Source organism: Lethenteron reissneri, chromosome 59 (genome assembly GCF_015708825.2).
Source record: "Lethenteron reissneri isolate LAM-NWPU_2019-01 chromosome 59, ASM1570882v1, whole genome shotgun sequence".
Lineage (NCBI taxonomy): Eukaryota > Metazoa > Chordata > Hyperoartia > Petromyzontiformes > Petromyzontidae > Lethenteron > Lethenteron reissneri.
Window position 1 is genome coordinate 488996 of NC_083837.1, and position 249008 is coordinate 738003.

The window sequence follows — 249008 nt, forward strand, 5'->3', positions numbered from 1 at the left end:
ATTTCAGATGCACCTCTGTGATCTCCACTTCCGCGGACCGGTCCCTAACGCGCAGGGAGTCGGCGCTGCTGTGCGACATGTCCCAGTTGAGAGCTGACAGCACGGGCTGGGAATGTGAACATAAATAAGTGATGGTCATAAGTGCCGTGTGGAAATGCATGATTTGTAGGTGATGTGATGGTTTCTAAAGCGATGTAATAGACATCTATACCCCCCCCCACCCTTGCTTATCTGTAATGTCAAACACAAATCTCTCCTCCTTGCATTGCTGTGATGTGCGTGTGTGTCACTGTGTGTCAGTGTGTATGTGTGTGTGTCACTGTGTGTCACTGTGTAGGTGTGTGTGTCGGTGAGTGTCAGTGTGTTTGTGTGTATATGTGTAGGTGCGTGTGTCAGTGTGTATGTGTGTGTGTATATAAGTGTGTATGTGTGTGTGTCAGTGTGTATGTCACTGTGTAGGTGTGTGTGTCAGTGTGTATGTGTGTGTGTCACTGTGTAGGTGTGTGTGTCAGTGTGTATGTGTGTGTGTCACTGTGTAGGTGTGTGTGTCAGTGTGTATGTGTGTGTGTCACTGTGTAGGTGTGTGTGTCACTGTGTATGTGTGTGTGTGTCACTGTGTAGGTGTGTGTGTGTCAGTGTGTGTGTGTGGGGAGCGGTAGTGTAGCGGTTAGCGCGCTGCGCTATGAACCTGGCGACCCAGGTTCGATTCCCGCTCACGGCTAACACCAGTGACGATTATCTGAACCGGTCCTGGGCCTCCCCTAGGTCGACTCAGCCTTAAATGAGTACCTGGTGCGGTGTGTAAACATCGCCACTAGGGAGACAAAGGCGGTCGGGCGTGGTGCTGGCCACCCACCCCCTCGTGTACCGTTCCGGCCTTCATAGGTGCTCGCTAACAGCACTTGCCCCTACAGTCTGTTCAGGCTATACGGGGGATCTTTGTCTTTGTCTTTGTGTGTCACTGTGTAGGTGTGTGTGTCACTGTGTAGGTGTGTGTGTGTCAGTGTGTGTCAGTGTGTGTCAGTGTGTGTGTCACTGTGTAGGTGTGTGTGTCACTGTGTAGGTGTGTGTGTGTGTCACTGTGTAGGTGTGTGTGTGTGTCACTGTGTGAATGAAATTCCTTCCGTGATGCACCGTCCTAGCCAGGGCCTTCCCGCGACAGCAACTGGCTCCCTCCTCTCCCTCCTCTCTCTCCTCTCTCTTTTTACGATCAGAGGAAACAAGAAGATGCTCGGTGTAGTCGGCACTTTGCTTCGTTCATCATTTCGTTTTTTTTCAATGCTTTGTTTTATGTGCCCCCCCACTCTCTGCCCCCCTCTCCTTCTCTCTCTACCCCCTCTCTCTACCCCCCCTCTCTCTACCCCCTCTCTCCCTACTCCATGTCTATGTCCCCCTCTCTCTGTCCTCTCCTCTCTGTATCCCCCCCCCCCCACCCCGCCTGAATCTGCCTCTCGCACGCACAGCACCGATCCTCTAACAGCGCCGGCTCCGATCGGTGCATCTTGGCGCTGCGCGTGGCAGCCTCTAGACCAGCAGTGCTACACCGGGGGGGGGGCATCACGCGCCCACTGGGGGTGCGAGATGATGCCCTTTCTGGGGGTGCGACACGTGGCAAGATTTGTTTTTCGTAGTACGGACGCCACGGCATGAAACCAGAGGGAGAGCGCCGTCTCGGCAAACCCCAGAGGGGAGTCGTCAAGAAGAGGGGCCTGGGCAGACGACGTGCCCTGGCTACGTGAGCATCGCTTGGAGTGGAGGGAGGGGAGGGGGGTGGTGGTGGAGGGGGTGGGGGTGGTGGTGGTGGAGGGGGTGGAGGTGGTGGTGGAGGTGGTGGTGGTGGTGCTGGTGGAGGGGGTGGTGGTGGTGGTGGAGGGGGTGGGGGTGGTTGTGGTGGTGGAGGGGGTGGTGGTGGTGGTGGTGGTGGTGGAGGGGGTGGGGGTGGTGGTGGTGGAGGGGGTGGTGGTGGTGGTGGAGGGGGTGGGGGTGGTGGTGGTGGTGGTGAAGGGGGTGGTGGTGGAGGGGGTGGTGGTGGTGGTGGTGGAGGGGGTGGTGGTGGTGGGGGTCACGTCTTTGGGTTCTCCCACGGCACGATCCAACCACGGGCAGGGCGCCCTCGCGAGCCGTTGCGATGGGATGGGGTTTGCATGCACGCACGTGCGTGCCTGTGCGTGTGCGTTGACCTTCGTTTGTGGTGCATCGGCCACTCATCTCAGTCGGTCAACCCATGGCGCCTGCTGGTGTCTGTCCCCTGACCTCCCGCCGGCGGGCGTTCGATACTTCACGTGACCTTCAAGTGCACCTGGCCTGGCACGGGTGCCGGCTGAGTGTGTGTGTGTGCGCAGGCCGTGTTGGTGTGAGTGGGGCATGTTGTATGTAGATAGATCAGTGCGTGCGAGGGGCTGGTAACCCCTCCACGTGGCACTTTGTTCTACCAAACGCCACGAGGGGAACACCGAAACGAGCTCGTGCTCGAGGCCACGGGACAGGCGTCCATGGCGCCTTCTGGCCAAACTCCATCTAGCAGAGCCAGGAACAGGGACGCACTGAGATTGGCCGCGTGGAATGTTCGGACTCTCGTTGCGGAGGAAAGGCGACCAGTCCTCTGTCGGGAGATGGACCGGTGCCGCCTGGACCTTTGTGGAATACAGGAGGTCCGGTGGACCGGTTCTGGCTCCAGTCATCATGAGGGGTGGACAGTTCTCCACTAGGGGGAGGAAACTAGCAAACAGCAGGGAGTGGCACTTATTTATAACAAACAAATGAAGGGGATATGGGAGCTTGGCAGTGAGGTGTGGGAAGCTGTAAGTCCTAGGCTACTTTGGGCTCGCCTCTCCATCAACAAGAGGCGAGGAAAGGTGGTGGTTGATTACTCCCCCACCGAAGATGAATATCAGTGGATGGATGCAGACAAGGCCGATGAGTCAGATTCCTTCTATAACCTCCTGTTCTAGGTGCTAGCTAAAGTGGCCCCTCGTGATAGAGTCATCCTGTTCGGTGACTTTAATGCCCAAGTGGGTCATAACACGGACCACCTGGGTTGGAGTGATTTGAAGGCACGGGCCAGATCAGCTCAATAATAACGGAAGGAGGCTGCTGAACTTCTGTGCAGCCCATGGGCTTGTAATAATGAACACGCTGTGTTCATTACTGGTATGCACTGGTGCCCCCCCCCCCCTCTTTAAGAGGGGAGACTGCACAGAGTGTAACAACTATAGGGGCATCTCTCTTCTCGATGTGCCAGAAAAGGTCCATCAGCCTCACGAAAACTAAGCACCTGCCTGGGTATTTTGTGCCACCAAACACTCTACCCCCTCAGCTCCCAATTGGTGATGGAGCAGTTGTCGAGAGAGTTGAGAGTTTTCCATAACTGGGCAGTGTGTTTATGACCAGCTCCGGTTTGACAGAAGAGGTTTCACTCTGAATCAGTCGGGCGGCAATACCTTTTCATCAGCTGCACAATGGTGTGTGGAAACTATCTGGTCTGTCGCTCCACACGAAGTTTCAGGTCTTCTTGGCCACAGTCATGCCCTCCCTTCTATATGATTGTAAAACATGGAACCCCTCTAATGGAACATCTGTGCCAATTAGAAACGTTCAGGCTGGCATGCCTATGATCCATCATGGGTTGGATTGTTGGAGCTCAAAAATCCTTGAAAGATCTGGACACATTTCCATGAGTGAGCTCCTCTGGCAGGCCAGCCTGCATTGAACGGATCATGTAGCCCCGCATGCCCAGCCACTGCATGTCCAAGCCGCTTCTGTTTGGCTGCATAGAAGGGGCTAAACAAGCACGGCATGGGCTGGAGAAGAGATGGACTGATGCGGCACAGGAGGATGGGGAGCTGAGTGGACTTGCCGACGACTTGTACCCGTGGTGTCAAGATCGGCCCTGGGAAGGGCGCTATATAAATAAGAAATAGAATAATATAAAATGGAGGAGGCTCGTGAAGGACGCTACTGGGAAGTTGGAGGCAGTCGCCCTCTAGCAACAACGGAGGGCGGAGGAGCGACACTCACAACAACGAGCGAAGCGTGGGTGGCGAAGATGCAGCAGTTTGGCACATTAAGGGGTACAGCTGGTGGTGTACCTACCACTCATTTCAGTCAGTCAACCCACGGCACCTGGGTCTGTCCCGAGACCTCCTGTCAGCGAGCCTTCGACACTTCACGTGACCTCAAAGTGCACCTGGTCTGGCACAGGCGCCGTGGTGATGACACCGTCACTTAGTGCTGAATTGCGGGTGTCGGTATTGGATGAAAGGGGAGCAGGGAGGAGTGAGCAGAGATGATCAGCACGGAGTAGAGGCATCATCAGGGGTCTGCGGAGAGAGAGGGGGGGTTCAGAGTGGAGGCGGCCACACGCAAACCATGCGGCTTACGGGAGACTTGAGCTGTCTTCTTGGTTCTTTCGGTAAAGTCATGTAGAAGGGAAATAATAAAACAATACAAATAAAACATAATAAAATAATTCTCACGACGTTTCGGCCACAACAGCGTCTTTCCGACAGACCTGTTCTTCACCTGAGGACGGCTGCTTGCGTTGTGGCCGAAACGTCGTGAGAATTAATTTATTATGTTTTATTTTTATTACTTTAGTGTTTCCCTTCTACGTGACTTTACCGAAAGAACCAAGAAGATGAATCCCTGCAGTCACTTTAAATCGAGACTTGAGCTGGTTTAGATTGCTCGAGATATATGGATGGGATGGGTTCAGAGTGGGGGTGGCTACACATAGGCCACGTGATTGACGGGAGGTTTAATCCAGTTTAGAGAAGGAAGAGAGAGAGAGATGTAACGGCCTCCTCGCTCACTCGCCGGGACCAGGTCCCCCGCGTGCTCTGTGCCCTTGAGGGCAACGCTTGGAACTGATCGACTCTCACGCGGAAACAAACCTCGCGTGCCCGCTTCTAATGGTCTCATTCCTCTGTGCTGTGCTTTTTTTTCGTCTCTACCCCCATCTTCCCTTCTTTCCGCTGGCGCAGCACAAAAGCACCACCCGGCACGACGAGATGAATAAACATCCCTCACTTCACTTCGCCACAACCTCGAATCCATGCAGCGCCCCTGCACACACGCCATAGACTTGCTGCCAGCAACCGGCGCTCGAGGCGAACCACGCAATCGGTTCCCCCACCCCCGAACCCCACGGGAAAATCTAGGCTGAGCTTTCTGGTAAACTGAGAAACATTTTGCCACTATTTTCCGTTTAATGTTTTTTAAGCGTTTTTTTTTTTACAGAGGCATCATTATTCAGTGTGTCCGTCCATCCGTTTGTCCAACAAATACATTTTCAGAAATGCTGAGAAGTGAATTATATTTCATATTCCCTCTGTACGCGCACAGGAATTTAAATAATGACATCTTCGTCATTTGTATTTTTTTTTATTAATGTGTATTTTTTTCGTCGGATTTGGCTATATGGACGGGCCGCCCTGCATGTGTGGATACCACGTGTGTGGTGTGTATGCATGTGAAGTACTCTTGAAGACGCTTGGACACCGTAGTAAGGCACACGTGTTTATTTACACAATGGTCGTACAGCACTGGAGGGGTGTATCGGCCCCCTCACCCGTATAACTGGGGATACACCTCTAGCTATCCTTCCTACCCCGAGTCCTCCACTAACGGGCTAGGGGAGGCTGTCTGGCCCGACACTGGTCAGTCGGGCTACGGTACCCGGAGTCCCAGAGTACTGACTCTGGTTCACGGGACCACGCCACTGGCTCCAGCCTGCGCTGCCCTGATAAGGGCGGCGTCCCAGGGGGAGTCCAGGGCCTATCTGGTCGGTCTTCCGTCTTCCCCTAATTACTCTAAGACTGAACCCCGAGCTCTCTGGCTCATCCCTTTTTATACCCCCCTAGAGGATCACAACCCCCCTCACGCCGTCCGGTGCGGACGTCGTTGCGGGCACCACCCCGTGTACTCGCGGAGTCCCCGCCCACTGTGTTTGTTATCCGTTAGCTCCTATGCAAACAGCCCTACACAAACAGCCCCTCTGTAACAGCCCTACATCACCCCCCCCCTGTACAGCTCGCAGCCGTCCCGGCTGCAACAACTTCAATAAAGGTTAATTAACCCCTGGATCTCCGCGTGTGCCTCAAAAAACGTTTTTAACGATAACATGAAGGGAACAACAACAACAACAGCAAAACCCAACAAACCCCGAAGGGAACAATCCGACGCACCCCCCCTGAATAAATACGAATTCCGTAAGAGCGACGTATATACAGGTTTAGCAGGGAACCCCTAGCACACATGCAACACAACACAATGTGGCAGGAGCTCCCCACCGACGCAGCACCCCGCAACCGTACACAAGAGAATTAAGTGTTCTTCCAATGCATTATAAGAGTCTGCGCATTTTTGCGCGCGTCCTTGCTGCAGGCCCGTCACACGGGGCAACCCCGGATGGCGGACCGGCCGGTGGCAGCTGTTCATTCCGTATTGAGTCCGCGTTTGACGTCGCGAGACCCTCGGCATCCCCCGCAGCGGTAGGTGGGTGCGAGCCCGTCAATCCCGGTGCATCTGTGGGCGGGACAGCCGGCGACACGTCAGGCGAGGGCAGCAAGGACGGACCCTTTGAGTCGGCCGACCCCCCACATGTTTGGCCACGCGTGTGTGGAGTGGGGCCTCGCACCGCAACGAATGGTTTAAGTCTCGAGGGGTGCACAAACCACCGGCGCTTCCCCCATTTGATGCGAACACACTGAGGCCGCAGAACCTCGACCACCTCGACAGGACCCCTCCACGGCCGCGCCAGTTTAGAGGATGTCGCGAGTGGTACCTGGGGGCAGTGCAGCCATGCCCTGTCCCCCGGCTTCCACTGCAGCACGTGCGCGCGACCCAGTCTGAGGCGCTCATTTGCTTTCTGACGCTGTTCTGAATTTAGCATGGCAGCATCCCGTGCCTCAGTCAATTTTTCAAGGTTGAATTTGACATGGTCAATTAATTTTGTTTTACCCAGCGGCGTGGGGATCTGCAGCTGCGCCCGAATGGGTGGGTCAGGGTCGCGGCCATACATGAGGAAGAAGGGTGAAAATCCCGTTGCAGCATGGGGGGCCAATCTGTATGCCGCCAAGACCCCTTGGATTTTCAAGTCCCAATCGGTCTGTGAGTCCGAAACCTGCTGTGATAACATAGACGAGATGGTGCGATGCAGACGCTCGACCATCCCGTCAGTTTGCGGGTGATAGGGGGAAGTACGAATCTTTTTTGTTCCTAGGAGCTCACAAACCTGTTGGAGGAGTTTTCCGGAAAAATTTCTACCCTGGTCGGTCAGCAGCCGCTCCGGGGCACCTTTGTCCATGACATAGCCTTGGACAAAGGCGTCGACGATGGCTGCTGCCGACTGATTGGCCAGGGGCCAGGCCATAGGCCAGCGCGTAAAGTACTCGACCCCGGTTAACAAATATCTATTACCCCTAGGGGTGGCGGGGAATGGGCCCAGAATATCCAGCGCGACAAGTTCGTTTACTCTGGAGACCCTGATAGACTGCAAGGGCGGGTTTGATTCTCGTGCTGGTGGTTTTCGCTGTGCACACCGTGGGCATGAAGCCAACAGATCTGAGACATCCCTTGTCATGCCTTGCCAAAAGAAATCACGCTGGAGCAAGGCGAGGGTCTTTTGGGTACCCAGGTGGAGGAGGCGCTCATGAGCAGCCCACACCACCCTACCCCGTAAGCCCGAAGGGACCACCAGCCGGTGTCGGTGGGATTTTCCGTCCCAGTGCATCAGCAACCCCGCGTGCATTTCCCATGCGTCGGCATAACCCGATCCCCGCCCCGTCTCCCCGGCGCGACGACGCAACGCGAGGAGGGAGGTATCCTCCATCTGGAGGCGCCCCCATTCCTGAATGTGCAAACCCAGCAGGGAATCTTTCCCTTGTTGTTCAATAGAATTTGGAACAACTGTCCCGCCGTCGGCGGCGGCCGCAAGGACCGGAACCGACACGTCCCCTGCTGGCTTGCAACGTCCCGACCCCAGGAGGCATGCACATTCCGAGGTGGTTGGCATGCGCGACAGAGCGTCCGCGTTGGTGTGGCGAACGCCCTTACGGTATGTGGTGTCGAAATCAAAATCCTGGAGGATCTCCAACCATCGGGACAATTGTCCCGATGGCTGTTGAACTCGCAGGGCGTACTGCAGTGCCGCATGATCTGTGCGGACGGTGAAACGCCGACCGTACAGATATGGGCGATACTGTTGGATGAAATAGACAATTGCCAACAGTTCTCTGCGGGTGACACAATATCTTTGCTCTGCTTGAGACAACACCCGACTGCCGTACGCAACCACCCATTCGACGCCGTCAACCACCTGGGAAAGCACGCCCCCAATACCCGTGTTGCTCGCATCGGTGTCGAGCAGAAACGGTTTTGAAAAATCGGGGTAGATCAAGGGAGGAGCTTTTACCAGGGCGTCCCGAAGGGAGCAAAAAGCAGCCTCCTCCTCTTGACCCCAGTGGAACCGAACCCCTTTTGATGTTAATGCGTGTAGGGGTTTGGCAATTGTTGCAAAGTCGGCGACGAACCGTCTGTAATATGACACGAAGCCGACGAAACTCCTGACCTCTCCCACCGAGGTGGGAGTCGGCCAGGAGCTGACACACTGCGTTTTGGCGGGATCGGTAGCAATACCCGAGCGCCCTACGATGTGGCCCAAATAACGCACGGAATCGCGTAACAAATGACACTTTTGGGGCTTGAACTTCAAATTAGCAGCCCGCATCTTTAGGAAAACCGCCCGCAACCTCTGGAGATGTTCGTCAAAAGTTTTAGCGAAGACAATAACATCATCCAAATAAATCAGGCACGACTCCCATTGCAATCCAGCCAAAACCAATTCCATCAAACGTTGGAAGGTTGCCGGCGCTGAGTGTAAGCCCATCGGCAACCGGTTGAATTGGAACAGGCCGTGCGGTGTACGGAAAGCAGTTTTAGGTTTCGATTCATCATCCAGAGGAAGCTGCCAGAATCCCGAAAGTAAATCCAGCGTGGAGAAGAATCGCGCTCCCGCCAAGGCGTCCAGCGATTCGTCCATCCGTGGGAGCGGGTATGCGTCGGCAACCGAAATTTTGTTAAGGCGCCGAAAATCAACGCAAAACCGCAACGAGCCGTCCTGCTTTTTAACCAGGACGATCGGCGCTCCCCAAGGGCTGGTAGAGGGAGAAATAATGTTGGCGGCTAACATGTCATCAACAGCCAATTTGACATGGTCCTTTTCGGCGGGACTCAACCGAAACGGATTTTGGCGAAGTGGCGCGCTGTCACCCGTGTCAATATGGTGACGCAGCAGATGAGTACAACCCAAATCGTATTTATTCCGACTAAAAACGTCGGAAAATTCCTGCAGTAGCGATCTAAGCTGTTGGCGCTCTGAATTTGACAGGTCCGTCGATCCCGCACAAAGCGCGTCGAGCCACCCGTCATCGCTGTCCGAATGTGGGTGCAGTCGGGCGGCGGTGCCGACATGATTCGCAACCGGTTCCTCGCAGGGCATCGGCGTCGCGTGCGCAAGCACCGTCCCTCGAGGAACTACAACAGTTTGCGATCCCACATTGAGGACCGCGATGAAAGGGTCCCCATCTCCCCTCACGACGGTCAGGGCCGGAATCAAATGCGGTCCACTAACCCCGGCCCTAGACGGTCCCAACAGGATTCCCTGGGCCCCGATGCCCTCCGCGAAGGGCCGACAAAGTCTTAGAGGCACTAACATCTGAGCTCCCGGCGGCACACGAACCGTTTCAACGACGGACGCTGGTATAGTTACGAACGCCGTCCAAATCACAGAAGGAGAAGGTAGGAACGCCATGCGCCGTCCCGACGGGAGCTCAATGCATCCCTGGTCTATTAAAATACGGATCGGCATTTTACCCAAGAAGTCCGTCCCCAGCAGGCACGGAACTGCCAGCGAGGAGGAAACAAAAATCGGGCCTGATAATTTGATATCCCCGATACCAATTTGCGCTCGAATCTGTCCAATGATGCCAAGGGAGCCCCCGTTCGCCGCATAGAATGGGACGTTAACTGGCAGTAAGGGACGGCTTTTGACAGGTAAAATGTTGTAAATCAATTCGGAAATAATGATCGCCGATGCCCCCGTGTCGACCAGGATGCGTACCTCAACCCCGTCAATATGTCCCACGACGGCCGACGACCCTGACGATGCGGCCACAACGCGATGGGCCAACGCGGACCACTGCCCGGGCTCGATTCGAGTCCCCACAGTGGTACGCGCCGGCCCGTCGCGATGCAACGTCGTCCCCCCATTCGTTGCGATGCGAGAGTGTGCGACAGGTGTGTGTGTTGGCCAAACATGTGTGGTGTCGCGACTCGCCGGATCATGTTGATGGAGCTTGGGAGGAGGAGGAGGCCCGGCGTCCTGGCGAGGCGTCGTCCCGCGCTGTCGGGGAGAGCGGCACCCCGAGGCGACATGGCCTCGGACGCCGCAGTTGAAGCAACGCGGGAGCGCCGGCGGCGATGACGGACGGTCGAAGCGGCTCGACCCATCCCGGCCCGGCCGTGCTCCCGTCCCCTGCTGCCGACGATGGTTGACGGCGAAGACCTCCTCCGCCGGGAGGGTGGCTGCCGCCACCGCACGCCCAGCCGCTGCCCTGCTGGCCTTCCGCCGCTGTGACAGCAGGTTGGCGTGGAGGAGTCGCGCCGCTTGTAGGGAAGTCATCTCTGTATCCTCCTGTGCCACGACGGCGATGTCCAGGTCGTCTGCCAGCAGGAAGATTTTCTCAGTCACCATGGCGTCGACCCCGTCCTCGTCCATGCGAGGAAAGGCTGTCTTGGCCAACGCCAGGAGACTTGTTCTGTATGCCAGCGGCGACTCCTTCGCGCCCCGCTGGCGGTCGTAGAACTGCTGCCTGCATTCCGCGGAAGGTCCGTAGACCCCGGCCAGCAGCTGCAGCGCCATCGGTAGCGTAGAGCGCTTCTCCTTCGGCGCTGATGTGAGGGCGGCGAGCGCGTCGCCGTCGAGGAGCGCCGGCAGCGCGCAGAGAGCTTCAGCATCTGTCCATTTGGCCATTTCTTGGTGGGCGAGGAAGCGTCGCTGGAAGCCGCCCCAGTCGCCTTCTGCGCCCACAAATTCTTTAAGCGGAGGCAGTCTTTGGTGCAGCGCAGCGGTTGCCGTGGAGTCCCGCGGGCTGCTGTCTCCCCGACTCGGCTGTGTCTCGGCGCGAACGGCAGATGGTATCGCCTGTCGCAGCCGTGATGACGCGCCCTCCTCCGTCGTTGACGCGGCAGCCCCAGCGCGGCCGATGTCGGACCTGAGGTTCAGGCTGGCCACGCCCCTAGCGATCGCCGCGTCGATGGCGGGAAATTCAAAGTTTGAATCTCCGGAAATGGCGGGAAGGCGCTCCGGACGCCGGCTCCCCTCGCCCCGCGGTGGACCACCAGCCCCCAGCCGCGTGATGTTTTCCAGCGTGGCGGCAGCGGCGTAGAGCAGTTCAGCCAGCCTCTCGTGAGCCAGCCTCAGCTCGTCTGTCCGCGGCCCCTCTTCATGCCGACGCTCCGGTAAGAACGCGTCCGGCCCCGGCTGCACGATGTCTTGTTGAGCCATCTCGGGCTCGACAATTTCGGCGGCGTCTTCCATTTGTTGTACTTTGGCCCGAGCTGATTGGCGCGTGTCCATGTTCGTAGTTCTTCTGACACCAGATGAAGTACTCTTGAAGACGCTTGGACACCGTAGTAAGGCACACGTGTTTATTTACACAATGGTCGTACAGCACTGGAGGGGTGTATCGGCCCCCTCACCCGTATAACTGGGGATACACCTCTAGCTATCCTTCCTACCCCGAGTCCTCCACTAACGGGCTAGGGGAGGCTGTCTGGCCCGACACTGGTCAGTCGGGCTACGGTACCCGGAGTCCCAGAGTACTGACTCTGGTTCACGGGACCACGCCACTGGCTCCAGCCTGCGCTGCCCTGATAAGGGCGGCGTCCCAGGGGGAGTCCAGGGCCTATCTGGTCGGTCTTCCGTCTTCCCCTAATTACTCTAAGACTGAACCCCGAGCTCTCTGGCTCATCCCTTTTTATACCCCCCTAGAGGATCACAACCCCCCTCACGCCGTCCGGTGCGGACGTCGTTGCGGGCACCACCCCGTGTACTCGCGGAGTCCCCGCCCACTGTGTTTGTTATCCGTTAGCTCCTATGCAAACAGCCCTACACAAACAGCCCCTCTGTAACAGCCCTACACATGTAGAGGATTAATCGCCGATTTGGAAATGATCAAATACAATTATAATAAATGAACTCAATACCCATGAAGTATAATGAACTCCAGACTCGTGAATTGTAATACACTAACTCAATATAAGTGAATTATAATAACTTAGCTATAATATATTGTGTCAATGGAAATACATTGTAACGAATGAATTTGGTTTAAATGAATTAACACACTAAACATAGTAATACATCACACGAATGAACTATCTCAAAGCCGTCTTCCCATGGAAGACTCATATCACAAGCACATTAGCTCTAACTTAGCATGTCTGTGAATGTAATATTTAACGTCTATTATTTGAACCCTTTATGTGCGCAGTAATTAATTCACTGCACTTATCACAGCGATTGTAACCACTATAAAACTACGCTATTACAAATTCCCCATACAATTCTCACAAATCACCTACTCTACCAAACGATGTCATTTCTAACTCAATCATGTGAAAATAAAAAAACCCTTGATGAAAATTAAGACTGTTTAAAACTTGTAACAGGGGGGGGCTCTTGACCTCATGGCCCACTAAATCGTTTCCGTTGATACTTTAAACTCAACACTTTACGACGCTTATACACCACCCCTATTCATTGTGACATCATTTTAACGGCGCCCCAACACAAACACCGACACACGCACGTGGCCGTTACAAACAAAAAAAAGCGCACCTTCACTGGACGCCATTTTAAACCAGTCACGTGACAGGTGGTGGGCGGAGCTCCCCGCGTGACGACCCCCCCCCACCCTTAAGCTGCCCGTAAGCAACTAAAGTCGCCTTAAATGGACAAACCGCGATGTTGAATACAACAATATTACATTTATATTCCATAGCACACCGACTCCATTGAGATATATAAGATGAGAGGGGAGGAATTAAAATAATCGGAAGAATCACAATATACATTTATACTGGAGGAATCCGATGAGCTATGAAGCTCTTTTTCAGTAGGGACGGGTAAGAACCTTCCCACAACAGAGAATAGAAACACACGATGGTAGAGTGGGAGTGGCCGTACAGACGTCACGTGATTTGCGGTAGGTTTGACACAATCGGTGGTACGAATGGGTGTGCCACGGTTGGTCACGTGTGGTGGTGTTGGTGGGGTAACGTGTGGCTACTCACACCTCTGTCGAAGAGGCCCGCCAGCATGGAAGAGGCAGACCGCGGCACCCCTCCTCCTAGCAGAGTCCCACTCGTGGGACGTTTGGGACGCCGCTTCTGGCAGCAGTGGCGTGGGCAAATCCATTGCAGGGGCTGCGCCTTTAAGCGTGAACTATTGTCATTAATTGTTTTGTAAAATAAAAAATAAAACATCTTAACCAGTAATTAATCATCTTCAGCTTCAGCAGTAGCAGTAGCATCGTCACAAAGTATCGGAATGAACGGCCATGATCATCATCATCATGACAGATCCTCACACACACGACAGCTACAGGGAAATGAGACGAGTTCAACACGCAGTAGGAGGCTTTCACGACCGATATTGTCCATAAATGAGGATTTTTATTAGATTACGGAAACATAAATGCGTCGTTAAACCCGCCACCACCCGGCATAGCCAACTAGTAAGGGTTGTCACGTAAACAGAACGTGGCCAATTCGTCACTAGTACAGCGCTAACCGGTTGTGTGTTGGAGCATGCTAGTTAGAATTACTCGAATTGTGAATGTTGCGGTGGGTTGACTCTCCAACACACAACCGGTTAGTGCTGAACTCGTAACGAATTGGCCACGTTCTGTTAACGTGACAAACCTTACTCGTTGGCTGTGTCGGGTGGTGGCGGGTTTAACGACACATTTGTATCCACGCGATCAAACCAGAAACACCTCTCTTATGTAAATGATTGCATTTTTTAGGCTCTTACACACACACGATGACAAAGGGATGTCTTATATAGACTTGAACAAACTGTGGGGGCAAGTGGTGTCAGCGAGTAGCGCCTATGAGGGCCTGGCATGGCACACGAAGGGTTGGTGTGGACGGCCTTGGCGCCCCAAGTGGTGATTCTGTTACACATCGCACCAGGTACTTATTTAAAACGATGTAAACTGCACGGTCTATTTTTATTTTACCAGCTAAGGCCCACTGAGTTGTGTAGCTCTTTTTTCAGAAGCGACCTGGCCACAAATGACAGCTCAACGAAGTGGCTTGTCACGTGGAGCTTTATAGCAGCAGGCAAATGCTCTAAACGCAATTGTGATGTTCATTCTAAGCGTGGAAGGAAAAAACAGAAGATCCGAAAAAAAATCCACGCGACCACAAGGAGAGAGACACCGCAAACTCCAAATATACAGCAGCAGGCGTCAGTGTCTTTTAGAACCCACGACCTCCTGTAGGCCAGGCGAGGTAGTTAACATCTCATAGCCACCGTGGCGCCCATTAAAGGCTGAGTCGACTTCGGTGAAACGATTGCACCACCGCTCCCCACGCATACTCGGGCCTCCCATGGGGAAATTAATCAATTTTGCATAATCGCACTCACACGCGCACACACACGCGCACACACACACACACACGCGCGCATACACACACACGCGCGCGCACACACACACACGCGCGCGCACACACACACACACGCGCACACACACACACGCGCGCATACACACACACGCGCGCGCACACACACACACGCGCGCACACACACACGCGCGCGCACACACACACACGCGCACGCACACACACGCGCGCACACACACGCGCACACACACGCGCGCGCACACACACGCGCACACCCGCACACACACGCGCACGCACACAGGCGCACACACGCACGCGTACGCACACACGCGCGCGCACACACACACACATTCGCGCGCGCGCACACACACACGCGCGCACACACACAAACGCGCGCACACACACACACTGGTGATAGGGAATTGAATGCAATTTGCATGGTTGCACAGAGAAATACACACACACACACACGTGCACACGTGCACACACTTATACACACTTATACACAGGTACAGCCCACACACTTCCAGATACAAATACAAAGATCCACCGTATAGCCTTTATCGTGATGTTGGGGCAAGTGCTACCCGGTGCTGATGTTTACTCGTGGCGCGAGATAGTCACCGGGTTTGATTTGAAACTAATTTAAGGCTGAGTCGACCTAGGCGAGGAGGCCCAGGACCCGGTTAGAATATTCGCCGTCACCGATATTGGTCGTGAGCAGGAATCGAACTCGGGTCGCCGGGTTCGTAACACACACACACCGATTCACACACACACACACACCAACACACCGACTCACACACACACACCGGATTAAACACACACCGATTATCACACACACCAACACACCGACACACACACACCGACTAACACACACATACACCGATTTACACACACACACACTGACTCTCACACACACACCGACTCTCTCACACACACACACTGACTCTCACACACACACTGACTCTCTCATATACACACACACACCGACTCTCTCTCACACACACACTGACTCTCACACACACACACACTGACTCTCACACACACACACACTGACTCTCACACACACACACACACACTGACTCTCTCACACACACACACTGACTCTCACACACACACACACCGACACACACAGTCACGCACCATCGCCAATAAGCGTCACCCACTCGCATTCGCGCTCCGAGCGCGCGGCGAAATCTGCATCAATTCAGCCCCCTCGCTGACGGCGTTCACCATAAATAGCAGCAGCAGAAGCAGCAGCAACAGCAGCATCAGCAGGAGCAGTAGCAGCAGGAGCAGCAGTAGCATCAGCAGGAGCAGCAGCAGGAGCATCATCAGCAGGAGCAACAGTAGCATCAGCAGGAGCAGTAGCATCAGCAGCATCAGCAGGAGCAACAGCAGGAGCAGCAGTAGCATCAGCAGGAGCAGCAGCAGGAGCAGCATCAGCAGGAGCAACAGTAGCATCAGCAGGAGCAGTAGCATCATCAGCATCAGCAGGAGCAACAGTAGCATCAGCAGGAGCATCAGTCCGGTAAGAGTGATTTGAATGCACACGTGTAAGGTAGCATTGGCGTCATCATCATCATCAGCAGCAGCGTCATCATCATCATCATCAGCAGCGGCATCATCATCATCAGCAGCACGCTTACGCACGCCCGGTGCGAGTCGCGAACCGTCGTCTTAGCGAGCGAGCGAGTGCGCGTGTTTTTGATCTGTGGCGAGGAGCGGTGGCGCAGCGCTTAGCGCACTGCGCAGCGAAACCCGGGGCGAGCCGAGTTCGATTCAAGCTCACGGACGGTTGCAGCGAACACCTCATCACTGGAGCGGGTCCTGGGGCTGTGCCTCCCTAGGATCGACTCAGCCTTAAACGAGTGAGTACCTAACGCGCGGTGCAAAACATCGTCAGCGCCGGGGAGATAAAGGCGGCCGGGCGTGATGTTGGCCACACCTACCGCTCTTCACAGGTGCTGCTTGCTAACGGCACTTGCCCCAACAGGCAGTTGGGGCTACCCGGGGGGTCTTTGTGTGTTGGTGTGATGCGTTAAAGACGCTGATTACGATGCTGCTGATGCTGATGATTGTGGACGTGTCGCTTTTGATAGTTTTGACACGGAGTGACGCTGCTGCTGATGATGCTGCCGCTGCTGTTGCTGATGATGCTGCTGATACCGCTGCTGCTGCTACTCATCTTGCTGTTGCTACTGCTGATGATGCTAGTTACGAAGTTGCTGCTGATGATGATCGATTTTGACGCTGATGATGATTCCGCTGCTGATGACAACGATTGCTTTATGACACCGCGACTGATGATGCTGTTGATCCTACTGCTGCTGATTACGATGATTGCTGCTGCTGATGATGATACTGACGCTGCTAATTGCGGTATCGCTGTGCTATTGTTGGCGGCCGATGGTGACACAGTCGGCCTTGCCTTGACAGACACAACCCACGCGCGCACTTATGTGAATACAAATGTGTGGTTTATATAATTATATATATACACAAGATTATATCACTCTCTCTGTGTGTGTGTGTGTCAGAGTGCATGTGGTGGTTAGCGCACCGCGCTACGAGCGTGGCGACCCGAGTTCGATTCCTGCTCACGACCAATAACTGATCCCGGGCCTCCCCCAGGTCGACTCGGCCTCAAATAAGTACCTGGTGCGGCGTGTAAACATCGCTAGCACTGGGGAGACAAATGCGGTCGGGCGTGGTGCTGGCCACCCACCCCCTCGTGTACCCGTTCCGGCCTTCATAGGTGCTCCTCGCTAACTAATTTGAGGCTGAGTTCACCTAGGGGAGGCCCAGGACCGCTTTAAATATTCGCCACTGTTATTGGTCGTGAGCGGGAATCGAATTCGGGTCGCCGGCTTTATAACGGCAGTACGCTAATCATTGCACCACCGCTCCCCACGCTATCATTACCACCACCACCAACACCACCACCACCACTACAATCACCATCACTACACCCATCGGCATCATCAATACAGCACAAGCGCCATCACCACAAGCAACATCACCACCATCGCCATCACCATCAGCACCATCACCACCACCAGCACCACCATCACCACCACCAGCAGCTGTCAGTGAGTGGTGAGTGGTCGTTAATCACGCCGTGGTCAGGGAAGGCATGATTAGTTAATTAGTTAATTAATTCATTTGAGCCTTGCAGGGATCTGCTCGAAGTCATGGGCAAGGGCGATTGATTGCTGCGCCAATCAGCACTCAACACACACAAAGATAAAGACAAAGATCCCCCGTGTAGCCTTAACAGACTGTTGGGGCAAGTGCTGTTAGCGAGCACCTCTGAAGGCCGGCACGGCGCACGAGGGGGTGGGTGGCCAGCACCACGCCCGACCGCCTTTGTCTCCCCAATCGCGATGTTTACACACCGCAGCAGGTACTCATTTGAGGCCGAGTCGACCTAGGGGAGGCCCACGACCGGTTCGTCACTGGTGTTGGCCTTTAACGGGAATCGAACTCGGGCCGCCGGGTTCGTAGCGCAGCACGCTAACCACTACGCCACCGCTCCTCCGTCTCACACACACACAGACACAGACACGTACACGCATGTAAACACGCGTGTACATCCGTACATAGACAACGCTTTCCCCGTGAGGCCTGCACACAGTTGTCGGCCACGTGCTGCAAGTGAGCAACGATGACAGCCAACACACACACACACACCACACACACACCACACACACATCACACACACATCACACACACACCACACACACACCACACACACACACCACACACACACCACACACACACACACCACACACACCACACACACCACACACATACCACACACACACCACACACACACACCACACACACACCACACACACAACACACACACACAACACACACACCACACACACCACACACACACACCACACACACACACACCACACACACACACACCACACACACACACAACACACACACACAACACACACACCACACACACACAACACACACCACACACACCACACACCACACACACATCACACACACAACACACACAACACACACACACCACACACACACACAACACACACACACCACACACACACACAACACACACACACAACACACACACACAACACACACACAACACACACACCACACAACACGATGCATTTATCATTTAATCATCAGAGCATGTGTGTTTGCATGCCCACCGTGTGTGGCTAATGCAGACTGGATTCCTTGCAAAAAGTGTCTATTTGGTGTTTGAACATCTTAACACATCCGGCTTCATTGCCAGAAAGGGTCAATACCTACTCTTATTTGTCATACTTTGATACTGGCGAAAGGGTATCCCATGATACGACACACACCTATTTACATTCCTAAGCACAGTTACAAAACAACAACAACAAAGATCCCCCGTGTAGCCTTAACAGACTGTAGGGGCAAGTGCTGTTAGCGAGCAGCGCCTATGAAGGCTACCGGCACTGTGGCACACGAGGGGGTCGGTGGCCAGCACCCACGCCCGGCCGCCTTTGTCTCCCCCAGTAGTGATATTTACGCACCACACCAGGTTACTCATTTAAGGCCGAGTCGACCTAGGGGAGGCCCAGGGACCGGTTCGGATATTCGTCACTGATGTTGGCCGTGATTGGGAATCAAACTCAATCGCCAAGATCGCAGCAGAGTGTGCTAACCATTGCTTCACCGCTCCATGCACACACGCATACACACATGTAGCATATAGCGTGATGTACTTCACACACAAGTACTATATACAATATGCATAACATATACGGAATATCATTATCAACATGAGCCATTATAAATCCACTGATGGCTACCAAAGCCATCGCAAATGCAATGATCCACACATCATCTGGGGCAATGATCGATCCATCATCTGGGGCAATGATCCACCCATCATCTGGGGCAATGATCGATCCATCATCTGGGGCAATGATCCACCCATCATCTGGGGCAATGATCCATCCATCATCTGGGGCAATGATCCACCCATCATCTGGGGCAATGATCGATCCATCATCTGGGGCAATGATCGATCCATCATCTGGGGCAATGATCCACCCATCATCTGGGGCAATGATCCATCCATCATCTGGGGCAATGATCCACCCATCATCTGGGGCAATGATCCATCCATCATCTGGGGCAATGATCCATCCATCATCTGGGGCAATGATCCACCCATCATCTGGGGCAATGATCGATCCATCATCTGGGGCAATGATCCATCCATCATCTGGGGCAATGATCCACCCATCATCTGGGGCAATGATCCACCCATCATCTGGGGCAATGATCCACCCATCATCTGGGGCAATGATCCATCCATCATCTGGGGCAATGATCCACCCATCATCTTGTGCAATGATTTACCTACCATCCGGTGCAATGATCCACCCAGCAGATGGATGAAATTATGCATTCACCATCTGGTGGATGCAATAAACAATCCATTGCTCCATCTCCTGGGGGACGTCCTCTCCGGGGGGGGGGGGGGGGAGCACCTGGGCTTGACAACCACAATGTGAAATCGTAGTCGTTTCTCTGCATCTACATCAGCAGCCGTAACCAAAATAAGATTGCCAAGTACGAATTTGCTCACAAATGCCATTATCAGACAGACACCCACACCCAGGGCGTGCACCCAGACATCATCAGTGCCGGCTCAGTGTCCTGAACGCGGCCACTACGAACCCCCTGAGAGGATAGAGAGAGACCGGGACCCCGGGCTCTCACCCAGGATCTCAGGTCAGTGGCTCTGACACGGCCATTATGAACTCAATTTTTTTTTATTTTACCAGGTAAAGCCCACGGAACCACGTAGCGCTTTTTCAGAAGCGAACTGGCTGTCACAACAATTACAGCTCAACCCAGTGGTATACCGGGTGTACATTATAGCAGACAACTATTCTTAGCTCGTTTTGATTCTAAATGTGGACGGACAAACCAGAGGACCTGCAGATAACATCCTTTGACAACGGGTAGAGCACGCAAACTTCAAATATACAGCAGTAGGCATCAGGGTCGGGATTGAACCCACGACCTCCTGTATACCAGGCGAGGTAGTCAACATCTCATAGCCACCTTGATGGTGATTAGAGAGAGAGAGAGACACGCAAACTACAAATATACAGCAGCAGGCGTCAGGGTCGGGATGAAACCCACGACCTCCTGTACACCAGGCGAGGTAGTCAACATCTCATAGCCACCGTGGTGATGATGAGAAACACGCAAACTTCAAATATACAGCAGCAGGCTTCAGGGTCGGGATTGAACCCACGACCTCCTGTATACCAGGCGAGGTAGTTAACATCTCCTAGCCACCGTGACCCCCCTTCCTTCAAGCAGAGACATCCAGGGCTTGAGCCCAATAACCCAGCAGTCTAGGGCTCAGTGTCTCTGACACAAGAATTTCGAACGTCTGATGGAGAGAGACCCCCAAGTTCAAGTTCCAGTTCATTTATTTGGTATAGCCCTGTGAGCCATTCGGCTCTTGAATCGGGTGCAACCGCAACAAACAAAAAACAAAAAAACATGAACAAGAAAAATCTTAAAGTGACTATGAGACTAAGTGCAAAGAGAAAATCCAAGAAAAGACAGCAAAATATTGCAGAAAAAACACCGTACACCAACGCTGTATGCAAAAATCCCAGTGGGATGCAAGTCAAACAACAACAACCATCTAACTCCGTACTACAACAAACAAACATGACCAAACCAAAAAACTTTTCGAAATCACCAAAATAAAGCCATGAAAGCAATGAAACAGTGATCATAGAAACTGACGGAATTTTCACAATAAACGACATAAACAATATGTACTGACAAAACCATGCAGCCATAGCTGGCTGCATGAGTCACTCCACAACAGCAGGAGCATCAGTAGGAGTATCATAATTTTTCACTGCACCTTTAAGATCAGCACACTAAATCAAAACAGACCCAGGGTTCCAGCTCAGTTGGCGATCGTCATCAGGAAAAGCTTTTCCTGATGACGATCGCTTGTGTTGCGATCGAAACGTCGTAGTTTTTTGTTATTTTCTTTGAACCTATCAACGTGACTTTACCGAAAGACCCAAAGAATAGGTGCTCGCTGATTCAGTGCGCTGCGTGCGGTTTGTGCCGCTACTGGGGTTCGATCCCGGCCCTGACGACCCCTGACTGACGACCCCTGACTGACGACCCTGACTGAGTGTTCGGAGTCTGCTCGGATGTTCTCAGGGACACTGCACCAGGTACTCATTCGAGGCTGATTAGACTCAAGTTTCAAGTTTCATGTGTTAGGTGTAGCCCTGTGAGCCATGCAGCTCTTAAGTCGGGTGCAACCGCAACAAACAAAATATGAACACAGAACACCCCGAAGCGATGACGCGCAACAGAAACATCCTGGAATAAACCAGCAAATATTCCACACAAAAAACCGCATTAAAACCCTGTTTGCAAAAATCACAATGTGGTGCAAGCCAACAACAACAGCAACCATCAGACAATTTAGATTAACTCAGGGCAAGGCTCAGAACCGCGTCAAATATTCGCCACCGATGTTGGCCGTGGGCGGGAATTCAACTCGGCTGACCGGGCTCGCAGTGCAGCGCGAACCCACCATTAGGGACGGGTTAACATCTCGCCACGGTGGCTCGGAGATGTTGACTACCTCGCCTGGTCTACAGGAGGTCGTGGGTTCGACCTCGACCCTGACGATGTCTGCTGTATATTTGCAGTTTGCGTGTCTCTCTCTCTCTCCGTGGTCGCGTGGATTTTTTTTCCGGGTCCTCCGGTTTTTCCCCTCCACATTTAGAATCGACGTCGCGCGTTTAGAGTTATTTGGCTCCTGCTATGATTGTCCACACGATAAGCCCACTTGGTTGAGCTATCATTTGTGGCCAGGTCGCTTCTAAAAAATAAGTTAATATCTCGGTGGCCTTTATCTGGTAAGATAAAAAACTAGTTTAGTTTTATTTGTGTATTTTTTAAGTGATTTGTTTACCTTTCGTGTTTGCGAGGATTGTGTCTGTCGTGGTAACTTCCTGACCCCGTGCCCCTACTGGGACATCTGTGAAACAAAGAACTTCATAGCTCATCGGATTCCTCCGCCAGCCTCAATGCTCTGATTTTGAATCTCTCTGCAGGTGATGGATGTGGCACGGCAGGCGCGGCAGAGCGGTGTCTAGCATGGCATGGCCAGCACCATGATCCACGCACGCCCCTTGATGCCTCACCTGCGTGGCGCTGTGGTAAGTGACAAAGACCCTCACCCCCCCCCCCCCACCGTGTCGCCTTCACGGACTGTAGGGGCGAGTGCCGTTAGCGAGTAGCAGCAGCACCTGTGAAGGCTACCGGCACTGTGGCACACGAGGGGGTGGGTGGCCAGCACCCCGCCCGCCGCCTTTGTCTCCCCAGTGGCGATGTTCACAACACACCGCACGAGGTACTCATTTGAGGCCGAGTCGTCCTAAGGGAGGCCCAGGACCGGTTCAGATAATCGTCACCGGTGTTGGTGGCCGAACCCGCTGGGTTCGTAGTGCAGCGCGCTGACCGCTACACCGCCACTCACCCCCCCTCCCCCGTATAACACACGCACACACAGTCACAGTCAAAGATCCGCGTATGGCCTCTAACAGACTGTTGGTGGGGCAGCACGGGGTCACGGTGAGCGAGGGGTCACGGTGGGCGTGGGGTCACGATGAGCGTGGGGTCACGATGAGGGTGGGGTCACGGTGGGCGTGGGGGTCACGGTGGGCGTGGGGTCACAGTGGGCGTGGGTCACGGTGAGCGTGGGGTCACGATGAGCGTGGGGTCACGGTGGGCGTGGGGGTCACGGTGGGCGTGGGGTCACAGTGGGCGTGGGTCACGGTGAGCGTGGGGTCATGGCAGCGCGGGGTTACGGTGGGCGTGGGGTCACGGCAGCATGGGTCACGGTGGGCGTGGGGTCACGGCAGCGTGGGGTCACGGTGGGCCTGGGGTCACAGCAGTGCGGGGTCACAGTGAGCGTGTGGTCACGGCAGCGTGGGGTCACGGTGGGCGTGTGGTCACGGCAGCGTGGGGTCACGGTGGGCGTGGGGTCACGGTGAGCGTGGGGTCACGGCAGCGTGGGGTCACGGCGAGTCTCCTTGTTCACTTTGCCGCTGTGCCCCCCCCCCCCCCCCCGCAGTTTGTGCGGAGGGGTCCAGCGTGCCGCCGGGAAAGCGAGCGAGGAGCGCATCTACCCGGAGAACATCACCAAGATTCTGGACGGGTTGCTGCAGGGATACGACAACCGCCTACGGCCGGGGTTCGGAGGTGACCGGGGGCGGCACAGACAGTAGGGGGGGAGGGGGGTCCCAGGTGGAACGCGAAGGGAGACGGAGCGGGAAATGAGAAGCGAAGAAAGGGTGGGCAGAGCGCGTCCCCTTTTGGGCGGTGGTTCTCAACACGCAGGAGGTTTCCGCGACCAACATGACTCAGAGTCAAGGGTTTTTGGGTTAGATCGCGTAAGTATAAATGTTGTCGTAACCCTCCACCACCCGACCCGAAGTAGCCAATTAGTAAGGGATTTGTCACGTGAACAAAACGCCAACGAGTTACTGCTTCAGCCCACCGGTGTGTTGGAGAGTAAATCCACAACATTTACAATTTTTAAATCCTTTATATTAAGTTCGCTTGCTTGCTTAGGACCGTGCAAATATTTCGGTCGTGTTTTAACCCACTTCCCGTGATCCAATCGAGCTGACATTTTCCACACTTTTAATGTTCGTGAAATTTCTTTTCCAAAATTTTACACTTTTTAGGACAAAAAGATTATATTTAATTACCAATTGCTTAATGGTGCAATGCAATCATCTGACCCATAGCTGGCAGCCATCTCAAGCCAGAGGACGAGAGGACTCTAGCCGCCACGCAGATAAAAGATTTATAGTGAAAAACTTTGTTTTTACGGGTTAGACTTATTAGTAGTATACGACGTTCCGCTGGTAATTACATCCGGCATTATCGGGCGATAGTGAAGCCCTCCACCTCTTAAATAGAGCAGCAGCAGCAGCATGACGTCATCACTGAATAAGTAACTAAATGGCGTCTTGCTCACGTGACAAATCCCTGACTAGTGGGCCGTGTCTAACCCAAACAGAGTGGCTCTTCACCTTCACCGCAGCCTTTGGTCCTCAATAAGTAAACACACAAAAATCACAACGCCAATAGACACACACACACACAGGGACTGATGGAACAGCGTAGTCGTACTCACGTGCCCGTGCATCATTTGCGTCTTCGGTGATTTATCTTCTCAACAAATCTGCCCACCATTGTCGTTGTGCCGAAGATTCGACACAGCCACGCGCAGCAGCAGCAGCAGCCGTCGCCCCCTGCTGGGCAGCCAACTGAACTACGTCACGTGAACACGTGGCAGCCTCTCGCGACCAATAGCATCCATCATACAGGCGGGGGGGGGGGTAGATATATAAATGTGTCGTTAAACCCGCCGCCACCCGACCCCCCTGGCTCTGTCCGGGACCCCGAGTGGACCCTCCTTCCCTCCCTCCCCACCTGCCTCTGATGTCTCCTCACAGGCCCCGTCATGGAGGTCAAGACCGACATCTACGTGACGAGCTTCGGGCCGGTGTCCGACGTTAAAATGGTAACGAGGCAGCCTCGAGCAGGCCTCATTGCGCTCGCCGGCAACACAGAGTCATCATCATCCAAATCATCATCATCATCCTCATCATAGTCATCATCATCCTCCTCATCAATCATCCTCATCATTATCATCATTATCATCATCATCATCCTCATCATCCTCATCATCATCCTCCTTATCATCATCATCGATCGCTCGTCCCCTTCTCTCTGGTGTGCGCTTCAGGACTACACCATGGACGTGTTCTTCCGACAAACGTGGGTGGACGAGCGGCTGGAGTTCAAGGGCCCCATCGAGATCCTGCGGCTCAACAACCTCATGGTCAACCGCATCTGGACGCCCGACACGTACTTCCGCAACGGCAAGACGTCCATCGCACACAACATGACGGCCCCCAACAAGTTGCTGCGCATCATGCAGAACGGAACGATCCTCTACACCATGCGGTGAGCCGGCCGGCAGGCGGGCCGGGTAAGGCCGGGGATGGTCGGGCGGTTGGACGGACAGACGAACGGACGGACTGTCATATGGACAGACGAACGGACGGACAGACGAAGGGACGGACTGTCAGATGGACAGACGAGCCGATCGACGAACGGTCGGACGGTCCGACTGTCAGACGGACGGACGCACAGACGGTGGGATGGACGGCCGATCCTCCATTCATTCCCCATCCTTTGCCCCCATCTCCCAGTCTTTCTCTTCCCATTTCCGTTCCTCACTCTTTCTCGCCACCGTGGTGAGATGTTAACTACCTCGCCTGGTCTACAGGAGGTCGTAGATTCGAACCGGACCCTGACGCCTGCTGCTGTATATTTGGAGTTTGCGTGTCCCTCTTGTCTCCCCGTGGTCACGTGGATTTTTCTCCGGGTCCTCCGTTTTTTCTCTCCCAGGCTGACGATCAACGCCGAGTGCCCGATGCGCCTCATGGACTTCCCCATGGACGGACACGCCTGCCCGCTCAAGTTCGGAAGCTGTGAGTCCCCTGCGAGCATGAATCGGCGACAACGGTCTGTGATCGCGACGACGATCGGCGAGATCGCGAAGATGGTGGCACCAGCAGCGCTCGTGCCTCAAGTCAAGAAGGGTCTGGGTTCAATACCTGACTGTGTCGAGTGTGTATGTTCTTCCCCCCTATTCTGCAGAGAGTGTGAGCGTGGTGCAGGCCACCCACCCACCCACCCCCTTGTGTGCCGTGCCAGCCTTCGTAGGTGCTCGCTAACAGCACTACCTCGCCTGGTCTACAGGAGGTCGTGGGTTCGATCCCGACCCAGACGCCTGCTGCTGCTGTATATTTGGAGTTTGCGTGTCTCTCTCTCCCCGTGGTCGCGTGGATTTTTCTCCGGGTCCTTCGGTTTTTCCCTGCACATTTAGAATTAACCTCACAGCGTCATGATGAAAAAGAGCTACACAGTCACTCAGTGGGCCTTACCTACCACTCCTACCGCCACTACTACGACCACTACTACCGCTACTACTACCACTACTACTACCATTACTACTACCACTACTACCGCTACTACTACCACTACTACTACCACTACTACCACTACTACTACCACTACTACTACCGCTCCTACCGCCACTGCTACCGCCACTCCTACCGCCACCACTACGACCACCCGGTGTCACAGTGAGTTTACGTTGAGGGCGATTGGTGCGGCGTGGTGCCCGCAGACGCCTACCCCGACAGCGAGGTGCTCTACAGCTGGACCAAGGGCGCCAACAAGTCGGTGGAGATCCCTCTCGAGTCGTCCAGCCTGCTGCAGTACGACCTGGAGAGACACACGGCCGCCAGCGAGCTCATCAAGACCAACACGGGTACCGCCACCACCACCACCACAACCACCAACGTCATCAACACGGTTACCGCCACCACCACCACCACAACCACCAACATCATCAACACGGTTACCGCCACCACCACCACAACTACCAACACAACCACCAACATCATCAACACAGTTACCGCCACCACCACAACTACCAACATCATCAACACGGTTACCGCCACCACCACCACAACCACCAACACAACCACCAACATCATCAACACGGGTACCGCCACCACCACCACAACCACCAACATCATCAACACGGGTACCGCCACCACCACAACCACCAACATCATCAACACGGTTACCGCCACCACCACCACAACTACCAACACAACCACCAACATCATCAACACAGTTACCGCCACCACCACAACTACCAACATCATCAACACGGTTACCGCCACCACCACCACAACCACCAACACAACCACCAACATCATCAACACGGGTACCGCCACCACCACCACAACCACCAACATCATCAACACGGGTACCGCCACCACCACAACCACCAACATCATCAACACGGGTACCGCCACCACCACAACCACCAACATCATCAACACGGTTACCGCCACCACCACCACAACCACCAACACAACCACCAACATCATCAACACGGGTACCGCCACCACCACCACAACCACCAACATCATCAACACGGTTACCGCCACCACCACCACAACCACCAACACAACCACCAACATCATCAACACGGTTACCGCCACCACCACCACAACCACCAACATCAACACGGTTACCGCCACCACCACCACAACCACCAACATCATCAACACGGTTACCGCCACCACCACCACAACTACCAACACAACCACCAACATCATCAACACGGTTACCGCCACCACCACCACAACTACCAACACAACCACCGATATGGCCACCGCCACCAACACCACCAACACAACTACCAAAATAACAAAAAACTAAGACGTTCCATGGGTGTAGCCCAAGGGTCATGCCCCTTTTTTAAAACAGCCGGCCTCAGCAACTTTCCCGCTCTTTTTTTTTCTCCTGATGACGACCGCTTGTGTTGCGATCGTAACGTCGTTTTTTGTTATTTTCTTGTAACCTATCTACGTGACTTTACCGAAAGACCCAATAATATAATTGCTTTTATTGTTCTTGCGATTTAGTCTTTTAACAATGTTTTATTTTACCTGTACAGCACTTTGAATTGCATCTTTTGCACGAAATAGTTCTATAGAAATAAAGACTTGATTGATTGATCGTGTGACGAACGCGTGACGATCACGTGACGGCGGTGTGATGACCACGTGATGGCCATGTGACGATCACGTGACGATGGCGTGACGGTCGCGTGACGGCCGCGTGACCGCACCTCCCCGCAGGCGACTACGTGGTGATGACCGTGTACTTCCACCTCAAGCGCAAGATGGGCTACTTCATGATCCAGACGTACATCCCGTGCATCCTGACCGTCATCCTCTCGCAGGTCTCCTTCTGGATCAACAAGGAATCGGTGCCGGCCCGGACCGTGTTCGGTACGCTGAGCCGGCTCGCGGGCCGCACGGCACCATCGTCACCTTCGTCACCGTAGCTCAGTCGCTTTAGCCGGGCGGTGGTGGTGGTAGCGGTGGTCGTGGCGGTTGTGGTGGCAGAGGTGGTAGTGGTGGCTTTGGTGGTGGTGGTGGCAGCGGTGGTTGTAGCGGTGATGGTGGCGGCGGTGGTGGCGGCGGTGGCGGTGGTGGTGGCTGTTGTGGTGGCAGTGGTGGTGGTGGTGGTGGTGGCGGTAATGGTGGCGGTGGCGATGGCGGCTGTGCCGGTGGTGGTGGTGGTGGTGGTGGCGTTGAGGGTGGTGGTGGCGGCGGTGGTGATGGCGGCGGTGGCGGTAGTGGCGGTGGTGGCGGTGGTGGCGGTGGTGGTGGCGGCGGTGGCGGTGGTGATGGCGGCGATGGCGGTAGTGGTGGTGGTGGTGGCGGTGGTGGCGGTGGTGGTGGCGGCGGTGGCGGTGGTGATGGCGGCAGTGGTGGTGGTGGCGGCGGTGGTGGTGGTGGCTACGCCATACAGCAGCGGTGAGGGCTGTGGATCACCGCACGCACACAGAGCGAGAGCGAGGTGTCGTGCAAAACTCCCACCTCGTGGGTGGTCGTCGGGGAAGAAGCCGTACCGGGCTCTGCCAGGAGAAGGCGGCATAGCATTCATGTGGACTCGGTTGTTATGTTTGTCCTGTTTGTTGTCTTGACGTTCCGACCTGCCCCTACTGGACATTTGTGAAAAAGAGCATCACAGCTCATCGGATTTCTCCAGTGTAAATACATATTTTGATAGGTCTGTGTGGGAATAGAGCGTTTCCCCCTCGCACACGTGGGCTTTTTTCTCCGGGTGCTCCGTTTTACTCCCATTGGCCAATCGCACCTTGATATGCAGAGGATTGCAGAGCTTGGGCAATTGTTGGGTGGTTGGGCGGACGAGCGAGCGAGCGAGCGACTATTTAGGCAGTAGCCGTAGATGAGCGACGTGAAGGTGGCTCCTCGTTCGCCCGTGACGACGACGACGACGACGGTGTCGTCGGCGCGACCGCCAGGTATCACGACGGTGCTTACCATGACGACGCAGAGCATCAGCGCGCGCGGCTCGCTGCCCAAGGTCTCCTACGCCACCGCCATGGACTGGTTCATCGCCGTGTGCTTCGCCTTCGTCTTCTCGGCGCTCGTCGAGTTCGCCGCCGTCAACTACTTCACCAACGTGCACGCCGAGCGCGCCACCAAGAGGGCGGCGAGGATGGCCGCTGCCGTCGCCATCGCCGCCGCGATGGCGGCGCGGAGGAACGCGGCGCTCAGAGCGGCGGCGGCAGCGGCGGCGGAGAGTCGCCCCGAGCCGTCGCCGGAGCCGGACGTGGCCCGGGAGCGGAGACCTCCGCCGGCGCTGGCCGCCTGCCCCCGCAACGAGGTGCTCTCGGTACGCCGCCCCCCCCCCCCACAAGAGAGGCACCACGGCGAGAGGGACGCCACGGTGGCTCGGAGATGTTGACTACCTCGCCTGGTATGCGGGAGGTTCGATCCAGACCCAGACGATGCCTGCTGCTGGATATTTGGAGTTTGCGTGTCTCTCTCTCCCCGTGGTCGCGTGGAGTTTTCTCCGGGTCCTCCGGTTTCCCCCTCCCCACCCCACATTAAGAACCAACATCATGCGTTTACAGACGCGACTTCTTTGGCTGCTACGCATTTCCACGTGATACGCCACTACGTTGAGCTGTCGTTTGTGGCAGCCAGTCGCTTCTGAAAAAGAGCTACAGAGCTCAGCGGGGCCTTTGCAGGTAAAATTCTCGTTTAGTTGTGTGATCCGGCTGCGCCACCGCCACACAGAATCCGCTTCTCGCTCGCGTCGAGAGAGAGAGAGGGGGGGGGAGGGGACGACTCGGAGGCGCCAGGAGGAGAAACCCACAGACAGGTGGCAGCAGCGGCACCAACGATTGCCCGAGTTCTGCGATCCTCTGTACACTCAGCGGTTAGCGGCCAATTAATTAGTGCCATTCCCAACATGCAAGTGGCTTAACTCCATCCTCCTTCCTGCACACTACGCGTCCCACCCATCACTGCACACTCGACCCATCTCGCACAACAACAATTAAAGAAAATAAAAACCCCACAGTGTAACCGGTATTGGCCAAACATCGCAATGCTGAAAATGTTACTCAATTGGGATCGCACACACATAGCAACAACAGCGACAACAGCAGCAGCAATGTCTTTCCCAGACCCTCCTGAACACGAGCGAGGCTTTTCTGGGTAAACAAACGAGCGAGCTAAATGACGATCTCGTGATTAACTCTTCTGCCTTGCCCATCCTCCCTCACTGCCCTCCCCCTCCCCTCCACCCCCAACAAACTTCGCACACGACAGAGCCCCGACCAGAACTGCACGCTGAAGAAGCGGATGAACGTAGCCACTCAGTACCGGGAGGAGGCCTCGAGCCCCCGCCTGTACCGCGGCACCGAAGCGGCGGCGACGAGCCGGGCCCCAGCGCCGCCCTCGCCCAGCCAGGCCCCGTGCCTCAAGGCCTTCTCCTTGCTGCCACCACCGCCACCACCGCAGCAGCAACAACAACAACCACCGCAGCAGCAACAACAAACGCCGGCACCGCCACCGCCACCGCCGCTGCCCATCGACGGGACGAGCAAAATCGACAAATACGCACGGATACTGTTCCCCGTGTCGTTTGCGGTGTTCAACATGGTCTACTGGGTCGTCTATCTGTCCAAGGACACGATGGAGAAGATCGAGCTGTGAGGGTCGCCGCGTTCGCCGTCCGTCGCCCGCTCCAATCGTCGTCACGGTCGAGCCGCGAGTCATCGGCTGCTGGACGAGGCGGCGGTTGTTGGCGTGGAGTGGCCTGGAGCTCGGGCGCCATGAATTCCCTCCACTGTTCCCAATTGTGCACCCGCCCACTGTTCCTAGCACCAGGGCCCCCATACCTGCCCATAGGCCCCCACACCTGCTCGTGGGCCTCACACCTGCCCATAGGCCCCCATACCTGCCCGTGGGCCTCCACTCTGCCCGTGGGCCCCCACTCCGGCCCGTGGCCCCCGGTGCAGTCACACCGCCTGCACACCTGGTAGCTGCCTCGATGGGCCCTGTGATTGATATCTTTGTTTCTTTGTTGGCAGTTTTTGAAATGTCACCGATATTGATATTGGCAAGAATATCAATATTGACATCGGTTAACAATATGGCCACAGTGCCGAGATGTTAACTACCTCGCCTGCCCACGTGGATTTTTCTCCGGGTCCTCCGGTTCCCCCCCCCACCGCCACATTTATAATCGCATATCACCACGCGTTTGTATAGTTATGTGGTTGCTGCTATAAATTTCCACACGATGATGATGATGAGAAGGCCACTTTGTTGAGTTATCATTGGCGATGGCCAGGTCTCTTCTGAAAAACATGAGCTATGTAGTGCCTCGACGGGGCCTTACCTGGTAAAAATAAAATAGCTTTGATAGTTCAACTCATCGCACTGCTGTGCAGCATCAGCAGCATCACCCCCTCCACCTACTACAGAAACCAGGACGGAACCCTCTTGAAAAAAACGGGGGGGAAGGGGCCCTTGAGACTGGCTGAGGCTTTCCGTGGGCAAGTGACTGTACATCATCTTTTATATTCACCCTGTAAATAATGCACCTTGCAGACTACGCTCATCGTGCTGGTAAAAGAATGGTGCTTGACGGCGGTGGGTGGCAAGGAAGAAGGGCGCAGGTTTTGATCAGATGATCACACAGTGGCCTAACCCAAAAGTCAACTTTGAATCACAACGGCTGATTGTTTTGCTCAGTCTAATGTACGTGAAGATATTACAATCTTTTGATTTAAAGCTTTCGTGACTGCAGGGATTCATATTCTTGGTTCTCTCGGTAAAGTCACGTGGAAGGGAAACAATAAAATAATAAAAATATAAAAAAATAAAATTCTCACGACGTTTCGACTGCAACACAAGCAATCATCATCAGGTGTGAAAAACTTTTTTATTATTTTATTGTTTCCCTTCTACGTGACTTTACCGAGAGAACCAAGGATATTAAAATCGTACGTGGAATATTGTACTGTGCTCACTCCCGCTGCGGGATGCTTATGTTTATGTATATTTCGGCAAACGTACAAAACGGAATCCACAACAGATGAACATTCGCTTGTTTGCTTTAGCGCCGTGACGTGCACCAGCGGTGGCGCATTTGCCGCAGAGGGTTCCGCGGTGCGGCAACCTGCCGGCCGTCCTGGTTAATACTGCAGCGTGGGATTAAGCACGAGATGCCACGCGGTGCCGTGTGCTTCTCAGCGTGACGGCATTCCAATGCGGGGCCGGCGTCACGCTTCAGTGCCCCAAGGGATCGCACCGCAAATTCACCCGGCAGAATGATTAGCCCGCTTGCAGGCCAGATGCTGCATACAGCCAGCTGCCACCAGGGTGTCCCACTGGGCTGTATACAGCTTTGTGCCGCACAGAGACAGCTGCCACCAGGGTGTCCCACTGGGCTGTGTACAGCTTTGTGCCGCACAGAGACAGCTGTCACCAGGGTGTCCCACTGGGCTGTATACACTTTGTGCCACACAGAGACAGCTGTCACCAGAGTGCCCCACTGGGCTGTATACACCTTTGTGCCACACAGAGACAGCTGTCACCAGGGTGTCCCACTGGGCTGTATACAGCTTTGTGCCGCACAGGGACAGCTGCCACCAGAGTGTCCCACTGGGCTGTATACAGCTGTGTGCCGCACAGAGACAGCTGCCACCAGGGTGTCCCACTGGGCTGTATACAGCTGTGTGCCGCACAGAGACAGCTGCCACCAGGGTGTCCCACTGGGCTGTATACAGCTGTGTGCCGCACAGAGACAGCTGCCACCAGGGTGTCCCACTGGGCTGTATACAGCTTTGTGCCACAGAGACAGCTGCTAGCGAGGGTGGGATGCTCCCACTTGATCAGACTGCAGCAGAAGTGTATTGAAGTGGTTGAGATGGGACGGGATGCGTGGAAGGCGCTCCCGAGTTTCTGGCGCAACGCGAGTCGGCCCCGTGCATGTTGGACGTGCCTGTAAGTTGAACTTCTCTCACGCTGTATGTAGCCAACCGTGCCAATCGGAGGTGCGTTGGGAAGGAATGCAAACTAAACACAAAAAAAGCACAGAGGTTTTTTGGGTTAGATCGCGTGAATATATAAATGTGTCGTTAAACCCGCCACCACCCGACACAGCCAACTAGTAAGGGTTCGTGTCACGTACACGGAACGTGCCAATTCGTCACTAGCACCCGTGTGTATTGTAGTGTATAGTGTAGTATACTAGTACAGCACACCGGTGTGTTGGAGAGCCAAGCCACAACATTTACAATCCGAGTACGACGTTTCACCAGTAATTACAACCAGCTTCTTCACCGCTGCGGCGACCTAACCCCAAAGAGAGAAAGTAGATGATGATAATAATAATAACGACGTTGGCGGTGAAAGGCGACCTGCGCATGTTAAAGTTTTGCAGTCGGCGCTCATCACCGAACGATGGGAAGGTCGTCTCTGTACCGCTGTGAAGGCCACCCTCAGTGTGAATTTCTCTGGGACGCTTCCCTTATGAATTTCGTACCGCACTTCCGAGTTGATTTTGAATTGAAATGTACTTTCTTATTGTTTACAATCTACAGGGTTTAATAAAACTCACGCAATGACGATGCTCATGATGCTGCTGCTGCTACCACGTGCTCACTACCGATACTTAGCTTCCACGGTCGAAGCCACGATGGCTGTCTCAGAAGCTTGGAGTTGGTGTCTCATCAGCGGTCAGGCTCGCTTGAACCAATCATTTTTAACTCTCGTCGAGAGCGAGAGAGATTACTAAAACTAAACATGACACCACCTAAACTAAAACTATTAAAAACATCTTATTTTACCAGGTAAGTCCCACTGAGCTATATAACGATTTTTCAGAAGCGACCTGGTCACAAATGACAGCTCAACGAAGTGGCTTATCACGTGGAAATGTATAGCAGCCAAATACTCTAAACGCACTGTGATGTTGATTCTAAGTGTGGAGGGAAAACCCCGGGGGGAAATCCACGCGACCACAAGGCGAGAGACACGCAAACTCCAAATATACAGCAGTGTCAGTGTCGGGATATAACTCACGACCTCCTTATACCAGGCGAGGTAGTTAACATCTCCTAGCCACCGTGATGATGATGATAGAGACACGCAAACTCCAAATATGCAGCAGGCGTCAGGGTCGGGGTCGAACCCACGACTTCCTGCACATCAGGCGAGGTAGTTAACATCTCCTAGCCACCGTTATGATGATGATGAGAGAGAGAGACACGCATACTCCAAATATACAGCAGGTGTCAGTGTCGGGATCGAACCCACGACCTCCTGTATAGCAGGCGAGGTAGTTAACATCTCATAGCCACCGTGATGATGATGAGAGAGAGAAACACGCAAACTCCAAATATACAGCAGGTGTCAGTGTCGGGATCGAACCCACGACCTCCTGCACACCAGGCGAGGTAGTTAACATCTCCTAGCCACCGTGATGATGATGATAGAGACACGCAAACTCCAAATATGCAGCAGGCGTCAGGGTCGGGGTCGAACCCACGACTTCCTGCACATCAGGCGAGGTAGTTAACATCTCCTAGCCACCGTGATGATGATGATGATGAGAGAGAGAGACACGCATACTCCAAATATACAGCAGGTGTCAGTGTCGGGATCGAACCCACGACCTCCTGTATAGCAGGCGAGGTAGTTAACATCTCCTAGCCACCGTGATGATGATGAGAGAGAGAGACACGCAAACTCCAAATATACAGCAGGTGTCAGTGTCGGGATCGAACCCACGACCTCCTGTATACCAGGCGAGGTAGTTAACATCTCTTAGCCACCGTGATGATGATGATGAGAGAGAGAGACACGCAAACTCCAAATATACAGCAGGTGTCAGTGTCGGGATCGACCCATGACCTCCTGTACACCAGGCGAGGTAGTTAACATCTCCTAGCCACCGTGACGCCTCAGAGGCGCTAGGAGGACGATCAAGTCGAGGGGCGTCACGTGGAAGGGGCGTCACGTGGGAGGGGCAAGTGGCGATGGTGGCACACCACGAAGGGGTCTGGGGAGGCGCCGTTGTTCAGCGACCCGCAGCGGATTGGCCAATTCCATCTCCCTGCTGCTTCTGCTGCTGCCGCCTCTGTCCCACCCAGTGAAGCTGGGACATGCTATGATCCTCGCCTGGCATACCGGAGGTCATGGGGTCAATCCCGACCACGTTGCACTGCCAGGTCCAGGTCCCGCTGAGCGGTGTAGCTCGTCTCTTCAGAAGCGGCCCAGCCATCGCAATTGATGGCTCAAAGAAGTGGCTTGTCAGCACGTGTACATTCACAAAAGCCAAATACTAATACGCGCAGTTTAACACGTAAGGCTTGGTTCTTTCGGTAAAGTCACGTAGAAGGGAAATAATAAAATAATAAAAATAAAACATAATCATTTCCCTTCTACGTGACTTTACCGATAGAACCAATAATATGAATCCCTGCAGTCACGAAAGCTTTAAATCGAAACGTAGGCTTTCGTGACCAATATTATTCATAATAAAGGTTTTTGAGTTAGATCGCGTAAGTGTAAATGTGTTCATCTTCTTGGTTCTTTCGGTAAAGTCACGTAGAATGGAAATAATAAAAAAATAATACAAAATAAAACATAATAAAATAATTCTCACGACGTTTCGGCCTGTCAAGAAGACAGAGTCTGAATGACACGCCCCAGGCTTGGAGCGTCTATTTAAGCTGGGATGGAGGGGGAAGAGCGCCTTGACAAAATAATTTGCACATCAAGAGGAATTTAGCATATTTATGGATAGCATTAGAAGAAGTTACAGTAGCAGAGGTTAGTGTAAATGCGTTTGGTATTACCTTAGAGTCGCGGCATCTCTTCAGAAAGGTGAGAGACTCGATTAGCTGAGCCTTCTTATCCCGGAGTTTGTTGAAGGATCTTAAATAGATGGCAATTCCAAAACTAGCCGACCATTGTCTACATAACACGTATTTCTTATGGAGAGGTGACTTCTTTAAACAAAAGAAAGGAGCAGAAATGAGCTCTCCTTTGTCTCCTGCTATTGCGAATCTGTACATGGAAGACTTTGAAGCAAGAGTACATTAAAACCATCTTTTTGGTTTAGATATGTAGATGACACTTTGGTTGTCTGGCCACTTAATGAATTTCTAAATCATCTCAATTCGCAAAACCCGCCCATCCAGTTCACCATGGAAATGGAGGTGGCTAACACACTCCCATTCCTGGATATGTTGCTTGGACGCGGCCTAAATGGTAAAATAACAGACAGCGTTTACCGAAAGGGAACGCACACTGATGCCTATCTGAATGCAGATTTGCATCATCAAGACACTCATACATCGGGCTAAAACAGTGTGAGATGGTGAACGTCTGAGGATAGAGATTAAACATGTTAAAGAATGGCGACAATCATGCTCAAATTAACAGAGCATTGAATGCCAAACTAAGATCGAACAGCAATACTGCTGAAAGCGATCAGGTTATTAAAACAATTAAGATACCATATTTTGCGGGAGTAATTGACAAATTAGCTCGCGTTTTGGAAAAACTACAAATCAGAGTAAATTTGACACGGTACACAAATAAAAAAAAATGTGTATCTTGTACTAAAGATGAATTGCCTAAGTTATCAACAGAAGGTGTGTTTCGGATTATTTGCTTTAGTGCCAGATGCTATATTGGACAGCCGGGACGTAACATTAGCGTAAGACTAAAACAACAGCAAATACATCATAAATACTCTCAAACGCAGCTGTCGGCAGTTGAAAAACAAGCTTGCCAACAAGGAAACTCATTTGATGTTGATAACGCTGAAGTGTCGTGTCAAACTAATTATTACTGGCCGAGACTAATTCGAGAATCCATTGAAATTGAGAGAAACACAAATATTTTCCACCGCTCTTACAGCTACAGCCTTAGTGCGGCCTCGAAGCGTCTTATTAAGTAATATATCTTACAACTGCATTACTTAAAGAGGAAACACATGCTAACTAACTTATTACTAATATATTATACAATTACAATACCCCCCCCCCTCTCCTCCGCCTCTGATCTCTGCTGCACTATTTAAGACCGGACGCAGGTGGAGGGCTTCACTATTCTGGCAAATCGCCCGATGATGCTGGATGTAATAACCAGCGAAACGCATTCAAATTGTAAATGTTGTAGATTTGCTTTCCAAACACACCGGTGGGCTGAAGTAGTGAACTTTTTGCGCGTTATTTACGTGACGACCTTAACTGGCTGTGTAGGGTGGTGGAGGGTTACGAAACATTTATACTTTTGCGATCGAAGCCAAAAAGCTTTATGATAACGAATAAATGCACGTGGATTCTACATGTGGCGGGGGAAACCGGAGGACCCGGAGAAAAATCCACGGGGAGAGAGAGACACGCAAACTCCAAGTATACAGCAGCAGGCGTCAGGGTCGGGATCGAACCCACGCGCTCCTGTGTACCAGGCGAGGTAGTCAACATCTCCGAGCCACAGTGGCAACAGGCGTAGCCCTCCAATTGCATTGCTCCTGAAAGCTCAAAATAATTCAATCTGAAACGATGATCAAAAAGACAAAGACCCCCCGTATAGCCTGTAACAGACTGTAGGGGCAAGTGCTGTTAGCGAGCACCTATGAGGGCCAGAACGGCACACGAGGGGGCGGGTGACCAACACCACGCCCGGCAGCCTTTGTCTCCCCAGTGGCGATGCTGACACACCGCTACACCAGGTACTCATTTGAGGCTGAGTCGACCTAGGGGAAGGCCCAGGATCGGTTCAGATCATCGTCACTGGCGGTGTTGGCCGTGAGCGGGAATTGAACTCGGGTCGCCAGGTTTGTAGCGCAGCGTAGCGCTAACCACTACACTACTGCTCCCCACAATAATCGCACACAGACACACACAAACAGACACACACACAGACACACACACAGACACACAGACACACACGTGGCCTTTAGTGAGACCCCTGGTGACCTTTAGTGAAGCCCCTGGTGGCCTTTAGTGAAGCCCCTGGTGGCCTTTAGTGAGACCCCTGGTGACCTTTAGTGAGACCCCTGGTGACCTTTAGTGAGACCCCTGGTGGCCTTTAGTGAGACCCCTGGTGGCCTTTAGTGAAGCCCCTGGTGGCCTTTAGTGAGACCCCTGGTGGCCTTTAGTGAGACCCCTGGTGGCCTTTAGTGAGACCCCTGGTGGCCTTTAGTGAGGCCCCTGGTGGCCTTTAGTGAGACCCCTGGTGGCCTTTAGTGAGACCCCTGGTGGCCTTTAGTGAGACCCCTGGTGGCCTTTAGTGAGACCCCTGGTGGCCTTTAGTGAGACCCCTGGTGGCCTTTAGTGAGGCCCCTGGTGACCTTTAGTGAGACCCCTGGTGGCCTTTAGTGAGACCCCTGGTGACCTTTAGTGAGACCCCTGGTGGCCTTTAGTGAGGCCCCTGGTGACCTTTAGTGAGACCCCTGGTGACCTTTAGTGAGACCCCTGGTGGCCTTTAGTGAGACCCCTGGTGGCCTTTAGTGAGACCCCTGGTGACCTTTAGTGAGGCCCCTGGTGACCTTTAGTGAGACCCCTGGTGACCTTTAGTGAGGCCCCTGGTGACCTTTAGTGAGACCCCTGGTGGCCTTTAGTGAGACCCCTGGTGGCCTTTAGTGAGGCCCCTGGTGACCTTTAGTGAGACCCCTGGTGACCTTTAGTGAGACCCCTGGTGGCCTTTAGTGCGGCCCCTGGTGACCTTTAGTGAGACCCCTGGTGACCTTTAGTGAGACCCCTGGTGGCCTTTAGTGAGGCCCCTGGTGACCTTTAGTGAGACCCCTGGTGGCCTTTAGTGAGACCCCTGGTGGCCTTTAGTGAGGCCCCTGGTGGCCTTTAGTGAGACCCCTGGTGACCTTTAGTGAGACCCCTGGTGGCCTTTAGTGAGGCCCCTGGTGGCCTTTAGTGAGACCCCTGGTGACCTTTAGTGAGACCCCTGGTGACCTTTAGTGAGACCCCTGGTGGCCTTTAGTGAGGCCCCTGGTGACCTTTAGTGAGACCCCTGGTGGCCTTTAGTGAGACCCCTGGTGACCTTTAGTGAGACCCCTGGTGGCCTTTAGTGCGGCCCCTGGTGACCTTTAGTGAGACCCCTGGTGGCCTTTAGTGAGACCCCTGGTGGCCTTTAGTGAGGCCCCTGGTGGCCTTTAGTGCGGCCCCTTGTGACCTTTAGTGAGACCCCTGGTGGCCTTTAGTGAGGCCCCTGGTGGCCTTTAGTGAGGCCCCTGGTGGCCTTTAGTGCGGCCCCTGGTGACCTTTAGTGAGACCCCTGGTGGCCTTTAGTGAGGCCCCTGGTGACCTTTAGTGAGACCCCTGGTGACCTTTAGTGAGACCCCTGGTGACCTTTAGTGAGACCCCTGGTGACCTTTAGTGAGGCCCCTGGTGACCTTTAGTGAGACCCCTGGTGACCTTTAGTGAGGCCCCTGGTGGCCTTTAGTGAGGCCCCTGGTGGCCTTTAGTGAGGCCCCTGGTGACCTTTAGTGAGACCCCTGGTGACCTTTAGTGAGGCCCCTGGTGACCTTTAGTGAGACCCCTGGTGACCTTTAGTGAGGCCCCTGGTGGCCTTTAGTGAGACCCCTGGTGGCCTTTAGTGAGGCCCCTGGTGACCTTTAGTGAGACCCCTGGTGGCCTTTAGTGAGACCCCTGGTGGCCTTTAGTGAGACCCCTGGTGACCTTTAGTGAGGCCCCTGGTGACCTTTAGTGAGGCCCCTGGTGACCTTTAGTGAGATCCCTGGTGGCCTTTAGTGAGACCCCTGGTGGCCTTTTGTGGAATCCCTGGTGACCTTTAGTGAGGCCCCTGGTGGCCTTTAGTGAGATCCCTGGTGGCCTTTTGTGAGATCCCTGGTGACCTTTAGTGAGACCCCTGGTGGCCTTTTGTGAGACCCCTGGTGACCTTTAGTGAGGCCCCTGGTGACCTTTAGTGAGGCCCCTGGTGACCTTTAGTGAGATCCCTGGTGGCCTTTAGTGAGACCCCTGGTGACCTTTAGTGAGATCCCTGGTGACCTTTAGTGAGGCCCCTGGTGGCCTTTTGTGAGATCCCTGGTGGCCTTTAGTGAGACCCCTGGTGACCTTTAGTGAGACCCCTGGTGACCTTTAGTGAGGCCCCTGGTGGCCTTTAGTGAGACCCCTGGTGACCTTTAGTGCGGCCCCTCCTCATCATCATCATCATCAACACCTCCCCATCATCATCACCATCATCGTGCTGCTGTCAAACCCCCAATGGTTTCAAATGTGTGGCGTCCCTCGTACCGACGACGTCTTCCCGGTGCAAAGTGGTCGCGCCTCTCTGGGAATTAGCGAAGGGCGCTGGGGTCCCAGTTGGACACGACATTACATCGTGACACACAACTCGCCATAGCCACGAGCGTCGGTGTGGAGAATGTAAATAGTGGAAGAGATACGCTGACGACGCGACACTGTTGAAACCAGCAAGGTGGTGTTGTGGTGGTGGGTCAAGCACGTTGTGTGTAAGGGGCCGTCCATAAATGACGTCACGCGATTTTGGACGATTTTTGACCCCCCCCCCCTCGTCACACGGCGTCACAAAAAGTCAGACCCCCCCTCAAATATGACGTCACAAAGCTCTGCCCCCCCCCCCAAATAAAACATGCTTCAAATCGCTTTAAACTATTGTCATTGTAGTGCGTATTTAATGTGGCGCTGCACTCTGATGTTGTAGGAGAAAACATTTATTAAAAAGTCTATTTAATTAAGTAGAACGTGTTGTCTATATTTATTTAAAGTTGCGCATTTTGATGTGAAGTCCCATTTCTAAAACCTCCCCCGCCTCGTCACACATCGTCACAAATATCTGACCCCCCCCCCCCCAGGTGCGTGACGTCATTTATGGACGGCCCCTAATGAGTGATCAGACCACCTCGCGCCTTGTCACACACCAACAGCAACTTGGATACTCGCAAAACTCTCTCTTCTCTCTCGGGTCTGCTGCCTATAATCTGTGCCGTCTCTCACGGGGAATCTGTCAATGTCATTTACGCTTCGCCCTTACTCAGTGGTGGTGAGATGTTAACTACCTCGCCTGGTACACAGGAGGTCGTGGGTTCCATCCTGACCCTGACAATCTGCATATTGGGGGTGCCACGGTGGTGAGATGTTAACTACCTCGCGTGGTACACAGGAGGTCGTGGGTTCAGTCCTGACCCTGACGATCTGAATATTGGGGGTGCCACGGTGGTGAGATGTTAACTACCTCGCCTGGTACACAGGAGGTCGTGGGTTCGATCCAGACCCTGACAGCCTGTATATTGTCTTCGGAGTTTGTTCTTCCCATGGTTGGGTGGGTTTTATCGGGGTCCTCCGGTTTTTCCCTCCACATTTACAATAATCACGCGTTTAGAGTACTTGTGCTGCTGGTGTGCATTTCCACACACAGGGTGAAAGTCGCTTCGTCAAGTCATCATTGGTGATGGGCAGGTCGCTTCTGAAGAAAGAGCTAAACAGTATCGTATAGCTCAGTGGGACCTTACCTGGTAAAACAATACAATTAGTCGTTTTAGTTTATAATACAGGTTCCAAAAAACCCCTGTGTTATGGATGATATTGGTCTAGAAAGCCTACGACGTGTTCCACAGCGTTAGTTTAGTATCCGCGAGGCAACACCAGCCCTACCCGGCAGGGGTCGTGCTACAGTGAGATGTATACAATGTCATTGGTATTCACATCAGCAAGTCGCCTCGCGTTCCTGAGTGCCTCGCTGGGGCTGAGAGAATTACTGTGTTGCGGGAGGCAGCTTGCCACCACAAATCCACAGGTTAGATTCTATCTCCCGGAGCGGCAGCTGAAAACGACGGTGCAAGTGCTGGGCCATCCCTCACGTTAAAGCGCGCCCTCGTCACCCCCCAAAGCGCGGTGCCCGGGGCGTCCCCCCCCCCCCCGGTTAATCGTTACCCTAAGGGACGGCTCTGGGGTGAGTGGTCAGAAACCCTACCCCACAACTGCCTCTGTGCACCAGGGCAGTGTGGAGGCTCACTCTCAACCACCTCTCCTACCAAGACGTCAGGCCGGCGTGGAAGAGTAGACCAAGGGTAACCTCGACTAGAGGCTGCTGCTGCAGCAAAGCTCGCTCACTCCCAGTGTAAGCACCGCACGGGTGTGAACTTCTTTCGCGCCGTACGTTGGAGGGCTCTCTGCCTCGCAAGATTCAACGACTAATCGCTGCCCCCCCACCACCACCACCACCACTCCCGCCTCGCGTTGTCGGGAGAGCGCAGAGCGCTCGGCAGCAGCAGCAGCAGCGGCAGCAGCAGCAGCGTCAGCTCGCCACGGGCACACAACGCAACGAAAAGAACCGCCTCTTTGTTTTTTTCTGCAACAAAATTCGTTCAAATAAATATCGTGTTTGTGTCGAATTTTTTTTATTTTTTTACGTCGCTTCACGTCCACCACGGAAATATATTTCGTATTTTGTCGCCGCTGCATTGTTTGGTTGGCGTCGAGCGGCGCTGGTTTCCACGTTCGACGCGGAGCCCGGACAAAGCCGAGAGAGGTAAAATCAACGCCGCCGCCGCCACCGCCGCTACCACCGCCGTTAGTTTTCTCTGGAATATCGCGGGTTTTTTTTTAAATGAACGGGACTCGTCGCGCGCATTGCGATTTTATTTTGTGCGTTTTGTTTTTAGGTTGTGAAGGGAATTTTTTTTTTAATGAAATTGCGCGGAAATTCGTTCAGCTACGCGTGTTGACTATCAATGGCAACAACTGTAATGTTACGCATGAATATATATTACATTTAAACAAATGTGTATTTTTGCGTTGAATATCCTTTTTGTGTTACATTTATTCAATTGTTGTTGCCATTATATATTTAGCAATGTAAGATGGAATTTATAAGGATATTTTTAAAATATATTTACGTGGTGCGATTTATGTGGCTGTGCCCTTTAAGGGTCCAGATGTGGTGACCAGCCCAAACCCAGCCTAAAATTCCAATGTCATGAATACAGATGATTTAACGATTAATATATCAATTGATATACACTACGAACAACAACTGCATAAAATGTTTGTATTTAATAATTTACAATGATAGACGCACATTCGCATGTACATACTACTTTTTACTATTTACGTTGCATTGATAATTGGCACACATCTTTCGTATGATTGCCACTTATTTGCATACGATCCATATATTGCTCCCAATTTAGAGGCCTCGCTTACAGCAAGATGGCTTAAGATCATTGCGTTAATAAATACGTAAAATAGATGGCAATTCAGCAATGTTGTGATTTAAAGTAACACAATTGTGTTTCTTAAACAATTTGTCAGAAATTGAATGGGAGGGGGGGGTGTGTTAGGCTTGCTGGGTTGGGTGTGGGATGAGAGGGCCGTGTGTCTGTGTGTGTCTGTGTGTGTGTCTGTGTGTGTCTGTCTGTGTGTCTGTGTGTGTCTGTGTGTGTGTCTGTGTGTGTGTGTGTCTGTGTGTGTGTCTGTCTGTGTGTGTGTCTGTGTGTGTGTCTGTGTGTGTCTGTCTGTGTGTGTGTGTCTGTGTGTCTCTCTCTATGTCTGTCTGTCTGTGTGTGTGTCTGTCTGTGTGTGTCTGTGTGTCTGTGTGTGTGTCTGTATGTGTGTCTGTGTGTGGGGAGTGGTGGTGTAGCGGTTAGCGCGCTGTGCTACGAACCCGGCGACACGAGTTCGATTCCTGCTCACACCCAACACCGATGATGATTATCCGAACCGGTCCTGCGCCTCCCCTAGGTCGACTCGGCCTCAAATGAGTACCCGGTGCGGTGTGTAAACATCGCCATTGGGGAGACAAAGGCGGTCGGGCGTAGCGCTGGCCCACCCACCCCCTGTGAAGGCTATACGGGGGATCTTTGTATGTCTGTGGGGCAAGCTGGGCCATGTAGCCCGCATGCCCAGCCACCGGATAGAGAGGGGGCTAAACAGGCGCGGCACGGGCTAGAGAGGAGATGAAGTGATGGGTGAGTGGGTGGGTGGGTGAGTGTGTGAGTGAGTGGGTGAATGAGTGACACGGACTAGAGAAGAGATGGAGTGATGGGTGAGTGGGTGGGTGAGTGGGTGGGTGAGTGGCACGGCCTGGAGATGAGATGGAGTGATGGGTGAGTGAGTGGGTGAGTGACACGGGCTAGAGAAGAGATGGAGTGATGGGTGAGTGAGTGGGTGAGTGACACGGGCTCGAGAAGAGATGGAGTGATGGGTGAGTGAGTGGGTGAGTGACGCGGCCTGGAGAAGAGATGGAGTGATAGGTGAGTGGGTGAGTGAGTGACATGGGCTAGAGAAGAGATTGAGCGATGGGTGAGTGAGTGGGTGAGTGACGCGGGCTAGAGAAGAGATGGAGTGATGTGGTACAGGAGGACGTGGAGCTGAGTGGACTTGCCGATGACTGGTACCAGCGGTGTCAAGATCGGCCTCTGTGAAGGAGGCTCGTGAAGGACGCTGCTACTGGGCAGTTGGAGGCAGTCGCCCTCCAACAACAACAGAGGGCAAGCGGAGCGACGCTCACAACAACGAGCGGAGCGCCGGGTATAAAACGCAGCGAGTTGGCACAGTAAGGGGCACGGGTGGTGCATCTCAGTCAGTCGACCCATGACACCTGGGTCTGACCTCTTGCCAGCAGACGTTCGACACTGCACGTGGCCTTAACGTGCACCTAGCCTGGCACAAGCGCCGTGGTGACGCCACCGGCACTTCGTAGCGAATGGCGGCTGTTATGGGGGAAGCGTGCGTTTGTGACTTCTACTCACTCTGTTACGTGCAGTTGTGCAAGAGATCTCCGTTGCAAACTCATTTCTTTAGAAGCGCTTTTTGTGTGCGTTTAGTTTGTTGTCCTTCCCCCAGAACCTCCCATTAGGGACGGTTGGCTACGTACGGTGTGAAAGAAGTTCAAAGTACATGCAATGCATGCATGTTCAAGACCGAACCAGGAGGAGGATTTCTCCGACAACTCTGGCTGCCGCCTGATGAGGCTCATTGTCATTACCAGCGAAACGTCGGACTCGAATTCTAAATGTTGTGTGTTTAGTCTCCAACACACCGGTTAGTGCTGAACTCATAACTACGTGTTGTTGACGTGACAACCCTTACTAATTGGCTGTGTCGTGTGGTGGCGGGTTTAACGACGCATTTATATTCACGCGATCTCACCCACAAACCTCTATTATGGGCATGCATGCATATGGGCACATGCTTACCTTTGTGTGTGCGTGTCTGTGGGCATGCGTGTGATGAGTGCACTGCGCTACGAACCCGGCGACCCGAGTTCGATTCCCACTCACTGCTCACAATGACGAATATTTGAAATGGTCATGGGCCTCTGCTAGGTCGATTCAGCCTTAAATGAGTATCCGGTATGGTGTGTAAATCATGACTGGGGAAACAAAGGCGGTCGGGCATGGTTTTTGCCACCCACCTCCTTGTGTGCTGTGCCGGTCTTCATGAATGCTCTCTGACAGCACTGGCCCCGGCAGTCTGTCCAAGGCTACACAAGGGGTATTTAGTCTCTGGTGTGCATGTCTTTGCCTTCTTGTTGAGGTGTTTAGGTGGTTTGACATCTCCACTATAATTCCACCAATCGGAGTTTGATGAATATCAGTGGCAATACCAGTGACACGTGCTGTCAAAACCACGAACCTCTTCTGGGGCCTCACCCTGGGTCGTGAGTTCATAGCTGCTTGCTAACAGGACTTGTACAACTTAACAGCTGAACGTTGTGGTCATTATGACGATGGATGAAAGTTTATATTATTTTATTATTTCCCTTCTACGTGACTTTACCGAAAGAACCAAGAATACGAATCCCTGCAGTCACGAAAGCTTTAAAACAAAGTTGTGATCATTGTCTATGTGACACCAACTTAATCATCGGCCACGACCAACCCACCGCTGGGTGAAACTCTGCCAACTCCGTCGTCATCACTCACGACTCTGCGATGACGCAATCCACCTCGCGCGGTGTTCTTCATCGCAAGGCCACCGTGGCCCACTGGAGGCCTCAGGTGGCCTTGAGGACGGCCCGTGACACGCGGGCCCCGACAATACACACACGTGACAACACCCTCATCCATCCTCGTGCTGCCAAATGTGTGGCGGCCCTCACTTCTGACGATGCCTTATCGGTGAAAGTGGCGCCCCTCTGAGAATTAGTGAAGATCACTGGGCTAGCAGCGCCTGCAAACAAGCTGATTCTGTCGCTCCGTTTTGACGGTGGACATCCTCTCAGACACCATCGTCTCTGTGACTGGAGGGAAATCGAGGTTTATCTGAGTCGACTTCCAAATTAAATTGCAGTTTTTTGTTGGTTAAAAATTTGTTGCTAACGATTTTTGACCGGAAGTATTCGGGTAAATCCTGGACCGTTCTTAACCCGAATGTTAACTTTTAACCTCGACGAAAGCTTGACCAATGCTCGTATTAACCCACGCACGTATTCAATCGGGAGTCAAATTTAACCTCAAACCCACCATGAGCAACCCCACAAAGTGTCCCGTGTGATCAAATGACACGAGGGTGACAGGAAGAGTCACCCTCGAACGCCGCTCACAACAATGAGCAAGAGCGTTGGGCGGCTAAAACGCAGCATGTTGAAATAGTGAGAAGCCATTAGGTGGTCAGCCGGTCAACCCGTGACACTTAATTCTAGATTTTAAGCTTTCGTGACTGCAAGGATTCATATTCTTAGGTTTTTTCGGTAAAGTCACGTAGGTAAAAAATTAAAATTAATAAAAGTATTTTTTAATTAATAAAAGTAAAATAAAAATAAAATAAAAATCACGACGTTTCGGAGGCAACACAAGCTTCCGTCTTCAGGTGGAACCGTCACAGCACAATTGCTGTGTTGAAGACGGAAGCTTGTGTTGCCTCCGAAACGTCGTGATTTTTATTTTATTTTTTATTTTACTTTTATTAATTTAATTGTTTTACCTACGTGACTTTACCGAAAAAACCTAAGAATATGAACCCGTGACACCTAGGGTGGGGTGGGGGGTCTGTCCCCGTGACCTTCCTGCCAATGGGCATTTGACACTTCACGTGATGGCCTCACAAAGCACCGTGGCAACGTCACCGCCATTTAGTGGCGGAACTGACGGTCGTTGTTGTTGTAAATATTCCGTTTGCCTGCGCGAGGATAGCACGGTCGTGTCCGTGAAGTGCTCGACTTCACTGCAATATTTGTGGTTGTTTTCAATAGGAAGGCAAGGTGAATGAATCATTGATCGGCAACCCTGTGTGAGAATGAATGTGAGTTCGTGTGCGTGGCGGCGAGGTCCGTGTGTGTGTGCGATCTAGAAATGTGGGAAGCGCTACGAACCCGGCGACCTGGGCTCACTCACGGCCAACACCGGTGACGATTATCTGGTCCGGTCCGGGGCCTCCCCAAGGTCGACTCAGCTTCAAATGAGTACCTGGTGTGATCTGTAAAAAAAACTTCGCCACGAGGGAGAGAAAGGCGGCCGGGCGTGGTGCTGGCCACCCACCCCCATGTGTGCCGTGCCGGACATCATAAGGTGCTACTCGCTGAACAGCACTTGCCCCAAAAGTCGGTTAAGGCTATACGGGGAATCTTTGTCTTTTTATATTCTAGAAATGGGAGTGAATGCAAACACAGCCTTAACAACAAGAACCAGTCTTTGTTTCTTATCCCATCCACCGATCGTTCGTGCTGATGCTGTCTGTTAATTATTCAGTGGCAGTGAGGGGACTTACATGTCCATCCACGCAGGCCAAGTGTTTGCTACGCATGCAGGCACAAAGCCTCTGTGGCGACAATATGCAGAGAAAGAGATTAGAGAATGTGAGTGCGTATGGGCCTTTGTATGCGTGTATGAATGTGTGTGCGTGTTTGCGAGTGTCATTTTGCCTGTGCGTGAGTAAGTATTGGGGAGTGATAGTGGAGTGGTTAGTGCACTCCACTACAAGCCCGGCCACCCGAGTTCGATTCCCGCTCACGGCCAACAATGGTGACGTTTATCTCAACCGGTCCTGGGCCTCCCCTAGGTTGACTCAGCCTCAGATGAGTACCTGGCGCGGTGTTGGCCACCCCCCACCCCCTGGTGTGCCGTGTCGCCCTTCGCAGGTGCTCGGAAACAGCACTTGCCTCACAAGTCTGTTATGGGGTCGTCCATAAATGACGTCACGCACCTAGACATTTGTGACGATGTGTGACGAGGGGGGGGGGGGGGTTGAGAAATGTGACGTCACGTGAAAATGCGCAACTTTAAATAAATATAGACGAAACTTTCTACTTAATTAAATAGACGTTTTAATAAATGTTTTCTCCTACAACATCAGAGTGCAGCGCCACATTAAATACGCACTACAATGACAATAGTTTAAAGCGATTTGAAGCATGTTTTATTTTGGGGTGGGGGGGGGGCAGAGCTTTGTGACGTCATATTTGAGGGGGGGTCTGACTTTTTGTGACGCCGTGTGACGAGGGTGGGGGGGTCAAAATCGTCCAAAATCGCGTGACGTCATTTATGGACGGCCCCCAAGGCTATATGGAGTATCTTTGCCTTTACCCCCCCGCTGTTTATGCGTCTTTGGGGGATGCTGTTGCCACTGGATCAGACACTGAATTGCAAATTCACATATCAGGGTCTCAATTCCACAACCAAACGCAACACTACGGGGCAAGCGGCGTGTGAGGGATGCAGGTCGAGTCAATTAATTGAGTACCTATTGCAGATTGTCAATGACATCAGCACTGTGAAGACAAATGGGCACAGTGCTGATCACACCACCTTGTTATTGAGTGCCCTGTCAGCCTTAATAACGGGAGCTCGCCAACAACAGCCCTCGTCCGTATCGTCTGTACAGGTAAATGTGTGTCTATATGTGTGTCTGTGTGTGTGACTGTGTGTGTGTGTCTGTGTGTGTGTCTGTGTGTGTGTGTCTGTGTGTGTGTGTGTCTTTGTGTGTGTGTCTGTGGGTGTGTGTCTGTGTGTCTGTGTGTGGGGAGCGGTAGTGTAGCGTTTAGCGCGCTGCGCTATGAACCCGGTAACACGGGTTCGATTTTCGCTCACGGCCAACACCAGTGACGATTATCTAAACTGGTCCCGGGCCTCCCCGAGGTCAACTCAGCCTCAAATGAGTACTTGGTGCGGTGTGTAGTAAACATCGCCACTGGGGAGACAAAGGCGGTCGGGCGTGGTGCTGGCCGTTCCGGCCTTCATAGGTGCTCGCTAACAGCACTTGCCCCTACAGTCTGTTGAGGCTACACGGGGCGATCTTTGATCTTTGTCTGTGTGTGTGGGAGGAGCGGTATTGCAGTGGTTAGCGCGCTCCGCTAAGAACCCGGCGACCTGGGTTCGATTCCCGCTCACGGCCAACATCGGTGACAAATATCTGAACCGGTCCTGGGACCCCCATAGGTCGACTCAGCCTCAAATGAGTACCTGGTGCAGTGTTTACACATCGTCACTAGGGAGACAAAGGCGGTCGGGCTTGGTGCTGGCCACCCACCCCCCGTGCACCGTTCCGGCCTTCATAGGTGCTCGCTAACAGCACTTGCCCCTACAGTCTGTCAAGGCTAAACGGGGGATCTTTGTCTTTTTGTGTGTGGGAGATTCCACGTGGCCAGTCGAAGTGGTTCGTGCACTGCGCTACTCACCTGGCAATCCTCGTTTGATTCCTGCTATTTTACAACATCATTGACGAATATCTGAACCTGGTCTTGGGCCTCCCCTAGTCTGGCTCGGCCTAAAATGAGTATCTGGTGTGGCGTAGAAAACAAACTAGCAGGGGGGATGTTTGTATTTACTACTTTTGTCTGTGATGTGTGTGTGTGTGTGCAATCTGTAATTGTGTGAGGTCTCTGAGTTGTGGACGTGTCCGTGTTCAAGGTGGCATGCTTTCCTCTTTTCCAGCGCCAATTTATGACGTGTCAAAATATAAATAATGAAACCAAAAATACTACACAGGACAGTAATTGGATGCCTTAAATAATGGTTTCTCTTTGCGACCGTGGCTGAATTAGCAATTAAAATGCATATTACCATGCTTCACGAGTAACGAATCCAAAAATACGTCTCCTGGGGAGATGGAGCGATGAAATAAGTCGGCTCCTGTGCAAGGTGCTAGGTGGATCATCGCATAGCAGGATACATGAGAGATAGTGGTGGCTTGCGAGGCCTGAGCATAAGCTCAAATGCTTAGCCCACCAAGTGGGGCCAGCAACAAACAGCACTATTCCACTTCTTGGTTCACGTAGAGGGGAAGTAATAAAATATAAAAATAAAACATAACAAAATAATTCTCACGACGTTTCGGCCACATACGCAAGCAGCCGTCTTCAGGTGGAGAACAGGTCTGTCGAGAAGGCAGAGTCTGAAAACTCTGCCTTCTCTGAAGACTCTGTCTTCTCGACAGACCTGTTCTCCACCTGAAGACGGCTGCTTGCTTTGTGGCCGAAACGTCGTGAGAATTATTTTGTTATGTTATATTTTTATTATTTTATTACTTCCCTTCTACGTGACTTTACCGAAAGAACCAATAAGATGAATCCCTGCAGTCACGAAAGCTTTAAATCGAAATTTATTTTATTGTTTTATTTTTATTATTTTGATAATTGGTTCTTTACCCTTCTATCTGGCAACAAAACTGACACCTTTTTGCAAGGAGTCATGTTTGCATAGACCGCAATACCTGCAGTCATAAATACAAACAAAAGACATAACTCTGATAATGTGCACTGTCCTTGAAGTTGATTGGTCCACACCCGACCAATCAACTTCAAGGACAGTGCACATTATCAGAGTTATGTCTTTTGTTTGTATTTATGACTGCAGGTATTGCGGTCTATGCAAACATGACTCCTTGCAAATAGGTGTCAGTTTTGTTGCCAGATAGAAGGGTAAAGAACCAATTATCATATTTTTACTGGCAAATGAGGTCCCCATAGTGTAGATGCTTGCCCCGAGCTTTTATTATTTTATTACTTCCCTTCTACGTGACTTTACCGAAAGAACCAAGAAGATGAATCCCTGCAGTCACGAAAGCTTTAAATAGAAACACTATTCCACTTCATGATACATTTTTGGGTGAGACCACTTAAAGATCTGGCCAAATGTTTGTCGTGTAACCCTCCACCACCCGACAGCCACACCTGCACAAGCGTTCCATGATCATGATGACAAGAATAGATCCCACTCCAGGCCACGGCATCAGCCGATTGCCAGCGGACACATGCTCATTTGCTAATGGCTGTGCATGATAGATGCCACTTCACGGTATTACGTGGGCCCCTCGGTAAGTTATTCTTACGCACAAATCCTGAATGACTGTGGGAGGGGGGGGGTGCATCATAATAATGAATCATAATGGATTACATTTGGTATTCGCGCCGTCCGTATAGCGCAAGGCCCTCGCGAAGGCCGCTGTCTTTCACAGACACAGTCTGCCGTGGGTTCACAGCCGGCGTGCGATGTTACCGTGCGCATTTCCATTCTAGTAAATTGGTGGTGTACATTTTCAAATCAGGCAAACTTGGACCACGATGCCCGCACACGGTGGCCGACTCGTTTCGACAGACGTCAGGGGATGTTTTCACGTCCGCCGCGAGCACAGGAGAGGTTGCCGAGTATTGGTGAATACACACTGTGGCATTAACCAGGGCGGCAGGTCGGTTTCGAACCGCGAGCTTCTGTAACGGCCGTTACTGCTGGGCGGTGTCGCGGGCTCCACGTGACGGCTGAAAATGTCAGTACGAAGCTAAACTATTTTTGTTTCGCGTGTGTTGTAACGTTCAGCGCGCACTATCCTTCGCTTGCTGCATCGGGGTTGCATAAAGCGCACACGCCCACGTACTGCTGCGTTTGCAACCAAATCGTATGGGTTCGGTGTGCGGAGATTGGAAATCCAAAACCGCTCTCTCGCATTGTACCTGTTTTGCACGCGCGTTCGTTCCCAGCTGCTGGCTCGGCTGCAGAGCAATCGGCTCGCGATGACCCAGCCCATCATCCCCTCCATTCGTCCGAGGTCAATCAAATATTGTACTACTTTGTAGGGGAGGCAGTAGTGGTCACAGTAGAAGTGTAGTTCCCCGCACTGGCTTGGCAAGGTTTCTAACGGGGGATGAGCATTGATGCCTCCGTACTCAACTGAGCTGGAAACCACTTTGGCTTTCCCATTAACTGCGTTGTTTGATGAAAACAAATGCATGAATGTGCTGCAGGCCATAAATGTTTCTTTTGATATGCAAAGCGCCATTGATTGTGCTCGTGCGACCTGATTACACGTACGAGGATGTGCTCTTGTGAGACATATACATTGTAAACGAAACAAGTGTCAACAGCCATTGGAAAAACGACCGATGCATCAACAGTATATTCTTATTCGGTTACTATGGTTTCCATTCACGAGTCGGGAACAAAAAACTATCGCAGCCTATTCAAAGCAGCGCCTGTCCAAGCAATGATGACGGAGTGACGTCGACCGAGGAGATGGAGCGATGACATTGGTCTCGTGCGCAGGTGCCGTAGGGGTTGTCGTTGTGAAACATGCTGATGGCTTGGCAAGTCCTTGGTCCAGAAGTGGATTGACCATGGCCGATAATGTCGATGATTCATATTTTCAAAAATGCACCCTTATCCATTTTTCTAAATATTAATATATATATTTTCCCTTCAGAAGCTAAGCGGGCTTGAGCCTGGCTAGCGCTTGGATGCGTGACCAGTATACACAAACGGTGTGATAGGCTACTGTGGCAAAATCCATTGTTGTGCCGTACATCCGCGCTCCCCGCCTTCAGCAACCCACACTGACCGGCGTGTTGAGGCCTCGTCATATAATACCCTGGAGCCACGTGGTGTGCGGATGCACTCATCCAGAAGTGGATGGACAAATGGGCTGTGCACGGACAACATTTGTTGCCTTTATTAGCCACGGCTGTTGCCATGTGATGGCTGCTCACGAATCTCTTCATGGTTTGTTCCTCATTCCTGCTCTTTGTAATTGGATGGAATCTGTCACGTGCAGATTTTTACCAGTTTAATATGGATGTATAGGGTGGCAGGGTGGTGCAGTGGTAACAACTCCTGCCTCACAGGCAGAAGTCCCCTGGTTTGATTCCTGACTCGGGCATCTTTCCGTGTGTGTATGTTGAACTTCTTTCACACCGTACGTAGCGAACTCTGCTAATCGGAGGTGCGGGGGAAGGACAACAAACTAATCACCAAAAGCAGTTTTAAATAAATACCTTTCCATTCTATATTGAAAAGTGCATAGTAGCAGCGGCTTCCTAATATCGGAAGGAAGAGCGTTCCAGACGGCCGCATCTGAAAGCGCACGATGTGGGGTCACCGTCTTTGTTCGATGACTCGCCAAAAGCGGCTGCGGGGATGAGCGGAGTTCGCGTGATGATGATGGTTTATGTTCCTTGACGAGATCAGCGAGTTGTTGTGGTTCATTAGTATCAAGCACTTTGTGTGTAACGAGTGCGACCTGATCACGTATTCGTCCAGCAACCAGAAGCCAATGCAGCTCAGTGAGCACTGCACGGGCACGGTCGGATCTTGCACTGCCTGTCACGACACGTGCCAAATCATTGAATACACGCCACAGCTTCCTAATAGTTTTGGCAGACGTCCCATAGAGTAGTGAGTTGCAATAATCGAGCTTTGTCGATACTATGCTGTACGCCACTGTGTGTTGGCTAAGTCGCGTGCTGTTTGTCTATTCTCCCCCGTGGTTTTCGTGGGTTTCCTCCGGATTCTTCGGTTTCCTCCTCCCATAAGCTAAAACAAACATCGCAATGCAAAAAATATAATTCCCTTGCAAATTACTCAATTGGGATGTACACATTGCAACAAAGCCCCCTGACTGCAACACACTTGGTAGGACCCTCCTAAAACAAGTAGTGAAGCTTTCCTGGATAAACAAGTATAAATAAATACATTATTAATAATAGCAACAACAGGCTGCATCCATAATGCATTCATTTGAAGAAGTGAATCAATCTCTGTCCTGTTCACAATCAGAGTGATATTTTCTTGGAGCGGCACGTCCATTAGTATTAATCCTCTTTGGTTCTTTCGGTAAAGTCACGTAGATAGAAAAATAAAGTGAATACAAATATGACGACGTTTCGATCGCAACACAAGCGGTCGTCATTAGGAAAAGGCGTTATCCTCTAAAGGTGAAGAGTTCATAAAGTTTTGGAGATGGGCAGAGCCCAAGTGTATCAGCAGCACCAGCAGCAATGCCAATGCAGCAGCAATGCCAATGCGACAGCAATACCAATGCAGCGGCAATGCCAATGAAGCAACAATGCCAATGCAGCAGCAATGCCAATGCAGCAGCAATGTCAATGCAGCAGCAATGCCAATGCAGCAGCAATGCCAATGCAGCAGCAATGCCAATGCAGCAGCAATGCCAATGAAGCAACAATGCCAATGCAGCAGCAATGCCAATGCAGCAGCAATGTCAATGCAGCAGCAATGCCAATGCAGCAGCAATGCCAATGCAGCAGCAATGCCAATGCAGCGGCAATGCCAATGCAGCGGCAATGCCAATGCAGCGGCAATGCCAATGCAGCAGCAATGCCAATGCAGCAGCAATGTCAATGCAGCAGCAATGCCAATGCAGCAGCAATGCCAATGCAGCAGCAATGTCAATGCAGCAGCAATGCCAATGCAGCAGCAATGCCAATGCAGCAGCAATGCCAATGCAGCGGCAATGCCAATGCAGCAGCAATGCCAATGCAGCAGCAATGCCAATGCAGCAGCAATGCCAATGCAGCAGCAATGCCAATGCAGCAGCAATGCCAATGCAGCAGCAATGCCAATGCAGCAGCAATGCCAATGCAGCAGCAATGCCAATGCAGCAGCAATGCCAATGCAGCAGCAATGCCAATGCAGCAGCAATGCCAATGCAGCAGCAATGCCAATGTAGCAGCAATGCCAATGCAGCAGCAATGCCAATGCGGCAGCAATGCCAATGCGGCAGCAATGCCAATGTAGCAGCAATGCCAATGCAGCAGCAATGCCAATGCAGCAGCAATGCCAATGCGGCAGCAATGCCAATGCAGCAGCAATGCCAATGCGGCAGCAATGCCAATGTAGCAGCAATGCCAATGCAGCAGCAATGCCAATGCAGCAGCAATGCCAATGCGGCAGCAATGCCAATGCAGCAGCAATGCCAATGCGGCAGCAATGCCAATGTAGCAGCAATGCCAATGCAGCAGCAATGCCAATGCAGCAGCAATGCCAATGCGGCAGCAATGCCAATGTAGCAGCAATGCCAATGCGGCAGCAATGCCAATGCAGCAGCAATGCCAATGCAGCAGCAATGCCAATGCAGCAGCAATGCCAATGCAGCAACAATGCCAATGCAGCAACAATGCCAATGCAGCAACAATGCCAATGCAGCAACAATGCCAATGCGGCAGCAATGCCAATGTAGCAGCAATGCCAATGCAGCAGCAATGCCAATGCAGCAGCAATGCCAATGCGGCAGCAATGCCAATGTAGCAGCAATGCCAATGCAGCAGCAATGCCAACGCAGCAGCAATGCCAATGCAGCAAAGGGCCGCCAGAAAATGACTGCACCTCGCTCCACACACCACACTGCTGACGGTGGAGGTTGATGACCCAAAGTGGTTGATGACATCTTGCCAATGATTGCTGAATCTATAACCTTCCTCTCGGTTGAAGTCGTCTCTGTGTCTGTGTATATGGATGGCTTCATGAACGAAACTTTGTTGATAGCCAGTCAGCTTGCAAAGTACCATCGTCTTAGAGAAATCTATTTCGTGTGATCCAGCCGCATTAAACTAATGATCAGCCACGGCAGAATTATTGGTCCTGCCGTGTTTCAAATCTGCCTTATGTTCACCAACACGGTCCGAGACATGTCGCTTAGTTTCCCCAATGTAACTGCTGCCGCAGAAACAGCTTAGTTTGTAGACGCCAGGATATTGCATGTCAGGAATCTTGTCCTTCACAGATGGGATAAGATCACGAATTTTATGCACTGTGTTAAATCGGACCTGGATCTTGTGTTTGTTCATGATTTTGGAAATATTTCTGGTTACCCCTGCTATGTATGGCAGGGTGATGGTTTTGATTGGTTGGGGTGAGGGCTTTGCGGATTGTGTACGGTAGTCAGAATATCCATTCATCTTGAGAGCTTGGTGTACGTGTTTGAGTTCACTGGCCAGGTGTTCATGGTCGGAGATACATTGAGCTCTATGGTGTAGCGTTTTGATGAGGGAATTCTTCTGGGATGGATGGTGGTGGGAATCAGGTTTTAGGTAGGCGTCAGTATGGGTTACTTTCCTGTAGACAGAATGGCTCATTGAGCCATCTGGTCTCTTTTTGATTTGGTCATCCAAGAAAGGTAGCATGCCATCCTTTTCTACCTCCATGGTGAATTTGATTGTTGGGTGTATGGAATTGATGTGGTTGAGGAATTGGTTTAGAGCCGGTCGGCCATGTGGCCAGATGATGAACGTGTCATCCACGTACCTCTTCCACAAGGACGGGCGTAGAGTGGATGCCTGGATGGCGTCTGTCTCAAAATTTTCCATGAAAATATTGGCTACAACCCATTGGGTGCCTTCAGTTTGTTTGTAGAATGTTCCATTCCATGAGGCAGTATCTCACCAGGACCGGTACATCAGCATTCAAACCTTGTTGGACCAAATCTTCGATGATTGCAATGGTATCGGGCACAGGAACTTTGGTGAACAAAGAAACTACATCGAAGCTGACGAGTAAAGCACCTGGGGACAGTGAGATGTCTTTAATTGACGATACCAGGTGAGCTGAGTTAAGAACAGAAGAGGTGGTCCTACCAGTGAATGGCTGCAAGGTCTCCAACAGCTATCGGCCAGTTTGTAGGTGGGTGAGCCAGTGGTGGAGACGATGGGATAAAGGGGTGTACCTTCTTAATGGATTACTCTTTGGTTCTTTCGGTAAAGTCACGTATAAAGATAAAATGATAAATTAAATAATAGCATACGACGTTTCGATTGCAACACAAGCAATCATCATCAGGTATAAATGAAATAGCAACAAAAATCTAATCTGGTTAGACAAAAATCTAATCTGGTTAGATTTTTGTTGCTATTTCATTTATACCTGATGATGATTGCTTGTGTTGCAATCGAAACGTCGTATACTATTATTTAATTTATTATTTTCTCTTTATACGTGACTTTACCGAAAGAACCAAAGAGTAATTCCTGCAGTCACGAAAGCTCCAAATTAAGATTATTAATGGATGTTTGATAAGCCATACAATCTGGGTGGTTTAGCAGCAGAAGGTTTTAAGGAAACCCGTTTGGTCTGTTCAATGAATGAAGCTGAGTCAGTGGCGATCCTGTTCGTTTTTGTCACGAGGCTGTTGGTGGGATCTCTTTTAATTCTAGATTTGGTCACCGTTTAATTTATTTTATATTTTTTACCTACGTGACTTTACCGAAAAAAACAAAGAGTATGAGTATCTCTTTTAATGTTTGTGTAGCTACCATCATTAAGTATCCATCTCCATAATTTTCTAAATACTTTGTATTGAACAATCCTGTTGTCGTATCTGGGGTGGAACACCCAGTTCCCACTTCGCTCTGCCAAATAAGATTGAACACAGAGCACTTGGGTTCGTTTATGATCTAGGACCGACTGACTCACTCCAGCCACTGACTCATTGGGGGTCAGTCGCCTCCTCATCACTCCTCCATTGCTACTTCCATGGTCACCGTTCTCATGAGCTTCACTCAATGATTCCTCCACAAATGTAGAGGACTCGGTCTACCAGATTGATCGTTTCGTCGCATCTGCAGGACACAACAACACAACAAAAATCCTCCTGTGGCCTTAACAGACTTTGGCAGCAAGTACTGTGAGCAAGCATTTCTAAAGGCTGGCATGGTTTCGATTTAAAGCTTTCGTGACTGCAGGGATTCATCTTCTTGGTTCTTTCGGTAAAGTGACTTAACCGAAAGAACCAAGAAGGCTGGCATGGTACATGGGGGGATGATGTGGACTGCACCATCTCGGCCGCCTTTGTCTGCCTTGAGGTGATGTTTACACATCGGCTGAGTCGACCTAGGGGAGGCCCAGGACCGGTTCAGATAATCGTCGTTACCGGTGTTGGCCGTGAGAAGAAGTCGAACTACGGGTCGCCGAGTCCGTAACGCAGCGTAGCGCCAACCTTGACACCAGCGCTCACCAAGAACACGCCCGCTGACTCACTCACTCGCTCAGCCACTTAACCCCCAACACACTCATCTTTCTAACCTCTTCCCCAACACTGGTGCACATTTGATTTCCATCCCGTCAGCGCCTTCCCCAAGATTTAATAGCCTCGCTCAATTCAAGAATTGTGTAACTGCCATCAATTACCCCTTCGATCGTGCCGTTTTGTTCCTGGTCACCCGGCGATGGGAAAAACTGCGTTGGAGAGTGAAATTGGAAACACGAGACGTGACACATTTTTGCTCGACTTTTCTCAAAACGTGGTCAAATGAAGCGGAGTTAATTAACTCAAAAAAACTCTATCATGAAGCAGAGTTCCATCCAAGACAATCGAGTCAAACTGAGTTCCCGCTCAAATGAGCATTGTGGCATTGGTACTGATCTCCTGTTTAAAGCCCTGAGCCATTGGCGGGTTTATCCATAGGATAATCGTGATTGACTTCCCCACAAAGTGGTACTCCTTTTATTAACCCCAGAGGCGGGATGATGGGCTGGGTCAACCCGAACCAGGATTTGAACTCGCAACCTTCACATTGAACATTTGCAAAAACAAAACGCGCCGCTGCAAATCGTTATATAATCCGCACCGTTCTGCGTCAATCCCTCTGCCACACGTCGTTGTTTTCACTTCACGCTCTGACTCGATGTTGTCCTTCTCACAACACCCACAGCCTTCGTGTGTTTCTCTTCGGAGCGCCTCCCAATTTTACGGTGCGCTGTTCGTGAACATGTCCGCTCGTGTTTTGTCGTTGTTGTTGGCAGGCGCGTTGGGACGAAGTCTTGAACCGACAAATCTCCGCGATGATGTCTGCAGCCTCGCCGGTGCTCGCTCTCGCTGCCCGAGGCCTCTCATCCATCTTCATCTGCGTCTGCCTCGCCGCCATAACATGGTGCGCTGCCCCGGGAGCTTCGTCCGTGGGCGTCGTCCGTTCGCACGTGCAAACCACCACCACTACCACCGCAGCAGCAGCAGCAGCAGCCGTCTCAGCGCACGCATTGTGTGTGTGTGTGCGAACGCCGGCTCGTCACCAGAATCTATATTTATGGCGGATGAATCACGGAGGAGCGTAGGTTTGGCGGTGAACGGCGCTGAGCTACAAACGTGGCTGTGACTGCGGATCGATTCCCGCTCACGGCCACCGACAATGCCGGTGACGACTATCTGAACCGGTCCCCGCCTAGGTCGACTCAGCTGTGTATACATCAGCACAGGGGGAAAAAATGCAGCCGTGCGTGGTGCTAGCCAAACCAGCGTCATCGTGCGCCGTGCCGGCCTTATAATGTGCCCGCTAACAGCACTCGCCCCAAACAGCCTGTTAACAGCCGTACGGGGGATCTTTATTTTTATATTGTAAGAGTGTCTACTGGAGGCCAGGTTCATAATATATACACGCTGGCATGCACGCATGCACACGGTGCATACACAAAGGCAATCATAGACACAACACACATGTGTACCTGTGTGTGTGTGCGTGTGGCTGGGTTCACAATCCACGCACGCATGAATGTGCACACATGCACATGCATGGATGTGCACACAAGCACATGCATGAATGTATGCACATGCATGAATGTGCACACACGGACATTCATGAATGTGCACACAAGCACATACATGAATGTGCACACAAGCACATACATGAATGTGCACACATGCACATGCATGAATGTGCACACACGGACATGCATGAATATGCACACATTGGCATGCATGAATGTGCACACAAGCACATGCATGAATGTGCACACATGCACATGCATGAATGTGCACACATGGAATGCATGAATGTGCACACATGCACATGCATGGTTGTGCACACATGCACATACATACACACATATATATATATATGCACCGATAGATGCACGTAATCACAGACAAAGACAAAGATCCCCGTATAGGCTAAGAACATTTTTGGGGCAAGTGCTATTTGTGAGCACCTATGAAGGTTTGCACGGCACACGAGGGGGTCGGTGGCCAGCACCACGCCCGGCCGCCTTTGTCTCTCCAGTGGCGTTGTTTACACACCACACCAACTACTCATTTGAGGCTGAGTCCCAGGACCGGATATTTGTTACTGGTGTTGGCCGTGAGCGTTAATCGGACTCAGATCGCCGGGTTTGTAGAACAATGCGCTAACCACTACACTAGCGCTCTCCACAGGCGCACACATGCTGACACATGCTGACACGTATGCTGACACATGCTGACACGCATGCTGACACGCATGCTGACACACATGCTGACACGCATGCTGACACATGCTGACACGCATGCTGACACGCATGCTGACATGCTGACACGCATGCTGACACACATGCTGACACATGCTGACACACATGCTGACACGCATGCTGACACGCATGCTGACACACATGCTGACACGCATGCTGACACACATGCTGACACGCATGCTGACACATGCTGACACGCATGCTGACACGCATGCTGACACACATGCTGACACGCATGCTGACACATGCTGACACGCATGCTGACACGCATGCTGACATGCTGACACGCATGCTGACACACATGCTGACACACATGCTGACACGCATGCTGACACACATGCTGACACGCATGCTGACACACATGCTGACACACATGCTGACACGCATGCTGACACATGCTGACACGCATGCTGACACGCATGCTGACACATGCTGACACGCATGCTGACACGCATGCTGACACGCATGCTGACACACATGCTGACACGCATGCTGACACGCATGCTGACACATGCTGACACGCATGCTGACACGCATGCTGACACGCATGCTGACACGCATGCTGACACACATGCTGACACGCATGCGCATAGAGAAAGATTTCGCACCTGATGATAATTGCTTGTGTTGCAGTCGAAACGTCGTGAGAATTTGTATAGTTTTTTATTTGTATTATTTTATTATTTACCTTCTACGTGACTTTACCGAAAGAACCAAGAATATGAATCCCTGCAGTCACGAAAGCTTTAAATAAAAATTTAATCAAAGAGTATGTAAGCAAATCACCCAAACACTACACAAAATAAAACGAAACCATCCTCGTCCTATCAGGCAAAATCCCACCGAGGTATTAACTTCGTTTTCAGAAGCGACCTGGCCACTTCACACTGTGAGGTTTTCCTGAGTGGACATAATCACAATAATTATACAACCTGGAGAGGTGTTATGCGTGCGGGTTTGCTGCTAATCTGCATGCTTAAAAAAAAGACTCCACACTTGCAAAGGGTGCAATGCAATTTATATTTTTAGAAGTCTGCCGTCATTCACGTGTACACGTCCTCTCAGCGTGTGTGCGCGACGGGGGACTGCTCACGTGCTCCTGCAGCCTTCTGGGGATGATTACGATGGCAATGGTGGCGGTGGCCACGATGATGACGACGATTACATTTAGCACAATGCGGTCATTCAGCATCATTTACAACCAATGACAACGATGGTAACACGCTCGCCGCTTGATGCAGAGGTTCAGAGATCGAATGCTGAAGACGATGAGTATTAACCCTAGGAATACTACGCAACCGTTTTTCTTTCACAGTGGACATCAAGAATCCTGTGATGCCATCGTGTGCCAGCGTCACGGTGCAAATTACCTAAAATCTGAATAAAGCTACGCTGCAAATTACTCAATTGGGATTACACGGAGAAACCTGGCCCCCGATTGTGCAACTACTGCAGACCGTGAAACCAAACACCGCCTTCCTTTATGATAGCCTTGCACAATTAGAACGACGAAAATACTCTAAATGTGCTCAATTGTTATCATGATGATGATTAATTATAACGCAACACAGCCATTCGCAGCCGCAGCACAAAGTTGGCTACATTTGAATCGATGGCTGGCTGGCTTGTTTTGCTGGCTTGCCGGCTCGCTGGCTGCCTGGCTGCCTGGTTTGCTGGCTGACAATTAACCATAAAACAAGTGTCGTCTTCTTCGCAATAGGCCGTCAAGGTCCCGTGACGTCATTCGTTTCGGGTAGGCAATCGAGTGCTCGCGCCATCATCCACGTTTGTAAATTAGAAAAATCACAACAAACCTGTCGACGGGGGCTGCACGTAGCAGCTATTGCTCCCTACTGGCAGGCTGATGGCCGCTTGCAGGACCGGTGCCGAGTCAGCAATGCGCTCACAAAAACAGCTGCCACACGAGGTGCCCTTCTCAATATTTTTGAGATGAGATCCGAGACGTAACTCTCTAAACACGTGCAATATTTTGCTGTCTTTTCTTGGATTTTCTGTTTGCACTTAGTCACATATTCACTTAAAGATACTCTTAGTTCTTTCGGTAAAGTCACGTAGGTAAAAAATGAAATTAAAATTAATAAAAATACTTATTAATTTTAAAGTCACGTAGGTAAAAAATTGAAATTAAAATTAATAAATATTTTTATTAATTTTAATTAAATTTTTTACCTACGTGACTTTACCGAAAGAACTAAGAGTATGAATCCTTGCAGTCACGAAAGCTTCAAATCTAGAATTCACTTTAAGATGTTTTTTTGTTCATTTTTTCTTGTTCACGTTTTTGTTTTTTTGTTTGTTGCGGTTGCACCCGATTCAAGAGCCGAATGGCTCACAGGGCTACATCTAATAAATGAACTTGAACTTGAACTAAAGTGCTCTGAGACGACCGGGCGTAATGCGAGCGGCTCCATCGTCGTCGCCGCGATCGCCGTTCATCCCTCGCGTGCCCGTTCCTGCCCGTTCCTGCCCGTTCCTGCCCGTCGTCGTGAAACTTCCATCGTCCGTCTCCCTCCTGGTCGTCTTGTTCCCGCTGCAGCAGAGTGCAGGGCCAGACGTTGAAAACCCCGTCCGAGACCAACATCACCCTGTACACGAACATCCTGGATGTTCTACTCAAGGGCTACGACTACCGCTTGCGGCCAGGCCTGGCCGGTGAGTGGCCCGGTACTGCTCCGCACCAGACGCACGCACCTACACCCTTGTTGACGTGGCCGAGCGGACGTGCGTTCAACGTTCATAGCCAAATTCTTTTTTTTCGTACTCTTAGGTTTTTTCGGTAAAGTCACGTAGGTAAAAAATAAAATTAAAATTAATGAAAGTAATAATATAAATAAAATAAAAATTATTAAAATAATAATTCATAATAATGCTTTATTAAAATAATAATAATTATTAAAATAATTCTTTCAATTCGTAAAAGTAATAATATAAATAAAACGAAATAATTATTTTAATAATTATTTCTCTTATTTTAATAATTATTATTAATTGTTGTTATTATTTTAATATTTATTATTTTACTTTATTTCTATTATTACTTTTATTAATTTTATTTTTATTTTTTACCTACGTGACTTTACCGAAAAAGCCTAAGAGTATGAATCCTTGCAGTCACGAAAGCTTCAAATCTAGAATTATTTTTTTCCCTCTACGTCCCAGCGCGACTGCCCGCTTGTTCCAATGTTATTGGTTCGCATTTGTAGCAATTCCCTTCAGGTAAAGCGTTGACTGGCAGGCACTTAGTACCCCCGCCTGCCAGAACCCTCCCCCCACCCCTCTACCCAAAATCATCGCCCTCTTATTTTTTGCACTCGGACGAGCCACAGCGAGGGAGCTACAGCCATCTAAACACAAATGTAAAAATTCTCCATTTTTATTGACACATAAAGAGCCCTCGAATTAATAAGGAGCTGCACGTCTAGCCGCGTGGCAGATTTATCGAAATGTTGTGGTCGTTTCGTACTCCCAATTGCCCGCACGGTGCCCCCAAAGGGTTCGCTTTTGGCCTAGTGAATGTGGGTCGGAAGAATTGCGGGGTTCCGCCTGGCACGCGTGTTGCTCTACGCGCCTTTGGCAGGCGCTTCCATCACGCTGTGGAGAATCGTGCGCCAGCGTCGATAAACGGGCGGGAAGGCGTCGGCTGTTTGATTTGCGGGGTGCGAAGCCTCGCAGATTTCTTTTGACGCTCTGACACCGGAGCAACCCTCCTCCGGTAATCACGAGGTCGTGGCAGTGTGGCGAAATGGGATTTAATAAATAAAAAAACAAGGGTTATTGCAAATATTGTGTCGGTATTGAGTGTAGAATAGGGGGAATTGTGGTTTGACCCATGAAACACCCCCAACGAAGGGCATGGAACTGGTACGACCCACATTGAGTACCTGGTCACCTGGTCACAGGGAAAGGAACAATTGGAGGAGACTGGAGCGGCCGTTTTGAGCAGAGACGCGCCGAGGTCTTTTGTCAAGGAAAGTTGAAGTCTTGAAGACAGCCAATGAGAGGCTGTAGAGGAGGTGGATGAGGTGGTGACCGCTCAGAGCGTCGTCAGGGGCCCACAAGCTCGTGCCGCAGGACTTCAAGAGGGCTGCAGACAACGCTGCCTTCCCTCGCGTTTGTCGAAACCGGGAGGAATTGCCACCGTCGGGCACAATCATCCATAGCGTGATCGATTGCAGGGCGCGTGAAGCCACATACGCTGTGGGTCGGAGCTCATGACGTTTCCAACCCACATTTACCGCGCCAAGCGACCTCTTGGGTACCGTACGGGAATTGGAGCACAAAATGAGAACGATATTTCGTTAATTCTGCCTCGCGGCTCGGCATAAAGTTTCTTATTAGCTACGTACAGCTTCTTATTATTAGAAACTATACGTCAATACAAATCTAACATTTAAATGTTTTAACTCCGATGGCCGTAGCCCTCGCTGCTCATCTTTGGCACGCCAAAAGACCGATCCAACTCTTGCAAAATGTGGGCTGCATTTGTAGCTACGTCCGAGTTACAGAGACTGAATTTCGATTTAAAGCTTTCGTGACTGCAGGGATTCATCTTCTTGGTTCTTTCGGTAAAGTCACGTAGAAGGGAAATAATAAAATAATAAAAATAAAACATAATAAAATATTCTTTCGGTAAAGTCACGTAGAAGGGAAATAATAAAATAATAAAAATAAAACATAATAAAATATTCTTTCGGTAAAGTCACGTAGAAGGGAAATAATAAAATAATAAAAATAAAACATAATAAAATACAATTCTCACGACATTTCGGCCACAACACAAGCAGCCGTCCTCAGCTGAAGAAAAGAGCGTCATTCAGACGCTGTCTTTCCGACAGACCTGTTCTTCACCTGAGGACGGCTGCTTGCGTTGTGGCCGAAACGTCGTGAGAATTATTTTATTATGTTTAATTTTTATTAATTTATTATTTCCTTTCTCGTGACTTTACCGAAAGAACCAAGAAGATTACAGAGACTGCTCCAAACATATTTAAATTGACCAGGAAAGGCCCACTGAGCTACGTGGCGATTTTTCAGGAGCGACTTGGCCACAAATGATATCTTAACAAAGTGGCTCATCGCATGGAAATGTATAGCAGCCAAGTGCTCTAAACGCGTGTTTCTAAATGTGGAAATCCACGTGACCACAAGGAGAGAGGCACGCAAGCTCCAAATATACGGGCGTAAGTGTCGGGATCGAACCCACGACCTCCTGTATACCAGGCGAGGTAACATTAATATCTCCTAGCCAGCGCGGTGCTCCAATAGAAGTTGTAACACGCTCCTTCTGTGTGGACTCACTGCAGAGCAGCCGACTTTACAGGTAGCGGAGTGTTGATGCTCTCTCTCCTACAGACAGGCTTGATGTACATGTTTTATCCCGCGGTGTTTCTTGATTCCTATTGTTCATGCTCCGTTATTTTGCATATGGGATATGAAAAAAGCGGCTTTTGAACTCGCGTCCACCCTTCTCATTGATCAGACCATCAGACACGCCCGGCTACAAATGATTCCCCTCCGAGACTGGGGGTGAGAGGTGTTGGAATCGTGGTGTCCCGGTGGCTCTTCCCACCCAGAGATGACAGCGTGCAGCTCCGCGTTCCACGCGGGGGGCTGTTTTAGCTTCCCGGCAGCGAGTAATCGTATATGGAGTGCTCGCATCCACTAGATCGTGGACTGCAGAAGCACTCGTGATTGATTATGCAGCCCAAGGTAGCTGCAGTTCACTTCGCTTGAGTGCGTGCCGCAGCGGGAACACGGTTGGGGAATATGCGGCGTCAAAGTTGTGAGTTTCCGTGTGCATTAGGCGCTGCCACGTGCTCGACCAAGAAGGACCCCCCCACAGAGGAGGGATTGAGAGCTCGTTCCACCGGAGCGGCATCAGGGGCCAGGGCACGCAACGTGCCGTGGTGGGAAGTCGTTTGCAGGGTGGCGGGCATCTAAGTCGCCGCACACGTTTCATTAAGCGTCACCTCCGGTTGGATACGTACGGTGCAAATGAAATTCATCATCGGATAACGCTTTTTCGGTTGACGTTTCACCTCCCATACGAGCCCCATGGTTTCCACTAAAGTTAAAATTTAGATTTGCGGTACGTTGACGTTATGGAGGCGGGCGCCAATTTCGGCCAATCAGCGACGCCCATTTTTGAGCATTTAGACCTCGTCTGGCTTTGTTCACATTTATAGATTTTCTGTTTTGGCAGTGGGAACGGCTCTCTTGTAGACTTATTTCTCAACTTACAAGTGAATTCGATAAACAGTTATTTCGGTTGACGGTAGTTTTTGTTGAGCGGATTAAAACTGTCCACCGAGGGACGACGGTGAGTCTACACACATTGAGTCTTTGGCTTCGCAGGACGCCTGCTTCGGGAGAAGCGCTTCCGTCTGCTGCTGTTTAAGCGAGCGGCCTCTCCTTCCTCTGGGTACCGGCTTGAGGTATCGTTGCTAAATGTTAGGACTAACATTGGACCAGTGGGCAAGAGGCATGGAACGTAGAATAAGTCAGGTTTGGTAGTTCGGGGTGGAACACGTTATTGTGGCTCGTCCGTGCCGCCCACCCACTTGGCCTCCCTCCCATCCGTCCCTGTGATTGGCTACTCCCCTCGTGCTCTGTCTGCTGACGAGACACCGGACGTTGAAACCGGCTCGGAGTGTTGCTTGTGTTGAACCATCTTCTTGGTTCTTTCGGCAAAGTCACGTAGAAGGGAAATAATAAAATAATAAAAATAAAACATACTAAAATACATTTCTCACGACGTTTCAGCCACAACGCAAGCAGCCGTCCTCAGGTGAAGAACAGGTCTGTCGGAAAGACAGCGTCTGAATGAACACCACCACGCTTGGCAGCGTCTATTTAAGCTGGGTTAGGGGAGGAAGGGCGCCTTGACAAAGGAATTTGCATATCAATAGAGGAGTTTAGCAACAGAGGAATTTTTTTTGTGTTGAACCAGTGCTGCCGAATTTATGGATGCCCCAAAGGCCGTGGGTGCTGATGGGATGTGTAAAAAAAGGCACGAATTTTTTTTCATGCGGAGGCACGGATATATGCAGGAGACGATTTGTAAGCGTATTTATTTCGTTATTTATACTTTCCAAAACAATGTAAATGATTTGTGTGTATATATATATTAAGGGGCTTTTTTGTGCAGTCATAGGTGCTGAAATCATCCACGAGCTACACTCGAGAATCCAGATGAATGTGTGGGCGTCTGTACCCTGGATTCTAACCCAGGGTCTCGACGGCTCTGTGCGCAGACGTGGTATTACCCTAGACTTGAAGCTTTCGTGACTGCAAGGATTCATATTCTTAGGTTTTTTCGGTAAAGTCACGTAGGTAAAACATCAAAATTAATAAAAATAAAATAAAGATCACGACGTTTCGGCCCCGCCCCCCCTCCCTCCCGATACGTTCCATTCATTGGCTACCACATTCTGATGAGCTCCCCCCCCCTCTCCTCCCCCCTCAACTCGCTTTTAAGGGATTACATCTTGAATCATTGCCTCACTTGATGCAGCTAATCTGGCTGTGACGGTCCCACCTGATGACGGAGACTTGTGTTGCCCCCGAAACGTCGTGATTTTTATTTTATTTTTATTAATTTTGATGTTTTACCTACGTGACTTTACCGAAAAAACCTAAGAATATGTGGCATTACCCCCCAGAGCCCCACGGCTCCGTCCGTCTGCAACGACACACCTCCTTGTCTGCGATGTGTACACGCATTGCGCAGAGAACAAAACCACAGCTGTTTCCAGCACTCTGAATTAACCCTGTTCACACGCAATGCTGCAGCAGCAGCAGCAGGAGATTGTGGAGCATGACGTGTTTGTCCCTGAAGACGACATGGCCTACAGCGTGAATAACGGAATGCTGTGCTGGCTGAAAACTGCATTGCTCCATTGCCAAGCGAATGCATGCGAGTGTGAGAGAGAGAGAGAGAGACATTTAAACAAGCAGAGACAATAAAAACTATTACAGTAGTCTCCAGATTTTTGTGAAGCATGGTATTTTCCCCACAGTATTAAAAATAAAATGAGCAATGCGTCTTATGACCCGTAGATGAATTTGCTTTCTGGAAAGCACGCTTTAATCTCAGCATCGTCGTCCATGGTCAATCTGCTCCTGGGTGAAGGACCCTTCCCTCCAAGGCACCGCAACCCGCAACCTCTTCACAATCCTGTGATCTTGTAATCCACCCAGCCGCCCCTCCTCGCACATTAACCGATATCGTTGCTTTAATCTCGTTGAATCATCTTCCTGAAGACGGATCTCCATGGCAACGGATGACCACCCAGAGGACAGAAGACACCTGCCAGCCTTTAGCATCAACTTCAAACAGACATCTCTCCCCATTGTCGAGCAGCGCACTCATAAACATCTTTTGGAAATCGGCTCTCCATGTCCATTTCATAGCAACGAGGTAAACCAAATAAGACTAGGCTTTACCCAGTAAAACAGGGTGTGTTCACACGTTCAAACGCCAAACAGACACCTATTACAAGGCATCCTGTGCGCATCGACCACACATACTCGTGGCAAAACATGTGTCGGGGTTCAATCTTAATTTGGAGCTTTCGTGACTGCAGGGATTACTCTTTGGTTCTTTCGGTAAAGTCACGTATAAAAATAAAATAATAAATAAAATAATAGCATGCTATTTTAATAAATTAAATAATAGCATGCTATTTTTTAGTTTATTATTTTATCTTTATACGTGACTTTACCGAAAGAACCAAAGAGTATGCGTCGGGGTGTCAGGGGAAGGATTCCCACCAATAGGAGGGTTCATGGGACGATGGCAGGAGAAGGGGGAGGGGTGATCGAGGAGATTTCAGGGCAGTAACGGGATTGGGAGTGCTGGGGACAGGCGTGGATGGGAGAACACGATTAAAAGACGAACCCCCCGCAACCTTGTGTCGGCTCTCCTTTACACTTGCAAACAAACGTGCTCTGCCAAAATGCACATTGAAAGCGATTGGCGTACACCAGAGAGATATTCCTCCTCCCCCCGTGGGCCTGTCCCACCCGTGCCGGACCAGAGCCCGCCGGGAGGCGATGAGCGCACAGGCAAAAGTATGAAAAGCTCGTGTTGGGCACTCATACCGATAGCTGATACTCCGAGGTGTCGAGGGCTCGCTCCACCACCGCGATGGCGACGTCATGCTTCAGCAGGACATCTGGTTGGACAGCGACCTGGACGTCGTCGCGTGCGTCTTGCCGGGCGTTACAGGTTGGACACTTGAGCTTGTTTTCAGCATGCCTCCTTTCGTGGAGTGGATCTGCCTTCTGCCCTAATAGGCAGTGGGTGTATCTCTCCTCCAGTTAAGTCACCAGCTGTGAAATTATTGCGAGCTCGTTAAGAATAGCGAAGTTTCCAGCAGACGGCGGCACAGGCTGTAAAACACAAGTGGTTTTATTTTTGTTACCAAGGTACAAAACCATTAGCGTCATTGTGGATAATGTACTTAACACAATTGATCAGCTTTACAGTACGCTTGTGACACAAGCCATCACCCACACGGCCTCCTGGGAGTGCATCGTTTCAGCTGCATCGGTTCAACACAAGCAAGACTCCGGGCCGCGTTTCCACCTTCAATGTCTCATCAGCGAAGTCAGTTGGGGTCAGAGGTCGCAATCGGGTACCCGATACCCGTACCCTACCTGATACCCGGCTACCCGTACCCGGCCGGGTACGGGTACCCGTTTGCGACCCTGGTGCGGCCGGGTACGGGTACGGGTAGGCCGTGAGTCACTGGTGAGTCACCGTTTGTCACTCATTTCGGGTAGGGTACGGGTACGGGTAGGGAACGGGTACGGGTACCCATTTGCGACCCTGGTGCGGCCGGGTACGGGTAAGGAATCAAACCCCGTTTGCGACCTCTGGTTGGGGTGCGTCTCGTAATCCACTGAATGTGGCGTCACGTGGAAGGGTTTGGGCAGAGTTGGTTTTGATTGCCGCAAAGATTGGCGACATTCGACCCAGCAGCTACGTAGCAACGCGCTGCTCTCTCTAAGACTTGGCACACCACGTGTGATTTGGGGAAGAAAAAAACAACACGGCACTCTACGTAGCACAAAATAAATTGGAAGCGTCATTGTGGAGACTACTGCTTGTGTTCCGTATGTTCCCTTGAGAGCAATGGGCTATTAACTGAACAATCACTAATTTGTGCAGCACCACTTCCTTTTGTGTTTCAGGCTATAGACATTTTCAAGCATCCACTTTGTGTGTGCGCGCGTGCTGCAATTTGCGGGGAATTCATTTCCACGAAGGCCTTCATCAGTCACCCAAAAATGTGCCGCCTCGCAAATTTGCTGATTAGACCATCATAGCCGGGTGATATTTCTTCAGAAAATCATCATCATCAACATCATCAACATCATCGCCCAGTTCCGTTGGCTTGATGGCGATGTCTGGCCGCAATCGTCACGGAGTCCAGTGGCGGTGCAGAGTGCAGTGGTCAGCGTTTTGATTCCCCGTTAAAGCCGTTGAGCGTTAATGGAATTGCAAACACGGGCAGTGTAAAGTGGGGCTGGTTTTTACAAGAGCGTTTTGTTGTTGTTGATGCTACGGAACACCGTATGATGTGCACACTGAGCATAAAAGACCGAATGCTCTTGGAGATTGCTAAAAAAACATTCTTCTTCTTCACAGAATCCATCACGGAGGTACAGACTGACATCTTCGTGACCAGCTTCGGCCCCGTGTCCGACACAGAAATGGTAAGTGATGTTCTGATTAACCGCCGACGAGAAACCATTAGAGTTGTGACGAGGTTGAAGCGGCACTTCAGGAAGCCGTCCGCGGTGGTGTAACCATCAGCACACCGGAGTTACCATACAGTGGTCACCCGGTTACATTCCATCTCCCGGTGAGACCGGTAAAATATCGGTGCAAGTTTCTGCATGCCCCCCCCCCCAGCCCACTACCTCTGCCCACCCATGTTGCATGTAAGAGTAGACCAAATACCCCTTAGAGGAGCCCTCCATAGATCCCTCTTCAGTGGAAGCCCTTCTGCCACCAATGGTGTTTTAGCAAACCATTGCAGGGCTGCCCATTTATCTTTGCGACACCTTAGAGGCAGATTGTGCCGTGATGAAGATTACGTATGCAGTGCTAAGATGTGCGGTGTGTAGTGATAACATATAGTGTTTATCAGGACATCAGTACCTGGTCCTGTTTAGTTTAACAGTGTGTGTGTGGGTATTATTGAAGCAGTGTGTGTGTGTGGTTATTATTGAAGCAGTGTGTGTGTGTGTGGGTATTATTGAAGCAGTGTGTGTGTGTGGGTATTATTGAAGCAGTGTGTGTGTGTGTGGGTATTATTGAAGCAGTGTGTGTGTGTGTGTGTATTATTGAAGCAGTGTGTGTGTGTGTGGGTATTATTGAAGCAGTGTGTGTGTGGGTATTATTGAAGCAGTGTGTGTGTGTGGGTATTATTGAAGCAGTGTGTGTGTGTGGGTATTATTGAAGCAGTGTGTGTGTGTGGGTATTATTGAAGCAGTGTGTGTGTGTGTGGGTATTATTGAAGCAGTGTGTGTGTGTGGGTATTATTGAAGCAGTGTGTGTGTGGGTATTATTGAAGCAGTGTGTGTGTGTGCATACTGCCTAGTGCGTAGTGGAGGTGCAGTGGTCAGCGCACTGCGCTACGAACCCCGAGACCCGAGTTTGATTTCCGGCCACAGCCAACATCAGCGGCATTTATCTGAACCCATTCTGCACCTTCCCATCGGTCGACTCAACCTGGACTGAGTACCTGGTGCCGTGTGTTCAAACATCAGCACGGGGGAGACAAAGACGTCCGGGCATGGCGTAGCCCACACCATCCACTCGTGTGCAATGCCTTCCTTGAATGCTCGATTCATCCCCAGAGTTTGCGGGGGGGGGGGGGTACAAGGGGGCAGTGCCCACCCCCCCCCCCCAAACTGGACACCCTTATTAATTTATTTTCAGTAGTTTACAATTAAGATAAAAAATTTTTTTATTAATTATATGCACCCGCAGTTCCTAATGTGACGGACAAAGCGAACCTCCCCCCCACCCAATATAGAAGTCAAACTCAACAACATGACGTGTCGCCACGTCTTCTTTCATTTGTATTAATAGCGGCAGATTAAAGATGTCATTTTAGAAGTCGTTTTCCACTCAATTGTCTCTTCAGAAGCAGAGAGGATCTCGTCCATGCCTCCGTGGTGAACACCGCAGCAGCGGAGTGTTTACGATGCGGTCGATGGTTCGGCATTCGTGGCCGTACTCGCAGGCTGCTGCATCTTTAAAGCGCCATTTGTGCATCGGGTGGCCGCAACGGCCATGCCCCCTGGTCCTGATTCGCTTGACGGTCGACCATTGGCGGAGTGAAAGGTCGAACCCGGGAGGTTCGACGGTAGGGTCCTGAACGAGACGTTTCTTTTTGACGTCGGCCGCAGTCCAGACTCTCGTTTCCATCTCCCGCCCTCATTTGTGGCGTGGAGTGAGGCTGCTTTGATCCAGAAGTGGAGGCATGCCACCACTCGAGGAATCTCTAAGACAGCCTCTCAGGGGGGTGTTTAGTCTGCTGTTCCACGCTGGCCAGATGTCTTGGAAGGTGGTGGGAGTGATCCACACTTTACCCCACCAACACGGCATGACCTGCCGATCGACTCGCTGTGCTTTACCTTATACTGGCGCGTGGACAGGGGCAGAGGGAATTAATAATGCTGCACCATTGTATTTTCAACTGCCGCACCAGGAGAAATGTTTGAACCGGTGACCTCACTCGAGTGTGCGTTTCTCATATTTGCTCTCCGTTTTTCAGGCGTTTACCGATAACACAAACAAGGTTTCGACAACGCGAGTTTATTTCTGCAGTCATCGGTGACGGGGCTGAGGTCATCAACTCACTGCACTTGAGAACCCAGTTGAAACTAAACTAAACTGTGAACTATTATTATTTTACCAGGTAAGGCCCACTGATCTATATCGCTGTTTTCGGAATTGACCTGGCCACAAATGATAGCTCAATGAAGTGGCTTATCATGTGGAAATGTATCGCAGCAAAATAACAATGAATGCACATTGATTCTAAATGTGGAAGGAAAACCCGGAGGACCCGGAGAAAAATCCACGTGTCTACAGGGAGAGAGATACGCAGACTCCAAATCTACAGGCGTCAGGTCGGGATCAAATTTACGACCTCCTGTATACCAGGCGAGGTAGTTAACATCTCCGAGCCACTGCGGTGCCCACACGGGTGGCAAAAATGTCCATTCAGGCCCAAGGCTCTCGGTAGTCCTGGCCCAGGGTTTCTGACCTCAGAGCCACCCAGCCATCTCAAGGATTGATCTTAATCGATACACTATTACAACCCCTCTATCACCACATCATTCATCGTGGAAGTGCATCATCGCTTTGTACAAGATGACATTACAAATCCCAGTTCCTTCTCCTCTGTGGTCCATCACAAAGACTTTCAGAATTAGGTTCAAATGCTCCAGGCTGGACACCCAAACCAATGAATGCTGTCAGGAGAAAAATGAAAGACATACGGTTCAATGAGCATCTCACAGAAAAAGTGGAAATAACGCACATCGAGAGAAAAATATATACGATTTGTTCATCATCGGCAGGGCAATTATTTCCCTTTTCTGACAGCCAGAGCTAGGGGAGACCATTGCTGCTCATCCGAGCAACATTTGTCTCGAGAATAGCTTGCCTCGAAAGGCCGTATTGTCTTACAGTGTACTCACTGGCTAACAAATGTGTAGTAACACCCCACACAGAAATCTTCAACAATAGGAGTCTTTCACTATGAGACCTCCTTTACCAGTGCCAAAATATAGTGATAGGTTGTTACCCTTTCAACTGGTACAAAAACTGACACCTTTATACAAGGCATCATGTTTGCAATAACCACAACACAAGCAGTCAAAATGCAAACAAAAATAAACAACTCTGATAATGATAATGATATGCATTGTCCTTGAAGTTGATTGGTCCACACCCGAGACAGCTTTTCTTAGAGCCTAGTCTCCATTGGTGTTGGACCAGATGACCCCAAAAGGCGTACAACTCAAAAACAGCGCACTATCAGAGTATTGAGAGCTCGGGGTAAGCATTTACACTATGAGACCTCCTTTACCAGTGGCAAAATATAGTGATAGGTTTTTACCCTTTCAACTGGTACAAAAACTGACACCTTTATACAATAGGAGTCTTTATTTCTTCCAGCACGAGACACACGCATCTTAAAGGATTCCCTTCACTCTAAGTGTGCCGAACCCTCTCGCTTCCCCTTTATATATTCCTTCAGCCCCTTTCCTGGACCTGCTTTCCCCCCATCCAATCACCTTCCACTTTTTCTAAGAGATACCAACCGTCCTCCCTGTCAATCATCCTCCATTTCCCGCTCTTTCCATGTTGTATTTCTCCAATCCCTTCAATTCCCTGCATCTAACCACTCCCCTTTCAGGCCCCGTTAAGTTACAATCAGAGGGCTTCGTTTTACTTCCTTGACTGTCCGTGGCATAATGCACATCGTGTCCATAACGTCGGCTGGGTATTTTGTATTTTAAGGTTTTCGGTAAAGTCACGTAGGTAAAACATTTTTTTTTAATAAAAGTAAAATAAATAAAATTAAAATCACGACGTTTCGGAGGCAACACAAGCTTCCGTCTTCAGGTGGAACCGTCACAGCACGATAGCTGTATCAAGAAAGAGAAATTCCAAGAAAACAGTCCTTGTATATATACTGGTTGAGGGTGGGAGGGGCCAAGGTAGGCCCTGAATATTATTATTGTGAGGTTCGGTGCGGCTGAAACACGCTGTTAGGAATGAGCCTTTGTTGTGTAAACTAGGTGCGGCTGATGTAAAGGTGCGTGTAAATGGGACTGAGCCTTTTGTTATGTAGAGGTGGTGCGGCTAAAACCCTGCCAGGAATGAGTCTTTGTTGTGTAGAATGGTTGAACTGGGAGGTTCTAAGAGTTGTTAAGGTGCGGCTGATGTAAAGGTTTGCGATTGAATCACTACAGACGTACGCTACTAGGGTCACGCCACTGCCGCCACGCAGCGGTGCGTTAGGGCGCAGTCGCTCGCGTGGCTTGGGGCAGTTTCACGGCGACTCGGCCGGAGCGGAGGTATCGGATCTGGCAGGTCGCCCCCCCCCCCCCCCCCCGTCATTACTTGCCAGCGTATTCACCGTAAAATACGATTCCACGTCCGGTTCCCAGTGGAGTTGCGGGCTACGTCTGTGAGATGTAGCAGCAGCGGCGCTTTCCTTCGCGACAATGGCGTGAATGTGAAATGCGATAAATTGCCATTATTATTCCGTGTCACGTTTGGACAATATAATGAGTTACATGACCGATCAGAGTTGATCATCTGCAGCCAGGGAATATACCGTATCAGCACTCATATTCAACGTGATCGATTGATGCGTTGGTGCCCATATCCTGTTTACAGCCATAAGTGGTCAATGGCCAGGGTCAACGGCGGCGTGGTGTATTCCGCAAATATGCCTGACTGTGAGGGCGGGCACAAGCCGGCGTGAGTAGGTTAAACGTTGAGTTTTATAAGGGCACCACGGGGTGACCAGCCCCTCCCCACCCAGCCCCACCCAGCCCCACCCTCCCCACCCTCCCCTCTCCACCCCTGCCCCACCCCTCCCACCCCCACCCAGCCCCACCCTCCCCACCCAGCCCCTCCCCTCCCTCTCCTCTCCACCCAGCCCGACCCCTCCAATTTTTGGATGCACGACGGACGGACACAATAATCCCCTGTGGGCTGGTGGAACCAGGTGGTTCCTACCAGTAAAATCTATGCATAGGGCAATGGCTGTTAACTTCCCCACTTGTGGTACTAATTTTATCTCCCTGGGAGGGATGATGAGCTGAGTCAACCCACAACCGGGATTTTAATTTTCAGCCTCCTGTTGACCCAAGCAAAATCTGCACCGGGTTCGACCTTCTGGGTCTCATCAGCAGAGGCATGCTTGTTCAATGCCGCTGGGTTACCAGATGTGAATGACGAGAGAACGGCATGTAAACTATGAGGCCCTGTGCAACACAAGAAGCAATATTGTCCACATGCATTGTTATTGTGGAGGATGATGGGTAAACACATATACACACACACATACAAATATATGTTATTGTCCATAACGCTGCACAGCCATGCATACATAGTTTGTTCACAACATTTCTTCTCCTGTTTACAACTCTGAACCAGTGGTGGAAATTCCCCATTCCTTTGGCGGGGTCGATCCTACGCGTATTTTCTCAGGAAGTCTCACTCATTCCTCTTTTCCAGCAGGGTCCTACCGAGGTATCACAGTGGGGGGGGGGGGGGGTTCAGCATCGATTGCTCCAAATAATCCCCATTGAATAATTCGCAGGTAGTTATTCAAGTTGAGCAAATTTGTACGATGATGCCGGGGACGCAAATGGCAAACGCATCGCCGCCAGGCAGACGGAGCGAACTTTAATGTTCAAACGCGCACGCCAAGAACCAGGGTGCCACCTTGAGTTGAACCGCGAGCGTCGCATCTAACAAATGATAACAATTCACATTTGTAGAACGGGTTTCATCCAATGATCCCAATGCGCCGTGTATGGAAAGCGGGGAAATTAGACAGAGCCAGCAGCAACGACCAAAACTGGGGGGAAAGGCCATTTTTAAAGAGGTGAGTGTTCAGAGCAGATTTAAATATCTCTAAAGAGTCTGTCTTATTATCAGAGGAAATGCGCTCCATAGCCTCGGAGCTGCACTGGCAAAAAGCCCCATGACCCCCAGGAACGGAGCCTTGACACTCGGAATACTAAAAAGGAAATGGAGCTCATTGGTGGTGTTTATAAGCGGATCAGTTCCTGCGAGTAATAAGGGGCTAACCCATTGTGGCTGCCTTGTAGGTCAATAGCAGCACCTCATAACCAATTCGATATTTGATTTGGTAGCCAATGCAAGGACAAGACAACGAGCGTGATGTGCTCACGAAATGGTGTTCGCGTAAGTAGCAGCAGCAGCAGCAGTATCATCTCTCTCTCTGTGCTCCCTCACCCCCTTATCTCCGCCCGCACGCAGGAATACACCATAGACATGTTCTTCAGGCAGAGCTGGAAGGACGAGCGGCTCAAGTATGAGGGTGCCATGCAGACGCTGCCGCTCAACAACATGATGGCCAGCAAGATCTGGACTCCGGATACCTTCTTCCACAACGGCAAGAAGTCGGTGGCTCACAACATGACCACTCCCAACAAGCTCCTCCGCATCGCAATGGACGGGACCCTGCTCTACACCATGAGGTGAGGGGGGTCAACAACGATCGCTCGTCGTCGTCACCGTGGTGACTACGCGCGTGGCCTGTTTGTCCGGCAACTGTGGAGGCAGCGAGGGTTGGCGGGTCGCACAAATGTTGCGAAACGCCCTTCCCATGGGCGATGGAGGAGGTGCGATTCTCTCGTTCGCCAGCAGCAAGTGTGGCCTAGTCTCCATCTGTTCCATTTGTACGGGATAGAGTGTTACCCCCTCGCACTTGTGGCGTTTTGTCTGGGCTCACCTTTTCTTTCCATCGTCTCTGTCGCCATCCACTGGTTGCTAACCGGCCTTAACTAGAAGCAATTCCCGTTCGGGCCACGGTACTTGATACAGAGTGAGTTTTTAAGCCGGGCTTAAGTGCCCAGTCCTGCCATCTCACTTCCCCCGCCCACTACCCACAAGTCCCCAGGCCTCATTCTCGAGGCCGACGCGAGCTCATTGGGGGTGGGGTGCTTACCTCCAGGGCATTCCAGTTCTGGGCAGGTGGCCATCGCACACGGATGGGGAGCATCAATCTCCTGGAGCGATTCATCCAGCTCGCCGCCGTTATCAGGACGGATTTGGTAGAAGCCGATTCGAGTTCACTGCGACAGCACGAAGAGCAGTGGCAATGGTGAATCGCTGGGGATCACCCAAGTTCTGCTCGCTCATGATGGTGGCATGGCACCACAATCCTTAACTAATCATTTATCATCGTTTTCGCAATCATAATTTCAGTCCTGGAGGAATGATTAGGCGAAGTGGTGAACATCTCCTAGCCACCGTGGTGCCCCCACGGTGTTGATACAGTCAGACACAATTATGATCGCGTCTGACTGTGTTGGTGCAGACGGGGCCTGCTGTTTTTGGCCTTTTCGTGTCTCTGGCTCACGCGGTGTTTGCCGCTGGGATTTAAGCTACTTTTGCGCATTTTATCTTCACACTAAGAAGTAAAAAAAATCCCTCTATTTTTTGTCAGTTTTATTTTATCCACCCACCCGCTCACCCAAGCTATTTCAGTCTTTCACAAAATCAATTCCCAAAAGGAATTGTCAATATTGAACCACTTAGAGACACTATTATATATTTTTTGTACTTTGGCACACTCACAAAATGCGATTGTGATGAAATGTTTAAATGTTGTTGACTGAACGTCGGTTGTCTGTAATTCTAAGTGGTCTACTTATGCTGTTTTGTATGGCCGGGAGTCTGTCAGCAACGTTAGTATCTCCGTGTCGAGGTTAGCGAGTCGGTGAGCTAGTGGATGACTTCAGGAATAGCCCACCGAATATCTGAAATGCTTCCGGTGATTGATTGAATTGGGCTGTGGCATTACCGTGTGATCCACGGTTTGTGGTAGAGTGGCATTGTGATGTGTGGGACTAAAATAGAGAGATACATTAAGACTTCCTAGTTTATACTGGTAGGAACCACCTGGTTCCACCAGCCCATAGGGGATTATTGTGTCCGTCCGTCCGTCGTGCATCCAAAAATGGGAGGGGTGGGGCTGGGTGGAGAGGTGAGGGTGGGGAGGGGCTGGGTGGGGAGGGTGGGGAGGGGCTGGGTGGGGAGGGGAGGGTGGGGAGGGGCTGGGTGGGGAGGGTGGGCTGGGTGGAGAGGGGCTGGTCACCCCGTGGTGCCCTTATAAAACTCAACGTTTAACCTACACACGCCGGCTTGTGCCCGCCCTCACAGTCGGGCATATTTGCGGAATACACCACGCCGCCGTTGACCCTGGCCATTGACCGAGCAACCCAACGTTCCTACCAGCTCCCTCCGCAGGAATGTGTTTTAGAGATCCGTAGACTTACGTAGGCACGTAGAGATGCATACAACTTTAAGACAGAGATCACCACTACATCTACACCGCTTTCATGTAACGTGACAGCGGTGTGGATTTAATGAGGAAGAAGAGGGAATTGTGATGGGTGGGATGAGTGGTGTGCAGGTTGGAGGAGGAGGATTGGGGTCAGCTACTTGGAGGTTGGGAATATAAGTAGGAGGTAGTGATGGGTGGGACGTGCGGGCGTGATGGAGTAGGGGGCAGGTGTAAATAACAATGTCCTTTATTCATCTTGAATTTGAAGACGTTTGTGCTGGAAGGTCCTAAATTGAGACGTTTGGCCAATTCCGTTAACGTTTGGTCGGCTTCACCTGTGAAGAAATGGATTACACGGAGAAAGCTCGCCACACATGCGAAGGAATAAGACGTAACTTACATCAATCACGATTTATTTTCCATTACGAATTTGCCGTTTTTGATCAAATGCATTTTTCTGCCTCGGCACTTCCTCCTCTGCACAAAACAAAGGGCAGCGCGTGTTTGTTTTTTTGCCGGCATTTCCATCTGCGTGAAATGACCGCGAACATTTTTACCACAACAACAAAACGTAATACACCGTATTAGTGAACCTGCTGAAGGTCTTGCTTTCCAGACATAACGTGAACTGATATGCATTCTTCCCTAAAGGCCATAGATTTTATACGATTGTACGCGCGTGCGTGTCTGTGTGTTTATGCCAAATTATTATTGCGTTGCGTTTCATGCTGATGTTTAAAATCGTGTTAGTCGCATCGCCCTTGATGTGTTAATATGAATGATTGAAACATCTATGGGTGTGTGTGTTTTTTTTTAGCAAACACAATTGCTGAGCACAGTAGGCCCGAAGGCCACGGACGCAAATTGGCACCGCAACAAAGAGCACTGTCCAAGTTGTTTCAGGAGAAGTATAATAACGTGCTCCTTGAATTGAGCGACGTTATCATCGGCAGGGTCGGATTCAGGTTCCTGTAGGCCCCAGGCATTTCTCCTTCGTAGGCCTTCAGTGGAAACCTTCTGCTGCCCTACGACCGCCACTGTCACTTGGCTTCGTCCAGCCGCTAGACAGATGCCGTGACTGCCGACACGCTCACCGATTAGCCTGAGCCCTCATTCGATGAGAGCGTGCTGTGTGCCGCAGATAAGCAGATTTTATTTAAAGCACTGTGCCCGTCCTTGCTATGCAATTATGTTCATTCGGGAAGATATCTTGGTTGCAATTTATTTATCATGCAAACAAAAGAACATCGCCAAATAATTTTTTCGTTGGCCCTTTGTACCATGCGGCCCTGATTATACGAGCTCTGTGAAAAAACAGCATGGGAGGAAATTCGAAAAGAGAAGTGGCTGAACACCGGCTCTCACTACCCCAACCCCTCTCACTACCCCAACCCCTATCACCACCCCTATCACTACCCCTATCACTACCCCTATCACTACCCCAACCCCTATCACTACCCCTATCACTACCCCAACCCCTATCACTACCCCTATCACTACCCCAACCCCTATCACTACCCCTATCACTACCCCTATCACTACCCCAACCCCTATCACCACCCCTATCACTACCCCAACCCCTCTCACTACGTCTACCCAAACCCCTATCACCACCCCTATCACTACCCCAACCCCTATCACTACCCCTATCACTACCCCTATCACTACCCAAACCCCTATCACCACCCCTATCACTACCCCAACCTCTATCACTACCCATATCACTACCCCAACCCCTATCACTACCCCTATCACTACCCCTATCACTACCCAAACCCCTATCACCACCCCTATCACTACCCCAACCCCTATCACTACCCCTATCACTACCCCAACCCCTAACACTACCCCTATCACTACCCCAACCCCTATCACCACCCCTATCACTACCCCAACCCCTAACACTACCCCTATCACTACCCCAACCCCTATCACCACCCCTATCATCACCCAAACCCCTGTCACTACCCCTATCACTACCCCAACTGAAAAAAATGTCAAGAGCCAGCAGTGCACGTGCTGATCCCTGCCCATGGTAAACTGGTCTCCCATGGTAAACTGGACTCCCACAGTAAATTGGAATCCCACGGTCAACTGGACTCCCACGGTGAACTGGACTCCCATGGTAAACTAGATTTCCACGGTAAGCTGGACAAATTTCATGGTAAACTGGACTCCCACAGTAAACTGGACTTCTATGGTAAACTGGACGAGTTTCATGGTAGACTGGGCGACTTCCAGGAGGACGGCAACCAAAATAACAAGAAGAGACATTTTTTTTTCGAATTTCGAGAGCCGCCACTGCAGTCCCATAAAGAGGCGCCGCGTGCGGATCTCGAGCCGCGGGTTTGGAGACGGACCAAGCCTGTGCCCGCGGCAAGCGGTGTGCCGACGTGAGTCCCGTGGGCAGTCACCCGGCGCATGCCGATTTCATTGCGGTCTGCCAAAAAAAAGAATGTTCAGCTGAAGAAGCGCACCCACACGCAGCGACATGGGCGTTCAATTTTGTTTCGTGTTTCCTGGAAACATATAAGCAACATGCCTGCCAGACGACTTTTCTCACGTAATGCGTTATTCGTACTTTGCCTGTTGCTGTTGCAATTAAGTGCTTAATTTGATAACCGAGCGAAAAATTGCCTTAATGATGCTTCTGTCTAATGTGGCACGCACGCATGGGAATCTAATCTTCTCGTAATTATCTACTCTTGCATGTCAAACGCAGTGTGCGTCACCAATTTTAACGAGTCCCGCAAAAAATTATTTGACGAATTAAAATAATTGTTCTGAAGGTACGATTTAGGAGTGTGGTTATTGGGGCATAAAATGTCTCCGGAATGAGTGACGGCCAAAGTTCCGGAACAATTAACGAGTGAGTTGCTGTCTAAGGGAAAGAAACCGCATCCGAGAGGTCGTTCGCAGGGGAGATGGAGCGATGAAATCGGTGGTGTGTAGCAGGTGCGGGGTGGATTGTCACATCGCGGGTTCGTAAGAGGTGGGGAGGCCTCTGTCACTTTTGATAAGATACGGAACGCATTCGAGACTCCGTCCAGGGACGCCACGGTGGCCGCGAGAAGAGGTTTTCCCCTTTTTTCTGGCAACAAAACAGCTGTGTTGAGATGCTAAAACACCAAACTGAAACCTTTTTACAAGGAATCATGTCTACATTAACCACAATACTTGTGGTCAGAATGCAAACACAAACCATACTCTGATCATATATGCATTCACCATTGGAACCTCCTTTGCCAGCAGCAAAATATGATAATTGGTTTTTGACCCTTTTATCTGGCAACAAAAGGCATCCCTTTTGGCGTCATCTGGTCCAACACTCTGTGAGACTGGGCTCTTAGGAAAGCTGTCTCGGGTGTGGACCAATCAATTTCAAGGACAGTGCATACATTATCAGAGTTGTGTGTTTTGTTTGCATTCCGACCGCGGGTATTGTGGTCAATGCAAATATGACTCCTTGTAAAAAAGGTGTCAGTTTGGTGTTTTAACATCTTAACACGTGTTTTGTTGCCAGTAAAAAGTGGAAAACCTATTCTCATATTTAACAAGTCTTTGTATTTTACCAGGTAAGGCCCGCTGAGTTGTGTAGCTGTTTTTTAGAAGCGACCTGGCCACAAATGATAGCTCAACCAAGTGGCTTGTTACGTGGACATTAATAGCAGCAGGCAAATACTCTAAACGCGTGTTTCTAAATGTGGAGGGAAAAACCGGAGGACCCGGAGAAAAATCCACGCGACCACGGAGAGAGAGAGAGAGACGCATCATCTTATGTACAATTTTATAATTGCTGCAAAGCGCCTTGGAATCAGACGCTATATAAATCCATATACGTTAAGATAAAATCATCATCAGCTATGGTCAATCTACTGCTTGATGAAGACCTCCCCATGCTGCATCTCCTCTGTCGCCGTTCTGTCGAATCTCACTCAATCTAAATTAGATTTTAAGAGCTGAAGAAAGATTAAAAAAAAAAATCCAATTAAATTTTTTTTAACCTAAAAACACTCGCGGCATTTTTTGCTGTTTTGATTCTGAACATATCTCTCACCCCTAAAATAAAAGTGGAGGAGAAATGGGACGATGGAATAATTGTTCGAAAAAAGCCGTTCATAATTTAGAGCGTTAGGAGGGGGAACGCCGTTCTCCCGTCACGCGATGGCATTCGCTTTTAAATTGCGTTGACGCAGAAATACGCGGACTGATCATTTCCGCACGTTATAATCCCGCGGAATTGAATTACGTTCGATACACCTGCTTTCTCAGTAGCCGTAATGCCGCTAATTGATTATGCGGAAACTCCCATGTCGTGCTGTTACTTTTTCCTTACGACTCAAATTGCTTTTATAGATTGTTCCATCTAATTGGATTGTGAACGAAGACAACATATATATTCCCGTCAATTAATTGGTCCCCCAGGGTCGGCCTGGGCGCCACGGTGGCTAGGAGATGTTAGCTACCTCGCCTGGTCTACAGGAGGTCGTGGGTTCGATCCCGACCCTGACGCCTGCTGCTGTATTTGGAGTTTGCGTGTTTCTGACCCCGTGGTTGCGTGGATTTTTTTCCGGGTCCTCCGGTTTTTCCTTTCACATTTAGAAACACGCGTTTAGAGTATTTGCCTGCTGCTATAAATGTCCACGTGATAAGCCACTGCGTTGGACTATCATTTGTGGCCAGGTCGCTTCTGAAAAAGCGCTACGTAGCTTAGTGGGCCTTACCTGGTAAAATACAAAGAGTAGTTAAATATCCTTGGTTCTTTCGGTAAAGTCACGTAGAAGGTTAATAATAAAATAAAAAATATAAAACAAAAAAATTCTCACGACGTTTCAACTGCACAGCAAGAATTTTCTTGAAGAATTTTCTTGCTGTGGATTTCACACCTGATGATGATTGCTTGTGTTGCAGTCGAAACGTCGTGAGAATTGTATTTTATTATGTTTTGTTTTTATTATTTTATTATTTCCCTCCTACGTGACTTTACCGAAAGAACCAAGAACATGAATCCCTGCAGTCACGAAAGCTTTAAATCAAAACTAGTGAAATAGTTTAATTGTTTTTTTAGGGTGCTCACCGCAAATGCGTCTCCAACCTCTCTCGCTCAGGGGGGTTGTTTACGTTGCTGTGACTCTCGTTGTACCTCGCTGACACCATGTCCCGGCTGGAAATCTGTGAGAGAAGAGCTTCATAGCTCATCGGATTCCTCCTGCAGTCTCGACAATGATTCCGATGCTGAGGTTCCTGTGAAGTGTTGCAGATGGGTTGGTGGGGGTGGATGCTTCCTACCGCTCAAGTTACAGGCAGTCCCCGACTTACGATGGAGATGCGTTACGACGACCCCATCGTAAGTCGAAAATTTCGTAAGTCGAAGATGGCCTAGCCTACCCAGGCGTCTTAAAGAATGGTGATAATTTAGCAAAACAGAGCAATTTACAGTACCGTACTGTATAGGCTATATACTGTATGTATTTATTAATTACAATACATGCTTTTTCACTAAAATTGGGCTTTGAAACACAAAAAACACAGAAAAAATACACGCGCGAACACCGTGACAACTTAACACTCCGTCGACCGCTGGTGAGAGTGAGAGGCATCACCACACAAGGCGGGAGATACGTTCAATACATCCCGGCAGCGTCCCAACGTACAGCATCGTACCTCGTACGCTACTGCGTTTGCCTGCCGCGCGAAATGTAAAATACTTCACAATTTTGTCAAATCGCTATCGCCATCGTAAGATCGAAATATCGTAAGTCGGGGACTACCGGTTTTTTCGAGTCACTTTTCACTTCCGGTGAATTTGGCCTGTGACGTCGGCACACACGTGGCCTGCTCCATTTTTGTTCCAAACTACGTCACGGCATCTTGCAGGACGTCCCACCGCGAGGCGCCTGCGGTGTTGACCGTGATAACCGCAAGAGATTTAAATTTCGATTTAAAGCTTTCGTGACTGCAGGGATTCATCTTCTTGGTTCTTTCGGTAAAGTCACGTAGAAGGAAAATAATAAAATAATGAAAATAAAACATTTTACGAACAGGTCTGTCAAGTAGACAGAGTCCGAAACGTCGTGAGAATTATTTGATTACGTTTAATTTTTATTATTTTAACAGGACCCTGCGGGGTGGGCTGGTAGGAATAATACTTAGTACCGGTACAGGGATATCGACCGGGTATAGAGGAGTTAAAGACAAAATTACTGTATTCTAGTGTAACGTTAATTAAAAGTGTTTGTTTTGACAAGAAACGCTGTGAGATTTAAAGACCCCCCCGCCCCTCCCCCCCCCCGTGCCCCCCCCCTTCCCCCATCGCCCCTCCCCCTCCTGCCACACCCCCCCCGCCCCTCCCCCCCCGTGCCCCCCCCCTTCCCCCCCCGCCCCTCCCCCCCCGTGCCCCCCCCCTTCCCCCCCCGCCCCTCCCCCCCGTGCCCCCCCCCTTCCCCCCCCGCCCCTCCCCCCCCGTGCCCCCCCCCCTTCCCCCCCCGCCCCTCCCCCCCCGTGCCCCCCCTTCCCCCCCCGCCCCTCCCCCCCCGTGCCCCCCCCTTCCCCCCCCGCCCCTCCCCCCCCGTGCCCCCCCCCTTCCCCCCCGCCCCTCCCCCCCCCGTGCCCCCCCCCCTTCCCCCATCGCCCCTTCCCCTCCTGCCCCCCTCCCGCCCCTCGGCGCGGCTGCTCTGAGGATTCAACAACAGACGGAGTTAGTTAACTAATAAAAGCGTTTAATAAACAAACCCATCTAGGATAACATCAATTCTAGCCGTAAACCAAGTATCTGTCATCTCAAAACATGAAAAATTCGCAAATGTATTTGTTTGGCTTGTTTTGTTTACAAACACATCACAATGTGGTACCTTGACACTGAAGGGGACGGACGAACACATTAATCTACTGCAGGCTGGCATGCACTCAGTTTACTTCGTTTCTACCAGGTGGTGGAGCTCTGAGCGATGCGCGCCAGAGGCTCCGAGTCCCCGCCCTCTACCCCGCCCCTTAGCAACGCGCCCTGCTTAAGTGGTGAGGGCGGCGTCTGGTGATCGTGGTGATCGTGGGTGGCCGAGGAGTCGTGTGGACTTTAGCGAGGAGGCGCTTTTATCTCAGCGAGGCCATCAAATCGACGACGCCGTGACGACAAAACGCGGCGATTTTTCCCGCGAAAATCGCGGGAGCAGACGACTTGGTGACGCGCAGGTGACAGCCCCCCCCCAACACCCCCCAACACCACCCCTCCCACCAGCCCTCACCACCCCCTCACAACGCGGCTACTCACGTTAATGTTAACGAAACGCGCGCACTTTATTTAATTTCAAGGTTTTAATCAAAAGCTATCTCAGGGAATAAGAGAATGTTACACGTGTCATGCCAAGTGTTTGCAGTAGGGGGCGATGTTGCTACCAGGATAGCGTCACTGAGTCTAAAGGTTTTTGTAGGGTCATGCCAAGTGTTTGCAGTAGGGGGCGATGTTGATACACGGACGGACGGACGGACAGTCGGACGGACGGACGGACGGACACATTAATCTATTGGTGGTCTGGTCCACTTCGTTCCTACCAGTAACAGGACCCTGCGGGGTGGGCTGGTAGGAATAATACTTAGTACCGGTACAGAGATATCGACCGGGTATAGAGGAGTTAAAGAAAAAAATACTGTATTCTAGTGTAACGTTAATTAAAAGTGTTTGTTTTGACAAGAAACGCTGTGAGATTTAAAGACTCGTAGTCTTTCATTTCCAACACCACCCTCAACACCACCCCTCCCACGGACGGACGGACGGACGGACGGACGGACACATTAATCTATTGGTGGTCTGGTCCACTTCGTTCCTACCAGTATAATTTTCCTTCTACGTGACTTTACCGAAAGAACCAAGAAGATGCAAGAGATGTGTTAGACCAGGGAACGCCCGGAGGCAAACGGGCCAAAAACAACGCCAATATCAGAACACTTCGAGCTCTGGTCGAGCAGTGATGAATATAATCGACCCGAGCTCTCGGTGTTCCGACACTTGCATTGCTACTGCCATTGTCTCTGTGCTGTTCGCCTGTTGGCGTCAGTCTCTGGTCTAACACCGGTGCAGAGACTGGGCCATAGAGAAGGCGGCTGTCTCTGGTGTAAGCCAATCAATTTCGCAGACAATGCCCTTTATTATAATTATCAGAGCATGTTGGTTTGCATGTTTTGCCACAAGCACCTGTGGTTAATGCAGCTTTATTGCCTCGCAAAAGGGTATCTATTTGGTATTTCCAGAAAGGGTAACACCAAATCGTGTTTTTCATCATTTTTTGATACTGGCCCAAAAAGGGTGTAAGAGATACGAATTTAGCAAAAATGTCTCAACTAGGGGAGACATGTGCAGCGTGGGGAGGGCACGGTTCCCAAGACAGCCCTGGCAGTAGCACCAAGAGGTTCGCGGCTAAGGGGGGAAGAGAAGGCCTAAGAGCAGATGGTGGTTAACTGTTACGTCAAATCTATGGGCATCATGGTCCACATTTGAAAGATTACTACATTGGGAAACACAGCAACATCGGGCCCTCCTGGCAGACTAATGCAGACTCTGTGTGGGTAAAGCAGCACCTTACTTTGCGATCGCCTTGCGTTATAAAACATTGAGGAATGCCGAAGATCTTAAATGATGTATTTCTATTTAATGCAAAATGCATTGGACTTACATTCATAACAGCCCAGCACTTCCAAGCAAAAAAATGTAGTCAGGTTGTGTGCGCATATTACATTTTATATCACATCCATTTGGAATTCAAAAGAGAGCCACACATCTCACGGAGATTTGGAGAGGCTATATGGGCAATATTCTTTCCCTACATCACATAGACAGTCGTAAAGCCCGACGATATTGTCGGTACAGCACAACGGAGCTGACATTATTAAAAGCGCAGGCACACGCTGACGTCGGTTAATTTCCTCTGGATTATGTGCTTCACCATTAAATCCAGCCCTGACCACGACTCCTAACTCGAACTAACCCTCTGAGGCGATCGCCTTCGAAAGGGGTTATTGTTGTTAAAAAATACATTACAAGCCGTTGAACACCCCTACGCATACATCACGCTGGTCTGGGCGTCAGCGGCTCTGCGTTGCCACGTGAGCCACGTGAACGTTGTGGATTTGCTCTCCAACACACCGGTGGGCTGAAGTAGTAAACTCATTGGCGCGTTGTTTACGTCACAAACCTTACTGGTCGGGCGGTGGACGGTTATGACACATTTCTGTTTACGCGATCGAACGCAAAAAACCTTTACAGTAAAACCTTGGATTGCGAGTAACTTGGTCTGCGAGTGTTTTACAAGACGAGCAAATTTTTTACATAAATAATAATTTGATAAACGAGCGATGTCTTGCAATACGAGCAGTACGTACAGTATACGCTTCGTCTGCCGAGCGTCACGTGATCACAACTGAGCCATTGGTTATTCTCTCTCTCTTTCGCTGCGGGATTGTGGGTAATCGTCTCCCATGCCTCACTCGTATAGTCAACATCCGTGCGAGCGTACACTGTTTACTATAGTGTTGTGACCACGAGTGTGTGCGTAAAGCATTTTTTTTATTTTGTGTCCAAGTGTAGTGACTGTTCTTTAGTAATTGTACTGCAAGTGAAAGTCGTCCTACACAACAACCCTCCTCTCCTCTCTCTCGTCTCCCGCACACCAGCCACGATTAAATTTAATTAATAAATGTGATTACTTTATATTACATTTAAATAATAAAAATATAAAAAGGTATTTTGTATTAATCATTTTTATATGAATACAGTATTTTTGGGTTGTGGAACGAATCATCTGAGTTTCCATTATTTCTTATGGGGAAATTCGCTTTGATATACGAGTGCTTTGGATTACGAACACGTTTCCGGAACGAATTTTGCTCGCAATCCAAGGTTTTACTGTTATTGTGAATAAACTTTACGTTAGTTGGGCATTTGGGACGGTAAGGTGACCACGCAGCTTATTTGCCGCTGGCTGGCGCCCTGCTGATCGCCGTAGTTGTGCGTTAACCATAAATCAGTTTAACGCGTAGGCTTTCGCGACCAATGTTATTCATAATCAACGTTTTTGGGTTTAGATCGCGTTATTTCTAAATGTGTCGTAACCCTCCACCACCCGACACGGCCAATCAGTAAAAAAGTGTCACGTTGACAAAGACAAATAGTTCACTGCTTTAGCCCACCGGTGTGTTGTAAATGTTGTGGCTTCAACACACCGGTGGGCTAAAGCAGTGAACTATTTGTCTTTTATCAACGTGACACATTTTTACTGATTGGCCGTGTCGGGTGGTGGAGGGTTACGACACATTTATAAATAACGCGATCTAAACCCAAAAACGTTGATTATGATTAACCATAAATGTTTCACTAAAACCAAACAATTTTATATTTCGCCAGGTAAGGGCCCACTGAGCTGCATAGCTCTTTTCAGAAGCCACCTGGCCACAAATGATAGCTCTACGAAGTGGCTTATTACGTGGACATTTATATCAGCAGGCAAATACTCTAAACACGAGTTTCTAAATGCGGAGGGAAAAACCGGAGGACCCGGAGAAAAATCCACGCGACCACGGAGAGAGAGAGACACGCATCATCTATGTACAATTTTATAATTGCTGCAAAGCGCCTTGGAATCAGACGCTATATAAATCCATATACGTTAAGATAAAATCATCAGCTATGGTCTATCCACTGCTTGATGAAGACCTCCCCATGCATCTCATCTGTCGCCGTTGTCTCGAATCTCAATCTAGATTAGATTTTAAGAGCTGAAGAAAGATTTTTTCTTTCTTAAATGAAGGCTAAATCAAGTGGCTTATCATCACGTGGAGATGTATAGCTTGCAATGGCTCTGAACGCGTGACGTTGATTCTAAACGTGGAGGGGGGAAAACCGGAAGACCCGGAAAAAAATACACTCGACCACTGAGAGAGAGAACATGCAAACTCCAAATATCAATCCCACAACCTCCTGTATACTAGTAGTTAACATCTCCCCACCGCGGCGCCCCTACCTATAAAACACGCGTTCTGCCTCACAGCCAATCCCCCGCACAGGCAAACATTTGTACATGGAAGACTTTGAAGCAAAAAGCAATAGCTTCAAGCACACTAAAATTATCTATTTGGTTTTTAATTAATGACCCAACCGGTAATGAATATCCATTGCAATTTATATTAATATATTACCCCCCCCCCCACCGCTGGTCCCTCGCACCTGATTGGCTCACGAGTGATGACGTCACATTTATCCTCGTCTATTTAAGACCGAACCAGGAGGAGGATTTCTCCACAACTTCGACTGTCGCCCGACGAGGCTGGCCGGTTGTTGTAGTTACCGGCGAAACGTCTCGGCTACTCGAATTGTAAAAGTTGTCGTGGGTTTACTGCCCAACGCACAACCGGCGTGCTGAACGAGGAACGAATTGGGCACGTTCTGATTTCGATTTAAAGCTTTCGTGACTGCAGGGATTATAATCTTCTTGGTTCTTTCGGTAAAGTCACGTAGAATGGAAATAATAAAATAATACAAATAAAACATAATAAAATAATTCTCACGACGTTTTGGCCACAACGCAAGCAGCCGTCCTCAGGTGGAGAACAGGTCTGTCGAGGAGACAGAGAGTCTGAATGACTGAATGACTCTGTCTCCTCGACAGACCTGCTCTCCACCTGAGGACTCGACAGACCTGTTCTCCACCTGAGGACGGCTGCTTGCGTTGTGGCCGAAACGTCGTGAGAATTATTTTATTGTTTTATTTTTATTATTTTATTATTTCAATTCTACGTGACTTTACCGAAAGAACCAAGAAGATGGGCACGTTCTGTTTACGTGACAAACCTTACTAATTGGCCGTGTCGGGAGATGGCGGTTTTAACGAAACATTTGTATTTACGGGATCGAACCCAAAAAAATCTGCATTAAGGCAATCCCCTGTTGTCAATTCGCAAAAGAGTCGGCCAAATGTCACGAAGCCGCATCGCAACATTGCCCCCCCCCCCCGCCCGCCTCCTACTGGTAGACTGTTGTGCGCTGGCATGTCGGTGCTGCGTTTACCTTGTGTTCTTGTGCGCACGTACGCGTGTTGAACTTCTTTCACACCGTACGTAGCCAACCATGCTAATTTAGAGGTGTGGGTCCGTAATATCCAAAGCAGTCCTGAAATCGAACTCTCCCCCCTATGGTTAACTTTTCAGCACAAAGAAATATGACCGACATGGCATGGGGAAGCCCTTATTAATTCAGCGGATGATTGATTATTGCTGTTTTATTGCTTTTGCACTGAGTAAGTGAATACGAGTGTGCACGCATGAGAGTGCGTCTAAAGTAGCATTATCCACGGCTCGGGACTGCTGCCACTAAAGGGGGTCCCCTCCCCTAGGGCGCCTCAAGATGATAATAACGAGTGGGACAAATGTGCCCAGAATGCAGCAGGGCAGGTCACCGAGACGGGCGTTGACATGGCGCCCAGAGGTCAAGAGGTCAAGAGGCGGGCAGGTCGCGGTGCCGGTGGGAGGTGTGGGAGCGGACCCTGAAGGTCAGCTGACGACTGCGAGCGGCGGCAGGATCTGACTGAAGGGGAAGGGAACGATCGATGGAGAGGCACGGAGGCATCGACATCGTTGCCCCGTGTTGATCGACCTCCGGGTCTTGATCAATACGGCATTATTGCGTCTTCACGGCGAACCCACGCAACCGCACGGCTTCCTCGGCGGCAGGGTTTTCGTGGGACACCCTTCCACGAAATGGCGTCTACTCGGTGGTTGATGTCAATGTGGAAGTCCCGACGTGAAATGTATTTGTCCTGCAGCCCATGTTCACTGACACGCGCGAGACTAAGATCCCCGTGTAGCCTTAACAGACTGTTGGGGCCAGTGCTGTTAGCGAGTACCTGATGAAGGCCGGCACACGATGGGTTGGGTTGCCAGCACCATGCCCGGCGGCCTTTGTCTCCCCAGTGGTGATGTTTACCCACGACACCAAATACTCATTTGAGGCTGAGTCGACCTAGGGGAGGCCCAGGACCGGATCAGATATCACTGATGTTGGCCATGAGCGAGAATTGAACTCGGGTGGTCTGTTTTGTAGCGCAGTGTGCTAAGTCCTACACACCAATACCAACTCACTCCATTCGCCACTAAGTGACTGTAACATCACCACAGCGCCCGTGCCAGGCCAGGTGCACTTTGACGCCACGTGAAGTGTCGAAGGCTCCGTTTCAGTTTCATGTATTAGGTGTCCCCCTGTGAGCCATTCGGCTCTTGAATCGGGTGCAACTGCAACAAACAAAAACCTGAACAAGAAACATCTTAGAGAAACATTCATGCTCGCTGGCAGGAAGTCACGGGACAGACCCGGCAGGTGCCGTGGGTTGGCTGACTGAGATGACTGGCAAATTCACCACCAGCAGTACCCCCCTACTGTGCCAGGCTAGGTGCAGGAGGAGGTCACGGGACAGACCCGGCAAGTGCCGTGGGTTGGCTGACTGAGATGACTGGCAAATGCACCACCAGCTGTACTCCTTACTGTGCCAACTTACTGCATATTAGCCCCCCGGCTCTCCACTCGTTGTTGTGAAAGTCGCTCTTCTGCCCTCCGTTGTTGTTGGAAGGCGACTGGTCAGTTGGAGGGCAACTGCGTCCATAGAGGCCGATTTTGACATCACTGGTACCAGGCTTGGGCTCTCAGCTCCGCATTCTCCCGTACCACATCAGTCCATCTCCTGTCCAGCCCGTGTCGTGCCCATTTAGCCCCGTCTATCCGGCCAAACAGTCCTACACATTCTAGATTTGATTCTAGATTTGAAGCTTTCGTGACTGCAAGGATTCATACTCGTAGGTTTTTTCGGTAAAGTCACGTAGGTAAAAATAAGTCCTACACACCTGCACTCCTTCACACACATTCACGCAGACTGCCACATTCCCTCTTGCTGAAAGTGACCCGGCTCAAAGCTGAACTTGAGGCGGCACTGAGCATGGACCCAGCCGTGCTCACGATTCCCATGAGCTGAGCCTGAACCGATCCGTGGCTGAGCCGTTCGTGCGTCTTCGAAAGCAGCCGAGCGGTTCCAGCCTGGGCCTAACCTGAGTGTTAGAGACCGTTCGTGTTTCCACCATGATGACGGTCGCTTCTGTTGCTATCGAAACCGCGTAGTTTTTTTTTGTTTAATATTTTTTGAACCTATCTACGTGACTTTACCGAAAGACCCAGAGAAATATGAATTCCTGCAGTCACGAAAGCTTTTAAGTCAAGATTTGAGTTTTAGAGGCCGAGCCATAGCCCCGATTAGGAACCCAGTCCTGTCCACGCCTAAAATACTTTGATTATGCAAAGCCGATGAATTATGCAGTTTGCCAGACTTTTAGTTTTTACCTTTTTTTTACATTTTTGGGGATTTATTGCCACTAAAAGCTTTCAGATTAATCTTGGGTAAAGGGACCCCCCATGGGAGATGGGCGATGTTGAGACTGATCTGACAGTTTTTGTTCCAACCAGTTGCAAACAAGCGACATTGCTCATGCGGGCATGATGCAGGCGGTGCAGATTTGAATGCGCTTTGCTTTTCTGTACTTATTATCTCGACTGCAAAATTCGGAAATTATGCACTCCCAAAAGGCTGATGTGTGTTAAAAATAAATTGTATTGTTTTATGTAGAGGGACAGATTTGTGAAGGAGGTGATTTGAACGGCCCCCGAACATGACGTCTGAGAAAACAAAGAGCTTCATTGCTCATCGGATTTCTCCAGGATAGATACAGATCCCGATGGCGATCGTCTGCTTACTGATTTTGCGACTCGAGTCTTACTCTCTGGTTCTTTCGGTAAAGTCACGGAGATAGAATAAATACTAAAATAAAACACGACGTCTCGGTCGCAACACAAGCGTCCGTCTTCAGGTGAGAAACATGATCTGCTGTTGTGGCTTCATATTGGCACGGGAGGGGGGGGGAGTTTGGCTGTGGGAGTTCACAGGGGGGGAGGGTTTGTGGCGTGCAGGGACGGGTGGGGCTGGAGAAATTAGCAAGTTAATGGACTTGAATTAGTAATCAGACAACAAAACACACGGGTGGGTGAGTGAAAATCACAGCAGTTAAAACTTGACGCGGTTTATCACATCCTTCCAATGATTGCTCAACCTGAATCCGATCTTCTCGGTTAAAGTGTTGTCTGTGTTTGTATATCTGGATGGCTTCATGAACAAATCTCTGATGTCGGCCCGAGGGTTAGTCTTATACACAACAACGATGGTCATGATTTTTCCCCATTGTATGCTAAGGTCACAATTCTTAAAGTTTTTTTTTTGGGGGGGGGGGTATCCTCCGTCAGACAAAAGCTCTAGGTATCCTCCGTCGGGGTGGAAAGCCTGGGAAGTCTGACCTACCCCCACGTGCATTGCGTCCGCGCGGAAAGTTGGAATCGGCCAGGCTTATGGGCTGGAGATGGGGAGGTGTGACGGTGGACAGGGCGGCCACTGAGTGGCCGTCGGCAAAAGCCTCGCAATCTTTATTTGGCCCGGAGGAATCCGCTGAGCCGACGAATCTCTTTTATGAAAGAGCTGGTGAAAGGGGCCTGAACAAAAACCACGTTTCTCCTTTGAAGTCTCTCGTGCAGACCTGGCGAGTGTCAACAACTTGCGGTCCTGGCGCTTACACGCGCGCGCGCACGGACGTCGTGATTTTAGATCGGATCGTAGTCACCGTTCTCTGAGGTCGTCGTCTGTGGTATAAAAAAAAAACGACCTCACCAAGTGTTGTCGGAATTGGTGCCAATCTTTCTGCTTCGTACGTACGCACCCGCATACGTACCCACGTACTCACGTACGTACGCTCGTACGTACTCACGTTGAGCTTCTCTCGCACCGCACGTAGAGCCAACCGTGCTGATCGGAGGTGCGATTCACTTCGCGCTACGAACGGTGAAAAAAAACCCGCCACTTTTTTTATTTTGACCACAGACACACTCTTAAGCAGCGCTTCAACCGCGGGTCACGATAATCGTGTATTGGTACGAATTTAACGCCCAACTTTGCGTTGTTGTTTCTTCTTCGGCACCAGCAGTGCGTTCATCTCTCTCTCTCTCTCTCCGTGGTGTATTCGGTGAGCGCGCACCGGGACTGGCAACCCAGAGGTCGCTGGTTCGGTTTGACGGAGCAAGTTTCTCAAATCCCCCCCCCCGCCCCCCCGCCGCCCCCACTGCCTCAGTTCAGCAAACACGTGGACGGGTCCACGACATCTTAGCCGACGACTGGCCGCTCGTGTGTGGTGGGGTCAAGTGGGGAACTCCCACATCTCCCAAGACGTCCGTCCAGCGTGTGACATATTCTACAGCGGCCCTCTCGAGTCTCTCCCCTCTCTCTCTCTACCGAGGCCCCTTTCACCGGCTCCGGCGTGAGCGCTTGCAGGGCTGCGCCTTGACTTGCCCTCTCTTCCCCCGTCTACGTTCAACAGGTTAACGGTGAAGGCGGAGTGTCCCATGATCCTCGAAGACTTCCCGATGGACACCCACGCCTGCCCGCTGAAGTTTGGCAGCTGTGAGTATTCTGTTTCATGTTCACTTGCTGGGCGCGTGACCGATGCTGTCAATTATTTATGATGTGAAAACAGATGTAGACACGGTGCCAAACACGCTGCCGTGACACGGGGTTGCACGAAGACAAAGATCCCCCGTGTAGCCTCAACAGTCCTTTCGGGGCAAGTGCTGTTAGCGAGCACCTGTGAAGGCTGGCACGGCACACGAGGGGGATGGGTGGCCAGCACCACGCCCGGCCGCCTTTGTCTCCCCAGTGGCGATGTTTACTACACACCGCACCAGGTACTCGTTTGAGGCTGAGTCGACCTAGGGGAGGCCCAAGACGGGATCCGATAATCGTCATTGGTATTGACTGTGAGCAGGAATCGAACCCGGATGGCCGTGCTCATAGCGCAGCGCGCGAACCGCTCCCCACCGGGTTGCAAGGCAACGCACACACACACCAGACGATAAGATGCACCCCAAATGTATAGATATTGTTTAGGTGCATCGTCATAAAAAAAATAACCCAGAGAGAAAAGGGTGCGTCGTATAATCCAGAGAATAATATGCGAGAGTGACTCTGGCGAGGTTATGAAACAGGACGGCTAAATATACAATCTAAGTAAGGCGAGCTAAATATATACTCGCACCCTCGATGTTATCATCATTAAACGCTAATCCAGTTGAGTGGTGCCCTGGTTACAACACTTGACTCGCAATGCAAACGTTACGAAAACATCTCATGCTCATGTATCCAGGGGAAAGCTCATCGTGTCCGTTTAAACAGTTGGCGTTTTACATCGTACTGGAGGAATCGTGGAGAACCCGGTGTAGAACGCCCCGTGCGAAAGATTCGTTCGAAGCTACTTGACACGCTGCACGGGGTGACCCCATCACCGTGGGTGTTTGTCACGCAATCCTCTCGCCCTGTGAAGAAGGAAGATTACACCTAAAAGCGTCGCCTATTTCTGCTTCAGGTCCGCGGTGTTCTTGCCGAGCGTGTCAGCGAGTCGTTACGAGCGCGGTAGTCGTGACAACTACGAGAACGTGCTCAGCAATAGAGACCGCCGATCTTTTACGCCCGGGGCGTCTGGGAGTGCTTTAAACGCGCGGCTTCGCTTCTCGCGGTGCACCGCCTCTCCTCTCGTCTCGACGCCTCCGTAAGGGGCCAGGCCACAGAGGCAGCTGTACCCGTGCAGCCTGAGATGGTACTCGGCGCAGGGCCTGCGAATCGACAGTGCGTAATCCCAATTTGACTGATTTGCAGGTCATTTGAATTGAGCAAAGTCGCACCGTGACACGGGACCGCACGAATGGCCCGCTCGTTTCAAATGGCGTCGTGCGATCTTTTTAACGTTCAATGCGAGGCAGGCGGCAAGTGGAATGTATTCACCGCGGTTAATGCGCGCCGCGGCGTTAACCGGGGCGGCCCGCGTTATTCGAACTGCGAACCTTTGCAATAAAACGGCCAACTCACTGCCGCTGAGAGCTCAACCCGAGCTCTCAGTGCTCTGACACGTGCATTGACTTGGTGTTGTTCGCCTGTTGGCGTTCTCTGCTCTGACACTGGTGAGACGAGAAGGCTGTCTCTGGTGTAGGCCAATCAATTTACAAGATCAGTGCATAGATGATTATCACAGCGTGTCTGTATGTATGTTCACCGCAAGTCCTGTGCGTGCTTAATGCAGTTCTTGATTCCTGGCACAAAGGCGTCTATTTGGGTGTCGCAACGTCTTAACACCTTTTGTTTTTACACCATTGGAACCTCATTTGCCAGTAAAAAATATAACTGTTTTTTTACCCTTTTATCTGGCAACAAAACTGACACTTTTTTACGAGGAGTCATGTTTGCATAGACCACAATACCTGCATGTGAGACTAGGCTCTAAGGAAAGCTGTCTCGGGTGTGGACAAATCAACTTCAAGGACAGTGCATACATTATCAGAGATATGTTTTTTGTTTGCATTATGACTGCAGGTATTGTGGTCTATGCAAATATGTCTCCTCGTAAAAAAAGGTGTCAGTTTTGTTGCCAGATAAAAGGGTAAAAAACCAATGATCACCTCCTGTTTTATTGCCAGAAAGGGTTAAAGCCTCTTCTTATTATTCATTCGTCGATACTGGCAAAGAAAGGTGCCATTGTACTTCCGTCACCGCCCTACGCCATGGGGTTTGTGATCGGCCGGCCGGCATCACCGCGGTGAATGACAACCGCGGTGAATGACAACCGCGGTGAATGACAACCGCGGTGAATGACAAACGCGGTGAATGACAACCGCGGTGAATGACAACCGCGGTGAATGACAAACGCGGTGAATGACAAACGCGGTGAATGACAAACGCGGTGAATGACAACCGCGGTGAATGACAACCGCGGTGAATGACAACCGCGGTGAATGACAACCGCGGTGAATGACAACCGCGGTGAATGACAACCGCGGTGAATGACAACCGCGGTGAATGACAACCGCGGTGAATGACAACCGCGGTGAATGACAACCGCGGTGAATGACAACCGCGGTGAATGACAACCGCGGTGAATGACAACCGCGGTGAATGACAACCGCGGTGAATGACAAACGCGGTGAATGACAACCGCGGTGAATGACAACCGCGGTGAATGGCAACCGCGGTGAATGACAACCGCGGTGAATGACAACCGCGGTGAATGACAACCGCGGTGAATGACAACCGCGGTGAATGACAACCGCGGTGAATGACAACCGCGGTGAATGACAACCGCGGTGAATGACAACCGCGGTGAATGACATCCGCGGTGAATGACAACCGCGGTGAATGACAACCGCGGTGAATGACAACCGCGGTGAATGACAAACGCGGTGAATGACAACCGCGGTGAATGACAACCGCGGTGAATGACAACCGCGGTGAATGACAACCGCGGTGAATGACAACCGCGGTGAATGGCAACCGCGGTGAATGGCAACCGCGGTGAATGACAACCGCGGTGAATGACAACCGCGGTGAATGACAACCGCGGTGAATGACAACCGCGGTGAATGACAACCGCGGTGAATGACAAACGCGGTGAATGACAACCGCGGTGAATGACAACCGCGGTGAATGGCAACCGCGGTGAATGGCAACCGCGGTGAATGGCAACCGCGGTGAATGACAATCACGGTGAATGACAACCGCGGTGAATGACAACCGCGGTGAATGACAACCGCGGTGAATGACAACCGTGGTGAATGACAACCGCGGTGAATGGCAACCGCGGTGAATGGCAACCGCGGTGAATGACAACCGTGGTGAATGACAACCGCGGTGAATGACAACCGCGGTGAATGACAACCGCGGTGAATGACAACCGTGGGGGTTGCGGTGGCTGTGACTGATGCACGCTCAGCAGACGCCTACACCAACAAGGAGGTGATCTACAGGTGGAAGAACGGCGCCAACTCTTCGGTGGAAGTGGCCGAGGACGGCTCGCGCACCAACCAGTACCAGCTGATGCATTACACGGCGAGCACCTCCAACATCAAGTCCAGCACAGGTTTGTCGCCTGGGTGGAGCAGCGCGCGCCTGCGTTCCGCTGCCACTCTCCGTAGTTTGGTTTGTTTTCATTGACTCTTGTTTTACGCGGAAAAGCTTCCCTCTGAACTGGACAGGAGCGAGTCTGTGTGTTTTTTGGACGGTCCCAGTGCTTTTCAGTAGCGGTGGGGCGACGTTGACGCTGTGTGTGCGATCCAAATTGAGTCAATTTAAGGTGATTTCTTTATTATTGTTTCTAGCATTGTGATGTTTTGGTTAATACCAGCACGTCGAGAAGCCATAGTGGAGTGCTGTGAAGAACGGCCCATTGCCCCGAAATGAAACATTTATTTATCAGGCCGCACAGTGTTTATTGACGAGCGTGTTTCCAGCGACCCCGTAGCCATTAGTGCCCTTGCACCGCTACCCACGCAACGACGTCGCCAAATGATGACCGAAAAAACATCGCTCGCTCGCTCGCTATTATTACATTGACGTGGTTTTAAAGGAGTTCCAAGCGGTCAATTTGTGACACCGATAGCCCAGTGGGGACGAAACTGGCCGAACAAAATATACACAGGGAGGTAAACCGAAGAGGACATCGCGTGCTTTTGCAGTCGTTGTGAGCCACACTCCGGGCAGTGCTCACAATAGCGGCCACTCGTCATGGCGACGGAGTGGATGGATGACTCGCTCTCCATACACGCAGCCAGCGCGCAGCGGCCAGGTCATTGAAAAAAGACACTGGGACGTGAGTGAGTGCGTGTAATTGAGAGTGTGCGCGCAGTGGGGGGGGGGGGGGGGTATAGGTGAGGCACCTTGTCAGCAAATTACTCCGAGTCTGTGAACTCGTAACACCTGGGGTCTCTCCCATTGCCACACGTGGCATCAACGGTGCACCTAGCCTGGCACGGAGCACATTCGCCAAGTCATGAGCACGTGGCGTTTGTCACGTGCGGCGTGGCCTCAGGGACAGACGGGTGGCACAGTGCAGGTGATGCGTCCGCTGGGTCGTACCGTTAACCAATCGCGTCCGTGTCTTGTCCCGTGGCCCATGTCACGTGTCGTCAAAGTGCCCCTGGCCTGGCCACCGTTGTTCTGTGCGAATGGCCGCGCGTCGCTCAACGTGCCGCGCTACCAACCCGGCAGGCAGGCCGGCCGGGTTTAATGTCTAAAGCCGGTCCTGCAGGGTCTCCCCTAGATCGACTCGGACTGAAACGAGTAGCTTGCGTGGTGTATAAACATCGGCGGCTAGGCATGGTGCTGGGCCGCTCATCCCCGCATCTGCCATACCGGCCTTCGTACGTGTTCGCTAACAGCACGTGCCCGCGACGGTGTGTTGAGGCTTTGTGTATGCGTAGCGACATCGCGGATGTCACTGTGTAATGCCGGCACTAGAGAGATGTATCGACATCGCGGGCACCACGTGGATGTGGGTGCAGTACCGGCCATAGAGGGGCTCGGTGAGCGCTGACTGGCAGCGCTGAGTGGCACCACGCTCTGCATGCAGTGCCGACCCCTACAGGATAGGGCGCGAGAGTGCCGGCCATTGGAATGGGGTTACTAAGGGCCTTGGCACTCTGGCTGACCCCGAAGGACACGTGACCGGTAAAGTCTGCACAGGGCCCCCAGGTGGGGGCTAGGGGTGGTCACGTGTCAGGGCCGAGATCCTGCTCGAGGGTTCTAGAAGGTGGGCGTGGCTAAGGGCGGAGCCAGCCACACCACGGAGGATACAAGCCGGGTCCCCGAGAGGCACCGGCTGCTGTGGTTACCCTGAAGAATCTACGTTCCACGCCCCAGAAGCGTCACCCACACGTGGACCTGGACCCAAGTTGGGGTCCTGTCCGTTGTAGCTACTCCCAGTGTAGCTAGTGCAGTTAGCCTGGTGGTCCACCACTACAGTGTGTAGCTAGCCTGGTGGTCCACCACCACAGTGTGTAGCTAGCCTGGTGGTCCACCACCACAGTGTGTAGTTAGCCTGGTGGTCCATCACTATAGTGTGTAGTTAGCCTGGTGGTCCATCACTATAGTGTGTAGTTAGCCTGGTGGTCCACCACCATCGGTTGGTATCTGGTGAAGGGGCAGTTGCCCCTTTGTGTTGGCATCAATACATGTGTTGCCTGCGACTCAGTTGAACTCACTACACATGTGTGCACTTGCAGGGGAGTACGTCGTGTTGGTGACGGAATTCCACCTGAAGCGGAAGATCGGATACTTTGTCATCCAGACGTACCTGCCCTGCATCATGACCGTCATCCTCTCGCAGGTCTCCTTCTGGCTCAACAGAGAGTCCGTCCCAGCTCGGACCGTGTTTGGTGAGTGGACGCTTGATGACCAAACTTCACCGGTGTGTTCTCATTACCACGATTGCGGGGTGCGGGCCCAAAAGGCCCCAAAACTGCACACAGCCAGCAACAAGCAGCACTATTAAAAGTTACTCGAACGATGGATGGGTTCACCACGACCTACGACTCAACCCCTAAAAGTCTCGCGACTCGTAACGTTGTCAGAAGTCACGACGTATGAAGGTGGCCGTTTCCGTCGCCGTGGCCGGCACATCCCTACAAAACCATGGGGCAATCTCACACTTCTAGGGATTACACTCGAACGAATATCTCGCCTTAGAATGATGTCATGTGAGCGAGTTCATCTGGTCTTGCACTTACCACCTACGTCTCATCGGGAATTGCATAGATCAGGATGTCGCATATCAGAGTCGCAGTCTTTATTTAGACGGCAGGAGGGATGCTATTAACTACGAAGCTTTCTGTTCAGTCTCTTCTCCACATGGCCTCGATTGTGTCCATGGAAAGAGGCACAGCTGTCAATCCACACGGTTTACCCTGTGTTCTTGTTCAGGTCCATACGGTCGACAGCCGTTTCTATACGGGCGACATTTTTTGTCTATTTGTTTGTGTTTCTCCCTTGTGATGGGACTTTGTAGGATGAACATTGAGATGTATAAGGGGCACGGGGTGACCAATAAAGTCTGAGTTGGTCTGTAATAAGGTAGGGCACTGGTAAGGGGTTGCTGCATTGATGCATTGATGCAGTAAATCTGGCTGTGACGGTCCCACCTGATGACGGAGACTTGTGTTGCCTCCGAAACGTCGTGATTTTTATTTTATTTTTTATTAATTTTAATTTCATTTTTTACCTACGTGACTTTACCGAAAGAACAAAGAGTATGAATCCTTGCAGTCACGAAAGCTTCAAATCTAGAAAAAAAGTACGGAAGTTACAAAGGCACAAAACCTCGTTAATTTAGTCGCAACACTCGTATTGATCATTAACGGTTGAATTGACATTGGTGATTATCACAAACACACCCAGTGAGTTGTGATCATTGCGTACCCCGTGGACGAGGCTGTCATGTCAGAGTGACATGATTAAAGACGCCGCCTACCGTTATCAGTGATTTACATTTGTTATAATGTACTAGCTTTATTACCCGGCTTCGCCCGGGACTTGGATTCACTGGCCGCCCTTGTCTCCCCAGTGGCGATGTTCACACACCACACCAGTTAATTGTTTGAGGCTGAGTCGACCTAGGGGAGGCCCAGGACCGGTTCAAATAATCGTCACCGGTGGTGGCCGTGAGCGGGAATCGAACTCGGGTCGCCGGGTTCGTAGCGCAGCGCGCTAACCACTACACTACACTGCGTGTCGCTTCCACATGCGCGGGTCACGTGACAGATGTGACGTCACAGCTCACTTGCCGTGCAAAAAATACATGCTTTACTGAGCTCCCCCCCCCCAAAAAAAATAACAAAAGTGTATTTTAATAATGTTTGCATGGTGTACAGTCTGGAAAGTACCCACATGGCAAATTTCCAGTATATTGCATGTCGGGAAGTACGCTGAACAATTTGAACAGACACACACATTCACAACTTTGCCTTTCATATATTTGGAGATAAAATTAGCAAAGACCGTGCATCTCTCTCTCTCTCTCTTTTATTATGCAATTCCCCACACGGCTTGCGTTAAAGTGAACCATGTGCATCAGTGGCGGTGGATTGCAGACGCAGGGAGCACTGTGCGTGATAATACTTGTCAACAGAACTCCATTCTGGCTCATAAATATAATAAAAACAAATCTGCTTCATCCCGTCAGCCCGCTGGCTCTCCAGAACCAATATTGTCTCGCACATGGGTCCTTAACCTGGGGTGCATCACGCACCCCGGGGGGTGTGAGACATGGACATCTTTATTTAGAAGGTAAATCATCGAAAATGCAAACACCGGCACGTAAGTAACAACTAATTTGTTTCATCAAAGCCTCTGTATTCATTAACATTCTACAATGTTTTTACGATTGAGAACGCAAGAGGTGCAAGGCTGCAGCAGAGGTTAAGAACGACTGGGCGAGCGGCATCATTTTCAACATGCAAACTTTGTGCGTGAAAGCAACGGTGCTTTGCCCTATGGAGAGACTTCTCCCCCCACCACCACCCGCCATAGGAACGTGGAATTGCCACCACTGACTCTTGCAGCGTGGCTATAAATAGGAAGAGCGCGAACGCAGAAATGCTCATTCAAGCAACGGGAGATGACGACCACGTTTATTTTTGTCCGTCTCGCAGCGCGGATGAATGTGTTTTGCACACGCCGATTATTCTGAAAATCCCGAGAACGGCTGACGGGATGACATTTTCCGGTGCTTCAGCACGGGAATCGCCGCGCGTGCAGGCAACTCAAGCGGCACCTGAACGGTCTCGCCCCCAGGCAGCGGGAAGGGAGATCTTTTTTTTAAATAATCGCAGCCCGGAGAAGCGTACGGCTGCAAGTCTACCGTGCGCTTGGCACTTTATCCGTTTAAAAAATTCATCATGCCAACGCATGCTGGAAGAGGACTTTGTAAGATTTTTGTTAATAGCTGCGAGGCACGGCATATCGGGCTTTTAACTTGATCATGCTTCGTTAGAATTGGTTGGTGGTGGTTCACGCGTGGGATTTAGGCATAAAAATATCTCATGGTGCACTGCGGCAGTGGATGATTGTGGTTAAGGAACGTATAACAATCCGGCAGGAAGTCCGTTTTAAAGATAGATATGATGTTATAACAAAGGGCTTTATGAGGCCACTACCTCGACGCCCCAAAAATGGAATAACGCCACCGCAGGCGCCACCACGCATGGCTCAATTGTGACAGCGAAGACGCGCTTGGTGTCAAAACTCTCAAATCGATGAGGGTCAGCGCTGTCGGTCTGACACCAGAGATGCAGGCGATATCCGGAGGGGGGGGGGGTCATACAATAACCTCCCTGACCTCTTCATCGCTGGAAAATGTTGAAGCCCCTGACTTTCCGCCATCGATCGCTCCTCAGAGCTCACGGCTGGCTGCCAAGGCAGGAGACAAACGGCCTCACCTCCCGAGTCAATTTCACATCAGTTTTACAAAAACGCAGAGATAGCCGCTGCCACGCCTCGCGGTCCAGAGGTCGCCAGTTCAACTCAATCTCTCGGCACGGCGGTCAAAAACAAATTGATATGAATCAAATATATATATCCATGCTGAGGGATGCTGTCACAGTGGTGTGTAATGGTCAGCATGTTAGACTCGGAATCCAGAGGTCGCTGGGTTTGATTTGGTCTCCCAGAGCGGTAGTTAAACAACGGTGCAAGTTTCTTAAATCCCTCCCCACTCCCTCGCACTCCCTCGCACTCCCCTACATAAATCGTGGTCCAGAATCATGATAAGTAATTAAACGACTGTATCCTCATTCATGAGGGTCTCTCTTAGTAGAGGTGGCCCCGATGGGCTGGGAATCGGGGACCTGGCACCAGACACCCCCCCTACATTCCAATCTGTGAGCAGACCGGGTTCCCAAGCGAGATTGACGATCTGAGAGTCCTGCAATCAATGAGTGTGCAAAAACCCCAATGCGTCCAATTACATGTTACACTTAATGTGGCAAAAAATTGCTTCTGTGCAATTTAAAATGGCATTAATGATGATGATGATGGCTTGACCGCCACGTGGTGGACTTCGATGTGACGTTACGTATGAAAGTGCTGCCCCCTCGTGGATGTAATAAGAAGTCACTTTGGATGTAACTGAAGTAAGTCTGCCATATCACCTTGAGCGGGCCGTTCTCTAACACGGTGGGGGGGGGGGTTATGCAGTGCCCTGTGAGAGATCCAAATAGACGCCACATCGCGTGAGATGAAGACGTAATTGGAATCAAATTGGGGAAAAAGTACAACAACAACAACAAACAAGACAGTGAAAAAGCCCACTGCCACGCTGGTGCCGTAGCCGACACGCCGCTGCGATTCTCTCTCCCGGCACGGCAGATGGCACGAGTGGGGGGGCAAGTTTCTGAAACCCCCCTCCGACCTCACCGCCTCGATCCAGCCGGCGGTGTAGATGTGCTCGGCACAGCAAGTCGTTCACTGGTGTCCTCACCTCCCACGTCACGTGGCCAACCGTGCTCATCGGAGGTGTGGTGGGGGGGGGAGGATAAACTAAACACAAAATTCAGGCTGCGCGGCGCCACGGTGGCTAGGAGATGTTGACTACCTCGCCTGGTCTACAGGAGGTCGTGGGTTCGATCCCGATCCTGACGGCTGCTGTGTATTTGGAGTTTGCGTGTATCTCTCTCCGTGGTGAGATGTTAACTACCTCGCATGGTCTATAGGAGGTCGTGGGCTGGATCCCGACGCTGACGCCTGCTGTGTATTTTGAGTTTGCGTGTCTCTCTCTCTCATCATCATCACGGTGGCTAGGAGATGTTAACTACCTCGCCTGGTATGCAGTAGGTCGTGGGTTCGATCCCGACCCTGACGCCTGCTGCTGCTGTATATTTGGAGTTTGCGTGTCTCTCTCTCTCTCTCCCGGTGGTTGCATTGATTTTACTCCGGATCCCTCCGGATCTTCCCTCCACGTATAGAATCGACATCACGTGTTTAGAGTATTTAGCTGCAAGACATGTCCACGTGATGAGCCACTTCATTGGGATATCATTGGTGACAGCCGGGTCGCTTCTGACAAAGAGCTGTATGGCTCAGTTGGCCTTACTCGATAAAATACAAAATAATTTAGTTTATAGTGGAGTGTAAAAGGTAGAATTTTAGATTTAAAGCTTTCGTGACTGCAGGGATTCATCTTCTTGGTTCTTTCGGTAAAGTCACGTAGAAGGGAAATAATAAAATAATAAAAATAAAACATAATAAAATACAATTCTCACGACGTTTCGGCCACAACGCAAGCAGCCGTCCTCAGGTGAAGAACAGGTCTGTCGGAAAGACAGCGTCTGAATGAACACCACCAAGCTTGGCAGCGTATATTTAAGCTGGGTTAGGGGAGGAAGGGCGCCTTGACAAAGTAAATTGCATATCAATATGCAAATTACTTTGTCAATGCGCCCTTCCGCGTCTCCACTCTTCCCGTGGTCGCGTGGATTTTTCTCCGGATCCCTCCGGGTTTCCCCTCCACGTTTATAATCGGCGTGCGCATTTCAAATATTTGGCTGCTTTCAATTTCCCCGCGATGATGATGACAAGCCACTTCGTTGAGCGATCATTCGTGATGGCGGGTCCCTTGCTCAAGTGGGCACTGCACCTGGTCAGGATTAGACATAGTCGAGAAGTAGGGGCCGCTTGCGTAACGCGCTGACCCACTTGCGCACTCGTGTGCACCAGAGCGCAGACGCAGGAATAGCCCGGCATTGTTGCCATTCATTCTGTCATCCTCTGCGTCATCATCATCCACATTAGTGTTTTTTTTACGGTTAGAACGCGGAGATATATAAATGCGTCGCTAAACACCGCCACCACCCGCTACAGCCAATTAGTGAGGTTTGTTACGTAGACAACACGTGCCAAATCGTTGCTAGTTCAGCACGCACTCGTGCATTGGAGAGTAAACCCACGACATTTACATTTACAATGCGAGTAACGTGACGCCTCGCCGGCAATTATAACTGGCATCAGCAGATGAGAGCTGAACTAGTAACGAATTGGCTGTGGCGAGTTTAACGACACATTTATATTTACGCGATATAACCCAAAAATACATATTATGCGTAATATCGGTCGTGAAAGTCTACGTGTTAAACTGACAATACAAAAACATGATGGTCGTGCGAGAAAAGTAAACAAAAACATGCAAATAAAATTAAATCATCTCGACGCTACCAGGCAAAGCCCACTAAAAGTATTTTTCAGAAGCGACCTGGCCACAAATGATAGCTCCACGAAGTGGCTTATCACGTGGACATTCATGGCAGTAAAATAGCATGTTGTTATTATTATTGCTGCTACTGCTACCAGCCAGTATAGCGTCAAGATGAATTTTGTTTTCAGGAGAGTCCTGCCAAGTGCCGGCAGGAGACGGGGCCGATGCGGTTGGTCACGTGCACTCTCAGTGTGCACGTGCTGGTTGTCTGGAGCGGCGGTCTCCAACCTTTCTGGCACCAGGGACCGGTTTCGTGGAAGACAATTTTTTCACAGACCGGGGGTGGGGGGGGGGGTCATCATTGGGGCTTTCCCCCTTTTATTCATGTTGGCTACTAGGAGTTAGAGCGTGTGGCCTCTCCAACACTGTGGCTGAGACGAGTGCGCAGTGCGGGAAAGAGGCACGGATGGAAGTGGTGAATAATTAAACAATGGGGGCGGGTTCCACGCGCGGACTCACCGCCCTCACCTCCTGCTGCTGTGCGGCCCGGTTCCTAACAGGCCACGGACCGGTACCGGTCCGCTGCCCGGGGGTTGGGGACCCCTGGCTCACAGGCTAAATGTGTTTTTGTCGGTGTCAGCAAGACCGCGTGCGTACGGCCGCTCGGCGCCTTGGGCCTCCGGGGCTGAGCTCGACAGCTGCGTGCAGAGTGGTCAAAGAATCGCCGGCGGCATCTCCGAAATGTTGTGGATGTCTCAGAGTGTTGGGACAACCACGGCCACCCCACATCCGGTCACTGTCCTTTTCTAAGGGCTACTCGGTTATACGTAGATATAGTCACGTGAGAATTCGTCTGAATGTAACTCGCAAGTAGTTCTGTGATATCACCTTCAGCGGGCCGTTCTCCAACACGGGGGTTGTGCAGCGCTCTGTGAGAAGTCAAAATAGACACCAAATCTCGTGAGGCGAAGACACGAGGTGAATGAAATAGGAGAAAAGGTGCAAACACATGAAAGTTACGCAGATATTTGTACTTGGCATGGCACGCACAATTTACCTTCACTAACCTAGCCTCGTAACGCGTTGCGCTGTATTCACGTACCGTTACGTTCGAGCTGCATTCGCTGAACTGAAATGCTTTTGATGAAGAAAAAATAAATGTATTGTTCCTAATTGGTAGCGGCGCAAGCCTCCTGGTTTACCCTCCCTGGTTCACCCTGGCAAAGTTCACCCTGGTAAGGTTCACCCTGGCAAGGTTCACCCTCGCTGGTTCACCCTCCTGGTTCACCCTGGCAATGTTCACCCTGGCAATGTTCACCCTCTTGGTTCACCGTCGCCGCCACGTGCGTCTCGACGTGTGTACGGCCCCTCCGCCCACCGTGCGCTCGTTCAATAACGACGACGTTGTCGATGTTGCCGCCGGCGACGACGGCGACGATGTTTCTCCCTTCCGCCCCCCCCCCCTGCCCCCCCCCCTGCCCCCCCCTCTGCCCCCCCCCCCTCTGCCCCCCCCCTCTGCCCCCCCCCTGTCACCCCCCTCTGCCCCCCCCTCTGCCCCCCCTCTGCCCCCCCTCTGCCCCCCCGCCGTGCCAGGCGTCACCACGGTGCTTACCATGACGACGCTCAGCATCAGCGCCCGCAACTCGCTGCCCAAGGTGGCCTACGCCACCGCCATGGACTGGTTCATCGCCGTGTGCAACGCCTTCGTGTTCTCGGCGCTCATCGAGTTCGCCACCGTCAACTACTTCACCAAGCGGGCCTGGGCCTGGGACGGCAAGGCCGTGGTGAACAAGGAGGTGAGCCAGCGCCCCCCCCCCCCGCCACCTCCGGGAGGGGGCCCCTAAGAATATTTTCCCCTGCAGAATAGGGTGGCTTGCTGATTATGATGTTAATGGTAATCAATGACGAGCCGTAATAGAGGGCGGGGGGTTTTCTTTTGAGTTAGATCGTCGCGTAGATATGAATGTGTCGTTAAACATGGCCGCCAGCCGGTGAGGTTTGTGTCGCGTAAACTAAACGTGCCGATTAGCGGCGAGTTCGGCTCGCACGCCGGTCGTGTGTCGGGAGAGTAAACGCCACGAAGTTTGCAATTCGAGTAGCCGTGACGTTTCGCCGGTAATTACAATAACAACCACCAGCCACAGTTGTGGAGAAATCCTCTTTCTGTTTCGGTCTTAAATGGACGAGGGATAAATGCGATGTCGTCACTTGCGAGCCAATCAGGTTCGGGGGACCAGATGACGACGATCGTCATTACGTACCCAGGAAGCCACAAACCGGGTCTCACATCTCCGGTTAGCACAGTTGGCTACGTACGGTGCGAAAGAAATTCAACACGCGGGAGGTGCATTCATACGAATGGGAAGTGCGGCCAGAACCGGCGCCAACAATCGCCCGAGTTCTGCGTTCCTACTGTGCAATGATTGGCCAACCCCCGCCGACGAGCGTTGCACGCACGACGCCTCTCATTGGCAAGTGCCTCCACCCGACGCGCCGGCCTCTAATTGGGCGTCGAACCGACGGGCGCCGCTTGTCCGAGTTTCCCGTCGCCGTCGTTCTCGTTTGCCGTGTCTGCGCCCTCAGAAGAAATCGAAGCGCGCCGTCGCTCGCAAGAAGAGGAGCACTTACAGCGTCGGCGCCTCGGGCTACGCGGGCGGCCCGGTCGGCACCACCAGGCGCGGCGGCGGCGGCGTCGGCGGCGGCGGCCTCCCCACCGTGTCGCGGAGCGTCGGCGTCACGGGGCCGGGCCGCCAGCCTTCCGGCGGCGGCGGCGCGACGGCGGCGGCGGCGTCCTCCTCCTCGGCCGGCGGCCCGGCGGGAGTCGGGGCCCGCGGTCAGGCGGGCCGGGCGGGCGACAAGCCGGCGCCGGCCGCCGCGGCCGAGAACAAGAAGACGTACAACAGCGTGAGCCGCGTGGACAAGCTGTCGCGCATCGTCTTCCCCGTGCTCTTCGGAATCTTCAACCTCGTCTACTGGGCCACCTACCTCAAGAAGACGCCCAGGAACAAGGGCGCCGTCCACCTGAACTGACGGAGGAGGGCCGCGCGTGGGCCGTGGGACACGTGCGTGGAGGCGGGTGGAGCGGGCGGCTTTGGGAGGCGGTGGAGGCGGGTGGAGCGGGCGGCTTTGGGAGGCGGTGGAGGCGGGTGGAGCGGGCGGCTTTGGGAGGTGGTCTCGCGCGCCGCTGCGGTGGCGGCGCGAAAGGGGTCGCCGCGAAGAAGAGGGTCGCTAAACGTGAAAAGGAAAGTTACATTGGCAAGCGGCCGGGTTTCACGTCGTGACGGAGCCGATGTGAAACCGCCCCTCCTCGGTTTGCCATGTCGTGGGCGGCTCGCGGCGACGTTGCCAAGTTTTTGGCAAAAAAAATCGGACAGAAAGGAACATTGTCCGACAGAATCGTCAAGAATCTCCTGACGCGGTACACCACTATCACCACCACTACCGACGTGCCCGTAACGCGCATGCAATCGGCCGGTTGGGTTTTGGGGACACAGCGTTTACCTTTGTGCGTGTGTCGTTTACGCTGCACGCATGAAGACCTGCCCGCCACCAACGATCCCGTCTCTGGGAAGCACGCGCGCGTGTGTGTGATCTGTTTGTGTGTGTGATCTGTTTGTGTGTGTGATACGTGTGTGCACGTGCGTGTGTGTGTGTGTTGGCGTGGCGCGAGTGAGCACATTCGTTTTTTTGATATCGCCGCATTTCACTCACACACCCTCGTGGGTTCAAGCCGCCGGCCGTCCGCGCCTCGTACGGTCAGAAGAACGTCGAAGAGGAAAGTGAAGAGTGTGGGGTCGTGCGTGACGAATCGAGGGCACTACGGAAGGACGCGGTTGGGGCAAGAGCGAAATCGCCAGACGTATCCGGATTCCGACCTGCGGGTCGGAAAACTTTGTGCATGCGACAGCGCACAGGGCTTTGTCAGAATCGCCTCTCATTTAATCGCAGCCGCCGATACCTGTGAGCCACACATATCACGCTCGTGTACATTGCTGCATGTGATCAGCACTCCGGCGTTCGCCGTGCGCACGTGGAGGCGACGCTGGGTTATCCTCACGGTTGTCGACGGATCGCTAGAACGCCGCGCGGACTTCCAAAACAAAGAAAATAGAAACGTACGAGAAGACTCGTGCGCCGTAGCGCGTTACGAAAAAGTCGTCTGCTCTCCTTTGAGAACAAAAAAACCAATGTGAACACATCGGAGACCCGAGGAACGACTCACTCCTCGACAAGCCATCGCACCGTTCCCGTGCCCCCCCCCCCCCCCCCCCGGATGACTAAGCCACGAGACGACCACTTCGCGGGCCGTCCCGCCGCCAGACCTCGGCGGGAGCCGTGCCGGCTTGGCCGAGACGCTCGGAGAGAGAGAGAGAGGCGCGAGGCCGTCGCCCCCCGTGGCACGGGCTGGTGAGGGCGGCCACGAAGCTTTGGTGCCGCGCCGAGGTGGACCGGGGCACCCGTAACGCGGGCTCGTGCGCGGGGCGAGAGGCGAGCCGGGATGCGTTCTCTCTGCGCCCCGACCGGCACGGAGCGGCGTGCCGGGTCGCGGTGGCGCCCGTCCACCCGGCCCACCGGGACCCCGACGCAGCCGGACTTGTCCCCGGTGGCGCTTTCGACGGCAAAAAAGGAAATTCGTCGTTGGGATTCGTGCCGCGGCCCTCCGAGGCAAAGTCACTCGACCTGTACGTCGACGTGCGGGGCGGGGCGAGGCGGTTCCACCCGCAGAGCCGTCCACGAGCGCTGAGAATTCGAAACGAGACAGAGGAGGGTTTTTGCCCGCCGCCCCCCCCCCCCCCCCCCCGTGCGTTTCAAATTGTCGTGTCGCTTGAGAGAAGCAGGAACAACAGCAGCAGCAGCAGCCATATATCACACGTGGTAATGTTTCACTGTGCTTACTGATCAGCCATGTCGGTGTTCGTCGTTGTTGATGTGTATAAAAAAAATGTTTGAAAGGGCACCGATTGAAACCACGTCTTTTGAATATAACCTCCCGTTTTCGGAGATGGCTTACGGTCAACGGTGGAGAGGTGAACACGTCCGTGTCAGAGCTGCTGGTTTGTGACAGGCTGACGTGGTCCCACTGACCGGGGCTGAGTGCGTGACTGCACGGCACTTGAAGCCAAGTCGTCACCCGAGCAATCGGTTGCGCAACTTGGTCGCGCGCAACCACATCCCGTGCACGTGGGCATCTCTGCAGCCGCCTATCGCTGACCACGGTGGAGACAGCAGAGTCGACTGGCAGGCGACCTGCTCGGACATTTGGGGCGACGTTTTTCATCTTTGCCAGCCTGTGAACGGTCGTCACGATCCCGGACACGGTGTTTGATTTCCTCGTCGCGCAACCGATTGCTCAGACGTGGACAAAGCAGTCACGGGCGACGATTGAGTTGCAAGATTCCGAGAGCGGTTTGGTTGTGCAACTGATTGCTCAGGTGTGTGTGTCCCAGCTTCAGGGCAGGCTACAATACGTGGAGATTCAATTATGGATATACCAGTTTAACACATCCATAGCAGAGGTTTTTTGGGTTAGATCGCGTAAATATATAAATGTGTCGTGCCAATTGGTTACTAGTACAGCACTAACCGGTTGTGTGTCAGAGAGCAAGGCCACAACATTGACAATCCGAGTACCGCGACGTCTCGCCAGTAATTACAACCAGCTTCATCAGGCGACAGCCAGACTCGTGGAGAAATCATCCCGAGTCGTTCCTTGAAGAGAGGCGTGGGTGTGATGACGTCACTTGTGTGCGCTTATTGTGCGCTGTGGGGCGAAAGGGTCATCAATGAATGCGTAGTAACCACTGCCGTGTGGGTTATGTAAATGGTAATCAACGTACATTGTGCGTGCGCATTGTGCAAGCTCGCCGGTTAGTGCTGTACTAGTGACGAGTTGGCAGGTTCTGTTGACGTGACACTAACCCTGACTAGTTGGCCGTGTCGGGTGGTGGCGGGTTTAACGACACATTCATACATTTACGCGATCTCGCCCAAACAGGAGCCTGTACTGTGGATGGATATTCCGCACTCGTTTTAAATACTCTTCTTGACTTTCCTCTGGGCGGCTGATTGGTCCGTGCTGTGGAAGCGGTGACTCGGTGCCTCGCAAGGGGAGGGAGCGATCGTGGTGCAATGCGTCGCGTCGCCATCGGCGGGAGAGACGCGTTGAGGCTTTGCAATCACGGTGGCTGTATTGTTTCCCACCGCAAATATTACACCTCCTGGTATTGTAGCCGGGGTATCTATAGATGGACCGCCCCGTATATTATTATTAAAGTAGGACATTATGAGTATCGGTGCATTGTTAATGTTTCAAGGAGAACGCTTTCCAAGAGACCAACGGATCTCATCTCCCGGTCGTGTCGTGTTCAGGTCACGAAGGGAACAATCCACTCCGAACTGGCGGAGCAGTGCAAAGCCTTCGTGTTAGAGAGAACGGCCCACTGATGCGGATATCACAGAACTAGCTCTGATATTCCCCATCCTTTAAAGTGATCTCTGGTCCACACGCAGAGATCACCCCCCCCCCCCCCCACTCTGCCACGTGAGAGTGAGATTTCGTCGCACAAACAGTCGGGACCGAATATTATTAAAGTCTCGTACCTGCAATTTCAACCGAATTAATCGCAGAACCAAATTTAATTGTGGAGATTGGTTACCGATCTGGAGCCGAGGCCAGTCAACTCGGCACCACGCTCGGTTTAGACGCAGGCGGCTGCCTGGATTGGAACCCGGGTTCGTCAGAGACTCTCGGCTCAGCGGCCAGAGCTCACGAGCGAAACCTTGAGACCGCGTGGAGGGCACTGCCCAGGGAAGGGATCTACAAGAGCTGGTGACTGTGTTCACGAGTTGTGGTTGTCAGTGGAGGGTGGTTGGACATGTGACATCTCAGAGGTTTTCTCGTGCTCCTTTGTAATCGTGTATCCCTGTCGTCGTTTTCTTGTTTTGTTATCGTCGTCGTTTTTTGGTAGACACGAAGTTTAAAAGTCAAAAGCGGAAGCATTTGTACAACAACAAACGTCAACCATGAAGTTGACGAGCCCATTGGGTGGTATGCGAAAGAACCCAGTAGTGTTTATTTTTTAACGAAGACATTTGAAACTTGGTAAAAGGTGCGTTTTCTCTCGCTGTTGCGTTCAGATTAGGTTTTACGATCCTGGCACTGTAGGTTAACATCGCACACACACGATGTATCATTTAGATTTGGGTTAGGCCATGTAACGATATGGACACATTTGTGTCGTAAGACCCTCCACCAACGAACATATTTGTATTTTACCAGGTAAGGCCCACTGAGCTACTCAGCTTCTTCTCACAAGCGACCTGGCTATCACAAATGAGAGCTCAACGAAGTGGCTTATCACGTGCAAAAGTATAGCAGCCAAATACTCTTAACGCGTGTTTCTAAACGTGGAGTGAAAAACCGGAGGACCCGGATAAAAATACACGAGACTACGGGGAGAGAGAGACACGCAAACTCCAAATATACAGCAGCAGGCGTCAGGGTCGGGATCGAACCCACGACCTCCTGTAGACCAGGCGAGGTAGTTAACATCTCCTAGCCACCGTGGCGCTCGACACAGCCAAACAAATTAAATAGTCACGTGGTGCACAAGCGTTTCACGACGCATTTCATCCGTAGACCCCCTCCAATGCACCACCAGCGTGTATGGCAAGCGAGGAGATGACTAGAACCCACAGGGTACACGGCCAAGATTCGGTGGTGGGTAAAAGGCAGTTTTACAGAAGTAAGTTTTCGAGACGGCACTTTAGTGACTAGCGAACGGCTCCGATCGTCTTGTTAGCAAAGGCACAACGCGTTGTTCCAAAGTCTTGGGAGCTCGTATTGCCAAAAATCCGATCGCCCCCGCAGGAAGAGATAGCCCTTGACCTCGGAGTGCTGAGAAGATGGCGTTTAATGACGCGCCAGTTTCTAACAATAATAATGATAATGATAGTTTACATGATCAACAATGGTTTATATTTGTACGGTGGCGCATTTCATCCGTAGATCCGCACCAATGCACCACCAGCGTGTATGGCAAGCGAGGAGATGAGCAGAACCAGCAGGGTACGCGGCCAGGACTCGTGCAGAGCTCAGGGCCAGTTTACAGAGGAGAGTTTTCAAGAAGGGACTTTGATACATTTCACGACTCCGATTGTGTCTCTCTCGGCAAGAGCGTTCCTAAAGTGTGGGATCTGCGCTGGCGATAAAGCCATCGGGAGTGCGCGGAAGACGGCGAAGATCTCGGGGGGATCTCACCGGCGAGTTCACGAGGAACAAACCTCGAAATCGCCCGTCGACTCGACCACGGCGAGCGGCGCTGTGAGCGATGCGATCACCGGCGTGTCGTTTGGCCCTGTCGGGTGGTGGAGGGCTCGTTCACAACGCACGTGAGGCCGGATCGTTACGTCACGCAAACCACCCCCCCGCAAAAAAATATATTAATCGTAACATTGGCTGCCAAAACCTATATATTGAAACGATATACACGTGCAGATTTTGGCATTCAACAAGTTAATCAATCTGACCTGTCCATACAATTTTCACAACTCCGCGAAATCATTATTATGATTAAGGTCGCATCGGCGTGCGTGTGAGTTTGTGTGTTAACTCCGTGTGTGCCACACGTGTGCCAAGTCTAGACTTCGTGTGCAAAGTTCTCTACGCTGTACATAATCGGCTTGTTCGATGTTTCACACGCGATGTTACCCACCCACGTTTTTCTTTTGCTGATATGCTACCGATGTTAACAACAGTCTTTGACATTTAAACTTTTCCATATATAAAAGTAATTTATCATACTGCTATTAAAAAAAAATTATGTACGCCTCGAGTTTCCTGGCTGGATGCTGGCTGGGCTCCTTTCCACCCCAACGATAACTCCGTTTATGAAACAACAAGACTAGGTTTGACCCTTTGCAAGGAATCAGGTACTGCAACACAGGGAGCTGGTAGGAACGTTGGGTTGCTCGGTCAATGGTCAGGGTCAACGGCGGCGTGGTGTATTCCGCAAATATGGCCGACTGTGAGGGCGGGCACAAGCCGGCGTGAGTAGGTTAAACGTTGAGTTTTATAAGGGCACCACGGGGTGACCAGCCCCTCCCCACCCAGCCCCACCCCTCTCACCCCCCACCCAACCCACCCTCCCCACCCAGCCTCTCCCCACCCTCCCCTCCCCACCCTATCCCACCCCTCCCACCCCCCACCCAGCCCCACCCTCCCCACCCTACACCAGATACAACAGCAGCCTTCTTCATGACCCAGTCTCACCACCAGTGTCAGGTCAGAGAACAATGGGAAACGGCGGACAGCACAGAGACAATGCCACACGCATCGGAGCACTTCTAGCTCGGGGCGAGCAGCTATATCACGGGGTAGCTTTTGCCTGTGTGAAAAATAGGAATATGGCAAAGTTTTTCTTTGTTTGCATGTTCAGAACAAATACGTGTGGTTTCTTGCCAAAAGATGTCTATTTGGTGTTTGAACACCTGAACACCGGTTTTATTGCTAGAAAGGGTAAAACATATACCTATTCCTCATACTTTGATACTTGCGAAAAGGTATCCCATGGGAGAACCTCGCTTAGTCCGAGCGTGTGGACCCTCGCCACAGAAGCTCGTTGAGTAACTGGCTCCACGGGATTTTCCGAGTAAAAAAAAAAATTTTGAGTGGAATTGAAACGTCGGAAGAAGTTCAGAAGACGTTTAATAACAGACAGTAACACCGACGAATGGGCATTGGGGGATGAAGTATGTGTCTGTGGAACTCTCTTCGCACATCGCGTAGCCAACCGTGCTAACCGGAGCTGAAGACTGGCAGTGCTCGTTTAAAATCGCTCAAACCCATTTTCTGCAATGTCGACGCATATTCATAATAGTTGAATTACTTCGACAGAAAGGTGCGTTCAATCCGAGCGAATTTACAACATCCGAAACACGACACCGGAACTTGCCGTTGTTTATTTATTTATTATCACACACAAGAGCAGATGACGAGGTCGGCCACTGCTCCGAGTTGGCAGGAGGGTTGTGAGAGTCGAGGAGAGGAATCATGGCAGCTGTCTCTCTCTCTCTATCTTTAATTTGCGTTGGTGGAGAAATAAAACAACACATTCCTGCGGAGGGAGCTGGTAGGAACGTTGGGTTGCTCGGTCAATGGCCAGGGTCAACGGCGGCGTGGTGTATTCCGCAAATATGCCCGACTGTGAGGGACGGGCACAAGCCGGCGTGAGTAGGTTAAACGTTGAGTTTTATAAGGGCACCACGGGGTGACCAGCCCCTCTCCACCCAGCCTCACCCTCCCCACCCAGCCCCACCCTCCCCTCCCCAACCAGCCCCTCCCTCCCCACCCAGCCCCTCCCTGCACGACGGACGCACACAATAATCCCCTGTGGGCTGGTGTAACCAGGAGGTTCCTACCAGTAAAAACTAAACAATCTCATAGCACGTTCCACTTCACCTATCCAGGTGTGCACTTGCAGGGCTGCTCCTTTATTCAGACTGGGAACGGAATCTGATGATGCTAGTATCTCTCTTCTTTACACAAGGTGGGCCTAAAGTCAGGGCACGGGGCTATTCAATCATAAAGAAGACTTTTGGGGGTGAGATTGCGTAAATAGAAATGTGTCGTGAACTCGCCACCACCCGACATAGGGTTGTCGCCAAAACAAAACGTGGCAACGAGTCACTGGTGCAGCACACACACACACACCGCCTGTGTGTGTTGCCTGTGTGTGTGCTGCCTGTGTGTGTCTGTGTGTGTCTGTGTGTGTCTGTGTGTGTGTCTGTGTGTGCTGCCTGTGTGTGTGTGCCTGTGTGTGTGTCTGTGTGTCTCTCTGTGTGTGCCTGTGTGTGTGTGCCTGTGTCTGTGTGTGTGTGTGTGTCTGTGTGTGTGTGTGTCTGTGTGTGTGTGTGCTGCCTGTGTGTGTGTGCTGGAGAGGGAACCCGCTCAGACATTCTCGACTTGAATACTGTGAGACGTCCAGCAGCAGCACCGGGAGGTTTTGCCAGAAGTTGTGAAGAGATCCACCTACTTCGGCTGAGGGTGATACGATTGATTTTACCCCTTTGCATGAAAACCATTTCAATTGTTGATGATTTTAAGTGAATATTGTATCATCGTTAGTATCTGTGGGTTTATTTATTTAATTATTCCTCGTGTGGGGCTCATGTCAACGTTTACTAAAAACAAATTCGACAGAACCAACTGAATGACATTGAGGCAACGAAAATATTTAATTGTTGATGACTGTTCAAAGATTACACCTAGCTGCAATTGTTTTAAAAATAAAACTTCCCCTAAATGTTAATTTCAAAGGAGAATCCATGCGTCGTGCTCCGTGTCAATGTTATCAATGGGAGTCTGTTGCTGTTCCCCATCGGTGAAGCTGCATGCCGACACTGCCACCAAACTGCGACTCGGCGAAGAGCATCTTGACGAGCATCTGGAAAAAAACATCCATCAGTGGAACTGCTGAACCAGCGGCTGGTCCAGCAGTTTCCACTGCTGGATGATTTTTTTCCGCCTGAGGACGACCGCTCGTGTTGCGATCGAAACGTCGTGATTTTTTTTTCTACCCACGTGACTTTACCGAAAGAAGCACAGAGTATGGATTCCCGCAGTCACGAAAGCTTCAGATCGAGATTGTCCATCTCACGTTCATCGCCACCAGCGAGCCTCGCCGTGACGTGTGGTGACGATGAGAATCATGTTTTGATTTAAAGCTTTCGTGACTGCAGGGATTCATCTTCTTGGTTTTTTCGATAAAGTCACGTAGAAGGGAAATAATAAAATAATACAAATGTCAAACTATTCTCACGACGTTTCGACTGCAACACAAGCAACCATCATCAGGTGTGAAATCCACAGCCAGAACATTTTCTTGAAATCCACAGCAAGAAAATTTTCTTGAAATCCATAGCAAGAAAATGTTCTTGCTGTGGATTTTACACCTGATCTTGACACCACTGGTACCAGTCATCGGCAAGTCCACTCAGCTCCACGTACTCCTGTACCACATCATTCTCTTCTCTAGCCCGTGCCGCGCCCGTTTAGTCTCCTCGATCCGGTCGAACAAAAGCTGTTTAGGCATGCGGTGGCTGGGCATGCGGGCTACATGACCCAGCCAACGCAGCCTTGCCTGCCGGAGGAGCTCACCAATGGGACTTTGTCCAGATCTTTAAGGATTTGTGAGCTCCTCACACAATCCAGCCTGGTTAAACCCAGGATGGATCGTAGGCAGACCAGCCTAAATGTTTCTAACCGGCGAAGATGCTCCATTAGGGGGGTCCACGTTTCGCAAGCGTAGAGAAGGGAGGGAATGACTGTGGCCGAGAAGACCCGAAGCTTCGTGCGGAGCGACAGACCAGGCAGCCTCAACACAGCGTTACGCAACTAATTAAAATATAATTCCGCTCAACTGATTCGGAGTGCGACCTCTGCTGTTAAAACGGAGCCGGTCATGAGCACACTGCCCAGGTATGGGAAACTCTCCACTCTCTCCACAACTACCCCATCACCGGTTGGCAGTTCTGGGGGTGGAGTGCCCGATGGTACAAAATACCCAGGCAGGTGCGTCGTTTTGGTGGGGCTGATGGTAAGGCCCCACCTCTTAGTGGAATGCTCCAGTTTCAGCAGCAGCGCCTCCAACTCCTCCTCTGAGTGAGCTGCAATTACCAGGTCGTCTGCATACATAACGTGGTTGACCAATAGGGAGCCATCCTTTGACTGCACCCGGGCATCGATCAGCCTCCCATTGTATCTGTACCAGATGGAAATCCCTCCGGAACAGCTACTGAAGACTTCACGAACTACGTGGTCAAAATAAATGTTAAATAATGTGGGAGCCAGAGGACATCCCTGTCGCACCCCAAGGTGTACAGGGAATGGCTCTGACTCCCGGCCACGTAGTTTTACCCGGGCCCGCTCACCATCATAAAGGTCCTTAATGATCGTGAGCAGAGGGTCAAGGACTCCGAAAGCACGAAGAACAACCCAGAGCCCAGGCCTACTGATGGTATCATAGGCCTTGACCAGGTCAATAAAGCAGAGATGTAGGTCTTGTTGGAATTCCCTACACCTCTGCTGTAGCAGACGGACAGAAAATATGACATCTGTGCAGGACCGCCCTTTCCTGAAACCGCATTGGGGCTCCGCAAGCCTCTCCTCAGCGTGCCTAGCAAGGCGACGTTGAATAATCCTTGCCATGACCTTTCCCGGCACACTGAAGAGTGAGATGCCCCTGTAGTTGTTACAGTCTGTGCGGTCCCCCTTCTTAATGAGGGGGACCACCAGTGCATCCTTCCAATCCTGCGGAACCTGTCCAGTGGCCCAGACTGTTGCTATGATGTCAAATCATGACATGACACACAGACACACACAGATACAGACACACACACAGACACATACACACAGACACACACGCAGATACACACACAGATACAGACACACACACATACACACAGACACACACACAGACACACACACATACACACAGACACACACACAGACACACACACACAGACACGGCAGGCTCTTCTCTCTCACACACAACACAAAGGATGTCAACCTCATTGGTATTCAGAGTGGAGTGCCAGCAGCAGCCATTGCCGATATAACCCGACAGCCCTTGCCAGCAGCAGAAGCCGCTACAACCTTCAAAGTCATCACCACCACCGACACCACCACCACCGCCGTCACCACCACCACCGTCACCACCGCCACCGCCAGCAGCGCGAGGAGTTGTGTGTGTGGATGTTTGTGGCGAGTGAGCCGAGACGCAGCTCCGCGCGTCTTCAAGCTCCGCGCGGCCTCTTGCCAGCAGCCCGCAGCGGATCGCGTCGCTTCCTCCGCCCTGTTGCTGCTGCTACTGCTGCTACTACTGTGGTGTCGTCTCGTCGGGGGGGGGGCAAGGGGATTGAGGAAGGAGGTGGAGGAGGAGGTGGTGGAGGGTGAAGGAGCAAGAGAGTAGGGGGGGCTCACTGGAAACCAGAATTGTTGTTGACATCCGAATAAACAACAACAGCAGCAGGAGGAGCAATCACCACGAACAACATCACCACGAACAACAACAACATCACCACTAACAACATCACCACTAACAAGGAGCCTGCGGCGGTGGTGGTGGTGGTGCTGTGGTTGTCTGCTAGAGCGACGCAGCAGCAGTAATAGTTGTAGGAATAGTCGTCGTCATCATCATCGTCGTGCGTCCATAACGTCCGCGGACGTCAGCAGGCACCGAGTTGACATCTGCTCGAGCTGGTCACCTGCGCGCTCTTCACGTCGCTGCGATAGCGGACAGAGGACTGTGGGTGCGGACGAGGAGCTTGGTGATGATGTGAGACGGACAGACAGACAGAGAGAGACACAGACAGACAGAGAGAGACACAGACAGACAGAGAGAGACACTGAGAGAGAGGGAGGTGAGAGTGATGGGTCTATGACGACTGCAGTAGCCAGCCGTGTCGAGTTTCACGAGAAGATGCTCATTCTACTCCTTCTCCTGTTCGTCATGAATCTACATCGTGTCTGGTAAGAACGGATTGTCCGTGTCGTGTGTGGGTCTGTGTGTGTGTCAGTGTGGGTCTGTGTGTGTGTGTCTGTGTCGTGTGTGTGTCTGTGTGTGTGTCAGTGTCGTGTGTGGGTCTGTGTGTGTGTCTGTGTCGTGTGTGGGTCTGTGTGTGTGTCTGTGTCGTGTGTGGGTCTGTGTGTCTGTGTCGTGTGTGTGTCAGTGTGTGTGTCTGTGTCGTGTGTGTGTCAGTGTGTGTGTCAGTGTGTGTGTCTGTGTCGTGTGTGGGTCTGTGTGTGTGTCTGTGTCGTGTGTGGGTCTGTGTGTGTGTCTGTGTCGTGTGTGTGTCAGTGTGTGTGTCAGTGTGTGTGTCTGTGTCGTGTGTGGGTCTGTGTGTGTGTCTGTGTCGTGTGTGGGTCTGTGTGTGTGTCTGTGTCGTGTGTGGGTCTGTGTGTGTGTCTGTGTCGTGCGTGTGTCTGTGCGTGTCGGTGTGTATTGTGTGTCAGTGTGTGTGTTGTTCGTGTGTGTGTCAGTGTGTCTGTGTCAGTGTGTGTGTCTGTGTCGTGTGTGGGTCTGTGTGTGTGTCAGTGTGTGTGTCAGTGTGTGTCTGTGTCGTGTGTCGGTCTGTGTGTGAGTGCGTGTCGGTGTGTGTTGTGTGTGTGTGTGTCAATGTGTGTGTGTCAGTGTGTGTGTCAGTGTGTCTGTGTCGTGTGTGGGTCTGTGTGTGTGTGCGTTGTTCGTGTGTGTGTCAGTGTGTTTGTGTCAGTGTGTGTGTCTGTGTCGTGTGTGGGTCTGTGTGTGTGTCAGTGTGTCTGTGTCGTGTGTGTGTCAGTGTGTCTGTGTCAGTGTATGTGTCTGTGTCGTGTGTGGGTCTGTGTGTGTGTCAGTGTGTGTCTGTGTCGTGTGTGGATCTGTGTGTCTGTGCGTGTCGGTCTGTGTTGTGTATGTGTCAGTGTGTGTGTCAGTGTGTGTGTGTGTCAGTGTGTGGTGTTCGTGTGTGGGTCTGTGTGTCTGTGCGTGTCGGTGTGGGTCTGTGTGTGTCAGTGTGTGTCAGTGTGTGGTGTTCGTGTGTGTGTCTGTGTGTGTGTCAGTGTCGTGTGTGGGTCTGTGTGTCTGTGCGTGTCGGTGTGGGTCTGTGTGTGTGTCAGTGTGTGTCAGTGTGTGTGTCTGTGTCGTGTGTGGGTCAGTGTGTGTGTCAGTGTGTGTGTCAGTGTGTGTGTTGTGTGTGTGTTGTTCGTGTGTCTGTGTTCGCGTGTTGCAGACAGAATCTCGCTGTCGTGAAATTTTACAAAATTTAGGGGAGGAAATTATTCGCCGAAATCATCGAGTTGACGATTTTTGTCTCTGCGTGCGTGTGTTATAGGGTGAGTGTGTGTTATAAAAAGTGTGTGTGTTATAGGGAGTGTGTGTGTTATAGGGTGAGTGTGTGTGTGTGTGTTATAGGGTGAGTGTGTTATATGGAGTGTGTGTGTATGATATGGAGTGTGTGTGTGTGTTATAGGGTGTGTGTCATATGGAGTGTGTGTGTGTTATATGGAGTTTGTGTGTGTGTGTTATAGGGAGTGTGTGTGTGTGTGTTATATGGAGTGTGTGTGTGTTATAGAGAGTGTGTGTGTGTGTGTTATAGGGTGTGTGTGTGTTATAGAGTGTGTGTGTGTTATAGGGTGTGTGTGTGTTATAGGGTGTGTGTGTGTGTGTGTCATAGGGAGTGTGTGTGTCATAGGGAGTGTGTGTGTGTTATAGGGAGTGTGTGTGTGTGTTAGAGGGAGTGTGTGTGTGTGTTAGAGGGAGTGTGTGTGTGTGTCCATAAGGAATGGTGAGCCCATGATGTTGTGTCTGTGTGTGTCTGTGTGTGTGTCTCTCTATGTCTCGGTGTGTGTGTATCTGTGTGTGTGTCTGTGTGTGTCTGTGTGTCTGCGTCTCTGTGTCTGTGTGTGTCTGACATGGGGAGCGGTGGGGCAGCGGTTAGCGCTGCGCTACGAACCCGGCGACCCGAGTTCGATTCCCGGTCAACACCGGTGACGATTCTCCAATTATCCTCGAGTGCTGCGACAAAGGCGGCCGGGCGTGGTGGTGACCAACCCACCCCCTCGTGTGCCGTGCCGGCCTTCGTAGGTGCTCGCTGACAGCACTTGCCCCAGCAGGCTACACGGGGGATCTTTGTCTTTGTTGGCTAAGGATTGGTTAAGAACCATCAATGACAGCCCCTAATCGATGGTGATGCATTGCTGTGTGGTCTGGCTGTGGGTTCGCCTTCATCGTGAATAGCCAGTGGCGTGTACGTGTGTACGTGTGTGTGTACTGTGTGTACGTGTGTGTGTATGTGTGCTTGTGTGTGTACGTGTGTGTGTACGTGTATGTGTGTACGTGTGTGTGTGTGCTTGTGTGACGTGTGTGTGTGTACGTGTGTATGTGTGTGTATGTGTACGTGTGTGTGTGTGTACGTGTGTGTGTACTGTGTGTACGTGTGTGTATGTGTACGTGTGTGTGTGTACGTGTGTGTGTGTACGTGTGTATGTGTGCACGTGTGTGTGTGTGTACTGTGTGTACGTGTGTGTGTGTGTACGTGTGTGTGTGTACGTGTGTGTGTGTGTACGTGTGTGTGTGTACGTGTGTGTGTACGTGTGTGTGTACGTGTGTGTGTGTGTACGTGTGTGTACTGTGTGTGTGTGTGTGTACGTGTGTGTGTACGTGTGTGTACTGTGTGTGTGTGTATACGTGTGTGTGTGTACATGTGTGTGTGTGTACGTGTGTGTGTGTGCGTGTGTGTGTGCTTGTGTGTGTGTGTGTAGGTGGTGTGCGTGTGTGTGTGTGTACGTGTGTGTGTATCGTGTGTGTGTACGTGTGTGTGTGTACGTGTGTGTGTGTAGGTGGTGTGCGTGTGTGCGTGGTGTGTGTGTACGTGGTGTGTGTGTAGGTGGTGTGCGTGTGTGCGTGGTGTGTGTGTGTACGTGGTGTGTGTGTAGGTGGTGTGTGTGTGTACGTGGTGTGTGTGTACGTGGTGTGTGTGTGTACGTGGTGTGTCAATAATGTGGTGTGGTGTGGCGTGTGTGTACGTGGTGTGTGTAGGTGGTGTGCGTGTGTGCGTGGTGTGTGTACGTGGTGTGTGTGTAGGTGGTGTGTGTGTACGTGGTGTTACTGTGTTATACGGTGTGTGTGTAGGTGGTGTGTGTACGTGGTGTGTGTGTGTGGTGTGTGTGTACGTAGTGTGTGTGTGTAGGTGGTGTGTGTGTACGTGGTGTTTGTGTACGTGGTGTGTATGTGTGTGTACGTGGTGTGTATGTGTACATGTAGCGTTGTGAATATAATTGTGAATATCATTGAGATTCGTTGTGATGTGAGGAGTTGGGTGAGTTGGTGAAGGAGCGAGTTGGTGGGTGGTTGAGTCGGTAGGAGGCTGACAGGACCGATTCAAATCATGATTACTGGCCAACACCAATTATAGAATCCATTGAAATTGCGAAAAATGCAATTAATTTCAATCGCTGTGACAGAGACAGGCTTCGTGCGGCCTGGAAGCGTATTATTAAATAATACATCTTACAATTACAATTCCTTATAGGGGGAAACACATACTAATTAACTGATTACTCACGTAGTCTGTAATTACAATAACCCCTCTCCCCCTCCTCTGATCTCTGCACCTGATTAGGTATCGCGATTGGGTTCAGTTATTAGATAATACACAACTCCTTATAGGGGAATCATAACAATGAACTGATTACTGATCAATTAAATCAACAACACCCCCCTCCTCCAACTCTGATCTCTGCACGTGAACGAAAGGCAAAGAGAGGAGCGACGCTCACAACAACGAGCGGAGCACCGGGTGGATAAAATAAAACAAGTTGGCACAGTAGGGGGTACAGCTGGTGGTGCATCTGCCATTCATCTCAGTCAGCCAACCCACGGCACCTGCCGGGTCTGTCCCGTGACCTCCTGCACTTAGCCTGGCACAGTAGGGGGTACAGCTGGTGGTGCATCTGCCATTCATCTCAGTCAGCCAACCCACGGCACCTGCCGAGTCTGTCCCGTGACCTCCTACTCCCAGCGAGGCTTCGACACTTCACGTGGCCTCAAAGTGCACCTAGCCTGGCACGGGCGCTGTGGTGACGTCACCGTCACTGTCACTTAGTGGCGAATGGCGGGTATTAGTGTGCGTGTGTGCGTGTGAGCGTGTGAGTGTGTGCATGTGAGCGTGTGTGTGTGTGAGCGTGTGAGTGTGTGTGAGTGTGCGTGCGTATTTGCGAGTGAGTGTGTGCGAGTGTGTGCGTGTGTGAGTGTGTGCGTGTGTGAGTGTGTGCGGTGTGAGGGTGTGCGAGTGAGCGTGTGAGTGTGTGCGAGTGAGCGTGTGTGAGTGTGCGTGTGTGAGTGTGCGTGTGTGCGAGTGAGCGTGTGAGTGTGTGCGAGTGAGCGTGTGTGAGTGTGTGTGAGTGTGAGCGTGTGTGCGAGTGTGTGAGTGTGAGCGTGTGTGAGTGTGTGAGTGTGAGCGTGTGTGAGTGTGTGCGTGTGTGCGTGCATGAGCGTGTGTGGAGGAGGCTCGTGAGAGACGCGGCTGCTGGAGGCGGTCGCCCTCCCAGCAGCAGCAGCAGCAACGGGCGGGGGATAGAGGAGAGACGAGGCTCACAACAACGAGCGCGAGCCCCGGGGCCGATAAAACGCAGCGAGTTTGGCAGCCAGACGTCCGGACGCGTCAAAACCCCGCTGTGAATTAAAACAACAAAAACAAACAAACTTAGGAGCTATACAAGTGCGCAAAGACGCACGGGTGGGGAGGCAGAGTAGCGGAAACGCTCAGCCACACACTCAGCCACTCACTCAGCCACCCACTCACTCAGCCATCCACCCACTCAGCCACCCACTCACTCAGCCACCCACTCACTCAGCCACCCACCCACTCAGCCACCCACTCAGCCACCCACCCACTCAGCCACCCACTCACCCAGCCACTCAGCCACCCACTCACCCAGCCACCCACTCAGCCACTCACTCAGCCACCCACTCACTCAGCCACCCACCCACTCAGCCACCCACTCAGCCACCCACCCAGCCACCCACCCATTCAGCCACCCACCCACTCAGCCACCCACCCACCCAGCCACCCACCCACTCAGCCACCCACTCAGCCACCCACCCACTCAGCCACCCACCCACTCAGCCACCCACCCACCCAGCCACCCACCCACTCAGCCACCCACCCACTCAGCCACCCACTCAGCCACCCACCCACTCAGCCACCCACCCACTCAGCCACCCACCCACTCAGCCACCCACTCAGCCACCCACTCAGCCACCCACCCACTCAGCCACCCACCCACTCAGCCACTCACTCAGCCACCCACTCAGCCACCCACCCAGCCACCCACCCACTCAGCCACCCACTCAGCCACCCACCCAGCCACCCACCCACTCAGCCACCCACCCACTCAGCCACCCACTCAGCCACCCACCCAGCCACCCACCCACTCAGCCACCCACCCACTCAGCCTCAGCCACCCACCCACTCAGCCACTCACTCAGCCACCCACTCGGCCACTCACCCACTCAGCCACTCACTCAGCCACCCACCCACTCAGCCACCCACTCAGCCACCCACCCACTCAGCCTCAGCCACCCACCCACTCAGCCACCCACTCAGCCACCCACCCAGCCACCCACCCACTCAGCCACTCACTCAGCCACCCACTCAGCCACCCACCCACCCACTCAGCCACCCACCCACTCGTTAACGCTACCACACTTACCCACCAACCCATTAACTCACCAACTCACGCGCCCACTCACCCCCGCTGCTGCTGCTGCGTGTGGTGTGTGTGGTGTGTGGTGTGTGTGGTGTGTGTGGTGTGTGTGGTGTGTGTGTGTGTGTCGTGTCGTGTGTGTTGTGTGTGTGTCGTGTGTGATGTGTGTGATGTGTGTGGTGTGTGTGGTGTGTGGTGTGTGTCGTGCCAGCAATGGGAAGATCGAGAGCGACGACTACGAGGACCTGACGCTCAACAAGACGTGGGTCCTGGCCCCGAAAGTCTACGAGAGTGACGTCACGCAGATCCTCAACCGCATGCTGGAGGGGTACGACAACAAGCTGCGCCCCGGCATCGGAAGTGAGTCAACATCATCAACATCACCGCCACCATCACCATCATCAACATCACCATCATCAACATTACCATCACCATCATCACCACTATCATCAACATCACCGCCACCATCATCATCATCACCACCACCATCAACTTCACCACCATCATCAACATTACCATCATCAACATCACCGCCACCATCATCAACATCACCGCCACCATCAACTTCACCACCATCATTAACATCACCATTATCAACATTACCATTATCAACATCACCACCATCATCAACATCACCAACGCCATCAACATTACCATTATCAACATCACCAACATCACCACCATCATAAACATCACCACCATCATCAACATCACCATCATCAACATTACCACCATCATCAACATCACCATCATCAACATCACCACCATCATCAACATCACCATCATCAACATCACCATCATCAACATCACCATCATCAACATCACCAACGTTATTAACATCACCACTACCATCAATATCACCACCACCACTATCACCACCACCACGTCCACCACCACCACCACGTCCACCACCACTATCACCACCACCACATCCACCACCACCACGTCCACCACCACTATCACCACCACTATCACCACTATCACCACCACTATCACCACCACCACCACGTCCACCACCACTATCACTATCACCACCACTATCACCACCACTATCACCACCACGTCCAGCTGACCCCGGTCCTGTCCCGCAGTGCGACCCACCAAGGTGGAAGTGGACATCTTCGTCAACAGCATTGGCCCCGTGTCCGCCATCAACATGGTAAGAAGCCAAGGCAAAGCTCCCCCGTGTAGCCTGCTGCTCGGGCAAGTGCCGTTAGCAGCAGCAGCAGCTATTCATTCGTCCGCCTTTGTCTCCCCGGTCGCGCTGTTTACGTGGCGGAGGTGCCCGGCGTGCGTCAGGGTCGGGATCCAGCCGGTGACCTCCCGTACACCGGGCGAGGTCGTTAACATCTCCACAATTCGTGCACGGGACACGGTTTGGTAAATCGGCGCTCGCTTTGCGGAGAGAGGGAGAGAGATAGAGAGCTTCAGGGCGTTACCTCTAAACACTTTTATTTCGTCACTATTTGTATCATTCTTTTTGTTTGTCTCTTCGTTCTTTACTGTGTTTCACTGCTTCGGGCGTGGGGTCTGCGCTCTCTGCAGTCCACTGGCGGCGTCTCTGTTCTCTGTACAATCCCCGAGTTCATTTCACAGCCACAACGCCCTTTTTTCCCATTTTATTTTGAGTTTTCCTAAAACTATTGGAGTTTGTGATATTTCATTTTGTTTCTTTCGTTTCGGTGTGTTCCACGTGGACACGCCGCCGGTGCAGTACCACACACACGAGTCGCTGTGAGTGCAGGGGATGCAGTGCACCCCCGACTCCATCCCCTTTGGACCCCTCTTGCTAAGTTTGTGAGCGTGTTCACAATGTTCATCATGTCGTGTGTTGTCGCTCCCTCTCCGATGTTTCTGTTACTTCCCTTGCCGCGAGTCACCGTCATACGCCGCGCTCTCTGGGCCCTCCCATTCGCGTGCGAGGTCGATCGTTCTCAACACCCTGTAGTTTGTGTCACGCGGCTTGTTTTGTTTGCTATGCCACTGAAGGTGATTAACTATTATTCTTAATGTCTCTCCTAGGGAGCTCTGTGTGACAGTCGCACAGTTTTAAGACGTCGTCAAAACACACCACGTGATAGACGCATCACGATAGACACACCACGTGATAGACGCGTCACGTGACATACGCACCACGTGACAGACAAGCCACGTGATAGACACACCACGTGATAGACCGTCTTGCACCAAATGTTTTGCCACCTCGACCAGGTCGTAGTTGGGGGTAGGAAGAGCCACGTGGCTTCCTACACACAGCCAGGCTGCAGCTGCCAATCTTGCTGGAGTCATGGGACCCTCCACTCAGGCCCCTGCTCCTAGCCCAGCCCCCGCAGTGGGCAGCAGCAGCAGCAGCGACTTCTGCTGCTTCCGTCGTGCGAGCGCGGCATCCGTTGCTTCGCCTCGAGCACCACCACCACCGTCGAGGCCCCGGCGACCGTCGTCCCACCAGCCTCCATCGCGCACGCGTGCGTAGAAAGGTGAACGGAAAATCCGATTTCTTCCCGATGACGGAGAGGGCGGCCCACACCGCCGTCGAGAAGGGGACGGCCATCGACGGCCTCGACGTCCCACCGGAACCGCTGGCTACGTCATCTCCAACGTGCCGCCCCACATCCCCGACAAGGCCGTGTTGGAGCGCGTGACCGAGCTGGGCCCTGCGGCTGCGGTGCAGAAGCCCTGCCCTGTAGCGCGTCCTGTAGCACGTCCTGTAGCACGTCCTGTCGCGCGTCCTGTCAAGAACAAGCACCGTGCGCCAAACCCACGTTCAGCGGCCCCTTGAGCTTGAGTGGGTGCACGGAGGCGGTGCGGAGGTTGTCCCCAAGGTCCTTGCGAGGAGGCACGCCGCCTCGCTGTTTTCATCGGGGAGACGCCGCCTCGCGTTTGAGGATGAGGGCGTCTGCGGAGGACGGCGTGGCAACGGGAACCCTTTCACAGCCACCTTGACGGCACCTCCTGTGGAGTCGCGACCCCTCGAACCCCGAGCTCATCCCCGAGACTGAAGTGGCGAAGGGCAGGGTGCTCGCGGCGACGGTCGAGGCCGGCGAGGTCACCACCCGCCCGCCCACCGGACGTGTGCGGGCCGGTCACCGACAAAGGAAAGATTCGGTGCCTGCACCTCCCGCAGCGGCGCTTGGCCGGGACGCGCACTCGGCACGCAGGATCGTTCGCGGGGAGGCGGCTTGGGGGCATGGGGCCCAAGAGGGAGCTACAGGGGGAGGGGCTCCTGGATGCCACAGCTTGGTGGCCGTGTGGAGAAAGGCTCCCGGCCCGCATCTCTCTCCGGAGGCGGCTTTACTCTGGGCCGAGGGACAAGCGCTTCGGGGACCTCCGCCGCTCGAGTTCAGCGTCCACTTCACCCCGACGATCTTCGTCTTCGGGCCGTGGAACCGTGACGGATCGGGACGTGGGGTTGGCCTCGTCGATTGACTCGTGGGCCACGCTCAGCTGGCCACCACAGACAGGCCCAGGAAGGCGGCCACGGAGGGGAACCGTCCGCCCGGCAGCCCGGGCATCTTCCGTGCTCCGGTGGGCGCCTCGGTGTGGCCGGAGCTCCGCCACCCGCGGCCGTGGCGCCTTCGACGGAGGAGGCCGCGCGCTCCGTGGTGGAGGGTGGAGAGCCGCAGATGGAGCTCTCTGAGCTTTCATAGGAAGCCACGAGACGACCAGAAGTGATGCCGTGTTGTTAGAAACACGAGGGAGAGTGCGGTGGAGAGATGGAGAGAGGGTTTCCTAGGTGTTTCCTGGTTGTGGTTGCTCTGTGTAAACGTGTTGCACCTCCCGCACTTAAAAGGCGGTGAGAGCAAACTAGAAAGCAGCCAAAAGAGACCCCGGCACGATGAACGAGACAAATCGCCGAACAACTGAGCAGTCTCTCTCGTGCGCGCTGGTTCTGATCGGAGTGGGAGGGGGAGGGAGGGAGGGAGCGTGAGTCGAGAGTCGTCGTCGTCGTGACGAGGTGGACGGGACGAGGCAGCGCGTGCCGAGCTGTCGCGCGTGCGTTCGGGGAGTGGACGTGGGAATGGGACTCGAAGAGCGCGCGCACACACGCACACACACACATACACACGCACACACACACACATACACACGCACACACACACGCACACACATACACACACACACATACACACGCACACGCACACACATACGCACACACGCACACACGCACACACATACACATGCACACACGCACACATACACACACACACATACACGCACACACACACATACACACACGCGCACACACACACGCACACACGCACACACACGTACACAAACACGCACATGCGCAAAGCATCGAGCGTGATTCACGGCGTCTAAAAATACTCTCCCCTGCTCTCTCTCCTCTCTTTCCTCGCTCTCTCCTCGCTCCTTTTTTCAGAGGAAACAAGAAGATGCTCGGTGTAGCCGGCACTTTGCTTCGTTCATCATTTCGGTTTTTTTTCAATGCTTTGCTTGATGTGCCCCCACCCCCCTTTTTAAATGAAAGATTTCACAAAAGATGTCACGCTCTTCTCTCCTCCTCCTCACCCCTCCCCTCTCTCTCTACCCCCCCCTCTCCTCGCTCTCCCCTCTCACCCCTCTCCTCTCTCTCTACCCCCCACTCTCCTCGCTCTCCCCTCTCTCCCCTCTCCTCTCTCTCCATGCTGCACTGCACCAAACGGCCACCGTTAGCGACCGTCAAGTGGTGCAAGTGGGGTTCCTACAAAATCTAAACAATCACTCACTGCCTGTGTAGGGTGGGTGATCGTGTGTGGCTGTGATTGAGTGTTAGTGTGTGATTGTGTGTGTGTGATTGTGTGTGTGTGATTGTATATGTGATTGTGTGTGTGATTGTGTGTGATTGTGTGTGTGTGATTGTGTGTGTGATTGTGTGATTGTGTGTGCGTGTGTGTGTGTCTGTGTGTGATTGTGTGTGATTGTGTGTGCGTGTGTGATTGTGTGTGATTGTGTGTGTGTGTCTGTCTGTGTGTGTGTCTGTGTGTGTGATTGTGTGTGTGTGTGATTGTGTGTGTGTCTGTGTGTGTGTGTCTGTGTCTGTGATTGTGTGTGTGTGTGTGATTGTGCGTGCGTGATTGTGTGTGTGTGATTGTGTGTGTGTGTGATTGTGTGTGTGTGTGATTGTGTGTGCGTGTGTGATTGTGTGTGTGATTATGTGATTGTGTGTGTGTGTGATTGTGCGTGTGTGTGTGATTGTGTGTGTGTGATTGTGCGTGTGTCTGTGTGTGTGTGATTGTGTGTGTGTGTGATTGTGTGTGTGTGATTGTGCGTGTGTGTGTCTGTGTGTGTGTGTGATTGTGTGTGTGTGATTGTGTGGTTGTGCGTGCGTCCTTGTACCTGTGGGGAGTCTGGTGGCGCCACGAACCCGGAGAGCCCGGTTCGATCCCCGCTCACGGTCAATACAAACATCGGTGATGAACATGTGAACTCAGTCTTGGGCCTCCCCTAGCTCGACTCAGCCTCAAATGAGTTACCCCAGACCCTGCTGATACTGACCACGTCAATGGACAAGGACACACGCGCGTCGAACAACGACCACACGCACGAACGCACGCGTGTGTGTGTGTGTCACGTGTGTGTGTGTGTGCCGTGTGTGTGTCCCATGTGTGTGTTTGTGTGTCCCGTGTGTGTGTGTGCCGTGTGTGTGTGTGTGTCACGTGTGTGTGTGTGTCACGTGTGTGTGTGTCCCGTGTGTGTGTGTGTGTCACGTGTGTGTGTGTGTCACGTGTGTGTGTGTCACGTGTGTGTGTGTGTCACGTGTGTGTGTGCCGTGTGTGTGTCCCATGTGTGTGTTTGTGTGTCCCGTGTGTGTCCCGTGTGTGTGTGTCCCGTGTGTGTGTGTCCCGTGAGTGTGCCCCGTGTGTGTGTGTGTGCCGTGTGTGTGCCCCGTGTGTGTGTGTGTGTGTCGTGTTGTGTGTGTCCCGTGTGTGTGTGTGTCGTGTTGTGTGTGTCCCGTGTGTGTGCCCCGTGTGTGTGTGCCGTGTGTGTGTGTGTCATGTGTGTGTTTGTGTGTCCCGTGTGTGTGTGTCCCGTGTGTGTGTGTGCCATGTGTGTGTGTCGTGTTTGTGTGTCCCGTGTGTGTGTGTGTCCCGTGTGTGTGTGTCCCGTGTGTGTGTGTCCCGTGTGTGTGTGTGTCCCGTGTGTGTGTGTCCCGTGTGTGTGTGTCCCGTGTGTGTGTGTGTCCCGTGTGTGTGTGTCCCGTGTGTGTGTGTGTCCCGTGTGTGTGTGTCGTGTTTGTGTGTCCCGTGTGTGTGTGTGTCCCGTGTGTGTGTGTCCCGTGTGTGTGTGTGTCCCGTGTGTGTGTGTCCCGTGTGTGTGTGTCCCGTGTGTGTGTGTGTCCCGTGTGTGTGTGTCCCGTGTGTGTGTGTCCCGTGTGTGTGTGTGTCCCGTGTGTGTGTGTGTCCCGTGTGTGGGTGTCCCGTGTGTGTGTGTGTCCCGTGTGTGTGTGTCCCGTGTGTGTGTGTGTCCCGTGTGTGTGTCTGTGCCGTGTGTGTGCCCCGTGTGTGTGTGTCGTGTTGTGTGTCCCGTGTGTGTGCCCCGTGTGTGTGTGTGCCGTGTGTGTGTGTGTCATGTGTGTGTTTGTGTGTCCCGTGTGTGTGTCCCGTGTGTGTGTGTCCCGTGTGTGTGTGTGCCATGTGTGTGTGTCGTGTTTGTGTGTCCCGTGTGTGTGTGTGCCCCGTGTGTGTGTGTCCCGTGTGTGTGTGTCCCGTGTGTGTGTGTGTCCCGTGTGTGTGTGTCCCGTGTGTGTGTCCCGTGTGTGTGTGTGTCCCGTGTGTGTGTGTCCCGTGTGTGTGTGTCCCGTGTGTGTGTGTCCCGTGTGTGTGTGTCCCGTGTGTGTGTCCCGTGTGTGTGTGTTCCGTGTGTGTGTGTCCCGTGTGTGTGTGTCCCGTGTGTGTGTGTCCCGTGTGTGTGTGTCCCGTGTGTGTGTGTCCCGTGTGTGTGTGTGTCCCGTGTGTGTGTGTCCCGTGTGTGTGTGTCCCGTGTGTGTGTGTGTCACGTGTGTGTGTGTGTGTGTCACGTGTGTGTGTCACGTGTGTGTGTGTGTCCCGTGTGTGTGTGTCCCGTGTGTGTGTGTCACGTGTGTGTGTCCCGTGTGTGTGTGTGTCCCGTGTGTGTGTGTCCCGTGTGTGTGTGTCCCGTGTGTGTGTGTCCCGTGTGTGTGTCCCGTGTGTGTGTGTGTCCCGTGTGTGTGTGTCCCGTGTGTGTGTGTCCCGTGTGTGTGTGTGTCCCGTGTGTGTGTGTGTGTCACGTGTGTGTGTCACGTGTGTGTGTGTGTCCCGTGTGTGTGTGTCCCGTGTGTGTGTGTCACGTGTGTGTGTCCCGTGTGTGTGTGTGTCCCGTGTGTGTGTGTCCCGTGTGTGTGTGTCCCGTGTGTGTGTGTGTGTGCCGTGTGTGTGTGTGTGCCGTGTGTGTGTGTGTCCCATGTGTGTGTTTGTGTGTCCCGTGTGTGTGTGTGTCCCGTGTGTGTGTGTCCCGTGTGTGTGTGTGTCCCGTGTGTGTGTGTGTCCCGTGTGTGTGTGTCCCGTGTGTGTGTGTCCCGTGTGTGTGTGTGTCCCGTGTGTGTGTGTGTCCCGTGTGTGTGTGTGTCCCGTGTGTGTGTGTGTCCCGTGTGTGTGTGTCCCGTGTGTGTGTGTGTCCCGTGTGTGTGTGTGTCCCGTGTGTGTGTGTGTCCCGTGTGTGTGTGTCCCGTGTGTGTGTGTGTGTGCCATGTGTGTGTGTCGTGTTGTGTTTGTCCCGTGTGTGTGTGTGTCACGTGTGTGTGTGTGTCACGTGTGTGTGTCCCATGTGTGTGTGTGTCCCGTGTGTGTGTGTGTGTCCCGTGTGTGTGTGTGTGTCCCGTGTGTGTGTCCCGTGTGTGTGTGTCCCGTGTGTGTGTCACGCATGTGTGTGTCACGCGTGTGTGTGTCAGGTGTGTGTGTCCCGTGTGTGTGTGTGTCACGTGTGTGTGTGTCCCATGAGTGTGTGTGTCTCGTGTGTGTGTGTGTCCCGCGTGGCAGGAGTACACCATCGACCTGTTCTTCGCCCAGACGTGGCACGACAGCCGCCTGCGCTTCAACCACACCATGAAGGTGCTGCGCCTCAACAGCAACATGGTGGGCAAGATCTGGATCCCCGACACGTTCTTCCGCAACTCCAAGATGGCCGACACGCACTGGATCACGACGCCCAATCAACTGCTGAGGATCTGGAACACGGGACGCGTTCTCTACACACTCCGGTGAGGGTGGGGGGGGGGGGGTCACGTGCTCTACACACTCCGGTGAGGGGGGGGGGGGGTCACGTGGTCTACACACTCACCTGGTGAGAGTGGGGGGAGGGTCACGTGGTCTACACTCACCTGGTGAGAGTGGGGGGGGGGGGGGGTCACGTGGTCTACACTCACCTGGTGAGAGTGGGGGGAGGGTCACGTGGTCTACACTCACCTGGTGAGAGTGGGGGGAGGGTCACGTGGTCTACACACTCCGGTGAGAGTGGGGGGAGGGTCACGTGGTCTACACTCACCTGGTGAGAGTGGGGGGAGGGTCACGTGGTCTACACACTCCGGTGAGAGTGGGGGGGGTCACGTGGTCTACACACTCCTAGTGAGACTGGGGAGGGGGTCACCTGGTCTACACTCACCTGGTGAGAGTGGGGGGGGTCACGTGGTCTGCACTCACCTGGTGAGAGTGGGGGGAGGGTCACGTGGTCTACACTCACCTGGTGAGAGTGGGGGGAGGGTCACGTGGTCTACACTCACCTGGTGAGAGTGTGGGGGGTCATGTGGTCTGCACTCACCTGGTGAGAGTGGGGGGGGGGGTCACGTGGTCTACACACTCCGGTGAGAGTGTGGGGGGTCATGTGGTCTGCACTCACCTGGTGAGAGTGGGGGGGTGGTCACGTGGTCTACACACTCCGGTGAGAGTGGGGGGGGTCACGTGGTCTACACACTCCGGTGAGAGTGGGGGGAGTCACGTGGTCTACACTCACCTGGTGAGAGTGGGGGGGGGTCACGTGGTCTACACACTCCGGTGAGAGTGGGGGGGTCACGTGGTCTACACTCACCTGGTGAGAGTGGGGGGGTCACGTGGTCTACACACTCCGGTGAGAGTGGGGGTCACGTGGTCTACACACTCCGGTGAGAGTGGGGGGGGGGGGGGTCACGTGGTCTACACTCACCTGATGAGAGTGGGGGAGGGTCACGTGCTCTACACACTCCGGTGAGAGTGAGGGGAGGGTCACGTGCTCTACACTCACCTGGTGAGAGTGGGGGGGTCACGTGGTCTACACTCACCTGGTGAGGGTGAGAGTGGGGGTCACGTGCTCTACACACTCCGGTGAGAGTGGGGGGGGGGGTCACGTGGTAGAGACGGGGGGCTCGGCCCACGGTTTGTTTGGGGGCCTCTCGAGTGGACGCGGCAGTTTTCCACGCGCGACTCGGACGAGGTGACGCATCTCCGCGATCTGCGGGGGCAGCGACTGCGGAACGATTCGCGCGCTGCGCTACGAACCCGGCGGCACGAGATCGATTCCTGCTCACGGCCGGTGACGATTATTTGAACCGGTCCTGGGCCTCCCCTAGGTCGACTCGGCCTCAAACGAGTAAGTGGTGTGGTATGTCAGCATCGCCACTGGGGAGACAAAGGCGGCCGGCCGTGGTGAATCCAAGTCCCGGGCGAAGCCGGGTAGTAAAGCGAGTACAGTCTTTCATAAATCTTGTCTTCGGTCACTTCGGTTATATACTTTTCTGTTTCGGTCTTGGTCGAAAGTGAAGTTCGACTTTCGGCTTCGGTTTCGGCCGAAAGTCAATTTTTTACTTTCGGTATTGGTTTCGGTTTCGGCCGAAACCAGAAATTCACCGGTCTGACTGTTCACCAAGTCGTCTGTCTGTCCGCCCCGCCGTCTCGTGTGTCTCGTGTGTCTGCACGCTGCGCCGCAGGTTGACGATCCACGCCGAGTGTCAGCTGGCGCTCCACAACTTCCCCATGGACGAGCACGCGTGCCCCCTCGAGTTCTCCAGCTGTGAGCAGCCCCCCCCTCCCTCCCTCCACACACACACACACGCACACACACTCACGCACGCACGTACGCACACGCATGCACGCACACACACACGCATAAGCACGCACACACACGCGCACGCACACGCATGCATGCACACTCACGCATGCATGCACACAAGCACGCACATGCAGGCACGCTCACATAAAACAAAGAACAAAGATCCCCCGTGTAGCCTTAACAGACCGTAGGGGCAAATGCTGTTAGCGAGCAGCACCTGTGAAGGCCGGCACGGCACACGAGTCGGTGGGTAGTCAACACCACGCCCGACCGCCTTTGTCTCCCCAGTGGCGATGTTTACTACACACTTAGCGGGTACTCGTTTGAGGCCGAGTCGACCTAGGGGAGGCCCAGGACCGGTTCAGATAATCCTCACCGGTGTTGGTGGCCGTGAGCTAAATCGAACTCTGGTCACCACGCACACACGGACACCCACACACACACACACTGACACCCACACACACACACGGACACCCACACACACACACACGGACACCCACACACACACACACACGGACACCCACACACACACACACGGACACCCACACACACACACACACTGACACCCACACACACACACGGACACCCACGCACACACGGACACCCACACACACACACACGGACACCCACACACACACACGGACACCCACGCACACACGGACACCCACACACACACACGGATACCCACGCACGCTTTGACGACGACGACGATGTTGTTCATAATCAAGGTTTTTGGGTGAGATCGCGTTATGTATAAATGTGTCGTAACCCTCCACCACCCGACACGGCCAATCAGCAAAAAAAGTGTCACACGCTGACAAAAGACAAATAGTTCACTGCTTTAGCCCACCGGTGTGTTGAAGAGTAAATCAACATCATTTACAATTTTGAGTGCGACGTTTCGCTTGGGATTACATCCAGCATCATCGGACAATTCGTTAAACTGACGATGTTGTTGTTGTTGACGATGTTGTTGTTGACGATGTTGTTTGATTGTTGTTGTTGTTGTGCAAGACGGCTACCCGAAGGACGAGATCATCTACCGCTGGAGCAGCAGCTCCGTGGAGCTCGCCAACCAACAGAACTGGAAGCTCTACCAGTTCTCCTTCGTCGGCCTCCGCAACATCACCAACATTCTCAAAACTCCCTCCGGTACCACCCGCCACCACCACCACCACCACCACCGTCTACAGCCTCAGCCACAACCACGATCTCAATCCACAACCACAGCCACAACCTCGATCTCAATCTACAACCACAGCCACAACCACAGCCACAACCACAACCACCATCTCAATCTACAACCACGACCACCACCGTCTAAAACCGTGATCGCAGCCACAACCACAGCCACAACCACAGCCACAACTACGATTTCAATCTACAACCACGACCACAACCACAATCTCAATCCACAACCACAGCCACAACCACGATCTCAATCTACAACCACGACCACAGCCACAACCACGATCTCAATCTACAACCAAGACCATGACCACCACCGTTTAAAACCGTGATCGCAGCCACAGCCACAACCACAGCCACAACCACAGCCACAACCACAGCCACAACCACAACCACAGCCACAACCACAGCCACAACCACGACCTACAACCGCGGCCACGACCACCACGGTAGACCTTGACTCTCTCCAGCCGTGGCGGCATCTTTCATGACGTCGCAGAGCGGCGGGGGGGGGGCACGTCATGTCGGCTGATTTCAGGGCTGACAATGCGAACGCCATCGCCCCCGCGCCAACACGATGCCAATGTCGTGTCGTGCACCCCTCCTCCGCCCGACACAGATGCAATGTAAGTTGTCGGGCGAAGGAACGAGAGCCGATCTATTGTTTTGGCTTCAACACAATTGGTGGTAAACTACGGCTTTGTTTTATTTTCACCGGGCGTTAGGGCCCACTGAGCTATGTAGCTCTTCTTCAGAAGTGACCGGCTTACTCCTCGAATGATAGCTCGATGGAGTGGCTTATCGCGTGGAGATTTATAGCAACAGCCTAATACTCTGAACGCATGGCGTTGGAGGACCCGGAGAAAAAATCCACGTGACCACGGGGAGGGAGAGACACGCAAACTACAAATATACAGCAGTAGGCATCGTCAGAATTGGGATCGAACCCACGACCTCCTGTATCCCAGGCGAGGTAGTTAACATTTCCTAGCCACCTTGATGGTGATTAGAGAGAGAGAGACATGCAAACTTCAAATATACAGCAGCAGGCATCAGGTTCGGGATCGGACCCATAACCTCCTGCATAGCAGGCGAGGTAGTCAACATCTCCTGGCCACCGCGGCACCCGATGCTTCCAGAGAGACACACGCACGGCACACCGCACAACTCGCTACGACGTCAGACCCAGCCGGCATCGTCCGCTGACCGCCAGCGTTCCCGGCGGTGGTTCCGTGTCTCCGTGGCAGGCGACTACGTCGTGATGGCCGTGTACTTTGAGCTGGTGCGGAGGATGGGCTACTTCACCATCCAGACGTACATCCCCTGCATCCTAATCGTCGTGCTCTCCTGGGTCTCCTTCTGGATCAACAGAGACGCGACGCCGGCACGCACCGCCCTGGGTGGGCACGCAAATCCACGCACGGCGGGTCACACCTGGGGTCACACCTGGGATAACACCTGGGGTCATACCTGGGGTGACACCTGGGATGACACCTGGGGTTACACCTGGAATGACACCTGGGGTCACACCTGGGGTCACACCTGGGGTGACACCTGGGGTGACACCTGCGGTCTCACCTGGGGTGACACCTGGGATGACACCTGGGGTTACACCTGGAATGACACCTGGGGTCACACCTGGGGTCACACCTGGGGTGACACCTGGGGTGACACCTGCGGTCTCACCTGGGGTCACACCTGGGATGACACCTGGGGTTAGACCTGGAATGACACCTGGGGTCACACCTGGGGTCACACCTGGGGTGACACCTGGGGTCACACCTGCGGTCTCACCTGGGGTCACACCTGGGATGACACCTGGGGTCACACCTGGGGTGACACCTGGGGTCACACCTGGGGTGACACCTGGGGTCGCACCTGGGGTCACACCTGGGGTCTCACCTGGGGTGACACCTGCACAGAACCCCAATCAGTGACTGTCACTCAGCGACTCTTCTCCACTCCTCCTCCCCCCCCACTCCTCGTCCCCCACTCCCTCTCCTCCTCCTTCTTTCTCTTCTCTACCTCTCTCACCCCCTCCTCTCTCCCGCTCCTTCCTTACCCCCCCCCCGCCCCGTGCAGGCATCACGACGGTGCTCACGATGACCACGCTGAGCACCATCTCGCGCAAGACGCTGCCCAAGGTGTCGTACGCCACGGCCATGGACCTCTTCGTCACGGTGTGCTTCTTCTTTGTCTTCGCCGCCATGATCGAGTACGCCACGCTCACCTTCTTCGTCATGCAGCAGAAGCAGAACGCCGGCAAGAAGCCCAAGGAGAAGCCCCCGCCACGGCCCCCACAGGTAAGTGACGGGGACGGGGGGGGGGGTGGATAGACACCCACGGGGAGGTTTGTGATGGCCGAGTGAGAGACGCTGAGCCTCGACTGCTCAGATCGTCTTGGTCACCACTTCCTCCTCAATCACTCTTGCAATGTCTCTCCTCTCTCTCCTCCCCCTACTCCTCTTCTCCCTCCCCTCCTGCCCCTCCCTCCTCCTCCCCTCCTCCTCCTCCTCCCACCACCACCACCACCACCCCCTCCCCCACCCCCCACACAGAGCCACTACCACGGGCTGCTCAAGGTGCGCATGCGCTCCGAGCGTCTCAACAACGCCCTGGCTCCGTCGCGCCTCCTCGCCCCTCCCCCTCCCCTTCCGTCGCCCCCCCAACTGCGGTCGGGGTGCCCCCCCGCCGGCGTCGCCGCCGACTGCCTCGAGGGAAAGGACTGCTCGGGGTTCTTCTGCTGCGTGGACGAGTGCCGGAGCGGCGCGTGGCGCCAGGGCAGGGCCCACATCCACATCGTGCAGCTCGACTCCTACGCTCGCATCTTCTTCCCCACCTCGTTCGCCCTCTTCAACCTCGTCTACTGGGTGACCTACCTGTACCTGTGACCGCTCCTCCGGCCGGCGCGTCGTGCGCGAGCGATTGCGGTGGGGGCGGTGAGGGCGGTGGGGGCGGTGGGGGCGTGGGGGGCAACTTGGGGGGAATGTTGTATATTGTGGCGGAGTGGGCGGCGGTGGGGATAGCAAAACCCACCCGGGAGGTTCGTGGGGGGGGTCATCGACCGTAACGCGACGGGGCGGCGGGGGGGGGGGAGGTTGCGGCGAGCGCCGGTCGTGACACAGTCACCCCCCCGCCCCCCCGTCCCGGGATCAAACCGTGAGCCGCCCCGCCGGTACCTTGCGTGCGAGCGACCGTCGCCGCCCGAGCCGGCGCGGCGAATGGAAATTCCAGGTTTCTGTGGCCACGAGGCCGGCTCTGGGCGACCGCCGTTGACTCTCCCGCACGCGCACGGCGCTTCACCGATCGTCACAACCGCGGGGCGAGAGCGGTGGTGGTGATGGTAGTGGTGGTGGTGGAGGCGGCGGTGTGTGTATCACTGTGTGTGTGTGCAATTGTGTGGGGAACGGTAATGTAGCGGTTAGCGTGCTGTTCTACAAACCGGGTAACCCAAGTTCGATTCCTGCTCACGGCCAACATCGGTGACGAATATCTGGGCCTACCGTAGGTCAATTCAGCCTCAAATGAGTACCCGGTGCGGTGTGTAAACATCGCCACTGGGGAAAAAAAGGCAGCCGGGCGTGGTGATGGCCAACCACCCCCTCGTGTGCTGTGCCGGCCTTCATAGGTGCTCGCTAACAGCACTCGCCCCAGCGGTCTGTTAGGGCTACACGGGAGATCTTTGTCTTTTGTGCGTGCGATTGTGCGCGCACGCGTTTCGGAATTGTGGAACACAGAGTTGTGCGGATCGACACTATTATAACGAGGGTAAACACTCCCGATAGCTTACGGTGATGTTAAACGTGTCGCGTACGTACATACGAACACACACACACGGGTGTCACGAGACCACGGGACTGAGGTCGCCGTGGCACCGCGATGCGCCATCACCGCCGGTCGCGCCGTCCGTCGTCACGGCCCGAATGAGGGTTCCTCCCTTCGTGACATTTCTCCTCCGATTCGGTGGCCGTGTTGGGGTAGCTGAGTGGACTAATCCGCCCGTTACACCAGAGTAGCGTGGTCGTGTTGGGGTAGCTGAGTTGACTAGTCCACTCGTTACACCAGGGTAGTGTGGCTGTGTTGGGGTAGCTGAGTGGACTAATCCGCCCGTTACACCAGGGATAGACGCCCATCGCCGCATTCGCAATTAAAAAATTAAATATATTTTCATTCCTCCGACACAATGAAAACCAACTTACGGAAGCAAATAAAAGTACCACGATAGAAAGCGTTGGCTCAAACTAAAATAATAAACTAAGAGCCGTAAGATGAAAGTGTGCCAGACCCCGCTGTCCGTGCGGTGGATACGCGACCGATGTCGCACCCTCTCACTCGTTGGATCACTCCTCCGACTGATTGCGGTGACGCACGGCCCAGTGGCAAGACTCCAGGCACGGGGTTTCCCGTGGGGGAAGCGAACTGCTGTTGAGAAACTTCGGAGCGAATCTTCTTTTGTACTTGGCAGCAACAACAACAACAACAACAAAAAGCACAACGGAAAAACGACAACGGCGGTGAATCCCACGGTGGCATTCGGTGGCGTCCCGGACGGTGGCGACCCCGGTGACCCCGGCCATCCCGGCGTGAGACGCTCGCCGTCGCACGCGCCGTTCCTAACAGTCTCACGTCGCGCGCAAGCGCTCGCCCGCGCTCGGATGCAAACCGCGGTTGACGTCACAGGGTCTATAAGGTTTCTCCTTTTACTTGCTCCCCCTTTCCTTCGGACTGAAGCGTGGCTTTGCGCTCCGGCAACGGCGCCGCTCCTCGTGCGAGCCGTGGGTCGTTAAACACCGCCACCGCCCGGCACGGCCACTTAGCGAGGTTTGTCACGTGAACACAACGTGCCAACGAGTTACTAGTTGAGCACTAAACGGTTTTTGTGTTGGACAGTTTCGCCAGAAGTTACGACTAGCATCATCAGGCGACAGCCAGAATTGTGGAGAAATTCGTTCAAGAACGAAGCTGGAGGATTTCTCCACGAGTCTGGCTGTCGCTTGAAGATGCTGGTTGCAATTGCTAGCGAAACGTCGTACTCGGATTGCAAACGTCGTAGTGGGTTTACTGTCCCACACACGACCGGTGGTGCCGTACTGGTAACGATTTGGCACGTTCTGTTTACGCAACAACCCTCACTGATGGGCCGTGCCGGGTGGTGGGGGGTTTAACGACGCATTTATTTATTCACGCGATCTAACCCCAAACTCCTCTACTGTGGATAACATTGGTCGTGAAAGCCTCCGTGTTAAACTGATGATACGATTGGCATTCGTAGCGGCCCTGTCGTTGGCATGGCTCACTGATGACCACTAATTATTCCGAAGTCCCACGCAATACGAACTCCCTGCATCGTGGTTATTTCTTTGATTTGTTAAACCCGCATCATCGTCGTCGCCGTCGTCGGCTATGACCAATCCACTGCTGGATGAAGACCTCCTGGCCAAAAGCTGTTGCCGCCCCTGTCTCAGTCGGCTCTGTATGTAAACGCGGTAGAACCCCTCCTGACGATGGGCATTGGTTCCATGAAACTGGTCGTTCGGTGATTTGGTCATTGAGCGAGTAGAGGGAATGCACGGTTAAAGGAGCATCGAAAGTTACCCTCTTTCACCCACAAACATTTACTTTGTAACATTTAAACAATGGATATTAATACAGAAAGATACTAACAATATATTTACACGTAATATTAAAATAAACACGGTTAATCAATGCATTAATTTATATTTACTGTACCAACAACAGCGAGTCGTTAACAGGGGAATGGTCAGTAAGCAAACATATTGGGCTCTATGGAGGCACTACACTACTATACACTACACTACTATACACGACACTATACACTACTATACACTACACTACTATACACTACACTATACACTACTATACACTACACTATACACTACATTATACACTACTATAAACTACACTATACACTACTATGACTGCGTGTGTATACACACACAGTCATTGTGTTTGTAGGGAACAAGACACACCTCGCTCCGAAATTCCACATTCCTAGGACGAGGACCAGTCACCACGAGAGTAGGGAAGAGCACACTCGACTGCCCCACAACGCGGTATTCATGATTTACCCACCCCACGGTGATGATGAATGGCGATTGTGGGATGGTGATTCATGGGTGCTACGAACAGCACTTGCCCCAACAGTCTGTTGATGCTATACGGGTGATCTTTGTTGCTGCCATTGTGATGTTTGGGGATGGACTGCCCCTGTCATAGGAATGTGGAAATTCCGTGTTTCTAGAATACAGGCGGGGGGGAGGGGGGTGTTGATGCATTGATGAACACCGCTCGCAAGAAAGGGCATTTCTCTAGGGGGTCACGTGGCTCCCACAGCCACTCGAGGCCAGGAGATGTTCACATGACCGGGAGATGTTCACGTGACCAGGAGGTGTCCACGTGGTCAGGAGGTGGTCACGTGGTCAGGAGGTGCCCACGTGGTCAGGAGATGGTCACGTGACCAGGAGGTGTCCACGTGGTCAGGAGATGGTCACGTGGCCAGGAAATGGTCACGTGACCAGGAGGTGGCCAGTAGATGGTCACGTGGCCAGGAGGTGTTGACTCCCTCGCCGGCTGTACAGGAGGTCGTGGGTTCGATCCCAGCCCTGACCCCGGCGGCGGCTGCTGCTGCTGCTGCTGTAGATTTGGAGTTTGCGTCTCTCTCTCTTTCTCTCGCTCCGGGTTTTCCCTCCACATTTAAAATGGACGTCACAGCGTTCAGAGTATTTTTGCTGCTCTACATTTCCACGTGGTGGTGGTGATGGTGATGCTGATAAGCCACTAGGCTCAGCTATCGTTGGTGGCTCAGGGGGGCCTTACCCGGTAAAATAAAATAAAAGTTTCTGGCTTTAGTTTCAGTATTCCTCCTGCAGCCAAGATAGCGAGCCGCGATATGGGAATGTGGAGCAGCTTGGCACTTGCATCTTCTTGTTCTTCCCTGCGTTTATACAACCAGCACGTTGCTTGTCCACGTCACAGCCCAATCTGTGTACTCTGACAATATCCGTGATGTATATTTCACCAGAATTATTGAAGAAACGCGTGGGAACAGAGATGTACACGATTCAACCTTGGGGAAATAACAATTTATATCATCATCATCAGCGGCGCGTGTGCATTCCGTGGGTTAGTAGGACCCGCTGTCAGCATCGCCATCATCGTCATCATCACTTTCATCATACGGTGCGAAATAAGTTCAATGTACATACGTTGTCACCATCATCATCACCATCATCACCATCACTGTCGTGATCACCATCACGTTATGACAATCATTCAGTCTTGTTGAAAGAAAGGTCACGAGGTCATGACCAGGTGTTGTGGGTGGCGCCGTACGTCGCCATCGCTCCCTTCGCTCTGCCAGGTCCCACAGCGCGTCGCACGGTCGACACGTGGCCCCAGGCCCCACCACCCTCGCAGTCCCATCACCACCATCATCACCACCATCACCACCACAACCATCATCACCATCACCACCATCACCATCACCACCATCACCACCACCACCATCACCACCACCACCATCACCACCCCCATCTGGCTTCAGGGCTTCTCTTCCCCCTGGTCACGGGCCTCTGGGCGCCTCTCCTCCTCCTCCACCCTGCGCACCACTCGTCCCACCCATCACTACCTCCTCCTCCTCCCGCTGCTGCCGACCTCCAAGTCGCTGTTGCCGACACGAGGTGGGGGGGGGGGGTCTGGCCCTGATCCACCCCGAGCCCACGGCCCTCTCTCACGATCTCCTCCCCCACAGAATCCCCCCCCAGCCCCCCCCTAGCCCCCACCAAGCCCCCCCCCCCCCCCTCCTGTATGTCCTCGCCCGCTCCTCCTCCCCTCCACCCCGCCCCCGACGTCCCCACCCCGCCCCTGCTACAAACCCCAGCCCGCCGAGTTCGACTCCACGTCCAGCGATCGATAATGGAGGCGAATATCAGAAATCAGAACCCTTTTCCTGGGCCTCCCCCCCCCCCTCTCCATACCCACCCACCCTTAGGTCGACTCAGCCTTAAATGAGTACCTGGCGCAGGGTTAAAAAAAGTATCGGGGAGACAAAGGTGGTCGGGCGTGGTTGCTGGCCACCCACCCCCTCGTGTGCTCGCTACGAGCGCCACTTCGCCCCGGCGGTCTGCGGCAGACCACGTGGGGGTGGCGTGGGGGTCGCCACTAGCCTGGGGGGGGGGGGGGGAGTCGTGGATTTTGTGCGCAGAGTCGCGGTCACACTCCAAGCCAAAGGGTTACCGAGAATTCCGTGTCAGATTGTGAGTGCCAAACATCCGTGCCAAACATCCGTGCCAATCCGCCGTCAAAGAAGTGGCAAACTTTGACGGCTGCTTGACAATTTGAAGGCCCTGATTTTACAAATTACGACCACGACTAACGATAATTAATGTCGTAGTAGTTTTATTGTTACGGCAGAGACAAATATATCCGGAGGGAGTGCTTAGGGATGATGATTCGGTTTGTTACCGATCTCATGTTCTCGGAGCTTTGTAGCTGTGACACCGAGCTCTGCATGCCCCTACAGCGGCATTGCCCCTGTGCTGGTCACGTGGTGGCATTGCCCCTATGATGGTCGCCTCGTGGCATTGCCCTGTGCTGGTCACGTGGTGGCATTGCCCCTGTGATGGTCACGTTGTGGCATTGCCCCTGTGATGGTCACATGGTGGCATTGCCCTGTGCTGGTCACGTGGTGGCATTGCCCCTGTGATGGTCACGTAGTGGCATTGCCCCTGTGATGGTCACATGGTGGCATTGCCCTGTGCTGGTCACGTGGTGGCATTGCCCCTGTGATGGTCACGTGGTGGCATTGCCCTGTGATGGTCGCCTTGTGGCATTGCCCCTGTGATGGTCACGTGGTAGCATTGCCCTGTGATGGTCACGTGGTGGCATTGCCCTCTGCTCTGACGCTGTGAGACCGGGCTCTAGTCTAGAGAAGCTGTTTCTGGTGTGGACCAATCAGCGTCAAAGGCAACGCATCGTCACCACCGACGTCATAGACGACCAGGGCGTGGCTGATGCAGTGAGAGGATTCCTCGCGAACGGGTTTCTGTTTGGTGTTTGAACATCCTGACACCTCCCGTGTTATTGCCCCGTTCTTACGTGGCGACCTGATGACGTCCGTTCTCACGCTGGGCACGGCGCTCCATCTCCACGGCGCCCGCCCGGACTGCCGATTTGCGTTCCGGCGAGGATCCAGGCGGTGGCGGGCGCGTGCGAGCCGCGGGGTTGACGATGGCCGAGGCGGTCACCACGTGGCAGGCGGCCTGCCACGTGGCCGCGGGGGGGGGGGGGGACACGAGATTCCACAGCTGTCAAGCCACACGGCTCACCACACATTATTGTACGGGGACGGGCTACACAATGTCTTTAGTCTCTTTGTTTGTGTTTCTCCCTTGTGATGGGACTTTGTGGCATGGACGTTGAGATGTATAAGGGAGAGGCACGGGGTGACCAATGAGGTCCGAGTTGGTCCGTGACGAGGTGGGGCACTGATCAGGGGTTGACGGCTGTGAGATTCGAGGCGTTGTGGCTCCTTCCCCACGAGTGGGTGGGTGGTGGGTAGGTGAGTGAGTGGGTGGGTGGGAAGGTGAGTGAGCGGGTGGGAGGGTGAGTGAGTGAGTGAGTGGGAGGGTGAGTGAGTGGATGGGTGGGTAGATGAGTGAGTGGGTGGGTGGTGGGTGGGTAGGTGAATGGGTGGGAGGGTGAGTGAGTGGATGGGTGGGAGAGTGAGTGAGTAGATCGGTGGGTGGGAGGGTGAGTGAGCGGGTGGGAGGGTGAGTGAGCGGGTGAGCGGAGCCGGAGTATTTGCCGTCAAACTCGCCCACGGTGAGCGAGCGAGCGACACGAATCCGCCGCTTCGAATCTCCTCGAGTCGCTCTCGAGCAGCAGGGAATGTTGACTCGTTCGGCCGAGTCATTGACAGGCGATACAATCATAATAATAACCACCACTACTACTACGACTGATGATGACTCCGGTTTCACTGCATTGGGTGACATTGCGAGGGTGGGATATGCGACGTTGTCCTGTAACTGTGGTGTCAAAGCCGAGCACTTTGTGAACGAAATCGATCACTTGTGGTGCTCCATCTCCACTCGTGGCGTGTCGTGCCCCCTCCCTCTCCACCCTGTTGCGGAGACGTCGAGAGAGAGAGGCGTCTGCAGGCGTGTACATGAATGTGGTGCATCAAATACATTGCAGTTATGGCGAAATCGTGTGTGTCTCTGCTGGGTGTGTGTCACTTTTGGGTGTATGTGTCTCACACATCCCTAACACACACACACACATCCCTAACACACACACACACCCCTAACACATACATACATCCCTAACACACACACAAATCCCTAACACACATACACGCATCCCTAACACGCATCCCTAACACACACATCCCTAACACACACACACACCCCTAACACACGCACCCCTAACACACACACATCCCTAACACACACACGCACACACCCCAAACACACACACACACATCGTGTCGTCCGATCCTTTATTTGACCACGGGATGAAGCGAACCCCATCAAGACGCAGGGACGACATTCGCCCGCTCAGTCTTCCCCGGAACGCTGCCTGAGCGGCTGGCGTAAGGCACTACCACTAGGATACAACGCACAGCCGATCCGTAGCGGTCGCCGCAGCGACAGCGAAGACGCCCACTCCGGCAGGGTTCACGGCGCGAGAGGCCCGTCGGAGTCCCCGGGTCCCGGGTCCCCTACGAGTTCCACTCGAGCACCCCGTGGCACACGAGGAGGTAGGCCGTGGCCACCGTGGTGGACAGCAGCATCATGGGGAATCCCAGCCTGGACAAAGACAAAGATCCCCCGTGTAGCCTTAGCAGACTGTAGCGGCAAGTGCTGTCAGCGAGCAGCACCGATGATGGCCGGATCGGCGCACGAGGGGGTGGGTGGCCAGAACCGCGCCCGGACGCCTTTGTCTTCCCGGTGGCGATGTTTACTACACACCAGGTAATCGTTTGAGGATAAGTCGACCTAGGGGAGGCCCAGGACCGGTTCAGATAAACGCGTTGCACTCCAAATACGACGACCCGAATTCGATCCCCAACATCGGTGACGATGATCTGAAGCGTTCCGGACTTCACCGAGGTCACCTCAGCCTCAAACTAGTAGCCCGGCACGGTGTTTAGTAAACATCGCCACTGGGGAGACAAAGGCGGCCAGGCGTGGTGCTGGCCGCCCACCCCCTCGTGTGGCGGCGCCAGCCTTCACAGGTGCTGCTCGCTAACAGCGCTTGCGTCAAAGGTGGCTATACGGGGCGCCTTTGTCTTTGTGCGTGTGTAGCGGCGCCTCTCACTTGAAGAACTGCATGAATGAGAAGCCGTATCCGTGCTGCTCCGCGATGCCAGCGCATACCACGTTGGACGACGCTCCGATCAGCGTTCCGTTCCCTGCGCACACGATCATCGACATCGTCAACATCAACAACATCGTCATCATCAACATCGTCATCATCATGAATGTTCATTCCATACGCCCATCATCATCGTCAACATCATCATCATCAGTTCCATTCCCTACGCACACAACCAACATCATCATCATTACCATCGTCACCAACATCATCAACATCATCATTATCGACAGGGATCCATCACCATCACCACCGACATCATCATCACTCAGTGCTTCATTTCCAACAACATCAACAACATCAACATCATCATAATCATCATCACTCTCTGTCATCACCATCACCACCACCATCGCCACCCGGCTACCTCTCGCGCTGCTGATTGTGCGGAATTACAGACGCGGTGGATCAGTGGGTATTGAATCAACGGGTGTAAGTCACTGGGTATGGTGATGGATCAGTGGACATCTCCTCCATCACCTCCCAGGCAGGCTCCGAATGCCAGCGAGTAGATCAGCGGCTTGATAGGGAGGTTCACATCCGGGTCCTGGCTCAGGTTTAGCAACACCGGAATCTGTGACACGCACACACAGAGGCAAAGATCCCCCGTGTAGCCCACACAGGCTGTTGGGGCAAGTGTGCACTGTGGCACACGATCACCCCGCACAGAAATCCCCTCTCATCAAGACGCTCATACATCGGGCTAAGAAAGTGTCAGGTGGTGATGGTGTGAGAAGTAAAGAAGAAGCGCTGCAATTGAACGGTGACAATGATGCACAAATCAAAAGGGCCCTGAATGACAAAACCGAATAAAATAACACGCGAGTTGAGACTGACCAAGTAATTTAAACTATTAAAGTACCGTTCATTGCGGGAGTAACTGATAAACTAGTCAGATTTTGGGAAAAACAAAACATCCGAGTCAGATTTGGCACGGTGCATAAAACACAGAAATGCACATCTGGCACAAGAGATGTGTTACCGCAGCTATGAACACGAGGTGTGTACCGGGTGAAGTGCTCTTGCGGCAAACGCGACGCTGGGCAGACAGGACGATCAGCACGAGACGAAGAGGACACCAAAGGAATATGGAACACTGCCAGATACAACTGTCGGCAGTAGCAGGACACGCGTGCCAGCAAGGACACTCAATTTTGATAATGTTGAATTTCTGTGCAAAACGAGCTACTACTGGCCAAGACTAAGTAGATAATCTATCGCAATTGAGAGAAATAAAACTGAATTTAACCGGTCGGATAGCTACAGGATTAGCGCTGCTTGCAAGCGAATCATCAAACAATGCGATGTTCAAACGCATTCCTCTACAGGTCCCCACGCGTCAACAGCGATTACCTGCACGCCGCAGCCAACAACAGGTCCTGCTACTGTAGTGCACACAATCGACAGCAGGTGCAAGATCAACGCGCGTGTGTAATGTACGCCGCTTACCATAATCAATAACCCAATCGATGCCCATTGTCATTTAGATGCATTCACTAACCCCCCCTCCCCCTTCGCACGTGAAGGGCTCGCAAGCGACGTCAAGGAACGACTCGGGAGGATTTAGCCACAAATCTGGCTGTCGACTGATGATGCTGGTTGTAATTGGTAGTTGTGGTGGTAGTGGTGGTAGTTGTGGTGGTGGTAGTTGTGGTGGTTGTGGTTGTTGTGTGTGAGAGGCACCATGGTGGCCGTGAAGGGGATGTTGTGATTGTGGTGGTGATAGTTGTGGTGGTTGTGGTGGTTGTTGTTGTTGTTGTGGTTGTTGTTGTTGTGTGTCACCATGGTGGCCGTGAAGGGGATGTTGTGGTAGTTGTGGTTGTGGTGGTGGTAGTTGTGGTTGTGGTGGTTGTTGTTGTGGTGGTAGTTGTGGTGGTGGTTGTTGTTGTTGTTGTGTGTCACCATGGTGGCCGTGAAGGGGATGTTGTCGATGAGGGACGAGGCGAGGGCGGCCACCCACAGGATGACGACACACGCCACCACCAGGCGGCTCTCCGCCGGCACGGCCTGCGGGGATACGTCAACAACAACATCAACAACATCAACAACACAACCACAGCCACAACAACAACAACACAACCACAGCCACCACCACAACAACATCAACACAACCACAGCCACCACAACAACAACGTCGTCGTCACACTACTCGTGTTGTCCCCTTTCCCCCTGTGTCTCCCCGTGTCTCCCTGTGTCTCCCTGTGTCTCCCTGTGTCTCCCAGTGTCTCCCCGTGTCTCCCAGTGTCTCCCCGTGTCTCCCCGTGTCTCCCAGTGTCTCCCCGTGTCTCCCCGTGTCTCCCAGTGTCTCCCCGTGTCTCCCAGTGTCTCCCAGTGTCTCTCTGTGTCTTCCAGTGTCTCTGTGTCTCCCCGTGTTTCCCAGTGTCTCCCAGGGTCTCCCTGTGTCTCTGTGCCTCCCAGTGTCTCTCTGTGTCTCCCTGTGTCTCCCAGTGTCTCCCAGTGTCTCTCAGTGTCCCCCCGCGTCTCCCCCCCCCCCGAGGAGTCCCCCAGCGTGCCGTGTCTGTGCGTGCGGGCCACGTGTCCACCTTGATGAGACTCGACGTCTGCCGTCCAATGTAGTCGATGAGCCGCAGGTGAGCCAACGCCTGCGAGCGCGACAACGAAAACAAACACAGCTGACGCGTAGTGACAATAGAAACAGAGACACAGCTGACGAGTGGTGACAATAGAAACAGAGACACAGCTGACGAGTGGTGACAATAGAAACAGAGACACAGCTGACGTGTGGTGACAATAGAAACAGAGACACAGCTGACGCGTGGTGACAATATAAACAGAGACACAGCTGACGCGTGGTGACAATAGAAACAGAGACACAGCTGACGAGTGGTGACAATAGAAACAGAGACACAGCTGAAGTGTGGTGACAATAGAAACAGAGACACAGCTGACGCGTGGTGACAATAGAAACAGAGACACAGCTGACGTGTGGTGACAATAAAAACAGAGACACAGCTGACGTGTGGTGACAATAGAAACAGAGACACAGCTGACGCGTGGTGACAATAGAAACAGAGACACAGCTGACGTGTGGTGACAATAGAAACAGAGACACAGCTGACGCGTGGTGACAATAGAAACAGAGACACAGCTGGCGCGTGGTGACAATAGAAACAATGACACAGCTGACGCGTGGTGACAATAGAAACAGAGACACAGCTGACGCGTGGTGACAATAGAAACAATGACACAGCTGACGCGTGGTGACAATAGAAACAGAGACACAGCTGACGAGTGATGACAATAGAAACAGAGACACAGCTGGCGCGTGGTGACAATAGAAACAATGACACAGCTGACGCGTGGTGACAATAGAAACAGAGACACAGCTGGCGCGTGGTGACAATAGAAACAGAGACACAGCTGACGCGTGGTGACAATAGAAACAGAGACACAGCTGACGAGTGGTGACAATAGAAACAGAGACACAGCTGACGAGTGGTGACAATAGAAACAGAGACACAGCTGACGAGTGGTGACAATAGAAACAGAGACACAGCTGACGTGTGGTGACAATAGAAACAGAGACACAACTGACGAGTGGTGACAATAGAAACAATGACACAGCTGACGCGTGGTGACAATAGAAACAGAGACACAGCTGACGCGTGGTGACAATAGAAACAGAGACACAGCTGACGCGTGGTGACAATAGAAACAATGACACAGCTGACGCGTGGTGACAATAGAAACAGAGACACAGCTGACGCGTGGTGACAATAGAAACAGACACAGCTGACGCGTGGTGACAATATAAACAGAGAAACAGCTGACGAGTGGTGACAATAGAAACAGAGACACAGCTGACGAGTGGTGACAATAGAAACAGAGACACAGATGACGAGTGGTGACAATAGAAACAGAGACACAGCTGACGAGTGGTGACAATAGAAACAGAGACACAGCTGACGTGTGGTGACAATAGAAACAGAGACACAGCTGACGTGTGGTGACAATAGAAACAGAGACACAGCTGACGAGTGGTGACAATAGAAACAGAGACACAGCTGACGCATGGTGACAATAGAAACAGAGACACAGCTGACGTGTGGTGACAATAGAAACAGACACAGCTGACGTGTGGTGACAATAGAAACAGAGACACAGCTGACGTGTGGTGACAATAGAAACAGAGACACAGCTGACGCATGGTGACAATAGAAACAGAGACACAGCTGATGCGTGGTGACAATAGAAACAGAGACACAGCTGACGTGTGGTGACAATAGAAACAGAGACACAGCTGACGTGTGGTGACAATAGAAACAGAGACACAGCTGACGCGTGGTGAGCCCGGGCAGCGCCTCGATGGGATCGGGAGGTCACGAGGTCACGAGGTCGTGAGGTCGTTAGGTCGTTAGGTGAGGTCACAAGGTCACGAGGTCACAAAGTCGTGAGGTCGCGAGGTCGTGAGGTCGTGAGATCACGGGTTCATAGGGTCGCGAGGTCGCGGAGTTACGAGGTCATGTAGTCACGAGGTCGTGAGGTCAAGAGGTCATGGGGTCGCGAAGTCGTGAGGTCACGAGGTCGCGAGGTCACGAGGTCGGAGAGGCAATGGAAATGGATCATGGCGATGACGACGATCACAATAATCGTGGTCATGACATTGATGATGATTTTGATGATAATTATGACGTCATTGATGACAATGATGATGACAAAAATGATTGATGATGATGAACATCGACCGCGATACAAAAAATTTAAAACAACGATGATGATGGCGAGAATGATCTTTGTTGTATCTTTGTGTGTGTGTCTGTGTGTGATTCGGTGTGTGTGTGTACCTGTGTGTGTGTGTCTGTGTGTGATTCGGTGTGTGTGTGTACCTGTGTGTGTGTGTTTGTGTGTGTCTGTGTGTGATTCGGTGTGTGTGTGTGTGTACCTGTGTGTGTGTGTCTGTGTGTGATTCGGTGTGTGTGTACCTGTGTGTGTGTCTGTGTGTCTGTGTGGGTAGCGGTAGTGTAGCGGTCAGCGCGCTACGCTACGAACCTGGCGACCCGAGTTCTATTCCCGCTCGTGGCTAACACCGGTGACGATCATCTGAACTGGTCCTGGGCCTCGCCTAGATCGACTCAGCCTCAAATAAATACCTGGTGCGGTGTGTAAACATCGTCACCGGGGAGACAAAGGCCCAGTAGCGGCTACGCCGGGTGGGGGGGGGGGTGATCGTTGTCTCTGTCTGGAGTCGGCACCTCCATGAGGATGAAGAGCGCGGAGAAGAAGAGCAGCGTGGCCCACTCGACGCGGTGCAGGATGACGTCAAAGTCCTGCACGTCGGCCAGCACCAGGAGCCACATGGCACCCAGCATGGCGATCCAGCCTGCACACGGCCATCAGCATCATCAGCATCGTCAACATCATCGTCAGCATCAACATCGTCAGCATCATCAGCATCAACATCATCAGCATCGTCAACATCGTCAGCATCATCAGCATCAACATCAGCATCAACATTAGCATCAGCATCAACATCGTCAGCATCATCAGCATCATCAACATCATCAACATCATCATCATCATCAACATCATCAGCATCGTCAACATCATCAGCATCATCAACATCATCAACATCAGCATCGTCAGCATCGTCAACATCATCAGCTTCATCACCAGCATCATCAGCAAATGCATCATCAGCAAATGCATCATCAGCATCAACATCATCAGCATCATCAACATCATCAGCTTCATCGCCAGCATCATCACCAGCATCATCAACATCATTATCAGCATCATCAACATCAGCATCAACATCATCAGCATCGTCAGTATCATCAGCATCAACATCATCAGCAAATGCATCATCACCAGCATCATCAACATCAGCATCAACATCATCAACATCGTCAACGTCGTCAACATCATCAACCTCATCAGCACCATCAGCATCATCAACATCATCAGCATCAACATCATCAACATCATCAACATCATCAACATCATCAGCACCATCAGATCATCAACATCATCAGCATCATCAACATCATCAGCATCAACATCATCAGCTTCATCACCAGCATCATCAGCAAATGCATCATCACCAGCATCATCAGCATCATCAGCGTCACACAATACGTCAGCCAGCACCAGCAGTGACATGGCATCAAGCCTTAGTCTGGCTCTCTGAGCCTCAGCGATGAACACCGGGATAGCCGTGACCTCACGAGGTCACCGTGACGTCACCGAGGTCGCGGTGACCTTACCGAGGTCGAGGTGTATGCCGGGGACGAGGGAGCTGACGAAGAAGGTGGCGAGCACGGCACTCGTGACGGCGACGCACTTGCAGAGCAGCGCCGTGTCCGTGATGTGGTGCTGCCAACGCAAAGACAAAGGTCACCCGTGTAGCCTCGACAGACGGTCGGGGCAAGTGTTACGGAGGCCTGCACGGCGCACGGATGGGGCGGGTGGCCAGCACCGCGCCCGGCCGCCTTTGTCTCCCCATTGTTGGTGTTTCCACACCGCACAGGAGACACTTTGTGTGTGACAACAACTGACGGTGACTTCACTGCGGCTCCCGTGCCAGGCCAGGTGCACCCTGAGGCCATCACGTGAAGTGTCGAAGGCTCGCTGGCAAGGAGGTCACGGGACAGACCCAGCAGGTGCCATGGGTTGACCGACTGAGATGACCGACAGACGCACCGCCCATGCCCTCTGCTGTACCAAGTCTCAGCGTTTTCGCAACCCGGCGCTCCGGTCATTGTTTTGTCTCGAGACAGAGAGAGAGAGCGCTCTCTGTGTCTCTGTGTCTCTGAGTCTCTGTGTCTCTGTGTCTCTAGACAATGACAAAGAGAGTGGTCTCTGTGTCCCTGTGTCTCTGTGTCTCTAGACAATGACAGAGGGAGTGGTCTCTGTGTCTCTGTGTCTCTGTGTCTCTGAGTCTCTGTGTCTCTAGACAATGACAGAGAGAGTGGTCTCTGTGTCTCTGAGTCTCTGTGTCTCTGTGTCTCTAGACAATGACAGAGAGAGTGGTCTCTGTGTCTCTGTGTCTCTGAGTCTCTGTGTCTCTAGACAATGACAGAGAGAGTGGTCTCTGTGTCTCTGTGTCTCTGAGTCTCTGTGTCTCTAGACAATGACAGACAGAGCGGTCTCTGTGTCTCTAGACAATGACAGAGAGAGTGGTCTCTGTGTCTCTGAGTCTCTGTGTCTCTAGACAATGACAGACAGAGTGGTCTCTGTGTCTCTGTGTCTCTAGAGTCTAGACAATGACAGACAGACAGTCTAGAGATCCTATTGTGCCGAGTGTCCAATCCCTCTTGTGCCATCGGTCTGTGTCCCTATGGAGCCTTGACCCACGGAATAAAAAAAAGACAGAAATTTGGGAGGGGGGAGCCAAAAAATACCCCGCGGGACCCGCCCACCTCCCCCTCCTTCTCCCCCCTCCTCCTCCTCCCCTCCAGAGGAGGCCCCCTTAGACTCGTCACCTTCTTCTGCAGCTCCTGGATGTTCTCCTCCCAGTTCTCGTCTTCCTCCGAGATTTGCCTGCGGCACCGCCGCCACCGCCACCACGATGGGGATATGGGGGGAGGGGGGGATGGGGGGGTGGGGGGATGGGGGGGTGTAAATGAACGTTATTCAGATAAATTTTGCAGCAGTCGTCCACCGCCAAGGGCCGATGGGCAAGGCGCAGGTTGAGAGCGATCGCCTGGAAGGCGACTTTGTGTGTTGTACCAGGCCAGGCCCAACGAGCTGCTGGATAGAGCTTAGCTAACCACGTGGTCAGAGAAGACTTTACATGGTGCGGGGGCCAGGGGACATCACTGCCGCACCCCAAGGTGGACAGGGCACGACTAATATCTCTCTAACACACTCCACTCTTTACTCTGCCAAGGTGGACAGGGCACCACTAAAATCTCTCTAACACACTCCACTCTTTACTCTGCCACGGTGGACAGGGCACCACTAAAATCTCTCTAACACACTCCACTCTTTACTCTGCCAAGGTGGACAGGGCACCACTAAAATCTCTCTAACACACTCCACTCTTTACTCTGCCAAGGTGGACAGGGCACCACTAACATCTCTCTAACACACTCCACTCTTTACTCTGCCAAGGTGGACAGGGCACCACTAAAGTCTCTCTAACACACTCCACTCTTTACTCTGCCAAGGTGGACAGGGCACCACTAACATCTCTCTAACACACTCCACTCTTTACTCTGCCAAGGTGGACAGGGCACCACTAAAATCTCTCTAACACACTCCACTCTTTACTCTGCCAAGGTGGACAGGGCACGACTAAAATCTCTCTAACACACTCCACTCTTTACTCTGCCAAGGTGGACAGGGCACCACTAACATCTCTCTAACACACTCCACTCTTTACTCTGCCAAGGTGGACAGGGCACCACTAAAATCTCTCTAACACACTCCACTCTTTACTCTGCCAAGATGGACAGGGCACGACTAATATCTCTCTAACACACTCTACTCTTTACTCTGCCAAGAAGAGCTGCGATGGAGCTCTATGTTCAGAGGCGACCCGGCCCGTCACAAGTGAAAGTCCAACCAAGGGGGTGATCATCATCGTGATCATCATCATCGTGATCATCATCATCATCGTGATCATCATCGTGATCATCATCGTGATCATCATCATCGTGATTATCGTCGTCATCATCATCGTGGAGAGGGTTGTGGTGGTTGGGGTGGGGGGGGTGGTGGGGTGGTGGGGGTGGTCGTGGTGGTGGTGGGGTGTGAGAGCCGCGTGCCCCCCCTCCCGTCACCTGCGGAAGGTGTTCATCTTCTTGCGCAGGAGCTCCTCCAGGCTGAGCACCTTGTGCATGAGCAGGCACTTGACGGTCGTCTCCTCGCGGCTCGCCGGAGTGATCCTCTGCGCCGCCAGCTTCCACACGAGCACCTCGTGCTGCAGCTCTGCTCGGACACCCACGACGACAACAACAACAACAACTCGGTGAGCAGCGCTCACCCACCCACGGCGCTCACCCACCCACGGCGCTCACCCACCCACGGCGCTCACCCACCCACGGCGCTCACCCACCCACAGGCGCCCACCCACCCACAGGCGCCCACCCACCCACGGCGCTCACCCACCCACGGCGCTCACCCACCCACGGCGCTCACCCACCCACAGGCGCTCACCCACCCACAGGCGCTCACCCACCCACAGGCGCCCACCCATCCACGGCGCTCACCCACCCACGGCGCTCACCCACCCACAGGCGCCCACCCATCAACGGCGCTCACCCACCCACAGGCGCTCACCCACCCACAGGCGCCCACCCACCCACGGCGCTCACCCACCAATGCGCTCACCCACCAACAGGCGCTCACCCACCCACAGGCGCTCACCCCACCCACAGGCGCCCACCCACCCACAGGCGCTCACCCACCCACAGGCGCTCACCCACCCACGGCGCTCACCCACCCAACCGCGGCGCTCACCCACCCATGATGTCCGCCGGCTCGCGGTTGTAGAGTTTGGTGCCGCAGAAGAGCAGCCGCAGGAAGGGGAAGGAGACGGCGCTCACCAGGACGATCCCGGGCAGCATGTGCAGCGTGAACGACGCGAACTCGATGCCCTGTGCCACGCGCAGCACAAGCTCGCTCACCCGCTCTCACGCTCGCTCACTCATCCGCTCACCCGCTCATCCGCTCTCACGCTCCCATGCTCGATCGCCCGCTCGCTCGCCCATTCACCCGTTCACCCGCTCAATCACCCGCTAACCCGCTCGCTCGCCCGCCCACTCACCCGCTCGCCCGCTCGCTCACCCGCTTACCTGCACCCAAGCAAAATCTCCTCGAACTGCGTGGTCAAAGAAGATACTAAATGGTGTGCAGGTAAAGACCGCTGAGCTGTGGAGCTCTTTTCAGAAGCGACTTGGCCACAAATGATAGCTCAACGAAGTGGCTTATAGCATCATCATTATCGTCACGTGGAAATTTATAGCAGCAGACAAACAACTGTAAAAGACATGAGGACCCGGAGACAAATCCACGCGACCACGAGGAGATTGGCACACACATTCTAAATATACAGCAGCAGGCATTGTCAGGGTCGGGATCGAACCCACGACCTCCTGTACACCAGGCGAGGTAGTTAACATCTCCTGGCTACCGTGATGACGATGAGAGAGATAGATGCAAACTCCAAATATACAGCAGGCATCGTCAGGGTCGGGATCGAACCCACAACCTCCCGCATACCAGGCGAGGTAGTTAACATCCCCTGGCTACCGTGATGATGATGAGAGAGAGACACGTTAACTCCAAATATACAGCAGGCATTGCCAGGGTCGTGGTCGAACCCACGACCTCCTGTAGACCAGGCGAGGTAGTTAACATCTCACCACGGGAAGAGAGGGACACGCAAACTCCAAATATACAGCAGGCATCGTCAGGGTCGGGGTCGAACCCACGACCTCCTGTAGACCAGGCAAGGTAGTCAACATCTCCTGGCCACCGCGATGACGACGATGAGAGAGGGCGCGCTCACCAGGGCCTGCAGCCGCGGGTTGGAGACGATGATGACGTTGGGGGGGTCCCCCACGGCCGTGGCGGCGCCGCCGATGTTGGTGAAGAGAACTTCGGCGATGAGGACGTAGCGGGGGTCCAGGTTCACCACCTCGCACAGCCTGCGTGTGGGTGGGTGGGTGAGTGGGTGAGTGGGTGAGTGGGTGGGTGGGTGAGTGGGTGGGTGAGTGGGTAGGTGAGTGGGTAGGTGGGTGAGTGGGCGGGTGAGTGGGTGGGTGGGTGAGTGGGTGGGTGAGTGGGTGGGTGGGTGAGTGTGTGGGTGAGTGAGTGAGTGGGTAGGTGGGTGAGTGGGTGGGTGGGTAAGTGGGTGAGTGGGTAGGTGGGTGAGTGTGTGGGTGGGTAGGTGGGTGAGTAAGTGGGTGGGTGAGTGGTTGGGTGGGTGAGTGGGTGGTTGAGTGGGTGGGTTAATGAGTAGGTGAGTGAGTGAGTGAGTGGGGGGGACGAGGTGGTAGGGGCCTGGTGCGTGTCACCGGATCGTGACCGGCGTGAAGAGAAGCATCGTGGTGACGTTGTCCAGGAAGGCCGACAAGATGGCGGCCAAGAAGCAGAGGACGAACATCATGGGCCACACGCGGCCCCTGGACACCTTGTAGGCCTGAGGCCCGAGACAGGAGGAGGCGGTGGAGGGCGACCGTTACCCCGGGGTCCTCGGAGGAATCGCAAGGCGCTCTCCGGAGGGCGCCACTGTGGCCAGGAGATGTTGACTACCTCGCCTGGTGTGCAGGAGGCCGTGGTTCGATCCCGACCCTGACAATGCCTGCCTCATATTTGGAGTTTGCGTCTATCTCTCTCATCATCACGGTAGCCAGGAGATGTTAACTACCTCGCCTGGTGTACAGGAGGCCGTAGGTTCGATCTCGACCCTGACAATGCCTGCTGCTGTATATTTCGAATTTGTGTGCCTATCTCCTCGTGGTCACATGGATTTGTCTCCGGGTCCTCCTGCCTATTACAGTTGTTTGTCTGCTGCGATAGATTTCCACGTGTTGGCGATGAGGCCACTTGGCTGAGCTGTCATGTGCGATGGCCACGGTCGCTTCCGATAAACGAGCTACGTGGTGACTCAGTGGCGGCCTTGCACCTGGCAAAATACAGAAGGCAAATCGCAGGACGGCACCAACCCCACAACGTCGACGAGTCGCTCGGGAAGAGATGAAATGGCACGAAAGCAATTAGTGCGGCGGGTGAGACGTCACGGCAGAGGGGTGAAGGGAGAGTTCGATATCTTAGGTAGAGAGGGAACGCTGTGAGGAACAAAAAGCGTCTTGCAAATTGAGAGAATCCGGGATTGGTGTGGAGAGCCATCTTCCACAAGATCGTTATGAACGCGCTGCCGCTTTATCACGGGACAGATGTCTTCAGGAAGATGGCCACGTGTTGCTCTGGGGGTACATCTCCTGGAAGTTGGTTCTAACTGGCTGCTGGAGTCTTATAATCCTCTGGCTGGCCACGTGTTGCTCTGCAGAACCATCTTCTGGTGGTTTAACTCGGGGGGGGGCGGGGGGGGGGGGGCAGAGGGGCATGGCCACATGCCGGATTACACTATTAAATTATAATATGATCGTTATAATATTAAAATGCGCCCCCAAAGTGGTCATGTAAGGTAGAGGGAGAGCGGCCACGTGATATCCCCACACCAGCGGCCGCGCGTACGAAAGCGCTGCGCTCCCCTGCTCACCATGACGGCGCACCAGTCGAAAAATCCCGTCTCGGAAAACACCGCAACGAGGATCATCTGTCGGGCGAGACGCGCGGACGGTCACTCGCGAACACGCCGCGGACGCGCCGTTGAGATGCGGACGCAACGGTGGTGTAGGAGGGATGGAGGGGACTCATTCAGAATGTTTATTTTATACTGGAGGAGGAATCCGATGAGCTATGAAGCTATTTCTTCACAAATGTCCAGTAAGGGGCACGGGGTCAGAACTCTACAACAGCAAACACAATTACACAAACACGACAGCAGTACAAAGTATAGGGAAGGTCAACAAATCAACTAAAATATCTACAAACATTTAACTAAACAATTTTTTATCTTACCAGGTAAAGCTCATTGAACTATCGGCTTCTTTTTTCAGAAGCGACCTGGCCGCATGAGAGCTCAGCAAAGCGGCAATCGTAGCAAAACAATCGACGGCGCATCGTTCAGTGCTGTGCTACAAACCCGGCGACACGAGTTCGATTCCCGCTCACGGCCAACACCGGTGACGATTATCTGAACCGGTCTTGGGCCTCCCCTAGGTCAGCTCAGCCTCAAATGAGTACCTGGTGCGGTGTGTAGTAAACATCGCCCTTCGTGTGCCGTGCCGGCCTTCGTAGGTGCCACTCGTGAACAGCACTTGCCCCAACGGCTTGTTAAGGCTAAACGGGGGATCTTTGTCTTTGTCTGCACGTGCGTCTATCTGCCACCCTTACCATGCCAAAGAGCAGTGCCAAGGTCCCGTAATCGATCCATGCCACCACAGTGGTGAGGGCTGGCCTCTGTGAACAGAAATACAATCGATAATGATGACAGCGTTCACGAGGCTGGTGCATTATCAGAGGATGGGATCACAGTTCCCGATCTTGAGCATGTGAGTTCAAATCCAGGTCTCAGGTTATCATCATCATCAAAACGAAATCACAGGTCCTGGGCCTCCCTTAGGTCGACTCAGCCTCAAATGAGTGTCCAATCCCCCTATTCCATTGGAATGCTCGTAACGAAATCGCCGATTTGGCTCGCGCGAACGCTTACACACCGCACGGCGGCAGGCCCAAGTCTCCACGTGGTTACGTTTGGCAGCCCCAGCTAACCGCTCGCTTTCTTGCTCCACTGCTGGCTGAAGGAGCCTCCGCTGGTGGGGGGAAGGGGGTGCACCCTAGAGAGGAAGCCCTTGAGAGGACGGTACCCACAGTGGCGTAGGTCTTTTTTTTGGGGGTTATATCGTCGCGTAAATAGAAATGTGTCGTTTAAACATGGCCGCCACCAACCCCACCACGTCCAATCGGTGAGGTTTGTGTCGCGTAAACAAAACGTGCCGGTTAGTGGCGAGTTCGGCACGCACACCGGTTGTGTGTCGGGAGAGTAAACACCACGACGTTTACAATTCCAGTATCCGTGACGTTTCGCCGGTAATTAGAACAACAACAACAGCCAGCCTCATCAGGCGGCAGCCAGAGTTGATGTCGTCACTTGTGAGCCAATCAGGTGTGGGGACCGAGGGGAGGGGGCGGGGCTTAATGTATTCATGCAAATCGATTGCCTCACGTACGTATCACTAAAAGTTCGTGAGTCAAATGTTCGTAAGTACAGGAGTCCCTAAAATTTTCCCATAGATCAAAGTTGGCGTAACTGTTATTAGTAATATTATTGGCTCTTACCGGCATCCCGATTAAATTTTATCGATACCTATGAGCGTAGTCACGTGTGCGCGCACTCACACACGCACTCACACACTCACGCACTTACACACGCACTCACACACGCACGCACTCACTCACACACACGCACAGGCCGCTTACGTACGTTGCCGATAGCCGCCAAGACCGCCAGCGCCGCCAGGGAGCCCAGCATCGCGGCCAGTGCCCTATGCACGACCTACAGCGGACCGACAGCGCGTCCACAAGCCATCGCGTCATGGACGTCACAAAGACAAAGATCCCCCATGTAGCATTAATAGACTGTTGGGCGGCGATACCTCGAAGACGATGAAGGCGTAGACCGCGGTGAGGATGAGGGCGGCCGCCGTGGCCTGCAGCTCGGCGGACGCGTACTGGTAGCGGTGCGACGCGGCCAGCGGCACGACGCGGCCCCGCGACACGAAGGCTCGCACCCGCACGCTCACCTCGTCGCTGCGGGCACAACGGCGACGGGAGGAGGAGGAGGGGGGGGGGATGATGATGACGGCGAACGCGAATCGTCCGTCGGCTGTCGCGTGTGCAGACGCGTGACGACGCGGCGCGTGCGGGGCGGGGAGCGGCGGCCCGCTGACCTCGAGATGGTGTCGATGTCGCGCGTCATCAGCGTCTGCTCCATGTTCCTCGACTCCAGCGGGATGGTCCAGTTGAAGAGCATCTGCGGCGCGGCGCGGCACCACGCGGGGAGCGCGGAGAAGGGAACAAACTCCAAATATACAACAACAGGCGCGCTCGGGGTCGGGATCAAACCCACGACCTCCCGCGTACCGGGCGAGGCAGTCAATATCTCCTGGCCACCGCGCGTCGCTCACCCTGCGAGGAGGCCTCCCGCCCGCTCGTCCTCGCTGCTCGACCTCCTGCTGGTGGACCTCCACCAGCAGGAAGTCGCCCGTGGCGGCCCCCCCCACGGGGCCGGCGGGGCCCCCCCCCAGGGAGAAGGGTCCCGTGAGAGTGAGGCGCAGCAGGGCGCTGCTGCGAGCGTCCGTCAGGTTCATGACTGCGGCGGGCGCCGTGAGCCGCGGGGGTCAAGGGGTCACGGGCGGCCGCACTCGAACGCAACGACGAATCATGATTACAGACACGACGGACATCCATAGAGCCCAATCTGTAGTGTAGTGTATAGTAGTGTGTAGTAGTGTAGTGTATAGTAGTGGAGTGTACAGTAGTGTAGTGTATAGTGTAGTGTATAGTAGTGTAGTGTATAGCAGTGTGTAGTGTGTAGTAGTGTATAGTAGTGTAGTGTATGGTAGTGTGTAGTGTATAGTAGTGTAGTGTATAGTAGTGTAGTGTATAGCAGTGTGTAGTAGTGTAGTGTATAGTGTAGTGTATAGCAGTGTGTAGTGTGTAGTAGTGTAGTGTATAGCAGTGTGTAGTGTGTAGTAGTGTAGTGTATAGTGTAGTGTATAGTGTAGTGTATAGCAGTGTGTAGTAGTGTAGTGTATAGTGTAGTGTATAGTGTAGTGTATAGCAGTGTGTAGTAGTGTAGTGTATAGTGTAGTGTATACTGTATAGTGTAGTGTATAGTAGTGTAGTGTATAGTAGTGTAGTGTATAGCAGTGTGTAGTGTGTAGTAGTGTAGTGTATAGTGTAGTGTAGTGTGTAGTGTATAGCAGTGTGTAGTAGTGTAGTGTATAGTGTAGTGTATAGTGTAGTGTATAGTGTAGTGTATAGTGTAGTGTATAGTGTAGTGTATAGTGTAGTGTATAGCAGTGTGTAGTGTATAGTGTAGTGTGTAGTAGTGTAGTGTATAGTGTAGTGTATAGTAGTGTAGTGTATAGCAGTGTGTATAGTGTAGTGTATAGCAGTGTGTAGTGTGTAGTAGTGTAGTGTATAGTAGTGTAGTGTATAGTAGTGTAGTGTATAGTGTAGTGTATAGTGTAGTGTATAGTGTAGTGTATAGTGTAGTGTATAGTGTAGTGTATAGTGTATAGCAGTGTGTAGTGTAGTGTATAGTGTAGTGTGTAGTGTAGTGTATAGTGTAGTGTATAGTGTAGTGTATAGCAGTGTGTAGTGGTGTAGTGTATAGTGTATTGTATAGTGTAGTGTATAGTGTAGTGTATAGTGTAGTGTATAGTGTGTAGTAGTGTAGTGTATAGTGTAGTGTATAGTGTAGTGTGTAGTGTAGTGTGTAGTGTAGTGTATAGTGTAGTGTATAGTGTAGTGTAGTAGTGTAGTGTATAGTGTAGTGTATAGTGTAGTGTGTAGTGTAGTGTATAGTGTAGTGTATAGTGTAGTGTATAGTGTAGTGTAGTGTGTAGTGTTCGCTATCCGATCAAGGGATACGGTGCTCTTGCTCCGCGGACACGGCGAACATCTGCCACGAGAGCTCCCGGTCGGGGTACATGCTGAACACCACCTGCGCGCTCCGCGTAGCACACACAAAGACAAAAGTCACCACCCCACCCCGTATAGCCTCAGCGGGCTGTTGGGGCAAGTGCTGCTATCGCCCGTTCACTATTTGTATTTATTTGACCAGGTAAGGTGCACACTGAGGTGTGTAGATTGTTATTCATATTCTTAGGTTTTTTCGGTAAAGTCACGTAGGTCAAATTTTTTTACAGTTAATAAAAGTTAAATAAAAATAAAAATCACGACGTTTCGGAGGCAACACAAGCTTCCGTCTTCAGGTGGAACAGTCACAGCACGATAGCTGTATCAAGTGAGAGAAATTCCAAGTGTGTAGATTGCTTTGAGAAGCGACCTGGACATCACGAATGATGGCTGTACGAAGTGGCCGTATCGTCGTGTGGAGATGTCGAGCGGCCAAATGGCTCTGAACGCGTAGTGACGTCGATTTCAAATGTGGAGGGAAAATCCGGAGGACTCGGGGAAAACTCCACACGACCACGGGGAGAGAGAGAGACACGCAGACTACAAATATACAGCAGCAGCAGGCGTCGTCAGAGTCCAGATCGAACCCACGGCCTCCTGCATACCAGGTGAGGTAGTTAACATCTCCTAGCCACCGTGATGATGATGAGAGAGAGAGACACGCAAACTCCAAATATACTGCTAATCCTACATAATACACGAGCATAATGTGACTTTGAGACCTCCCCACCACCTACACATTGCACAAGTAGCGACTAATCCCATATCTGCATTTGCCATAAATATGCTAAATTCCTCTGTTGATATGTAAATTCATTTGTCAAGGCTCTCTCCTCCTCCGACCCAGCTTAAATATACGCTGCCAAGCTTAGCGGTGTTCATTCGGACGCTGTCTTTCCGACAGACCTGTTCTTCACCTGAGGACGGCTGCTTGTGTTGTGGCCGAAACGTCGTGAGAATTTTATTTTATTATGTTTTATTTGCATTATTTTATTATTTCCCTTCTACGTGACTCTACCAAAATAAGCAAGAAGATGAATCCCTGCAGTCACGAAAGCTTTAAATCGAAACTGTCATACTTAAAGCAACCCTTAATCTCCATCGGGGCCACCGCTGTAGAGTGGAGACGTCACCCCAAGGGGGTCACCTGCTCTACCTGCCGCTCTAGTGTGGAGACGTCACCCCAAGGGGATCACCTGCTCTACCTACCACTGCAGTGTGGAGACGTCACCCCAAGGGGGTCACCTGCTCTACCCACCGCTCTAGAGTGGAGACGTCACCCCAAGGGGGTCACCTGCTCTACCTGCCGCTCTAGTGTGGAGACGTCACCCCAAGGGGGTCACCTGCTCTACCTGCCGCTCTAGTGTGGAGACGTCACCCCAAGAGAGACACGGTACTAAAGAATGCGCTAGAGCTCTGCACATTGCTCCAGGCTGACTTGAGAACTGGGGGGACACGCAGGACCGTGAGTCCCTGTGGGTGCATAACGGCGACGGAGTCGTTCGGTTGCGTCGCGTGTCCAAGCGGGTTCCTTTTACTTAAGTAAGTCACATAGAGATCACACAAGGCAGACAGTACTCGTGGGGTTCTGCCTATAAGTGTGCATGAAAGTATCATCTGTAAAAGTGTGGCAAAGCGACCGTCCCATCTGCTGTGTTACGTCTCTCCCTAAGGAAACCGCTCGCCCCATGAACCCTCCCCCAAACTCTTCCGAATCGTCGCACACAGCAAATCCACAACGCAGGACAGCCATCGTCACCGATAGCGGATACTCACAGAGCAGATGACCACGAACACGAAGAGGCCGTAAATCTTCAGGTTGCAGAGCACGGATCTGAAAAACGACAGCCACCAGCGCGGCAAGGGAAATCTTAAATGTAACAACACCAACAAATATCGATTGGTGGCCCGGACCGCCCACACCAAAAATTGTGCCACACATTTACACCGCCTTCATTCTTTAGCAAGTTTGTTTTTATCAATGGACATCATGCGACGAATTTAAAGTATTTGATCAATTGAACGGGCGCGGGTGCTTGGCCACACCGCTTTCTCGTTAAGCCATGCGGGCCTGAATAGGTTGATTACTCGCTCACAGCACTTGTCCCAACAACCTGTTAAAGGCTATTCGGGGGGCCTTTGTCCTTGTACGCTCACGGCTAACATCGATGCGCGAATATATGAACCAGTTGCTGGGCGTCTGGTAGGTTAACTCGGCCTCAAATGTGGTACTTAGTGAAGCGTGTAAAACATCAACACTGGGGAGAGACAAAGGCGACCGGGCGCGGGTACTGACTGACCAAACCAACCCCCACACGTCTTACCAGCCTTCACAGGCGCCACGGTGGATAGGAGATGTTAACTACCTCGCCTGGTATGCAGGAGATTGTGGATTCGATCTCGACCCTGACGACGCCTGCTACTGCTGTATATTTGGAGTTTGCGTCTCTCTCTCTCATCATCATCTCGGTAGCTAGGAGATATTAACTACCTTGCCTGGTATGCAGGAGGTCGTGGGTTCGATCTCGACCCTGACAATGCCTGCTGCTGCTGTATATTTGGAGTTTGCGTCTCTCTCCCTGTGGTCGTGTGGATTTCTCTCCGGCCCCTCTGGTTTTGTCCTTCCACATTTAGAATCAGCGTCACGCCCTTAAAGTATTTTGCCGCTCTTGATGTCCACGTGATGATGATGATAATAAGCCACTTACTTCGTCGGGGCTATCATTTGTGGTAGGGAGGTCGCTTGTGAAATAAAACCGCTAAACACATTCTCGGTTCTTTCGGTAAAGTCACGTAAATAGAAAAAATAAAAATTTAAAAGAATTTTTAAAAACCCAGCTATACATCTCAGCGGGCCTTACCTGATAAAATAAAAATAGTTTTAGTCTATATATAATGTACAAATATGTTTTAAAGTTTGCTACTCTTGCTACCTCTTTGCACTTGCCCCCAAGTCTGGGGGACCTTTGACCCCCGCTCACCGCAGGCGCTGCGAGGACGCGAGCCGGGCGTGCAGCCCCTCGGCCTTGTCGGCGGGGCCCAGCGAGGGTGACGAGGAGGAGGAGCAGGAGGAGAACGAGAGGGGTGACGACGACGAGGAGGAGGATGGCGAGAGGGACAGGCCCGCCACCTCGCTGCCCAGCCTGCACCGGCTCTGCACGCCGCTGCCCTCCCGGCTGAAGCTGTCCTCCCAGAAGCCCTGGTCGTCCGGTAGCCCCGGCCGCAGCGGCTGGGGCAGGGCCGGCCACCTAGGGTAGGGCGCCGCGGTGGTGAGATGTTAACTCCCTCGCCTGGTCTACAGGAGGTCGTGGGTTCAATCCCAATCCTGACGCCTGCTGTGCATTTGGAGTTTGTGTGTCTCTCTCCGTGGCGAGCTGTTAACTCCCTCGCCTGGTCTACAGGAGGTCGTGGGTTCAATTCCAACCCTGACACCTGCTGTGCATTTGGAGTTTGCGTGTCTCTCCGTGGTGAGATGTTAACTACCTCGCCTGGTCTACAGGAGGTCGTGGGTTCAATCCCAACCCTGACGCCTGCTGTGCATTTGGAGTTTGCCTGTCTCTCCGTGGTGAGATGTTAACTACCTCGCCTGGTCTACAGGAGGTCGTGGGTTCAATCCCAACCCTGACGCCTGCTGTGCATTTGGAGTTTGCCTGTCTCTCCGTGGTGAGATGTTAACTACCTCGCCTGGTCTACAGGAGGTCGTGGGTTCAATCCCAACCCTGACGCCTGCTGTGCATTTGGAGTTTGCGTGTCTCTCCGTGGTGAGATGTTAACTCCCTCGCCTGGTCTACAGGAGGTCGTGGGTTCGTTCCCGACCTTGACGCCTGCTGTGCATTTGGAGTTTGTGTGCCTCTCTCCATGGCGAGATGTTAACTACCTCGCCTGGTCTACAGGAGGTCGTGGGTTCAATCCCGACCCTAACGCCTGCTGTGCATTTGGAGTTTGTGTGTCTCTCTCCGTGGTGAGATGTTGACTACCTCGCCTGGTCTACAGGAGGTCGTGGGTTCGATCCCGACCCAGACGCCTGCTGTATATTTAGAGTTTGCGTGTCTCTCTCTCCCCGTGGTCACATGGATTTTTCTCCGGGTCCGCCGGTTTTTCACTCCACATTTAGAATCAACGTCGCGCGTTCAGATGATGTGGCTGCCAGAAATATCTGCGTGATCAGCCACTTCGTTAAGCTATCAGTCGTGGCCAGGTTGCATCTGAAAATATAACTCGGTGGGCCTTAGCTGGCCAAATAAAACATAGTTGTATAGTTTAGTTTACAGCAGAGGGGTCGGTAACCTTTCAAAGAAGAATAAGACGGAGGAGGAGAGCCATGTTTGAGTGTTTGTCTTTGACCCTGTCGCCCCAACAGACTGTTCGGGTAAGTGCCATTAGCAAGGAGCACCACAACAACAACAACCATCATCACCACCACCACCACAACAACAACCATCACTACCAGCAGACACACTGAGTGATAGGATAGCACCACCACCACAACAACAGCCATCACCACCACAACAACAACAACCACCACCACCAGCAGACACACGGAGTGATGGGATAGTACCACCACCATCACAACAACCACAACCAAAGCGGTGACGTTACGAGCAAGGCTGCGTGTCACCTGGGCGCTGCGAGCAGCGGCGTGTTCTCCGTCACGTCTCCCATCGCCACCTCTCCCACCACCACGTCGCCAAATCGCCCGCCCTGCTCACACCTGACGGGGCGAGGCGAAGGGGCTGAGATGGCCGCGCTGTTTGCAGCGCAGCGACTCGTCACGGGCTCGAGGCTTGCTCTGTGGGGATAACGCTGCATCGGGGTGGCCGGGAGGGTGCGGTGGTGGTGACCGCCCCGGGCCCCGCGCTTTGGGGGGTGGGTGATGTCGTGACTTGCGAGGCGACCAGCAGTAATGCCTCCACTTTAGTTCGAAGGCATCGGGGGGGAAGGGGGAGGAGGGAGGTTGCCCCGGGCCCCGCAGCCCCCCCCGCCCCCCCCCTGCCGTGACGTGGGAGCTGCTGGACATCACAGAGACGTTTTCATCATAAAGTCTCTGAGTGAGTCTCTGAGTGAGTGAGTTAGTCTCTGAGTGAGTGAGTGAGCCTCTGAGTGAGTCTCTGAGTGAGTCTCTGAGTGAGTGAGCCTCTGAGTGAGTGAGCCTCTGAGTGAGTCTCTGAGTGAGTCTCTGAGTGAGTGAGCCTCTGAGTGAGTCTCTGAGTGAGTGAGTGAGTCTCTGAGTGAGTCTCTGAGTGAGTGAGTCTCTGAGTGAGTGAGTCTCTGAGTGAGTGAGTCTCTGAGTGAGTGAGTGAGTCTGAGCGAGTCTCTGAGTGAGTGAGTCTCTGAGTGAGTGAGCCTCTGAGTGAGTCTCTGAGTGAGTGAGTGAGTCTCTGAGTGAGTCTCTGAGTGAGTGAGTCTCTGAGTGAGTGAGTCTCTGAGTGAGTGAGTCTCTGAGTGAGTGAGTGAGTCTGAGCGAGTCTCTGAGTGAGTGAGTCTCTGAGTGAGTGAGTCTCTGAGTGAGTGAGTCTCTGAGTGAGTGAGTGAGTGACTCTCTGAGTGAGTCTCTGAGTGAGTGAGTGAGTCTCTGAGCGAGTCTCTGAGTGAGTGAGTCTCTGAGTGAGTGAGTCTCTGAGTGAGTGAGTGAGTCTCTGAGTGAGTGAGTGAGTCTCTGAGTGAGTGAGTCTCTGAGTGAGTGAGTCTCTGAGTGAGTGAGTGAGTGACTCTCTGAGTGAGTCTCTGAGTGAGTGAGTTAATCTCTGAGCGAGTCTCTGAGTGAGTGAGTCTCTGAGTGAGTGAGTCTCTGAGTGAGTCTCTGAGTGAGTAAGTCTCTGAGTGAGTCTCTGAGTGAGTGAGTGAGTCTCTGAGCGAGTCTCTGCGTGTCTCCGAGTGAGTACAGTCAACGTGGTCCCCCTCACCTGGCGCTCATCAGGAGCGGCCCTGCGGTGGTGACGAGACGCGGGGCCCTTTCGGGGCTCCTGGCCCAGCGCCTCTCCCGTCGCTTGGGGCTCGTGAGGCCCATCGCCATCGCCACTGCCCCGTGTCCAACCTCGGCCGCGTTGTTATGGCCGCCCGTCTCGCACTGCGGCGACTCCGGGTCCAAGAACATTGTGTCCGGGGGGATCTCCTCGTAGGATCTGTCCGACTGCCTTTGTCGCGTTCCCGCGGGGCTCGACTCTTTACGAAGCCAGGCGTTGGTCAAATTGTCTCTCTCTTTCTTTGTTTGTGGGGGGGGGGGGGAGATAAATTGTAATTTGTCTGCGGTAAATGATGACAATTTTATTTAAATTAACAAAAAAATGTGGTTTTGTTCTTAGCTCAAGTGCGCGCAGTCGAATGTCTTGATGTGTGGAGCGCTTTGGAAGGAAGAAAATTAAAAAGCAAGTTTCGTTGTTTCTTTTGAGATCAACAAGATTTTGTCTTTCACAAGGGGCCTGATTCAGACGCCCATCTCAGCTCTTCGATGTAAATTGTCTCTCGCTTTGTTAACGTCCAAGGCCTGGGCGAGTACAACGTTGCTTGGAACGTGGCAATTTTTTGGGGAATAAAATTGTAACTTTGGGTCCAGGGCCAATTTCCTGCAACACAAAACCAGGGCAAAGAGAACACACACAGCGGGGAGGGCGCTCAGCAAGAGGCAGGGACAAGGATCCCCGAGCAGCAGGGCACTTCAGAAACGCGTAAACACGGCGGCTGCTGCAACAACCACGACAACCACGAGAAACGCGCCTCCTCCTCCGAGCTCTGGAGACCCTCTGGAGAAGATCCCAGGTCACGTGTTGAGACCGTTTGACTTTTTGAAGCTACTAACATCACATTTGCTACCACGTTACAGTGCAGTGTTAGTATCCGTTCTTTATCCATTAAACACGATCGTCCCATACAAGTGTTGACGTGGTTTTTGAAGCACTACCCCCCTCTCACCCCCTCCCCTCACCCCCTCCCCTCACCCCCCTCTCACCCCCTCCCCTCACCCCCTCCCCTCACCCCCCTCTCACCCCCTCCCCTCACCCCCCTCTCACCCCCCCTCCCTCTCACCCCGTCCCCTCACCCCCCTCTCACCCCCTCCCCTCACCCCCCTCTCACACCCCCCTCTCACCCCCTCCCCTCACCCCCCTCTCACCCCCCCTCACCCCCTCCCCTCACCCCCCTCTCACCCCCTCCCCTCACCCCCCTCTCACACCCCCCTCTCACCCCCTCCCCTCACCCCCCTCTCACCCCCTCCCCTCACCCCCCTCTCACTCCCTCCCCTCACCCCCCTCTCACCCCCTCCCCTCACCCCCCTCATTCCTGGACAGCGGTCCGAGCTGCTGGGGCTGCTGCTGCCAAAAGTCTCGTCACGTGGCCCCCTCCCCCATTCCATGCCTCCCCCCCCCATGCCCCCTCCCCCATGCCCCCCTCCCCCATGCCCCCCCACCCATGCCCCCTCCCCCATGCCCCCCTCCCCCATACCCCCCCACCCCGTGCCCCTTCCTCCATGCCCCCCCACCCCGTGCCCCCCCACCCCGTGCCCCCCCCCCCCATGCCCCACCCCATGCCCCTTCCCCCATGCCCCCCCACCCCGTGCCCCCCCCCCCCCACTTGGCCGCTTCTCCATCCCGTGACCGTTGTGGAGTAAAGCAGCGAATTTCCGACAAATCTCCACTCACCAAAACATTTAAACTCTATAGGTATATATACAGTAAATACATATACATAGCAAAATATATATACTGTATAGCTATATAAAAAATATATAGATTAAATCTATAAATATATAACATACATTTAAATATATAAAATACACAAAATGTCTTCTTGGTTCTTTCGGTAAAGTCACGTAGAAGGGAAATAATAATGTCGGAAAGACCTGTTCTTCACCTGAGGACGGCTGCTTGCGTTGTGGCCGAAACGTCGTGAGAATTGTATTTTATTATTTTCTTATTTCCCTTCTACGTGACTTTACCGAAAGAACCAAGAAGATGAATCCCTGCAGTCACGAAAGCTTTACATCGAAATTTACACAAAATGTATGAAATAAAAAAGATGTAAATATACGGATGAATACAAATACACACACAGAATACATACAAGTATAAAATATAGACAAATCCATTCGTACTACGAACAGTCACCTTCAACATCGTGACAGAGGAGAGTGGTGAGAGAGAGACACGGGAGAGAGACACGGGGAGAGTGGTGAGAGAGACACGGGGAGAGAGACACGGGGAGAGTGGTGAGAGAGAGACACGGGGAGAGAGACACGGGGAGAGTGGTGAGAGAGAGACACGGGGAGAGAGACACGGGGAGAGTGGTGAGAGAGAGACACGGGGAGAGAGACACGGGGGGAGAGACACGGGGAGAGTGGTGAGAGAGAGACACGGGGAGAGAGACACGGGGAGAGTGGTGAGAGAGAGACACGGGGAGAGAGACACGGGGAGAGAGACACGGGGAGAGTGGTGAGAGAGAGACACGGGGAGAGAGACACGGGGAAAGTGGTGAGAGAGAGACACGGGGAGGGTGGTGAGAGAGAGACACGGGGAGAGAGACACGGGGAGAGAGACACGGGGAGAGTGGTGAGAGAGAGACACGGGGAGAGAGACACGGGGAGAGTGGTGAGAGAGACACGGGAGAGAGACACGGGGAGAGTGGTGAGAGAGAGACACGGGGAGAGAGACACGGGGAGAGTGGTGAGAGAGAGACACGGGGAGAGAGACACGGGGAGAGAGACACGGGGAGAGTGGTGAGAGAGAGACACGGGGAGAGAGACACGGGGGGAGAGACACGGGGAGAGTGGTGAGAGAGAGACACTGGGAGAGTGGTGAGAGAGAGACACGGGGAGAGAGACACGGGGAGAGAGACACGGGGAGAGTGGTGAGAAAGAGACACGGGGAGAGAGACACGGGGAAAGTGGTGAGAGAGAGACACGGGGAGGGTGGTGAGAGAGAGACACGGGGAGAGAGACACGGGGAGAGAGACACGGGGAGAGTGGTGAGAGAGAGACACGGGGAGAGAGACACGGGGAGAGTGGTGAGAGAGACACGGGAGAGAGACACGGGGAGAGTGGTGAGAGAGAGAGACACGGGGAGAGAGACACGGGGAGGGTGGTGAGAGAGAGACACGGGGAGAGTGGTGAGAGAGACACGGGGAGAGAGACACGGGGAGAGTGGTGAGAGAGAGACACGGGGGGAGAGACACGGGGAGAGTGGTGAGAGAGAGACACGGGGGGAGAGACACGGGGAGAGTGGTGAGAGAGACACGGGGAGAGAGACACGGGGAGAGTCGTGAGAGAGAGAGACACTTGATTAAAGATGGAATTCAAGTCACACGTTGACTGTGCGAGCCCAAGCAGACATAGCGAGTGTCATTGCCGATGCAGCATCATGATGATGATGATGAATTAAAAGGCGTTAGGCGAAATCCTGAATTTCGAAGGAAGCCGTTTGCCCCACCACCCATCACGACGGAGGTGCTTCGATTGCCTCGATTATGCAACAAAAAAATCAACAAAGGCCTGAAGAAAATAATGAGGCTCGCATATTTGGGTCAAGGCGTTCACAAACTTAACGTGTGATGCGAGAGAGAGGGGGGGGCATGAGTTAGGCCGATGTAATCGCATCATGCGGGAGGGTGCCACAGCGGGGAGACGGGATTTTCGCTCGCTCGCTCTCTCTCTCGCTTGCCACGCGGCACCAAATTGGGCCAAACTGCTGCGGGGAAGCACTCGGCACAGGAATTACGAACGCGGTGGTGACAGAGATGTCAGTGGTGTGATGACGACGGTGTTTGTAGCGGTGGTTAATGTCACTGTTGTCATAGCCGGCGTGCATCTTGCCAGCCAGCCAGCCCACGGCACCTGCCGGGTCTGTCCCGTGACCTCCTGCACCTAGCCTGGCACAGCAGTCAACCCACGGCACCTGCCGGGTCTGTCCCGTGACCTCCTGCACCTAGCCTGGCACAGTATAGGGAGTACTGCTGGTGGTGCATCGGGCAGTCATCTCAGTCAGCCAACCCACGGCACCTGCCGGGTCTGTCCCGTGACCTCCTCCTGCCAGCGAGGCTTCGGCACTTCACGTGGCCTCAAAGTGCACCTAGCCTGGCACGGGCGCCGTGGTGACGTCACCGTGATTTAGTGGCCTGTTGGTGTTGTCACTGGCGTGGATGATGAGTCTGTGGGCCTCTCTCTCAGTGTCATCACCACCACCACCGTGGTGGCTCCACTGCTGGATGTAGATCAGTGGGACGATGCCTCCACCCTGGGTGTGTTCCCCAATCCGCGTTGTCGAGGCAGACCGTGACACGATATCTGTCGCTGCTTTTTGATCTTTAAGCAACGTTTTATTTTATGCGTTTTAAAAGAAAAATGTTGTAAGTTATGGACGGCGTTTTAAGTAACGCGTTTGTTGTTTAACATGCCCTTCATTCTAATCGACGACATATTACGTCTACGTTTGATAATTTGACAACGTATTTAAATGCCGTTTATTTTATTCACGTGTTGGATCATTTAACTTGTTCATCGGCTGTTAATGATCAAACATATAATACCGCGACAACTCAAACGTAAAGTATGTACGCAGTCGAACACAACAACGCATGGCGTACATCACGTGAATTGAACGCGACTGATATTTAACAACACGATCTTGTGGCGTGTGGGCGCGTGTTACGATGTGTGCGCGAGACGAGATTTTTTTAACTTTCTTCGTCTTTCTTGGGCGTGCGTCTTAAAATCGGCAGCGTCTTATAATCCCGATTTAAATAAATACACATTCCATATAATCTCCCCCCCTCTACCCTGAATGACAATGCCCACTGACAGTGGTGATGCTGATAATGATGACAGCTAAACTAATATTACTCTTTGGTTCTTTCGGTAAAGTCACGTAAGTATAAAATACCTAATCAAGATTAAAACGAATATCGTTCGTACAATGTGCGCGGGTAGCCTCACCTTGTCGGAGTTGGAGCATTGAATGATGACAACTTGGGACTGGGGGAGGAGAGAGGAGGGGGGGGAGATGAAGGGAGAGAGGAGAGGTGAGAGGGAGTGGAGGGGGGGAGAGACGGCGCAGAGGGATGAGAGGAGAGGGTTGAGAGGGTGGAGGGAGAGGAGCGCCTGGGAGGGGAAACGTCGAGAGGGAGGGAGGGAGCGCGTGGAGAGGGAATGGTTGGGAGAGAGGGGAGAGTAGAGAGAGGGTGAGAGAGAGAGTGATGTGACGGGGGGAGAGTGGAGAGAGAGATGGTGAGAGAGATGGTGAGAGAGAGGAGAGAGAGGGGGGGGAGTGGAGAGAGAGATGGGGAGAGAGGGGGGAGAGTGGAGAGAGATATGTGACAGAGGGGGGAGAGAGGGGGGGGGAGTGGAGAGAGAGATGGTGAGAGAGGGGGGAGAGAGGGGGGAGAGTGGAGAGAGAGATGGTGAGAGAGAGGGGGCTGAGTCGAGCTAGGGGAGGCCCGGGACTGGTTCGGATAATCGTCGGCGGTGTCGACCTTGAGCTGGGATCGAACTGGGGTTGAACGGGTTCGTAGCGCAGCGCGCTAACCACTGCGCCACCGCTCCTCAATTGTACACTAAACATGCACTACCTTCCTTTAACAAAAAAAACAGAGAGAGGGGGAGAGCAGAGAGAGATGGTGAGAGAGAGGGGGGAGAGTGTAGAGAGAGAGTGAGAGGGGGGTACATAAAGGAAAACATAAAAAAAACAAAAAAAAAGCGAAATGATGAACGAAGCAAAGTGCCGACTACACCGAGCATCTTCTTGTTTCCTCTGACCGAGAGAGGGTGAGAGAGGGTGAGGGGGGAGAGTGTAGAAATATGGGGTAAGTGTTGAGAGAATGCGAATAGTGAATGCATAAATGTGAATGCAGTGAGAAACCGTGAATGACTTCCATGTGAATGAGTGAGACGTGAACGAATGAGACAATGTGAATGAGTGAGATAACGTAGGGAGAGAGAATGAATCACGGGGCATGGAGCATTGTGACTTGCAGAAGACGACACGGCCGTGGAGTCAGCAGCACCACTCCCTCGCGTGCTCGCTAACGCCACTTGCCCCACCGGTCTGTTGAGGCTATACGGGGGATCTTTGTCTGTGTGTGTGTGAAAGTGGGGAGCCGTGACTCGGCTTCGATTGCTCGCTCATGGCCAACACCGGTGACGATTATCTGAACCGGTCCTGGGCCTCCCCTAGGTAGACTCGGCCTCAAATGAGTACCTGGTGCGTAGTAAACATCGCCACTGGGGAGACAAAGACGGTCGGGCGTGGTGCTGGCCACCCACCCCCTCGTGCGCCGTGCCGGTCTTCACAGGTGCTCGCTAACAGCACTTGCCCCTACAGTCTGTGGAGGCTATACGACAAGACGGTCTGCAATGGGGAGCTTTGTCTTTGTCACGGTGCGCTAACCACTGCGCCACCGCTCCGACACACATCGACACTTGAACACAATCACACTTAACCGCCCCACTGGAACAAAGATAAAGACAAAGATCTCCCGTGTAGCCTTAACAGACTGTTGGGGCAAGTGCTGTTAGCGAGCAGCACCTGTGAAGGCCGGCACGGCACACGAGGAGATCGGGTGGCCAGCACCACGCCCGGCCACCTTTGTCTCCCCAGTGGCGATGTTTATTGCACGCCGCACCAGGTACTCATTTGAGGCTGAGTCGACCTAGAGGGAGGCCCAACGTCGGTTCAAAACATTCGCCACGGGAACACGCGCACGTGCGCATGGGGGTGGATGGGTTTTCCGAACGTATCAGGCAGGGCTTCAGCGTCTACACGGGCAGATGCCTGGGACGCATTTGGCTGATATACAGAGGCAGGCGGATTCCATTGGTCTGTGTGTGGTGGCACATGTGTGGTGTGTGTGTCACATGTGTGGTGTGTGTGGCACATGTGTGTCACATGTGTGGTCTGTGTGTCACATGTGTGGTCTGTGTGTGTCCCATGTGTGGTGTGTGTGGTGTCATGTGTGGTCTGTGTGTGTCACATGTCTGTCACATGCACGCATGCCAGAGCTCAGTCAGTCACCATACCCAAGGTGCACACGTGACCCACACTCGGTTGAACCTCCCCCAGGACGGAGTGGAATATAATAGATTTTAAGATAGAAAACAAGTTAAGGTAAATGCACAACACGCTTTTATTCGTACCAAAAGTATAAAATACATTATTTTGACCCCCAGAATTCATCACATCTGATGTGCTCAATACAAGTGGGCGGTTTCCTTCCCGTGTGTTCAAGTGTCTTGATGCAATCCGCACACTTTTATTGAGCACATCAAATGTGATTAATTCTGGGGTCAAAATAATTTCTTTGCTACTATTGAGTGCGAATAAAAGTGTGTGGTCATTGGAAAAAAAAGTTTTTTACTGTAAAAAAATATGGTGTGACATTTTTTTTAGTCTCATTGTTATTTGCTTAATTAAGACTTCAATGTAAATTCTGGTAATTATCATACAGTAAGATTATGGAATGTTGAAGTTCAGTTGTGTGTTGGCTCTCCAAAACAACACATAACCGGTTAGTGCTGTACTAGTATACTACTTCCCGTGTGTTCAAGTGTCTTGATGCAAGCCGCACACTTTTATTGAGCACATCAAATGTGATACTACACTATACACTACACTATACACTACTATATACTACACTATACACTACACTATACACTACTATATACTACACTATACACTACACTATACACTACTATATACTACACTATACACTACACTATACACTACTATATACTACACTATACACTACACTATACACTACTATATACTACACTATACACTACACTATACACTACACTACACACTACACTATACACTACTATATACTACACTATACACTACACTATACACTACACTACTATACACTACACTATACACTACTATATACTACACTATACACTACACTACACACTACACTATACACTACTATACACTACACACTACACTATACACTACTATACACTACACTACACACTACACTATACACTACTATATACTACACTATACACTACACTACACACTACACTACTATACACTACACTATACACTACACTACACACTACACTATACTACACTATACACTACTATATACTACACTATACACTACACTATACACTACTATATACTACACTATGCACTACACTATACACTACACACTACACTATACACTACTATATACTACACTATACACTACACTATACACTACACTACTATACACTACACTATACACTACTATATACTACACTATACACTACACTACACACTACACTACACTATACACTACTATACACTACACTACACACTACACTATACACTACTATATACTACACTATACACTACACTACACACTACACTACACACTACACTATACACTACTATACACTACACTACACACTACACTATATACTACTATATACTACACTATACACTACACTACACACTACACTACTATACACTACACTACACACTACACACTAGTGCTGTACTAGTCACGAATTGTCACGTTCTGTTTACGTGACACTAACTCTTACTAGTTGGCTGTGTCGGGTGGTGGCGGGTTTAACGACACATTTATATATTTACGCGATCTAACCCAAAACACCTCTGTTTCGGATGATATTGGTCGCGAAAGCCTTCGTGTTAAACTGCATCTACATTCTTTAGACCCCAGAATGAATCAAATTGTATTCGTTAAACATTTTAAATAAATCTATGTAAATAGCATTTTTTTTAGTTTTAGCAATTTTATTTTTAAATTTTAATCTTGTGCATACGTATAAATTCATTCTAAGATCTAAATCCAGACAATAACAATAGTCAATTGTTGTCTGGATAATCCTAATATATTTGAAATAGTGCAGTAAAAAATGTTCGTGAAGAATCCACGAAGAGAGGCCCAGGATCGGTGGGACCTGAAGCGGTTCTTTAAACGAAATCTTGAATCGTTTCGCGAGGCAATGATGAGTTTGTGTGGAAAGTGTCAACTCGTGAGGCTTCGGAGATCCGAGAAATTAAGCGTCAAAAATTTGAACGAATATAAACAAGACAGCAGGGCAAGTTAAATACAAGTGGGAAATAACAAAAATAGAAATCTCACCCACTTGGAGTGGAACAATTTAGAGACCCATAGACTCACATAGAGACCTATAGACTCACATAGAGACCTATATTCTCAGAGACCCGCAGACTCACGCAGAGAACCATAGACTTAGTCAGAAACCCATAGAGACCCATAGCATCACACTCAGAGACCCATAGACTCACACAGAGACCCATATATAGAGACCCACAGACTCACTTGGAGACCCACTGACTCGCTCAGAGACCCATAGACTCAGACGCATAGACTCACACAGAGACCCACAGACTCGCTCAGAGACCCATAGACTCAGACGCATAGACTCACACAGAGACCCATACATAGAGACCCACAGACTCACTGAGAGACCCATAGACTCGCACATAGACCCATAGACTCAGACGCATAGACTCACACAGACCCATACACAGAGACCTACAGACTCACTCAGAGACCCATAGACTCACACATAGAACCAAAGACTCAGACGCATAGACTCACACAGAGACCCATACACAGAGACCCACAGACTCACTCAGAGACCCATAGACTCACACAGAGACCCAAAGACTCACACATAGACCCATAGACTCAGACGCACAGATTCACACAGAGACAAATACACAGAGACCCACAGACTCACTCAGAGACCCACAGACTCACACAGAGACCCACAGACGCACCATAGACCCACAGACTCACACAGAGACCCACAGACTCACACATAGACAAATACAGATACCCACAGAATCACTCAGAGACCCACAGACTCACACAGAGACCCACAGACTCACACAGAGACCCACAGACTCACACACAGACCCATACATAGAGACCCAGAGACTCACTCAGAGACCCATACACTCACTGAGGCAAGGGCGGAATGTATGAGGATGGGGGGGGGAGCCCGTGCCCACCAGCGACTCGCTGGCAGCAGCAGCAGCAGTTTAACGGGAGCTCACGTGGGGATCTGAGAGTGGAGCCGTGTGATGGGAAGGCGTTGGACAAAACCCAGCAGAGAGCTCTGATCTCTTATCTAATGCCTCGGCTTGCGGCTCATAATCCTCCCATTAAGGCATCGAGTTTTTTGGGTGGCCTCTGCATCGTGTTACATTCCTGGTTAATGCGCTGTAGTGTTGTGTTCAATCAGACACAGACCTTACTCACAGCTAACCACTCAACTCCATCACAGCCTCTGTAGCTAACCACTCAACTCCACCACAGTCTCTGTAGCTAACCACTCAACTCCATCACAGTCTCTGTAGCTAACCACTCATTGCTGCCACAGAGAAGACTCAGGACTATAAGATCAAAAATGTGCCGACTCGTTCGTGAATGCTGGCGCCACGAAAAGGTGGGGGTGGGTGGGGGGCTGGGTGGGTGGGTGGGGGGCGATGCATTAGATTCTCACTCTGGTCATATGTTCGCATTGTTCCAGTCACGCAGCAATCGGCTCACTAACCCAGAGGTCACGGGGCCGCATTGCAGTGGACACGTGGAATCCCGCCCGGTGCTCACCCACACCACTCACCCACCCACCGCGCGCTCACCCCGCGTGGTACAAAAGCGCCGTCACACGCAGCTCACAAGACCAGCAAACTGGGCAAGCCAGTCCCGCCCTCCAACCCAAGTGAGCCTCCTTCCCCCCCGCCCCCCGTGACTTTGTCAAGGACGAGTGGAAGTTCTCAGCTATATTAGCTGCAGACGTCCCGTGCGTAACAAACAAACCCCAAAAAAATCCACTCGGAACGCACGCCCGATCTCGGGCGCTCGCCAAAGCTGCGTTCATCCCGGACAGAAGCATTGGGATGGCGGGCGGCCGCCACACACGAACAGACGAACAGGTCACCACGCACGAACAGACGAACAGGTCACCACGCACGAACAGACGAACAGGTCACCACGCACGAACAGACTAACAGGTCACCACGCACGAACAGACGAACAGGTCACCACTCACGAACAGACGAACAGGTCACCACGCACGAAACAGACGAACAGGTCACCACACACGAACAGACGAACAGGTCACCACTCACGAACAGACGAACAGGTCACCACTCACGCACAGACGAACAGGTCACCACTCACGAACAGACGAACAGGTCACCACTCACGAACAGACGAACAGGTCACCACGCACGAACAGACTAACAGGTCACCACTCACGAACAGACGAACAGGTCACCACTCACGAACAGACGAACAGGTCACCACTCACGAACAGACGAACAGGTCACCACTCACGAACAGACGAACAGGTCACCACTCACGAACAGACGAACAGGTCACCACGCACTAACAGACGAACAGGTCACCACTCACGAACAGACGAACAGGTCACCACTCACGAACAGACGAACAGGTCACCAGGCACGAACAGATGAACAGGTCACCACGCACGAACAGAAGAACAGGTCACCACGCACGAACAGACGAACAGGTCACCACTCACGAACAGACGAACAGGTCACCACTCACGAACAGACGAACAGGTCACCACGCACTAACAGACGAACAGGTTACCACTCACAAACACACGAACAGGTCACCACGCACGAACAGACGAACAGGTCACCACTCACGAACAGATGAACAGGTCGTCACACACGAACAGGTCACCACGCAGAAACAGGTCACCACGCACGAACAGACGAACAGGTCACCACACACTAACAGACGAACAGACCGCCACGCACGAACAGGTCACCACTCACAAACAGACGAACAGACCGCCACGCACGAACAGGTCACCACTGACAAACAGACGAACAGACCGCCACGCACGAACAGGTCGTCACGAGGTGCCGCAGCGACGTGGTGGGCGACGGGAAAGGGACGACGCAAAACTTCAACTGCACCGCTGCATCGTCCACCGAAACCGCGACCTCCAATTCGGCACCGTCGCCACCGCCGCGCCGGACAAAACGACAAAGCTTGCCCAGCCTGCATCGCACACAACGCGCCACACACACACATCATCATCTTCTGCAACGCTGGCAGCAACGTCACCATAATCCCCCTCTTGCCGCTGCTGCCGCTGCTCAGCTGACAAGTCACGCACCGGCGGGTCATCGCCGGCACGCCGAGCCGACAGCCCCCCACTCTTCCCAAGCGACGGTGCAGCCGCCGCCTTCGCACACAACACAAAGGCCACGTGCTTCTCCCTCCGAGCCACCGTGGCAGCCCCCCCCCCCCCCCCCCGCAAGTCGAACGACACGCAAGCCTGAGCCCTGCTGATGAGCCGCTCTATGTCGAAACCGGTTCAGAGTTTTGCTCGTGCTCTGGATTGAAAATTAGTTGTGTACTGAAAATAATTTCTTTAGAACTCAATCGAGATCTGTGTTTAGTGTTGTCCTTGCCCCCCCCCCCGCGCCTCCGATGAGCACGGTTGGCTACGTACGGCGCAAAAGAAGTCCAACGCACTTGGGTAATGAATCGATGCAAGGCCGTGCTGGCTGATGGGTTGTGGTTGTCAGAAACGCGCGTGAAATCAGCGACACGGAAAGCCATTTTCGTGAAATTAAATTCAACTTTATTTATCCCGCGCCGCCGTTTCCGCGCGGGCGAGAGGGAGTGACGGAAGGAACCCCAACAGAAATAAAATCGTCGGCAGCGTTGCGACATTTTGATGACGAGCAGAATCGCGATTCGTCGCGAGCTTCCACGTTGGGCGGCAGGAAGATCGGAAAAGAAAAGAACGGTGAAAAAGTTACGGTCACCCGGTAATATTGGATGGCGCGCTGTGCGCAGCGCACAGCTGTTTTCTTTGGGTCAGAGCCACTCCGGAAAAGCCAATTCGCACCGTGGACTTTCCACAAAACTTGCTCCGAGGTTTGCCAAGCGCAGACGAGGGGCATCCCGCGTCTGTGTTGAGCAGCGACACGCACGGACCGTCAGCGGACGCTCAGGAGTGCCTCGGTTGAGTGTCGAGACTTTTCTTTTCGCAGGAGTGGGCTCCTACGAGAACATGAGCGGCAATCTCCACAAATACAGTCGAGAGAATCGATTATCCGGTGGCTTCGGATTTTCAAAAACGCCAGATAATTACTAATCACATTTTTGCATTCTTGTATGATGTTATGTTTTTAGGTTTTTTTTTTTTAAATTCGTTTACCACGTGAAATTGGCATAAATAAACAAAGACCAAAATAAATATCCGACTTTAAAAAGTTACCGTATTTACTGCCTGTGGTGCTGTATACACGTGCAGTATTGTCATTGTTTAAAATGTATGTAGTGTATAATGTACCGTACCGTATACAATATTTAACATTGAAATCAAGCGTAGCTACTTTTTTCGTCACGAGCACGGTGCCGATCGCCGAACTTTCAAACGGTTTTGCCGGTTTCGCCAGATCGGCCCGGGACTGCCGGATAACGTTGGAAGCTGCCGGATAATCTATGATCGACTGTGTTTTGCTACTGGCTGGCTTTTCGCGGTTGTGCTGCGTAGCTCTTCAACGTGATTCCGGGTTGCACCGGAGTGAGCTCCGGTCAGTGTTTGGTCTACTCTTCCATTGCCGGCCGGTCGTCTTGGAAAAACGTGGACGTCGCCCACACTTCACCAAACCGCACGTCGCGATCCGCCGATGGGCGACACGCGATGATGTACCCACGTGTGTCGCGCCGTACCGTAACTCTGAGAGGCGGTCAAAGTTATAGAAAATATGCGAAAGGAAAGCATTGCCACACGTGGTTTTATACAGGGTACGCCCATGCACCTATTTTAATGGTCGACACACGAACACAAACGTTTAAATTAAGGGGTTTGGGAGAAGTGGCGGTCACGTCAAGAGCCACGGAGCCTGCACCGTCGGGGGAGGGGGCCTTGGTTTGAATCCGGGTCCCATCGGCCCCCCGCGATTCAACCGGCTCCCCGGGTGACGAGCTCCCGTGTGGTCACCAAGCGCTGCGGACAGAGACGCGTCGCCGAGAGGTTTGACGCGGGTTGGACAAGAAAAATACATTCGCTTAAAACGTACCTGGTTCAGCCTGCCATTCGCAGATTACATCTTGAGAGCAAATGTTACTTTGTACACGGTTGTAGACTAACCCCGTTACTTTTTTTATTGCGCGATTTTAACGATTGATTGGAGAATAATAATTAACGTAGGGGGGGAAGGGAGGGGGGCATAACTTTTAGAAAGGCCACTTCATAGAAATAGAAGTTTTATTGATTTATTGAAGATGTAATAAACGTGCTCCGCCGTTGTTAAAACAACTCCCGTTGCCGAGAGATGTCACCGAGGGAAAAGCACCGGCCTGCAAGTGCAGAGGCGCTAACCACGACACCGCAGGAGCATCCCCCCTTGCCAACAGCGGGGAAGGTAACCGACCAAGTGCAGGCTTTTGCCACGTGGCGGCTAAGTGGGTGACAATTTACCGCCCCCCGCGCTTTGACAAGACGGTGGTGGCGATGGCGGACCGCGATGCAACGTACGGCGCCTCCGATGGCTGCGGGGTGTAGGTGACTCGATTGCGAGTGGCACGAGAGGCGCGTTGGGAGAGCAATCGATTCTCGCGCGGCACAAACCGATCGCGACCGGTCAGCCCTCGCATGCCCAGTGCCGAGTGAGGCCGCGCGTGTGTGTGAAGAGCGTCGTTGGAAATTTCTTGTCCTTCCCCCGCACTTCCGACTATCACGGTTGGCTACGTACGGTGCGAAAGAAGTCCAACGTTCGTACACATTTCGCTTACGCGTTGAGAGTATGCGAGAGGGAATGTGTATGTGCGCGTGTCTATGCATGGTACGTTCGACTGTAATCCTTTGCGTTCGCCATGTGTGTATGTACATTCAGGGTGCTTCAAAAAAATGTTTTCACACTTCTGAGAATTTGAAACAACACCACGAGAAATGTGCCCCCGGGCTCTGGAGACCACCTGGAGAAGATTCCAGGCCACGTGTTGACAAGGATGGCAAACAAGTGGAAACTCTTTGATTAACATGCACATTTGTTATCATGTCCCAGTGAATTATAATCCGTTATTTTTTCCATTAAAAACGACAGTCCCATATAAGTGTTGACAAATAATGTGGAGCACCCTGCGAGTATGTACTGCACGTTCACTCGTATTCCATCACCAGCGGGGGTCCCAGGCCGGCCTGGCGCTCAGCAGCGACCGCGGCTGGAGGCCGTGGACACGATCCCCACGGGACCCAAAGGAGCTGGACGCACGGGGACTCCCCTCTGCGACGCACGGACACGCAGCAAAGACAAAGATCGCCATGTAGCCTTCACAGGCCGTGGGGGCAAAGTGCTGTCGGGGAGTGGCACCGATTAAGGTGGTGTGGCCGCCACCGCGGCCGGCTACCTTCATGCACATCGCACCAGGTGCTCGTTTAAGGCTCGGGACCGGTTCAGAGATACGTCACCGGTATTAGCCGTGAGCGGAATTGAACTCGGGTCGCTGATTTTGCAACGCGGCGCTAAGCGCTACTCTACCGCTCCCCACCCATAGACACACACAATAACGCACATAAATGCACGCACATACACCTACGGAAAGACAAAGATCCCCCGTATAGCCTTAGAAGACTGTTGAGGCAAGTTAGCGACCACCTATGGAGGCCGGCAAGGCGCACGAGGGGGTGGGTGGCCAACGCCACAACCGACCGCCTTTGTCTCCCCCGCAAATACATCCATCGACACACTCGCACACACAAAGACACACGGACACACAACAAAGACTGACGTACCGATGGCTCGGCCCTGGGACTTGGACCTGTGCGAGGCTGGCCGGGAGGATGACAATGGGGGCAGGGGCTGCCCCGTGAGACGCGCGTGGTCACGCAGCTGCTCAGCGCGCCGCAGCCCGGGGGACACCTTGGCCGCCTCGAGCCGCTTCAGCAAGGCCTGGCGGCACACAGCACAGCGGCGCGTGCGCACACACACAGCGTGCACACACACAGCACACACACATGTAGCACACACACACGCAGCACACACACACGCAGCACGCACAAGCAGCACACACACACACGCACACACACAGCGCGCACACACGCAGCACACACACACACGCACACACACGCAGCACACACACACGCAGCACGCACACACGCAGCACGCTGCAGTGGACGGTGTGTACTGCCCGCGTGGACATGCCGACCGGAAACGTGGACATCAACGCTAAATCATTTGTTTTAGATAGGCTGCGATGAGGCACTTACATCTCAAATTGGTACATTTGAAAGGGCAACCCCGTTGGCAGGTGTAGTAACGAGACGTGTGCCGGGTGTCCACGTTCACCGCTGCATCTCAGAGCGCCGCAGGCGGCTCGCCGTTCATTTCATTTTGAGAGGCGTCGTGGCGGCGCCGTTGTTTTTAAAGACGTCGTTACTCACCGCAGACAACCGCAGCGACACGACCGCAACTCTACGATAGCTGGCGCCAAACTGTGTCACACGCCCTCCCACATGGCCTTGTACGTGTGCGCGTTGAACTTATTCTGCGCTGTACGCAGCCAACCGTGCTAATCGGAGGTGCGGGAGGTCTCGGTACGGATAACGTTACTTTAGTTTTCCGTCTACGCCATCGGAACGGAATCGTACGATGACGTGCACGTAGTTATCAGAATGGGACCGGGTTCAACAGGCTGCTTGCAGTTTCATAACGCTACACCCACATTACAAACGTACGCAACTGGACTACTTAACAATCAAATTCGCACCTCCAATTCGCGCGGTTGGCTAAGTACGGTGTGAAAGCAGTTCAACGTACAAACAACAACATCTCTGCGCGCATCCTCACATAATTGGCTCTCTCGATGCGCATGTGCTCTCTCTGCCGGTTCTTGGCGGAGGGGCTGGCACGAGTGCCCAGCACCGGCGCCGGCGCTGCCTCGCGGCAGGGCCTCCTGGCGCAATCCCTGCCGCCTCTCCCCACTCCTCCCCCTCCCCGTACTCCTCCCCCCGCCGGCCCCGGCGCCGTCGACTTGTGGCAGAGCTCGCGCAGCAGCCGCCGATTCTCTCGCTCGATGCGCTCGCACTCGGCGTTGTTGAACGAGAAATTCCGTCTGCCCGCCGACGTCCGCCGGCTCCCGGCGCCGGCGGCGACCGGCGCGCGCCCCCTTCTCTCGCTCAACACCGACCGCAGCAGGTCGTCAAACTCCTCCTCGTCGTCGCCGCCGTCACCTTCCCGTTTGCCGGCGCCCGCCGGCGTCGCCGGATCCTTAGAAGCGGCCAGCGGACGCTCGCGCCCGCGCAGACGGAAGTTCAGGTTCTCCTGCCGCGGCGGCGGCCGCCGGTCGTACCGCCGGCGCGCGTCCCGGGGGCTGCTGCCGGCGGACGAGAGCGGCGTCACGTCGGTCACGCTGCCGCCCGACTCGCTGCCGCAGGCGCCGTCGCGAGCCGGCGCGGCGCTTCCGAGGCATTCTCCGCAGTGTGCCACCGACTCGGCGCGCAGCCGGCGCAGCCGCTTGCGCGCCTCCTCCAGGCAGTCGTCGAAGTCGTCCGAGTAGCACTCCTCGTCCCCGGCCCTCGGAGTCCCCGTCGGGATTTTCATTTCCAGTTTCGCGTGACGGTTCGGCCCCTTCCGGCAGGCGGCAGACGACGTCGGGTCCGAGTCGGAGTCGTCGGAGAGAAGAGGAGGAGTGGTGACGCTCTTCCTGCCTGGGGAGCGAGCCCGGGGCGAGCGGCCGTAGCTGTTGAAGCTGCTGCTGCTGCTGCTGAAGCTGCCGCTGCTGCTGCTGCTGCAGTCGTCGTCGCTGTGGGTGGGAGGCGATCGCTTGCCCTCTCCCTTGTCGAGCGGATTGGCTGGCATCTCGAGCCTGTGTTGTGCACAGAAGACGTTATGTACACAAACGTCACCTCAAACGTACAGCATCAAGTCAAAGATTAAGTTGATTTCACTTGTTACACGGATGATCCCTCGATCAGTGGTGCGTAAGCGCAGCAGCAACACAACAAAGACGAAAACATCACTAATTGCGGTTTTAACTTGAACATTATCGAGGTCCTGCATGGAATTCCCGGAGTCCAAGGGGGCTGTGCCATCGGCAAAAAAGTTTCTAATGTCAGAGCGCACATTGCAGATGTCCAGATTGTTGGCGTGCAGAAAAACAAACTTTATAGTTGCCCGGCACAGAGCCCTGGGGAACTCCCTTAGCCATGGGGGTTCTGTCAGGTGGCCTAATGTTGACGGAGACGACTGGAAATCGGTGAGAGAAGTTGCACGTGGAGTTGATTTCGCAATCTGAAATGTGTTTGGCATTTTCGCCTTTCCAACGCGATAGCAGTGAACTGGTGTAAAACGCTTCGGACAAGTCGAGGAGTGGTGTAGTGTGTGGTTGTGTAGTGGTGTAGTGTGTGGTGGTGTAGTGTGTGGTTGTGTGTAGTAGTGTAGTGTGTGGTTGTGTGTAGTGGTGTAGTGTGTGGTTGTGGAATGTGTGGTTGTGTGTAGTGGTGTAGTGTCTAGTGGTGTAGTGTGTGGTTGTGTGTAGTGGTGTAGTTTGTGGTTGTGTGTAGTGGTGTAGTGTGTGGTTGGGTAGTGGTGTAGTGTGTAGTGGTGCAGTGTGTGGTGGTGTAGTGTGTGGTTGTGTAAGCAAATGCCATTTTCAATCAACAGATGGATAAAGGCATCTGCACGAATGGGTTTGTCTTCTTCTTTGAACCATACTTCACCACGCTGGTATAGGCGTGTGGCTGACACGCAAACCTGTCCACCCCTTACCAGTGTCCGACTTCATCACAGACCACTTCAGATCTTTATAGGTTACCCCGTGCCCCTTATACATCTCAACGTTCATCCTACAAAGTCCCATCATCACAAGGGAGAAACACAAAGACAGTTTTTCTTGTCGTTTCCCGTTTTGTTACGGCCGGCACAAGAACACGGAGTGTGTCCTGCATTGTGCAGAGAGGTTAGATGCCGCTACTCAGATGCAGATCCACGACGATTACAATGCTCACACATCCACGTGTTGTCGAGCACGGGGCGAGAGCGTCAGCGGAGGCGTGGGACAGCAACAGCAACAAAGAGCTTTCGTGACTGCAGGGATTCATCTTCGTGGTTCTTTCGGTAAAAGCCACGTAGAAGGGAAATAATAAAATAATAAAAATAAAACATAATAAAATAATTCTCACGACGTTCTTTTGTCAAGGCGCTCTTCGCCCCTCCATCCCAGCTTAAATAGTCGCTCCAAGCCTGGGGCTTGTGTCATTCAGACTCGTCTCCTCGACAGACCTGTTCTCCACCTGAGGACGGCTACTTGCGTTGTGGCCGAAACGTCGTGAGAATTATTTTATTATGTTTTATTTTTATTATTTCCATTCTACGTGACTTTACCGAAAGAACCAAGAAGAACAACAAAGAGCTTTACAGCTTATCGGATTCGGATAATTTTATTTCTATTATTATTTCTATTATTTTTTATTTTTAAATCCTTTATATTAAGTTTGCTTGCGTGCTTGCTTGCTTACGACCGTGCAAATCTTTCGGTCGTTTTTTAACCCACTTCCCGTGATCCAATCGAGCTGACATTTTGCACACAGACTCGGTGTGCGAGACAATTAATGTTCGTGAAAATTTTTTCCAAAATTTTACACTGTTTAGGGAAAACAAATTAAATATTTAATTACCAATTGCTTAATACTGGCAGACAATCATCTGACCCATAGGTGGCAGCCATCTCAAGCCAGAGGACGAGAGGACTCTAGCCGCCACGCATATAAAGGATTTAGAGTGAAAAACTTTGTTTTTACGGGTTATACTTGTTATTATTTATTTCTACCTATGTGACTTTACCGAACAAACCTACGAGTACTCATCGGATTCATTCCTCCGGTGTAGGCAACTCTTGATTCCCTATCGCGTGATGTGCCCCCCCCCCCCCCCACTTCGTACTTGTGGGGTCGTTCGTTCATGGCGCAGCATTCGCAACGAACCCATCAACAACAACAACAAGCGCCGTCACGCCACTGTGGCTTGTGCCAGGCTAGGTGCACACCTCTGAGGGGGGCACGTGAAGTGTCGCCGGCTCTCGCTGGGGAGGAACCCCGAGGTTGTCAACGGGGTTGACGGCGATGACCGGCGCGGGGAGTATGGTCAAGTAAGGCCTCGTGGCTCGCATGGAAAGTCATTAAACGATTTAAAAAAATATATATTTTGAGCAGGGAAGGACCCCCTTGGGCTATCTTCATAGATCTTTTGTCAGAAGCGACCTGGCCACAATGATGGCCCCAGCTTCGTGTCTTAGCTCCGTGTGGAGATTTGTTATATCGGCCTCGTCCTCTTGAACTGCGCGCGGCTCTCAATGTGGAAGGGACGGCCCCGAAACAACAAATCCACGCGACCACGGAGAGAGAGAGACACGCAAACCTCAAATATACAGCAGCATGCTTCGTCAGGGTCGGGATCGAACCCACGACCTCCTGTAGACCAGGCGAGGTAGTCAACATCTCACCACAGAGAGAGACACGCAAACCTCAAATATACAGCGGATGTCAGGGTCGGGATGGAACCCACGACCTCCTGTGTCACAGGCGAGGTAGTCAACATCTCACCACGGAGAGAGACACGCAAACCTCAAAAATAAAGCAGCATGCTTCGTCAGGGTCGGGATTGAACTCACGGCCTCCTGTAGACCAGGCGAGGTAGTTAACATCTCACCACAGAGAGAGAGACACGCAAACTCCAACTATACAGCAGCAGCAGGCGTCAGGGTCGGGATGGAACCCACGACCTCCTGTATACCAAGCGAGGTAGTCAACATCTCCTGGCCACCGTGATGATGATGAGAGAGACACGCAAACTCCAAATATACAGCAGCAGTAGGCGTCGTCAGGGTCGGGATCGAACCCCTGCTATACTAGGCGAGGTAGGCTCACCACCTCGCCACACGTGTGTGTGTTGTGTGTGTGGTGTGTGTTGTGTGTGGTGTGTGTTGTGTGTGTTGTGTGTGGTGTGTGTTGTGTGTGGTGTGTGTGGGGTGTGGTGTGTGTGTGGTGTGTGTTGTGTGTGGTGTGTTGTGTGTGGTGTGTGTTGTGTGTGGTGTGTGTGGGGTGTGGTGTAAGTGGTGTGTGTGATGTGATGTGTGTGATGTGTGTGGTGTGATGTGTGTGGTGCGTGTGTGTGGTGTGTGTGTAGTGTGTGTTGTGTGCGTGGTGTGTGTGACATGTGTGTGTGCGTGTGGTGTGCGTGTGGTGTGTGTATGTGTTGTGTGCGTGATATTTATTCTTTAAGTTTCAAACCGCCGCGTGTGAGCGTTAGTCGTCGTCGTTGTTGTTGCTGCTGCGAGCGGCGCTGGCAGGCCGCGCAGGGCGAACCTGGCGGGCGGAGACGGCGACTCGCGGGCGCCGTCCGAGTCGAAGAAGGAGTCGAGACCCGCGCCTTGCTCCATCGCGCCTCGGGGACTCGCGGGGGCTTGTTGTTGGCGACTCGGGGGGCTGTTGGCGACGACGACAACAACAACGACAACAACGAAGACGACGACTTGGGGAGGAGGAGGAGGGGGGGAGGCTGGAGGGGGTCAAACGGTCGCCGTCCGGCGCCCGCTCGCGACTCGGAAACCGCCGCGATTCAAACTCCCCCCCCACCCCCCATCACCCCCCATCACCCCCCATCACCCCCCACCCCCCATCACCCCCCACCCCCCATCACCCCCCACCCCCCATCACCCCCCACCCCCCATCACCCCCCACCCCCCATCACCCCCCACCCCCCATCACCCCCACCCCCCATCACCCCCCACCCCCCATCACCCCCCACCCCCCATCACCCCCCACCCCCCATCACCCCCCACCCCCCATCACCCCCCCACCCCTCACCCCCCATCACCCCTACCCCTCACCCCCCCACCCCTCACCCCCCATCACACCCACCCCTCACCCCCCCACCCCTCACCCCCCATCACCCCCACCCCTCACCCCCCCACCCCTCACCCCCCATCACCCCCACCCCTCACCCCCCCACCCTCACCCCCCATCACCCCCACCCCTCACCCCCCATCACCCCCACCCCTCACCCCCCCACCCCTCACCCTCCATCACCCCCACCCCTCACCCCCCCACCCCTCACCCCCCATCACCCCCACCCCTCACCCCCCCACCCCTCACCCCCCATCACCCCCCACCCCCCATCACCCCCCACCCCCCATCACCCCCCCACCCCTCACCCCCCATCACCCCTACCCCTCACCCCCCCACCCCTCACCCCCCATCACACCCACCCCTCACCCCCCCACCCCTCACCCCCCATCACCCCCACCCCTCACCCCCCCACCCCTCACCCCCATCACCCCCACCCCCCCCTCACCCCCCCCATCACCCCCCATCACACCCCCACCCCTCACCCCCCCCACCCCTCACCCCCCATCACCCCCACCCCTCACCCCCCCACCCCTCACCCTCCATCACCCCCACCCCTCACCCCCCCACCCCTCACCCCCCATCACCCCCACCCCTCACCCCCCCACCCCTCACCCCCCATCACCCCCACCCCTCACCCCCCATCAACCCCCACCCCTCACCCCCCCACCCTCACCCCCCATCACCCCACCCCTCACCCCCCATCACCCCCACCCCTCACCCCCCACCCCTCACCCCCCATCACCCCCACCCCTCACCCCCCCACCCCTCACCCCCCATCACCCCCACCCCTCACCCCCCATCACCCCCACCCCTCATCCCTCACTCCCCCACTCCCCCCCATCACCCCCACCCCTCACCCCCACCCCTCATCCCCCACTCCCCCCCATCACCCCCACCCCTCACCCCCACCCCTCATCCCCCACTCCTCCCCATCACCCCCACCCCTCACCCCCACCCCTCATCCCCCACTCCCCCCCATCACCCCCACCCCTCACCCCCCACTCCCCCCCATCACCCCCACCCCTCACCCCCACCCCTCATCCCCCACTCCCCCACATCACCCCCACCCCTCACCCCCCACTCCCCCCCATCACCCCCACCCCTCACCCCCCCCATCACCCCCACCCCTCACCCCCCCCATCACCCCCACCCCTCACCCCCCACTCCCCCCCATCACCCCCACCCCTCACCCCCCACCCCTCACCCCCCCACCCATCATCCCCCACTCCCCCCCATCACCCCCACCCATCACCCCCCACCCCCACCCCTCACTCCCCCCCATCACCCCCACCCCTCACCCCCCACCCCTCACTCCCCCCCATCACCCCCACCCCTCACCCCCCACTCCCCCCCATCACCCCCCCATCAACCCCACCCCTCACCCCCATCACCTCCCCATCACCCCCCCCATCACCCCCCCCCATCACCGCCACTCCCCCCCCACCCATCACCCCCCACTCCCCCCTCCCCCATAACTCCCCCATCCCCCCCAACTCCCCACCACTCCGCACGCGTTACCTCGGCAACGGCGTGACGTCACTGCCGCGGTTGCTGTTACCGCCCCGCCCCACAACGTAATAACGTTCCAGGGGGGGGGATACGTGTTTAAATTTATTTTACAAAAACAACTTTGCTTCGCTTAGCAGCAGGCGTATTAAATTGTATCTTTAGAAGGAACGTTTATGACGGTATCGGTCGATCTTAACCGATTTTATCTATGTAAGCATAAAAAAAGAAAAACGAGCGTCCAGAACCTAAAGTGCCATTTACCTCGTTATGCTTAACTGTTTCTCACCGGAAACTTTCTTTTAACCCGCCAATGAACGACCACCGAGGGGATGGGGTGAAAGGGGGCCGGGGGAGTGGGGGTGATGACGTCATGCCGATCGCGACCCCGTGCGATGACGTCATCGCGCGCTTTGGGCGGGGACCTGGGTGGGTCGGGGGACGGACGGGTGCGTGATGACGTCACGCCGATCACGCGCCCTCTCGCGATGATGTCATCGCGCTGTTTTTTGTCGTGACGTCACGCCGGTGTTTAGTGGGATGACGTCACGCGCGGTACGTCGCCGTGATTGTTGATTGTTTATTTATTTACTCGGCTCGCCGCCGCCGCCGCGAGCCGGGGGGCGTCTAAGGCATCGCCGTGGGGAGTTAAAAACACAACCACAACTACCACAACTACCACAACCACACAACGACACAACTACCACAACCACAACTACTACAACCACACAGTGACACACACAGTGACACACACAACCACACACACAGTGACACACACAACCACACACACAACCACACACACAGTGACACACACAGTGACACACACAGTGACACACACAACCACACACACACAGTGACACACACAACCACACACACAACCACACACACACAGTGACACACACACAACCACACACACACAGTGACACACAACCACACACACACAGTGACACACACAACCCCACACACAACCACACACACAGTGACACACACACAACCACACACACACAGTGACACACAACCACACACACACAGTGACACACACAACCACACACACAACCACACACACAGTGACACACACACAACCACACACACACAGTGACACACAACCACACACACACAGTGACACACACAACCACACACACAACCACACACACAGTGACACACACACAACCACACACACACAGTGACACACAACCACACACACACAGTGACACACACAACCACACACACAGTGACACACATCTACACACACACAACCACACACACAGTGACACACACAACCACACACACAGTGACACACACAACCACACACACAGTGACACACATCTACACACACACAGTGACACACACAACCACACACACACAGTGACACACATCTACACACACAGAGTGCGCGGGTAGCGGCCCCAGCAGCCCTCTGGTGAGGAGGCCTCAGCCCCCTGGTGAGGAGACGGCCTCTGGTGAGGAGCCCTCTGGTGAGGAGCCCTCAGCCCTCTGGTGAGGAGGCCTCAGCAGCCCTCTGGTGAGGAGGCCTCTGGTGAGGCGGCCCCCTGGTGAGGAGACCCTTTGGTGAGGCGGCCTCAGCAGCCCTTTGGTGAGGAGGCCCTCTGGTGAGGAGGCCTCAGCCCCCTGGTGAGGAGACAGCCTCTGGTGAGGAGCCCTCTGGTGAGGAGCCGGCCTCTGGTGAGGAGGCCCTTTGGCTCATTGACCCCCCCCCCCCCCCCCGGCTGTCGTTCGCGATGGAGGCCGCCGTTGTTGTTGCTGTCGTTGTTGGTTGGTGATGTTGTTGGTTGGTGATGTTGTTGCTGTTGTTGTTGCTGCTGTCTTTGTTGTTGTTGGTGTCTTTGTTGTTGTTGGTGATGTTGTTGGTTGGTGATGTTGTTGTTGTTGCTGTCGTTGTTGTTGGTTGTGTTGTTGGTTGGTGGTGTTGTTGTTGTGGTTGTGTTGCGTAGAGTGGTTGTGTCACGTGATGGTTGTCTGGTATGGTGTAATGTGGTTGTGCAGTGTGGTGTGTGTGGTTGTGTAGAGTGTGGTTGTGTGTAGTGTGTGGTGGTGTGGATGTGTAGTGTGAATGTGTAGTGTGGTTGTGTAGTGTGGTAGTGTGTGGTGGGTGAATGTGTAGTGTGGTTGTGTAGTGGTGTAGTGTGTGGTTGTGTCACGTGGTGGTGTAGTGTGATGGTTGTCTGGTATGGTGTAATGTGGTTGTGCAGTGTGGTTGTGTGGTCTGGTTTTGTAGAGTGTCAGTGTGGAGTGGTGTACAGTGGTTGTGTAGTGTCACTGTACAGTGGTTATGTGTAGTGGTGTAGTGTGATGGTTCTGAGTGGTGTAGTGTGATGGTGCTGAGTGGTTGTGTAGTGTGTGGTTGTGTAGTGTGTAGTGGTGTAGTGTGTGGTTGTGTAGTGGTGTAGTGTGTGGTTGTGTAGTGGTGTAGTGTGTGGTTGTGTAGTGGTGTAGTGTGTAGTAGTGCAGTGTGTGGTGGTGTAGTGTGTAGTGGTGTAGTGTGTGGTTGTGTAGTGGTGTAGTGTGTGTTTGTGTAGTGGTGTAGTGAGTGGTTGTGTAGTGGTTCAGTGTGTGGTTGTGTGTAGTGGTGTAGTGTGTGGTTGTGTAGTGTGTGGTTGTGTAGTGGTGTAGTGTGTAGTGGTGTAGTGTGTAGTGGTGTAGTGTGTGGTTGTGTAGTGGTGTAGTGTGTGGTTGTGTAGTGGTGTAGTGTGTGGTTGTGTAGTGTGTGGTTGTGTAGTGTGTAGTAGTGCAGTGTGTAGTGGTGTAGTGTGTGGTTGTGTAGTGTGTGGTTGTGTAGTGGTGTAGTGTGTGGTTGTGTAGTGGTGTAGTGTGTGGTTGTGTAGTGTGTAGTGTGTGGTTGTGTAGTAGTGCAGTGTGTAGTATTGCAGTGTGTAGTGGTGTAGTGTGTGGTTGTGTAGTGGTGTAGTGAGTGGTTGTGTAGTGGTGTAGTGAGTGGTTGTGTAGTGGTTCAGTGTGTGGTTGTGTGTAGTGGTGTAGTGTGTAGTGGTGTAGTGAGTGGTTGTGTAGTGGTGTAGTGAGTGGTTGTGTAGTGGTGTAGTGAGTGGTTGTGTAGTGGTGTAGTGAGTGGTTGTGTAGTGGTGCAGTGTGTGGTTGTGTAGTGAGTGGATGTGTAGTGTGGAGTGCATGTGTAGTGTGGTTGTGTAGTGGTGTAGTGTGATGGTGGTGAGTGGTTGTATTAGCATCACATAGCTACTCAGAGCAACCACCAGCACCACGACCAGCATCACATGGGTTGAATGAACAGGGTGAATGAGTGATCGCCGTGTAATCAAGTTCAAGTTCATTTATTAGGTATAGCCCTGTGAGCCATTCGGCTCTTGAATCGGGTGCAACCGCAACAAACAAAAAACAAAAACATGAACAAAAAAACATCTTAAAGTGAATATGTGACTGAGTGCAAACAGAAAATCCAAGAAAAGACAGCAAAATATTGCAGTAATGAGAATATGAAGAGGGAACAGCAACGGTGGTGGTGGCTATGAGAGGGAGATGAAGGGGGGCTCGTGGGGTGAGGAGCAGAAACTGGGACATGCATACTTCACCACACTGGGCAGTGCTGATTGGTTCCTATATCACCGGACCCGTTCTGGTGTTACTCGCCGCTGTCGTTAGCCGTGAACTCAGATAGAACTCGCTTACGACGTAGCGCTGTTATCACCGATTAAATCATGCCGAGGACAAAACGTGTATTGTGGAGAGCACTGTCGGGTCCATTGCTACTTGCATGATTTGTCCTCCTTGTCTGTTCTTCTTTTAGCAACAACGGCAGCAACAGCAACTTTGAGCAGCAGCACTGGCAACGTGAAGACAATTGCAGCGGACGCAGCAACAGCAGTGGAATTGAAGACAGCATCAGCAGCAACAGCATCGACATTGGCAACAGCAGCACCATTGGCAACAGCAGCAGCATCAGTCGTAATAATCATCAGAATCACCACACGCACAACAGCAGCGTTACATCAACAATAGCATCGCCACACGCAGCAGCGGGAAGCTCTGTATCACAAAATAATTCCTGGCTCCACCATCTCCACCACCACCATTGCCGCCACCGGCCAAACACACTAGCGCCAGCGCAATGACTCGCCTCACATGATGGACACGACCGCAGCCATGCCTGCAGAAGATGGCGGCGGCGGCGGTGGCGCTGGCGGTGCTGACGGCAGTAACAGCAGCAGCAACAACAGCAGCAGCAGTGTCACCCTACGCATTGGCACGAGTGTCAAAGCGGGCCAAGCTCCCAGTTGCGCCGCCACCGCGGCAGTGGGCGCCACCGCGCCGGTGAGCGCCACCGCGCCGGTGAGCGCCACCGCGCCGGTGAGCGCCACCGCGCCGGTGAGCGCCACCGCTCCGTCCTCCCCGGGGCCGCCCTCGCGCTCGCTCCTGGTGTTCGCCACGGGCTGGGCGCTGCTGGCCGCGGGGCTCTCCCTGCCGCTGCTGCTGCCGGCGCTGCTGCCGGGGCTGCGGGCGCTGCTGCTGGCGCTGCTGTGGGGCGTCTGCTTCGCGCTCGGGGTGGTGGACGCGCTGAGGCCTGGCGCCGCCGCCGCCGCCGAGCCCGACCCGCGCTTCCGCCAGCGGCGACTGTGGAGGCGCCGGCGGCTCCAGCGGCGGTCGCTGGCCCAGGAGCGCCTGGAGGAGCTCTCGGTGAGGCGGCCGCCTCGGGCGGCTCGCGGGGGGAGGGAGGCTGGCGCTAGAGTCCGAACGTCTTGTCGAGATTCATACGGCGCATTTTAGCCGAGGCGCTTTCGAGTTGAATTTCAAGATTGTACGTGGCGTGAGAATGATTTGAAATGAAGGATTGGGGCTGTCGTGAGTGGTGGCGTAGTTTATATGGCGGCTGAACCAAGAGGGGTTGGGATGGGCGGCAGAAATCTGGGGTTGGTCTGAAAAGTGACGAGGCGTCGTGCGTTGGGAAGACAAAGGGGGGGGGTGGGGGGGTTTGCGATGGGCAAAAGCCTGGCATGGGGAGGCTGACCCCTGACCTGGTACCACTGAGGATGGGAAGCCACGGTGGCTGGGAGATGTTAACTACCTCGCCTGATCGACAGGAGGTCGTGGGTTCGATCCCGACCCTGATGACGCCTGCTGTATATTTGGGGTTTGCGTGTCTCTCCTCTTCCCCGTGGTCGCGTGGATTTGTCTCCTGGTCCTCCGGTTTTTCCCTCCACATTTAGAGTCAACGTCACGTGTTCAGGGCATTTGGCTGCTGCTATAAATCTCCACGTCATAAGCAACTTCGCTGAGCTGTCATTTGTGGCCGGGTCACTTCTGAAAAGGTGCTACACAGCTCAGTAAGGGGCCTTACCTGGTAAAATAAAAAAATAGTTAAGTTTTAGTTCAGGATGTATGTGAGCACTAAGGTTGTCATTTCTCAAGTATCCTGGGTTCTAATCCTCGCTCCGGATGTAGTCTCCTGGTCTGAATGTCGCTGTCTCTCTTAGGGGGGTTCATAATGGCTATGTTCGGGCACTGCAGCCAGTACCGCTGAGGTGCTGGGTTTGAATCTGGGTTTGCGCTCACCGCCCGACGCTTTGAAACCGTCTCCGAACTTGGAATTTATCCAAACGAAGTGCAGAATTAATGAATGTAAATAGCGAAGCTCAAATTTTCGTGCAGTCGTTCATGACCAGGCTGAGACCATCAACTCGGTAAACTTGAGATCCCGGTTCTCGACCACGCTGCGACGAGCGAGCATTACTCGCCGTTGTCGCTTGCGCGCGTGGGAAAGTGCCCTGCCCTCTCCCCTGTGTGGCCCAGGGCTCACGCGAAGCGGTCTCGCATGCAGCTCTGTGATATCCACTTCCACGGGGGCCGTGCTCTGACAACACAGAGAGGGTCGCCCTGCCCTGTGAGAGTTCTCGATGGATTCTTGATCCCGTGATGCGACGTCGATGGCGCAAACCGGCGTTTAATAATGTCAAGGATAATCGTGCATATGCACGTACGTAGCCAACCGTGCTAATTGTAGGTGCGGGGGAAGGACAGCAAACTAAACGCAACAACAAAGAGCGGTTCTAAAGAAATAGTAGACGTCTGTGGCGCCTCCCTTCATGCGTTTGCCCTCGGGAAGTATTGCATCGGCGATGATGAAGTTACGCTTCAGGCCGCGTGTGACGCCGCGGGGTTGAAAACGCGTGCGTACGTACGTCAATGACAACACTGCCAGCGTGTTGGCCTTGAAAAGAAAGGCAGGCAGTATTGTGACGTCGTCAGGAGGCAGCGGCACGGCTTGCCCCGCGCTGGTCGGCAAGGCGCCGGTGTTAATCTCCCGAGTTTTGGGCCACGGGCCTAAACGGCAACACAACTTTATAGCAAACTTTAAGTCGGATTGGATCATCGTCACGAGAGTTCCCGTGAACTGCCCCCCCCCCCCCTCTTCCCTCCGTTACGGACGGGCGGACGGAGTTTTGGCAATGGCGCTCTTGGTCCGAGTTGGAAAGCCGCGAAAAAATGTATCACGAGGAAGAGGAGGAGGGGGGAGGAGGAGGAGGGGGGAGGAGGAGGAGGGGGGAGGAGGAGGAGGGGGGAGGAGGAGGAGGGGGGAGGAGGGTCTTTGCCACGCCGCCCTTGTGATGTGCGCCCACTCTCGCCCCCCCCGTGCCGTGTCGTGTTGCAGAGGGCGATAATGGCGATCCCGTCGCAGTGCTCGCAGAACAGACGGATCCACTTGTCTCACACCATGGACAAGGCGCTCAAGGAAGGTGCGATGAACAGCTGATAGACAAAAACAAAGACAAAGATGCCCACACTACACAGCCACATCACACAACCACACCACTCAACCACACTACACAGCCACACAACCATAAACAATAACCGCACCTGCAAAGACCCCCCCCCCGCCGTGTAGCATTAACAGGCTGTTAGGGCAAGTTCAATTAGCGAGCGCCTATTAAGGCCGGCACAGCACACAAGCGGGTGGTGGGCGGCCAGCACCACGGCCGGACGTCTTTATCTCCCGAGTGGCAATGCTTACACATCGCACCAAGTATATTTAAGGCCGAGTCGACCTAGGGGAGGCCCAAGACCAGTTCAGATATTCGTCACCGGTGTTGGCCGTGAGCGGCTATCGAATTCGGGTCCCCATTGACAGACGTGCGCACATACAAACAACAGTCGGTCCCCTGAGTAGCCACAAAGACTCTAGGGGCGAGTGCTGTTAGCGAGCACCTATGAAGGCCGGCGCCACGCCCAGCCGTCTCCGTGTCAGTGTTTACACACCGCACCAGGTACTCGTTTATGTCTTTCCGTGTCTCCACGCATCTCCCTCCGCCCCCCTCCCACCTCACCCCGCGTCCCTCCACGCCGCCGTGCAGTGTGGGAGTACGTGCTGCGGGACTTTGTGCTCTCGTGGTACGCGCCCCTGAGCCTGGACCAGGCGACGCTGCAGGCCCTGCTCACCGAGGACCTGTGGGCGGCCGTGCGGGAGGCCCGCTCGCGGCTGGGCCGCGTGGACGCGCCGCGCCTCGTTGCCCGGGACTTGGCGCGCGCCCTCACCGCGCACTTTGCCGCGCTGCGCGTCGCCAGCGACAGGTGTGCCGCACTCGCGGGTGCCGGTGCCGCTGTAGCTTTCACCGTTGCGGTTTGTCTTTTAGCACTGACACACTGTGCTTGTATGATAATAAATGTTTATTTTAGCAGGTAAGGCCCGCTGAGCTGTATAGTTCTTTTTCAGAAGCGACCTGGCCACAAATGATAGCTCAGCAAAGTGGCTCATTATGTCGAAATGTATAGAAGTAGCCAAATACTGTAAACGCGTGTTGCTAAATGTGGAGGGAAAAACCAGAAGACCCGGGGAAAAATCCACGCTACCACGGGTAGAGAGAGACACACAAACTCCAAATATACAGCAGCAGGTGTCAGGGTCGGGATCGAACCCACGACCTCCTGCAGACCAGGCGAGGTAGTTAACATCTCGCCACCTTGGCAAGATGTAGGCTTGTTCCGTGATCGACAGCCGGGAGACAATTCACTCGTGGGCGTGACTTGCGCTGCGATTGGCAGGTGGGAGGCGGAGCGCCTCCCCTTCCCGCTGCACCCGTGCCTGCGCAGCTCGCAGGCGGAGCTGCAGTTTGTGCGCGCGTGCACGCGGGCGCTGCTGCTGGCGCTGCTGCCGCGGCGCGACGCTCGCTCCCTGGGCCTCGTCGTCGTCCTCACGGAGGTGTTCGCCGTGAGAGGTGCCCACACTGCCTCCTGCCCCCCACGTCCCCCCCACGTCCCCCCCACGCCCCCCACCTTCGCGCCTCGGCCGCGTTCTCGGTTCGGGTCGGCGCTGGAAGTCGCCGATCCTATCTCCCGACGCGGCAGTCTAAAACGACGGCGCCCCAACAGTCTGGTTTATTTTGTTTGTGCCCGAGCAGGGAGCGGGAACGGTCGCGGTTTAGGGCCCTGCGCTGCGAACTCGGCGACCCGGGTTCCATTCCCGCTCGCGACCAATAACAGCGGGCAAATATTTGATCCGGGGAGGCACCGGGGAGGCAAAGGCGGCCGGACGTGGCGTTTGACCGCCCGCCCACTCGTTAGCCGTGCTACTCGCGACAGCCGCCGTGACAGGTGGGGGAGGGCTGGGGGGTGATCCTTGTCTCTGGTCTCAGTACTGAAGCCGCTGGTGGAGCTGCTGAGCGACCCGGACTTCGTGAACCGCTCGCTCCTCGCCGAGCTGGAGCGTCGCGGCAGCGGCGGCGCGGGGAGCAAGCACCCCCGCTCCTACGCCTACGCGCCCAGCTACGAGGACTTCGTCAAACTCATCCACGGCAGCAGCGACATCGACTTCCTCATGCAGCTCAGGTGACCCCTTCGACCCCCCCCCCCACCCACGCGTCTGCCTCCGTCACGACTCCGACCCACGCGCCGCACCGGCACCGTCCGTCTGACAATCTTTCTGGCCTCTCGTGGGCCTCCTGCGCTCAAGAGGAGAGGAGGGCGACAGTCGAGCGGCTGATGCGTCGTCCGCGTGTGCCCGTGCGCGCGTCCGCGTGTGCAGGTACCAGATCATGGTGGAGATCATTCAGGCCACCACGCTCAGCCACTTCCCGCAAGTCAAGAACGGTGAGAGGCCGATGGCGCCGAGGGCTCAGAGCCCGGTATCCCCCGCTAAACCCGCGGAGCCTCCGTTCACCCGCGGCCTACGAGCACCAAAGCAAAGGTCCCCCCCGCCGCGCACTCGCCCCCCCCCCCCCCCCGCGTAGCCTTCAAGGGGCTGTCGGGGGCAAGAGCCGTTCGCGAGCAACGCCTGCGAAGGCCGGCACGGCGCGCGAGGCGGTGGGGTGAGCCGGCACCAACGCACGCCCCGCCGCCTTTGTCTGGCGACGTTGACGCACCGCGCGAGCTGTCACTCGTTCACGGGGAGCGAGTCGAGCGAGCGGAGGCTCGGCAGCGGTTCGCCCATCGGACGTCCGTGCGGAAGAGCTTCCTAGCTCGTCGGATGTCCTCCAGGATAAAGGAATTTTCTGACTCCGTTATTGTTCGCGAGCGGCGATCGAACCCCCGGGGTCGCCGGGCTCATAGCGCGGCGCGCTAACCAGCCCGGCCTCCGCACCTCCGATTGGCACGGTTGGCTACGTACTGTGCGAAAGAAGTTCAGTGCACATCCACGCACACGTGCGCGCACACGTGAGCACGCGGAGATGGACTGATGTTGACTTGCACGGATCACCAGGTTACCGCTTCGTGACCGTGTCCATAGCAACGAGACGGGTTGATCAGAGCTCGTGGTGCAACGCCGCCGGCTCCATTGATAACGGATTAATCGACGAAGATTTGTAAATAACCAGCGTGACCTCCCGTCCAGCGGCACACGCGGGAATAGGTGCGAGAGTCGTTATACCCACTCCCTCTCGTGCTGCACGAGTGGTCGAGGAACCGAAGCGATCATTATCGGTGGAGTCCTCGATGACTCCGGTAATCGGATTACAGCGCCGGTGCGAATTAAACCACGAGGACCAACTGGCCCTGGGCTCCCTCCACCGCCCCCTCCTGCTGCCCCCTCCTCCCCATCCTCAGCCCCTTCCCCCCCCCTCCACATCCCTCGACTACCCCTTCCCTCCCCCCCACGCTCCCCCGCCCCTCCCTCCTCGCGCGACGACGGAGACGAACGCGCGAGAGAATCAATTCGAGGTGCGACGCGTCGAACCAATTCCAACCCCCGCCCCCTCTACCCCCCACCCACACGCCCCCCCCACCCCCACGTGCCCCCTCTACCCCTCACCCCCCCGTGCCCCCCCACCCCCACGCGCTCCCCCCACCCGCCAGTGAGCAGGGAGGCCGGCAAGGGGGAGCTGCTGCGCTCACGGAACGTGAAGCGCTACCTGAACCAGCTGACGGTGGCGCGGGCGCAGTGCGACAAGCGCATCGCGCTGCTGGGGGGGGGGGCCTGGCCCCCGCGGGGAGGGGGCACGGCCGTCCCCGACGGGGAGAGGGGGGGGCCGCCCGCCACCACCCCGCACCGTCGCGTGAGTCTCACCCGCCACCACCCCACACCGCCGCGTGAGTCACGATGGCTGCGTCAGCGCCGCCGGCATTCTGGGTTAAATTCCCGGTTTCAGCCCCTCCTGAGATTTGACCACCCCACGCCGTGCCGGCCTTGCTCTCGGCTCTCGTCCCAACAGCCTTGCGTGGGCTACGCGGGGGATCTTAGTCTTTACGCGCGTACCTGTGTGCGTCCGTGCGTACGTGCGGGTGGAGCGGTGGTGCAGCGCGCCGCGCCACGAACCCGACGGCCCGAATTCGATTCCCGCTCACGGCCACCAACAACACCGGTGACGATTATCTGAACCCGTCCTGGGCCTCTCCATGGTCGACTCGGCCTCAAATGAGTACCCCGGCGCGGTGTGTAGTAAACATCGCCACTCGGGAGACAAAGGCGGCCGGGCGTGGTGCTGGCCGCCCACGCCGTCGCGCGCCACGCCGGCCTTCACAGGCGCTCGCGGACAGCACTCGCCACGACGTTCTGTCAAGGCTGCACGGGGGATCGGCGTCCTTGTGCGTGCGTGCGATTCCCGTCGCAGCTGCTGAGGTTCGAGGAGGTGCTCGCCAGCGCGTCCGCGCGCCAGTGCTTCGGCCGCTACCTGGAGCGCTGGGACAAGCGCACGCTGCTGGACTACTGGGAGGCGGTGGAGCACCTCAAGCAAGCGCCCAAGGTCGCTGGCGACACTACAACGGCGCCAGCCGCAGCCTGATAATGCCGGTTGTTAACTACCAGCAAAATGTCTCCAACCGGTTGTTAAGTGTGACGGACCGGTGTCTAGACACCACACAGACTGACTGGTACTAGTGGGGTGTCTACACGCCACACAGACAGACTGGTCCTGGTGGGTCTCTACACAACACACAGACAGACTGGTACTGGTGGGTCTCTACACACCACACAGACAGACTGGTACTGGTGGGGTCTCTACACAACACACAGAGAGTCTGGTCCTGGTGGAGTCTCTACACACCACACAGACTGTTTGGTCCTTGTAGGGTGTCTACACACCACACAGACAGACTGGTACTGGTAAGGTCTCTACACACCACAGACAGACTGGTACTGGTAGGGTCTATAGACAGACCCAGACAGACTGGTACTGGTGGGGTCTCTACACAAGACACAGACAGACTGGTCCTGGTGGGGTCTTATAGACAGACCCAGACAGACTGGCCTCACAGTAGCAGGCGACTCATCGCTACGAACTTGTAGCCAGTTGCGTGAAACAGCCGGAGGGCAGTCCTCCCTCGGCTCCGATTTAAATCACTTGATGGGAGAGCCTCGCTCTGGGAATTCTACTTCTTCACAACTGGCCACTGCTCCTTTAAACCGCTGACCTTCCGACCTTCGACCCCTACGCCCCACCCCCCCCCCGCACAGACCGACACGGCTCAGATCGTGGGCGAGATTTACCAGGACTTCTTCGTGGACAGCCGGCGCGCCATCGCGGTCGACCGCGCCAGCTACCGCGCGGTGCAGGAGTGCATCTCGGGCGAGCGCGGCCCCGAGGTGCTGCACGGCATCCAGGCGGGCGTGGCCTCCTCGCTGCGGGACAAGTACTACCCCTCGTTCCTCGTGAGCCGGGCCTACGAGGCGTGGCTGGCGGGCAGCGCCCGGGAGGGCGACGCGGGCGCCGGCACGCCGCCCGCCCCCGACCGGGCCGAGGGGCGCCGCTCTGCCGTCGTGCGGGGCTCCGGGGCGGCCGACGAGGAGGAAGGGGAGGAGGAGGAAGATGACGAGGAGGAGGAGGAGGAGGAAGAGGAAGATGTGGTGGTGGTGGAGGAGGAAGTGGTGGAGGAGGAGGAGGAGGACGAGGAGGAGGAGGAGGAGATGGAAGAAGACGACGGCGAGGAGGGAGACGAAGATGGAGGCGCTGGCGCTCGCGTGAGTGCGGCCGCTGTTGTGTTGGGCGGCAGCAGAGGGCAGCAGCGGAGGGCAGAAGTAGGGGGGAGGCTTTGGCATAATTGTGTTGGTGCGTGCGCATTTCCTTGTGTGCAATTCTGTGTGTGTCTGTGCACTGTTGCGGTTAGCATCCTGCGTTATGAACCCAGCGACCCGAGTTCGATCGTTCGATGATTAACTGAACCAGTTCTGGGCCTCTCCTAGGTCGACTCAGCCTCAAAACGAACTTCACCGCCGCCGAGACAAAAGGCACCCAGGCACGTGTGGTGCTGTCCACGCCGCCACACACACGCCACACCCCCCGCTCGCCAACAGCATTCGTGCCGACAGTCCCTAACGATGTCGGCTAATCCGGCAGCAGACTAAACCCCCGCCACGGTAATGTGGAATTTCCACCACTGGCCCCGAGCCTGATGGCGGCCGTTTGCTCGTTTGAACGGGGAGGTGCGCGTTTGGCTGCAATCGCAGACTTGGGTCAATCTCTTGCCGAAAAACATTCCCCAAGTAGCACGATCGGTTATTATTGGGCTCGGAATCGCCGTGTGAAAATTTGTATCTTTTTATGTAACCGTAACCCCCCTCCACCGGCCCAGCGGGAGAGCGAGCGAAATGGAGTTGTCACGTCGCGCAGGGAAAACGTGCCGATTGATTTTAGTTGATCGGCAAAACCCGAGGCGGAGGGGGGATGTTGAAAAGCCCGAGCAACTTTTGACAATTTTTCTCTGAAGACGTTTTTCTGGAGATTCCAGCCAGCAATCGTCGTCATCATCATCGTAAGGTGATAACAGCAGCTCAAGCCCTCATCCCGTGGTTTGACTGCCTCCGTCCGCTGGTGGTGGCGGTGGTGGTTAGCGTTTAGCGTCACACAAATCGACACGACGATCCAAACTGAGGGAAACCCAATTTGTGATTCGTGACATATGGTAGAGAAAGAATAGAGAGAGATCGCGAGCACACGGGCACCACGGGGCACTTACCAGCAGTGCAGCAGCAGCAGCAGCTCCCGCACGCGCGCGGAACTCAGTGTGCGCTGACCGTGCAAATTCACTTTCACACGCGCACGCACACACACTCGCACACTCGCACGCGCACACACACACGCACGTACACACGAACACACACACACTCGCACTTCCACACGCACACGCGCGCACACAAACGCTCGCACATGCACACACGTATGCTTGCACATGCATGCTCGCCACAGCAGGAACCGCACGCCGCGCGTGCCGCGTTTAATGGCGAGCCAGAGTTTTAGGCCAATCGCACATCGACACCACTGCCCGCACCCGGCCTCTCCCCACGCTTTGTTGTTGCTGGTGTCACGACGGCTGCTATTCTTCTTGCACTTGCAGTGTCCAGCCAAGTTTGTACGGTAGGGGGTGGAGGAGATGGTGTTTATCCAAAGGCCTCCGTACTGATAAGATAATGCTGCTGCTGCTGTCGATGGGAATGCTGCTTCTGCTGCTGCTGATGATAATATAATGCTACGATTGTTGTTGTTCATGGTGATAAGGCTCTTGATGAGAGTGCTGTATTAATTCTAGATTTGAAGTTTTCGTGACTGCAAGGATCCATACTCTTTGGTTTTTTCGGTAAAGTCACGTAGGTGAAAACTAAATAAATAAATAAACTAAATTAAATCTCACGACGTTTCGGAAGCAACACAAGCATCAGTCATCAGGTGTGACTGCTCCAGCAAGTAGCGTATGAATTTTGCTGGAGCAGTCACACCTGATGACCGATGCTTGTGTTGCTTCCGAAACGTCGTGGTTTAATTTAGTTGTTTTATTTTATTTAGTTTTCACCTACGTGATTTTACCAAAAAACCCAAAGATAATGCCGTGCCTCTGCCGATGATGACAACGACGATAAAACTTGAGCTTCTATTCCTGCTGTCACCCCCCCCTCCCCAACCCCACCCCCCCACGCAGGCCGAGGAGGGTGGCGGCCGCGGTGGCCTTGGCAGGGGCGGCGCGGGGGGCGGCGCGGGGGGCGGGGGCAGCCCCCCCTGCGAGCAGACGGACGCCGCCGTCTCCAAGCTGCACCAGCTGAGCGAGAAGCTGGAGTACAAGCGGCAGGCGCTGGCCTCCATCCTCACCGCCCCCAAGCCGGACCGCAAGGTGCGGCGGCCGTCGTCACGCCGACCCTGGTGGCGGTGGCGGTGACTCCGCGCTCGTTCATTTGTTCGTTCACGGCAACAACGCTCGGGACAAATGACATGGAACAAATGAGACACTGTACAGACGAGACGGAACAATGCACACAGAACAATACAAACGAGACAGAACAATGCACACAGACATAACAATACACACAGAACAATACACACAGAACAATACACACAGAACAATACAAACGAGACAGAACAATACACACAGAACAATACAAACGAGACAGAACAATACATACAGAACAATGCACACAGAACAATACAAACGAGACAGACCTATGCACACAGAACAATGCACACAGAACAAAACAAACGAGACAGAACAATGCACACAGAACAATACAAACGAGACAGACCAATGCACACAGAACAATGCACACAGAACAATACATACAGAACAATGCACACAGAACAATACAAACGAGACGGAACAATACAAACGAGACAAACAGAACAATACAAACGAGACAGAACAATACAAACGAGTGAGCACAAACGAGCCGCTGCGTCCCCCCCCCCCGCCCCCAGATGGTGGGCAAGCTGGAGAGTGACATCGCGGCGCTCAGGAAGGAGTGCCAGGAGCTGGACTTCCACATCGAGCGCACGGACACGTGGTGGGAGAAGATCGGCCAGTGGACGGCCACCATCTCCCACTGCGAGGTGACACGCGTGTGGCGTGTGTCTGTGTGTGTGTCTGTGTATGTGTCTGTGTGTGTCTGTGTGTGTGTGTGTCTGTGTGTGTTTGTCTGTCTGTGTGTGTCTGTGTGTGTGTCTGTGTGTGTGTTTGTCTGTGTGTGTCTGTGTCTGCGTGTCTGCCTGTGTGTCTGTGTGTGTCTGTGTGTGTGTCTGTGTGTGTGTCTCTGTCTGTCTGTCTGTCTTTGTGTCTGTGTGTGTGTCTGTGTCTGTCTGTGTGTCTGTCTGTGTGTGTGTGTGTCTGTGTGTCTGTCTGTGTGTCTGTGTGTGTGTGTCTGTGTCTCTGTCTGTGTGTCTGTCTGTGTGTGTATCTGTGTCTCTGTCTGTCTGTCTTTGTGTCTGTGTGTCTGTCTGTGTATCTGTTTTTGCGTTACGTACAGACGTGTGCATGTCGCTCACACACACACACAACAAACATCTTTGTCTTGTCAAATGATGCGGTGTGTAAACATCGTCACTGGGGAGACAAAGGCGGCCTGGCGTGGTGTTGGCCACCCACCCCCTCGTGTGCCGTGTGAGTTATGAGTTCGCGCGCCGTGTGTGAGTGTGAGTTCGCGCACTGTGTGTGAGTTGTGAGTTAGTGTGCCGTGTGTGAGTGTGAGTTCGCGCACCGTGTGTGTGTGTGAGTTAGTGCGCCGTGTGTGTGAGTTGTGAGTTAGTGCTGCGTGTGACCGTGCGTGCTTTGCGTCCGTGTGCGCGGGAACGGCTTCCCCAGGCGGAGGAGGAGGGCGGCGAGCAGGTGCCGTGCTACGTGATCATGGTGCAGCTGGGCCGTGCCGAGCGCCCCTCGGCCTCCTCCATGGGCTGGGTCGTGTCCCGCACCCTCGCCGACTTCCACCGGCTGCACCGCCGCCTCTGCGAGGTGCAACCCCCCCCCGCCCCCCACACCCCCCCCGCCTCCCCCACACCCCCTACCCCCCCCACCCCACGCCCCGTGCGGCCCCCCGCAAGCGGCGAGCGCCGGCGTAGGCCGACGACGCGTCGTGACGACCGGGCGGCGTGGCCGGAGCCTCCCCGGTGCGGGTTGTTTTATGATGCGCGCTGCGGCAGCGGGCGCTCGTTTTTAGGCCGAGTCGACCTAGGGGAAGGCCAAGGAGGGGGTTCCGATGATCGTCGCTGGTGTTGGCCGCGAGCGGGCATCGAACTTCAGTTTGTAGCGCAGCGCAGAGCTAACCGCTGCGTGTGTGTGTGTCTGTGTGTGTGTGTGTCTGTGTGTGTCTGTGTGCGTGTGCATGGAAGTGGTAGTGTAGTGGTTAGCGCTATGAACCCAGCGACCCGAGTTCGATTCCTGCTCACGGCCAACACCAGTGACGATTATCTGAACTGGTCCTGTGGTGGGGAGCGGTAGCGTCGTGGTTAGCGCGCTGCGCTACGAACCCCGGGCGACCCGCTCATGCCCAACACCAGTGATGCCACGGTGGCTAGGAGATGTTAACTGCCTCCACAAGTCTCTTAAAGGCTACACGGGCAGGGGAGGTGGGTGGGAGGATTTAGTTTTGATTGTGTAACTCTGTGCGTGCAGTGCTGCCCTGCACTGAAGAAAATGCCTCTGCCCACCCTGAGTAAGATCCCCTTCAAATCCATCGACCAGAAGTTCCTGGAGAAGTCAAAGAACCAGCTCAACCTCTTCCTGGAGGTACCCAGCCGCGACACGAAACAACACACCGTGACGGGGCCGGATTAAGGGTCTTGTCGGTCCTAGGCCACTTCTGTTCCGTTAGGCCTTCAGTGATCAGTTCAACACGGAGGCTTTCGCGACCAGTGTCATCTATCACGGACATTTTTTTGGGTTAGATCGCGTAAAATAAAATGTGTCGTTAAACCCGCCACCACCCGACACAGCCAATAAGTAAGGTTTGTCACGTAAACAGAACGTGCCAATTCGTCGCTAGTACAGCACTAACCGGTGTGTTGGAGAGCAAATCCACACTCGGATTGTAAATGTTGTGGATCTGCTCTCCAACACGAATCGACTTGCCAGACAGTCTGCCTCCTCCCGTGTCCGTCCCTCCACGTAGAGAGAACTCAACTACTTTGTTACCCATCGCCTCATTTTAACCAGCGGCGTTGGTTTCATTCCGAGCTCCGTTAGAAACGCAATGGTTCTCCGGTAATGACAAAGTGACCACTTTTCTACTCGGCTACCATCTTCACGAAATATCAACTACTGAGTGAAGGCTTCCCGTTCACTCGCTCACTCATTCCCTAGCTGTCTTTCTCACTCGCTCATTCACTCGCTTGCTCACTCACATGGTACCATTCTCACTCACTCATTCGCTTGCTTACTCATTCCCTCGCTGTCTTTCTCACTCATTCACTCGCTCACTAATTCACTCACTGATTCACTTACTCATTCGCTCGCTGTCTTTCTCACTCGCTCATTCACTCGCTCACTTATTCTCACCCACTTGCTCTCACTCGCTATCTTTCTCACTCATTCACTCGCTCACTCATTCACTCACTTATTCACGTACTCATTCACTCGCTATCTTTCTCACTCATTCACTCACTCATTCACTCGCTCACTCATTCACCCGCTTGCTCTCTCACTCACGATCTTTCTCACTCATTCTCTCACTCACTCATATTGTATCTCTCTCACTCACTCGCTCACTCATTCACACACTCACTCGCTATCTCACTCATTCTCTCGCTTGCTATCTCTCTCTCTCAGTCTCTCACTCACTTTCTCTCTCACTCACAGGCTTACTCGCCCGCTCACTCATTCTCTCACTCACTCGCTATCTCTCTCACTCGCTCGCTATCTCTCACTCGCTCGCTATCTCTCACTCGCTCGCTCACTCATACGCTCGCCCGCCTGCTATCTCGCTCGCCCGCCCGCTCGTCAAGCTAGCCTTGACCTCCACCTCCTCGCCCCCCCACGTCCTCCCCCCCATTGCAGAAGCTCCTCTTCGACGACAAGCTGTGTCAGAGCGAGGCGCTGTACGCCTTCCTCTCGCCCTCGCCCGACTACCTCAAGACGACGGGCAGCTGCAAGAAGAGCTCCGGCTTCTCGCTGGCCAACCTCCTGGAGCGCCTCCCGGGAGACCTGCTCACCCACAAGGACGTGAGGCGCGCAGTCAAGTCGTACCCACGCTCACACACCTGCTCACCCACAAGGACGTGAGGCGCGCAGTCAAGTCGTACCCACGCTCACACACCTGCTCACCCACAAGGACGTGAGGCGCGCAGTCAAGTCGTACCCACGCTCACACACCTGCTCACCCACAAGGACGTGAGGCGCGCAGTCAAGTCGTACCCACGCTCACACACCTGCTCACCCACAAGGACGTGAGGCGCGCAGTCAAGTCGTACCCACGCTCACACACCTGCTCACCCACAAGGACGTGAGGCGCGCAGTCAAGTCGTACCCACGCTCACACACCTGCTCACCCACAAGGACGTGAGGCGCGCAGTCAAGTCGTACCCACGCTCACACACCTGCTCACCCACAAGGACGTGAGGCGCGCAGTCAAGTCGTACCCACGCTCACACACCTGCTCACCCACAAGGACGTGAGGCGCGCAGTCAAGTCGTACCCACGCTCACACACCTGCTCACCCACAAGGACGTGAGGCGCGCAGTCAAGTCGTACCCACGCTCACACACCTGCTCACCCACAAGGACGTGAGGCGCGCAGTCAAGTCGTACCCACGCTCACACACCTGCTCACCCACAAGGACGTGAGGCGCGCAGTCAAGTCGTACCCACGCTCACACGCGCACTCACACACACGCGCACTCACTCACACTCACACACGCGCGCACACTCACACACGCTCACACACACACACGCGCACTCACTCACGCACACGCGCACTCACACACACACACTCACACACACGCACTCACACGCACACTCACACACACTCACACGCGCACTCACACACGCGCACACACGCACACTCACACACACGCACCCACACATACAGCTACACACCCACTCACACACCCACACGCACACTCACACACACGCACTCACACGCACACTCACACACACTCACACACCCACACTCACACACACTCACACACACTCACACACCCACACACACACCCACACACTGACCCACAGCGCAACTGAATCCCACCGAGCTGCGGTCCCTCTGCCCGTCTATCTGTCTTTTCTATATTTATTTATCTGTTTGTCTGCGTGTTTGTCTGGCTGCCTGTCTGCGTGTTTGCCTGTCTGTCTGCCTGCCTGTCTGCGTGTCTGTCTGCCTGCCCGTCTGCCTGTCTGCGTGTCTGCCTGCCTGCCCGTCTGCCTGTCTGCGTGTTTGTCTGCGTGTCTGTCTGCCTGCCCGTCTGCCTGTCTGCTTGCCCGTCTGCCTGTCTGCCTGTCTGCCTGTCTGTCTGCCTGTCTGCGTGTCTGCCTGCCTGCCCGTCTGCCCGCCTGCCTGTCTGTGGCACGGTGTCCCCGCCGCGAGGACGAGGACGAGAGCGACAGCGACCTCTCCGACTCCGAGGTGGACGGGTTGCTGAGCCGGCGCGACTCCATCGCCGAGCCCTGCTTCCTGCTCCTCGGGGAGATCTTCGAGCTGCGCGGAAGTAAGGACCGCACGGATCGCGTGGCACGGATCGCACGACACGGACCGCACGATCTGAACTGCACCCTCCAGATGGTGCTATCTAGATCACAGATTGGCCATCGCTCACTCCACATCGTGGGTTCCAGACCACTCGGGATCAAACACCGTGCATCACGTCACCAGAATCTCAAGCCTCCGGTTCACACAATGAAGGTTGCACCGTCCGGGTCTCGTCCTCCACCCGACCGTAACGCACTCCGGACCGTGCGGCCACGGTTACGCGCACGCCCCGGGATCGCTCCGATCTCGCCCCGGAAGGCGTCACCGTCACCCCTCGCCCCCAACAACGTGTGTGTCTCCGTCCGTCGTCGTGTGTGCATGCGCGTGCAGTGTTTAAGTGGGTGCGGAAGACGCTCATGGGCTTCGTGCAGATCACTTTCGGGAGAACCATCAACAGGTGAGGGTCAGATTGGCGCTCGTCCGCTCGCCCGGGAAAGTCTTGGGACTCCCTTGAGCCGGTGCGGCGGTGCTGGTGGCTGCTCCAGCGCGGGCGAGGGAGCGGCGGGCGAGGGTTGGTGGACCGCCGTGCACAGAGACGCCTTCCCGTGAGCGCCGAGGAGGAAGCCGTGCCCTGCCTCTGCCGGGAGAGGGCAGGATAGAGCGTTTCCCCCTCGCACGTGTGGGGATCTCTCCGGGTGCTCCGATCTCCTCCCATGTGTTGACACTCATTGGGGAGACAAAGGCGGTCCGGCGTGTTAAAGAGCTTTATGGCTCATAGGATTTGTCCGGGATAAATATTCTTGATTCTGGGCGTGGTGCTGGCCGCTGACCCCTTCGAGTGCCGCATCGGCCTTTATGGGCCCCTCGCTAACAGGGCTTGCCCCAACAGTCTGCCGAGGCTAGACGGGGGATCTTTATCTTTGGAGCGGTGGCACGCTGGTTCGCTCCGCAGAAAAGATCGGATGTTGGCCCCACGTCAGTGACGAGTGAAATATATGTGTACACACAGCAGTCCTGGGCTTCCCCTAGGTCGACTTAGCCAGAACATGAGCACTCAACATCAAGCGTGTAAACATCTCCACTGTTCCTCCCCCATCTCCCCCATGCACCCCCCCCCTCCCCCACCGCTCACAGACAGATCGGCGAGAGCATCGAGTTTGTGTTCAGCGAGACGATGGTGGCGTCGTACGTGAACGCGCTGCGCGAGGCCTACTGGCCCGACGGGCGCCTCGCCGCGGCCGGGCCCGCGCGCACGCCCACGCACGCCCGCGAGGCCCGGGCGTCCGCACGCCAGCGGCTCCTTGAGAACATCCCAGGTGTGCGGGGCGGCACCACACGCGGCCCTGGCCCCTCCGTGGCTACGTCACGGGTGGCGGGGTGATGGATGGTGGGGTGGTGGTGAGTGTGGGTGGCGGGGTGATGGATGGTGGGGGGGTGGTGAGTGTGGGTGGCGGGGTGATGGATGGTGGGGTGGTGGTGGTGTGGGTGGCGGGGTGATGGATGGTGGGGGGGTGGTGAGTGTGGGTGGCGGGGTGATGGATGGTGGGGTGGTGAGTGTGGGTGGCGGGGTGATGGATGGTGGGGGGGTGGTGAGTGTGGGTGGCGGGGTGATGGATGGTGGGGTGGTGGTGGTGTGGGTGGCGGGGTGATGGATGGTGGGGGGGTGGTGGTGTGGGTGGCGGGGTGATGGATGGTGGGGGGGTGGTGAGTGTGGGTGGCGGGGTGATGGATGGTGGGGTGGTGGTGGTGTGGGTGGCGGGGTGATGGATGGTGGGGGGGTGGTGGTGTGGGTGGCGGGGTGATGGATGGTGGGGGGGTGGTGAGTGTGAGTGGCGGGGTGATGGATGGTGGGGGGGTGGTGGTGTGGGTGGCGGGGTGATGGATGGTGGGGGGGTGGTGGTGTGGGTGGCGGGGTGATGGATGGTGGGGGGGTGGTGAGTGTGGGTGGCGGGGTGATGGATGGTGGGGGGGTGGTGAGTGTGGGTGGCGGGGTGATGGATGGTGGGGGGGTGGTGAGTGTGGGTGGCGGGGTGATGGATGGTGGGGGGGTGGTGAGTGTGGGTGGCGGGGTGATGGATGGTGGGGGGGTGGTGAGTGTGGGTGGCGGGGTGATGGATGGTGGGGGGGTGGTGAGTGTGGGTGGTGGGGTGATGGATGGTGGGGGGGTGGTGAGTGTGGGTGGCGGGGTGATGGATGGTGGGGGGGTGGTGAGTGTGGGTGGCGGGGTGATGGATGGTGGGGGGGTGGTGAGTGTGGGTGGCGGGGTGATGGATGGTGGGGGGGTGGTGAGTGTGGGTGGCGGGGTGATGGATGGTGGGGTGGTGAGTGTGGGTGGCGGGGTGATGGATGGTGGGGGGGTGGTGAGTGTGAGTGGCAGTGAGTGAGGGTGGGTGGAGGAGGCTCGTGAAGGACGCTACTGCTGCTACTGGGCAGCTGGAGGCAGTCGCCCTCCAGCAATAACGGAGGGCGACGCTCACAACAACGAGCGGAGCGCCGGTTGGCTAAAGCACAGCAAGTTGGCACAGTAGGAGGCACAGGTGGTGTATCGGTCATTCATCTCAATCAGTCGACCCATGGCACCTGGGTCTGTCCCGTGACCTCCTGCCAGCGAGCGTTCCACACTTCACGCGGCCTTAAAGTGCACCTAGCCTGGCACAGGCGCCGTGGTGAGGTCACCGCCACTTAGTGGCGAATGGCGATGGTTGTGGTGGTTGTTGTTGTGTGCCCACGCATACGTGTGTGTAGGTTCGACCCGGGTTCGATTCCCGTCATCTTAATCTGTCCTGGGCCTCCCCAAGGTAGACTCGGCCTCAAATTAGTTCCCGGTGCGATGTGTAAATATCAGCAGTGGGGAGACAAAGGCGGCCGGGCGCGTGCAGTGGCGGCCCTCGTAGGCGCTCCACGCTAATGGCACTTTCCCCGACAGTCTGTTGAGGCTGCACGGGGGATCTTTGTCTTTGTTAGTGCACCGTGTGAGTGTGAGTTAGCGCACCGTGTGTTTGTCAGTTGGTGCGCCGTGTGAGTTATGAGTTAGTGTGCCGTGTGTGTGTGTGAGTGTGAGTTCGTGCACCGTGTGTGTGTGTGAGTTAGTGCGCCGTGTGTGAGTTGTGAGTTAGTGCGCCGTGTGTGAGTTGTTAGTGTGTCGTGTGTGAGTGTGAGTTCGCGCACCGTGTGTGTGTGTGAGTTAGTGCGCCGTGTGATCGTGTGCGCTTTGCGTCCGTGTGCGCGTGAATGCTGCCCCTGCGTGCAGACCTCCTGCAGGGCCTGGTGGGAGCGGAGAACGCCCGGCACGGAACCCTCAAGGTGCTCGCTGGCCTGCAGGAGAACCGCGCCAACAAACACCTCATTTACGTGAGTGGAGTGGTGATGGGTGGTGAGTGATGGTGAGTGGTGGTGATGGGTGGTGAGTGATGGTGAGTGGTGGTGAATGGTGGTGAGTGATGGTGAGTGGTGGTGATGGGTGGTGAGTGGTGGTGAGTGGTGGTGAGTGATGGTGAGTGGTGGTGGTGAGTGGTGGTGAGTGGTGGTGAGTGATGGTGAGTGGTGTTGAGAGGTGTTGAGTGGTGGTGAGTGGCGCTGAGTGGTGGCAATGGGTGGTGAGTGAAGCACTTGCCCCAACAGTCCGCTAAGGCTACACGGGGGATCTTTGTCTCTGGTCCCCGTGCATCAGGTGCTGCTGCAGATGTTCCTGCTGGAGCTGTGTCCGGAGCTCAAGGAGCTGGTGGAGCGTCCACGCGACCACTCGGCCGCAGCCGCCGCCACCGCCGGCGCAGCCGCCAACGTCGTCACCACCACCAGCGCCGCCGCCGCCGTCGACACGGACGACAACCTGGACTAAGCTTGCCCCGTGAACTCGCCCCTCGCTCGCCCCCCTCCCTGCATCTCGCCGCCAGGAGCGGGTGGAGCGGGTGGATCAGGGTGGAGCAGGGTGGATGGAGGTGATGTAGAGACAGAGACGGAGTGATGTGATGGTGATGTAGAGACGGAGTGATGTGTGATGGTGATGTAGAGACAGGGTGATGTGAGCGATGCCACTCGGAGCATTGCGTTGACGACGACTTGAACTCGAGCTGGTAATGTTCTGCTCACCCCAATTTGTCTCATGAATCTGGGTGGCACCCCGTGCTTGGGCTGCTTGGGTCCCTGGGCTTCATGCTCGCTTCCCTTCACCAATTGTCGTCGTCATCGTCGTCATCGTCACCCTCTTAAGTTCTTACAGGGTCTACCCACTTGGCTGTGAGCGGCAATGGTTTACACACTCGCACGCACCCCCTGCACCCTGTGGGCACCGTAGGGATAGAGAGATCACTGCCGCGCTTACATGTAGCATGGCGTCTAGAGAGTGGGGGGGGGGGGGTCTCGTAACGCGCTGGGTGTAACGTAACGCACTGGGCGTAACGCGCTGGGTGACGTAACACGCCACTTCGCAGTTCGGCTCCTGGGAGGTTCCTTTCAAAACCCAGAAGCAGCCCCCCCCCCCCCCCCCCCCCCAGTACGCGTGGGGGACGGAACGTCGGACTGCGGCGGAGCCCCGGGGGGTAGCCGACGGCAACGCGGGGGCAGCCGCCGGGAGGTCGGAGCGGCCGTGCCGACGTTTACGTCGATCGGTCGACGTTGAGACTTGAGCTGTTTACACGTCGTGTGTGAATATAGCGCGGCGGTAGGGGAGTGGGCGAGGGAGGCGGGGGCACTTGGGGCGCTGCCGTGGCCAGGAGATGTCGACTACCTCGCCTGGTATGCGGGAGGTCGTGGGTGCGATCCCGACCGCTGTGTGTTTGGAGTTCACTCCCCGTGGTCGCGTGGATTTCTCTCCGGATCCTCCTGTTTTTTCCCTCCACGTTTCGAATCGTCCTGCGTTTTAGAGTCTTTGCCTGCTCTCAATTTCCACAGAAGCTAATTCGTCGAGCAATCGTTCGCGGTGGCCAGCTTTTAAATAGTTGAATAGTTTTGAATGGCAGGTGCCCTCTTGCCAAGGCCTCGGACCGACCCACTCGCCGTGTGAGGAAGAGTCGGGCTCCCCCAGAAGTTCGCTCCCCACGCCGTGGGACAAGTTCCCTCCCAGGGAACCAAGTTTGTCTTCGTCCACCCGATTTCCCCGGAGCTCGATTCGTCCCATTTCTCTCAACGTTCTTTCTCACAGCTTTCCCGCGGTACTTTCTCCGGATTTACACCGACTGCTTTCTTCACATTCCTCCTCGGATTATCTCCGAATCGCCCCCCCCAGATTTATGGATTTATTTATTTATCCCTTCCCTCCCCTCCACCTCTCCAGGCGTCTCTGGATCCCATTATTTCCTCCGGTCGAGTGACGATTTGAAAACACCCGCGGCGGAAAGTTCACGGTCGCTCTCGTCGACATGGAACTTGTAAACTTTTAACCGCGATAATTAGCGAAGGTGCGCCGCGAGTCCTTGTGGAGGGTCCAACGCCGCTCCTCACGTCGGCCCCTTGAGCCAGGGCTCTCGCGAGCGACGGGGGCGACGTAGCGTGGCCGTGCACGTCGTCACACCGTTTCAACGTTCGTCCCCCCGCGGTCGGAGACGCGGCGCGTCGCGGCCTCGACTTGCGATCCCAAATCTCGAATTGCCGCCACCGCCGCCGCCGCGCGTTTCCTAACGACGTCGGCGCGTCCCGCTCGAAGCCGACGACCGTCGGTCGGTCGGTCGGACACGCAGACGGGTCCCGGTGAGCCAACGCCTACGGGGGAAGAAAAAAATGCCGGACGCGGCACCGAGGGGCGGGGATTGAGAGCGCGCGACTTACACTGTGACGAGGGTCGGGTTTGCGACGCCTCGCGATGGCCCCGAATGATGTTTACGCGGCGCATGCACGAATACTGCGCCGGCTTGCCGGCGGGCGGGGAGCCGGTCGGCCGTTGGCGACGCCGCTCATTGGAGCGGTTGCCACGTTCCACCGCTTTGCCGCGGAAGATTTGCGGTCGCGCCGGGCACCCCGAGCGCGCGCCGGGCACCCCGAGCGCGCGATGGGGCACGGCGTTTTGGCGTCGCGCCCCCCTGTCAGTGCGTCGCCACCGCTAAGTTTACACAGCGCTAGAGAGCTACGACTTGGATTCGTATCATTATCATTCGTATTGTTATTGTTGTTGTTATTCTTGATGGGGTAGTATTGCTTTTGTTTCAAAAGCCAGAAACTTGCCGTTTGAAAATCGGTTTAAGAAATTGCACTTAGCACGAAGTAGCTGGTCGCCCACGATGAAGCTGGGTTCTCAAGATGGGCGAGAGTCGATGGTGGTCTCAGCCTGGTCACCAATGACTCACATAGAGACCCATAGACACACACAGAGACCCATAGACACACACAGACCCGTAGACTCACACAGAGACCCGTAGACTCACACAGAGACCCATAGACTCACACAGAGACCCATAGACACACACAGACCCGTAGACTCACACAGAGACCCATAGACTCACATAGAGACCCATAGACTCACACAGAGACCCATAGACACACACAGACCCGTAGACTCACACAGAGACCCGTAGACTCACACAGAGACCCGTAGACTCACACAGAGACCCATAGACTCACACAGAGACCCATAGACTCACACAGAGACCCATAGACTCACACAGACCCATAAACTCACACCGAGACACATACTCTGGGTAGTGATTAAACCGGGTCTTAGCCCAGTCACCAATGACTGCACAAACGCACACGCTTAAACATAAGCACACAAACAACACAAATATGAACACAACACAAACAACACACACACAAAGGTCCCCTACGTAGCGTTGTAGACTGCTGAGGGAAAGTGCTGTTAGCGAGTAGCACCTAGGAAGGTCGGCACGGCACACGAGGGGGTGGGTGGCCAGCACCACGCCCGACCGCCTTTGTCTCCCCAGTAGCGTTGTTTACATCCCGCACCAGGTACTCATTTGAGGCTGACTCGACCTAGGGGAGGCCCAGGATCGATTCAGATAATTGTCACCGGAGTTGGCTTTGAGCGCAAATCGAACTTAGGTCGGCGGGTTCTCAGCGCATCGCGCTAACCACTGCGCCACCGCTCCCAACAACACACACATGCGCACACATGCAGACAAGCACGCGCACACACACAACATCATACAATTCATGTTTTAACCCGTCAGTTTTTGCCACCCTGTAAGGATTTACTAAGCGAATAAGCACATAGAAAGAAATCCAATCACTTGTTTACACAGCTAATGAATAATTTTGCCGTGCAGAGATCGTGTCGAGATGGTGTCGAGATGGTGGACCATGAGGAGACGTTGATTATTGCCGTGCGGTCGTGTTCGTTTTGACGCCGGAGCGATGGGATATCGGTGGCACCGCTGCTGTCCCGAGCGGTCTCCGGAGTTGGAAGTGCACAATGCCTGGTACCGTGCTACGCTGCCAGTCGTGAAGTGAACCTCTCGGAGACCCGGCTACTTGGGGAGGACTTTCCGGTTTACGGGGGTACCCACCGAGCAAAAATAGAATACATTCAGCCGCGTGTGCGCTGTGATAACCCCGCGCATGCAGAGAGCAGTGTTGCGGGGTGGTTGTGGTTATTTAAAATTGTTTTCGTTTTGTTGTATTTATTTCTGATGGCCTTCCAGCTCACCCGGAAATCCTGGCTAACCCGTGTCCGACCGCACGGCTCAACGACCGCAGAGTGCAATGATGTCGGCTGAGTTTATGTACCTACGTTGTGTACCTACGTTGTGTACCTACGTTGTGTACCTACGTTGTGTACCTACGTTGAACTTCTTCCGCACCGCACATGAGCCCACCGTGCTAATCGGAGGTGCGGCGAGGGGGGGGGGAAGGATGACAAAGTTAAAGTGTCGCCGTATGCGGCTTCGATCTCCCATCGCTTTTCGGTAAAAAATAAATGATAGCCGAGCTGGTGCGAGTGCGGAAACGAAGGAGGGAGCAGACGCCACGCACTGGACTCCAGCGTGCAGAACGGTGCCTTCGTCTGGCTCCGCGAGCCTCTGAAACTCGTGGCAAACACGAAGGGCACCGGCGGTGTCGCAGGCAATGCAACGTCCGACCCGGGTAATGGTTCGCGTGCTCGTCACGTCGGCACTGCCCCCCCCCCCCACGATGGCGTCGCCACGTGGCATTGGGGGGCAACGTGAAGTAAATTACGTAAACGGTCCAAAAAAGTATTAATTTTTTTAATGAGACGTTTTTAAACTTATCCGCCGCCTCTTCGTGATGTGGGTTGTCAATGTTCCCAGGACGATCGCTCCAATGTCGAACTCGCAGCCCACGTGGCAGTAACCACGAGTGGAGGCTTGGAGCACGAAACCCCCCCCCCCCCCCCCAACACGGAGCACGTTCACAACACGGCAAAGTCTGCGGGCTACGCAACCCCCACCCAAAGCCACGCAAATTCGCCCGTTTTGCCAGAACCAGACGACACATTCCGCCAGGAGATTGCCGACCAACGTCATCCCACGTGCAATACGCCACTTTAACCATTCCCCCCCCCCCCGCGTTTAGTTTCGTTCGCGACAGGGCGAGAGAGACGCGCGAACGGTCGCTCGCCGCACACCGCGTTTTGATTGTCTGTACGCGTGGCAGCGCCCGCTGCTGGTGTTCGTCGATTAAAAGTTTGATTTTAAAAACTCTTTGAGTCGCCCCCTCCGCCGCTGCCAATGCGCGACTGCCAGCTTGCTCATGCAGGAACGCGGGCAAATGACGTGGACAGCGCACACAGAGGGACAGCGCGCACAGAGGGACAGCGCGCACACAGAGGGACAGCGCACACAGAGGGACAGCGCGCACACAGAGGGACAGCGCACACACAGAGGCAGCAGCGCGGTGGAGCGGAGCCCGCCGGGATTGCACGGAAGTCGTGAGGCTGCCGACGTCGCTGTGGGCGCAGATCAACGACTTTATAATCTCACATTCTTCGGGTGGTGAAGCCCAGACGAGCGCGCGAGGAGTTGGCGGAGAGTATCGCCGCAACGTCTCCCTTCGTGGTTGTGGATCGGGCGGACCAGGTAACGCCGGAGACAACATTGTGGTTGGTAAGATTTCTTTTTTTTAAAGAACTGCGACTGGGACACTGGACGGCTTTGGCAACACATCGCCGCTAGGATGGATCGAGGTGGGGGGATCAAGACTCACAACAGAGGAGAGAACAACGCCCGAGAAGGATGTCGGCAGCAAATTCGGAGCGTTGAAACGGGATTGCGTGCGCTGACTTGCATCGTCGGACCTCATCCAGCAGTGAATTGACCACGATGTTCATGCTGGTTCGTGCAAATCTGTGGGACCCATGAACCTGCTTGGGCTTCGAGGTGGCCTGGAGAGGGCAAGTGGCTTCCCGACCCCATCATTGAGGAGGTGCGATTGTCGTCCCCCTCGTGTGCGGGGTGTGTTTCTTCCGGCTTCTCCAGTTTATTCCGGTTTTCTCAGGTTTCCTCCAGTTTCCTCCGGTTTTCTCAGGCTTCCTCCGGTTTCGTCCAGTTTCCTCCCACACAAAGCCGAATTTATCATCAACGTGGCGTTGACCAAACATCCCATTGTAGCAGCGCCCCGCGATGCGTTCTACTACAAGGAGAACTATTACTCTTACCGCTCGTTCGGGAAAACCTCGGTTTATTTTCATTTCAAGGTATTACAAAATTACAAAATATATTTTTTTTCCGCTTCTACAACCACGGCAATGGCAAACAGTGTTCGAAGCTAAAATGTTAAACGCTTGTACACAATTAACATTTTGGAGGCAAAAATAAATATTTGCGGTGGCTTTAAAGCGATACACACAAAAACCATTGTCGGTAAATAATCACTGCCACCGAGATTTAAACAAATACAACGCCTGAATAAAATATGTAAGAAATACAGGAACATCAGCTGCAGCTGTTACCGTTGTTGCTACTGCATCTATTGCCGCTCCTACTACCACATGATGCTAAGACTTGCTGCTGCTGTGATGATGATGCTGCCGTTGCTTTAGAATGCGTTAACATTTGACTCCGCTCAATGCTAAAACGTTTGTGCTCGGATCACGCAATATATTTCTCCTCCAATGTTAGAATCAGAATCTTTCATTTATCCTGGAGGAATCCGATGAGCCATGAAGCTCTTTCACAGATGGTGTCCAGTCGGGGCAGCGGGTCAAGCAGGTGACACCAGCACGCAATACAGGAAACGGCAGCGGTGCAGCTCGGCCAATCGGTGAACTACTGTTGCTGCCGCCCCCTGCTGCTACTGCTGCTGTTGCTGCTGCATCTGCCGCTCCTGTTGCTGTTGTTACTGCTACTGTTGCTGCTGCTGTTGTTGTTGTTGTTGCTGCTGCTCCTGCCGTTCTTGTTGCTACTGCTGCTACTGCTGCTGTTGCTGCTGCTACTGCTGTTGCTGCCTCTGCTGCTGTTGCCGTTCCTCTTGCTGCCGCTTCTGCTGTTCCTGTTGCTGCTGCCACAACCTCAAACTCGGTCCAAAGTCACGGGGGGGGGGGGGTGGGCGCGGCGTTCAGTCTTGGAAGCGGAAACAGTCGCTCGCCACCTTCCACACGGTGCCAGCGCCGGTCCCTTGCGCCGTGAGCAGGAAGTTCTGGCTGAAGTAGCGCTGCCGGTTGCCGTCGAACTTCACCGTGCCGCTCGTCACCACCAGCACCGTGGTGCGGCCCTGCGACGCGGCCTCTGTGGAGCGATCGCCGCGAGAGAGAGAAAGTGACACAACGCAGAGCAGCGTTAATGTACGCAGGGGGTCGCGGGTTCCATCTCGACCCCGACGCCTGCTGTATATTTGGTGTTTGCGTCTCTCTCTCTCCGTGGTGAGATGTTAACTACCTTGCCTGGTCTACAGGAGGTCGCGGGTTCGATCTCGACCCCTGACACCTGTATATTTGGAGTTTGCGTGTCTCTCTCCTTGTGGTCGCGTGGATTTCCCCCCGGGGTTTTCCCTCCACATTTAGAATCAACATCACAGTGCGTTTAGAGTATTTGGCTTCTGCTATAAATTTCCACGTGATAAGCCACTTCGCTGAGCTATCATTTGTGATAGCCAGGTCGCTCCTGAAAAAGAGCGCTATAGCTTACCTGGTAAAATAAAAAGTTTAATAGTTTAGTTTTAGTTTAACGTCGTCGGCGATTTTCATTCATGTGTCGGCATTGGTCCATTTAACGACACCCAGTGGAGTTTGAGTTGTGTCTTAAGTCTGTATATTTCATGCGGTGATTCTCTAAAGTCTGGTCAATTAAATTTGTGACACATTTAGTCCACTTAGCAGTTGTTAAATGTCGATGTGCAGGGCGTGGAATTCCCCTCCCCACCCTCCTTGATATTATCAAGTCAGCCAATCAGGGAAATCGATAAACTCAACCAACCATTCACGCAATTCGCCCCACCCACCCAACCACCCACCCAACCACCCAAACCAACCACCCAACCAACCAAACACCACCCAACCACCCAACCAACCAAACACCACCCAACCACCCACCCAACCACCCAACCAACCACCCAAACCAACCACCCACCCAACCACCCAACCAAACACCACCCAACCACCCACCCAACCACCCAAACCAACCACCCAAACCAACCACCCACCCAACCACCCAACCAACCATCCACCCAACCACCCAACCACCCACCCACCCAACCAACCATCCACCCAACCACCCACCCACCCAACCAACCACCCACCCAACCACCCACCCAACCACCTAAACAACCAACCACCACCCAACCAACCACCCACCCACGCCGTCTCAAATTCGGTGCGGCACGGCGCGCTGCTGCTGCTGCTGTGGGCTCACCGGGAACTGGCTGGCAGTCGAGCACGGTCGCCTGGTGCTCGCTGGAAGGCAGCTGCTCAAAGAACTTTGCGAGCCCCTCCAGCCCCGTGACGGCCGTGCCGTTCCAGACGAGGGTGGCGGTCTCCAGGTAGAGCTTCGTGAGCACCTGCGGCACACAACGGCGGCACCCCACGCAGCGTCAACAAACGGCAACGTCCCATCGCTCGGACCCAACGTCACCACCCCCCCCCTCCACTGTGCATCTTCGAAGAACTAAAATTTTTGACGTAATATGCCAAGTTCGTTGAGCTATCATTTGTGGGCAGGTCGCTTCTGAAAGAGAGCGAGACAGCTCAGTGGGACTACCTTGCCTGGAAAAATAAAAATTAAGTTGTTTAAGTGACGAGATCTGCTTCTGGTTGTTGATGACAATAAGCTAATAATGATGATACTAATGATGGCATGATAGCGCTGGTGATCCGGGTTGAAACCTGACCGGGATTTGAACTGACGACGTTCTGACTGTGGTGCGGTGAGATGGTGGGTGGTGCGGTGGGTGGTGGTGTGGGGTGGTGAGTGGTGTGTGGTGAGGGGTGGTGTGGTGTGGTGAGGTGAGTGGTGTGTGTGGTATGGTGAGGCGGTGGGTGGTGTGGTGTGTGGTGAGGTGAGTGGTGTGTGTGGTATGGTGTGAGGCGGTGGGTGGTGTGGTGTGGTGGGTGGTGTGGTGAGTGGTGTGATGGATGTTGGGTGGTGCGGTGTGGTGGGTGGTGTGGTGTGAACGCACGTGTCTCCGCTTGTCGATCGTCTCGTAGTAGATGCTCACAAACTCCTCGGCAGCGCGGCACGCCTGGTCGACAACCATCTTAAAGTCCTGCAGAACGACGGTTTCACCACCACCAAAAAAACAAAGACAAAGATCCCCCGTATAGCCTTAACAAACTGTAGAGGTTTCGATTTAAAGCTTTCGTGACTGCAGGGATTCATCTTCTTGGTTCTTTCGGTAAAGTCACGTAGAAGGGAAGTAATAAAAATAAAACACAATAAAATAATTCTCACGACGTTTCGGCCACAACGCAAGCAGCCGTCCTCAGGTGAAAACCAGGTCCGTCGAGGCGACAGAGTCTGAATGAAACGGCACACGAGCTTGGAGCATATATATAAGCTGGGCGCCTTGACAAAGGAATTTGCATATCAAGAGGAATTTAGCATATTTATGGGAAATGCAGGAATGTGATTAGTACTGCATATGCATGTGCATTATGCAGGATTAACAGCATCAAAGGGAGCTGCAGTTGCTGCTGCTGCTGCAGTTGCTGCTGCTGCTGCAGTTGCTGCTGCTGCTGCAGTTGCTGCTGCAGTTGATGCTGCTGCTGCAGTTGCTGCTGCTGCTGCAGTTGCTGCCTTATCCATTTTAATATAAGACTATGTATTATTATACCCACCCTAATGTGTATCACACTGCTATATATTTACTATACAATTACGACACCATACATTACTCTGCACACTGCAACAAGCATACAAACTGTAGAGGCAAGTGCTGTTAGCGAGCCCCTATGAAGGCCCTAGTGGCGATGTTTACTACACACCGCACCAGGTACTCATTTGAGGCTAAGTCGACCTAGGGAAGGCCCGGGACCGGTTCAGATAATCGTCACTGGTGTTGGCCGTGAGCGGGAATCGAACTCGGGTGGCCGGGTTCATAGCGCAGCGCGCTAACCGCTACACCACCGCTCCCCACCACCACCACACTCAATCGCGTCACCACCACCACCGCCGCCACCACCACCACCGCCATCGCCACTATCGCCATCATCACCACCACCATCATCGCCACCACCATCACCACCACCATCATCACTACCACCACCATCACCACCACCACCATCACCACCATCACTACAACCACCATCGCCACCACCATCACTACCACCACCATCATCGCCACCACCATCATCACCACCATCATCATCACCACCACCACCATCGCGGGTTTAATTCGCGACAAAGTAGCGAAGCCTCGAGCCCACAGCACAGGCCTGGTGATGGTATAGGCCGCTAACCCAACCGGGGGGTGAAACAGACAAAACGCTCCGCATCGTCGGGACTTCGAGCCACGTACCAGGGTGGCCATTGCCACGACCGCGGGCAGGACGAGAGAGCTCGTGGAGAGCGACGAGTCGAGAAGTCGCCGAGTTTCTGAGTCGCCGAGTCGCAATCGTCAACTCGGCAACGTGGAAGTTGACGGGAGTCGCGTTGCTAATGGGGCGCCAACGCTCTTGGGGTTCCGGGCGGAAACACCAACTCCGCGCGCGGGAGTCGGGAATGGGTTTTTTTGTTCCGCCCCCTTGGGTCTCGGTGATTGAGCCGACAGGGTTCAAACGAATCGGGCGCAGACGGAGACAATCGGTGAGACCAAGGGGCGGAACAAAAAAAGCCGTGACAGGGTCAAATCCGATGCTGGATGAAGGCAATCCCCAATCCGCCTGCATGTTGAACTTCTTTCGCACCGCACGTTGCCAACCGATGCCACTGATGTAACAGATACTTCCAACAAGTTTAGTTATCCTAACGTAAGAATTTGAACAGTTCAAACAAATACTTTTTTGATTTAAACACATGCAATCAGTTAAACTCACAATGTGATTGGGAGCCTTGATTGTATAACCATATATTTGTCAAGATTATTCCATGTTTTTATTTTCTGTAATGTCATGTCCCACTCAGGCAGGGAAGGTTACTTGCCACTCAGGATATTTTAGCCAGGAACACCCATCGAGTCTAAAGACGCTTCCGTAGGAGGTGTTGCTACATTGGGATGTTTGGCCAATTATAATTTTTTATGATTTAACGAAAAGATCGTGTTCAAGCTAATTGCATTGAAGCAGCTGACAACTCAGAGACCAGGGGATGGAAGTATAATCTACAAGTGATCTGACCTGTCATTATGGGTCATAGCTTCTGCTGTGTCAAGCCCTAGGGGCATCCCCAGTGGCAGCTGTCCCTGGCAATGAGTTTGCGGCCAGCAGGGGACGATTGCCGCTGTGTGTGGACGGTAATCCCAGTTGAGTCGTTCACGGTGTAATGATTGTGGCGATGAAGATAGCGGTTGTTGTGATGATTGTGGCGATGAAGATCGGTAGCCCCATCATTGTTCTTTATTTATCCAGGAAATCCACACCCAGTCTCGACACATTTTGTGATGTTTAACCAACTCCATTGGAATGTGGAAAGAAAGCAGAGCACCACCAGTAGGAGCAAATGACGCACACGCTCACAGTAGGGGATCGCAATCAGATAAAATGTATTAACCCACTTGCTGTACTGCCACCTCCTGGAATTGCGAGCTCAGCAGGTTTTTGGTCTTTCACAGATCTCTCCGTGACCCACCAACCCTTGCATCACATGCTCGCGTGCAGTGATGATCGCTGCGGACGATGGCGATGATGACGACGATTACTTCATTTTAAACCGTCGTCACGCAAACTGCGGGTCATCCTCGCAGCAGCAGCAGCAGCGGCGGCCTTTCGGCTCGGCCATCGAAGGCGGCGCTTTCAGATGCGCTTCTGCGGCCGTCTGGAACGCTCTTCCTGCCCATATTAGGAAGTTACATCATCAAGATTGAGAACAAATTTCTTTACCTCGGCTCTTTGCCTCCCCCCGCACCTCGGATTAGCGCGGTTGGCTACGTACGGTGCGAAAGAAGTTTAACAAACATGCGTCACACAACTCCATCAAGTGAAACAAAACCCGACTATAAAATATAAAAACCCTACAGAGCACCGAGTTCAAACTTGCGGTCGCTCTCCCGTTACGTGCGTCGTGGTAAACGTCGCTTAAAGACGCAAACTACGTACCAACAACAGCACCACTTCAAACACAGTTTTAAAGTCAATAAAAAAAGGATTTGCATTTGCAATGCGCCTTGCTTCAGAGAATCACTGTGGCACGTCCAACAGTAGGCCGACAAAGCTGAAATAAGAACGTGGAATAGAAGCAGCGGGCCCAACGCAGCGGGCCCAACGCAGCAGGCCCAACGCAGCGGGCCTGCGAGGCTAACGAGAAGAGCCGGAGTGGTGGACGGCGGAGTGCCGAGTGAAGCTTCACGACACCCACGACGGCGTCTGCAGGTCAGAGCGGATCTCCCGCCACTCGGATAAGGGTCGAGGCATCGGGACTTCTCTGCCGTTTACTGCCACGATGCACGGCCAGCGATGGAAATTCCACGTTCGTATGGCGGGGGCAGATCCACCCATAGGACAACTACCGTTGACTTCTGCACAAAAGCGTTGCTCATTTTTTATTTTGACAATGAACTCGCGAGTTCACCCCCCCCCCCAAGCGGGATTTGAACTCGCGACCTTCCGACTGTGAGGAGCTCGCTCTGCCGCTGGGGCACGGTCCTCGAAGCGCGGTTCTTTGACGAGCGGCACTACGTTCGTGCGACTTGTATCATTACGACCACCATGACATAAAAAGATTCGTCACCAGCACCAACCGGTTGATCGGCTTGGCAGAGCTCGCAAAGTAACTTAGAGCAGCTGCCACACGTCTGGGAAGCCCCTCCCACCCTCCGAGGCCCCGCCCACGTTCACATAGCCACGCCCACTCCACCGCCAGCCCCCCCCCCCACCCACACCTTTCTGACACAGGCTCCGCCCCCTTTACTAGCTAGCCCCACCCTCCGCCCCGATTGTCGCGGATTCAGTTACGAGGCCAGAGAATATTTAAGCTTGGGACGAAGCCGTGATTTTTTTTTGCAAATGATTGTGGGCGAGGCCACGGGAGGACGGCTCCTCTGAATCCGCCGAAACGCTCCCGGGACCAGCGATGTGGCCCTTCTGCCCCCCCCTCCACCCCGCTCATTGCAGAGGTTCGCAATTCGACGGTGGCGGCCACCCTGGTTCAAAACTGCACGTGGGTGCGCTCACGAATGAATGTCAGGCCGCCGACTGCGTCGCAGCGGTCGTTCGAGATCCCCAATGCCCTCGTTTAGAACGGAGAAGGCTTCACGGCCCAAGTTTGTAAACCTGCTCGTACATTACCACTACTGGCAGCCTAATCCGCTCTTGCAGGCCGGTGCTGCGTACGCCTTGTGCTGCACAGGGGCAGCTGTCACTGGGGGCGGGGGGCGCTTCCCCAAGGGCAAGATCGCGGGGATGGCACCGGAAACGGTCGAGGTCCGTAAAACGCAAATTCCTCCTCCTCCTCGTGGTCGTCGAAAGATGTCTGAACGACCGCGATGGCCGCCGGCCGTCACTGCGCCTTCCGCCGGTCGTCGTCTCGGCCGCGGGGGCGGCGGGCGGAGCCCAGCGAGCGCAGGAGGCGGAGCCAGGCGAGGGCGACGCCCACGGCGCAGTAGCAGGAAGTGGCGAGCAGCGGCAGGAAGGGCAGCGCGCTTCGCCACGGCGACAGCGGGAAGGCGACCTCCACGAGCAGCGCCAGCGTGGCCAGGCCGGCCAGGTAGCCCGCGGCGCACGGGCCCAGCAGGCGCTCCCTGGCGCCGCTGGGCAAGGGGTGGGGGGGCGGGGGGGTGGGGGAGACACCGCCGGCGGCGCCGTCCGTGAGAATCGACGCGCGTTTGTGGCGATGGTCGCGCCTCGCAGCTGCTGGCTTCGGGCACCTTTCTGTCAGGAGTTTGTGTTCTCACCCCGCACGGCCGGCCGTCTCCCCTGGGTTCCCCGCTATGTTCTGCCCCCGCGTGACACGTAAATCAAATAAATAAAACCCCCTATCGATACGCTCGCACCACGACCTAAACACAGACACCAATAGGTGTCTACATTTGGTGTTTGGACGTCGTAACACCTCCTGTCTCGCTGCCAGAAAGGTAACGCCTATTCGGATTCTTTCATAATTATGACACTGGCAAAAAAGGTCCCGTAGGTACAGCGAAACACCCGCCATTCGCCACCAAGTGACGGTGACGTCACCACGGCGCCCGTGCCAGGCCAGGTGCACTTTGAAGCCACGTGAAGTGTCTAAGGCTCACTGACTGGAGGTCTCGGGACAGATCCAGGTGCCATTGGTTGGCCAACTGATATGACTGGTAGATGCAACATCCGTGCCCCCTGCTGTGCCTACTTGCTGCATATTAGCCGCTCGGCCCCTTCTTGTGAGCGTTGCTCCTCTGCCCTCCGTTGTTGCTGGAGGGCGACTGCCTCCAACTGCTCAGTAGCGTCCTTCACGAGCCTCCTCCACAGAGGCCGATCTTGACACCGCTGGTACCGGTCATCGGCAAGTCCACTCAGCTCCACGTCCTCCTGTACCACATCACTCCATCTCTTCTCTAGCCCGTGCCGCGCCCGTTTAGCCCCCTCTATGCGGCCAAACACAAGCTGCTTGGGCACGCGGTGGCTGGGCATGCGGGCTACGTGACCCAGCACACATACGTACGTATATTCGAGAGACATCGGGACTCACCACACGAGCGACCTGAGGGTGGAGAAGCTAAAGATGGTGTACATCAGCATCAGGCCGATCTTGATGGGCAACTCTGTGGGGAGAGATAGGAGGTCAAAAGTGAAATCGTGCAAAACGCGTGGATCGTGAGACGCTAGGAGATGTTAACTACCTCACCTGGTCTACAGGAGGTCGTGGGTTCGATCCTGACCCCGACGATGCCTGCTGCTGCATATTTGTAGTTTACATGTCTCTCTCTCCCCGTGGTCGCGTGGATTTTTCTCTGGGTCTTCCGGTTTTCCCCTCCACATTTAGAATCAAGGTCACGCGTTTAGAGTGTTTGGCTGCTATAGATTTCCACACGATGATACAGCCACTTCGTTGAGCTATCATGTGGCCAGGTCGCTTCTGAAAGAGAGCCATGTAGCTTCGTGTGCTCAACCTTAAATGAGTATCTGACGCAGTGTGTAAACATCAGTATCGGGGAGACAAATGCGCCGAGCCGGCCTTCACAGGTGCTCGTCACTAACAGCACTTGCCCCGACAGTCTGTCGAGGCTCTACGGGGGATCTTTGTCTTTGGGGAGCGGTGGAGCAGCGGTTAACGCGCTGCGCTACGAACCCGTCGGGCAGAGTTCGATTCCCGCTCACAGCGACCGACAACCGGTGACGAAGATCTGAACCAGGTCCTGGTCGCCTCGCGAACAGCACTTGCCCCGACAGTCTGTCCAGGCTACACGGACGGGGGACCTTTGTCTTTGTGCGCGGGGCTGGAGGCGTCTCGGCCGCCGCTCACCAGGCAGGGTGAAGATGAGCGGGAACAGCGAGAGGTGGCCCGTCGTGGCCAAGATCAGGAACGTCTCCGCGTCCTCCCGGCTCTCCACCGCCAGGAGTCTGCGAGGAAACGGCGTCGTTAGTGGCGCCGCTCAGAGGTCGCCGCCGGTCAGAGGTCGCCGCTCAGAGGTCGTTGCCGGTCAGAGGTCGCCGGTCAGAGGTCGCCAGTCAGAGGTCGCCGCTCAGAGGTCGCCGCCGGTCAGAGGTCGCCGCCGGTCAGAGGTCGCCGGTCAGAGGTCATGGGGCACGGCCTGCTCCCCGCCCGCCGAGCTCGGTCGTTTGCCGTCACGGGAACGTGGAACTTCCGGCACTTGCGCAGGAGTCGGAGCGCCGTTCGATGCTCGTTTAGTTCCGAGGCACCGGAGACGTGACGACGCATCGTCGTCGTCATCATCGTCGTCATCGTCGTCATCATCGTCGTCGTCATCGACGATGAATTTTGAGCGGCACCCGAGCACGGCTTCCAACACTAAGCGGCGGCATGCACGTTCGGCGCCGGCGCCGGTGGTGGCGTCGGTGGTGGCGTCAGTGCCGGTGGCGGCGTTGGTGCCGGTGGTGGCGTTGCGGCACATACGTGAGCGGGAGGATGGCGATGAGGATGGCCTTCTCGTGGACGTGCCACCCGAAGAGGAACGCCGCCAGGGCGCAGAGCGTAGCGCAGCGCACAAAGTGGCGCGGGCCGCACGGGCGCGACCACAGGGCCCACAGCGCCGGCTGCATCGGCCCTCGCGCGTCACCCGTGGGAGGGGAGGGGAAGAGAGGGAGAGGGTGAGGAGGGGGGGTTGAGGTGGGGGGCATCAACTACCCAAAGGCTCGGAGGAAACCAACGTGCAACCCAATCGCCATTGTCGTCGGCCATGGTCAATCCACTGCTAGCCTGAGCTCGCAGCCATCTTTATGGGCAGTAGGGGAGTGGGGGGTAGGCGAGAGGGTGTTGGGAGAGGCGTGGTGGGTGCAGGGTTGGGTTAGGCGAGGGGTGGTAGGTGAGGGGGTTTAGTTGAGTGGGTGGTAGGGGTGAGGCTGGTAGGCGAGTGGGTAGGAGGCGAGTGGGTAGGAGCTAAGTGGGTAGGAGCTAAGTGGGTAGGAGGCGAGTGGGTAGGAGCTAAGTGGGTAGGAGCTAAGTGGGTAGGAGCTGAGTGGGTAGGAGCTAAGTGGGTAGGAGCTAAGTGGGTAGGAGCTAAGTGGGTAGGAGCTAAGTGGGTAGGAGCTGAGTGGGCAGGAGGCGAGTGGGTAGGAGGCGAGTGGGCGGTGCGGCTGGCCCGTCTCACCAGCGTGGCGAGCAGCGTGCAGGCGACGGTGGCGCCGGGCGGCACGGAGGGCAGCACGGCGTGTTCGGCCTCGCGCACCAGCCCTCCTGTCATGGCCGCCGTGGCCACGGAGCTTCCGTTCCAGAGCCCCGCACGGACGCCTGCAGCGGCGCAGAGGAGACGGTGCGGAGACGGTGCGGAGACGGCGCGGGGGGGGGGGGCATGGGGGGGGTATGGGGGGGGCATGGGGGCTGCTGCTGCTGCTCTCTCTCTGCTGCGTGGAGAGAGAGCAGCAGCAGCAGTCTGCTGTCGTGTACAGCTGTCTGCGAGTGCTGTGAGCGAGTAGCACCTATGAAGGCCGGTACGGCACACGAGGGGGTGGGTGGCCAGCACCACGCCGCGCCAGGTACTAATTTGAGGCCGAGTCGACCTAGGGGAGGTCCAGGACAGGTCTAGATCATTGTCATTGGGGTTGGCCGCGAGCGGGAACTCGGGTCGCCAGGTTCGTAGCGCAACGCGCTGACCGCTACACCACCGCTCCCCACCACCGCCACCACCACGGCGTTCCCGGTCGTTCCGGCCCCATTTCCACTGCAAGTTTCCACAAACAATTCCCCGGTCGGGGGGTCACCGAGCGGAGGCCATCGCCGTGGCGGCAGCGGCTCACCGGCGATGGCGAGCGCCTTGTCGGCGGCGTTGTAGAGCGCCCACGCGTTGGGCGCCCAGTAGGCGTGGCAGAGGCCCCGCCGGAACGGGAAGAGGCGCGACAGCACCTGCGGCAGCTGGCCCTGCACGCACACGCCAGAGCGCCACCGTTCCAGCGCCAGCGCAAGCCTCTCACGACCGGGCCGCGGTGGCCGCCCTGCTCAGCCAGGCGATCCGGCACTGTGGAGGCGGCAGCGAAGGTTGGTGGATCACGCACAGATGACGACGACGACGACGAGCTGCCTTCAAACGAACCGTCAGCAACAATAACGGCGGCTCAGATTTGGCATCGCGAGTGTCATCGTCACCATCGTCGGTATCGCCACAATCGCCATCGTCGTCATCGTCGCTATGCGCGTGGCTGCCCGTGACCCAGCACTGCGCGGGAGAGGGTTGGCGGATCACACACAGATGGTGTGCGCAACTCCCTTCCCGTGGGCGTCAAGCCCGGCTCAGCCAGGAGAAGGCTCCGCCAGTCCCAGGGTGTGAACCCAGGGCTTGAACCCAGGGTGTGAACCCAGGGCTTGTACCCAGGGTGTGAACGCAGGGTGTGAACCCAGGGCTTCGTAGCTAACCGGCTCGGTGTCTCGTTACAAGCCCTCCCGTTGTAGACGCCCGTTGCAGGGATTGAACTCGGGCCTTTGAGACGCGGGCAGGGGCTGCTCACCATGGCAATGAACGGGCCGAAGGAGCAGGCGAACACGGAGAGGACGATCGCGGCCAGCCCCAACAGGCGGGCCACACTCAGACTTCGCCAGAGCACACCCCCGTCTAGACGCACGCACACACGCACGGGAGATGGTGACGCACGTGAAAGATGGTGAACACGCACGTGGAAGATGGTGAACACGCAAGGGAGATGGACACGCACAGGAGATGGTAGACACACACACCGAAGACGGACACGCACACGGGGCCTCACCGGGGCGACTGCGCGTGAAGCAGAACGTGCGCAGCATGTGGACGCCGTACGCCGGCGCCAGGTACAGGTAGATGTGCTTGAAGTTGAGCAGCAGGGAGAAGAGGAAGGCGGCCGTGTAGACCTTGCCCTGCGGGCGGGGAAACGCGATGCGTCGCCAGCCACTTGGAGGAGATCGCGACAGGACCTCCCGCTGCTCAAACTAAAAACTTCAGTTTTAATGTTTTACTTTAGTGAAGGCCCCGCTGAGCTGTACGGCTCTCGTTTCAGAAGCGACCTGGCCGTCACGAGTGATAGCTCGACTAAGTGGCTTATCATCGCGTGGGAATTTACAGAGGCAAAGTGTATCTGAACGCAGCGTTGTTGCCTCTAAATGTGGAGGGGAAACACCGGAGGACCCGGAGACAAATCCACGCGACCACGGAGAGACACGCAAACTTCAAATGTAGAGCAGGCATCGTCAGGGTCGGGATCGAACCCACGACTTCCTGTAGACCAGGCGAGGTAGTTAACATCTCACCACAGAGAGAGAGAGACACACGCAAACTCCAAATATACAGCAGGCATCGTCAGGGTCGGGATCGAACCCACGACCTCCTGTAGACCAGGTGAGGTAGTTAACATCTCACCACGGAGAGAGAGAGACACACGCAAACTCCAAATATACAGCAGGCATCGTCAGGGTCGGGATTGAACCCACGATCTCCTGTAGACCAGGTGAGGTAGTTAACATCTCACCACGGAGAGAGAGAGACACACGCAAACTCCAAATATACAGCAGGCATCGTCAGGGTCGGGATTGAACCCACGATCTCCTGTAGACCAGGTGAGGTAGTTAACATCTCACCACTGTGGCACCCCAAACAAAAATCGAGGCAATGAGGCTCACCTCCTGTTAACAGCCCTGCAGAGCCGGTGGTGGGAAACTCCACATTCCTATGGCAGAAATGTGTGCAACCATTCGTGTGGACCTGTCCGCAAATTGTTGCTCGTTGTATCTACCCCGGAGGGATGACGATGATGGGCTGAGTCAACACCCCCCCGCCACCCCCCAAGCGGGATTTGAACTCATGACCTTCCGACTGCCGCTGGGGCCACCCGGCCGCTGTGGCACGGTCCTCGAAGCGCGGTTCTTTGACGAGCGATTTATTGTTATCATTACGACCACCACGACATAAAAAGATTCGTCACCAGCACCAACCGGTTGATCGGCTTGGCAGAGCTCGCAAAGTAACTTAGAGCAACTGCCCCACGTCTGGGAGGCCCCTCCCACCCTCCGAAGCCCCGCCCACTTTCACGTAGATACGCCCACTCCGCCGCCAGCCCCCCCACCCCGGCCACACGACGAGTGGCACCTGTTCGACACCGTCGCCATGCCGATGTTGCCACATTCCCAAAGCCTGACTGTGCAGCCATTGTTAACGACACAACCGCTATTTTTTTATTTAAAGCTTTCGTGACTGCAGGGATTCATATTCTTGGTTCTTTCGGTAAAGTGACTTTACCGATAGAACCAAGAATATGAATATACAACCGCTATTGTTCATGATGTAACCGTGACGAAGATTTGGCCTCTGTGCAAGAAAACAACCACAACAAACCCGCTTACGGGCATCACCTGGTACAGGCGGGCAATGGACAACAGCATCAGGCCGGAGAGGAAACCGTTGTATTGAAAATGGATATCTGACAGGATGGGGTTTAGAAACAATGACTTTAGACAGAAGGGTAAACAGAAATGGATTTGGCATTGGCTTTATAACATCCTCTTTACGGCATGCAGGGTCATACTCTTTATTTACACGCGGCAAATTATCTTATTTACTATGAATTATCAATAACATGAATTATCCAGAATTGTAATCCAATTGTGCAATTGGTATCAAGCCATTAAAACAAAAATATCCAATCAGGAGCTCTCGTGAGAAACAATGCTGTACCCCCCATGCTATAGGACGGGCTGTGGAAGGAGCCCTCACAGAGCTACTGCCGAGATCCCTCCAATTGACTCGTGGTCCACGTGGTAAGAGGCAGCACTTCCCCACGCCGCTGCCCCACCGAGAGGAGTGCTCGTTGCACGACGGCCAATCCCATATTTTTTATTCTCAGAGATGGAGTGTCGGCCCGTAGTGGCTAGTATGGGGGGGGGGGCGTAACTAGTAGAGGGGCGTGGCTAGTAGAGGGGCGTGGCCCGTATAGGGGGTGTGGCTCGTAGGAGGTGTGGCTCAGAGAGGCGTGGCTCATAGGGGGTTTCCCACATTCAGGAGGCAGGATGTGGGGGGGGAAGAGGACGGCTGCCCTTTTTTTAAGTAATCAACCACAAGAAGAAGTCGATTATACATTTTCTAGCCGACTAATCGACTTTGTCCGAACGAATCGCCTCAAGCGCCGAGGGGCGACGGCCAGGATACGATCGACAAGCAGCAGCCCGACGTTGGTGACGATCAGAGCGGCGAAGCCCAGGCCGGGACTCAGCGTCAGCTCTCCCGGACGACCCTTGACCTTGCCACGCACGCACCGGCTGCACCTGCACGCGGCAACGGTCAGGCACAAGGCGGGGGGAGTGGGGGCAGGGGGGTAGCGATGACATTGTCCACTGCCAAGTTGATTCAAGTCGTTGAGTCAAGTCAAGTTAGGGTCACGGTGTCTTGGTGGGAATGCCACATTCTTATGAAAGGACCAAACATAGGATGGACAAAGCCATGCTGATCATATTGACACCACCAAAGACTCGTCTATCAGTCTATTGTCTAGAGACCCCACCAGAGTCTCGTCTCTCAGTCTATTGTCTAGAAACCCAATCAGAGACCGGTCTGTCAGTCTATTATCTAGAGACCCAATCAGAGTCTCGTCCATCAGTCTATTGTCTAGAGACCCCATCAGAGACCAGTCTGACAGTCTATTGTCTAGAGACACAATCAGAGACCAGTCTGACAGTCTATTGTCTAGAGACCCAATCAGAGACTCGTCTATCAGTCTATTGTCTAGAGACCCAATCAGAGACCGGTCTGTCAGTCTATTGTCTAGAGACCCAATCAGAGACTCGTTCATCAGTCTATTGTCTAGAGACCCCAGCAGGCTCTCTCCACCGCACTTGCGCGGGTGACGCCGCCACTCACTCCCACGCGGCGTAGACGAGCAGCGCGTCGGTGGCCGTGACGGACAGGCGCTGGAAGAGCACGGTCGCCGGGCTCGCGTAGCCCACGTTGCCCACCGCCAGCATGGCCGGGTCGAACCAGCGGGCCGCGTGCGACAGCGCCAGCTCCAGCCACGCGAAGAGCGGCGGGTAGTCCAGCGTCCACTCCGACGTGTCCTGCCCGGCGAAGCGGCAGCGCATCCGGGTCAAGAGATGCAAGCGCCTTCTCGTTCGTTCGTTCGTCACGCATAGTCCAGCGAGGGACTGTCGCGCCAACAGTGGAGCGCGCCCTCTCGCGACGGCCGTTCGTGTAAACTGATCTGGGCCACCGTAGAGCGGCGTCTCGGGTGATCTGTGTGATCCACGGATCGTGGCGGGGAGGCAGGGGGGCGACGCCATTCCTTTTGAAGGTCGGAATCGTCGCTTCGAACGACGGCCGCTAACCTAAGTGCGCAATTCGCTGCAGGAGTTCGCGCGTCGAGAAGGGGGTGGGGGGGGGCGACGCAGTCCACAAAGTGACGCCAAGGGCCGTCCCCCTCGAACTGAAGCTCTCGGTCGCAGATGCCAACGGTGACGTCCCTGACGAAGTCGAACCATCGGGTTGCCAAGAAGGGCTGTCGTGGCATCGCGCGTGGAAGGACTGGCAAGCCGATCCACATCAGCTGGAAGCAATGTCCAGGCCTCGGAACCGTACCAACAACAACGCTGACAAAGCCTTCTCGACGCGTGCGGTGTTCGCTCATCAAACTCCGGCCGCGAGTTCGCAGTGAAGCGCGATAACCACTGCGCCACCGCTCCTCAGCTAAATAAACAAAGCATGACGAATTGTGCGCGGGCGTAATGATGCGTCCATCGAGTCCTCTGCATATGATGGCTGCTGCTATTGTTAGTTTAGAGCAGTGTTCTTCACTGCCAGGCCCCGAGAGCCACTGGTGGCCCCCTGGTGGCCTATAGTGCAGCCCCCTGACAATACAAAAGAGTGAAAACACCACCACCCCATCATCTCCATCGTCGTGCTGCTGTCAAACCCACAATGGTTTCAAACGTGTGGCGGCCCTCGCACCGACGATGTCTTATCGGCGCAAAGTGGCCGCGCCTCTGAAGATGAATGACGAACGCTGGGCCAGAGCTACTTCTATGATTTTACATCGGCAGGAGCTTTGACGAGCCAGATGGTTGCGTGTGAGAAGTCGCCGAGCGATGCGTCGCCACTTATCTTAACGTAATTTACACAGCGCCTTAGCCAAGGCGCTTTACAGAGACTGAAGAATGGTACAATAACGACGACGCGTGTGTGAATATAATAGTGGAGATGAATGAAATGGATGAGAGGGAAGCAATGGGGGCGAATCTGTGATGCGTGAATTTGGGTGAAAGAGAAATTGATGACAGTAGGTGATGATGATGATTGGGGTGAATGAGTGATAGCCAGTATAATGAGAATTATTATTCTGACAGTAGATGTTGAATGAATGAATGAATGGGGTTGAGTGATATAATGATAATATGAAGATGAACAGGAACGGTGATGGCGGTTACGAGATGGAGATTAAGGGGGGTCGTGGGGTGATCTCGGGGTACCAATAAGTGAGTTGTAAGGAGCGAAGGTGACTGATCACCACCAACTGGGTGAGCGAGCGAGCGAGTGAAACGCCGCACGCGTTAAACACAAGCGGTGGACTCACCTCATAGTACCATTTGGAGATGGGCAGGCTGTGCGTGATTGCCAGCCAATTGCGGTGCACCTCAAAATCCGTGGAACGACTTCGCACACACGAGACAGAGAGAACGCACGCGGGCAACACAGCACACAACACAAAGGCAAAAATTCCCCGTGTAGCCTTAACAGGCTGTTGAGGCAAGTGCTGTTAGCGAGTAGCAGCACCTACGATGGCCGGAACGGCACACGAGGGGGTGGGTGGCCAGCACCACGCCCGGCCGCCTTTGTCTCCCTAGTGGCGATGTTTACACACCGCACCAGGTACTCGTTTGAGGCCGAGTCGACCTAGGGGAGGCCCAGGATCGGTTCAGATAAACCGTCACTGGTATTGGCCGTGCGCGGGAATCCAACTCGTGTCCCCGGGTTCGTAGCGCAGCGCTCTAACCGCTGCATCACCGCTTCCCAACAGGCCAGACACTCTTCGCTAGCATGTTCAATCCACTGCTGGATGGGAAGCAATCCCTGCCGGGTGCGGTGACTTTAGCGACGGTTGGTGGATCACGTAGAGATCGGCGCGACTCCCAAACTACTTTCACACCACGCTGATCGGCGCGGTTTGGCGAAGGCGTGGGAGCATGCAAGTACAATACAATACAGGAGAACACAAACGAATGCCCACAGAACGTGCCAATTCGTCACCAGTACAGCACACCGGTGTGATGGAGAGCCAAGCCACAACATTTACAAGCCGCAACATTTACATTAATTTACAAATGAATGTGGCTTCGCTGCACTGCCCTCTGCTGCCCACTACACTGCTAGGCAGCCTTGCAACTTATGACACCTGCCCACGTGTGGCATACATTACAGAGGAAAGTTTAAACAGATGGCGAAATGTGCAGTGGACACCTACGGCCTATCTGCCCATGGATCGGGATGATGATGACGTATGGTCCCAGTAACATTGCAGTAACTGTGCGAGTATGTGGGTCTCTGTGCGAGTCTGTGGGTCTCTGTGTGAGTCTATGGGTATCTGTATGAATCTGTGGATCTCTGTGCGAGTTTGTATGAATGTATGGGTCTGTGCGAGTCTATGAATGTATGGGTCTCCGTATGAATATATTGGTGTCTGTGCGCGTATGTACGGATCTATGGGTCTCTGTATGAATATATGGGTGTCTGTGCGAGTTTGTATGAATCTGGGTCTCTGTATGAATCTATGGGTGTCTGTGCGAGTCTGTACGGATCTATGGGTCTCTATGAATCTTTGGGTGTGTGCGAGTCTGTACGGATATATGGGTGTCTGTGCGAGTCTGTATGGATCTATGGGTGTCTGTGCGAGTCTGTATGGATCTATGGGTCTCTATGAATCTATGGGTGTCTGTGCGAGTCTGTATGGATCTATGGGTCTCTATGAATCTATGGGTGTTTGTGCGAGTTTGTATGAATCTATGGGTGTCTGTGCGAGTCTGTACGGCTCTATGGGTCTCTATGAATCTATGGGTGTCTGTGCGAGTTTGTATGAATCTATGGGTCTCTATGAATCTATGGGTGTCTGTGCGAGTCTGTACGGATCTATGGGTCTCTACGAATCTTTGGGTGTGTGCGAGTCTGTATGGATATATGGGTCTCTATGAATCTATGGGTGTCTGTGCGAGTCTGTATGAATCTAGTGGGTCTCTATGAATCTATGGGTGTCTGTACTGATCTATGGGTCTCTGTGCAACGTGGCAATGTTTACTGCGGCTTGTGACCACACAGATCCTAGCACGTTGCTCCCAGGCTACCCCCACCACCCGCTCCCCTCGCGCTTAGCCTGCGGCGGCGACGAGGCGAGGCGGCTGCGAGCGTGACCCACTAGGCAGGGACGAGGAGGCACTTGAAGAGGGTCACTCCGGCGACGGTCAAGATGAAAGCGCACGTGTCGCTGGGCGCCGCCATCTTGGGTAAGGGCGGGGTGGGGAGGAAGTCGCTCACTTCCGGGTGCGTGAGTTTGCGGGGGGGAGGGGGGCGCGGCGGGGGGGTGGGGTCACGTGGTCGGGACCCGCAGCGCGCGTAATCGGAGTTTTAGCAATCGTCGAGCGCAGGCGGTGCACGGTTAAATAAAACTCGTAGCGATTAATAACCTGTAGCGATTAATAACCTGTAGCGATTAATAACCTGTAGCGATTAACAACCTGTAGCGATTAATAACTTCTATTGATTAATAACTTATAGCGATTAATAACCTGTAGCGATTAATAACTTGTAGCGATTAATTATATCCATTCAATATAGGGACACGGTACCTTATACTGGTAGGAAACTCCTGGTTACACGAGCCCACAGTGGGGTGATTGTGTCCGTCCGTCGTGCAGGGAGGGGCTGGGTGGGGAGGGAGGGGCTGGATGGGGAGGAGAGGGTGGGGACTGGGTGGGGAGGGGCTGGTCACCCCGTGGTGCCCTTATAAAACTCAACGTTTAACCTACTCACGCCGGCTTGTGCCCGCCCTCACAGTCGGGCATATTTGCGGAATACACCACGCCGCCGTTGACCCTGCAGGCCATTGACCGAGCAACCCAACGTTCATACCAGCTCCCTCCGCAGCAGGAATGTGTTTCTTGTATTCGCGTGCGTGCGAATTGATAGCGGTGTAACGAAAGCGCCATCGCCTGGATTATCAGGGGGGCGTACATTCACCTTACAGCCCAGGCTTATCGACAGTAGGGTTGACATCCAGGGGGAAGGTGAGAGGCGGGTCCACCAGGGAAGCCTCTGGAACATTCGGGGAGGTTCCAGGAAGGGCGTGGCAAGAGGCGGAGCTTAGCCCCGGGAGGGGGATATAAGCGGGACCCCGAGCAACGCGGGGCGTCGGTATCCGAAGACTGAAGAGGACCCCTGCCGCCGCTGCCGCCCCTCCATCTCCATCGACCACGTGACGGCTCGTCCTCCAGCCTCCCTGGCGCGCCGTCAGCCAGCGGTGTGTGTCGGAGAGCGGTGAGCGGCACTTGGCGCGGGGCAGCGTAGCCGCCCGTAACTAGGAAGGAGACGGAGACTGTGGCTGTACCAAGCTTTATTTGAACTAAACCTACAGGTCACTGACCGTGTCGGACGCCACTCATTACAGCGGTACGGATATGTTTTAATGTTGTGTTGCGAAAAAAAGACGAACGTGTGTTTAATGAAAGAGAATCGATGGATTATCATACCAGCACGATTCATACTCTGGATAGTGAGCGAGGAACCGATTCCAATTTGTAAATCTGTGGGTCTGTTTGTGAATCTATGGGTCTCTGTGCAAGTCCGTAGGTCTCTATGTGAATCTATGGGTATCCGTGTGAGTCTATGGATCTCTGTGCGAGTATGTTGGTCTCTATGAGCGTATATGGCCCTCTGTGTGAGTCTATGGGTCTCTGTGCCAGTCTGTAGATCTCTACGGGAATCTATGGTTCTCAGTGTGAGTCTATGGGGGGGGGGGTCTCTCTTCTGTTAGGCTAAATTCACCCAAAAACCCTACGCAAATATAACAACACACCCATCCCCAAAGACGCGTGTTCTTTTTGTCGAGAGAGCGTGACTGGTGGCTACGGGAATGATCGAGAAGGGAGCGTGGTCAGACGACGGAAGAGGACGGTGGAGTCTGCCGGTGGAGCGAGCATCCAGAGTCAGCGAGAATGATCGGGAAGGGGGGCGTGGCCTCGTGTCGGTATAAAAGGGGGAGATGCGCGGGAGACTCGGGGCTGTTGCAGTGGAGGTCTCCGCCTGATGTCGAGTGAAGTGTCTGCAATAAAGTGACATCTCAAGAGAAGTGTGTCAAGCCGTCATTACACAAGTGCCGGAGGAGGCTTTCGCGACCAACATTATCCGTAAAAGTGTTTGCTGGTTAGATCGCGGAAATATAAATGTTGTCGTTAACCCGGCAGCACCCGGCACGGCCAATTTGTAACTTCGTAAATGTTGTGGGTTTACTCTCCAGCACACTGGTGTGCTGAAGAGTAACTAAATGCCACGTTTTGTTTACGAGACAAAGCTTAATAGTTGGCTGTGTATGGTTGGTGGTGGGGGAACGGACTCATCAATATGCACGCGACCTAACCCAGATGATGGAGGTTACCGGGTCTGAACAAGTGTAATAACACACTGGAGACGGCTTGTGGAATCAGTCATTTTATTTCACTTCTTGCAGTTCACAAACACTCCCCGTTGCTGGCAGGCAACGGGAAGCGGGCAGACAGCCACCAGAGACACACCGCCACGTGGCACCCGGAGCCCCACTCGCACGTGGCCCCTCTCTCTCTTCTTTCTGTGTCTGACCCCGTGTCTCTCCTCTCTCCCCTTATTTAACGCCTGGGTCACGTGGTACACTCCAGCCAATCCTCAATAGCCTGCGCCGAATGTTCCAGATTCCCCCTCAACTCCCGGGACCACGCCCCTGACTTGTCTTCCCATTGGCTGAGGCCAAGACCAGCAAAACCAATCACCTAGCTGACATCCCGTGATCACGCCGAGGCCATGCTCCCAGGCTCTCCCCCTATTGGCTGTAAAGCGGGACCGGCAAAGCCGATCACCACGTGAATCCGACATAGGCTCTTATTACACAAGGATGCCAGCTAGGTCCACATTCCCATCTCATTCGTTATCAATTATCACCTGCCATGACCCTGTCCACTGCTGCATGAAGGCTGTGGCCAACTCTCCCGGCGCCCTTAATGACGGATGCACCAATCCTCGTGATGGGTGTCTGGGTGGCCTCGATGTCAGAGACGGTGCGCATGGCACCACTGAGAGCCTCGGTTCGAATCAGGATTCCAGCCAATGCCTGTGATTAAACTCGTGTGTTAGAGAGCTGATGGCTTATACAGAAAATCCATAGACTTATAAAGAAACTCATTACACGTGCGCAGAGGCCCCATAGACTTATATTGAGAATCGTGGGCTTGTATGAAAACCCGTAGACTCACGTAGCATCCCAGACTGACATAGAGTCCCATGTGTTTATATACCCAGGAAAATTGTAACTTTGGACCAACACGTTCCATGTTTACCGGGGTACGGCCGACTCGGGCCCGTGCATTGGGCATGGGCGGATTCATTTAATTTGACTTCATTATTCTATATTTAGAAAATGTGAACGCCCCACTGATCGTACATGTGTGTGCGTGCATGTATCTGTGTCCATATGGAGGAGGCTCGTGAAGGACGCTGATCCTGGGCAATTGGAGGCAGTCGCCCTCCAACAACAACGGAGGGCAGAGGAGCGACGCTCACAACAACGAGCGGAGCGTCGGGCGGATAAAATACTAGCTGGCACAGTAGGGGGTACAGCTGGTGGTGCATCTGCCAGCCATCTCAGTCAGCCAACCAAAGGCACCTGCCGAGTCTGTCCCGTGACCTCCTGCACCTAGCCTGGCACAGTAGGGGATACTGCTGGTGGTGCATCTGCCAGCCATCTCAGTCAGCCAATCCACGGCATCTGCCGGGTCTGTCCCGTGACCTCCTGCACCTAGCCTGGCACAGTGGGGGTTACAGCTGGTGGTGCATCGGCCAGCCATCTCAGTCAGTCAACCCACGGCACCTGCAGGGTCTGTCCCGTGACCTCCTCCTGCCAGCGAGGCTTCGACACTTCACGTGGCCTCAAAGTGCACCTAGCCTGGCACGGGCGCCGTGGTGACGTCACCATCACTTGGTGGCGAATGGCGTGAGTTGATGGGGTGGGGGTAGGTGGTGATGG

General features: G+C 53.7%; 8 protein-coding genes across 18 annotated transcripts; 4 read left to right on the forward strand and 4 right to left on the reverse strand.

Annotated features, from left to right (window-relative positions):
• The first annotated feature begins 15828 nt into the window (after positions 1-15828).
• LOC133357675 (gamma-aminobutyric acid receptor subunit alpha-6-like) lies at positions 15829-34348 on the forward strand. Of its 3 annotated transcripts, none has more exons than XM_061575760.1 (10): positions 15829-16565; positions 22836-22940; positions 23858-23985; positions 25251-25318; positions 25544-25764; positions 26212-26294; positions 26996-27139; positions 28527-28679; positions 29785-30096; positions 31041-34348. In XM_061575760.1, the coding sequence occupies exons 4-10, from the start codon at positions 25259-25261 to the stop codon at positions 31754-31756; spliced, it is 1689 nt and encodes a 562-aa protein (XP_061431744.1). In that variant the 5' UTR covers positions 15829-16565; positions 22836-22940; positions 23858-23985; positions 25251-25258; the 3' UTR covers positions 31757-34348. The 3 variants fall into 3 exon arrangements, with proteins under 3 accessions (XP_061431744.1, XP_061431745.1, XP_061431746.1); XM_061575761.1 differs by having other exon boundaries at positions 15829-16225; XM_061575762.1 differs by having other exon boundaries at positions 29723-30096; positions 31041-31557.
• An 8289-nt stretch (positions 34349-42637) lies between these two features.
• LOC133357651 (gamma-aminobutyric acid receptor subunit alpha-5-like) lies at positions 42638-117227 on the forward strand. 6 transcript variants are annotated; one of them, XM_061575721.1, is made up of 10 exons: positions 42638-43265; positions 59698-59825; positions 63728-63855; positions 71846-71913; positions 78245-78465; positions 96720-96802; positions 100155-100301; positions 102442-102594; positions 109995-110197; positions 110985-117227. In XM_061575721.1, exons 2-10 carry the CDS (start codon positions 59737-59739, stop codon positions 111429-111431), a joined length of 1539 nt encoding a protein of 512 aa, XP_061431705.1. In that variant the 5' UTR covers positions 42638-43265; positions 59698-59736; the 3' UTR covers positions 111432-117227. The 6 variants fall into 6 exon arrangements, with proteins under 6 accessions (XP_061431705.1, XP_061431708.1, XP_061431707.1 ...); XM_061575724.1 differs by having other exon boundaries at positions 110988-117227; XM_061575723.1 differs by having other exon boundaries at positions 100158-100301.
• A 4669-nt stretch (positions 117228-121896) lies between these two features.
• On the forward strand, positions 121897-142869 carry LOC133357657 (gamma-aminobutyric acid receptor subunit gamma-2-like). The gene is made up of 9 exons (XM_061575737.1): positions 121897-122931; positions 128858-129006; positions 129738-129805; positions 136644-136864; positions 138563-138645; positions 139699-139836; positions 141120-141272; positions 141955-142175; positions 142431-142869. Exons 1-9 carry the CDS (start codon positions 122840-122842, stop codon positions 142761-142763), a joined length of 1458 nt encoding a protein of 485 aa, XP_061431721.1. The 5' UTR covers positions 121897-122839; the 3' UTR covers positions 142764-142869.
• Positions 142870-150380: 7511 nt separating this feature from the next.
• On the reverse strand, positions 150381-178515 carry OCA2 (OCA2 melanosomal transmembrane protein). Its single transcript, XM_061575854.1, has 24 exons — positions 178430-178515; positions 173415-174074; positions 172130-172222; positions 170493-170759; positions 169288-169345; positions 167464-167536; positions 165993-166177; positions 165756-165838; positions 165462-165615; positions 165290-165361; positions 164200-164265; positions 163463-163519; positions 162255-162379; positions 161747-161885; positions 160700-160832; positions 160017-160164; positions 158715-158772; positions 157497-157605; positions 156486-156613; positions 153816-153875; positions 153175-153279; positions 151753-151846; positions 151216-151309; positions 150381-150704 (listed from the first exon to the last, which is right to left on the reverse strand). The coding sequence occupies exons 2-24, from the start codon at positions 173603-173605 to the stop codon at positions 150617-150619; spliced, it is 2580 nt and encodes an 859-aa protein (XP_061431838.1). The 5' UTR covers positions 173606-174074; positions 178430-178515; the 3' UTR covers positions 150381-150616.
• Positions 178516-186136: 7621 nt separating this feature from the next.
• Positions 186137-197230, reverse strand: LOC133357762 (cilia- and flagella-associated protein 97-like). The gene is made up of 6 exons (XM_061575879.1): positions 197172-197230; positions 194759-194953; positions 190320-191337; positions 189266-189422; positions 188651-188756; positions 186137-187477 (listed from the first exon to the last, which is right to left on the reverse strand). Exons 2-6 carry the CDS (start codon positions 194905-194907, stop codon positions 187468-187470), a joined length of 1440 nt encoding a protein of 479 aa, XP_061431863.1. The 5' UTR covers positions 194908-194953; positions 197172-197230; the 3' UTR covers positions 186137-187467.
• SNX25 (sorting nexin 25) lies at positions 196901-221118 on the forward strand. Of its 4 annotated transcripts, none has more exons than XM_061575844.1 (20): positions 196901-198565; positions 200661-201547; positions 203520-203604; positions 204220-204436; positions 204908-205080; positions 205498-205690; positions 205887-205951; positions 207155-207354; positions 207910-208041; positions 208752-209255; positions 211208-211396; positions 211975-212106; positions 212855-213001; positions 213662-213775; positions 215042-215206; positions 216563-216683; positions 217055-217121; positions 217799-217980; positions 219915-220015; positions 220335-221118. In XM_061575844.1, exons 2-20 carry the CDS (start codon positions 200996-200998, stop codon positions 220500-220502), a joined length of 3507 nt encoding a protein of 1168 aa, XP_061431828.1. In that variant the 5' UTR covers positions 196901-198565; positions 200661-200995; the 3' UTR covers positions 220503-221118. The 4 variants fall into 4 exon arrangements, with proteins under 4 accessions (XP_061431828.1, XP_061431830.1, XP_061431829.1 ...); XM_061575846.1 differs by having other exon boundaries at positions 196901-198547; XM_061575845.1 differs by having other exon boundaries at positions 196901-198532.
• Positions 221119-226232: 5114 nt separating this feature from the next.
• LOC133357779 (NTF2-related export protein 2-like) lies at positions 226233-230670 on the reverse strand. The gene is made up of 4 exons (XM_061575898.1): positions 230519-230670; positions 229181-229267; positions 228418-228562; positions 226233-227295 (listed from the first exon to the last, which is right to left on the reverse strand). Exons 1-4 carry the CDS (start codon positions 230528-230530, stop codon positions 227126-227128), a joined length of 414 nt encoding a protein of 137 aa, XP_061431882.1. The 5' UTR covers positions 230531-230670; the 3' UTR covers positions 226233-227125.
• Positions 230671-231130: 460 nt separating this feature from the next.
• On the reverse strand, positions 231131-245269 carry ALG8 (ALG8 alpha-1,3-glucosyltransferase). Its single transcript, XM_061575875.1, has 13 exons — positions 245157-245269; positions 243324-243402; positions 241622-241815; positions 240914-241029; positions 240121-240188; positions 238506-238632; positions 238251-238354; positions 237546-237666; positions 236900-237039; positions 236206-236345; positions 235594-235691; positions 234820-234892; positions 231131-233902 (listed from the first exon to the last, which is right to left on the reverse strand). Exons 1-13 carry the CDS (start codon positions 245237-245239, stop codon positions 233653-233655), a joined length of 1593 nt encoding a protein of 530 aa, XP_061431859.1. The 5' UTR covers positions 245240-245269; the 3' UTR covers positions 231131-233652.
• Between the last annotated feature and the right edge of the window lie 3739 nt (positions 245270-249008).

What these genes read in the sequence shown, in the direction of transcription:
- LOC133357657 (XM_061575737.1), top strand. Translation starts at nt 122,840, where the DNA reads ATGACGACTGCAGTAGCCAGCCGTGTCGAGTTTCACGAGAAGATGCTC. An exon ending in GCTGCGCCCCGGCATCGGAA is followed by an intron (nt 129,007 to 129,737) that starts GTGAGTCAACAT and finishes CCTGTCCCGCAG; the next exon opens with TGCGACCCACCAAGGTGGAA. An exon ending in CGCGTTCTCTACACACTCCG is followed by an intron (nt 136,865 to 138,562) that starts GTGAGGGTGGGG and finishes GCTGCGCCGCAG; the next exon opens with GTTGACGATCCACGCCGAGT.
- SNX25 (XM_061575844.1), top strand. Translation starts at nt 200,996, where the DNA reads ATGATGGACACGACCGCAGCCATGCCTGCAGAAGATGGCGGCGGCGGC. An exon ending in CTGCGCGTCGCCAGCGACAG is followed by an intron (nt 204,437 to 204,907) that starts GTGTGCCGCACT and finishes TGCGATTGGCAG; the next exon opens with GTGGGAGGCGGAGCGCCTCC. An exon ending in ACCTGCTCACCCACAAGGAC is followed by an intron (nt 215,207 to 216,562) that starts GTGAGGCGCGCA and finishes CCCCGCCGCGAG; the next exon opens with GACGAGGACGAGAGCGACAG.
- LOC133357779 (XM_061575898.1), bottom strand. An exon ending in CGATCGACAAGCGGAGACAC is followed by an intron (nt 228,563 to 229,180) that starts GTGCGTTCACAC and finishes TGTGTGCCGCAG; the next exon opens with GTGCTCACGAAGCTCTACCT. An exon ending in CGACTGCCAGCCAGTTCCCG is followed by an intron (nt 227,296 to 228,417) that starts GTGAGCCCACAG and finishes ATCGCTCCACAG; the next exon opens with AGGCCGCGTCGCAGGGCCGC.
- LOC133357651 (XM_061575721.1), top strand. Translation starts at nt 59,737, where the DNA reads ATGATGTCTGCAGCCTCGCCGGTGCTCGCTCTCGCTGCCCGAGGCCTC. An exon ending in CAACATCAAGTCCAGCACAG is followed by an intron (nt 100,302 to 102,441) that starts GTTTGTCGCCTG and finishes GTGCACTTGCAG; the next exon opens with GGGAGTACGTCGTGTTGGTG. An exon ending in AGGCCGTGGTGAACAAGGAG is followed by an intron (nt 110,198 to 110,984) that starts GTGAGCCAGCGC and finishes CTGCGCCCTCAG; the next exon opens with AAGAAATCGAAGCGCGCCGT.
- LOC133357675 (XM_061575760.1), top strand. Translation starts at nt 25,259, where the DNA reads ATGGAGGTCAAGACCGACATCTACGTGACGAGCTTCGGGCCGGTGTCC. An exon ending in GCCGGCCCGGACCGTGTTCG is followed by an intron (nt 28,680 to 29,784) that starts GTACGCTGAGCC and finishes TCGCTGCCCAAG; the next exon opens with GTCTCCTACGCCACCGCCAT. An exon ending in CCCGCAACGAGGTGCTCTCG is followed by an intron (nt 30,097 to 31,040) that starts GTACGCCGCCCC and finishes CGCACACGACAG; the next exon opens with AGCCCCGACCAGAACTGCAC.
- ALG8 (XM_061575875.1), bottom strand. Translation starts at nt 245,239, where the DNA reads ATGGCGGCGCCCAGCGACACGTGCGCTTTCATCTTGACCGTCGCCGGA. An exon ending in TCGGCCCGTTCATTGCCATG is followed by an intron (nt 237,667 to 238,250) that starts GTGAGCAGCCCC and finishes GTGTGCGTGCAG; the next exon opens with GGCCAGCTGCCGCAGGTGCT. An exon ending in ATCGCCATCCTCCCGCTCAC is followed by an intron (nt 235,692 to 236,205) that starts GTATGTGCCGCA and finishes GTTTCCTCGCAG; the next exon opens with ACTCCTGGCGGTGGAGAGCC.
- LOC133357762 (XM_061575879.1), bottom strand. Translation starts at nt 194,907, where the DNA reads ATGGAGCAAGGCGCGGGTCTCGACTCCTTCTTCGACTCGGACGGCGCC. An exon ending in ACTAACGCTCACACGCGGCG is followed by an intron (nt 191,338 to 194,758) that starts GTTTGAAACTTA and finishes TGCACAACACAG; the next exon opens with GCTCGAGATGCCAGCCAATC. An exon ending in GCATCGAGAGAGCCAATTAT is followed by an intron (nt 189,423 to 190,319) that starts GTGAGGATGCGC and finishes GTGTGCCGCCAG; the next exon opens with GCCTTGCTGAAGCGGCTCGA.
- OCA2 (XM_061575854.1), bottom strand. Translation starts at nt 173,605, where the DNA reads ATGTTCTTGGACCCGGAGTCGCCGCAGTGCGAGACGGGCGGCCATAAC. An exon ending in CGAGCCGGCGGACATCATGG is followed by an intron (nt 160,165 to 160,699) that starts GTGGGTGAGCGC and finishes GTGTCCGAGCAG; the next exon opens with AGCTGCAGCACGAGGTGCTC. An exon ending in TCCAGGAGCTGCAGAAGAAG is followed by an intron (nt 157,606 to 158,714) that starts GTGACGAGTCTA and finishes TTGCGTTGGCAG; the next exon opens with CACCACATCACGGACACGGC.